The sequence below is a fragment of the Ambystoma mexicanum genome, chromosome 2q, assembly GCF_040938575.1.
Source record: "Ambystoma mexicanum isolate Mex_15411 chromosome 2q, UKY_AmexF1_1, whole genome shotgun sequence".
In the NCBI taxonomy this organism is placed as follows: Eukaryota; Metazoa; Chordata; class Amphibia; order Caudata; family Ambystomatidae; genus Ambystoma; species Ambystoma mexicanum.
This window is the reverse complement of record NC_090924.1, coordinates 1,136,592,598-1,136,880,955: the sequence shown is the minus strand read 5'-3', so window position 1 is coordinate 1,136,880,955 and position 288,358 is coordinate 1,136,592,598. Positions and strand designations below refer to the sequence as shown.

At 45.8% G+C, this 288,358-nt stretch overlaps 1 protein-coding gene and 1 long non-coding RNA gene across 4 annotated transcripts; one reads left to right on the top strand and one right to left on the bottom strand.

The window, feature by feature from the left end:
- Nucleotides 1-8,458: 8,458 nt before the first annotated feature.
- Nucleotides 8,459-9,786, bottom strand: LOC138569994 (uncharacterized). The gene is made up of 4 exons (XR_011303368.1): nt 9,715-9,786; nt 9,017-9,130; nt 8,847-8,932; nt 8,459-8,718 (listed from the first exon to the last, which is right to left on the bottom strand). It is a non-coding gene; the product is annotated as an uncharacterized lncRNA (long non-coding RNA).
- Nucleotides 9,787-123,224: 113,438 nt separating this feature from the next.
- On the top strand, nt 123,225-255,320 carry LOC138569993 (uncharacterized). 3 transcript variants are annotated; one of them, XM_069648505.1, is made up of 5 exons: nt 123,225-123,291; nt 123,392-123,548; nt 154,163-155,334; nt 193,934-194,137; nt 254,678-255,320. In XM_069648505.1, the coding sequence occupies exons 3-5, from the start codon at nt 154,185-154,187 to the stop codon at nt 254,833-254,835; spliced, it is 1,512 nt and encodes a 503-aa protein (XP_069504606.1). In that variant the 5' UTR covers nt 123,225-123,291; nt 123,392-123,548; nt 154,163-154,184; the 3' UTR covers nt 254,836-255,320. The 3 variants fall into 3 exon arrangements, with proteins under 3 accessions (XP_069504606.1, XP_069504607.1, XP_069504608.1); XM_069648506.1 differs by lacking the exon at nt 254,678-255,320 and adding an exon at nt 210,468-210,530; XM_069648507.1 differs by lacking the exon at nt 123,225-123,291 and having other exon boundaries at nt 123,358-123,548.
- The last annotated feature ends 33,038 nt before the right edge of the window (nt 255,321-288,358 follow it).

Below are 288,358 nucleotides of genomic sequence, written 5' to 3'. Positions count from 1 at the left end.
ACTGTTCAACTCGGTCTCTCTCGCTGCTTCGTTTCTTTCCCCATTCCTTTCCTCCATCTATCCCTCGTTGTCTATTATATGTCCCTCTGATTATTCCTCTCTCTCTCTCTCTCTCTCTCTGATATTTCTCTCACTACGATCTACCTCCACCCTCCAATCTTACTTCCTACTACTCTCACCTATAGTACTACTTCTCTCGTATAGGGAGAAGATCATCAAACACATTGATGAGTGGGCAACTGGGGCTGAGGGGAAAATGTTTACAGCTTGGCCAAAAGACGGCATATACGATAAGGGGATTATCGAAAACATGCACACGCATTTGTTATCAACTTACAAAGGTAAAAGGCTGAAAAGGAAGCAGAGCATATTAGAACTCTGGAAGTTATATGATGAGTCAGAAGGAGGGGATGGCTCAGAAGGGAAAACACCTGCACCCCGCCATTACCCAGAGACAGTACAAGCATGACACAGTCTGTGACGCCTGCACAGTCATCAGTCTAACCCCCACTCAGAGAAAACACCAACTCGGCAGAGGCTTCAGCACCTGTGCAGCCGACAGACATGCCCACAATTGGAACGTATCCTGTAAAACCTGCAGCGGGATATACAAATCCCTGGTACAAACTGCGTTATGGGGTGCTGCCGTGAATACTAAAGATCACTAATGACTGCCTCACTCTAAAAACGGCAACCCGATTCCTTAGATCAAACACTAGTACCCATTTACTCATCAATCGGTTCAAGAAATCTAGAACAAGAGACTCCAGCTTCCCTGTAGCAGCAACCAGACTATGGAATTCTATCCCTGGAAACATAAGTAACAAGCCCTCCCATACCCACTTCAAGAAACTCCTAGAAACCTGGTTGTTTAATACATTTTAACCCTTCTGCACACATTTGCCTATATTTATAAGAACGATACAACTATTTTGATTGTAACTATAACTGCCTAACTTGTTGTAACTGTATATGTTCAAACCTCCTATGTGATACACCTGTAACCACAATGTTAGTTTATGCCTTAATTTTGTACATCCCTGTAACCAGCAAGCACTTCTTCATTCCTGTAACCTATGCTGCGATATCTCCGGTTTGGGCGTATTCACAAATGCAATAAATAAAAATAAATAAAGACCTAATCATTACAAAGATAGAAAACCTAGTGCGTAGGGATTTAGAAGCAGCTATTCAGAAAACAGAGGAAAAGCTTCAAAGGGTAATGAAGAGAAGAGAACGAGAGAGGCCATGCCCTGTAATAAACACCGATACATGGACAGCAGGGGAAGTATTACTGAAAATGAATAGAGCAGCAATTAAGGATGTGTAAATAGAAACAGAAGAAGACATACAAACGGAAGGGAGCATGCCGCATAGGGGACAGAGTAAGCAAACCATTGACTATGAGTCAGAAGCAACAGAAAGTGGCGAAGATCATGAGGAAGATGAGGAAAACTGGGAAACAGAGGGAGAGAACTCCATGTGGGGAGAGGCTTAGACCATGCCCCTTATCTATAGCAATGGCAAGAGGGAAGAAAAGGGCAAAGATGTATAAAAAAGGGGAAAGGTGGACACAATTTCCATTAAAACACAAGAGGAGATCACAATATGTGCCCTGGCCACATATGGACAGAAATAACCTGATAAAGGCACGCCACACTCTTACAGTGGAAGCGGGTAAGTGGATTTATGCACTTGAAAAGCAGACAGAGGGAGTCAAATTAGCAGTAGGAGACATGAAGAGTTTACCACCATATTAGGGGAACAGACAAACACAATTCGGGAAAAAGCAGGGTACCCAGGAATTTGGTTAGAGGATGAAGCACACAATGGGGCTCCATTTAATAATTGTCAAGCCCATGTATGTGATGCTTAGAGGAAGAGAGTACCCGGACAACCCTGACATAGGATCAATCATGGCACGCACAATGCAAGCTGATGAAGACCCAGCATTATATATTCATTCAATTCAGGAAATGTGGAGAGAGTAAACAGGTGAAATTTGAGATAAAACCATACCAATATTCTACCATGTGTTACGCAGAAGTCTTCCAACAGAGGTACAGGCAGAGCTAGATAAAAAAGTGGGGAGCGAAGCAAAAGGATAGAGTGAGAAACAAGTGCATATAGTATATTACTGCAAGCGAAAGCATGATAAAGAAAGACAAAAGGACGCGCGAATGCAGCGAGCAGAAGCAAAGTCAGTGCAGAAAAAGTTAGAAAAGGTGAGTATTGAAGGAGTGGTAGTTATGAATGTCATGGATGGGCAACAAGAACAAGAGCGGCCACGGGGAAGGGCAGATGAAATATGGGAGGGGTACAAGGATCAGGAGATAACTCGCAGAGAGGGTAAGGAGGAGGATTTGGAGGTTTGAGACCAAGATTTAGAGGGTTATGTTGGGGATGCGGAAAAGTAGGACAGTGCAAGATTGTCGAAGCAGGCAACCCATGTGATACCATCCAGAAGCACCCCCAAACCAATATCCTGCCTTTGAGTCATTTTACAGGACACCAGCATATGGGGGGTATGCCCCAGGGTCTGCACAGCCACAGAATCCAGGCCCAATGCATATAGCAGCCCCCATACAGGGATGGCCTATACAGTACCCAAACCCGAATGTCATACAGAATGCTATAGAGCATGCACCTTCCAAGCCATCACACTACCATGAGAGCAGAATGCACTGCCACATGGGACAGTAACACATTATGCAGTAGCAACTGTTATGGGAGATGATGTATTTCTGCTCCTGGGGACAAACATGTATTCACCATAGAACAGCCCAGAGCAAGCCCTGACATGTCCAGTCCTATTAGTCACCCCGGACCCAGAAAAGGAACATAAAGTGAAGATAGGAGACAGAATGTTCACCTTCATTGTGGATACTAGAGCGACTGTACTCTTTATAAAAGAAGGAAGGTTTCCTTTAACCAACAGATGTATGAACACACAGGGATTCTCTGGGGCTATAGCAAAGGTTCCTTTTACAGAAGATGTGCCCATTACCATAGGGACACAAGAAATGTTAGCACGATTACTGTACAGTACAGAGACGCCAGTAAACCGGGTGAGTTCACAGCTTGTTTGTGACACAGGAGCGCTCCTACCCTGCTCGCGTATGCAAGGCAGGCATTCGGTGAGTGAGGAACACTCACGTGTGAAGAAAAGTTACTCAAAAAGCATTTCTGAATCTCGCGCTACTGAAAAGCAGCAGAAGCAGCACGAGGGATTCCCAAAGTAATGAAAAGCAGTGAAGCCCCAATATAAGAACGTCACAAGCCTGTATTTTTATACATTAAGTGGTTTTTGGGGGTTGGTTCAGGGTACAACTTCTTATGCCGGCGACCTCTAAGAACCACCTGATGTGCCATGTCGCGTTGGTGTGGTATTTTTAGGAGGGGCCAATCCCCCTCCTCCTTGGTTTGTAACGCTCTCTGGGAACCACACATTAACAGCTCCAACAAAATTTATTTGCCTCCAGGAATACATTTCCTTTATCCATATAGTGAATTTCAAATGAGAATTATTTAATTAATTCTGCCCATTGGTTGTTTACACGTGTTTCAGCCTCTCAAGGGCCTTTCTCAAAACAAAAAATCTGGGCCTTTGGTTCTCCTCCACTTTCTCCTTCTCCCCTTCCATGATGGTCAGCTCCTCCATACTCTTTAATCTCCATCATATGTTCTCTTCCTCCACAATCTCCCCCTTCTTGTCACATCCTCCTTACTCCTCTCCTTCCACTGAATGGTTTTCCTTTCTTCATGCATCACCATCTTCTCTCTGTCTTCCTGTCTGCAACTTCCTTCTCGCCTTCCAGCCTTCACCTACCCCTTTCTGGCCTCATTTTTCCAGCCTTTTACCTCCTCTTCAATTTAACATCTGCCTCCGATCTCCATCCTCCTGCTCTCCTCTCCAGCTTCACCTTCTCTAATATCCCTACTCCTCCCCTGCACTTCCAACCTTTTCAAACAACCACACATTTCTGACAGTCTTCAGGCCTTCTAGGGGGGCCTGACCCCACCCCATGAGGACCTCATTAGTCTAATAGGGATGAGGAGCGCAGGCCTTTTCATTCTGAAATATGATTCGATTTGTTTTATTAAACTGTACCGTTTTAGCCACAATCCTGGCCCCACCTTTTCTGCATGTGGCCTGTGGGCCGACCCATTGTTGCCCCACCGTCAACTTGGATTTTTTAACTTACACATGTGCAGAGAAACGGACACCTTGGAGCTCTCCGGTACCCCCCTGGTCCACACGTTCACACACTGAAACCAGTAGGGAGAAGCTGTCTCAAGAAGCATTAGTCGTTTGCCTTTTCCTTATCAACTGTTGGCCATTTCCGATACTCACACCTTCTGCAATTGCATATTGGAGTTGCTTCCCTTCCCTAACAGGCACATAGAGAGTTATTTTGGAGTCACACTTCAGTATGGTTTGGAGCTCCCGAGGAGGAGGTTGACTCACGGGTCTCTTTGCTTCACCTGGTTCCCTTAAAGGGTCAGTTCCACGAGTTATCACCAAGCGATAAGTCACTGAAACACTACTTAGGTGGGCTAAGGAGAGACGAAGGAACCTCCTCACACCACCTTGGAGTCTAGCATTAGATGGCAGGTGGTAGCACCTGGTCTCAAGAGTTTCCTCTCCCTTCTCCCCAAAGTCAGGCAGAGGACTTTGCCACAGCACCTATCCAGCACAACAAGAATGTTATTGTAAAAGACTGCAGAATCCGCCAGTGACTCTTTATTTGGACAAATGCAGTTCCACTTTTATATCACAGACTTCGGTCATTTAGACCCACAATGGGAGAGAGACTTTAATGTGTTAAAATATGCCACAGGCATAAAGGATGATTTGAGCATTGTTGCTTCTTGGATGTTCAACAATTCATCTTCAAATTACCTGAATACAGTGGTGATACACTTGATGGACTAAATTAAAGTGTTGCTGAATACTTTGTGCTTAACAAAAATGTGCACTTTGTGAGGGATCAGAAATGAGAGGTGGACACAAGGTTGTAATATTCTCAGAGTCAGACATTTTATTCAACACAAAATGGGTTGGGATAACACCTCTCTAGCCCTATCCTAAAGAAAGAGGTTCCCTGCCTAGGAAACTAAAACTAAGAATCAGTCTGTGTCAAGTAGTTCAGAAATCGTCCTTGTGTCCAAAACATTCTAAACTGACCCTCGCACTAGAAACAAACACGGGTGCAAGGAAATGTCTCTGGCTTATGTTTAGTGTAAAGTGTTCAAAAATATAAAGATACATCCAAAAAGTGTTTTCCAAGGAGAAACCCTTGGATCCCGAGGGTGGTTCCATTCCCATGGATTGTTAGGTAGGATGGCAAAGTGTCTCTTTTAAACAATAGTTTCTTTGTATCACAAGAGTGTCTCTGTATCCAATAATTCCCTGAGGCTTTTACACTCTATTTAGAAAGTTTGTGTTCAACCAATACATTCCATAATATCCAACAATGTATTTGTAGCAAAATTGTTTCTCTTGAACAATTTAATTATATTGGATTCAGAAGGTTTTTGTTCTGTAACCATGAAGGATTGGCTAGTGAACTCCAATACCAGAGATCCTCTTGTGGGCTCTTTAAACTTCCTGACATACTCCCAGGCCAGGTATTCTTCCAAAATGTTAGTCTTGATATAACTTCAAAGGCCTGGTGTATTTACATGTCAGAACCTCTTTCATATACTTTTCATCATCCCTGGTATACTTACATGCCAGGTATTTTGTATCACTGTTAAACGTTCTTTACAACTATGGTGGATTGCCTGGTATACTCCTTTGCCAGGAATCCTCTCTGTGTTCTTCAGATTGCCTGGTATACTTCTCTGCCAGGTATCTTCCCACAGTTGTCAAAATGCCTAGTAGGTTAAGCTGCCAAGACTTCCTTTATAAACATCTTCTTTGATGGATTCCTGATGTACACCTTTGTCAGGACTCTTTTCATTGGGGCTCTTCACATTTCCTGGTTTACTCTCCTTCCAGGTATGCTCCCCGAATGTTAGAGTTTTTATTTGGTTTCCAATGCCTGGTATGTTTCAATGCCAGGACTTTTTATGGACTTCTTAGATCCCTTGGTGTACTCCCCCTGCCTGGTATCTTGTCACATTGTTAAAGCCTTTGCACAACTTTGTTCAATTACCTAGTATACTCCCCTGCCAGGAATCCTGCTCTGGGGTTTTACAGATTCTCTGGTATACTTCCCTGCCAGGTATCTCCGCCCTCCCACCCTCAAATGTTAGATGCCTGGTGTCTTCTCTTTACCAGGATTTCTTATTAATTTCACTGTCCTTTTCAATATATCACATCAGCATCTGATTTATTTTTCATGTATTTACTTAAGGTATCACTTGCTTCAGCTCTCCCCCCACATTGACATCTCATGCATAGGTTTTGTTCAATTTTCCTTGTTGCACTTTCTCTTGTCGGTATTCAAATCCTTTCAAGCACTGATTTAACATTACGTTTTTGGGTTTAAACTGCCTTTGAGCATTGTCCATTATGTCAATCTCACATACTTTATTAACTTGAGTATGAGGGTGTCGGGTATGCTCCGGGATCCCCAATGGTTCTCAGCAGACTCGCTGGTTGTTTATGGCATCTCCGATTTAGGGTGTGCCTCTGCAGTGAAGCGTCCTCCATGGGTTGGCTTCCGACACAATGCGGATGTCTCACCAGAGTTTCCTGGGACTCTGCCTTCACTCATCGGATTCCCGGACTGGAAAATGCTTCATTCCGGCACAACTGTACCTCCAGGCGCTCCGCTATGTCCCTTGGTGCTCCCACAGTCCTTCCGGTATGTCTGCTGCACTTCTCTCTCCTTCACACCATGCCGGTATGTGCGACTCTCGTTTGTGAAACGCTGCATGGATGCTTTTGTCTTCTCTCTGTCGGCTTTCTCCTTCACGGTTATCTCCCATACTGCCTTTGCTTGATATTGCAGATGCCATTTTTAAAGGTCCAGGGCACATTAGTTTCAACAGAAAAACTAGGCTGCACATTAGTCTTTGGGCTTTGCTTGGTTTGTATCAACTCTTCCTTCCTCTTCTTCATCTCAGTACTTTAGGCTTTAAGGGAGCTGAAGTCCATATATGTATTTGGAGTTCTAAATAGCTGTTGTTCAAGAATCTTACATAAAGATATTTCAGAAACAAAAGATGTTTTATGAGTGCTGTAAAGGTTTGAGGTATCCATGGAGTTTTGGGTATAGTGACAAAACACAGGGTTTATGATTTTTACAATAAGGGGGAATTGTGGGGTGACAACAAGCCATCAAGAACTTGGGTATTATAGGGTCTTCATTAGGGACAAAGGAGGAATACTGTGCCTCATACAATGGGGTCATCTCCTCCTCCAAGTAGTTGTCCCCTCTCATGTGATCCTCCCCCATAAAACCACCACTAGGGTCAGGATCAGGTAGCGGCATCCGTCCCCTGGCCACATGGGAGAAGGTCATCACTGGGGATTCAGTGATGAGTTCATCGGATTCATCACAACTATGAACAGTACACGTCACCTGTCTCAAAGCAAGAATCAAGCACTGTTACTTTCACAGGCATTAGAGAGATAAAGCACTCAAGTATTAGAACATGGCTAGTCATCCCCATTTCGGAGAAACCCCCACCAATAGCAACGTTCTCCTAATTAAATTCAAGTCATGGAGCTAAACGTTTAAGTGATGGATAGATCAAAACGGATGAAGCCAATGCAGCCCATCATTCCTTCAGGGTGTCCTGGTACCTTAACATATTACTCTCTTTGGTCAAACATGATTTTCTTGCATTAAAGTTAGGTGAATGAATAACTATGGAAAATGTTTCTCCTTCCAGGAAAACACAATCTAACATGATGGAGGTAGTGAGCTTTACACATAAAAACATGTAAAGTGTCCCTAAAGTTATTTCCTTGCGTTAAAAATGTATACCTATTCAAATCCTTCTCTGTAGGAAAGTTCAAACAGTAAGATTTGTTTCCACTTTCTTTGAAAATGCTAATTATTAGCAGCAACACCCACTTGCGAATGATGCAGTAGTATGTTATAGGCAATTAATTTTGTGTTCCAACAGGATGTTCTTGCATTAAAAAGTCAGTTACTTTTACAAAGGTTCTCCATAGGAGCGCATGAAAAGTATGTTTTAGTGCCATTTTCTGGATACTGGTCTCCATTAGGTTTTCTATTCCAAATCCAGTCTCTGGGATATAACACGCAGTCCTTAAACTATAGCGGAAATTTATGGGAAACAGATCGACTACCCCTCTCTTTTAGTCCTGTATAGATCACGGGTGAAGATAAAGGTTAACCTGTACACTTTGTTAGTAAGGTTTTCGCCTTGTTGGGAAAAATTGCACAGAAATGCAACTGAATACAAAAATTCTCTCTTTAATAATCGTAAAAATACCTTAAAAAACATTACAAACTAAATACATTTTCAATCAAACCATTTAGTCATCATTCATCTGTTCTAACAGGGGAATACTAGAACTTAAAAAACGTTGTGCATAACAGTAAATCAGAATATGCATTCATGACATGGGAAAAAAACATTAGATTTTCCCTTAAGCAGTCGACATATGTTTCGGCCCGTTATAGTGTACCACCTCTGTCAACAGTGGTCACAAAGATGAATATTGGGCCATCTTCAGGACAACGGTTACTTTTGGTAGATTATTCTTGTTCCCCATTGGGCACACAAGCACATCTAAAACGATAAATGTACATGTATTAATGTATATAAACAAGGAGATAGAAAAGAGTTGTAGTTCCCAACTGGATTGGATCAAGGCAATGGCTAGGTTATACTATTCTAGACACACACACTAAACCCACCTATGGTCCATAGACTGAAGTTTGGACTATTGAGCTTGGTCAGACTCTCGGATGTGGCAAGGAATTACCATCCCTGGTCTTGGTTCCTATGGTTAATTAGAAACAACAGTTTCTTAGTGTTATGTTCTTGCTGATACAGACAATTTATTTAATGAGCTTAAAAAACTTACAAGTTAGCAACTTCTGTAGCTTTGTCTTCGAAGTCGATCTTTATTTTTCTGAATTCCACCTGGTACCATTCAGAGGCAGGACATGGACTATTATTCCTGTAATTGTGGTGCTGCCTAAATCAAAGGAAAAGAGCACGCTAATGAATGGATATATTGGGGCATTTAATATCCAGGTTTAAGGTTAAAAAATAATTGTCAATCTTTTTTTGCCCCTTTGTTACTGTTGTTATTTGCACGTGGACTATGGGCCACAGATTGTTATAAATTTCTAGAAGCCTGTAATTAAATATACTCGGCTTTTGATGTTCTAAAGCGGCAGTCACTGCGCCTTATACATGGTGTTTTAAAAGCATTGTGGTCTCGCGCCTGAGGTCTGTAGCCCAGGGATACATGAAGTGGCAGTGGCTAGTTGTTATATTTTCTAAACATGTTTTAAATGTACTGCTGTCATGAATTACAAAAACAAGCAGTATTCGAGCATCTTAGCACCGTGGTCACCGCCTTGCAACCAACAACATTACTTTTCAGTGTTTGTTTAAAACGCACGTGTTTACATAACCTGCTGCAGTCATTGCCGTTATTATCAGATTTTACGAGCGAGCACATCTGTCATTTTAATTGCAATGCCATACTGACAGTGCGGATAAGGCTTGTATAATTTAGACCCCTGGATAGATTAAAGCTTTTCCATCTCTTACCTTGATCTATGCCGTTTGTGCGCCCAAGTGAAAGCTGGAAATCTGCAAGACCGGCGAGAGCTTGTTCTGCAGAGTAATGGTGTGTTTAAATTAAGTCACGTGATTGGAAACCCGTGCTTACCTCACGTTTGTAGCCATTAAAACGTGAATACAAGGCTGCTGGAACTTGTAGTGAAAGGCTGTATTTTATTTTTTATTATTGTAAATAGAAACGGCCGCATGAGTGACATATTTTGTAGTGTTGCATCTGGTTATGTAATGTACTCAAGCTATTTATAACAGCTGCAGGCATCATATATTCAAAGAATGCCTCATATACTACCCTTTTGTAATGCAGTTGTATTGGGCAACTTTAGAGTATTTACACTTGCATGGCTCCTTTTTTGGTTCAAGGAGGGAGACCTATAGGTTGTATTATCGGTCTTGCAAGAGTATGTGGGGAGAAAAAAATGCTTCTTTATATTGGTGGTTTTTAAGTGCCAATGTGCTAAAGATGGCCCTGGTTACCAGACACTCAATGTGCCCACTTGTACCGTCTCTTTTTGTTATGCCGAAAAAGCCTAGCCATCATTGTCTAGCGCTTGATGTGTCCACAACCCATCTCTTCTTTTTTATGCTGGACTGTTGAGCGGTATTTATACCAGGAAAGGGATGTGCTCTATACTTCGGAGGTTTGCTATATTGGTTATAGCTAAATGTCAACGCGCACTTTAGGTTGTGCCTGTACTATGAGTTGCCTAGTGGTAGTCGTGGAGGCATACTAAACTATAAGTGTCTCAGTTCCGAAGGACCCCAGCTATGTTACCAGCTGCGATTCGGCCAGCCTGCAAAGTTTGTCTGAACATGCAAGGCATCTGGATCACTCCATCTAAATCTTTGGTCTTGATTCCGGCTTCCATGCTGTGGCCCGGGAGTGATCTCTCTCCTTCTGGTTTGCTGGCTTCTGGAGAACTAGTTTTACTTTCCTTGTTTTGCTCTGGCTGTTTGTAGGCATCCACAGCCTATCCGGTCTCTTTCATATTAACTTGTTGGTTCTTTTCTTTCCCAGTTTTTATGGCACTCTCGGATTGGTCCGTTTGCCAGCTGCTTTTGGTTTGTGGCGACCTGAGCCTACATAAGGCCCAGTGGCCATTTTAACTCAAGGCAGAAGTTCCGCCTCTTACTCTTGGCTCCGCTCAGCTTTTCTATATCTCGTCCGACATCGCCATTCACTGTACCACTGGTGCTAATGAGATGGATTTGAGAGGAGTTCACAGGGATCCCACTTGGCACACAGACCATTGCGGCTCACATGATATATCTTGCATTGCTCTTTATTCTGGCATCAGTCTCATGTGCCAGTCTAGCATTTCCCCATAGGGACCCTGCAGCGTTCTCGCACAAGGACCAGTCTTCCCATCAGGGTCTGCCGCTTGACAACATGCAATTTCGATGTGATTTTCACTGACACCATATTGCAGTCAGGGGTGACTTGTTATACCCCTAGGGTACAAGCACCTAATATGCCCATGATCATTGTGCATTCATGTTCCCCTTTTCTTGGTGTATGTATGTATGTATGTATTGGGGTTGGGTTTTGAGGAGAGGACAACATCATATCACCACACTCTGAGCCTTTTGGCCCTATGGTCACATGTCCGATTTCAGGGCAAGGCCAGAGACACAGTGGGGCACCCTGCAACTCCAACCCACAGTCAACCATTCCATCCTCATAAAACGACTCTGTGACACCCTCGGCATCACTGACTGGGCACTGAATTGGCTGACCTCTTTTCTCACCAACTGCCCTTCTGCCTGCAATTGGGCCCTTTCTCCTGCACTACCTCACTCTCTACCTGTGGCCTCCCACAGGGCTCTATCCTATCACCATGGCTCTTCCATATCTATCTTGCCCCTCTTGCTCACCTGATTTCCGCTTCTTCTCCTCATTTCCAGTGTTATGCCGATGACAGGCAGCTTTCATTCAAACTTCCCTCTACTACCTCCTCTTCCTCCTCTCTGATACCTGACTGTCTGTCTGCCATTCAGGCATTGTGTGCAGCTAACGATATCTGCCTTAATGCCAGTAAGGTGGTGATCCTTCTGATTGGGACAGCTGCGCCTTCTTTCCCTCTTACCCGCGGGCCACCCTCTTTGGGCGCTCTACCTCCACCATCTTGTGAGTCCAAAAACCTCAGGGTCATCTTCAATTCTGCTCTCTCCTTCATCCCTCACATCTTGGACCGTACTAAGAAGTCCCACTTCCAGCTCCACCTCCTCAGAGGCATTCTTCCTTTTCTCACCTTCAACCAGAAGCTCAATGTGCCCAGAGCTCTGGTCCTCCCCAGGCTGGACTTTTGCAACAGCCTCTTTCTCAATCTCCCTCTTTCCTCCCTACGCCCCTTCCAGCTAATCCAGAATAGGGCTGCAACACTGATTGAAGAGAAGGTCCCTGGAATGCCCGTCTTGACCCCTATAAGCATCACAGCGCGAAGAGCAAGATTAGCAACATGCCAGTCACTGTTTGGACAGCCCCAGGAGGGCCTGTGACAAATACATATGCAAACAGATATTCTCTCAGACAACCATTCCAACCTTATCCAGCTAATGACATCATGGATCCAGATGCCCCAACACTGATCATGGATCCAGGTGCCTCGCTGGACATGATTGACTAATGACAATTATCGGACTGTGCTGACGTCATTAGAGGCACCACAACATAGCAACATTAGCCATGAAGCAAACTCGCATCCCTGCAAGAAGTAACATGGACACACACGTGCACATACGAAGAACAGTTCTGTTCTGTAGATAGAGGACAGGTACATATACATACTGTTGAAAGCCTTTATTATTTTCTCTCATTAGCCAAATGCAGAAATGCAAGGCAACAAGAGATGCAGAGCAAGCTTGCAGGCGCTATTTCTATAGCGACGGGTCCCACACGTGGCCCACCATAACCATTTACCATTATCCACCATCTGTAACTTAACCCACTTTATCTCCCATTACCCCCAGATTCTACCAATTTGTTCTGAGAAAAGAATTAAACATTCAGGTTCTTACGTGTTAGCCATTACTGAGGCAAGATAAATTGCTGAGATACTCAGGTTAGTGAATTCATAATCACTGTAGATTAGAAAGCATTACACTAGCAACTCAATGAAACATGTATTGATGTATATATTTATTTCACAGAACTTATGAATTGTTATACCTGATGGACAGCCAAGCCCGAAACACGTTTGTATTGAGAGAAAAAGGATATACTTGGAAATCATCTCTGTACTTAAGTGTATATCTTTATTTCTGGAAACAAGAAAGTATCCATGAGATCCTAATTTACTAACAATTTTTCAAAAAATGCAAAGAAATGTACTATGTTAAATATCATTATTTTCTACCACTTTCTTTTGTGTATTACAGATTACATTGTGAAGGGTCATTTATACTTGATGACCATTGTTTTTTTAACCAATTAACTTGTTTTTTGGAATTAATTACTTTGTATTACTCATTAAATATTGTATACTTTATCCTGAAATTTGTTTAACAAAATTTGTTTGCTACAAAGTTGTGCGCAGATTGCAATCTCATTGTACAAGGGGTGACTCCTTTTTCCTCATGCTTATTGCAACTAACCCTATGGAACAACAGAATCGTATAAGGGACCAGGAAGTGCCAAGATATTACTTAAGCAATAATCCACGAGCTGCGGGGGCGTCAGGTAATGCCCCGGGTCCCATAGTTACACAAAGGTTCCAGGGCATTACCTGATTAGGTAATGCCCCCTGCGGCGAGGGTCTTATTGCTATTAGTACCTCGGCCCGCAAGACCACGGTACTAATAGCATGTTTTTCTGTTCTAAAACGTTGAGGCATTTTAGAACAGAAATGTATTTTTAAAAGATTTTTAAAATGGCCACATGGTGAGGGAAAACGGAGTCCCTTATCCCTTTCCATGATGGCCATCGATAGCGGACGTGCTGGGGACAGAAGTGTTCCCAGCGCATTTGCTCCCTAAAAAAGACCAGAAAAAGGTAAGTGGGGTTGGGAGAGTAGGGAGAGGATTGTTTAGATGGGGGGGGGGCGTGGAGGGGATGGTGTAAACACATATCTGAATCCCTGGTGGGAGGGGATGGCAGCCTCCAGCCGTGTGGTGGCTCGGAGCAGGGATTGCCCTGTTTCGAGCCTCCTCATTGGCTGAGGGGCTGCTATACCCCCCTGCCAGGAACAAAGGAAATGAATCCCGGGCGAGGGATTCCCAGTCGGGTAAAGCCGGGAACTAATAACCTATAAGAAGAATAGCACAGTATAAACATATAGAAATTATAGCACAATTATAGTAGAATTACATGTAGCCACATGCCTCAGAACGAGAGATGAAGCAAAGCAGAATTAGGCTGCACAAAGCACAAGGCTTGGGCTTGCAGCCAAGGTCAGAGACCAGCAGAACATTCCTAAGCCTCAGAGAAAAGGAGCCAACAGCAAAATAACAGAATAAAACCTCACTAATTGCAGACCAGAAAGCTCAATTTTGCAGTCTTCAGCCACGTGGTCCAGCCGAGCCGAACAATGGCCATTTGCTTGTGGTGGGAAGAGGAGCAGTTCCCAGTGAAGCAGACACAAAGTGATACATATATTGTTTTACAACGTTGCAACCCTGCAGGCACTCTCCAAGGCAAAAGTGGTAATACTGATGGCAACAATGGGAACACATAGTCTTTCTCATCACCTTGAGAACAGTGCTGGGTGCCAGGCCTGGGGAGATCAGCTCCAGTCAAGCAGGGGACACACATCCAGGGGTGGATGGCAGAGGGCAAGGGCCAATGGTAACCCTGTAACAATGTAATCATTTCTAGGGAAGGTTCAGGCAAACCCACCTGACATGCAAGGGCCAGTCAAATAACCTCTATATGTGCCAGCTATAGGTAATACCACCCAACAACCCAATCAGGTGGACTTGTAGGTTTTTGGTGAAGCGCCCTGATTTGTGATGTCAGACCACAACAAAAGCCCCTGACACAGGCTCAGGCGCTGTGATTGCTGGAGAATTCGGTTATTCCTGTATGATATCTGTCTGTTATGAAAAATAAAGGACAGTTCCAACTTGCCCATGGCTGAGTCCTCCGTTTGTAGGCCGGGGGAGAGTTTGTTGCCCTGGGTGCTCTGAACAGTGAATTTGTAGTGTGAACCCCGGTCCGCTCTGGCAAACCTAGCCAACAAGTGGTAGCAGAGGGATGGTTCAATACGCCCGTTCGGCATAGAGACGTCTCTTCCGTTGCAGTGCCTGGAGGACTGTGAGGCGCCCAGCGGAGTGCAGAGGCCGTCAGGAGCTGTCTTGGAAATATCCTGCCTGCGGTCCGTGAGGAGCCCAGCAGACCAGAAGGGTGGTGTGGCAGTTTTGGGGAGAGCCAGTGGCCGAGCAGCATCAGTGGATCATGGAGTGTAAGTATCGACTCAGCCACATGGCAATTGATGGGGGTGGTAAAGAACTGTTTGGTGTGAGGTGGTGATGAGTATTGTTGAGCATGGGTGAAGTATTGTCGAGTTTTGTGACGTATAGTAGGGAAAGGAGCGGAGGTAGAGGTCATTTGTTCGGGAACATTGGATCTTGAGGGAAAAGTTTCAGGTGAATAGCCTAGACTATTGACTTAAGGGTACGGATGACAGAGGTTATGTAAATATTAGATTCCCTGTGGATTGGGCGTTTTTAACTCGGATCATGGATGATGATATCCCCGTATATAGGGCTTAGCAAATGGAGCTAGCTTAAATTGCAGAAGGTGTTTTTCTGGTTAAGTCTCCCAGAGGTGTTTTATCTACAAGGCGACATTGTAGGTACAGATTGAACACGTGAAATATTGAGATACCCTGTTAGTAGTCAGGACGACGGTGTGGTTATATTTTGGTTGGGTTTGTGAAAATGTCTGTGTAATGGAACTATATCGTTGTGAGCTCTGTCAGTGATTTCGATCATTCACTTACTTGGCAAAAAGGTGACCTCACCAGGGAGGTCTGTGCAAAGGACTAGGATAGCACGAGGTGTGCAGAATTCGGTCTTAGTAATCAAAACATTTAGGGAGTAAGCTGTTCTGTGGCGGTGCGCGGAAGGCGTATGCTCAAGATTGTTGGGTGTGCCCGAGGAGGCAGAGTTGCAGAAGGTCGGTGCATGGAGCATGCCTGGGAAGTGGGTTGGGAGACAGAGAGGCTGGTGACAGTGCCAAAACCATTGTTATTTTGAAATTTGAAATTGTGTATGATAAGGCATATTCTGTAAAATAACTGCAGAGCTGTTGAAACCTCGACTAGAGGTAAAGCAAGTATTAAAATCAATGTATTGTGGTAAAGGTGCGGGGACACACCCCTAATGTACCTACGTAAGGCACTTCCATGGTATCAGGACAACATTTGTAAATATAGCGTGGAATGGATGAAAAGCACAGAAGGTAAATTGACTAAGCCATGACCAAAGGGCAGGACCTTCTACCAATATGTGCAGAAAACGTTACACACACATTTGCAAGAGGTCTATAATGGGAAATAAATTGAGCAATCGTATGGTATTTTTTTATTTAGCATTTCTTGGTTTACAATGTAAACCTTTTATGCTATACATTTAACAGATAAAAAAAGAGAAAAGAACAGAAAAGGGAACCAATGAGTCTAACAATTAAGCCCAAGACACTGTATCATTCCATAGATCAAACTATGTTGAGGTTTTTTTACATTCCGATGTCATCATCAAAGTTCTCCCAGCCTTTATTTACTAAGTTGGTCCTTGGCCATGCTCAGTCTGTTCTCCTCTTCATTTATATGCTCAAATATAGCCTTTAAAAAACCCACGTCATTGATATGCTTTTCCCCTGGTTAAAAATTTCCCACCATTATCTGACTGATGGCAAATTTAGTTCTTCAAGGAATTTACCCAAGTATTTGGTTCTTAGTAAATTTAGAGATGGACACTGCAAGGAACGATGGCACAAACTTTCCATAGCTTGACTGCATAATCTGCAAGTCAAATTTTTTTCCTGTCTCAGCATCAGTGATGGAAACTTGTTAATGTACAAAGGGACAGTGCCTCTTTTTCTGCACTCTTTCCTCAGCATATCACCAGATTTTAGGAGATTTATCTTTTCTTCTGTTGTTATCCAGTCGAGGTCGAATAAAGTGTTCTGGGTTCTTGACTAACGTATCTTCTGTCAGTTCAATGCTGTTCAGTATTAACAGGCATGTACCTTTACACTCAACGAGGGTGGACACTTCAGGTTTGCTCAGAGCAGCGTTTAGAGTTGCAAATCCACCTTCACCCAGTGAATTCAAGCATTGCTGGTAGAATGCTAGTGTTTTCCATACCATAGCTGCGTAAAGCATAGCTAGGCCCAACTCTCTCCAAATCATATCCATTGGGAGAGATTGAGGTAGGCCGAGGACTCGCCTTCAAAAGGGACCCTCTAGTTTCGACCCTACCGAGCCAGCCAGAAATAGTTGGGCTTCTGTCCCATAGGTTAGAATCGGAGATACCTTTAGTTTGTAAAAATCAATGAGTGGAGCTGAGGAGAATTTACAAAACTTTTGCTTGTTATTTTTTGCTTGAGATGCCAGATTTATTGATTTAGTCCTTGCTGCTGCTAAGCCTGGGGCGTTGTTGATACTGTCATTAAGAATTGAGCCCAAGTGCACCATGGATGCCACTTCTGGAATGTGTTTCCCTTTTAGATACCATGATCTTTTGTTGTTCTTGTGTCTCCTTGTATCTCCCAGAATTAATACCTTGGATTTTTTCGCATTGATCTTGGGTGCGTTAGATTCTACATAGATTTCCAAGGCCTTTAGTTGCTGTTGCAACCCGATTTCGGTTTGGTCCAGCAACAACAGGTCGTCGGCGAACAAGAGTCTGCCCAAAACCGTTCCTGCTATTCGCGGGGGAAAGCATCTTGTATTCTCAAATGCATCTTCAATGAAAGATCGCAGATGCTAGTCAACAGCCCTGTTTTAATCCTTTCGATTTATTAATTTCTTTTTTGGTCCAATCTTACTCTCAGTGTGGTTTCCGTGTCTAAGGCTTCCAGGGCCTCTCCGAGGCCTGATGGGCATCCCCATTTTTGCAGTTTAGACCATAGAATTCTTCTATCTATGGTATCGAAAACTTGTTCCAAGTCTATCGATGCAATATAGATCTTTTTGATGTTTCCAGTTTTCCCCTTGCATTTAAGTAGATTTATAAGGAAAGGTTCAGGGCAGTCCCTATCCCCTTTCTAAACCAGACTGCCAGACATCTTGATGTTTTGTTGCAGAACTCCAAAAATTGAGTTCCTTTAACAGAATTGCACCGAAGATTCTCCCCACCACATCTAGAAGGTGGATGGAATCCACCTATCGCCCTAATCAAAGATGGGGACTACAATAGACTTTGTCCATTATTGTGGTATGGATTTAACTTTGATTGTTTCAAAGAGTTTCATTATAAAAGAGGCCCATTGTTCGGGGTCTTGTTTCAATATTAGGTTAGTAAGAACCCGCGGCTTTTAATTAAATCAACAATATCACTTTTGTGAAAGTAATGATTCTAGGGGGAATCACTTATTTAAGTAGTCATAGTTTCTGTGGTATTGTTGTCCATGAATAATACGCCATAGTGGTCCTCCCAAGCTTTTGATGACACTGAATTAGATATATTTGCGTGTTGCAGAGCTGATAAAGCATTTAAGATTTTCCAGATTTCTGCTGTGTTTTTGTTAGCCACCAGCTTCAGTATTCTTTCACTGTTGTGTTGGAGAATTAGACTTTTATGTTGTTTTAGCCCGTTTTTAAAGGCTTGTTTGACTAGTTTAAGAGCAGCTATGTTTAGACTTGTTGGACTTTTCTTGGAAAGCCGACTCAGTTTGGTTAGCTCTTTGTTTCTTTTTGCAATTTGCTCATCAAACGCATGGGTTACTGGAAAAGCGTCCATAAGGTTCTTACCAGATTTCTGACTATAGGCCATCCTTCTTAATTGCTGCTGCCATCAACGCTCCAATTAAAGATGGCACCTCTGTGATTTTTACTCTTATTCGGTTTCCCCTGGTGTCACCTCATAAGTGGATCCTTTCTGATGGTGGCCGGGAGACGTATGATCGTCCACTCGAGGCCTCCCTTGTACAAGCAGTAAATGATGGTCACTGAATTAAGTAGTTTTTACCTACATGCTATTGAGCTTTCCATAAAGGTTATCTTTAGCGAAAATGTAATCTAAGTTGTTCAATTGTTTACCTCTCTTTCAAGTTATGGAGGGCGGAATATCTCTGGTTAAGTTGCCATTGATCCTATTAATGTTTCTGTTTTCCAGTTCTTTTCTCAATTGTAAACCCCTTTGTAGGTTTGGTGGTGCGTTGATTAGATGATCTTTTATCAGCTCCAAGACCTTGTTGAAACATTACATCTTCAGGTCGCCACATACCAAAATGTCAATGTTGTTCCAAGTAACCCTTGCATCATCAATGTGATCTAATACTATTTTCAAAAAGTTAGTCGCAAACTGAGATGCTATGTTCCAGTATAAATTGCAGATCAAAAGGGTCCACAAGCTCCGTCCAGTCTGTGAATTACTCTTTATTGTAGTGAATTGTAACAAAGGATTTGGGTTAGTTGATGTCAATGCCACAAGATCACTCAATTTCTTGATGGCCATGATCAAGCCGGCCATTGGAGCAACCCGCAAGGCCTTTCTGTGCTGGATTAATATGGATTTCAAACCCTTCAAGTATGGGAGCTTCACGCAGCCACGTTTCCTGCAAACATAAAACATCATAGTCTTCAAAGCTGATGTTGCCGAAAAGGTGGGTAAAGCCCCTAGTGTTCCAACATCCAAAAGTTGTTCCTGTAGTAGGGGCGTCCTCCTGGTGCTGTAGGCATTATGATCTTTCTGCTAAGGTACCTGCTAGCCAGCTCCAGTCTTCCTCTAACTCTTCGTTCGCACCATGGTCGGTTTTTATGGAGACTTCTCTCTTCGGCTCCATCCTGTCCACAACAAAGTTAACTTTGCTGTTGATTCTCGGCCCTCCAACCTCCCTATGTAAGGGTGCATTCGACAATGGCCTGAGATGATCTGAAGTTTTCTGTTTACTGTATTCAACTGTTGATTTCTGACCGTTATCTTGGTCTTGTTGATTTGTTTGAACTAGTACATCACCCAGCTCTTTCACCACAAAACCTAGAGGATTGAGCTTGTGTCCTTCCTTATCTAAAAGGTCCTTTACTTTACGAGAAGAGAAGTAGATAATTACTGTATCGTATCGCTGTTCATTTGGAAACTATCAGGTGTAAGTCCTTAGATTTGATTAGTCTGAGTTCCGGGATACATTGCAAGAGCCTCATTACGTTGGCCCTATTCATGATCAGGTGGTCTTCGATACCTAGCACCCTCTTTAGTAATATTCTGTGTGTTTCATTTGAATCTTTATTTTCAATTTTCTTCATAGTTCTCAACTGTTCTGTCTCTGCTGAGGCTGACCTTCTACCTGATCTGGTGTCTCTTATTTAGCCAAATCATTTCTTTGTTGTTCTAAGGTCTTGTATTCAAGTCTCAATTGACGGTCAGCCTATGTAATCTCTTCATGTAATGAAATTCTCTAACAGCGGAGTTCTGATGAACTCTAGGTTTTCCATCCATTTGAGGATGGCCATGTACTCGTTAGTAGTTTTTTTATCTCCACGATTTTCTTTCTTCTGATTGATTTTTGCGGGTTCTACATCTGTGATCTCTTCATCAACCAGGGGGGAATTAGGTGTCCAAGGATCCTCCTTATCTTCAAGTTCTTGTCTACACTGTCAGACTCATCCCAGACTCCCTCAGAGTATGTAGAAAGGTACAACAGTAGTTTCTCCACTTCCTGTTGTTCTAAGTCGATGTTGGCGTCCACCAAAACTATCTCCTCTGATTCCTGATGTTGTGTCTCCTGTTGGTCTTCAGTACTGGTGGTAGTCTGTGTCTTAGTTACCCTTTCAAACACCACTGCCTTTCCAGGTTTAGATATATTCTGTAGTAAAGTAGGGTTTTTGTTTTTCGCTTGAGGCCTCATTGTAGGAATGGCGTGACCTTGATTTTTGGTCTGCGATTTCCTCATAGCCAACCTTTCCTCATTTCTTTTGCATAATTAATTTCTTTTTTCAGGCAATTCGTTTCGTTTGGGGTGATTCTTTATCATCAATTGATCCCATTTCACCCCCACGTATCTTATTAAAGATTTGGTATTTTAGAGGGGATGCTGGGATGCTCTGGCTCTCAATGGTCGGTTGCAAGACTCATTTCTGTGGTTCAACATTTGTGAGTGCACGTCAAGATTGTGTTTCCTCCATTATTACTTTGCGTGAGCTCTGGTCCATCATGTCTGCGTCACTCGCAAGAGTTTGTGTCTCGAATTGACACGCAATGTTGCACTCTAGGTCCTTGCCATTGAGGCCAGCAACTTATGTGCCCCACTTAGGAGACGGTGCTTCTGTCTCAGCATTCAAGGTGCTCTCAATGCTTTTTATGCTTGAATCTTGTACTGGCCCCTCAGATGATTGGACCAGTATTTGGGAGTTTACACTTAGTCTGGCTGATTATCTTTTATCCTTTTCCATAATAATAGGATCAAGTATACTTTTAAGAACCTTTGTTATTGGTCCGAGTTTTTGTCTAGAGCGCACTGAAGTGCCGTGAGGAACCCTTCCACACACACCAATTTAGAATGAAGCATGGCTATGACGGTAGTCTGGCCTTAACTGGTCATTTTGGTTCTCGTTCAGTTTCATAAATGGTGCCATAGTTATTTCAAAGGCTGCAATCATCCCTGCATCAATGAATGATTTTGCTTCCCTCTGTTCTTCGACTTGAGTCACCGCCATATACATTGAGATTTTCGGCTTTTGGCATCGGATCCGGGCGTGGATGCTTATTGGTAGTCCCTTTTCGATGGAATATCCTATTTGGACTTTTCCTCGGGTCGAGGTATGTATTGTTTGATTCTTGAGGAACAACGATGGGTCGGGCATTGTTCTGTTTTGCCCAGGACTGTAAATCAGTTTCTATCCTGGATCTGGGTTGCTGAGATGCCAATAATGTCACATCCTCTATCTCAGTTCCCCATAGGGGTTCTTCCTGGATAGCGACCCCTGTCTGACCTTGGTATGTGGGGGGACGTTTTGAATTTGGCAAACCTTTATCTCCCGATAGGGTGCTATGAGCCTCCTTACTTAAAGTTGGTTTTAATTAAGGAAAAGGGGTGCTCGCCTGTTCTGTGGTACCGTAAGAGTTATGGCTTGATGAGAGAACACCCGTGATGACCCGTGTCAAGCCCAGGGACCATATCTCTCCAGCCATAAAATCTCTCCACTGGCTCCCGGTGGCTGCAAGGATCAAAATCAAGACCCTTTGCATCATTCACAAGGCCTACTGGGGCCTGGGACTACGCTATCTCCAATGTTCTATCCCTAAATACTCCCTTACTAGAGCCCTCTGCTCCTCTAACTCCAACTCTTTGACTGTCGAACGCTTCTCCAAGCAGAGAGTGGGGAGCAGGTCTCTCTCCTCGGCTGGTGCCTCCCTTTTGAACAGCCTCGTTAGCCCTCTCAGACTTGAGCCGGACCTCCTCAAGTTCCAGAAACTGCTCAAAACTCTGCTGTTCTCTACTTCTCCCTTCTTTCCCTTCCCTGCTAATATCCCCACTGCTGCTGTAACTCGGGGCCAGATCCTCATGCATCAAACAGGATTCCAGTACCTTCTTCCCAGTCAATACCAGCACCCTCCCCTTCACTGCACTGCCCTTATTGGCCTCTGCTTGGTGGCTCTGCATCCCACCCTGGGAGTCGCCTGCACTAGCAATTAGCTGGAGGCTCTCCTCCTTGGTTCTCCTTAGCACTTCCCTCCTGGGCCCTCCACCAGCACTTGCCCTGTCCTCTGCCCTCCACCTCCCTTTCTATTACACTTCTCCTTGCTGCATTTGCATGTTCGAATACCACAAGGCCTAGTAGGACCATAACTGTATTTTACTGTGTTTGGCATTATTTTCCCCTGTTCCCTCCCCATGTAGCCTTGCGGCGCTTTGAAACACTATTCAGTTGTATAAGCGCCTAACAAATGCTCCATAAATTAAATAAACCCTGTACCGACTACATGCGCCTCATGGCTCTGGTAACAGTGCCCTGGTAGGCTGCTTTTCCTGGGCTGAAGGTTCCTCCTGCAGGTATTAGGGTAGAGTTAGGGTTTAGGGTAGAGTTAAGGATCAAATTGATCACACATGCTGTATGATCCAACATTTTCTTCTTGCATCAAACGTTCAGTTACAATTCAAACCTTTCTTCATAGGAATGCATAGCTGGCCTGCTTTGTTACCATTTTTTGGGAAAGGCATTTTTGGGTAGGAAAAACACACTTGAACAATATAGATATACACAAATACACATGTCAATAAACTTAAACCAAAATAATTGTTTTGGTTTTGAAAGTTACGAATTCAAAGAATACATACAGAAAATATTTTTTGGCCGTGGAAAAGACATTTGGATAAGCTGGAATAGTTGAATATACGGATTTAAAAATGCCATTATCTGTGTTTCAATACGATTTTCTTGCTTTAAAAAGTCAGTTACCCGTTAGAATATTTCTCCATAGGATTGCATCCATAGGAAGATATGGTCCCATATTCCTGGAAAATGTTTTCCGGGCATAGCAAAACACACTTGGATAAGATTGTGTAGTAAGTTATATAGAAGGAAACATGCCAACATCTTTGGCCTGACATGATTTTAATGTGCCAAAACAATCAGTTATTAATTCAAATATTTCTCCATAGAAAAGGTTACACCATGACGATCATTTTCGGTGACTGTGCCAGATTTCAGCCCCTTGTTCCTGTCTGACCTGTGTCCCCAAATGTGTTCCAGATTCTTGCTGATTCTTACCAATTGGTCCCGATTTTTGGGGACAGTTCCTCCCACTGGTCAGGGGCAAGAGTTAAGTATTCAACCTCTTGTACCACACTATATTAATTCCACCTAAGGTGTAGGTTATTGTACCACACTATATTAATTCCACCTAAGGTGTAGGTTATTGTCTTTGGTGACCGTTCAAATCTGTGGTACTCGTGGCCTTCTTCTCTTGGTGCATGTCCCTCACATTTCCATGCAGTGAAAACTCTTGTTTCAAATTGGATGTGTTGCTCACGTTTCTCCCTAATCCAAGTCATTTCTCATCTTCCTGTTGGTATTCTCATCACCTTTTCCAAACAATTGGTCCTTTTCATTCCCACTCGGCCCATATTTTTCAAAATTCTGCTGCCCATCTTGCTTTTGGCCCTTGATGCTTTACTCAGATCATCAACTCTCCCATTGATTTGCAATGGCTCCTTATTAGACAGGAAGAGCAGTTCAAAACTATGTGTACTGTTGTAAGGGTGTCCCTAATTACGCCCACACCAGAATAAAAAACACCCCTCTAGGGAAATAAGGCTAATAAAGTCTATCTTGTAAGGATAACAAGTTTAATCTTACAAAAATGAAGATGGTAGCAAAGGACTCTGCTGCCTGAACGGTCTTCTCCTGTCCTTCATCCGCTCCTTTCTCTTGCCACAGTGGTCCCAGGCAGGAGGTTATATAGGCCGGTCTAGCTGTAGGGGCCCCTCTGGATAAAGGCTATGGCTTCATCCGAATCCATCCTACTTCCATACAAGAGATGCTCCAAAGCCTTCCTTTCTTCATTGTCAGCGTTTTCTGTGAGAACATGCTGCTCTACATTTTGCTAGCTTATGTAATACACTGTAGCTCATGCTTTCCTTCATTTTGCTACCTATGAATATTTTATGTACAAAAACATTTTCCAGTCTTTTGCTCCATATTTCACTAATTCTACTCATGTTTATCTGAGCCCTGTAGTTTTCCCCTACCGTTAATACTCATAATATTTCCCATTTCTGCATTTTGTGCACCGAGCATGCAAATTCCATTTTAGCCTGCATGAACTCTTGATGGACAGTAGACAGCTGGTGAGTCACATGTGCTCTGCCAGTGCTAGCGAACACCATGGAAGCCTGTAGTTCATTTTTAGCACAGGCTGCATTCTTTCCGGGAGAGAGTTTGCATCTACCGTGCTAAGATTTTTACAATGCATAGGGTCCGATATTTAAAAATCTATTCAGCTAATAGTTAATTGTGGCTTATATTTAAACAATAACTGCCTTCTACAGTGTCGGCCCATGTCTGTGTATGTGATTATATTTGTATGAGAGAGCCTTCCCAGTAACCCCACCTCTCCTCTGGTCCCTTATAGCGCCTAAAATAGGTCTTGCCCAATTCTAAAGCACTTGGGGTTGCGGGAAGACCTTTGTTACTTCTACAGTAACAAACTCATCCACACCTGACATATCTACAACCCCAGAAATATTAGTTTGAGTTTCGCTGTTTATTATATGGCAAGGTGTTTTAGATCCCCCAATTGATACCATCAACTTTGCACTATTAGTAACTATATTGACACAACGTCTGAGACCCAATTGGCACATGCAGAAGAGGACCAAGAAGAATACGATAACAGGCACCAGTATATTTTACTGCTGCCCCCAGCCATGACTGGACCCAATCAAAGGCAAGCAATAGCCAATCCGTGTTCTGAACTCCACCTTCTTTCTTCATTTGAACACCTAAATTGTGCGCCGCCTCGTGACGTGGGATAATGACCCATTCTCAGCATCCTCCAGGGGTACAAAAGGGCAGCAGATGCTTCCCAACTTTTTACACACTCCTCCTATGGCGGTTAGCAACTCCAGCATGTAGGTTTTCCATCGTTATGAGTCTCAATGCACGGAGCTCTACTTTGATGGCGTTGAACCCATTCTCTGTGTCATTGGCCAGCTGTACTAGCTCCCATCAGACTATCTGCACCCAATTGGCATTAGCAGCTGCTTATACCCCAGGAACCAAAAAAGATTAAAAGAAAGTCTCTACTGAGCTAAAAAAAGAAGATCGATACTCGTCAGGTATTCCTCTGAGCAGTGCGGAAGAGTCTTTCGAGATATAGTTTGATCGCTTCTTTCTTCTCAGCTGTTGACATCGTTATTTTTCTGGAAGCATACGAAATTCTTGTGTGATCTGCAAGTCTCTTTCTGCTTCTTTAGGTGCTGGAGTGGCTGTTTGCACCTTGACAGGCATTTCTTTTCCCTTCAGGTGTTCTTCCGTATTACTAGTAGCACTGAGTGCAGGGTGGCCAGTGAACACTTGCCCCTCCAGGATGGTGGGAGGTGCAAGTAGGTTTGTCGGCCACAAACCCAATAGTAGCCTGTCACTGCTGCCGTACCATTCGTCATTTCAGGGATCACAAGAGTGTGGTTGCACTGTGTGTTTCCACCAACAGGAACTGTTCCTTTATTGCTAAAACAAAGTTCATAGTCTATGTCTCTATGTATTCGCACTGGCTTCTCCAATGTTGCAATCCATATCAGCCTTGTGATGTATTGGGACCATATTTGCGCACACATAGGGACTCATTACGAGGTTGGCGGTAAATACCGGTCATTACCAGCATGGAGCAACTACCATGTCCGTGCTGGCAATAGACCACTAAAAGCGGCCTATTATGACTTCGCAGGCACGAGCTTTGCGCCATGCCGTAATGACCCCACCGCAATGCCATAAAAGACCGAAAAATCCCCCTTACCGGCATAGCACGAAGCGCAAATAGCTCCACCACCATCCAAGCCATCGGCATTAGCGGTGTCCGCTATTAGCGGTGACCGCTAATATGCGGAACCGGAAGTAGCGTCATCGCACAGGAACCGGAAAGAGCACGGCGTCCATCTTTAAAAACACAATCTATTGCCACCCTCCACAACCAGGAGCCATCTGACCACCACACCTCTACCACACCTCCACCACTACCTGCTGCATCTTACCATGCCGAAAGCACTCAAAAAAAGTGCAGAGCGCCTGGGCAAGGGGCGCTTCTCCCAAGAGGAGTTGACAATGCTGGCGGAGATGCTGCAAGAACATGCCGATGTCATCTTCTCCTCCGACATATCCCGCCCTGCAGTGCAGCAGAAGAAGAAGATATGGGCAGAGGTTGTGCAGAAAGTAAGTGCCGTTGGCACCACACCCCGCACTCCTAAAGATGTCCGGAAGCGCTGGGACGATCTGCGTTTACACATGCGGTGCATCCTCTCCGCCAACCGCCAGCTGGGGATGGCGACAGGGGGAGGTGCAGACTCCCCCATCAAGTTGCAACCCTTGGAGGAGAGCTGCGCAAGCACCATAGGGATGGAGGCAATTGAGGGAGTGGGAGACATGGAGCGAGTAGACCAGTCATCGGCTGATGCAGGTAGGTGTCCCAAATGAAACAATGCAAATACCAACACGATGATGTCCACCTGAACTGACAGTGCAATAATGTAGAGCAGGGTCCACCAGACACATTTATACAAGACTGCCTACAGGAAGTGCACAGCACCATCTTGTCCACATGCATGATGCACCCCATATATGTTTCAACCCAGACGCTTCCATGCATCACCCACCCAAAAGCCAAGCAACCCGTATGTCACTACCCCAATGTAAATCAACTGCTATTCCATATGAATGCAGCCACCCCAATGCATGCCTGATGCCTATAGACCCATCACTAACCCTCTCCCTCTATTGGTCCCCAACAGGCACGCATTCAGACAGCGAGGACCAGGACACTAGGGAGGATGATGCGACACCACAAAAGAAGGCCAGGGGCATGGAGGGAGAACACCGCCCATCAACATCAAAGGGAAGAGGCCAACCTGCACTACTGCAGAAGGGCAAGAAAACCCCAGAGGCCACAGCACCAATGTGCACTATGGCCCCCACCACAGCACCCACACCAGCCACCAGCACACAGGAGCCAGTGGCAGGAGGCACTGCATCGGCTGCCAGCAGCACAGTGGGGGAGACAGCTGCCACAGCAGCCGTGTCGGACGATGAGGCAGATGTTCTGCCGCATGGCGCAACTACCACCACAGGCCCCCTGCAATCACCACAACTCTCCCCATGCAGCTTGCACAACAGCAGCATGCATGGGCTGTCTCCTGGGGATTCATGGCCCGGCAGTGTCATGAGGAACAAACCATGTTGGAAACCCCTCACACATCCACCTCTGTCCCGACCAGCCAAGAGGGGATCAGGGCAATTCAGAAGCGGCAGGAGGAGCTGACAGGGCTGTTGACAGAGCACATTACGGAATGTGGCCGGGCAAGGGATGACATTAAGGAATGTGCAGCATCCCTTAAAACATCAATTGAGACCACCTCAAAGGACATTTCTGGCGAATTGGCAGCAGTGCGGCAGGTCCTCTCCCAAATGGTGGCAGCAATGGAGGCCATGCGTCCAGCACAGGTTGCAGAACAACCTGGGACATCTTCCAATGCAAGCTCAACTAAGTCCAGCCCTGTGCGTAGGTCTGGCCGGAACCTGCGCAGATCGGACAGGGGTGCACCTGGTGCTGGAAGAGGGGGAGTGCTGTAGGTTCAGCCAGGCATACTGGTCCCATGTGGATTTATGGTGAATGCCAGTGCACACCATGTGTGGGGGAGTTGAGGGGGTAGGGGGAGTGGGTGTGTGGGGAAGTTGAGGTGGGAGGGGGGAGTGGGTTTGTGGGGAAGTTGAGGGGAGGGGGAGTGGGGAGAGGGTGTGTTGGGTGGAGGGCTTGTGCACTTGTTACATATTTTGAATACAATTATTATGCAATCTGATTTCACATGTGAGGACATTGCTTATTGTGTACGTATGCTTTATTGGCGAACAGTCTACAGTGTCCATGTCCCAGACACACCCAGTGCCCTGAGTTCCACCTCCATGTCACACTCCCCATCCATATGTGCTAGAAACATTGGTCAATCAGAGTCCGACGCATGGCACGTCCCTCCTGTGCATCGCTGCCTCCCTGAAGTGCAGCCCCATCTCCACCCTCCTCATCCTCATCCTCATCATCAGGTGGTTGCAGTTCAGCGTCAGGGGCACATTCCGGCTGATGCACATATTGTGTAGCATGACACATGCCATGACGATCTTGCCCACCTTCTCATGTCCGTACAGGAGTGCACCACCAGACCTGCTGTGGCAGCGAAACTGTGCCTTCAAGAGGCCAAAGGTCTGCTCAATCAACACAAGTTTACATGTATGGGCACGATTATAGTCCTCATCGTGCCTGTTCTGCGGGTTCCGGACTGGGGTAAGGAGCCACCCTCCTCAAGGGATAGCCTGCATCACCTGCATGTGGGCAATAATGATTATGTGTAAGTCCTCACATCACATGGGAGCTGTATCAATGACACCATAGCAAGCATTCATTTCCTGTATGCACCCACAGATCCATTCATGAGTAGAAACACATGAAGAGACTGCTATGTGTGTATTCCACTTATAGGCAGGTGTGCGTGCCATCGTCAAGTGGGACGTTGATGGCAGCGTCATGATGATCTCAATTTGCACAAACAATGGAGACATGCTATTTTGGTGGACCTCTGTGTTGGTGTAGGGGTGCGTTCTTGTATCTTGCCCTCATGTGGCTCCTCTGGACGCAGTAATGGAGACCAGTGTTCCCTCTAAGCTGTGTGCATGTGTGGTTGCCCAGCTTCCATCTGGGTGCCGCTCAGAAGATTTTCAGCAGCGCACACAGACAATTCTCACCTCTTTAATGAGGCACAAGCCACAGCAATTAATTGAAATTAGCTTTCTCATAAAATGAGCAACTAGTCTTGAAATTCTGCTAATTTGCATTACACTACTATGCAAGGGTGACCGTAAACACCTAAAATCCCTAACAGCAAAATACACACATAAGACGTAAAAAACTAATATGAAAATCTGGCTCCATGAACAGAAGAATCTAACCTGCACACATTAACCAAATAATGTTCCCTCCCCACCCATGACTCCTAAGCTTGATTCTACCACACTTTGACATTATGAATCCTAACTTCTGCCCCAGAACAGATTAGGATAGTACCAGACAACCTTGACTCCTCCTCTCTTGGCTCTGCGAAAGGTTAGCAGATGTGTACGTACATCCACTTGTTTTATATTTGTTGTAACATGAATAATGTTCACGTGCCAGAATATCTGTTACTCATTGTGCCTTACCAAAAGCGTCACCCACACAATAAAATCAAACTACCAGCTAAAATATTGGATACTGACTGTAAGTAAGCAGGCTACCTGGATGTGTAACCTTATCCCATACTTCCTTTTCTTAGTACATACATCGTGCAAGTGCTTTGAGGCGGCTCCCTTGCAAGTTAACGCATTATAAAACTAAAATATTAATTTGCCCTGTAAGGATTTTGAGAAGACAAATGTGGTGCTCAGTATCTCCAACTTTAGCACTACTAACATTACACTATAGGTGGAGAGCAACATTGCAATATCATTTACTTTGCCTACACGGGATAATGGGTATGGACTATGCCTGGGATTACACGTCCATAGTATCAGGGGCACCAGATATTCAGACAGGAGAATGCCTTCCTTTGGGCATAGACCATCACACATTATATGGTAACTTGCTGCTATGTAAAACAGTTTCACTGAGAACTGTGTAATCCTGCACAATGATATGAGGGTCGGGTATGTTGCAAACAATCCTGTATGCACGGCAAAAGAATGGCGTACATGCAGAGTCATGACATTCTTAAAATGTACATAATATGTTCAATATTAATTGTGCCTTGCTTGCAAAGTATTGTGGGTCCTCCCCCTCAGCCTCAGAATGGATTTGTTTTGGACCTTTAAAGCCAAAGTAAAGAGCTGGCTCTTCGATAAGAAACACCAAGGGTCTGCTAACACGCCGTCAATAATGTTGTGCCTGCTCAATCTCTCTGTTTGTAACTCTGTTATACTAGACTAACTTTCTTACATGTACTGTTTCAACCTCCGACCTGTCTGTAACCATCGGTCGACCTGCACTTATTGTTGTTATTGTGTTGTTGTAAGTTCTACTATATGCCTGTAACACTCGCTCCAGTTCTAGCGCCCAGTTACCTCAGGGTTCGGTGCGCGGTACAAATAAACTAAACTCGGTCTGCAAATATCCCAGTGAGTGTTTACTGCTACAATCCCTCACTTTTTACAGTGCTCTATCAACTAGTATTGGAGGCGAGCACAGGGGCCAGGGGAGGGTGTGGGTGGAAGAGCACAGGTTATCACTCCTTGCGGGTGATGAACAAAGCAGCAAATTTCAAAAACCAAGTCAGACGTTTCGGCAGTATACTGAAGGAAATGTGTTGCTTTTTTGCTAAAGAATAGGAAATTCTAGTACCCGTCTAGACAACAGCACCTTCATTTTCTCTCTATGCTCAGCTGATATTCTTTCAATATAACCACGTGCTCTGTATCGTCTCTAGCATCTCCCTGCATCTTATTTAACTCAAAGTATTACAGAAGCGGGATCCATAGTTACAGAAGAAGGGACTCAATGGGCTTCATTACGAGTTTGGAGGTAGCCATGGAGCTTTTAGCACCATGGCTGCCTCCAAACCGGGCTCCAGTGCCGGGTTCCTGCAATGAGGACTTACCGGGTCATTCTGACATAGGAGGATCCGGTAATACCTCCTTGCAAGAACCATTCCCCATTCCCATTTGAGCCCCCATAGGGCTCAAATGGGAATGGGGAGAGAGGTAATAACGGGCACATTACAACTGGCCCGTTATTACCTCCCTCTTCTCCTTGCGGGACCCGGAAAGGATGCATGGTTTTACCAGGCGTCCTTACAGGGTCCCGCAAAGGGAACCTCGTAATCGGCGCTCCCGTAATGAAGGGTGCCGGTCTCGTACCGGCACCCTTCATTACAGGAGCGCCACCCTTGCAATGTTGTATCTCTTGAGATTTGATGCCATTAACTTAAAAGGCGTATATATGTGATTTTATTACACAGAGATCCACAATACACCTCAATAACGCTCTTGTTTATAGGCTCTGGTGTGGAATGGTGACCAAAACTATAGACTATATTATGTTCCCTGTCATTCCACTTTCTATGTCAGGGTTACAAGCAAGGCTCTAATCAGATTTTGCTCCCTACATGGAGTTAAACGATTTTTCGGGAGTTAAAAAGTAATATGCGTTGCCACTAGGGATACTTTCTGCTTATTAAAAGATGTTCTTCCTCTTAAAATTCCTGTTGAGATCAGGCATTCAGATTATTAGATTCCTTCCTATGCCACTGCTCTGCTGCTGGTCTCCAATTCGGGAAACATATCAGCAGAGCTTTGTGGGTTGAAGCAACAAAATGTTCATTGTTTCTCGTTTTTTGTTGGGCACATTTTCATTTTTAGGGAGCAAAAACTGATGGTGTATATGTCTCTTAGCTGTAAGGACGGTTTTATCAATACCCAAAGGACAACGTAATGTGGATAGCAAGCAGAGGCACAGGAATATTTAATCATCATATTCTGAGGTGCAGTTATTCTGATTCAATTATCATCCTTACACAAATTATTAGACGCATGTTCTCCTGGCCCTTCAATTAATTCATTAAAGTGGCACTTGAACTCCTATCAGCATGTTTTTTGACACATTGCTTCTAATTGCCACTAATCCATCGGCACATGTTGTATTCGGTCTGAATTTCTTGACAGCCACATCCGTTTATGGCAAGAGATATTTGTGTTTTGTAATGCACATGAGTGATTTTCCAGTGGCATAAAACGTTTGCAGGGTACTGTGGCAGATGTTGAAGTCTTGGACTGGTTGATGAGTTTTCTGTTTAATCACATATGACATTCTCTTTTAGCCTATGTGTTTGGAAAAAGTGTAAGATATGTCAAGAATTGCAGTGGCTGGGAAGAGGAAATTCCTTTCCAAACTCTTCTGCGACGGTAGTTCACTAAATACGCATGCTCACAAAGCGGCTTACCTCATTAGTCAGTTGGGCACATGGAAAATAATGTGCGCACAACAGCAAACCAGTTCCGCACAGAGAAAAATAATTAGAGGGAACATTGATGAGACCTGTACTTTTAGTTGATGGTATTTGGCGCTGTGCATTGGTCATCCTCATTGCTTGTTGCTGCATTGTGCTGTGGGGTCGAAGGTCTGCTTATGTGCAGTCTACATGTTGATGGCTATGTGATGGTTGTGGCACTGCATCATTTTCATGGTAGTGCAGCTTACGTCTTGTATTTAGTAGTCAGGTGTTGTGTCAAGTCTGGCCTGCTTTGGGGTACGAGCACGGTACATCCTCTCAGGTGCCGTCAGCCACGTGAAGTATGCATCTCTCCCCCCAATCACCTACCCACATCGCATTTCCATGAGCCTAACATGCAACTCACCGAGAAGCCAGGATCTCAGCCCTGCATGTCGCTGCATGTAGCGTGGTATCGTGGAGTTCGGCATGACCATTGAATCATGGGTTGATCCGGGGAATGGGGCACAACAATGTGTGATGATCTTGTTTGAGTCACATACCATTTGCACGTTGATGGAGTGGTATGATTTACGGTTGCAGTACACTACCTCCATGGCATGTGGGGCCACCAATTCGACATGGGTGCAGTCGATGGCGCCAATGCAACCAGGGATGCCGGCCAGTGAATGGAAACCAACTTTGGTGTTGGAGATCTCCTGGGCTGTCCGTGGTAGGAAAACATGTTCGCCTGTGTGCTTCAGGAGTGCATCGAGCACTTGGTTCAGCGTACGTGAGAATAATGGTTGTGATATGCCATGCATGTGACCCACTGTGTGCTGGTAGGTGTCTGTGGCCAGGAAGTGGAGCACAGACACTACCTTCAGTAGAGGTGGGATGGCGGTGTATATTTCAATCAGGCTGACAATGTCGTCATGTATCATGTCCACAATGGTGGTGATGGTGTCCCGGTCCAGACGGTACAGGGTGGGGATCTGCCCAGGGGTTAGGTTGAATGGACTGGCTCTGATGCAAGGGATAGGGGGATGCCTGGGTGGTACCACTGGCTGCACTGGTGGGGCATGCTGGGCCTGCCTCCCCCTCATTCTCCTCCTGCGTCTCCTCTGTGCTGCCTGTTGTTGTTGTTGCTGGAGTTCCACTGCAATCATGTCCTCCAGCCCCAGCATTGCTAGTAGTATGGGAATCATTTTTTTGTGTGACTGGGTGTGGGAAGGGGTGGGGTGTGCTCCTTTTGTGCTGGCCCAGTCTATATTGCCTCCACCTGTGCCGATTGTGTGCACCTGTGGCAGTTGGGAACAATGCACATGGCCGTTTACGGGTGGTCCGCAATACCAGTATTTACTCCATGCCGGTAAGGTACTTTTCGGGCTTCAGTAGGCCGTTGTTTGCATGTCCGCCTGTTGTGATGTCCTCCTGTTTACGCCGTGCCGGTATTGCCGGCATGAAGGGTCGCGTGCCCACGCCCATGCCACTATTAGAGGCACCGTTATTTACGGTGCTGCTAATATCGGGTTGGCAGGTCATGATCGCCCGGAACGGTAAGCGATGACGTTAATCCTTTACCGGTATCGTTTTTCCCTTACCGGTAACCGCATAATGAGGCCCATAGTCTCTGTTGAGGTATTGTTTTCTTGCTGTACTCAATCAATCCATCTGCCGGGCATGTGACTGTGGTGCCCTGCCATTTGTCGTTGACATGCGAGTGACCTCCCATGGAAACATATGGTACTTGTAGACACTTGCTGTATTTCGAATTGCCATTGCATAGTGCTTCATATAGATGAATTCTCCTCAACTGCACGCTGTGTGCCTGGAATGTGTCCTTTATGCTACATAGTGCAGGATGTGCCAGGCATTGTGCCTTTTTAATTGGGACTGGATGTGGAACTAAAACCTTAGGAGCCCCTGATGTATGCGGGATGAGTGCACACACGTAATCTTGCTTATCCCTGGAGAGGAGAGGGAGAGACCCTTTTCCCACCAGGGCCGACCGGGTTCTGGATCTACAAAATTGGAAAAATGAAAAAATGTATAACAGATTTAAAAATACTAAACAACTTCTTCTTTGATTATGTCCTTACTCTGTCGATTGAGCTTTGCCTTGTCTCAGGTGCTCTTCGGACATCCAAGAGATGCACCCAATAGTGTAACTCCTTTATGCAGACGGCAAGAGGCATACAGAACACAACCTCATATGGACCTTTAAACCTGGGATTGTTCCATCGACGCACAAAGTTTTTTACCTAGATCATCTCCCCAGGTACTAATGGTCCAGTTGTGGCAGATATGTTTGCAGTTGCTGTCCCTTCCAGTGTGTCCTATCCTTCACTCCTGGGTGGCGCAATCTGTCGAGAGATATATTTGATAGCACATGTTAGTGCGGTTAAATATTCCCTAAATTCTTCTCATAGTACTGTCGCTGCTTGATGTGCATCTGACACTTTCCACACAGAGGATATGGGGGTCTGCATGCGCCTGCCTGCGACTATTTCATGTGGTGTTAAATGGTGGTCCGTACTAGACTGTGGCCCTCATTAGGACCCTGGCGCTAAGGGGTTTGCGCCAGTGTTAGCTGCGCCGACCCCTTACCGCCAACTACGAGTTTCCATAGCGCCATGGTCATTTTTCCGCCCGCTTTTTGCGGGCGTAAAAATCCATGGCGCTATGGGACCTCGGTGTTAATTACGCCACCGTAGTGTACGGTGGCGTAATTAACACTTTCCCCACTCCCATTGAGCCCTATGGGGCCGAAATGGGAATGGGGAAGGGTAAATGGGTCAATGGGGACTTACCGCCCCGCCGACCTCGGAATGGGGCGGTAAGTCCGCCATCCGCCATGGCGTAAAGGGACTTTGCGCCATGGCGGAAAAGTCCGCCGATGGCGGAAAAAATCCGCCAGGGTCGTAATGAGGGCCTGTGTGTGTAAACTGAAGAGGGCGAACGGCAAACAGTTTACCCAGTTTTTCTTTAACGTGGAACACAATTTTGACACTTTACTCTTCAAAAGCCCATTGATCCTCTCCATAACGCCATTAGCTTGAGGGTGGTAAATTGAGCCCATTCGATGTTTTATGCCCAGTAGCGCTGCGATATGCTGAAATAGCGCATTAAGGAAATGTGTGCCATTATCTGATCTCAATACTTTGCACACGCCCCATTGTGGAAACACCTCTTTCACCAGGAACCGTGCTGCACACTTTGTATCTGGGTGTGAACATGGTCCTGCCTCCACCCACTTTAAAAAGGGGCAGGCCACCACAATAAGGTACCTATATCCATTGCACCTTTCCCTCTTATCTGCATAATCTATATGCAGTTCACAGACCGGCCCCATAGGGTGAGGCAATGTACCTCAAATGTCTGTAATGACATCCTTGTGCTGAAACATTGGAATATCAGACAGTGTATTGCTTTTTCTGAAATGCTTTCCTGGAGGTTTGGTACAAACCAGTCCTCCTGAATATCTGCCACAATATCTTGTTTGGAGCTGTGGGAGGGGAACTGTAATTGCTCAAAAGCCACAGAGTAATTATTGGGGCATCGCCACCTTCCCAGAACTCTCCTGCCTCCACAATAGATCAGTGGGAGACTGTTTGCATCCTCTCTGCAACCATAGCTCCTTTTTCCCCCTAAGGCGCTTTCCCTTGCAACTCTATAATCTGTGATATGGGCAATGCTGTGTATGGTGCTGTGGTCACGCTTTCTACAGGGGTTATCACTATATAGTTAACATTGTATCTTGGAGATAGGCTGCCAACTTGGCCACTTGGTCTTCAGCCACGTTGCCCTTAGAGATTTCATCTGTGGCATTAATATGGGCAGCGCATTTGACCACTGCCACAGTGGAGGGCAATGATAAGGCTTCAATCAGTTCTTCCAACAGGCTTGCATGCTGCACTGGAGAGCCATCTGCCCTCCAAAACCCTCTCCTCTTCCACCAAGACAGACCCACATGCACTGTTGTGGCATATGTCGAGTCTGAGTAGATGGTGAGACACTGCGCTTGGGAGGCTCTCAATGCCTCAATGATATCGACAAGTTCCGCTGCCTGAGCTGAATAGTGCATAGGTAATCTTTTCATGATCAGAACTTCATGCCCCCCCCTTTACCATGCAGTACTGCCGCCCCTGTATGCCTCTGTCCTGTCTCCTGGTCAATTTTTGATGACCCATCAACATATAGTATCTCTCCTTCTGTGAATGCACTGTTTCTAGCTTTAGATTGACCCTCCTCTTCACCCTCGTAGGTAGCACAGTCATGCATTTTCAGGTCATCATCAGTGGATGCCTCTGTCAAAAATGTGGCAGGATTCACCGTCCTACACCTTACTATATGAATATGAGGTTTGGATATTATAATCTCATATGCAGAGGGTCTCTGAGTTGTCAAGGTCGATTTAGACCTTTCCAAAATGGCAAATAGTGAATGTTCGACAAACAAGGTAACAAAGCACCCCATGGCAATCGTGAAACTTTTCTCTATTGCAAATGCAGCCTCTGTGAGTGCTTGTTCGCACGTGAACTGTCCCTGCATGACCGAGTCGAGGGTCCCACTATGATAAGGCAATGGTTTATGGCCCATTGTACTCTTTTAGGTCAATACTGCTGTCATGAGCCATCCATCAGAGTGGGAAAACAAATAAAACCCCTGGGTATAATCCAGAGTTGCTAACACAGCAGACGTACAAATAGCCTCTTTCAAGTCCTCAAATTGTCTATTTATTTCTTCAGTCCATTCCAATGTACCATTTTTTGTCTTCTGTCCTTCTCTGAGACTTTGTAACAGCGGCCTTGTGTAGGCTGCGTAGTCTAGGATCCATGCCCTACAATAATTACATAAGCCTAAGAACTGCTGAATTTCCTTAACAGTACTTAGCCTAGGGGTGGCGCGTACTGCCGCCGCCCTATTTGGCAATATTTTTTTCCCCGTTTGCAGAAATAAGTTGCCCCAAGTATAGTACCACCTGTTGGCAGTATTGTAGCTTCTTTCTATCTGCCTTGTACCCTTTGTGAGCCAGCAATTGCAATAATGCAATAGGATCCCTCCTGCACTGATGTTCATTTTCACTACATACCAGCAGATCATCAACATACTGGATGATTGTGCTAAGCACCTGAATATTTCCCAAGTCGGCATGCAGTACTCTATTGAAAATACTTGGACTTTCACAATACCCTTGTGGCAATCTCGTGTGCTCAAAGCGCAGTTGACTATGTAAATGCAGTGAAATACCATGAATCAGGATGAAGTGGGATTGAGAAGAATGCATTCTTCAGATCCACCACTGTGAAGTATGGCGCTGTCTAGGGAATGCTACAGAGGATTGTCACCCTATTTGGATCTACCGGAAACTCCTTCTGCACCACGTCATTAAGAGGACGTATATCCTGGATCATCCTCCAACTACCCCCTGTTGCTTTCTTGACTGTGTATATGGCCGTATTGCACAGGGACACGGATGGCACAATGATCCCTTGCTGTAATAGAGCCTGTTGTCCCTTCCTCCGCTTCCCTTGACAACGGGTACTGCTGCACCCATGGGAGTACTGCTACTGACTTCAATGTAATCTGTACTGGGGTCACATCTCTAAGTAACCCAACATCATGTGGATTAACAGTCCATAATTGTGCTGGCACATATTGCATGTCCTCCTCACCACTGCCATCAGGGGGCACTGTACCTTCCTATACTGCACCATATCACATCACAGGGGATGCAGATTTCCAAAACAATTTTTCTCACAAGTAATTTCCTTTAATTGTACTGTTGGGTCTACACATAGTGCTGTGCACCACTCACACCCGTCCTGGTCTGTTCCAATAAGAACTTTTCTTTTGTCTGACACTACTAGTCCTTGCAAATCTAATCACAATATTTTCCATGCCACCATCTCTGGTGGCACCATGAGTCAGAAAATAAAATCTGTGGGCACTCGCCATCATTTTGTCGCAATTTGAGGCACTGCTTTTGCTAGTACCGGGACCACAGGAACCCCAGGGACCACTGACTGCATTGCCATTGCATTGATTTTTACCATTACTTGAGCTACACATATCCGTGGAGTGGAACAAACTACACCTTGATCTGTGAATGATATAGTTACATTTAGTTTACTGAGCAGATCCCTACCCAACAAGTTAACAGGGGAACTATCTGATTATAACAATGGGGATCGTACTACCTTCCTTCCCACTATCCAGCTCCTCAGTGTATGGACGCCGTAGAAATAGCCCCAGAGAATCCCTGCATGTCAAGAGTTTTACCTGATAATGGAATGTTCCCCTCAATAATGCATGATTTAGTTGCGCCTGAATCTACCATAAATATAAATTGCTCGTTTCCTATCTCCACCTCCACCAAGCGCTCCTCTTCAGGGTGTGTGGTTGTCAATAGGATTGGACACGCGAGTGCTCCCTGTGGGTTGTCCTAATCATAATAAGTATTTGTCCCACGGAATGAAAAAGGGCCACCCCCGCCGTTGTAACTCCTTGGAACGGGTGCCTGTTCCCCCTGCCATCCTGTTAAACTTTGTTCCCTCACCCTGCTGTGGTTGTTGCCCACGCCGGTCAGCCCCATAAGGTAACTGATTTTTGACCCCCTCACCCAAATTGCTGTTGTCCTAGTCCTTGTGGCCCTTGGAGTCCCTGCCCTGGAGGTGGACCATAATTAAATCCCATCCCAGGCCTGTTTCTTCATTCCCTTGTTAAATGCCCCCATCTCCCGCAATACTAGCACTGCGATGTTCCCAATCCTCCACCCTAAGGCCCTCTCCCCCCAAAGCCTCCTGCTCTTGCTCCTCGAAATCCTCCTCTTCCCCTTGGTGCTCCTTGATACTGCCACTGTGGGTTGGGGTACTGTCCCCCCCACCCCATTGTCCCTGTCCTCCTTCGCCCCATAGTGCCGCAATTGTGGCATTCACAATTGAGTGTCGCCTGTCCTTTTCCCCTGAGCTGGTGCCATCACCAGTGCATGGATGACAACCTGATTTAGTTTCTTTTACACTAGTTTTGCCTCGTCTATTTACCGCTTCTGGGCTGGCTCCCTGTCCTGCTCCTTGATTCTCCTACAATGGCGGACTATTTTACTTTGTATCTCTGCCCACCCTTTGGCTTCAACTCCCACAATTTTATATAGTGCCTTCTGGACCTCTTTTGGTAATCCCCTCTTTACGATAAAATAGAAAAATGGTACCGAGTGGTCACATTGCCCTCCTGTCCCAACTCTCCATATTTCCTGTAACTTAAAAATAAACCTAACTTGGTCATCATCATCACCCATCGTGCACTGCATTAAAGAATGTAAGTCAGGGGTATCTGGGTACATTGTTCATAGGGCCTCCCATACCCTTGCCCTAACTTCATTAAAGGTAGCTCCTTCATGTTCATTATCTGCAAGACTTATCCCAGGGTATCCAGCCCTTACCCATATGACCCCAGCCTGGTCTCCAACTATGGCAACCAGTAAACTCTTAAGGTCTTCTAGTGCTAAAGATTTCCCTGCTGTTTGTTTTTCAAATTCATAGATCCATTTACTGGCTCTGGCTGTAAGCTGGGGGAGAGCTGTAATCAAATTATTTGTGTCCATTTGAGGCCATGGCACATACTGGGTTATCCCTTCTCCTTTATGTATAAGAGGCATCTGCATGTCTATTTTGTCTTCAACCCCTTTTTTAGTATTCTTCCGATTTTGTACTACCACCGTTAAATCTGGTCTATTCCTTCCCACTGCCTCTTGTGTCGGGGATGGGTTTCTCGCCGCCTCCTCTCCTTGATCTCTTTCTTGCCCTGCCACTTCATTATTTCTGCCACCTTCATCTTCCCATTCATTTTCTCTTGCTTGTTCTACTTCTTGTCCCAGGACTGTCCATACCCTCTCCCAATCATCTTTATCAACAGAAACATTTGTTATTGCCCCAGGGTTAACCAAAAAATCTCCTGACTTCCACTCTCCTATTTTCTGCACTGGTACCCTTATTTCTGTTGGTAGTTCTTCAGGTTCTTGTAACCTGACTAACCTTTCCCGCAATGCTCTTATTATTTATATCTGCTTATGAACTCCCTGAGTACACTGATGCTACGGCATGTCAGTGCTTGTGGTTGGGTTATATGGAGGTGGAGTTGAAAAAGCTCTCGAGTTCCCCCCCCTAGTTGCTAATCCTGATAATAATGTTGTTGACACTCTCTCTACCACTGAACGCTTATAGACTGGATGTGTATACCCTACTGCAGGTTTAGGCATTATATGCACAAGGCATAGGTTGCCAATGCAACTGGTATGGGCCAGATGAAAAATGCACAGAGTTCAGAAATGCAAAGCACATGGTTAAAAGTGATTTCATTTCCAGATGATATTTCAGTTGACTAGCATGCACTAAAACAATATTAATATACATTAACATGCTAACTTAATCCGATCCCAGTTAACAAACTGAATCCCGTAACAATAATTAGTGCAAGTTAGTCTATATGGAAATGACCTTAATCCAAATTTGAAATTCATGTGGCCTTGTTCAATGAGGTTTTTAAACGTGCAGCATGAGCTTGCAAGCTGAAATATGCAAAGAAGGGCATTGCTAAACAAGGCCATTCCATTATGTGTGCAGGAAATGCAGGAAGGGATGTATCTTCTTGCTCTCTAACAATATAATCACGTGGGTTTCAGTGGTATTATCTGGTCGAGGGGAAGGATTTCTTTTGACTGACAGGGAGAACTTAAATAAAGGACTGTGAGTGAGTGTAGAGGTCAGACATCTTCGAATGCTGAGCTGAGATGAGGTTGCAGGCAGGCATCCTAGGACACTGTGCTGAGAGGGACAGTGACGTGCAGGGCAGAGTCCAGTGTTGGCAGGCTTCCTGGGGTCGTGGCAGTCCTTATCTGTGGGCGAACAGACTGAGGGGGATCCTCCAGTTCCAACTGAGCCAGGAATATCGCCAACTCTAGGTAATATGGGTAAAAAGTGAGGGGGTTGGAGTGCCTGTTGAGCAGTTACACAGGTAATCAGGTCATTTTATGTGTAGCGTTGTCAATGTTAAAAGTGCATGAGATTTAGAAATTACATGAATCCTTTTGTGATATTGTTCTTTTGTTTCACAAAGCCTAACTCTTGCCAAGTTCTTCGCTTCCAAGGTAGGACTGGTAGGACTGGTCACAGCTCATTCTATTTTTGTAATGTGCCTTAGCTCCTTGTAAAACATTTGCACTGAGAAGTTCTGTCCCAGGCAGAATTGTTACCACGTGTGTGTGGTAAATGTATCTATTACGATAAAACATAATAATTTAAACTTTTGGGTGTTCTGGTATATTTTTGCGGGTGTTGGTCATTTTATTTGATCTGCACACACAGACAAGTGCACAATAATATATGCTTCCAAGTGAGATAACTGCCGTGAACTATCTAGTTGGAGAGTGAACAAATCCATGGTGTTTCAATTTATTGTTTATGATTTTGTAACTCAGCCACCAGGGCATACCGCAGCATTGTAAATAAAATGCTATGAGGCGTGGAAATATTAGTTACCCACCTGAGAGTACCAAGTCCAGAAACTGTGCAAAAAAGTACTCTGGTAAAAAGAACAGTTATTAGGTTGTATTCTGAAGTTAGTTTCAAAAATGTAAAAAGAAAGTCCCGGATGAACTATCACTACCTCCATAAAATACCACAAGATTAGGTGTGACCCAGAATATATCTGACATATTTTGTGTGTTGGCCCGTGAACTTTAAAACAGTTACTGGGCGTGGCATTCCATTATAAGCATTGCCATACTGTGCACTTATTAAGTGAATTAGTGCTGTGAAATGGTGCAGCGCTGCATGCTCATTTGACTCACACAATAGTGTCACCATGTCCCAAATTGAGGCTGAGTTTTCTGATCTAGCAAACTAACTTGAGGCAAAGCTTTTTGCCCATGCAGTTTGGCCTTCAGAAAGTGCGACAATATGGAAGGACAGGATTTGCACAGAAGTAGAGAAAGAGGCAGTTGAAAATATCTTTGAGGAAGGGAGCATTGGTCAGAGCAGGAGAAAAACTGCATCCATCAGATTGTGTGCAAAGTTATGGTTTTTGTTACACAGATCTTTAAAAATGCAGGTAAATTATACTGAGGTGATTAGTAAGTTACAATGCAGTTTGGATAATGCATGTGATCAAGTGCAGCAACTAGAAGTAGAACAGGGCACAGAATTGCAAACTAAATGCAGCAATATGGCTACTCAATTGGCTCAGAAGGAGAAACAATTTAATGAGTGAGCAAGAGTGAATGCACTTAAAAGGCATTTTAGATGCAATAAGACAGGACAACGATGCAGCCAATTCAGAAATACAAACCCTTAGAGAGCATAACATGGAAAAAGACAAGGAATTTCACGTTGTGGAATAGGAGATAGTTAAATTGATGGAAGAGAATGACAAGAAGGACAGGGCATTTAATCAATGTCAGGCACAAATAAGTGAGTTGCAAACAATAGTTAATAAGATCAGGGATAAGAATTTTGATCTCTGTCATGAGGCAGAACAACTTCATGGACAGTGCAAGGATTTAGAACAGAAAATATTTCGTCTAAAATCTCAGGAAAGGTGACAATGCACTACATTCAATGGAATATAGATTAATCACAGCTCTATCCAAGGGAACACCACTATACCAACAGTTGTTCCTATGGCCAGACCCGGTTATAGTCCAGTGGCTGAGTATGAATCACCAACAAATAATCACAATCATTCCTGCCCACAAGAGAACAGAACTGAGCGACAAAGTGACACCTCAAAATGCACCATGTAGTCCTATCAAGATCATGAAGTCTATCAAAACGTTGATTAAACCATTCAAAAAGGGAGGCGATTGTTGCATGGAAGACCATTTAGAAACAGTCCACAAATATATTCAAAGCCCTACAGATACCTAGGGAACAATATATACAGTACTTTCACCTAACACTTGATTCAGCAGCTGCCAGTGTCATTCGGGGTCTCAATTAACAGGAAAATGTATCATGGGCATACTTTGAGTAGGAGGTTAGACATCAGTTTTCACTTTATCAGTCCATACAAGATGCCAAAAAAGCAGCATATACTTTGACTGCAAAGCCAGATATGTCCCCTCGCCAGTTCCTCCAAGATTTAAAAAGAGCATTTACACGCTTTGATGTGGCCTTTAACTCTAATTCTGTAGAATTTAAGACTGTGTATTTTTATGGACTCCAAAAAGAAATTGTATCCCAGTTAATTCATGAGTCTGACAGGGAAAAACCAATAGAATGTTTAATAGAACAGGGGACCAAACTTTATGAAGTGATATATGGTCAGAGAGAGGAAGGGCCTAAGAATAAAGAGACAAAACCAAAATCTAAAGAACCCGCACCAGCAATAATAGAGGTGAAATCTGTAAAAATGCTGCTTGAATCAGCCCAAACCCAGGCAAAAAACAACATTACACCTAATCAAAGGGACATGCCTCCACAGAGGACACCGCCCCAAACTTCTATGTTCCAATCTGTTGATCCAAGCAATGGAGAGCAATGCCCCCTGAGTGGGATTTCGCCCCGATATGTCGGTTCCATGTCATTTAATCGCAGGAAAACATTTGATGGGTTTTTTTGAAAACAAAATCGCAGTAAAAAAAAAACCCACGAAAAAACATCCTGTAACGAAAGGACGTTGTACCGATATGTCAGGCCTGAATAACAATCAGAATCAAATGTACAGAGTAGAGTAGATTTGACCCTAATACAATGTTGTATGGCCACAAAGAAAGACCAAGATATGTGGATAGGTTAATTGAAAATGGAAACCAACATACAGGGACAATTCACACATTGTTTCTCCTTCTGAGCCAATTCAGTAGCCATATTGCTGCATTTAGTTTGCAATTCTGTGCCCTATTCTACTTCTAGTTGCTGCACTTGATCACATGCATTATCCAAACTGCATTGTAACTTACTAATCACCTCAGTATAATTTACCTGCATTTTTAAAGATCTGTGTAACAAAAACCATAACTTTGCACACAATCTGATGATGCAGTTTTCTCCTCCTTGTGGTCTGGTGCTCTGAACAAAATGTGAACTATGCCCCTCGCCATTATAAGCAATCACCACTGCCAGTCGACCATGGTCAAAGGATGGCCACTCTGCATTCTCCACCTACTATGTCACATGAATTCAGAGGTAACAAAAATAGAAATCAATCTCCCGAGAGGTACCAGAATAGGTACCATCAGGGTGAATTCAACCAGTACCGGCCCAGGCCACAAAGAGAAGAATCCAGAGCTGGATAGGCTTCAATGTTTAGAGGCCCAAGTCAAAATGTTGTCAGAACAAATAGGACAGCTATGTGCAGTTCAAAAACAACTGCCAAGTGAAGGTGCAGAAGATCATAGGAGTGATCCTGTGCGTTCTGACAATAAGTGACTATTTAATGTTTAATGGCATCTGTACTGATGAAAACACAGAAGCCCATTAATCACCTTTGAATAACTGTTCTGAATTGACTACTGGCTCAAAAATAAGAACACAAACAAATGGCTGATGAAAATGAGACAGGGAATTCCAAAACATGGGAGTGTGGTTCAATTTAGAGTTGAATCAGACTATTGAAGTGTGTGAAAATGAAGAACAAAAAGGAGAAAATGAACAAGAAAAACCTAAAGAACAGAGAAACAGATTTAAAAAGAGCATCCAATGTGAAAATAAAACACAAGGCGAAGAGGTAGGATCAGTAGTTAGAATACCCTCCCTTGACAATCAGAATACTGTTGGGCTCCATACAGAGAAAACAGTAGCTCAAAAGGAGGGAGCAGGTCAGTCACCAGAGGAGTATTTTGAACCACAAATATTCCAAGAGACAGAAAGGACAGGCACCATGCAAAACACAGATAAGTGCCATGTGCCAGAAGTTGACAGACTTGTGAAAATACCCAGTCAAAAGATTTCAGTGTGAACACTGGTAGTCCCAGTTCAGAGGGGTAGTCAGTGGCTACACTACAGATGGGTTCTGAGCCCAGGAAAGTAGAGAAATAAATTCAAAATGAAGTGGGCAAAAAGGAAGGAAAAATGTCATTTCACATGCCCATGTGTCTAGCAAAGAGTAAAAAAGAGATAAGGAAAGTGAGTCCTGAAATCAGAAAAAACTCACTTTTTGTGTGTGTTAGAGGAGGTTGAAGACCGATATTATGCTCATATCGCTGTTGAAGAAAAATGTAATGCATTTGCAATGATTGAGTTGAGCTGCAGGTGAAAAAGGATTTTACCATTCCTGCATTCACCAGGCAAGTTACAATAGCATTAACCCCAACTGCCAACGGTCCCCCACCCTCCCAGTGGCAAGGCCTTTTTTGGTGATTTCGGTATGTCGCCATTCAATCCCTTGTAACCTTTTTGTTACATCAGATATCTCAGCCAAATTTGGCCCCTTTTCTTCCCACATGTAGGCGGTCATAACGCCACCAAGGAATCCTAGTTTGCTGTAGGAGGGTGAGAGAAATGAAAACCCAAAAAGGGCAAACATTTGGGGTTTTTTCAGAAAATGCCAATAAAATGATGTACAACGAAGCCTGTTTTTTCCTTGTAAGTGCTAGGAACAAATTGCTGTGCTGAATTTGCCATTTTCCAGGCTTTCAAGAACAGGTTGAGTGGAAACAAAAAAAACATTTTGATGTGGTTGCCAGCCGATTTGTTAGAGGTAGGCGATTTTGGCCTTTTTTTCCAATAGGACATGAGTGGACGGAATGGAAGAGGAGGGTAGGAAAACTGAATGGGAAGACAGAAAGGCATACATTTCTGAAATGTAGGCAAAATTCACAGTTTAGGAAGTGGTGATTTGCGCAGGTCTGGCAACAACTATGGAGGGAATAATTCCACCGTTTGGGGTAAAATTGGGCAAATGACAGAAAAAAAGGTATGTGGTGGACATGGTTTGCCCGTTAAGGCAATGGCTTCTGTGAATTTTGCGAAAAGTAATGCTCCTCTACATTCCCCCAACTCTTCCAGTTAGGAAATCACACATTTTTTGTAATGTTTCACAAAACAAGCAGTACCACCAGTCAAAAACTGAGCCATTGTACACAGGATTTTTATGCTTACGGCCTAAACAGACGTAATTAGCATGTGTAAATAAGGAAAACAAATGTGGTGAGGAAGGGCAAGCATACATTTTTTGAAAGAGCACAGGTGGACCTTTTGAAGGGTAGGCGACTTGTGCAAGTTACAAAAGTGTATAGTGCCTAAAGCAGCGACTAAATGCAGGTCACATTTGGGAAATGAAAGGGCTGTGTGACAAAGCAGCATCAAATGTGTAAAAACATTATGAACAGCAAGCAAACACAACAAATGTCCTACCTTCCCGTGTTTCCACAGGTGTCCCTACGAAACCCGTACCTCACATGTGTGGGTGCACCTACCTGGGCGCAAAGGGAAAAGGCTAAACCACTGGTAACCCCAAGTCTTTCGGCAGAGCAGATTGAGGGATTTTGCTCTTGTGGACAACCTACAGATTTGGGCCTAGGGTGTCAAAGCCACCAAGGAAAACGGGGAACCCCATGCATTTCTGAAAAGAAGACACTCTTGGGAATTCACAGAGGTGTGACTTGTGCGAATTGCCCCAGAATGTATTACCCACAATCCCTGGCAAAGTAAAAAATGTGATGAAAAAAAACACCTTTTTCAGACATTTCCCTCCGCCAACCCACCGAAACACGCCACCAACAACACATGTCCTACCCTTCCTGTGTTCCCACAGGTGTACCAACGAAAACAAAAGGCACAAAGGGAAAAGGCTAAACCAGTGGTAACCCCAAGTTTTTCGGCAGAGCAGATTTTGCGGGATTTTGCTCTTGTGGAAACCCCCTTTCCATTTCATATAATCCCTGGTGGTTTAGTGTCCCCCCACCCCTACCCAAAACAAGTTTTTTTTTTTTGCCCCTTTCCTAGGGGCAGATGGGCATATTAGTGTGTCCATCTGCCCCAGGGTGGGAAAAACATTCTGCCCCATGCATTGGGGGACCCTTTGCCAACATTTCTGCTGGCCCTCTCCCTCCCACCCCAAATGGATGGGGGCATCTCATGTACCCCTTCCTAGGGGCAGAAATCTGCCCCAAGGGAGGGCTTCACGAGGCGCCCCCACCCTCACCCCACCAAACTAACATTTAATTTTTTTATTTTTTAATTTTTGCTCCTTGCTTAAGGGCAGATGGGCACATTACTGTGCGCATACGCCCCCAGGGTGGGGAAAATTTACTGCCCCAAGCTTGGGGTGGGGCCTGGGGCATGATTTCTGGTGGCCCTCCCACCAACCCCAAATGGATGGGGGGCATCCCATGAACCCCTGCCTAGGAGCAGAAATCTGTCCCAGGGAGGGCTACATGAGGTGCCCCCATCCACTGGGGGAGAGGGCCACCCCCCTTTTCAATCCCTCAATCGCTGGTGGTGTAGTGGGCCAACCCACCCAACACATTTTTTTTCTTTCATTTTTCCTCTTTCTTAGGGGCAGACAGGCACATTACTGTGCCCATTCGCCCCCAGGTGGGGCAAAACGTGCTGCCCCATGCTTTGGGGGCTGGGAGGGGAAAGGGCTGCTTACGTAGTAAGCAGCCCTCTCTCCTCCCCACTTGACAAACAGATCCCTGGTCGTCTAGTGGCATTGCTGGGTGTGGATCGAGTGATCCGCGCCCAGCAATGCTTCAAAAAAGGTATTGTTGGAAAGGGTAGAGACTCCACTTTCCAATGACACCTCCCCCGATCTGAACGGCTCAATAATGCCGCAGATCTAGGGATAAAAAGAAGGAAACGTACCTTCTGTTTTCACCAAAGGAGCCATTTCGGCTGCCACCATGAAACTGAAGGAAATCCAACCCCCTGGCCGCGAGGAGGAACCTCCTCCTCGCATAGCCCTGGGGTTGGATTACACTTTTGTGCCATCCCTGCTTTGGAGGGATCCCACAAAGTGAAGTGCCAGACAGAACAAGCTATCTCATCTTTGGCAACAGGAACGTAATGCCAAGGATGAGATAGCTTGTCCTTGGCACTTAACGGTTTAAAGTACAGAAAGGGACACCAAATAAAAGATTCTGATGCATTTGTATGTCTAAATGAATGCATGAGGCAGCAAGGACTAGAATGCGCATATACACCACTGATTGAGATTGGGGCTGGACCTATTCAAATTCTGGTGTACAATAAAAGGCGACAGGACCTTCATTTAGAAGAGGATTCAGCGATAGGAATGGCAATACAGAAGTCTTACTACACTGCAGATTTCAGTAATGCATTGATTGGGAACATCCCTGAAAGATATGTGAATGTGCAGGATGAGTTGCCAGAATACTTGGATTCTAAGCCTAAAGGAATCTTTAAAGTTCAGTCTGTGTATCCTTATGAGTCGAGTGAAATAGTGTGCTGTCATTAAGATGATTGCATTCCATTCGAATTAGGTGAATCTGAAAGTGAAAAACAACTTATTGAAATGGAGGTCAATATTCTAAAATATTTAAGTGTGTCGACTCTCCAAAGAGATACATCCACACGGTTAGAGGAAGGTACAGAGGTTTCTCTATTGGAGAGCTTCCTAGAGTTTTCTAAAATGGTAGAAGAGCAAATTCAGCAGAGCCACCAGGGGGCGCAGAGATGTGCTGAAGCATCTGCGTCGGTCCCGACCTCTGTGGCTTTAAAAAGGAGTTGAGCCCCCCTAAAAGCCCCTGGAGAAACCGTCCGACCCCTCTCTGCACTAGCTGAACCCCTGAAGCAGTGACTGGGACGATCTCCAGAGTCTCCAGCCCCCATTTTGGCAAAGATACGTGCTTTGCAGAGGAGGCAGGATTTCCAGACACTGCGACCCACTCATCAGCTCCACGCGAAGCCTGCGAGAGCCACGTTGCTGACACTACCAGAGAGCCGGGGGCCGCAGAGGATTGAGGGATAGCCCTTGCCATCACAAGCGAGATCACTCGGATAGCCTGTGGGGTTGGGGTGGCTGGAGCGGCCCATTGGGTGGAAGGACGTGCACCCCTGGGCGCTCCAGGCGCCACTTCACGCACCCGGCCGGAAGAGCAGTAAGCACTGTGATCAGGTGTGTGGCGGCTACATCAGTTGAACAACGTGGAGCGCTGGGGTAATGAGGACAGCGCGCCGCCCCCCGCCCTCCTTCCCTCCCATCCACCGTCGCAGTCATCATGGTCCCTCACATGGATGCAGCACTGAACGGCAGTGAACGAGGATCACCGTAACAGTAGGGCTTGCGGGCCCAATCCCATTGACTCTCGGGAGACCCTCTGCCTCGCCCACCAAGCACATTTGTGACGGAGCCTAGGGGGTGAATAAGCAACAGCAGGAACCTACGGGGAGCTCCCAACCCAACCAGGGATCCCAGAAGAGAGAGTTCACCCCTCGCACCACAGATCCTGTAGCAGAAAGCTTGGGGGACAGAGACTGGGTTGTCATTGGCGGGGGGAGCTCGCCCTACCCCTGGAAACCCCTACCAAGGTGAGAAAGCCCACCATTCTCAAGGCTCACGCTGGGGGCTCCTACTGGAGTTTCTCAGGAACCCATAACGCCTGGCCTGGGACCGTGGCGCAGGCTGACCATGCATTTGATTTCGAGCGCACTGGTGTGCACCAACCCCAGAAGTCTCCTCTACGACGCTTATTAGGTTTGGGGTCTTGGGGCTACAGCCTCTGCCACATGATACACTGCCGTACTTACCGCAAGGGGTAGGAAACCCGTGAGAGTGAACTCCGGGGAAACTTACGCACTTGCCTCCAGTCCGCAGCCAGAAAAGCCTGATTCTCAAGCACTGAGCCCCAGGGGTGCCCCAGATGACCACCACCCCAGCCCCAAGAGTTGGCAATAACTTGCCCCAGGCCTCGCTTCGGACTTCCTTACTTGTTGGCGTCCCCCCCCCCCCCCCCCCCCCCCCGAGTGCTCCCAGGGGAGCCCCCAGTGCAGGAGAAGAAGCAAAGGTGTCATCCACGTGCCCTGGAAGACACCTCCCAGCGGCATGCGACAGCGGGTTGTCAACTACCTGGAGTGCCACGGATCCACACTACAATCACAGTACTCATTGTGCTTATCGGAGAGAGGGGATGACATTGGGCTGGGGGGATGACATTGAGCTGCTCCCAGCACACCGGCACCCATTTGTTCATCCCGCCACACAGTGAGATCCTCAAACTGTCGGTAGAGGGCCTGGCTTGCACTATATATTGTTGAAACCCCACAAGGATTGTCTGGGGTCATCTGGCTCCCCTCCAGCATTGTGCCAGAAACCCCCGTGGGAGGGGTTGCCCTTTAGCCTAGGAAGGCCACTCATATAATAACCATTAATGAGTTGGGCTGAATCACTCAAGAAATACTGACACGACCTGCCTCCATCACCGAAACAAACATGCCTTCCACCTCACAGGCCGAAGCAGAGGAAACTCAATCAGTGAGTAAAGGCATGGTAGCCCTACTGGATGAGATCAGAGGCTTTCGGGCGGATATAGGTAAACGGTTAGATGGCTTAGACAAAAAAGTGGACACTATGGACGACCGCATCCAAGTGCTTGAAGCGAATCGAACCTCGGTCGCTCTTTTGGAGACCCAGATTGATATGCGCCCCTCGGAGTTAGAGAGAAGGGAGAAGTGTGCCCTTAAGATGGACGACTTGGAAAATCGGGAACGCCGCAAAAACCTGAGGTTCCTGGGCTTCCCGGAGCCAGAGGGTGTAACACAAAGTGACATCATGAGATCTGTGAATGCAGTGATTAGAAAACACCAGCGAACCTATGATCGACAGACCCCACAGAGCACGAGCAAGCACCAGATGACCGAGGTCTGTACTTGTTCTTCTCCGAAAAGTATTGGAATCTTACAACATTTTGGAGTTGGCAAGGAAGACGGGTCCGATAAGAGTGGGAAAACTTGCAAATAACTGTCTACCAAGACTTCTCAGCGGTTACCCCGACAAGACGAAGGCTGTGCAGGCCCCTATTAAAGTGGCTTCCGACTAAGGGAGTGCAGTACAGATGAGGATTCCTGTTCTCCCTCTCCTTTGAACACGAGGGATATAAATTCTCCTTAGTCACGGAAGGTGATATACAGAAAGTAACTCAAGAGCTCTTGGGCGAGTCTGCCCCGGACAGCAACTCAGAGATCCGTGGGGGAGAGCTGACGGAATCCCAGAAAGCTAATGGTTTTGTTGATAGACGCCGGGGACTGCGGCAACAGAAAATTTGACCCCGGCATCCCTGCCAGTTCCCAACGGCTAAGGTTGACTTCTAAGGAGCACCCGGAGATCCCGGGCTCCGCAACCCTCCTGAGACCTCCGCAACCCTCCTGGGACCTTTGAGGATAGTTAGGTCGAGCCTGGGGCAGTGGCTCGTGTGGGGCCACATCATGGGCCGGCTGAACGGTGGCCCTTGGGCCGGTTTGGATTTTTTAGGCTGCCAGATGCCGGCAGTGTGATGAGGCTCTAGTCCCAGGAGCGGTTTGATTCACTGAAGGGGGAGAATTATTTGTTTCTTGTCTAACGTAAATGGGTGGGGGGAATGTGTATGTTGATCCCTAGCTTTGTTGGGCTTATTGGGGGTGGGCCTCAAAGGCGGTATTTGGTTTCACGCTAGACCAGGGGGTAGGGATTGGTGGCCTGACCCAGCGCAAGTTCAACGTTGCAGGCAGTCCAGGCGCTCAGGAGGGCAGGGGGTTAAATTGGGGGGGGGTGTTATTCACACTGTTTCACACCTTTTACAAGCTACCAAGTTCTAGTCCAACCCATAGGGGTATCTGCGCACGTGCAACAAGTCTGAGCTCACTGAACCCGGGAGGGGGCGAGCACAGTGCATTTATCACAGGGGGGCTTCCCCCCTGATGGATGATGTAATACATGCTCTGGCGTTGAGTTTGCTAAACGTACGTGGATTGAACTCACCTCACAAACGTTCCCTAGTGGTCAGGGAGTTAAAATCGGTTAAAATTGTATTTCATGTTCTTGCAAGAGACCCACTGGGTGAGGGGAAGGGAACCCTCCCTTAGAGCCAGGTCAATAAAAGATGTATTTCATTCCTCAGGCCTGTCAAAATCAAAAGGAGTTGCTCTCTTGGTGTCCAGCAGGTCGCAGTTTACACTGAAGACATAACGCAAGGACCCAGAGGGCTGCTACTTCATGGTCAAGGGGGAAATTAGGGGAGCCATGGTGAAGGTGTTTTCCATCTACTGCCCGAATGAGGCCCAGGACCAATTTTGGGAAGGGGTTAGAAGCAAAATAATGTCCTTTGCCGAAGGTGCCCTGATAGTAGGTGGCGATTTTAATATGGTCTTGCACCCCAAGAGTGATCAGAAGAGCGAGGATCCCTACGCCGACACCCCAGCGCAGAGGCGGGTAGCAGCATGCTTCCGAAAGGTCAACGATGAGTTGGGGCTGGCGGACACTCATACGAGAGGTCAGGGGCGAGACCCCTTATTCACATGCTTCTCCAAGGTCCACACCACGTTCTCGAGAATCGATTACATCCTGGTCAGCTCCTCCATGTTGGAGCGAGTAGCCAAGTTTACAGTGGAGATTATCCATTGGTTGGATCATGACCTACTGAGGGTCAGAATAGGTATGACACCGAAACCCCAGGATAAAGCAAGATGGTAATGCAATGATTTGTTGCTAAGGGATAAAGAGCTAGCCCAGACGCTCCTCTCTGCGATAAAAGGGTATTTTGAAAATTAATGGCAATGGGGAAGTTGGTATAGTGGAGGTCTTCGAAGCATTCAAGGCCATGATAAGGGGAATGGAAGCAAGGAGAAAAAGAGAAAGGGCGTACGAAGAGAAGCTCCTTAGAGAGAAAATTGAAGCCATCCAGCCGGGGGGTAAACTGAAGTCACAAATGTCCCCTGGTAGATGGGCAGAACTCCAACAGCATAAAGCCAAGTTGCATGCCCTCCTGGTCAGCCAAACAGAAGGGAAGCTGGCATTTTTGAAACAGAAGTATGTGGAAAAGGCCGACAAGATCCTAGCATGGAGGTTGAGGGAGCTTGGGAACAATTGTAGAGTAGATGTCCTTTATTCTACTGAGGGCTCTAAGCTTTTGGAAGATTCTCAGATAGCGGAGGAATTCCGACAGTTTAATGAATTACTTTATACCTCTGAATATAAGGGTGACAAGACTGATGCTGACCGCGTCCTTGACTCCCTCCGGATCCTGCACCTCTCGACGGAAAAGGCGGATCCCCTGGAAGTGCCCAACACTGCCCAGGAAGTAATAGATACCATTAGTAGAATGAAAGGGGGCACCACTCCTGGGGATGATGGATTTACGGTATCATTTTATAACACTTTCTTCTCCACTCTGTCACCGTTCATGGCCAATCTGTTTAATACGGCCCTGGAAATGGGCTCCCACCCTCAGTCTATGCTAGCGGCCCTAATCATAGTTATACCTAAAGAGGGGAAGGACCCTGCTTAGTGCCAATCTTACAGACCCATCTCCCTATTGAACACTGATGTGAAAATTCTAGCAAAACTTTTGGCCAAGAGGTTTGAAGGGGCCCCTAGGGGACCCTCGCATATGGAAACAAGGCACAATCACCACACACGAACTGATACGCCAGACACGAGGTTTGTATTCCCAAAAGCTAGGGTTTATTGCAAAGCAAATAGTCTCAGTTGGCCAACTGGATCTCACTCCCCGCGACGTGCGTTTCCAGACCCCGAGGGACGTAAGAGAGCGAATCATTCTACAACAGTTACATATATAAAAAGAATGAGCATCGTACAATCAGCAGTGACACATTCAATACCACCCATAATGCATTTCCTTTGACCTGGGTTCGATGATTGACAATTGTGACGAGTATGACACCTTCAGACATTCATTTTAGCAACAGTTTGCAATTTTGTGAACCTGCAGACAAAGTTCTTTGTTTAAGAGAACACATTGCTTCTGTTTTTGCAAGCAAGCTGCGTGCAGGGGAGAGACACATGTCAGGCCTCACTATCTCTTAGTTTCTATTCGTGTGCTAGGGGTCAACTCGCTCTACAGGGCTCAGAAAGGGGGGGCCGCAAAGAAGAGCATAATTCAAGCCATTAATTGTTCGTTTATACCATTTCTACCGCATGAGCGAGACTGGCTGGCACCTGTGTAATGATTAAATGTCTTGCTGCTTACTTACAAGGACTTGTGAGGGAGGAGACCGGGCATTGTGTCTGGGTCACCTGCGTTATGTTTCAACAAGTATCTCGCGGCATTGCTCTATGCATTAACAATAAAATAATAGTCGAGCAGAATAAGCTTTCAGCAAAGCAGTTTTGACAGAAAAGCAAAAGGCGAAAGTTAAAAACATAATGGCGATTTCAATCACTTCAAAATGGCTGCACTTTAGTCAAGCTGATAAATGCGTATTTCTAATACCGACACATGAGGTGGTTGGTCTTCGGCCAACAAAATACATTGCCTCCATCATTGGGGGTACCTACTTTTTCTAGACTGACAGCTTGGCCCAGCAGCTAGCCTTGCTGATTCACGGAGATCAAGTAGGGTTCATTCCGGGCAGACAGGGAGCGGACAATGTAAGGAAGTCCATAAACTTAATGCATGAGCCACACGCAGAGGACTAAGGGCACACCTTGTATCCATATGCAAAAGGCTTTCGACATGGTTGAATGGCAGTATAGAGGCTAGGTCTTGCAAAGGATGGAGCTAGGAGAAAAATGTAGAGGATTGATTGTGACTCTATATAACAGCCCAACGGCAAGAGTCGCAGTCAACCACGCAGGACCTGCTGACCGATCTCCAAACACTAATGCTAGACAAACACACAGACCACGGGGTACTGGGCTGGGATTTGAACGAGGTGATGGACGTGGTCCAGGATAGAACGCATGTGGGCTCCAGGAACCCCGACCACCTGACCAAGCAAAACTCATTTGCAAGGGCAATCGGGTGGGCAGACGCTTGGCGAGCACTACACCCCACTGACCCCGGCTTCTCCTCCTCAAGTGCACAAAGGTCCTCATCATGCATAGACTATTTGTTTGTCCCATACAAAATGATACACAGGCGCCAGATGGCTACATAGCTGGTCAGGGGCATCTCAGACAATTCCCCTCTAATTATATCCATTAAACATGGCCTGAAAACACCCAACCCCACCTGGCGTCTCCACTCATACTACCTCGGGATCCCAGAGGTTATGGAGAGACTCACTCAAAAGACTGAAGAATACTTCTCCCTGAACAAGGGCTTGTTTTAGAGCCCTGTCACACTATGGGAAGGTTAAAAAGCGGTACACTGTTGGGGAAGACGCTCTCCTTTGTATCGGCCCAACGTGCGACGCATGATCGTGAAATTGTCAAGGCGGAGGAGAACGCAGATAGGGCAGAGGAAGAGTGTCTTGTGGCAGAGATGGAGGCCGCAAGAGATGCACTTGCGACGGCCCAAGAAGCACTTGGGAACGTGGCTCTAGACAATGCCAGGACTGGCCACTGGGTTATGCGCAGCCAGATTTACGAAATTGGGAGATAAAGCCTGTGTCATGATGCCTACCCCCGGGGACCCAGACCAAGTCCAGCAACCCCGGAAGCAGGCATCAAGTTATCCCAAGCAAGCCCAACAACCCCTGCTAGGGGCTATGTGGGTGCAGTCCTGGCGTCTATGGCGCCAGGCTCATAGATTAAAACTTACCTGATGCAGACCATGCTGCAAACTTACCTGATGCAGACCATGCTGCAAGAGCTCCAAGCCAAAAGAGGCTTGGAAGGAACTACTTTACCTAGGGACTATTTTTTTACTCGGGTGGGGCTGGGGAGGAATACTTACCTGGGACTACTTTGGAGGCTATTTAAACCACACCCGAAGAAAAGCACAAGCTTTGCGTTATTCTGCATCCAGCAGCGTAACGCTCACCGTGCCTGCAAGTCTGCATCCAGTCTTCTGCCACGCCCGCCTCGAGTTTGGAGCTCCTAGATGAAGGGAGAAAGAAGGAGAAAAGGTTACAACAAGAGCAATACCTTTGATCCTTACCTGAATTCCCGATCCATCGCGCCTTCGAGCTGGAAGAAAGAAGTTATTTTATGCGCGTCGCCTCGCCTGCTGCAGCGCCGCGCTGACCTCACCGGCCTTCGCAGCATCTTCACATTCCACCGCATCCTCCTGCATGTTCCCGCCGCACTCCGGCACCAAAGGAGAAGGCAAGACCAGCAAGGTGAGCCAAGGGAATACACAGAGGAATATTAGTTACCCCCCATAGACTTGTCTGATTTTACCACCGGGGGTACTATTCCTCTTCACGGGTCGGCGCAGCTTCCACTGCATCTTCGCCCGAACCCCGGCCCCTAAGGGGAAACAAAAGGACAGCAAGGTGATACAAAGGGAGTAACAAGGGGAACCCTCCTCACCACAATAGACTTACCTGATTTTACCGCCAGAGGTATTATTCCCCGAAACTTCATACTTTCTCTCAGCGCCTGAATAAGGGAGAAAGCAACAGGTTGCATATTGACATTATTTTATCGAACTGTGTTGGAAAATACAAATCCTTATCAGAATACTACCGGTTGCCACGAGGAACTCTTCACTAGGGTCAAGCTGCAACCTGCAAGGAATTGGACAAGAGTGAAAGTCAGGCATTTGAACTCTTACGAACTTCATATTTACGGAGTCTTGCCGGGAATCTCGAAGTCAATATTGTTCTGGAACTCACCAATTCCTTCGAGCCAGTGAAGCAACTTGTTATCAACGCGCCCCTGCGCTCAATGCAGGATGGAGAGCTCATCTTTTCAAACCATCAGGTGAGACTATAAGAGGGGACATCAAAGGTGATCTGTGCGGAGAACAGCAGGGGTGGGGGGGGGATTTACGCTCAACTCCACGGGTGGTTAATTCCCTTTCTACATTTGCAGAATAATATTCCTACGGGCCAAGCAAACGAAGCTAGGTGGGCCAGTCCAGTCCGTCATCTCGGCCCTATGCGTCACATTGGTGGAGACCGCAGCTGACCAGTTCGGATCGACGCCTCTGTGGGAGCCAGGTGAGCGTAACAGCCTGCAAGACACTGGCATGGCTGGAACGCAGGGAAAGGAACAAGGGGTATGTGCACGCTATATGGGTACCCACATGGGAATTATTCTCTGAAGACGCGGAGATAGCGGAGGAATTCGCCACATTCTATGAACACCTCTATTCCCCACCAACTAGCACCATCGAGACCCGATGACAAACTTCCTGGATTCCGTCATTCTCCCCAAACTCTCCAAGCACCAGATTAGAAACGGAAATCACAGAGGAGGAATTAGCGGCAGCTCTGACCCAACTCCAAACTGGGAAAGCCCAGGGCCCCAACGGATTCCTGGTGGAAATGTGGAAAAGGCTAGGAGGACCAACAATTGGCCATATGCACCGAATGCTGGTGCGCTCCCGAGATGAAGGGCGGCTCCCCCGTGATCTTCAACAGGTGGCCATTGTTGTGATCCCCAAACCTGGGAAACCGCCGAAACTCTGCCTCATATAGGCCGATCTCACTTATCAATGGGGAGGCCAAGATCCTCTACCGCGTCCTTGTCAATCGATTACAAAGTGCCATACACTCCCTGGTCCACCCAGACCAATATGGATTCATGCCCTCCAGGTCCACCCGGATGAATCTTAGAAGGGTGCAATTTGCTATAGATCAAGCTGATAAGATTAGCGACCCACTTGCACTGCTCACAGTGGACTTCAAAAAAGCTTTCGACACAGTGGGGTGGTCCGCCCTGTGGGCTATTATGGATAAGATGGGATTCGGCACCAACTATATGTCATGGGTCAGGCTACTATACGACTCTCCCGAAGCCACAGTGATGGTCAATGGGACCACCTCCAGGACCTTTCAGTTGGGATGGGACACCAGGCAGGGCTGTCCCTTTCCCCCCCTTACTGTTTATATTGGCCATAGAACCACTCGCAATTATGCTTCGGTCGTCGATAAAATGGTCTGGTTTTGTGTGGCCATGGGGCAGGGAAGACCGAATTTCACTCTATGCAGATGACCTGCTCATCTACATGAGCAAACCCAGGACCTTGTGCCTGGCAATCACAAATATCCTTACTGAATATCAATCCTTCTGTGGCCTGAAGGTGAACACAAAAAAACGGTCCTCTTCCTGCTCCAGGGCGGAACCGACGCAAATCCACGCCACTGTCCATATTCGGTCTCCATTCAAAACTTTGTATACCTGGGTATCACCATCAGCCACAATCCCGAAGATTTTATACGCCTCAACCTACAGCCGGTAGTCAACAGATTCATAGCAGATGTCACCCACTGGCAATCACTCCCACTCACACTGCTGGGGAGAGCAGCCCTCTTTAAAATGCCCGCTCTCCCACACTTTCTGTATGTTCTTCAGAATGCCCCCCTCCACATCCCTCATACAATCTTCGTAACCATAGAGACAGCCCTCCGGAACTCACCTAGGGAGCGAAAACAACCCTGTGTAGCGCTAAAAACCCTACAATGCTCAGTCTGGGAAGGAGGTATAGGCGGCTTGCCATGCCTCCGGGCTTACTATTGGGCTGCACAACTGTGTTTGGTGAATGACTGGCTCCATGGGGGCCGGGGGCTACCGCATATAGGAGGGGAAATCAGAAGTTGGGGGACGATCACACCCCTCCGAGTGATATATGGCATAGAAGGGGATGTGAGCGGCCTGTCTGGGACCACAAGACAGATCTGCAAGTTCTAGGCTGAAGCTACCCTACATACAGGCTGGGGAGGCAGGCCCACGCTGGACCAACTCCTCTGGAATAATGCAGGTATCCCTGAAATACTTAAGATGGGATACTTTATTAAGTGGGAGGAAATGGGGATACGGACCATGGCAGAGGTTGTGAAACACGGGCACATAACACCATTCAATGACATGCAAGATCGGTTCGCACTGCCTCCTGGGGAGCAATTTAGACACATGCAAATCACACATGCCCTCCGGACCTAATTCCCAGTGCTGGCAGATGTCCCAAAATGCTCCCCCCTAGAAGCAAACATGCTCCACACCGGGATCCCGGATAAGGTCACATCTACACTCTACGAGGTGATCTCCACCTTCGAGGCTCAAGAGTTCACCGGGGAGACGGCCATAGACTACAAGCTTCACCTAATGCAATTCAAAATATTGCATCAAGCCTATTACTCCGGATATGGGGCTGGAGAGAGCCACCCAGTAGTTTAGGGGGAGTAGCTTAATTGAGTATGAGACACTAGCGGAAGCCATGGGCGCGAACCCTTTGTCGATATTCTAATACCTTCACGTGAAGGGCATCCTGACGGACCCCAAGTGGTGCAAAGAGCTCTCCCGCCCCCTCACACCCTTCGAGAAAATAGTCGCCGAGTCTGCCAAAAGAAAGGGTGCACTGTCGTGAATGCATAGAGTGTTGGTCACGGCAGACCTGGAGGGGAGACAGAACTTAGTTTCTGGGAGGTAAAGGTGGGTGCAGAGATAGATGAAGCTAATGGGGTACAGTCTGTAATGTAATGCTTGCTGGTTCTCTTTATATGGCAGCGATGCAGCACAACTTTAAAATCCTACATGATTGGCGTTTGCCCCAGCTAGACTATGTAAAATGTTTGTGGGATTCTCTCCTCTCTGCCCAAGGGAATGTGGCCAGCAGGAAACGTGGTACCATATGTGGTGGGAGTGCCCGTCCATTCAAAAGCATTGGGCTGAACTCTTGAGCTGGATCAAGGATATGGTTATTGTCACCGCAAATATGCTCCCCATGGAACTGTTGCTGGGGGTCCCCTCCTCTGACTTTGAAACAACTAGCTTCCCGAGAATTGTGGAAGGCATGCTAACGGCGAGAAGGGTAGCGCTGGCTCAGAAATAGAAACGCACGACCGCTCCGACCAAAAAGGAATTTCTCACTAAACTATGGGGTATCTTTACGTATGAAAAATTGTCAGCGACTATCAACGTTAAGATGGATAGTTTTTTGTTTGAATGGAGTGTGATTTTGTTAAAAGAAGGTTGTGAAGGCCTAAAACCTTAATAAGTGGGTGGCTCTAGTGTTGTTGTGTTTCACCCCCAGGCTCTGTGGTCAAAGGGGCCATTGGTAAATTATATGCACAGTATGTACAACCCATCTTGCCAGCTAAGATTGAAAGGTTTGTTCTCAATTTTATCTAGCTCTATTTCCCCACTGGATGGTTGTGCTTGGTAGCGATAGCGTGGGAGGAGGGAAAGGGATAGAGGTGGTTGTAAAAAGGCTGAGGATAATTGGGGTTCTTAACTGAAATACAACGTGTTGTTTAATGAAAAATTTTCAATAAAAATCAAAGTGGAAAAAAAAAGAAGAGCAAATTCAGGCTGAAGATGCTTGCACAAATGAAGAAGAAAAAGACCAATTGAGAAAAATATTTATGGAGTTCAAACAGGTCTTTGCTAAAGATGCATATAACGGTGGGTTAACAGATTTGCATGTTGCCACGTTACCAGAAGGAGATGGTAGGGAGCCAGTGTTTTTGTGACAATATAGGTTACCCTTGGCATGTTTGGAATCACTAGCTGAAATAATAAAAAAATTAGAATCTAGAGGAATTATTAGGCCCATTCATAGCACATCAAATACCCCTATATTAGGTGTGTTAAAACCTAATGGCCAGTGCCGTTTGTGTGCAGATCTACGAGAACTGAACAGAAAGGTGGCTGTTTCAAGGTGGCCCCTTACATTTATCGCACAGGTTCACGGGTCAAAAGTGTTCACCACATTAGACCTTACAGCTGGATACTGGTGTGTACCACTGGCTGAATATAGTCAACATTTGTTTGCATTTCCTTTTGACAAATCACAATATGCCTGGTCCCGGACCTCTTTTGGGTATGTCAATAGTGGGAGTGAGTTTGGGATATTCCTGAGCAAGGCGCTCCCGAATGCAGCTGAAAGGGGGACAATAGTTTACGTGGATGTGTTAATTAAAAATGAGAATCTGAAAGCCATTTCAATGAGATTAGACCTGTGATTAGCCAGCTACAGAAGGGTGGGGCAAATGTATCTTTACAGAAAGCACAATTGTGTAAAAGGAAAGTGAACTTCCTAGGTCATGAAGTGACCGAGAATGGGTTAAACCCGCAAAAGAAGAAAGTGGACGTGATATATAAATGAAAAGATCCCACTGATCCGAAAGGGTTAATGAGTTTGTTAGGGATGACGGGTTATAGCCGAAAATGTTTTGAGAATTATGCAGAGGTTATGCAACCTTTAACAAGATTACTGAAGCTGGGTTTACCCTGGAAATGGGAAAAAGAAATTGAGGCATTGGCCAAGCTAAATGAATGTCTAATGAAAGTGCCATGTTTGGCATATATAATAAAGAACCAGGATTTCGTTGTAGAAATAGAATTTACTGATCAATGAATGTCAGCAGTGTTATATCAAAAGCATGATGTGAATAACAAAACTATTGCATTTGCTAGTAAAGTGTTGTCACAGGTGGAGGCTAAGTTCAGTGAAGGCACAAAAGCACTTCTGACCACTGTCTGGGCATTACAACATTTCTGCCCCATAATTCAAGGGGAGAGGGTAATTACTGAGCAAACAACATCCTCTGTAGTTTCTGCAAAGTAAGAGAATCAGATCAACGAATTTGGACCAGTCCAGAATTATTTCCTAGACGTTAGCACTTCGGGGATTTCCCGTGGAAGTGAAATATGGACAAAATAAAAAGAGCCTGGTTGCCCAGGGACTAGCAGACCATGATTGTGAAGCCGTGTGCGCACCGGATGACACCGAGCTAGAATCAAGTTTGAATGAATTTGAGCAATCCCAACCCAAAGTATTCAATGAAGAAATATATAAGGATTTACCAACTGTGTATGTAGATGGATGTGCATACCATGTAGAGAATAATACAGAGAAAGAGCTGGTAGCAGGAATAGAAAATATCTGGTTTAAACGTGAGAACATTCCAAGGGTAAGTATGAGGAAAGGTCCTAGAAGTAGTCAAATGGCAGTATTGGCCATTGTTTACAGGACAGTCTCTACAGCGGTAGAAAACAAACTCAAAGAAATAGTTCTAGTAACTGATTCTTATTATGCATGGAATAGCTTTGTAGAATATTTACCTGGCTGGAAGGTAAAAGGCATGCTCACCTATAACAAAAAACCACTTAAACATGGCAAGATGATTCAAGCTATAGACAAACTTGTGTCATAACATGATTTAATAATACATTGAAGGAAAATACGGGGCGATTTGAAACCGCCAGGTGAGGACAAGGCAGATCAGTTAGCCAAAACTGGAGCTGTGATGGGAGTTGTTTCCCATTGAACACCTGCTTGGTGAAATACAGGTAGATGCGGTAACACGATCCAAGACTCCAAAAGCAGTTGAGCAGCCAGTACAATGGAGCTTTGATACTCCAGATCAGGACCTGATCAAGGCGCAAAAGGAAGACCTGATTTTAGGCCTATTTTATAACCATTTGTTAGCTGCAGAACTAAATCCTCTGACTGAAGAGGACTACAAAGGGAAAGGAGGAGTTGAGAGTATTTCTTAAAATCAAAAAGAATTAGATTACAGGACAGACTGATGATTAGAGAATCTGTGACAAGCCAAATACAATGGGTTGTGCCTTTTTTCATTTTGGGGGTTGATGTTACATCATGCCCACAATGCCATAACTGCAGGACACAGAGGTTCACAAAAAACTTTGGAAATGTTAAAAGATTATGCTTATTGGCCAGACATGTCTCAAGATGTTGAACTATACACTAGAAGGTGTTTAGTATGTGCACAGTTGAAACCTGCATCACCTACTCGTCATTAATGAAAAGGGGTTTGACTCGGGCGTGTAAAAAGATCAGCAAGAGGAAACAGGTCCATGCTAACAGTAACTTGTTTAATATCCAAATGGGTGGAGTGCATTCCAGCCCCGGATTGCAGTGCACAATCGGTGGCCACATTGCTTGTAAATCATATTTTTTCACGATTTGGTTTTCCTCAAAGAATAGAGTCAGACCGAGGAAGTCATTTCACTACTGAATTAATGACAAAGATGTGGCACATTTTGGGCGTGAAAAGAAAACTACACATTTCTTAACGGCCCTCCTCTTCGGGGGGAGTGGAACGGTGTAACAGGTCAATACTGGATATGTTAAAGAAATGGGTAGCTGAAGCAGGTTCTAGTTGGGATCTAAGGCTTCCATTGGTACTAATGGCCACCAGGTCGACTCCGGCTAAGTCAACAAATCTCAGCCCTCATGATATATTGACAGGAAGAAAAATTGTGCTGCCACAACACTTACAAGACAAATGAGCAAGTCCTTGTTAATGCTTCCAAAATTCACAAATATGTGGAAGAGTTGAGGAACTACTTACAACATGCGTTTGCATGTGTCCAGCGGAATTTGGAAAAGGCCTCTGATGGCGCAAAAACATTTGATAGGAAGCCATCTGTGAAAGAGTATGAAATAGGGGGATCCATAGCTCTCAACCATTTGTGCTGCAAAGGCGGGTGAAATCACCCGATTTTGTTTTTTGGCGGGTGAGACGCCCATTGGAATGAATGGGCGTGCAGGAGGCTTGGCGGGTGATACAGCCCTTTACAAGGTGGGTGACACCCGCCAAAAGCGTGTGATTTGAGAGCTATGGGGATCAGGTATTTAAATTTAATTTTGAGAAGGGGAAACACAAAAACTCCAAATTCCTTGCAGCATGGCAAGGGCCATATAAAATTACAGATAAGGTTTCACACGTGGTCTACAGAATTGCTAAAAAGGAGGGTGAATTGACAGTGGAACAGTTTGACAATTTTAATCAAATCAAACCTTTCACCCGAAACATGAAGTGAAGAGGCTTGAGCAAATTGAAGCTAATAGAGTAAAATTATAAATATAGGGTTGCCGTAGCAAACGGATAGGGGCACATAATGCTAGTGCACAAAGGTGAAAAGCGGTTCTTATCTGAAAATACAATGTGGGTGTTGGGCATTTATTGAAGAATGTCTTGGTTGCATGACATGTGTTTCTATAATGTGTATTTGTGTACATAATCATATTCGATTTCAGATGCTCCAGTGGAAAAGGAAATTAGAAGTTTATTGTACATGGTACTTAATGTGTTTTTTCTTTTTAATTTAGAATAATTATTGTTTTCCTTGTCCCCGCTGGATTCTTGGAGCGCTGGACACCTAGAGGATACCCCAGGATCGGAGTCCCCTGGAAAGCCCCCTGGACCGAAGAAGGGGGTGAAGACGAAGACCAAAAAGCCATGGAAATGATGACCCTGGAGGAAGTCCCATGGAGTCCTGGAATGGAGGAGTTCTGCCAACAACGGTGTTCAGTGTGATTGTACCGCAAACTCTTATGGACAGGATATACTTTGAAGTACAGACTGTTTTACTATTGTTATCATAAACTACTTTGCTACAGGATGTTTCTACAAAAACTCTTATTTTATCACAAACAAATGTGTATTTTTACTTGTTTTACATTTGAATAAATGACAGATGGGGTGAATGTTTTGTGAAAATGTTAAGGATTTAATTGTTGATAAAAATAAAATAATAATAGGATCACCAGTTTAAAAAAAAAAAAAAAAAATAAGATACTTACAGTTGGTGATCAAAAGATAAAAAGGACAAAGAGCTCATAAAAACAACATCTCCAAAAGAAGATTAAAAAAATATTTAAAAAAACAGATCACCAATTAAAAAAAAAAAAAAATGAGATCAAGAGAAAAAACTAGAAAATACGATTTTTTTGGTTTTATTACTTTTCACAGATGTTGTTTGTTATTGTGATTAAGAGTGTCATAATAATTTTTCTGAAGACTGGAGATATGTACATGATGTTCTAATAGCTGGATTTCGATTTGCATATTGACTATTTTCAAGTATGGGTAATTCAATTGGGAGCAACTCGTACGTTTTAGAGCATTTGTTTTTTGTTTTTTCCTGCAGTGATTTCAAGTTGATCCTAGCAGTAAAAAAAGGAGGGAGTGTATGAGTTGATGAAAAGTTGCGGGGCTTTGAATTACAGGGGCTTATTAATTTAGCATGCACATTTAGTTTTACATGTAGTTGTAGTGTGGGCTTTATGCAGAAATGCAAACATATGTACAAGGCATTTGTTGCCAATGCAACTGGCACGCAACAGATGGAAACTGCACAAAGTTCAGAAATGCAAAACACATGCTTAAAAGTGTTTTTATTTCAGGGTGATATTTCAGTTGACTAGCTTGCACTAAAATAATTTTAATATACATTAACATACTAACTTAATCCAATCCCAGTGAACAAACTGAATCCGGTAACAATAATTAGTGCAAGTTAGTCTATATGGAAATGACCTGAATCTAAATTTGAAATGCATGTGGCTTTGGTTCAATTAAGTTTTTAAACGTGCAGCATGAGCTTGTGCTGGCAAGCTGAAATATGCAAAGAAGGGCATTGCTAAAGAAGGCCATTGTGTGTGCAGGAAATGCAGGAAGGGATGTATCTTCTTGCTCTCTAACAATAAAATCACGTGGGTTTCAGTGGTATGATCTGGTCGAGGGGAAGGATTTCTTTTGACTGATAGGGACAACTTATAAAAAGGACTGTGAATGGGTGTAGAGGTCAGTCATATTCGAATTCTGAGCTGAAACGAGCTGGCAGGCAGGCATCCTGGGACACTGTGCTGAGAGGGACAGTGATTTGCAGGGCAGAGTCCAGTGCTGGCAGGCTTCCTGGGGTCGTGGCAGTCCTTATCTGTGGGCGAACAGACTGAGGGGGATACTTCAGTTCCAACTGAGCCAGGAATATCGCCAACTCTAGGTGATATAAGTCTAAAGCGAGGGGGTTGGAGTGCCTGTTGAGCAGTTAGACAGGGAAACAAGTCATTTTATGCATAGCATTGTCAATGTTAAAAGTGCATGTGATTTAGAATTTACATGAATGCTTTTGCAATAATTGTTCTTTTGTTTCACAAAGCCTAACTATTGCCAAGTTCTTCGCTTCCAAGGTCGGATCGGTAAGACTGGTCACTGCTCATTCTATTTTTGTAATGTGCCTTTGCTCCTTGTAAAACATTTACACTGAGAAGTTCTGTCCCATGCAAAATTGTTAACATGTGCATGTGGTAAATTCATCTATTACGATAAAACATAGTAACTTAAAACCTTTGCGTGTTCTGGTATATTTTTGCAGCAGTTACTTATTTTATTTGATCTGCACACACAGACAAGTGCACGCTAATATATGCTTCCAAGTGAGATAACTGCTGTGAACTATCTAGTTAGAGAGTGAATGAATGCGTGGTGTATCAATTTGTTCTTTATGATTTTGCAACTCAGCCACCAGGGCATACGGCAGCATTGTACATAAAATGCTGTGAGGCGTGGAAATATTAGTTACCCTCCTGAGTCCAGTAATTTGTCCAATGAAGTACCCTGGTAAAAAGAACAGTTGGTAGGTTATATTCTGAAGTTAGTCTCACAAATGTAAAAAGAAACACCCCAACGAATTATCACAAGAGATACTACCACCATAAAATAACACAAAATTAGGTGTAACCCCAGAATATATCCCACACTATACCATAACACATCACCAAAGGTCCTATTCAATCTATGTCATTGACCTCGTACTTCATCCACACCAACATACTGTCATACATACATGTCCCCTTGTTGTTATCTCTTACAAGAGTATACTCACATGTGCGTGTTCACTTGAGGTTTCCTCAGTTACGAAGTCCCAATGCTGGTCTGTCTTTCTTTCTGCAGCCATGCCCTGCTTTGGTGAGGATTTCTTTTAAAATGGCTCCTACTAAAACCTGCTCAGGAAACAAGTGTTTTTTGATTTAGGGGACCGGTCAATGTAGCTGGGCGTGACTCCTTCCTGGTGACTAGGCATGGGCCTTCACAAAGTACGGGGGGCCAAACTGAGATCACGTCGGGAATGTCACCACTTGTAATTACTCTCACTCCAGAATAAAAAACACCCCTCTAGGGAAATAAGGTCACTAGTCTATCTTGTAAGAATAACAAGCTTAATCGCACAATAATGAGGAAGGTAGCAAAGGACTCCGCTGCCTGAACGGTCTTCTCCTGTCCCTCATCTGTTCCTTTCTCCTGCCACAGTGGTCCCAGGTAGGAGGTTATATAGGATGGTCTTGCTGTAGTGGCATCACTGGATACAGGCTATGGCTTCATCCCAATCCATCCTTCTTCCATACAAGGGATGCTCCAAAGCCTTCCTTTGTCAGCATTTTCTGTCAGAACATGCTGCTCTACATTTTGCTAGCTTATGCAATACACTGTAGCTCATGCTTTCCTTAATTTTGCCACCTATGAATATTATATGAACCAAAAATGTTTCCAGTCATTCTTTCCATATTCCACTCATTCTACTCATGTTTATCTGAGCCCTGTAGGTTCCCCCCACCCTTAATCATCATAATATGTCCCATTCCTGCATTTTGTGCACCGAGCATGTAAATCCCATTTTAGCCTGCATGAACTCTTGACCGAAAGTAGACAGCTGGTGAGTCATGTGTGCTTTGCCAGTGCTAGCGAACACCACGGAAGCCTTTAGTACATTTTTAGCACAGGATGCATTCTTTCCGGGAGAGAGTTTGCATCTACTGTGCTAAGATGTTTACAATGCATAGGATCGGATATTTACAAATCTATTCAGCCAATAGTTAATTGTGCCTTATATTTAAAAAATAACTGCCTTTTTCAGTGTCTGCCCATGTCTGTGTATGTGATTATATTTGTACGAGAGAGCCTTCCCAGTGCCTCCCCCACCCCCGGTCGCTTATATCACTCCAAAGAGGTATTGCCTAATTCTAAAGCGCTTGGGGGTGCGGGAAGACCCTTGTTCCTTCCTAACACTGTCAACCCAATGCTTCCCCTCCCTTTTATTTCGGAATGGATCAAAGTGTACTCTTCCCCCATGCCATGGGGGATCTTAAAATTATTACTTGGAATGTCAGGGGACTCAATAGTTACCTGAAGAGAAACAAGGTCATGCTATACCTACGGAGATAGAAGATAGATATTGCCTTATTACAAGAGACGCATCGAACGTAAAATAAAATGGAGATGATTGGGAGGAAGTGGAAGGGAACTGTGGTGGGTTCACCATATTCGGCCTACGCTAGGGGTGTGATTATCTGGGTGGCACCACTACCAAAGAAGTTCTTCAGTAGACTGGACAGCATGTGCAGGGACTTCCTGTGGCACGGCACACGAAACAGAGTAGCCCTCTGGAAGCTGCAGAATTTTTATGAGAAAGGGGGTATAAAATTGCCTAATTATGAAGTCTATTACCTTGCAAGTCAGCTGCAATATGTGGCTAAATGGCTCTGGGAAGAGGTAACCACTGAAACCAGGTTGTTCATGCGGGACTGTGCCCCGTTTTATCTGAAGGCGGTTATGTGGTTGCCCCCAGCAGTAATGGACGGGCGCCCAGAGATGGTGGTGTTCGGGTGGAAGATGTGGCGCAGTGCTTGTCAATTGATGGGGAACCCATACCCGTGCGCCCCATAGATGCCATTGGTTGCACTGGCGGGCGGGGAAGAGCAGTTAGGGAAGTTAATTAGAAACCACTGGGAGCTGGTTGAGATAGCGACGATGGGGGATATTTGGCAGGATGGGACTATAACAGACTTTGAGGAGCTGGGGGCGGGAACTGGGCTACACATTGGCCAATATATTACTTATCAAAGACTGGTGTGGAAGATCAAGAGAATGTGGCCCGAACTGGTACTGGAAGAAGAACCAGGCGCTACTATAGACATAATATATGATATAGCTGAGGGGGGGCATGAGACATCTAGAATATACAAGATGATGTCTAGAGTGGGAAAGGAGGTGGCACAGCTGAGACTGGAATAGGAAAGGGAGGTAGGAGCCCCGATGGAGGACGAGATGTGGGAACGAGTCCAAGGGTATCACAAGAAGGTGTTGAGGAACGCAAGACTTAAACAAATGCAACTGTACATTACGCATAGGGCGTATCTGACACCCCAGAGGATAGCCAAGTTCAAAAATGCAGGACGGCAGGCATGCCCTAAATGTATTATTAATGAGTAGAATGGGGGCATGGTGCACATGTTTTGGTCATGCCCGATTATTGAGAGCTTTTGGGGGGAGGTTGCACATAAACGTGCGGAAAAGGGTATCTAGATTGTGGCAGTGTGGGCCTGCCTGTTAGGGGGGTTCCCTAGGCCACGTAAACTTGGGCACGTGAGCAAACTGAAAGATCTGGCATATGCGCTTGCAAAAAGGAGAATTGCTATGGGATGGAAGACATGCCACAAGCCGCGTTTGGAGGTATGGTGGAAAGATTTATAGAAATGGGCGGAGGCGGAAACCATGGTATGGCAAGAGGCTAGTAGTGCTGGGGGGGAGGAGGAGGCCGAGACCTTGAAGGTCGGGAAACTACTGATAGCAGAACTATTTGGGTCAGTGCAAGACCCACCAGAACCCTCGGAAATGAACACTATCACAAGATGCAAGAACAGAACATCAGTAGAAATAGGCTCGAAACGGGGGGTGGGATAAGGGAAGCAGTGAACGCGATTGCAGAATGCATAATCAAAATGTTACTGTATATACTGCAAGTTTGGTTTGTGTTGGTTGTTTAAATATTCAATAAAATTGTTTTTAAAAAAAGAAGCAATAGAGCAGACTAGAATAAAGTATGGTAGAACTGAAGAACTGCTGAACATTGGTCGTAGGCAGCATAGTGTTGGGCTATGTGTGCATGCACAATGCAGGAACAGGGGCACCAGTCTCCTCTTCGTCTTAACAGTTTAAAGAGGGGGATCTAGTTTCAGGTGGCTAGACTTTCACCCCAGCTACCCGAAAGGCAACTTTTAAGAGCAGCAAGGTCAGGAAGTCCTACCCCTCATTGTACTAGATATGGTCTTCACCCCAACCTCTGTCTCCTGTTGGGTGTCTTGACCCACGTTTCAGCTATCATGCTGCAACATTTGGTGCTGTGGGCTTAGAAAATCCAAGATGGCCAAAAAGCCCACATGTGCGCCAGAATCCAGGAGAACCGCGCAGTTTGTGCGCACACCAAAATGGTTACCTAACTTGCCACCCACCAGTGTAAAGAAAGATCTGTTAACAAAATCCACTGTTACTGATGTCAAAAAGTTGCTGAAATCGTGGCTCATCGGACCACTTTAAAGATTCAACCCTTTTGTGGAGTTCCACATAACCATTTTACTGTAAGGAGCCCCATCAAAACAATGTTAAGCAAGGATTATTTACTACCATGTAAGAACCATTCCTGTTTGGAATGCATTAATCCAAGAAAGATCCCAAAAATGGATGCAGTACCAACAAAATCCTCAAGGCGGCGCTAGCGGTCTAAACTCTGACAGGAGAACCGAGTGCAGTTGCTGACAAAGGAATTTGACTCAGCAGACTTCAAAGGCTGCATTTTAATCAACAATTAGCCACCTGCTGTTCCCAGAGGCCAGAAGCCTGGGAAACCCTCTCACCTCATGAGATTCACACCACAGCCCAGGATATCACATGGTCATAATAACCAGATGCAAAGTGACCCCCTGGTCTGCTGACCTCAGCCTCCTGGAGACCACACAATAGGCTCTTGCACTTGAATAGAATATGTTGATTTTGACTGTTTCCTGTCAACAAAGGCCTGCCTACCAGCAGAGGCATGGTCACTGACCCACCCAAGTCTTGGAGGCGGACTCCAACACTCTGAGAACTGAATTGAAAGCAAAATATATATTTTACAGAAACACTGATAACTCTTTGTAATCAAATGACAGGAATGTATAACTTTGAGAGCCTTAATTTAAAAATGTACCTTCGATTCAAGCCCAAACTCCAATTTGTGTGATGTTCTGGGGCAAAACCCCGCTATTTATTGACACCACATACTCTGTGCTTAAGCTAGAGATATGGGAATTTACTGGAGTAGGTATGGACAGCCTGTGTATATGTGTATAAATCTGGAGAAAAATCCGATGTTGCAAAACCCACTAAAAAGCACAAAATGTTGCCATTTCTGAATGCAAGCCCTCAGGAAGAGCAGAGTTTGAACAGAGTATACCTCATGTGATATGTGATGGGTGCATGTAATTTTAAACAACTGTGTATCTGTGCAATATGTATTTGAATCAAATATAGATTTGTGGGCAAACTGACCAGGGGAGGATCCTCTGACCCATAAAACCTACAGCATCACTCTGACTCACATTTCCTTCCCCCAATCATGGGAGAGGGGAGAATTGGGCCAATGACAAGTAGAAAGGGGCAGGCTTAGCTAGGCCCAGGCACACACCCACTTTCAAATCATTAATCACAGCTCTATCCAAGGGAACACCACTATACCAACAGTTGTTCCTATGGCCAGACCCGGTTATAGTCCAGTGGCTGGGTATGAATCACCAACAAATAATCACAATCATTCCTGCCCACAAGAGAACAGAACTGAGCGACAAAGTGACACCTAAAAATGCACCATGTAGTCCTATCAAGATCATGAAGTCTATCAAAACGTTGATTAAACCATTCAAAAAGGGAGGCGATTGTTGCATGGAAGACCATTTAGAAACAGTCCACAAATATATTCAAAGCCCTACAGATACCTAGGGAACAATATATACAGTACTTTCACCTAACACTTGATTCAGCAGCTGCCAGTGTCATTCGGGGTCTCAATTAACAGGAAAATGTATCATGGGCATACTTTGAGTAGGAGGTTAGATATCAGTTTTCACTTTATCAGTCCATACAAGATGCCAAAAAAGCAGCATATACTTTGACTGCAAAGCCAGATATGTCCCCTCGCCAGTTCCTCCAAGATTTAAAAAGAGCATTTACACGCTTTGATGTGGCCTTTAACTCTAATTCTGTAGAATTTAAGACTGTGTATTTTTATGGACTCCAAAAAGAAATTGTATCCCAGTTAATTCATGAGTCTGACAGGGAAAAACCAATAGAATGTTTAATAGAACAGGGGACCAAACTATATGAAGTGATATATGGTCAGAGAGAGGAAGGGCCTAAGAATAAAGAGACAAAACCAAAATCTAAAAAACCCGCACCAGCAATAATAGAGGTGAAATCTGTAAAAATGCTGCTTGAATCAGCCCAAACCCAGGCAAAAAACAACATTACACCTAATCAAAGGGACATGCCTCCACAGAGGACACCGCCCCAAACTTCTATGTTCCAATCTGCTGATCCAAGCAATGGAGAGCAATGCCCCCTGAGTGGGATTTCGCCCCGATATGTCGGTTCCATGTCATTTAATCGCGGGAAAACATTTGATGGGTTTTTTCGAAAACAAAATCGCAGTAAAAAAACCCACGAAAAAACATCCTGTAACGAAAGGACGTTGTACCGATATGTCAGGCCTGAATAACAATCAGAATCAAATGTACAGAGTAGAGTAGATTTGACCCTAATACAATGTTGTATGGCCACAAAGAAAGACCAAGATATGTGGATAGGTTAATTGAAAATGGAAACCAACATACAGGGACAATTCACACATTGTTTCTCCTTCTGAGCCAATTCAGTAGCCATATTGCTGCATTTAGTTTGCAATTCTGTGCCCTATTCTACTTCTAGTTGCTGCACTTGATCACATGCATTATCCAAACTGCATTGTAACTTACTAATCACCTCAGTATAATTTACCTGCATTTTTAAAGATCTGTGTAACAAAAACCATAACTTTGCCCACAATCTGATGATGCAGTTTTTCTCCTCCTTGTGGTCTGGTGCTCTGAACAAAATGTGAACTATGCCCCTCGCCATTATAAGCAATCACCACTGCCAGTCGACCATGGTCAAAGGATGGCCACTCTGCATTCTCCACCTACTATGTCACATGAATTCAGAGGTAACAAAAATAGAAATCAATCTCCCGAGAGGTACCAGAATAGGTACCATCAGGGTGAATTCAACCAGTACCGGCCCAGGCCACAAAGAGAAGAATCCAGAGCTGGATAGGCTTCAATGTTTAGAGGCCCAAGTCAAAATGTTGTCAGAACAAATAGGACAGCTATGTGCAGTTCAAAAACAACTGCCAAGTGAAGGTGCAGAAGATCATAGGAGTGATCCTGTGCGTTCTGACAATAAGTGACTATTTAATGTTTAATGGCATCTGTACTGATGAAAACACAGAAGCCCATTAATCACCTTTGAATAACTGTTCTGAATTGACTACTGGCTCAAAAATAAGAACACAAACAAATGGCTGATGAAAATGAGACAGGGAATTCCAAAACATGGGAGTGTGGTTCAATTTAGAGTTGAATCAGACTATTGAAGTGTGTGAAAATGAAGAACAAAAAGGAGAAAATGAACAAGAAAAACCTAAAGAACAGAGAAACAGATTTAAAAAGAGCATCCAATGTGAAAATAAAACACAAGGCGAAGAGGTAGGATCAGTAGTTAGAATACCCTCCCTTGACAATCAGAATACTGTTGGGCTCCATACAGAGAAAACAGTAGCTCAAAAGGAGGGCGCAGGACAGTCACCAGAGGAGTATTTTGAACCACAAATATTCCAAGAGACAGAAAGGACAGGCACCATGCAAAACACAGATAAGTGCCATGTGCCAGAAGTTGACAGACTGTTGTGAAAATACCCAGTCAAAAGATTTCAGTGTGAACACTGGTAGTCCCAGTTCAGAGGGGTAGTCAGTGGCTACACTACAGATGGGTTCTGAGCCCAGGAAAGTAGAGAAATAAATTCAAAATGAAGTGGGCAAAAAGGAAGGAAAAATGTCATTTCACATGCCCATGTGTCTAGCAAAGAGTAAAAAAGAGATAAGGAAAGTGAGTCCTGAAATCAGAAAAAACTCACACTTTTTGTGTGTGTTAGAGGAGGTTGAAGACCGATATTATGCTCATATCGCTGTTGAAGAAAAATGTAATGCATTTGCAATGATTGAGTTGAGCTGCAGGTGAAAGAGGATTTTACCATTCCTGCATTCACCAGGCAAGTTACAATAGCATTAACCCCAACTGCCAACGGTCCCCCACCCTCCCAGTGGCAAGGCCTTTTTTGGTGATTTCGGTATGTCGCCATTCAATCCCTTGTAACCTTTTTGTTACATCAGATATCTCGGCCAAATTTGGCCCCTTTTCTTCCCACATGTAGGCGGTCATAACGCCACCAAGGAATCCTAGTTTGCTGTAGGAGGGTGAGAGAAATGAAAACCCAAAAAGGGCAAACATTTGGGGTTTTTTCAGAAAATGCCAATAAAATGATGTACAACGAAGCCTGTTTTTTCCTTGTAAGTCCTAGGAACAAATTGCTGTGCTGAATTTGCCATTTTCCAGGCTTTCAAGAACAGGTTGAGTGGAAACAAAAAAAACATTTTGATGTGGTTGCCAGCCGATTTGTTAGAGGTAGGCGATTTTGGCCTTTTTTTCCAATAGGACATGAGTGGACGGAATGGAAGAGGAGGGTAGGAAAGCTGAATGGGAAGACAGAAAGGCATACATTTCTGAAAAGTAGGCAAAATTCAAAGTTTAGGAAGGGGTGATTTGCGCAGGTCTGGCAACAACTATGGAGGGAATAATTCCACCGTTTGGGGTAAAATTGGGCAAATGACAGAAAAAAAGGTATGTGGTGGACATGGTTTGCCCGTTAAGGCAATGGCTTCTGTGAATTTTGCGAAAAGTAATGCTCCTCTACATTCCCCCAACTCTTCCAGTTAGGAAATCACACATTTTTTGTAATGTTTCACAAAACAAGCAGTACCACCAGTCAAAAACTGAGCCATTGTACACAGGATTTTTATGCTTACGGCCTAAACAGACGTAATTAGCATGTGTAAATAAGGAAAACAAATGTGGTGAGGAAGGGCAAGCATACATTTTTTGAAAGAGCACAGGTGGACATTTTGAAGGGTAGGCGACTTGTGCAAGTTACAAAAGTGTATAGTGCCTAAAGCAGCGACTAAATGCAGGTCACATTTGGGAAATGAAAGGGCTGTGTGACAAAGCAGCAGCAAATGTGTAAAAACATTATGAACAGCAAGCAAACACAACAAATGTCCTACCTTCCCGTGTTTCCACAGGTGTCCCGACGAAAGCCGTACCTCACATGTGTGGGTGCACCTACCTGGGCGCAAAGGGAAAAGGCTAAACCACTGGTAACCCCAAGTCTTTCGGCAGAGCAGATTGAGGGATTTTGCTCTTGTGGACAACCTACAGATTTGGGCCTAGGGTGTCAAAGCCACCAAGGAAAACAGGGAACCCCATGCATTTCTGAAAAGAAGACTCTCTTGGGAATTCACAGAGGTGTGACTTGTGCGAATTGCCCCAGAATGTATTACCCACAATCCCTGGCAAAGTAAAAAATGTGATGAAAAAAAAACACCTTTTTCAGACATTTCCCTCTGCCAACCCACCGAAACACGCCACCAACAACACATGTCCTACCTTCCTGTGTTCCCACAGGTGTACCAACGAAAACAAAAAGGCACAAAGGGAAAAGGCTAAACCAGTGGTAACCCCAAGTTTTTCGGCAGAGCAGATTTTGCGGGATTTTGCTCTTGTGGAAACCCCCTTTCCATTTCATATAATCCCTGGTGGTTTAATGTCCCCTCACCCCCACCCAAAACAAGTTTTTTTTTTTGCCCCTTTCCTAGGGGCAGATGGGCATATTAGTGTGTCCATCTGCCCCAGGGTGGGAAAAACATTCTGCCCCATGCATTGGGGGACCCTTTGCCAACATTTCTGCTGGCCCTCTCCCTCCCACCCCAAATGGATGGGGGCATCTCATGTACCCCTTCCTAGGGGCAGAAATGTGCCCCAAGGGAGGGCTTCACGAGGCGCCCCCACCCTCACCCCACCAAACTAACATTTAATTTTTTTTATTTTTTAATGTTTGCTCCTTGCTTAAGGGCAGATGGGCACATTACTGTGCGCATACGCCCCCAGGGTGGGGAAAATGTACTGCCCCAAGCTTGGGGGTGGGGCCTGGGGCATGATTTCTGGTGGCCCTCCCACCAACCCCAAATGGATGGGGGGCATCCCATGAACCCCTTCCTAGGAGCAGAAATCTGTCCCAGGGAGGGCTACATGAGGTGCCCCCATCCACTGGGGGAGAGGGCCACCCCCCTTTTCAATCCCTCAATCGCTGGTGGTGTAGTGGGCCAACCCACCCAACACATTTTTTTTCTTGCATTTTTCCGCTTTCTTAGGGGCAGACAGGCACATTACTGTGCCCATCCGCCACCAGGTGGGGCAAAACGTGCTGCCCCATGCTTTGGGGGCTGGGAGGGGTAAGGGCTGCTTACTTAGTAAGCAGCCCTCTCTCCTCCCCACTTGACAAACAGATCCCTGGTCGTCTAGTGGCATTGCTGGGTGTGGATCGAGTGATCCGCGCCCAGCAATGCTTCAAAAAAGGTATTGTTGGAAAGGGTAGAGACTCCACTTTTCAATGACACCCTTCCCCTGATCTGAACGGCTCAATAATGCCGCAGATCTAGGGATAAAAAGAAGGAAACGTACCTTCTGTTTTCACCAAAGGAGCCATTTCGGCTGCCACCATGAAACTGAAGGAGATCCAACCCCCTGGCTGCGAGGAGGAACCTCCTCCTCGCATAGCCCTGGGGTTGGATTACACTTTTGTGCCATCCCTGCTTTGGAGGGATCGCACAAAGTGAAGTGCCAGACAGAACAAGCTATCTCATCTTTGGCAACAGGAACGTAATGCCAAGGATAAGATAGCTTGTCCTTGGCACTTAACGGGTTAAAGTACAGAAAGGGACACCAAATAAAAGATTCTGATGCATTTGTATGTCTAAATGAATGCATGAGGCAGCAAGGACTAGAATGCGAATATACACCACTGATTGAGATTGGGGCTGGACCTATTCAAATTCTGGTGTACAATAAAAGGCGACAGGACATTCATTTAGAAGAGGATTCAGCGATAGGAATGGCAATACAGAAGTCTTACTACACTGCAGATTTCAGTAATGCAGTGATTGGGAACATCCCTGAAAGATATGTGAATGTGCAGGGTGAGTTGCCAGAATACTTGGATTCTAAGCCTAAAGGAATCTTTAAAGTTCAGTCTGTGTATCCTTATGAGTCGAGTGAAATAGTGTGCTGTCATTAAGATGATTGCATTCCATTCGAATTAGGTGAATCTGAAAGTGAAAAACAACTTAGTGAAATGGAGGTCAATATTCTAAAATATTTAAGTGTGTTGACTCTCCAAAGAGATACATCCACACGGTTAGAGGAAGGTACAGAGGTTTCTCCATTGGAGAGCTTCCTAGAGTTTTCTAAAATGGTAGAAGAGCAAATTCAGCAGAGCCACCAGGGGGCGCAGAGATGTGCTGAAGCATCTGCATCGGTCCCGACCTCTGTGGCTTTAAAAAGGAGTTGAGCCCCCCTAAAAGCCCCTGGAGAAACCGTCCGACCCCTCTCTGCACTAGCTGAACCCCTGAAGCAGTGACTGGGACGATCTCCAGAGTCTCCAGCCCCCATTTTGGCAAAGATACGTGCTTTGCAGAGGAGGCAGGATTTCCAGACACTGCGACCCACTCATCAGCTCCACGCGAAGCCTGCGAGAGCCACGTTGCTGACACTACCAGAGAGCCGGGGGCCGCGGAGGGTTGAGGGATAGCCCTTGCCATCACAAGGGAGATCACTCGGATAGCCTGTGGGGGTGGGGTGGCTGGAGCGGCCCATTGGGTGGAAGGACGTGCACCCCTGGGCGCTCCAGGCGCCACCTCACGCACCCGGCCGGAAGAGCAGTAAGCACTGTGATCAGGTGTGTGGCGGCTACATCAGTTGAACAACGTGGAGCGCTGGGGTAAGGAGGACAGCGCGCCGCCCCCCGCCCTCCTTCCCTCCCATCCACCGTCGCAGTCATCATGGTCCCTCACATGGATGCAGCACTGAACGGCAGTGAACGAGGATCACCGTAACAGTAGGGCTTGCGGGCCCAATCCCACTGACTCTCGGGAGACCCTCTGCCTCGCCCACCCAGCACATTTGTGACGGAGCCTAGGGGGCGAATAAGCAACAGCAGGAACCTACGGGGAGCTCCCAACCCAACCAGGGATCCCGGAAGAGAGAGTTCACCCCTCGCACCACAGATCCTGTAGCAGAAAGCTTGGGGGACAGAGACTGGGTTGTCATTGGCGGGGGGGCGCTCGCCCTACCCCTGGAAACCCCTACCAAGGTGAGAAAGCCCACCATTCTCAAGGCTCACGCTCGGGGCTCCTACTGGAGTTTCTCAGGAACCCATAACGCCTGGCCTGGGACCGTGGCGCAGGCTGATCCTGCATTTGATTTCGAGCGCACTGGTGTGCACCAACCCCAGAAGTCTCCTCTACGACGCTTATTAGGTTTGGGGTCTTGGGGCTACAGCCTCTGCCACATGGTACACTGCCGTACTTACCGAAAGGGGTAGGAAACCCGTGAGAGTGAACTCCGGGGAAACTTACGCACTTGCCTCCAGTCCGCAGCCAGAAAAGCCTGATTCTCAAGCACTGAGCCCCAGGGGTGCCCCAGATGACCACCACCCCAGCCCCAGGAGTCGGCAATAACTTGCCCCAGGCCCCGCTTCGGACTTCCTTACTTGTTGGCGTCCCCCCCAGTGCTCCCAGGGGATCCCCCAGTGCAGGAGAAGAAGCAAAGGTGTCATCCACGTGCCCTGGAAGACACCTCCCAGCGGCATGCGACAGCGGGTTGTCAACTACCTGGAGTGCCACGGATCCACGCTACAACCACAGTACTCATTGTGCTTATCGGAGAGAGGGGATGACATTGGGCTGGGGGGATGACATTGAGCTGCTCCCAGCACACCGGCACCCATTTGTTCATCCCGCCACACAGTGAGATCCTCAAACTGTCGGTAGAGGGCCTGGCTTGCACTATATATTGTTGAAACCCCACAAGGATTGTCTGGGGTCATCTGGCTCCCCTCCAGCATTGTGCCAGAAACCCCCGTGGGAGGGGTTGCCCTTTAGCCTAGGAAGGCCACTCATAATAACCATTAATGAGTTGGGCTGAATCACTCAAGAAATACTGACACGACCTGCCTCCATCACCGAAGCAAACTAACATGCCTTCCACCTCACAGGCCGAAGCAGAGGAAACTCAATCAGTGAGTAAAGGCATGGTGGCCCTACTGGATGAGATCAGAGGCTTTCGGGCGGATATAGGTAAACGGTTAGATGGCTTAGACAAAAAAGTGGACACTATGGACGACCGCATCCAAATGCTTGAAGCGAATCGAACCTCGGTCGCTCTTTTGGAGACCCAGATTGATATGCGCCCCTCGGAGTTAGAGAGAAGGGAGAAGTGTGCCCTTAAGATGGACGACTTGGAAAATCGGGAACGCCGCAAAAACCTGAGGTTCCTGGGCTTCCCGGAGCCAGAGGGTGTAACACAAAGTGACATCATGAGATCTGTGAATGCAGTGATTAGAAAACACCAGCGAACCTATGATCGACAGACCCCACAGAGCACGAGCAAGCACCAGATGACCGAGGTCTGTACTTGTTCTTCTCCGAAAAGTATTGGAATCTTACAACATTTTGGAGTTGGCAAGGAAGACGGGTCCGATAAGAGTGGGAAAACTTGCAAATAACTGTCTACCAAGACTTCTCAGCGGTTACCCCGACAAGACGAAGGCTGTGCAGGCCCCTATTAAAGTGGCTTCAGACTAAGGGAGTGCAGTACAGATGAGGATTCCTGTTCTCCCTCTCCTTTGAACACGAGGGATATAAATTCTCCTTAGCCACGGAAGTAACTCAAGAGCTCTTGGGTGAGTCTGCCCCGGACAGCAACTCAGAGATCCGTGGGGGAGAGCTGACGGAATCCCAGAAAGCTAATGGTTTTGTTGATAGACGCCGGGGACTGCGGCAACAGAAAATTTAGAAAGTTGACCCCGGCATCCCTGCCAGTTCCCAACGGCTAAGGTTGACTTCTAAGGAGCACCCGGAGATCCCGGGCTCCGCAACCCTCCTGAGACCTCCGCAACCCTCCTGGGACCTTTGAGGATAGTTAGGTCGAGCCTGGGGCAGTGGCTCGTGTGGGGCCACATCATGGGCCGGCTGAACGGTGGCCCGTGGGCCAGTTTGGATTTTTTAGGCTGCCAGATGCCGGCAGTGTGATGAGGCTCTAGTCCCAGGAGCGGTTTGATTCACTGAAGGGGGAGAATTATTTGTTTCTTGTCTAACGTAAATGGGTGGGGGGAATGTGTATGTTGATCCCTAGCTTTGTTGGGCTTATTGGGGGTGGGCCTCAAAGGCGGTATTTGGTTTCACGCTAGCCCAGGGGGTAGGGATTGGTGGCCTGACCCAGCGCAAGTCCAACGTTGCAGGCAGTCCAGGCGCTCAGGAGGGCAGGGGGTTAAATTAGGGGGTTTGTTGTTATTCACACTGTTTCACACCTTTTACAAGCTACCAAGTTCTAGTCCAGCCCATAGGGGTATCTGCGCGCGTGCAACAAGTCTGAGCTCACTGAACCCAGGAGGGGGCGAGCACAGTGAATTTATCACAGGGGGGCTTCCCCCCTGATGGATGATGTAATACATGCTCTGGCGTTGAGTTTGCTAAACGTACGTGGATTGAACTCACCTCACAAACGTTCCCTAGTGGTCAAGGAGTTAAAATCGGTTAAAATTGTATTTCATGTTCTTGCAAGAGACCCACTGGGTGAGGGGAAGGGAACCCTCCCTTAGAGCCAGGTCAATAAAAGATGTATTTCATTCCTCAGGCCTGTCAAAATCAAAAGGAGTTGCTCTCTTGGCGTCCAGCAGGTCGCAGTTTACACTGAAGACATAACGCAAGGACCCAGAGGGCTGCTACTTCATGGTCAAGGGGGAAATTAGGGGAGCCATGGTGAAGGTGTTTTCCATCTACTGCCCGAATGAGGCCCAGGACCAATTTTGGGAAGGGGTTAGAAGCAAAATAATGTCCTTTGCCGAAGGTGCCCTGATAGTAGGTGGCGATTTTAATATGGTCTTGCACCCCAAGAGTGATCAGAAGAGCGAGGATCCCTACGCCGACACCCCAGCGCAGAGGCGGGTAGCAGCATGCTTCCGAAAGGTCAACAATGAGTTGGGGCTGGCGGACACTCATACGAGAGGTCAGGGGCGAGACCCCTTATTCACATGCTTCTTCAAGGTCCACACCACGTTCTCGAGAATCGATTACATCCTGGTCAGCTCCTCCATGTTGGAGCGAGTAGCCAAGTTTACAGTGGAGATTATCCATTGGTTGGATCATGACCTACTGAGGGTCAGAATAGGTATGACACCGAAACCCCAGGATAAAGCAAGATGGTAATGCAATGATTTGTTGCTAAGGGATAAAGAGCTAGCCCAGACGCTCCTCTCTGCGATAAAAGGGTATTTTGAAAATTAATGGCAATGGGGAAGTTGGTATAGTGGAGGTCTTCGAAGCATTCAAGGCCATGATAAGGGGAATGGAAGCAAGGAGAAAAAGAGAAAGGGCGTACGAAGAGAAGCTCCTTAGAGAGAAAATTGAACCATCCAGCCGGGGGGTAAACTGAAGTCACAAATGTCCCCTGGTAGATGGGCAGAACTCCAACAGCATAAAGCCAAGTTGCATGCCCTCCTGGTCAGCCAAACAGAAGGGAAGCTGGCATTTTTGAAACAGAAGTATGTGGAAAAGGCCGACAAGATCCTAGTATGGAGGTTGAGGGAGCTTGGGAACAATTGTAGAGTAGATGTCCTTTATTCTACTGAGGGCTCTAAGCTTTTGGAAGATTCTCAGATAGCGGAGGAATTCCGACAGTTTAATGAATTACTTTATACCTCTGAATATAAGGGTGACAAGACTGATGCTGACCGCGTCCTTGACTCCCTCCTGATCCTGCACCTCTCGACGGAAAAGGCGGATCCCCTGGAAGTGCCCAACACTGCCCAGGAAGTAATAGATACCATTAGTAGAATGAAAGGGGGCACCACTCCTGGGGATGATGGATTTACGGTATCATTTTATAACACTTTCCTCTCCACTCTGTCACCGTTCATGGCCAATCTGTTTAATACGGCCCTGGAAATGGGCTCCCTCCCTCAGTCTATGCTAGCGGCCCTAATCATAGTTATACCTAAAGAGGGGAAGGACCCTGCTTGGTGCCAATCTTACAGACCCATCTCCCTATTGAACACTGATGTGAAAATTCTAGCAAAACTTTTGGCCAAGAGGTTTGAAGGGGCCCCTAGGGGACCCTCGCATATGGAAACAAGGCACAATCACCACACACGAACTGATACGCCAGACACGAGGTTGTATTCCCAAAAGCTAAGGTTTATTGCAAAGCAAATAGTCTCAGTTGGCCAACTGGATCTCACTCCCCGCGACGTGCCTTTCCAGACCCCGAGGGACGTAAGAGAGCGAATCATTCTACAACAGTTACATATATAAAAAGAATGAGCATCGTACAATCAGCGGTGACACATTCAATACCACCCATAATGCATTTCCTTTGACCTGGGTTCGATGATTGACAATTGTGACGAGTATGACACCTTCAGACATTCATTTTAGCAACAGTTTGCAATTTTGTGAGCCTGCAGACAAAGTTCTTTGTTTAAGAGAACACATTGCTTCTGTTTTTGCAAGCAAGCTGCGTGCAGGGGAGAGACACATGTCAGGCCTCACTATCTCTTAGTTTCTATTCGTGTGCTAGGGGTCAACTCGCTCTACAGGGCTCAGAAAGGGGGGGCCGCAAAGAAGAGCATAATTCAAGCCATTAATTGTTCGTTTATACCATTTCTACCGCATGAGCGAGACTGGCTGGCACCTGTGTAATGATTAAATGTCTTGCTGCTTACTTACAAGGACTTGTGAGGGAGGAGACCGGGCATTGTGTCTGGGTCACCTGCGTTATGTTTCAACAAGTATCTCGCGGCATTGCTCTATGCATGAACAATAAAATAATAGTCGAGCAGAATAAGCTTTCAGCAAAGCAGTTTTGACAGAAAAGCAAAAGGCGAAAGTTAAAAACATAATGGCGATTTCAATCACTTCAAATTGGCTGCACTTTAGTCAAGCTGATAAATGCGTATTTCTAATACCGACACATGAGGCGGTTGGTCTTCGGCCAACAAAATACATTGCCTCCATCATTGGGGGTACCTACTTTTTCTAGACTGACAGCTTGGCCCAGCAGCTAGCCTTGCTGATTCACGGAGATCAAGTAGGGTTCATTCCGGGCAGACAGGGAGCGGACAAGGTAAGGAAGTCCATAAACTTAATGCATGAGCCACACGCAGATGACTAAGGGCACACCTTGTATCCATATGCTCAGAAAAGGCTTTCGACATGGTTGAATGGCAGTATAGAGGCTAGGTCTTGCAAAGGATGGAGCTAGGAGAAAAATGTAGAGGATTGATTGTGACTCTATATAAGAGCCCAACGGCAAGAATCGCAGTCAACCACGCAGGACCTGCTGACCGATCTCCAAACACTAATGCTAGACAAAACACACAGACCACGGGGTACTGGGCAGGGATTTGAACGAGGTGATGGACGTGGTCCAGGATAGAACGCATGTGGGCTCCAGGAACCCCGACCACCTGACCAAGCAAAACTCATTTGCAAGGGCAATCGGGTGGGCAGACGCTTGGCGAGCACTACACCCCACTGACCCCGGCTTCTCCTCCTCAAGTGCACAAAGGTCCTCATCATGCATAGACTATTTCTTTGTCCCATACAAAATGATACACAGGCGCCAGATGGCTACATAGCTGGTCAGGGGCATCTCAGACAATTCCCCGCTAATTATATCCATTAAACATGGCCTGAAAACACCCAACCCCACCTGGCGTCTCCACTCATACTACCTCGGGATCCCAGAGGTTATGGAGAGACTCACTCAAAAGACTGAAGAATACTTCTCCCTGAACAAGGGCTTGTTTTAGAGCCCTGTCACACTATGGGAAGGTTAAAAAGCAGTACACTGTTGGGGAAGACGCTCTCCTTTGTATCGGCCCAACGTGCGACGCATGATCGTGAAATTGTCAAGGCGGAGGAGAACGCAGATAGGGCAGAGGAAGAGTGTCTTGTGGCAGAGATGGAGGCCGCAAGAGATGCACTTGCGACGGCCCAAGAAGCGCTTGGGAACGTGGCTCTAGACAATGCCAGGACTGGCCACTGGGTTATGCGCAGCCAGATTTACGAAATTGGGAGATAAAGCCTGTGTCATGATGCCTAACCCCGGGGACCCAGACCAAGTCCAGCAACCCCGGAAGCAGGCATCAAGTTATCCCAAGCAAGCCCAACAACCCCTGCTAGGGGCTATTTGGGTGCAGTCCTGGCTTCTATGGCGCCAGGCTCATAGATTAAAACTTACCTGGTGCAGACCATGCTGCAAACTTACCTGATGCAGACCATGCTGCAAGAGCTCCAAGCCAAAAGAGGCTTGGAAGGAACTACTTTACCTAGGGACTATTTTTTTACTCGGGTGGGGCTGGGGAGGAATACTTACCTGGGACTACTTTGGAGGCTATTTAAACCACGCCTGAAGAAAAGCACAAGCTTTGCGTTATTCTGCATCCAGCAGCGTAACGCTCACCGTGCCTGCAAGTCTGCATCCAGTCTTCTGCCACGCCCGCCTCGAGTTTGGAGCTCCTAGACGAAGGGAGAAAGAAGGAGAAAAGGTTACAACAAGAGCAATACCTTTGATCCTTACCTGAATTCCCGATCCATCGCGCCTTCGAGCTGGAAGAAAGAAGTTATTTTATGCGCGTCGCCTCGCCTGCTGCAGCGCTGCGCTGAACTCACCGGCCTTCGCAGCATCTTCACATTCCACTGCATCCTCCTGCATGTTCCCGCCGCACTCCGGCACCAAAGGAGAAGGCAAGACCAGCAAGGTGAGCCAAGGGAATACACAGAGGAATATTAGTTACCCCCCCATAGACTTGTCTGATTTTACCACCGGGGGTACTATTCCTCTTCACGGGTCGGCGCAGCTTCCACTGCATCTTCGCCCGAACCCCGGCCCCTAAGGGGAAACAAAAGGACAGCAAGGTGATACAAAGGGAGTAACAAGGGGAACCCTCCTCACCACAATAGACTTACCTGATTTTACCGCCAGAGGTATTATTCCCCGAAACTTCATACTTTCTCTCAGCGCCTGAATAAGGGAGAAAGCAACAGGTTGCATATTGACATTATTTTATCGAACTGTGTTGGAAAATACAAATCCTTATCAGAATACTACCGGTTGCCACGAGAACTCTTCACTAGGGTCAAGCTGCAACCTGCAAGGAATTGGACAAGAGTGAAAGTCAGGCATTTGAACTCTTACGAACTTCATATTTACGGAGTCTTGCCGGGAATCTCGAAGTCAATATTGTTCTGGAACTCACCAATTCCTTCAAGCCAGTGAAGCAACTTGTTATCAACGCGCCCCTGCGCTCAATGCAGGATGGAGAGCTCATCTTTTCAAACCATCAGGTGAGACTATAAGAGGGGACATCAAAGGTGATCTGTGCGGAGAACAGCAGGGGTGGGGGGGGATTTACGCTCAACTCCACGGGTGGTTAATTCCCTTTCTCCATTTGCAGAAGAATATTCCTACGGGCCAAGCAAACGAAGCTAGGTGGGCCAGTCCAGTCCGTCATCTCGGCCCTATGCGTCACATTGGTGGAGAACGCAGCTGACCAGTTCGGATCGACGCCTCTGTGGGAGCCAGGTGAGCGTAACAGCCTGCAAGACACTGGCATGGCTGGAACGCAGGGAAAGGAACAAGGGGTATGTGCACGCTATATGGGTACCCACATGGGAATTATTCTCTGAAGACGCGGAGATAGCGGAGGAATTCGCCACATTCTATGAACACCTCTATTCCCCACCAACTAGCACCATCGAGACCCGATGACAAACTTCCTGGATTCCGTCATTCTCCCCAAACTCTCCAAGCACCAGATAGGCACATTAGAAACGGAAATCACAGAGGAGGAATTAGCGGCAGCTCTGACCCAACTCCAAACTGGGAAAGCCCAGGGCCCCAACGGATTCCTGGTGGAAATGTGGAAAAGGCTAGGAGGACCAACAATTGGCCATATGCACCGAATGCTGGTGCGCTCCCGAGATGAAGGGCGGCTCCCCCGTGATCTTCAACAGGTGGCCATTGTTCTGATCCCCAAACCTGGGAAACCGCCGAAACTCTGCCTCATATAGGCCGATCTCACTTATCAATAGGGAGGCCAAGATCCTCTACCGCGTCCTTGTCAATCGATTACAAAGTGCCATACACTCCCTGGTCCACCCAGACCAATATGGATTCATGCCCTCCAGGTCCACCCAGATGAATCTTAGAAGGGTGCAATTTGCTATAGATCAAGCTGATAAGATTAGCGACCCACTTGCACTGCTCACAGTGGACTTCAAAAAAGCTTTCGACACAGTGGGGTGGTCCGCCCTGTGGGCTATTATGGATAAGATGGGATTCGGCACCAACTATATGTCATGGGTCAGGCTACTATACGACTCTCCCGAAGCCACAGTGAGGGTCAATGGGACCACCTCCAGGACCTTTCAGTTGGGATGGGACACCAGGCAGGGCTGTCCCTTTCCCCCCTTACTGTTTATATTGGCCATAGAACCACTCGCAATTATGCTTCGGTCGTCGATAAAATGGTTTGGTTTTGTGTGGCCATGGGGCAGGGAAGACCGAATTTCACTCTATGCAGATGACCTGCTCATCTACATGAGCAAACCCAGGTCCTTGTGCCCGGCAATCACAAATCTCCTTACTGAATATCAATCCTTCTGTGGCCTGAAGGTGAACACAAAAAAAACGGTCCTCTTCCTGCTCCAGGGCGGAACTGACGCAAATCCACGCCACTGTCCATATTCGGTCTCCATTCAAAACTTTGTATACCTGGGTATCACCATCAGCCACAATCCCGAAGATTTTATACGCCTCAACCTACAGCCGGTAGTCAACAGATTCATAGCAGATGTCACCCACTGGCAATCACTCCCACTCACACTGCTGGGGAGAGCAGCCCTCTTTAAAATGCCCGCTCTCCCACACTTTCTGTATGTTCTTCAGAATGCCCCCCTCCACATCCCTCATACAATCTTCGTAACCATAGAGACAGCCCTCCGGAACTCACCTAGGGAGCGAAAACAACCCTGTGTAGCGCTAAAAACCCTACAATGCTCAGTCTGGGAAGGAGGTATAGGCTTGCCATGCCTCCGGGCTTACTATTGGGCTGCACAACTGTGTTTGGTGAATGACTGGCTCCATGGGGGCCGGGGGCTACCGCATATAGGAGGGGAAATCAGAAGTTGGGGGACGATCACACCCCTCCGAGTGATATATGGCATAGAAGGGGATGTGAGCGGCCTGTCTGGGATCACAAGACAGATCTGCAAGTTCTAGGCTGAAGCTACCCTACATACAGGCTGGGGAGGCAGGCCCACGCTGGACCAACCCCTCTGGAATAATGCAGGTATCCCTGAAACACTTAAGATGAGATACTTTATTAAGTGGGAGGAAATGGGGATACGGACCATGGCAGAGGTTGTGAAACACGGGCACATAACACCATTCAATGACATGCAAGAGCGGTTCGCACTGCCTCCTGGGGAGCAATTTAGACACATGCAAATCACACATGCCCTCCGGACCTAATTCCCAGTGCTGGCAGATGTCCCAAAATGCTCCCCCCTAGAAGCAAACATGCTCCACACCGGGATACCGGATAAGGTCACATCTACACTCTACGAGGTGATCTCCACCTTCGAGGCTCAAGAGTTCACCGGGAGACGGGCATAGACTACAAGCTTCACCTAATGCAATTCAAAATATTGCATCAAGCCTATTACTCCGGATATGGGGCTGGAGAGAGCCACCCAGTAGTTTAGGGGGAATAGCTTAATTGAGTATGAGACACTAGCGGAAGCCATGGGCGCGAACCCTTTGTCGGTATTCTAATACCTTCACGTGAAGGGCATCCTGACGGACCCCAAGTGGTGCAAAGAGCTCTCCCGCCCCCTCACACCCTTCGAGAAAATAGTCGCTGAGTCTGCCAAAAGAAAGGGTGCACGGTCGTGAATGCATAGAGTGTTGGTCACGGCAGACCTGGAGGGGAGACAGAACTTAGTTTCTGGGAGGTAAAGGTGGGTGCAGAGATAGATGAAGCTAATGGGGTACAGTCTGTAATGTAATGCTTGCTGGTTCTCTTTATATGGCAGCGATGCAGCACAACTTTAAAATCCTACATGATTGGCGTTTGCCCCAGCTAGACTATCTAAAATGTTTGTGGGATTCTCTCCTCTCTGCCCAAGGGAATGTGGCCAGCAGGAAACGTGGTACCATATGTGGTGGGAGTGCCCGTCCATTCAAAAGCATTGGGCTGAACTCTTGAGCTGGATCAAGGATATGGTTATTGTCACCGCAAATATGCTCCCCATGGAACTGTTGCTGGGGGTCCCCTCCCCTGACTTTGAAACAACTAGCTTCCCGAGAATCGTGGAAGGCATGCTAACGGCGAGAAGGGTAGCGCTGGCTCAGAAATAGAAACGCACGACCGCTCCGACCAAAAAGGAATTTCTCACTAAACTATGGGGTATCTTTACGTATGAAAAATTGTCAGCGACTATCAACGTTAAGATGGATAGTTTTTTGTTTGAGTGGAGTGTGATTTTGTTAAAAGAAGGTTGTGAAGGCCTAAAACCTTAATAAGTGGGTGGCTCTAGTGTTGTTGTGTTTCACCCCCAGGCTCTGTGGTCAAAGGGGCCATTGGTAAATTATATGCACAGTATGTACAACCCATCTTGCCAGCTAAGATTGAAAGGTTTGTTCTCAATTTTATCTACCTCTATTTCCCCACCGGATGGTTGTGCTTGGTAGCGATAGCGTGGGGGGAGGGAAAGGGATAGAGGTGGTTGTAAAAAGGCTGAGGATAATTGGGGTTCTTAACTGAAATACGTGTTTAATGAAAAATTTTCAATAAAAATCAAAGTGGAAAAAAAAAGAAGAGCAAGTTCAGGCTGAAGATGCTTGCACAAATGAAGAAGAAAAAGACCAATTGAGAAAAATATTTATGGAGTTCAAACAGGTCTTTGCTAAAGATGCATATAACGGTGGGTTAACAGATTTGCATGTTGCCACGTTACCAGAAGGAGATGGTAGGGAGCCAGTGTTTTTGTGACAATATAGGTTACCCTTGGCATGTTTGGAATCACTAGCTGAAATAATAAAAAAAATTAGAATCTAGAGGAATTATTAGGCCCATTCATAGCACATCAAATACCCCTATATTAGGTGTGTTAAAACCTAATGGCCAATGCCGTTTGTGTGCAGATCTACGAGAACTGAACAGAAAGGTGGCTGTTTCAAGGTGGCCCCTTACATTTATCGCACAGGTTCACGGGTCAAAAGTGTTCACCACATTAGACCTTACAGCTGGATACTGGAGTGTACCACTGGCTGAATATAGTCAACATTTGTTTGCATTTCCTTTTGACAAATCACAATATGCGTGGTCCCGGACCTCTTTTGGGTATGTCAATAGTGGGAGTGAGTTTGGGATATTCCTGAGCAAGGCGCTCCCGAATGCAGCTGAAAGGGGGACAATAGTTTACGTGGATGTGTTAATTAAAAATGAGAATCTGAAAGCCATTTCAATGAGATTAGACCTGTGATTAGCCAGCTACAGAAGGCTGGGGCAAATGTATCTTTACAGAAAGCACAATTGTGTAAAAGGAAAGTGAACTTCCTAGGTCATGAAGTGACCGAGAATGGGTTAAACCCGCAAAAGAAGAAAGTGGACGTGATATATAAATGAAAAGATCCCACTGATCCGAAAGGGTTAATGAGTTTGTTAGGGATGACGGGTTATAGCCGAAAATGTTTTGAGAATTATGCAGAGGTTATGCAACCTTTAACAAGATTACTGAAGCTGGGTTTACCCTGGAAATGGGAAAAAGAAATTGAGGCATTGGCCAAGCTAAATGAATGTCTAATGAAAGTGCCATGTTTGGCATATATAATAAAGAACCAGGATTTCGTTGTAGAAATAGAATTTACTGATCAATGAATGTCAGCAGTGTTATATCAAAAGCATGATGTGAATAACAAAACTATTGCATTTGTCACAGGTGGAGGCTAAGTTCAGTGAAGGCAAAAAAGCACTTCTGACCACTGTCTGGGCATTACAACATTTCTGCCCCATAATTCAAGGGGAGAGGGTAATTACTGAGCAAACAACATCCTCTGTAGTTTCTGCAAAGTAAGAGAATCAGATCAACGAATTTGGACCAGTCCAGAATTATTTCCTAGACGTTAGCACTTCGGGGATTTCCCGTGGAAGTGAAATATGGACAAAATAAAAAGAGCCTGGTTGCCCAGGGACTAGCAGACCATGATTGTGAAGCCGTGTGCGCACCGGATGACACCGAGCTAGAATCAAGTTTCAATGAATTTGAGCAATCCCAACCCAAAGTATTCAATGAAGAAATATGTAAGGATTTACCAACTGTGTATGTAGATGGATGTGCATACCATGTAGAGAATAATACAGAGAAAGAGCTTGTAGCAGGAATAGAAAATATCTGGTTTAAACGTGAGAACATTCCAAGGGTAAGTATGAGGAAAGGTCCTAGAAGTAGTCAAATGGCAGTATTGGCCATTGTTTACAGGACAGTCTCTACAGCGGTAGAAAACAAACAAAGAAATAGTTCTAGTAACTGATTCTGATTATGCATGGAATAGCTTTGTAGAATATTTACCTGGCTGGAAGGTAAAAGGCATGCTCACCTATAACAAAAAACCACTTATACATGGCAAGATGATTCAAGCTATAGACAAACATTGAAGGAAAATACGGGGCGATTTGAAAACGCCAGGTGAGGACAAAGCGGGGAATGACAAAGCAGATCAGTTAGCCAAAACTGGAGCTGTGATGGGAGAGTTGTTTCCCATTGAACACCTGCTTGGTGAAATACAGGTAGATGCGGTAACACGATCCAAGACTCCAAAAGCAGTTGAGCAGCCAGTACAATGGAGCTTTGATACTCCAGATCAGGACCTGATCAAGGCGCAAAAGGAAGACCTGATTTTAGGCCTATTTTATAACCATTTGTTAGCTGCAGAACTAAATCCTCTGACTGAAGAGGACTACAAAGGGAAAGGAGGAGTTGAGAGTATTTCTTAAAATCAAAAAGAATTAGATTACAGGACAGACTGATGATTAGAGAATCTGTGACAAGCCAAATACAATGGGTAGTGCCTTTTTTCATTTTGGGGGTTGATGTTACATCATGCCCACAATGCCATAACTGCAGGACACAGAGGTTCACAAAAAACTTTGGAAATGTTAAAAGATTATGCTTATTGGCCAGACATGTCTCAAGATGTTGAACTATACACTAGAAGGCGTTTAGTATGTGCACAGTTGAAACCTGCATCACCTACTCATAGAGCGTCATTAATGAAAAGGGGTTTGACTCGGGCGTGTAAAAAGATCAGCAAGAGGAAACAGGTCCATGCTAACAGTAACTTGTTTAATATCCAAATGGGTGGAGTGCATTCCAGCCCCGGATTGCAGTGCACAATCGGTGGCCACATTGCTTGTAAATCATATTTTTTCACGATTTGGTTTTCCTCAAAGAATAGAGTCAGACCGAGGAAGTCATTTCACTACTGCATTAATGACAAAGATGTGGCACATTTTGGGCGTGAAAAGAAAACTACACATTTCTTAACGGCCCTCCTCTTCGGGGGGAGTGGAACGGTGTAACAGGTCAATACTGGATATGTTAAAGAAATGGGTAGCTGAAGCAGGTTCTAGTTGGGATCTAAGGCTTCCATTGGTACGAATGGCCACCAGGTCGACTCCCGCTAAGTCAACACATCTCAACCCTCATGATATATTGACAGGAAGAAAAATTGTGCTGCCACAACACTTACAAGACAAATGAGCAAGTCCTTGTTAATGCTTCCAAAATTCACAAATATGTGGAAGAGTTGAGGAACTACTTACAACATGCGTTTGCATGTGTCCAGCGGAATTTGGAAAAGGCCTCTGATGGCGGAAAAACATTTGATAGGAAGCCATCTGTGAAAGAGTATGAAATAGGGGGATCCATAGCTCTCAACCATTTGTGCTGCAAAGGCGGGTGAAATCACCCGATTTTGTTTTTTTGGCGGGTGAGACGCCCATTGGAATGAATGGTCGTGCAGGAGGCTTGGCGGGTGATACAGCCCTTTACAAGGTGGGTGACACCCGCCAAAAGCGTGTGATTTGAGAGCTATGGGGATCAGGTATTAAAATTTAATTTTGAGAAGGGGAAACACAAAAACTCCAAATTCCTTGCAGCATGGCAAGGGCCATATAAAATTACAGATAAGGTTTCACACGTGGTCTACAGAATTGCTAAAAAGGAGGGTGAATTGACAGTGGAACAGTTTGACAATTTTAATCAAATCAAACCTTTAACCTGAAACATGAAGTGAAGAGGCTTGAGCAAATTGAAGCTAATAGAGTAAAATTATAAATATAGGGTTGCCGTAGCAAACGGATAGGGGCACATAATGCTAGTGCACAAAGGTGAAAAGCGGTTCTTATCTGAAAATACAATGTGGGTGTTGGGCATTTATTGAAGAATGTCTTGGTTGCATGACATGTGTTTCTATAATGTGTATTTGTGTACATAATCATATTCAATTTCAGATGCTCCAGTGGAAAAGGAAATTAGAAGTTTATTGTACATGGTACTTAATGTGTTTTTTCTTTTTAATTTAGAATAATTATTGTTTTCCTTGTCCCCGCTGGATTCTTGGAGCGCTGGACACCTAGAGGATACCCCAGGATCGGAGTCCCCTGGAAAGCCCCCTGGACCGAAGAAGGGGGTGAAGACGAAGACCAAAAAGCCATGGAAATGACGACCCTGGAGGAAGTCCCATGGAGTCCTGGAATGGAGGAGTTCTGCCAACAATGGTGTTCAGTGTGATTGTACCGCAAACTCTTATGGACAGGATATACTTTGAAGTACAGACTGTTTTACTATTGTTATCATAAACTACTTTGCTACAGGATGTTTCTACAAAAACTCTTATTTTATCACAAACAAATGTGTATTTTTACTTGTTTTACATTTGAATAAATGACAGATGGGGTGAATGTTTTGTGAAAATGTTAAGGATTTAATTGTTGATAAAAATAAAATAATAATAGGATCACCAGTTTAAAAAAAAATAATCAAGATACTTACAGTTGGTGATCAAAAGATAAAAAGGACAGAGCTCATAAAAACAACATCTCCAAAAGAAGATTAAAAAAATATTTAAAAAAATAAAAAAAAAAATGAGATCAAGATAAGGGTGATCAATATCTAAAAAAAACTAGAAAATACGATTTTTTTGGTTTTATTACTTTTCACAGATGTTGTTTGTTATTGTGATTAAGAGTGTCATAATAATTTTTCTGAAGACTGGAGATATGTACATGATGTTCTAATAGCTGGATTTCGATTTACATATTGACTATTTTCAAGTATGGGTAATTCAATTGGGAGCAACTCGTACGTTTTAGAGCATTTGTTTTTTGTTTTTTCCTGCAGTGATTTCAAGTTGATCCTAGCAGTAAAAAAAGGAGGGAGTGTATGAGTTGATGAATAGTTGCGGGGCTTTGAATTACAGGGGCTTATTAATTTAGCATGCACATTTAGTTTTACATGTAGTTGTAGTGTGGGCTTTATGCAGAAATGCAAACATATGTACAAGGCATTTGTTGCCAATGCAACTGGCACGCAACAGATGGAAACTGCACAAAGTTCAGAAATGCAAAACACATGCTTAAAAGTGTTTTTATTTCAGGGTGATATTTCAGTTGACTAGCTTGCACTAAAATAATTTTAATATACATTAACATACTAACTTAATCCAATCCCAGTGAACAAACTGAATCCGGTAACAATAATTAGTGCAAGTTAGTCTATATGGAAAGGACCTGAATCTAAATTTGAAATGCATGTGGCTTTGTTCAATTAAGTTTTTAAACGTGCCGCATGAGCTTGTGCTGGCAAGCTGAAATATGCAAAGAAGGGCATTGCTAAAGAAGGCCATTGTGTGTGCAGGAAATGCAGGAAGGGATGTAGCTTCTTGCTCTCTAACAATAAAATCACGTGGGTTTCAGTGGTATGATCTGGTCGAGGGGAAGGATTTCTTTTGACTGATAGGGACAACTTATAAAAAGGACTGTGAATGGGTGTAGAGGTCAGTCATATTCGAATGCTGAGCTGAAACGAGCTGGCAGGCAGGCATCCTGGGACACTGTGCTGAGAGGGACAGTGATTTGCAGGGCAGAGTCCAGTGCTGGCAGGCTTCCTGGGGTCGTGGCAGTCCTTCTCTGTGGGCGAACAGACTGAGGGGGATACTTCAGTTCCAACTGAGCCAGGAATATCGCCAACTCTAGGTAATATGGGTAAAAGGTGAGGGGGTTGGAGTGCCTGTTGAGCAGTTAGACAGGGAAACAAGTCATTTTATGCATAGCATTGTCAATGTTAAAAGTGCATGTGATTTAGAATTTACATGAATGCTTTTGCAATAATTGTTCTTTTGTTTCACAAAGCCTAACTATTGCCAAGTTCTTCGCTTCCAAGGTCGGATCGGTAAGACTGGTCACTGCTCATTCTATTTTTGTAATGTGCCTTTGCTCCTTGTAAAACATTTACACTGAGAAGTTCTGTCCCATGCAAAATTGTTAACATGTGCATGTGGTAAATTCATCTATTACGATAAAACATAGTAACTTAAAACCTTTGCGTGTTCTGGTATATTTTTGCAGCAGTTAGTTATTTTATTTGATCTGCACACACAGACAAGTGCACGCTAATATATGCTTCCAAGTGAGATAACTGCTGTGAACTATCTAGTTAGAGAGTGAATGAATGCGTGGTGTATCAATTTGTTCTTTATGATTTTGCAACTCAGCCACCAGGGCATACGGCAGCATTGTAAATAAAATGCTGTGAGGCGTGGAAATATTAGTTACCCTCCTGAGTCCAGTAATTTGTCCAATGAAGTACCCTGGTAAAAAGAACAGTTGGTAGGTTATATTCTGAAGTTAGTCTCACAAATGTAAAAAGAAACACCCCAACAAATTATCACAAGAGATACTACCACCATAAAATACCACAAAATTAGGTGTAACCCCAGAATATATCCCACACTATACCATAACACATCACCAAAGGTCCTATTCAATCTATGTCATTGACCTCGTACTTCATCCACACCAACATACTGTCATAAATACATGTCCCCTTGTTGTTATCTCTTACAAGAGTATACTCACATGTGCGTGTTCACTTGAGGTTTCCTCAGTTACGAAGTCCCAATGCTGGTCTGTCTTTCTTTCTGCAGCCATGCCCTGCTTTGGTGAGGATTTCTTTTAAAATGGCTCCTACTAAAACCTGCTCAGGAAACAAGTGTTTTTTGATTTAGGGGACCGGTCAATGTAGCTGGGCGTGACTCCTTCCTGGTGACTAGGCATGGGCCTTCACAAAGTACGGGGGGCCAAACTGAGATCACGTCGGGAATGTCACCACTTGTAATTACTCTCACTCCAGAATAAAAAACACCCCTCTAGGGAAATAAGGTCACTAGTCTATCGTGTAAGAATAACAGGCTTAATCGCACAATAATGAGGAAGGTAGCAAAGGACTCCGCTGCCTGACCGGTCTTCTCCTGTCCCTCATCTGTTCCTTTCTCCTGCCACAGTGGTCCCAGGTAGGAGGTTATATAGGATGGTCTTGCTGTAGTGGCATCACTGGATACAGGCTATGGCTTCATCCCAATCCATCCTTCTTCCATACAAGGGATGCTCCAAAGCCTTCCTTTGTCAGCATTTTCTGTCAGAACATGCTGCTCTACATTTTGCTAGCTTATGCAATACACTGTAGCTCATGCTTTCCTTAATTTTGCCACCTATGAATATTATATGAACCAAAAATGTTTCCAGTCATTCTTTCCATATTCCACTCATTCTACTCATGTTTATCTGAGCCCTGTAGGTTCCCCCCCCACCCTTAATCATCATAATATGTCCCATTCCTGCATTTTGTGCACCGAGCATGTAAATCCCATTTTAGCCTGCATGAACTCTTGACCGAAAGTAGACAGCTGGTGAGTCATGTGTGCTTTGCCAGTGCTAGCGAACACCACGGAAGCCTTTAGTACATTTTTAGCACAGGATGCATTCTTTCCGGGAGAGAGTTTGCATCTACTGTGCTAAGATGTTTACAATGCATAGGATCGGATATTTACAAATCTATTCAGCCAATAGTTAATTGTGCCTTATATTTAAACAATAACTGCCTTTTTCAGTGTCTGCCCATGTCTGTGTATGTGATTATATTTGTACGAGAGAGCCTTCCCAGTGCCTCCCCCACCCCCGGTCGCTTATATCACTCCAAAGAGGTATTGCCTAATTTTAAAGCGCTTGGGGGTGCGGGAAGACCCTTGTTCCTTCCTAACACTGTCAACCCAATGCTTCCCCTCCCTTTTATTTCGGAATGGATCAAAGTGTACTCTTCCCCCATGCCATGGGGGATCTTAAAATTATTACTTGGAATGTCAGGGGACTCAATAGTTACCTGAAGAGAAACAAGGTCATGCTATACCTACGGAGATAGATGATAGATATTGCCTTATTACAAGAGACGCATCGAACGTAAAATAAAATGGAGATGATTGGGAGGAAGTGGAAGGGAACTGTGGTGGGTTCATCATATTCGGCCTACGCTAGGGGTGTGATTATCTGGGTGGCACCACTACCAAAGAAGTTCTTCAGTAGACTGGACAGCATGTGCAGGGACTTCCTGTGGCACGGCACACGAAACAGAGTAGCCCTCTGGAAGCTGCAGAATTTTTATGAGAAAGGGGGTATAAAATTGCCTAATTATGAAGTCTATTACCTTGCAAGTCAGCTGCAATATGTGGCTAAATGGCTCTCGGAAGAGGTAACCACTGAAACCAGGTTGTTCATGCGGGACTGTGCCCCGTTTTATCTGAAGGCGGTTATGTGGTTTCCCCCAGCAGTAATGGACGGGCGCCCAGAGATGGTGGTGTTCGGGTGGAAGATGTGGCGCAGTGCTTGTCAATTGATGGGGAACCCATACCCGTGCGCCCCATAGATGCCATTGGTTGCACTGGCGGGTGGGGAAGAGCAGTTAGGGAAGTTAATTAGAAACCACTGGGAGCTGGTTGGGATAGCGACGATGGGGGATATTTGGCAGGATGGGACTATAACAGACTTTGAGGAGCTGGGGGCGGGAACTGGGCTACACATTGGCCAATATATTACTTATCAAAGACTGGTGTGGAAGATCAAAAGAATGTGGCCCGAACTGGTACTGGAAGAAGAACCAGGCGCTACTATAGACATAATATATGATATAGCTGAGGGGGGGCATGAGACATCTAGAATATACAAGATGATGTCTAGAGTGGGAAAGGAGGTGGCACAGTTGAGACTGGAATAGGAAAGGGAGGTAGGAGCCCCGATGGAGGACGAGATGTGGGAACGAGTCCAAGGGTATCACAGGAACGCAAGACTTAAACAAATGCAACTGTACATTACGCATAGGGCGTATCTGACACCCCAGAGGATAGCCAAGTTCAAAAATGCAGGACGGCAGGCATGCCCTAAATGTAATGAGTAGAATGGGGGCATGGTGCACATGTTTTGGTCATGCCCGATTATTGAGAGCTTTTGGGGGGAGCTTGCACATAAACGTGCGGAAAAGGGTATCAAGATTGTGGCAGTGTGGGCCTGCCTGTTAGGGGGGTTCCCTAGGCCACGTAAACTTGGGCACGTGAGCAAACTGAAAGATCTAGCATATGCGCTTGCAAAAAGGAGAATTGCTATGGGATGGAAGACATGCCACAAGCCGCGTTTGGAGGTATGGTGGAAAGATTTATAGAAATGGGCGGAGGCGGAAACCATGGTATGGCAAGAGGCTAGTAGTGCTGGGGGGAGGAGGAGGCCGAGACCTTGAAGGTCTGGAAACTACTGATAGCAGAACTATTTGGGTCAGTGCAAGACCCACCAGAACCCTCGGAAATGAACACTATCACAAGATGCAAGAACAGAACATCAGTAGAAATAGGCTCGAAACGGGGGGTGGGATAAGGGAAGCAGTGAACGCGATTGCAGAATGCATAATCAAAATGTTACTGTATATACTGCAAGTTTGGTTTGTGTTGGTTGTTTAAATATTCAATAAAATTGTTTTTAAAAAAAGAAGCAATAGAGCAGACTAGAATAAAGTATGGTAGAACTGAAGAACTGCTGAACATTGGTCGTAGGCAGCATAGTGTTGGGCTATGTGTGCATGCACAATGCAGGAACAGGGGCACCAGTCTCCTCTTCGTCTTAACAGTTTAAAGAGGGGGATCTAGTTTCAGGTGGCTAGACTTTCACCCCAGCTACCCGAAAGGCAACTTTTAAGAGCAGCAAGGTCAGGAAGACCTACCCCTCATTGTCCTAGATATGGTCTTCACCCCAACCTCTGTCTCCTGTTGGGTGTCTTGACCCACGTTTGAGCACATTTGGTGCTGTGGGCTTAGAAAATCCAAGATGGCCAAAAAGCCCACATGTGCGCCAGAATCCAGGAGAACCACGCAGTTTGTGCGCACACCAAAATGGTTACCTAACTTGCCACCCACCAGTGTAAAGAAAGATCTGTTAACAAAATCCACTGTTACTGATGTCAAAAAGTTGCTGAAATCGTGGCTCATCGGACCACTTTAAAGATTCAACCCTTTTGTGGAGTTCCACATAACCATTTTACTGTAAGGAGCCCCATCAAAACAATGTTAAGCAAGGATTATTTACTACCATGTAAGAACCATTCCTGTTTGGAATGCATTAATCCAAGAAAGATCCCAAAAATGGATGCAGTACGAACAAAATCCTCAAGGCGGCGCTAGCGGTCTAAACTCTGACAGGAGAACCGAGTGCAGTTGCTGACAAAGGAATTTGACTCAGCAGACTTCAAAGGCTGCATTTTAATCAACAATTAGCCACCTGCTGTTCCCAGAGGCCAGAAGCCTGGGAAACCCTCTCACCTCAAGAGATTCACACCACAGCCCAGGATATCACATGGTCATAATAACCAGATGCAAAGTGACCCCCTGGTCTGCTGACCTCAACCTCCTGGAGACCACACAATAGGCTCTTGCACTTGAATAGAATATGTTGATTTTGACTGTTTCCTGTCAACAAAGGCCTGCCTGCCAGCAGAGGCATGGTCACTGACCCACCCAAGTCTTGGAGGCGGACTCCAACGCTCTGAGAACTGAATTGAAAGCAAAATATATATTTTACAGAAACACTGATAACTCTTTGTAATCAAATGACAGGAATGTATAACTTTGAGAGCCTTAATTTAAAAAATGTACCTCCGATTCAAGCCCAAACTCCAATTTGTGTGATGTTCTGGGGCAAAACCCCGCTATTTATTGACACCACATACTCTGTGTTTAAGCTAGAGATATGGGAATTTACTGGAGTAGGTATGGACAGCCTGTGTATATGTGTATAAATCTGGAGAAAAATCTGATGTTGCAAAACCCACTAAAAAGCACAAAATGTTGCCATTTCTGAATGCAAGCCCTCAGGAAGAGCAGAGTTTGAACAGAGTATACCTCGTGTGATATGTGATGGGTGCATGTAATTTTAAACAACTGTGTATCTGTGCAATATGTATTTGAATCAAATATAGATTTGTGGGCAAACTGACCAGGGGAGGATCCTCTGACCCATAAAACCTACAGCATCACTCTGACTCACATTTCCTTCCCCCAATCATGGGAGAGGGGAGAATTGGGCCAATGACAAGTAGAAAGGGGCAGGCTTAGCTAGGCCCAGGCACACACCCACTTTCAAAACACATAAAAAGAGACTGCTGGGACAGGTAGAGACATTCAATTCCATTTGCTGCGGAGCATGCTGACCGACGACTTCACATCCAGAGATCCTACACTTAGACTTCCAAGCTAAACAGAGACTACAGAACTTTGAACCAAGAAGGCCCACTGCAAGCAGAAGTATTTGTCAGCAGGCCCAAAAATCATTTGTAGACTATTCACAGCCGGGCTCAGCTGTTGATTCTGGCTTGAAACCCTGCGCCAGAAAGATCCAGAAGCAGTGCTGTACCCAGAGAAAGCAGAGCAGTATCCAGAACCAGAAGCCAGAGATCCAGAGTGACCCAGACCGCTGTGAGCAGAACCAGAGAGCTGACCCAGACCACTGTGAAGTGCCGAGACCAGAACCGGAATCCAGTCCAAAACCTGACCAGATCCGTGGCGAGGCCTATTTCAAAAATATATTGTGAGTACCAGAACTCTTAGTTAAAATAATCTAATCCAAACTATTTTAATCTAACCAGAACTGCCTCCTAACTGTCACCTGTCATTTGTAAAGCTGCACCACTGTCATTTGTCAATTCTGCAGCTGCAAAGCTGTAACCTGTCGCTTTGAACTTTTAAAATTTCAAATCCGAAAAACAACCTTCACAGAATCGTTCATAACTCCGTAACCGTTTGTGCTAGGAACTTGGTTTAACTTTCCTCTGAAAGCTTAGAATCTCAGCTTATCAACAAGCCTAGAACCGTAATCACGATTCACGCCCTCGCGAATTTTTGCCGCGATTTGGTTAAAAATCCAGCCACGTGTAACCATCAGCAGTCATTTCTTTCCTTGCTAAAAATGTGTTTGCCTCTTAATCACCATCTCTGAATCATTGCTAAAGTGAGCCTGCACTCATCCCTAGTATCTCTCACCCACCCTGAACCTCCTAAAGGTAATTAAAAGCATTTTCAGCATATTTCTCACTTCATTGTCACCATATTCAAAGCATTTTGCCTGTGTTTCAAAACTCCTATCTGTTGTATAAGCTGCTGGGGGGGAATTGAACTGAATTCTATTTGATTGCATTCCTAAGAACTGTGTACTCTCCTCTTCATCTCTTTACATTGCATAAAGGGGGGGGTGAATTGTCCAAGAAAGTGATTACATTGTCTTTTGCTGGAATCCTATCAAGTTATTTTCTGTACTGCATTGTCATTCCACATTGCATCTATTTGAAACCATAAAAGTATTGTTGCTAACCTATCCAGCCTATACCCACTCATCATGGATTATAAAGACGTGTGCTAGTGCCAGACTATCCATTATTGATTACTGCTCAGATTAAGTGTGATATTCAATTATTAATTCATTATAAAAGTGTGAAATATATATATACTGTTTAATGTTTTTCAAATAAACCTTTTAAACTTGCAAAACAGAACTACTTCTTGGCTCAGTGGGGTCAGGGGGATTCCAAGAGAGGGGTGTTATATAGGGGTAGTCATCCAGAACTCATGAACTGGACATAAAGATATATCAATAAGGGTTTCCATTCAGTATCCCAGACTAGGCATTGACTTAGCTGTAGTGTTGAATTGAATCCTCTTACACTCCAAGGCTTCTACCTTCTCATCCCATACCTTCAGCACAAGACTTCACCATATATGGTCCACTGATCCTGTTTGCAAGATGTACATCACTAACCACACTACTGAGATTTCCTATAGAGTGGGAAGTGACATATTTGGAATGCAGAGAGAAATGATAAAGAAATAACCTAATTCTGCTAAATTCAAATATTCAGTTTCAAATACACTGCATCATTCACCTGTTTCATCACAGAACATGCCCACTTCATGTCCAGCTCCCAATGTCAGCCTCACTATTGTGGCAAAAAATCCTTTTCCAGGGGCATGGCACAGTCACATTGTGCCCTTAGAGCCCCCTTCTGCACCGAGGACCCCAATAGTCATTGGAGTCAGGAGAAGCCAAGGAAAACAAACTCCTGTAGGGACGAGATAACAAAGTGCCACCAGGTCGACCTAAAACTGCACTGCAGATAATGAACATGTTCCTTTTAAGGGAAAGAAGTTGCAACGTTGTGAGAGCATTGACAATGGGGAAGTTACATTTATCCTTGGCAATACTGCCCGCAGGAATCATTTGTTACAGTTTACTGGTTTTACACAGTACACAGGATCCCTGTGAATACAGCCCTGGCATGACCTGAAGGGCATGGCACCACCAGGAGACAGTCCAACCACTACCACACAGGTGCGAGTCATGTTCCCAATCACCATTCAAGGGAAGGAGAAAACAGATTTTAAAAGGTAGAGTCTGTTACACTGTGGGAGTGCTTGAAAGACAAGAACAGCAGACCCTGAAAGGTCCTGGGAGGATAGCTGAGCGGCAACATGCTCGCCTTGGAAGAAAGACGACACAAAGCAACACAGGTTCGATCCCTAGGTCCGCGCTTAGAAACCTCTGGGTATTTAAGCGCGTTATAAATATGCAACTAAGACAACAACAACAAATTCTGTAACAGCGCCTCGATGCCCCCGGGCTGTGTGAGCGCTTTAAAAATGCAAAAAAAAACAAATAAAAAATAAGATCCTTACAAGAGAGGGCAAGAGGAGTTTGCTATGTCTGAGGGTGGAGTAGGACCATCTTAGGTGAGAGTGCGAGAGAATGAGACATTCGGCGAGCACAAAAGAGATTCTGGAGGAAAATGTTGGACTAGGGGACTGGATGAATGAGCTGGCAACACTACACCACAGATTAGAAAAGCCAGCATAGGGGCACAGACCTAAGTGGCAAAAATCCAGCGGACAAAGAAAACATCTGCCCACGGAATAGCTTTGGATCTGGGACCTGTGGTAACCTGTAGTTCAAGGGGTAGGTCTGTGGATCCAATGACCTATTCCCTGGAGGGGGACAGAAACTCTCCATGAGGAGGAAAGATGTTGAACACTTCTTTCGGGTTTCGGACAAGGATAGATGTGTGGGGACATTTATTTTGGCACCAGCTGGATCTGATATGTATTGGATCTGGATGCTTCTAATCACTTCTCTGGGCTTTTCCGCAACCTCTGCGACACTCTCTTTCCATTCGGCCCTCTGGCCCGACACACTCAGCCAGACATACTTTGGATGTTCACATCACCTCAGACATCTCCCTCTCTAACACTCTCACCACTCCTCTCTCTTGGACTGACCTCTTTCTACTCTCCTCTCATCTGTAACTCCCTATCCCTCAGGCAAAGCCCCCCCCAGCACTGCCACCTACCTTCTCGGTCATTCGGTCCATGAAGCATGTGGCAGTGGATGCTTTTGCCTCTACTTTCTCTGCTCCCCTACTCCTGCGGCTGACTCACACCCTGACACAGCCCTTTCTAATCTGCATCTTTCTATTTCCACCACCCAGGACATCCTCGACCCGGTCATGGAAATCCGTCTTAAGCCTACCTCCAAGTGCAACTCTTGGTATGATTCCGACCTACCCATCCTGAAACGCAAGTGCAGGGTGACAGAGGAACTGGAGGGCTTCGGGTGCATCCTCTGACAAACTGGCCTGCTACCTGCTCCAAAGGAAATGTAGTCTCTATATCCTGTCCAAGAAGAGAGCACACACATTCAAGCCCGTGTCTCTGCAGCCTCTAACACGGCCAAACTCTTTTTTACAATCGGCATGGAACTGGCCAATCCTGTTGCAGTCTCTGCCACTTCTGTTCCCTCCCAGGCTCTCTGTACGGCTCTTGCCTCTCATTTCTCCACCAAAGCTCAGGACATCCTGTCCTCTATCTTCTTCCTCTCCCTCTTCCTCTCTGGGCCCCCCTTTGGCCATCTCTCCCTCGCCTCCTCCTTTTTCCTCTTTCTCTCTGACAACACCTGACAAGGTTTCTAATAGGTTCGCTCTATGAAAGTATTGCCCAAACAGGTGCTCCCCTGCTCCTCCAGAACCACCAATCACCATATTGACACCCTCACTCCAGCCTTGGCCAATTTCTTTAATCACTCTTTTGCCACTGGAACTTCCCCTCTCCTCTTAAGCACTCCCTTGTGCACCCCCTCCTCAAGAAGCCATCTACCGATCCTACCTGCCCAGCAAACTATCGCCCAATCTCCATCACCCCTTTCCTAGGCAAATTCTTGGAAAAGCTGGTCATTTCCCAACTTACGCACCACACTGAATCTGTTGGTTGTCTCCATGACCATCAGTCTGGCTTCAGGGCTACCAGAGGAAAAGAAACTGCTCTCCTGAACACCCGTGAAGATCTGCTCTCTAACCTTGATTCCAGCATTACTTCTGTCCTCATCCTCCTTGATCTTTCCTCTGCTTTCAACATGGTCAACCATGCCATCCTGATCAATCAACTCCATGAGAACCTGGGCATCACTGATCAGGCCCTGGCGTGGCTGACCTCCTTTCACTTGGACCACCGATCCCAGTTGGAACTTAGTCCCTTTCTCTCTGCCATCTCTCCCTCTACCTGTGGCATTCCCCAGGGCTCTATCCTCTCAACATGGTTTTTCAACCTCTACTTGGCCCTTTTGGCCCACCTTCCCCTTTAACTTTCAGTGTTATGCGGGTAACACTCAGCTTTCCTTCAGGCTACCCTCAGCCTCCTCGCCTCTCTCGCTTATTCCTGGCTGTCTATCAGTGATTTTGGATTGGTGCACCTCCAACGATCTCTGCCTTAATGCCAGTAAGATGGAGATCCTTCTTATTGGGACCCCTGCCCCTGCTTTCCCTCTCTCGTACTGGCCGGCTGCCTTGGGCCCTCTTCCTTTACCTTCCAGCGAGGCAAAAAACCTTGGTGTCATCTTCGACTCCACTCTCCATTTCTCTTCTCACACCTCGGACATCACCGACTCCACTCACTATTTCTCTTCTCACACCTCGGACATCACCAAGAAGTCCCACTACCAGCTGCACCTCCTCAAAGGGACTCTGCCCTTTCTCACTTTCCCCCAGAAGCTCACTCTCTCCAGAGGCCTGGTTCTCTCGAGGCTGGCCTACTGCAACAGCCTCTTTCTCAATCTGCCTTCCTCTACTCTCCGCCCTCTGTAACTAATCCAGAACAGGCCTGCAAGACTTCTCCTTGGCCTCAAGCCCAGGGGCCCTATCTCTCCAGCACTGAAATCTCTCCACTGGCTCCCGGTGGCTGCAATGATCAAGTTCAAGACCCCTTACATTGCCCACATGGCTTTCTGGGGCCGAGGTCCGCACCTCATCCAATGCTCTCTTCCAAAATGCCTTCCTTCTCAAGCCCTTTACTCAGCTACCTCCAACTCTCTAAGGGCTTGACGCTTCTCCAGGCAGAGCGTGGGTGGTAGATCTCTCTACTCTGCAGGTGCCTCCCTCTGGAATGGCTTCCCTGCCCCTCTCAAACTTGAGCCGGACCACCTGAACTTCCAGAAGCAGCTCAAAACATTCCTCTTCTCCTCTGCTTTCTCTCTCTCCCGCTCCTGCTGCCCTACCTGACCTACCTGACTGCTGTACCGACTGATTGCTTGGCTACCCTCAGAATCTCACTGGGTACCAGGCTCCTTTTTGATCAGTCACCCTTGCACTGCCTTCGGGCCTGCCATGCACTTAGGGGCTGTAACTGTAACCCTACAGTCCCTTGTTCTCCTTGCACTACCCAGAGCCTCGCTGTCCTGGCTGCACTTACTCAGCATTGCTGCCCTGTCTTCCCTTCCCCTCTCCATTCCACTTCCCCCTCCCTTTCCCCTTGCACTTCTCGTTCTTACACGATCTGAATGACACAAGGCCCAATATGATCGTTTGTCTTGTCCTCCCTCTGTCTTCCCTTCCTACTTGTGTACAGGTGCGTTATAAATGACATATCATATAATTTGAACACCGAAACAAGACCTGGATCCCTGTTTTGAACATTTACGAACCCTACTGTCCTCTTCTTCACATTATCAGTTTGTCTGGCCCTTAGGCTACTATGCAAACCCTTAGTTTTGTTGACTTGGCAAGAATCCTGGCACCTTACGTTACTTTGTGCATTTCTTTAGCATAAACGTTAAACTTTGATTTCTGTGTGAGTCTCAGCTCTAGGAGCATGGGGATGGCAGTCATTAAAGCCGGGCGCTTCACATGTAAAATAAAATAGATCCAAGTATTCATTATTTTTAGGCATTGTTTTCTTCAATGTTGCAGGAAAGATCTCACAACTGAGAAAGCAGAACCATATGGGCTTTAGCAAAAACAAACCTAATCCATTATTTTCAACTGCACAAAAACACATTTGCCATATTTGTATTCAAAGTTTCTTCCAAACCACTTCCTTGCTTTTCTTTCAACTCAATTTACTCTGATGATATAATCTACACGAGAGTGTTACAAATGTTCGCAAAGTGGAAGTACCATTTCCCTCACTGAGATACTTTTTCATTTAAAAATTGCTCACCTGTCGAAGTAAAGTAAGATATACTTGTAGGTCTACAGAGTATGGCACAAAATCTCCAACATGTTTAGAGTGTGCTCATTAGACTTGGCTGTCAAAGGTAGGATAGTAACATGGTGCACAATTGGGAGTGAAGAGATCATGCGCTTGGCTAGAATTCTTAATTGATGATGCTAGGAAAGGGGGACTTGCACTCAGTAAAGGCTGCTTTGGTATATCCCACACTGGGGTGAAGGGCCATTCACTGGGAGTGGACACCTCATGTGACTGTGAGCATCCGGTGAAAGGGGGTTGTACTGCTGCTTTGGTGGGGAGTTTGTGCATTTTTATTTATTTTGGTTTTACATGAAAAACCTTTACAAAACCACAGTAAAATATGAAGCCAACAAATATATATGAATACATACAATAATAAAACAAGGAGAAATATTCTGAGGAGAAACCAGGGGTTGCAAAGGGAGACCAATTAAGGCCTTCTTATGCTCATTTAGGGGAGTAGTGTCTTAATAACTTGAAAGTATGGAACATGTTTCCAAAACTTTTACAATTGCAGCCGTGAGCATAATTTCTTGGCCATTGATCAGTCTGACCCAAAAAAAATCATGTGATAGACTCTCTTCTTTGGCCACAAATCTCACAAGTAGCAGCAATCTTGTTTCCCAGGTGCCTTCGCACTCCATTAACAGGTGTCAGATTTTTGGCTTGGTGAGTCACAATGTTTACAGAGTTTTTTTGCTTTGTCTCCCTTGTTTCTTTGGACAAACATTTCCCCTGTGTGAGCTATGTTCAGTCTTAATCTGAGGAAATTATTTCTTATGCTTTTTTCAGGGAACTTTTGAAGATAGCGCGGAAGAGTGCCAAGCTTTCTGTCCACCTTTAAGAAGAAATTTGGAGGATTGAGGTTCCTTACTCCGTCAATCGTGGTGATCCAATCTCTTATTTCTAGTAGTTTTTTTGACTTTCATGGGATTTAGAGCAAGGGTTTCTGATGTCATTCAAGCCTAAGCAAGATAGATCCTACTTTCTTCTCCAAACCGAGAAGTTGCTTAGATTTTGCTTTTTAAAGATGTTCATTTACATCAAAGTAGAGAGTGGACTGGCTTGCTGTTATTATTTCACGATATAAAGACAAAAGTTTCCAGTCTGCTCGACAAACCAGAGAGGTCAATCCCAGTTCAAATCGCAGACTAACAAGTGTGTGTACCCCCATTGGGAGATAAGGATTTTTTCCACAGGAGACCATCAATTTTGTTCCTATCAAAAATCCAAAGCAGTGGCTTCGCTTCCAGACCATATAGAAGGACCGGGACTGCTTTGCCTATATAATATTTGATGAGTGGAAGTAATGAGAATTTGCAGAATTTTCCATTCAATTTCTTCATCTGCGAAATGATTTTGGCGGGGACTTTGTGCATCACTTACTGGAGGAGAGACAGGGCTGCACACTGACATTAGTGGTTGAAGTAGAAAGAGACACATACTTCAGGACGCATGTCAAGTGAGTGACAAATAAATATGGGTCTTTGGCAGACTTTGGAAGCTAATAATATTGCCTCATTTGAAAAAGAACTTGTTGAAAAAACAATATGGTAACGAGGTGATAGACTGGAAGCTGTGTTAGGTCATATTGCTGGCAATGGAAGGTATATGGGCATAAATTGGCAGGTATTAGGAGGGCTCAATGCAACTCTACTGCTAAAATAAAAAAAGCTGATAGAGCAGAAATGCGATTGATGTTATTTTTACCAGAAGCATTCTACTGTCATCAATATCCCTTCGGAGCATCAGTTGTTGCTGCATGTGCTATTTGCTGGCTCTACAGCCTTCCAAATGACTTAGATCCCCTGGGAGCATGTATGTTTGTACTGTATATGCTATGCTACTTGTTCTATTGACCTCAGTATGACCCAGATCCCTTGCAAGCATGTGAGTTGCTGCTATATATGCTATGGCAGGTGGTCTAGGTATATATGTTGAGGGCAATTATTTCAGTGCTTATTCATGGAGTGATTTTACTTGAGTAACCTTTAACACTAAGTATTTTCATAGGCCGCTTTCTACATAGAGCCCAAGGATAGCAGGTAACGAGGTGAAGGGTTGGACTTAAGGGGGTAGGATAAGGTGGAAGAGTCATTGTGAAAGGCTAGAGAAAAATTGGATAGGGGTGAAGGGCTGATTGTAAGTGGTTATGAGTGAAGGTTAACATGAACATTTGTGAAGGAAGGGATAGTAGGTGAAAGGGTAGGTCTTATAATGGTTGTAAAAAAAAAAATACAACTCTTGTGGAGGTTAGGGGTGAAGTGCCAAATGTGAAATAATTTTCTGGGAAATTCTTCAATACATTTAATGATAGCATGTTGAGGAAAATACACTCTCTGAAAATGAAACCCGAGGAAGTAATATATATCTGTATGTTGATAGGGAGGATAACCAACAAGGGCCCTCCTCTCCTCGTGTTCTAAACTCTTTATTTTGCTTGGTTATTCACTCACGGTCTGAAGACTGGTGGCGTCCCAGATGCAACCAATTGAAATCTGGTAACCTTATCCATAGGAATACAGGTGTATCCCGCTTTATTGTCATTTGCTTAGAAAACATTTTTTGGGAAAGGCAAAATGCACTTGGCTAAAATAGGATAGGATAGTTGGATAAACACAAATAGGCATCGCAATATCAATGGCCCAACATGATATTCTTTAATTAGACAATTGAAAGAATAGTGAAGGATAATGTATTGTTGCCCAGGCAAAACACACTTGGATAGGACTTGGATATGATGTACTGACATATGCACACATGAACATGCTGTCATGTGTGGCCCCACATCATTTACTTGTGTTAAAAGCCAGCTACCTAATCAAAGCCTTTTCCATAGGAATGCCTGGATAATAAGCTTTGTTACCATTTTCTTGGAAAATGTTATTCACTGACAGCAAAAGCGATTTGGGAAAGATGAATGCCGAAATCTGTTGGTCTGTCACGATTTTTCTTGCCTGAAATAGTTATTCATATATTTCTCTATAGGAATACACGGGTTGGAATCTTTGGAGCCATTTTATATGAAGACGTATTTTCTGCCACTGCAAACACGCACCTGGAGGAGTAGGGTATTCACAAATGAACATGCCAGGATCTATGTCCCAATGTGTTTTATCGCATTAAACAATCGGTTACTTATTTAAAGTTTTCTCCATTGGATACATGAGTAGGACGCTTTAAAGACACTTCCATGGAAATTGTTGATCTGAGTGGACAAAACACACATGGATAAAATGAAGCAGAAGGATATACACAAATAATGTTTGGATATCAGTGACCCGCCCTTATTTTTTTGCGTTAAACTATCAGTTATTTTTTTTATTAGTGTGCTGTTTTGAAACCAACCTTCATACATCATAAATACACCACACAATTTAACTAAATTAAAATTATTATTATTATTTAATGCTTATAATGCACCACACGGCCAAAGGCCTGTGTGCGCATATAGAACAGACAGGTAAAGAACGAACTAACATTGAACAAGGTGATGGTTATCCATTAAATTCATTAGATTGATCAAATATTTCCACTGTTAAATTATGCACTTGGATTATGATTTTTTTTGCAGATGAATGCAGACCAGGCACAGTTGATCTGAATAACTTCTAGCCTTGTGAATAGGCTAATAATCAGCCCAGGTTCTAGTAAAAAGTATGTTGTCATTTAAAACTGTACCATAATTAGTTTATATTGGATTAATAAAGATGTAATTTTAGTTTGCATTTCTTATATTTTAAAATAATGGACTTAACATATCTAAAAAAAAATAATAAAAAGCCATTCCTATTTTGACCATGGGGCACGATTCTATTTTTTAAGAAAAAAACATTTTAAAAATAAAATGAAACAAGTTGCTCAAAATACTTTTGGGAAAATGTGGAAGGGGGCCCCTCAGTAGGAACCTCCCTGCCCACCGTGAGCCAAACCGGCAAACAGAACACTTGTGAGGCTCTGTATCTCGTCCGTGCTCCACCCGTGCTCTGGCCTGCCCCTTTTATTAACAACCACACGCAATGGAGTTACGTCACTCCACTGCGTGTGCTAGATTAAAATGGACACCACACTCCTTTTTCATAACAAACAGCAATGTAACAACAAGCACCACGCACTCAAAACATGCGGCAAGCAAATCAAACACCCCACAATGACAGGCAAATAACACAGTCTCCATCATCTCCCGGTTGCTTGAATCAGGGGTCCAGTACATAGTTAGGCGGGCAGGTCTCCCCCTTTCAGTTCGCTGGGGATACCACCTTCCCCCTTCCCAGCTCGGCCTCTCCTCACCTGCGTCCCCTCGATCCCGGGGAACCTGAGGGCTGTCAGCCCCACCAACTTCATCTGGTTCTTTGGCACAGTCTCTGCCCCAGCCCTGTGCCGTCTCCTAGTCAGTTGAAAAAGCTGGCATTTCTGGTAACAGTTGCCGTCCCATCTGAGGCCGTCACCATCGGCCCCTTCACCGCAACCATGTCCATGGGGCTCGGCTCATACATCAGCGACAGCCTTCCTTGGGGAGGTCTATTCCTTATGATCACCTCATCTCCTGGGGCCAATTGGAGCTGAAGCCCCCTTCTCATGTTTTCGCCATCATTACGGCACCTCCTCTCCTCTTCCAACTGGGGGTAGTCAATTACAGCCGGCTCCCGGTCAACCGCGTCCGGCAACAGGTCCCTAGAAGGTACCCTGAACATGGTTTCCATGGGGGCTTCCCCAGTCGAGCAGTGAGGAGTTGCTCGATATTCCCTGAAGAACTGGTAGAGGGCTCTGCAAAGGCACTGGCCCTGTCCATGGGCGATTCTAAACACCTTATTGAGTGTCCTCATAAATCGCTCTGCCTTGCCCTTGGAGCAGGGCCACATTGGGTTGATTTTTCTGTGGTGTACAGAAACTCTGCGAAGCTCTCACCTTGGAAAGGCAGTCCATTATCTGAGCACAAAGTCTGTCGGAGACCATGGGTCGCAAATATTTTGTCAAGCGCCACCACAACATTGTCGAACAAACTCCATCTCCGGGTATCTAGACCACTGGTCCACCACCACCAGGAAATAAACATCTCTTCCTGTGGATCCAAAGTCTGCATGCACCACCTCCCATGGCCGTGATTCTTGAGGCATGGACTCAATGGGGGGGGTCCCTTTGCACTGGGGATTCTGCCTGGCACCAGATACAGGCCTCCACAAACTCCACTCTCTTCTCCAAGTCCGGGAACCACACCTTCAGCCGTAGTCTGGCTTTGGTCTTGGCCATCTCCTGGTGACCATGATGTGCCTGCACAATCACTTGCTGTATCTTGTGAGCGGGCACCACCATTTTGTCTCCTCGCAGTAGCAACCCAGAGTCAGTGAATGCTAGCTCGTCCCAGAACCCCCACAGCTGCTCCAGAGTTATTCAAGCTTCCTGGGTTCTCTTGCCCAGACCCTCCAGCACTGATTTCCACTCCCCTCTCTGCAGTGCGCTCCTAACGATCTGGAAGCATTCGTCATTTTCGGGCGCCCTTTTGGCTCCTGGATGGGCATCGAGTTCTGGGTAGTGGACTCCACGACTAGCTGTATGTGTTCTTTGGCCTCCTCGATGGTGGACGCATCCATGCCCTCTCCTCTGTCCTGGGGGTCACACGACAGATAGTCTGCTGCGTTGTTTGCTCCTGGGCAGTACACCAGCAAGACCCCATATTCCAGCAGCGCCAGCATCCATCACTCAATCCTGGCCGGTGGCTTAGAGGATGAGCCCGCCATAATGGGCAGCAGAGGCTTGTAATCCGTTATAACCATCACCGGCCTCCGTAGCCGGATGTACCTGCACCCCCACAGTACCGCTAGGGCCTCGCGCTCAATTTGGGAGTACCTCTGTTCGGTGTCTGACAGAGCGCGACTGGCATATGCAATGGGCCTCGCTTCCCCCTTGCCGTCTGTCTGCATGAGGACTGCCCCCAGACCAAACGGGCTGGTGTCCACCTCCTATTCCGACTGGCGAGCCGGGTCGGAAAAGAAACGCCATTGTGTCATCAGCTGTGAGAGCCCATAGCACATCCTCAAATGCTGCTTGCTCTAGAGGGCCCCATTGCCAGGTTGTGTACTTCCTCGTCAGGCTCCTCAGCGGTTCTGAACTTGTGGCCGGGTTCTTGATGAACCGACCACAGTAGGTGACCATACCCAGGAAGCTGCGGACTTCCGTCACATTCTCTGGGGGCCTTGTTGCCATTAGGTTCTTGACCTTGCAGGGATCCGGGGACACCCCTCCTTCTTTAAACGCAAAGCTGAAGAACTCAATGCTCAACCGAAGGAACTCGCATTTCTATTGAAACAGCGTCAAACCCAGAGCCTGAATGCGTTCCAAGGTTCTCACCAGCCAGGCCATGTGCTCCACTTCCGACTTGGTGAACACCAGGATATCATCACTGATGTTCAGGACACCTTCCCGGTCTGCCAGGGGCCCCTGTATCAGGTTTTGAAAGGCTTCAGCAGCTAACAACACACCGAAACTGAGGCATTGTATCAGTACAGCCATCGGTGTGTCGTGAACATCGTGATGTACTGAGATTCCGGGTGCAACAGGACCTGGTGGTATTCCACTGTCAAGTCCAGCTTGGAGAAGAACCTCGCACCCTGCAACTTCACGATGATTTCATCAATTGTCCGTGTAAGGTCCCTCTCCCTCTTGATTGCCTTGTTGGGGAGTCGCATATCCACACAAATCCCGATGGAGTCCTGCTGTTTGGGTTTGCGGGCGATCACGATGGACGAGACCCAAGGCGTCAGGCCTTCCACATTTTCAATTATTTCCAAGTTTACAAGGTTCTCCAACTCCTTGTCCACTAGGTCCCACAGATGAAAAAGGCCTCTTTGGTGCATTAAGGCTACCGGTTGAATGCACTGATCAATGTGTAACCTCACTGGCTCGCTGACCATCAAGCCAATCCCTACAAACCGCTCGAGGACCGCCTGCACAGCTTCCACATACACGCTGCAGGCAAAACTGACGATGCCCAGCGCTTCTGCAGCAGCACGGCTCAGGAGGGTGTTGGTGCTCATGTCCGTCATGAAGAAGCGTGCCTTGATTGAGCGGTCGGCGGTCGCCATGCTCCACCTTTGACACAAATGCCCCCACCAACAGGATGGGCCGGTTGCCCCTGTATGTGAATATCCGTGCCTTCGGATGGTTCTCTCAGAGCTTCGTAGTGTACCCTGGCCATGACATTGACTGAGGCACCTGTGTCTACTAGCACCGGTACTGGCGACCCAACCACCAGCACCATACACTTCGACTGTCTTCTGGCTTTCGCTTTCAGGAAACTCGCACTCTAGATGAATATATTCTCATCATCCTCTTCTTCCTCCGGGTCCTGTGTGTGTATGGCTCCGTCGTCCTCCTGATCCACGAGTGCCATATTCATTGGATGTTGTTGGCAGAAGAAACCAGTCTGAATGGGGCCTCTCTGGACAACCACCGGCAACGGAAACCTGCACATGCGGGCATAATGGTCCATTGTGCCACACCCCTTTCCTTTTGCGAGAGACTCTGCCGGGTGCGGCAGACCATACCCACACTCCATACACAACTCAGACCCCCGTCTGTTCCTGGCCGCGGCCAATGGCACACACCTCCTCCGACCTGGCAGCGCGTTTCACTACATCCATTCTTAACACCTGTGTCTCTGCCACCTCATGTGACCGTCTAAGCTCCAGGATACGGGGCAGCGTGAGGCCAGGCTCCCGAAGGACTTGATGCCAGAGTTTCCCTGGCACGCAGCCCTGAATGAGCTGGTTTCCAATCATGGCCTGTTCGTTGTCCCACTCGCATGATATCGCCATGCAGAGTCCTACGCAGTCTCTTTTGGCTTTGATTCTTTGCTACAGCGTGCTGTGTGTTACTGTCGAGGAAGCTGCTGCCTACAACTTACAGTCCTCTTTCTGTATCAGTGTCTTTAAAGACTGACTCCAGCCGCAGAGCGGCCATGGAGTCCGATGCAGTGTGTTTTGGTCTTCTGGGCTGAAGGGTTGAAGCAGTTGAGGGGCCGCTCCTGTATTTAATCCTGAAAGGCCCTCTTATCTGAATATGGTGGCACTTTCTTGCATCGTCCTAAGTCCAACTATGACAGATGCATCTGGCCACCTCACCCGGCGAAAACTGTTGCAACGATGCCGGTTAGATCACGATACGGCGCCTCAGACAGATAGAGGCGAGTGCGAGCACGAGATGCATGCAGATGAAAATATTGATTTGGTATTCTGCCCTCACGAAATTACCCTCATCGCTAGTGATCCTTCTGACATTTTTTCCATCAAGTATTTTCTAGTGAACAGTCTATTTTTAGAGAGCAAACACATATTCACTCCCCCAGTGGGTGCTTGGAAACTACATCATGCAATCTTAAGAATGGACTGACAAAGGAAAACGGCGTGATGAGTAATGACGTCACAGACTTGGAACTACTGGAAATGAGTATGTACGGCAACTGTAATAAGGCTCTTGTGCATAATGAAGTCGACATTCTCATTAACCCTCAGGATCTAACGGGCACCTCTATTGGTGGCTTGTTGAATGAGGTAATCGATTTGAACTTTGGTGTACCAAATCGGTTTAATTTCAGCATGACTACAGCCCCTCCTAGGATTCGGATGACATTTTTTGAACTGCAGTTGAACAAAATACTGCCCAATCCCAAAATGTACAGATCATCATGTTCTATCAGCAGCTGGGTTAAATGACACGCCTCAAATGCCTGGAAAATCACCTGCAAATGAATTCGATGACAAAGTAGGCAGACGTTCTACAGGTCGATCAGAGATACGTTTGCCCGATAACAAAGTTCTTGAGAAAAAAATCATCATTTGTTTCCTCCCAGGGTTGTAACCCTTTTTCGACTTGGCCGCAAGGGAGGCATGGTTAGCAGAGCGTTCGACGTCAGACTTTTTAAATGTAAAAGACAGGTTTGACACTAGCTGTAACTTTGGGAAAAAATGACACTGTGAAAGCTAGCCCTACGGAACGTTGTTTTTCACCAGTGGGAGGACATTTTGTAAAAAACAAAACTTCGAAGAAACATCACCTCGAGATAAGACAGCCATGCAAATATTTAACAAGCCTACAATTGATCAAAATACAAATGTTCGAGCTTTAGCAGACCCCGTACCGCCAGCGGGAAAAGTGCAAAAAGAGCTGCGTGTAATTCTAATACCTCCCATACAATAAACGAAGACCCCGAGTACAATAACAAACACCATTTATCAATAGCAGCCGGGCTTCAAATACATAATGTATTGGCCGCTACTTAGATTGCTATAGTTCCCTTCGTTAAATTGTATGAATCGATCAATTACTCTATGAAGGACCAGCATTCATTACTAGCATCAATGAACATGAAGTTAAGTGCAGTATTTACAAATCACATTTATAAGAGACTCGACTGCGAGGCCGGGACTACGGCCAAATGGCAACAGAGATTAAGTGATGTAGCCAGAAATGAGAACGTCCACAATGCAGATCTTATGGAAGCTGTAATCGACTGCATGAAGTGGATGAGGCACAACATCCCTAATCCAACACAGAGGTCTGAACAATGCAGTGGTAATTGTAGGACTATCGAAAAACGTCCAGCACCAACTCACACACCAACGGTAACCAGTTTGAACAACCTGGCCTTGTCTGTTAAACCTTCACAGGGCAATTCAGCAGCTTTGGTGAACGCTGAGGAGGTGATTCATCCATTGAGAGCAACAGAAAGCCTTCTTCAACCACCCATGATGATGGGGTGAGTGCGATTACCAAAATAGCAGATATAGCCACTGCTGCACCACTTAACCATGACATTCGATCTGCTCTTGGAGCCAATGTATTCACCTTTGGGGTGCAATTAATGGCGGAATCTATGCAAACGGTTCAACATGATGAAAGATCCAGTAATCCGTGTCTTGACATACCAGCATTAGAAAAGCAAAGACCAGCGATGAAAGTTTCATTGCCAGTGAAAGCCGTTTATTTTACAGATGGAAAAAGACCTGCTGTAACATCAGCGATAGTTAAAAATAAGTCTGCAAACTAAAAGCTCACCTATAGCTACGATCCCAAAGGTTGATGTAAGACCTAAAAATAAATCCAACAAATCAAAGAAATTTATCCGAAATCTGACATCTCCTCCACCTGTTGAAATTTTTGAATGTGGCATTCATAAGGTGATAATAGACAAGAGTAAATACTCCAACGTTAAAGAACTAATCCCCAACATATTGACCAAAAAAACAGCAAGCCATCCAAATAAAAGGCTGAGAGTAGAGGAGGCAGAGGAAAATGATGCCTTTACCTCTGCCGATCTTGCAAATCTATCGACCTATACAATCGAAGAGTGGTCCTCTGTGAACAACGAAGTGTCAGTCGGCTCTGAGGGAACTTGTGAGTCATTGGAAAAATCACTGGTTCCAAAGGACGGAAAGGCAGACCAATTGTCCAGGAGGAAAATCGTTCCAGTTGGACTCCGAAATTTGGAAGCCGGCTATCGAGCTAAGAACCTCTTGCCTGTCCAAAAGACGTCATCTACAAAACCAGTTGCTGATGAACGGACGAACGTCTCAATGTGGAACCTAAATTCGAAATTCACCTTGTCACAAACACAATGTATTAAATCCAACCAAGATAAAATTCCACAAAGAGAGTTCTCGCATTCAACCAGAAAATTACAACTTGAAAATGTCTTACGAGAAATAAATGAGGTAAACCTCAACCGATGTAATATTATGAAACTTTTACACTGTGTGCCATCTTTGAGGACAATTAAAACTGAAGATATAGATATCGTGGAATATCTCTCAGAAGATCGCTCAGACTGGGTTATTCTCCATGTTCATTCACAATTTATTGAGAATACTCTACGAGCTGCAAAAAAATTAATTGTTATCATTTGGTTATGAAATAAGTAGACATCGCGCCTCTAACTTTCACCCAAATGAAACAACCAACAATAGAAGAGCTAAAAAACACACACCTTAACAAGAAATGAACAACAAAAGACTTTTATTCAAGGAAAGGCAAGAGAAGTCCCGATCTGGGAAAATTGCGTCAAGTCAGTATGAAGAAAGATTAAACAGAACGGCACATTGGAGTGAAAGAGACTCAAGTCAACACTAGCAAAAAAACAGTGCCGACGTTTTAGAGGAGTGTTCATTAATTTCCTGGAACACATGAGGGTTTTGTCATTTGTTCCAGGATAGAGAGTTAAGGAAATAAAAATAACGCAACAATGTGTTTCCAGGAAACTTGGCTCTGTGAAACTCCAGTTTGCAACAGCTTTACAGTTCTATTAAATGGTGCCACAAAAATACTGCTCGCCGTCCCTTCTCTGGCCTTCTAACTTTGATTCAAAAGAAAGCAAATTGGTCTGTAATTAAATAATTCAATCCCAATATTTTTGTGCAGGCGACAATAATTGAAGTAAGCACTAATGATAACATCAAAAAAGAACATTTATTGGTTAGAAACTCCTACTGCAATCCAGTGATGATTTCATCCATAAAATGTATTACATCGTTCATGCAAATAAATCGTTTTATGATATAATTTCAAGAAATTTTCATCATGGTGTGTGGCGATTTAAATTTTTCTTGTGTGGATGATAATGGGCAATTGAAAGATATGGATAATAATCCAAAAGATGCAAGAGGTAAATTTTGGATGCAAGAAATTAATGTTAGAAATTGCACTATGTTGAATGGACAGACTGTGGGTGACATCCCAGCAGGATACACCTGGCATAGAAACGGATGCCATAAGACACGACTACATTTGGATCTCAAACAATATTCCAATAAAATCAAAAAATGATTAAAAAAATTGAGAAAAGTGACTATGATGCCACCCAGGTGATTTGGGAGGATATTCCTCCATTACCCAGAGACTATTATAGAAGTGTGTTGGAGATAAATCAAGGTTTGAACCGCCTAAGATTAAATAACAAGAACATAATGGATTATACAATGGCAATTACTATTGGCAACACCAGTGACATTAACGCTATTGAATATGATGCATTACTCTTGCAATTTCAAAGAACTGGCAGTGGGTTTAGAGTCGATCCCCAAAAACATATTCATCACTTTAGCAAACGTTGAGATACGAGAAGCGAAAAACAAAATTAGGCTGATAGGCTAACTAATTTAATGTTGAACAAAAACATTGACCATTGGACTATCTTCACTGCAACTCTCTTTGCACAGATATCAACAACGAAGACGATTCCTACAACTTGGCAATCGGCGGTAGTTGTTCCTTTTTTTTTAAAAAGGGCGATTGAACAGACCCAAACAACTACCGTCCGATTGCCTTGTTAGATGTCGTTGGAAAGATGTTTGCCTCCTTCTTGGAGAAGAGATTGGCGAATGGGCATTGGTGAGTGCAATAGTTGATTGCAGACAATCAGGCTTTACCAAAGGAGTAGGTGTGGAATTAAATCTGACACATCTTACCATATTAAAGCTCGAAACAATTAAAGGTTAGAAGAATCTATTCCTGGCGTTTGTAGACTTACATCAAGCATTTGATGGTCTGAATAGAACCACCCTGTGGGAAAAACTAAGAATGTGGAATTGTCCTACTAACCTCTTTCAAGCCATTAAGTTACTGCACACAAACACCTCGGTTCGAGTCAAAATTAACACTGAGGTTGAACTGACAGATAAAATCCCCAAAGAAAGGAGAGTCAAGCAGGGTTGTCCCCTAGCGGCGTTGATTTTTAAACTGTACATCACTGATCGCCCGTCTGCACTATTGGATTGTCACTCTTTTCCACCCAAGATCAATGGTCATCCGATAAGTTTGGCAACCCACGCAGATGATTTGGTGTTAGTCGATTGCACGCAAATCGGGCTAGAATGGCTATTGACCAAACTGGAGGCATACTTACAAAAAATGACTTACAAATAAATTACAAAAAGTCGAAAATAGTGTGTTTTGGCTCAAGGCTTGGAAAAAAGGAAAACACTTTAAATGGCATAAAATAAACTCTGAATTAGAGCAAACTGATTGTATCCGTTATCTGGGTGTTCTCTTCAACAACTCAATTAGAGAATGACAATGGGTTGAGGACTTAAGGTAAAAATGAACAATTTGAAGCTTCAAGGTGCCAAACTACACTAAGATTTCGGAAAGTTCTCAGCCAAACCGATAATTTTGTTTTATCCTCAAAAAGTTGTTTCTGCAAAAACCTTTGGTAGTGAGGCAGGGTTTAACATCAGCAGCTCAACGTGTACCACTTTGGAGGGCCAATACTGGTGTCAGGTGCTTCGATCACCAAATAGTGTCTCTCTGGCAGCCATTCGCTATGAATTAGGGCTGCAGTCCCCTTTATTCAATGGTTGTGTGGTAGTCAGTTTCTCTGATGAGAAAAATGTTAATGGAATCATCATTGGTTCCATACCAAATATTACATTCATCCTGAGGCGTTGCTTGAGGGGGGGCTTAGGGGGGTATAGCCCTGGATCTTTTGGTTGTAGCCCCGGATAGAAGCTCAGGAGCTACAACCAAAAGACTAGCTAGCCCAGCGTCTCGACAGTCCCAGCTTTAGTGTAGCCCCGGATCGTTTCCAGAACTAGGGCCACCCCTGCATGCATCCAAGAAGAATCCACACCATGGTCTGCTGATGGAGTGGTCCGAGATGATAAACATTTCTTTAGCTGATGCTGGAACAAATATTAAAACACTGCAGGATAATCCATGTGTAGTTAAGAATAAACTATTACTTTGTGATTGGACTAATACAAACAGCTAAAAGAACTGGTCTTGCTTCTAGTCTGGACTTAGAAGGTGAGGCCTGAGGTGTAAATCAGAATCCCAAAAACTTGGAAAGGTTTCTGTCAAAATATCATCGCAAACAGTTTCTGCGACTACGTTTGAACATGTTACCAACAAATGAAATGTTACTTTTAAAACGTGATGAGAATACCCTAAATAATCGATGTCGATTTTGTAATATCAATGTTGAGACTCTAAAACATCTAGTTATTGAATGCTTAGAGGTAACAGCTCAAAGGTCGGCCTTCTTGGGAAGATTTGCTCCTACAAATAGCAATATGATTGACTGGTGGTTTAGAGTTTTAGCAGGTCAAAATGTGTTGACCTGTGCTATGGTAGACTACCTTGACAATGTATTGCTATCCAGCAATGAGACTGTTCCATTATGAAAGTGCATGAAATTCATTTGAGGGTAGTAATGATTTTTGAGGAGTGTAGGATAATTTGACACCTTAATGTACAATATCAGATTAATTTTCAGCTGTAAGAAATGACTAACTAGTGATTTACTTTCTCCCTCTTTGGTAGGTTGGGATTTGACTGTTTTAAAAGGTTTGATAGTTGGTAGGGATGTGAAAATGAGTGTCTGAAAGAGAGCGGAAAAGATAATTTAGTTCAAGTTGTTTTTGATGAAGGATTGGTTGTAAAAAGGTTTGTAATAAACTATAATTTACAAATAAAAAATAAAAAGATATCGCCATCCACCCGAGGCGTCCATGAAAAACGTCCACAGACTCGTCACTCTGCCTCGCACTGCACATGAACCTCTCATAGTCCACATTTGCTAGAGGCATAAAATGTTTGTGCAATGTCTTTTGCTGCAGCATAGGACGCATCCACAGGTTGTAATGACCGAAAGAGTTGATGTACTGCTGTGCCAGCCGAGTACAAGAGTGTTGCCACCTTACTTTCCTCATTAGTCTCTCCTGTGGCCTTGAAATATATGTCCATACGGTCAATTCAGGATTTCAAGCGTAGACCTAAGCTCAATGGTGCCCCCGAGACATCAAACTCCAGCATAGGGGCCAACGCACTCTGCGTGGAAATTGGGCACCCCGTTGTGCATCTAGCGCAGCTCCAGTGGCGCCCCCTGTCACATAGAGGCACAACTCCAGCAGGACCTCCTCCTGCTTGTAGATCGTCTGCCATGTTGGTGAGCGCACGAGCACCCCTTCCTTGTTAGGGGCTGCAACCCACGCTGGAAGCAGAGACAGAAAAGGAACTCCAGCAGAGTGTCCAGCAGAACCAGGATTTTACACTCCCCAGCAAGTCCTGCCCTGCCACTCCAAGCAGAGGGGCTGAAGTAAATATTGAGCACAACTTGAAAAGGTAGATCCTCCCCAGCTACATACAGTAGCAGACCAAAGTCACTGAAAAAAAGACATTCCCTCACCACCATAGATAAATTATCAAAATGGGAAAAGGATTGGTGAGTGACAGAGACAGAGAGACAAAGATAACAGAACAATGTGCTCCTCCTCGTTGCTGCCCAGTCACACGATCTCTCACCTTTCCCTTGTTAATGCGGGCTCCACAATTCATCAAGACGCCCGTGTGTCCATGGGCTTTTCCAAAAATTAGGTGTGGGAGGCACACAAGCACTCTTTTATGGAGCTGCAACCTCCTTCACCATGCGCAGCAAAAATGGCAGCCGAAAAAACGCTGTACATGCCGCAGCATGAGAGAAAGTTGTACCACGAGCTGTAGCTCTCCTCTTACCACCGCATTAATCCAGCTGGCCCCTGTCTGCATGGAGGATCACCTCGTCGCCAATGTGGAATCTGGCCCCTAAGTAGGAACCTCCATGCGCACTGTGAGCCCCCCCCAGCAAACAGAAGACTTGAGACTCTGCATCTCGTCCGAGCACCACGCGTGCTCATGACCTGCCCCTTTTATTAGCATCCACACGCGACAGAGTTAAAACTCCGCCGGGTGTGCTAGTTTAAAGGGATACCACAGAAAAAGAAAATATTCTTAAAATAACACCCTAAATTCAAAGCGGTAAAGATGATAAAACAGTTTCAATCAGAAACCAACTGAAATTGACACTTAAAAGAAGATCCCCGCAAAAACGCCCAATGATATTTCCAACTGCAGCATCTTTTCATGAGAGGATGGTTGAATCAGAAATAATATTGAAGTAAGTGCTCAGAAGATGGCTGTGCTGCTGAATACGAAGCTTGTGAATAAGAAGCCAGCTTCAGGAACGTAGAGTAGGTGGCTAAACAGGATAGGATTCAAGTGAACAGCGTAGCAGGGTACCAGCTGCCATCCGTGACCCCACTCACACCCCCTAAATCATTCAGTGGCGTCCGTCTCTACTTTACGAATGGGAGAACCCTAGAAAGCCTGACACGCTTGGAAGGAGGGCTTAAATGCTGAAAGAAGGCTTATTTTAACAGACGGGTGCAAAGCTAGCTCAAGCTGTAAAAGGCCGCGAAACGCCTAAAAACATAACGTGCAACCAATACCCAAAACAGGTTTCCTTGACTCGTGGCAACTCTGCTACTCTTCAGCAACAGACGCCAGTGCTACAGCGGAAGTAATGTGAGCTTGTGATTGCTGGGTTGCCATGGAGACTGGAATGCCTTCCCAGGCTGCACTGCACGGCTTCTGTGTAGCTGGATGGAGGAGGAGAGCAGGGGGCGGCAGCAGCAACAGCAGCAGGGGGTGAGGGATGCATTGTTGTGCTGAATTCTAAACTTTCTCGTGAGATGTAACCGGATACCTCCGTGACTCTCCCGCTTACTGGCTGTTCCGGTTTTTACAGAGCCTGCTGAGGCAACAATCTGCAGAGCCCCGTCTGTGTCGCATGGCAGAAAACAAAACAATCCAGGCAAACCCTCAACTTATGCAGCGCCGCACGGAAACAAAACTCCTGGTTTTAGTAGCGAAACGGAATCATTTCATGTCCAGTTGCAGGCCAGGTATGGTTTCCTTCTGCTCTTGTTATTCAGGGCGATCTCAACGCAGTGTTTCTTCAGCATCACAACTGAAGCAGTTATTTACGTCTTCGCCATCGGTGCTCGGTAGGCATGATATGACCCCCAGTGGGAGCAATAGACTTTGTGGAAGTGGCTGTGTAATTAGGGCATTTCCTGATTTATTATCTAAATTATGTTTTATTTATGATTGTAGTGTATATTATCAAAGGATTATAGTTTTAATATAGGTGCGTTTTTATATGGGTTACAATTGTAAAGATGTTATGATATGATATGATATGGTATTTGTAACGCGCCTATACACAAGTGTTTCAAGGCGCGAAACCGTCTTTGTGTGTTAGTTGTATTTTGTGTTAATGGTAAAATCCAAATAAAACATTGAAAGGAGAAGTCTTTGTGGCACAGAGCTGCAGGATTAACGTGTTACGTTAATACTTATTTTACAACATGTATTAAACCCAGACTACTTACTTTCTTTTAAAAGTGACCAAAAGTTTCTTGATTTTTTTTGCCAGTTTTAGTAATTGCGTTCAAATTTGAGCTTAATTGACTTACACCCAGATGCCAAATATAAATGTATCGTCAAAACAGGCTACGGTGAAATATATCTCTTGCGTCATAGATCTATATAGTCGTTTTCCATTTTTTATTTTTAGTTTCAGCTATAAGCCTAAACTATTGCATTGGAGTATAGATAGGGAGAAATGTCATATGAGGAGGGACACACATCTTGCAGGTGTTTGCTTCTTTGCCCACCCATTGACTTCCCATGGCATTCCACCCACTTCATGCCCCTCCCAAAACACAATCTCCGAGTCCCTAGCTGCAGAGGTCTTCAAACTATGGGGCGCGGCTGGATCCAGGGGGAGGCATGAGGGACAAGCATGAAATGTTAAAAAAATAATTATTTTTTGTTGTTTTTTTAGATTGGAGGAAATGGGCAGGGGCGGCTCATATGGTCGAACTGGAGCATAAAACTGTCTTGGGCACCAATGAAAAAGTGGCCCGCAGTTGCAAATGGATATTCATTTCTTAAGTCGCAGACTGATTTAATAGTACCCATGGAGGTGTTTTCTGTTAAAATGCAAGCAAATTGTGATATTTAAAGAATATTTATTCAGCAACAATGGTCAAAACTACTAGCTGCACAGTGAAGTGACTCAAACTGGCCCACATTGGGCAAAAAAAGTGGTCAATTTTGACTGGCCCACACTAGCATTTTGCATTTTTGGTATGGGCATTGGCCTATAGGCCAGTCTGAGCCTGGCGGCTCATCCATAATGGGTGAGGGGGCGTCTACCCAGTGGCCCCCTCACCAATTATGAAGTAGCCAAGGAGCCAGCCCAGTGAAACACTAAGCACTCCTTCAGCTGCTTTTTCCAGCTGAGGGAGTTCTCTTGGGCTGTCTAAACTGTCAAAGGGAAACACTGTTTCCCTTTGACAGTTCAGTTCCCCAGCCGCACATGCTCACTGAGCCATGCAAGGCTGGGGGCGTTTTACTTTGCCAGCCTTGCATAGCTCATTGGAAATGCTGGCTGTGGCACTGCATGTCTTTATGTGCAAGGGGGAGCTCCTGCGCCTCCTCGCACATACAGACAGAGCAGCCTGGAGCGGGGCGTTTCAGCCCCCTCGCGCAGGCCCATGCTGAAGGTATGTTTATGTTCATTTATTTAAATTTGTGTATGAATGCGTGTGTTGTGAGTGTATAGTGATGGGCGCTTATGTCAATGATGGAGTGATTGCTGTGTGAATGTGTGTGCATGTATGTGTGTGTTTATTTTGGTCCATTGAGTTGATTTTGGTGAGTAGGGCCATGGGGAGGAGGGTTTGTACAACTGCCAAAATCAGCTCTCCTCCTCAGGCGCTGTGGAGCCCATGTGACAGGGATGGTATTTTATTTACTGGATAGCTATCATAGATGTCCAGTCAAAAATACCATTCTTTTCCCCCTTGGCCCCCCAGCGCCTTGCATACACACATAATCATGTTGACTGTGTTAGGCACTATGGGGCCCAGGGGACAGTACGGTATTTTTTTACTGGACATCTATCATAGATGTCCAGTAAAAAATATCATGCCTGCCCCCTGGGCCCCCTCAGCGCCAATTGCAAACTGTTTGGCTTTTTACCCATTTTTATTTTAAAGTATGCTCTAAAATGCAACATTTTAACCCATTATTTAAAAATAAATCACGGAATAAACCCTCATGATTGGTTTGTGTGCCCTCGCTGCGCTCGGTCGCTATGGCATATCTGGTGGAAATACCTATGCCCCTCCACTTAATACATTCACCAGCCACCACTGGCCCTGGGACTGTGCTGGGAGCAGGATGGGCGGGAGCCATGGGATAGTGTTGGGAGCAGGGTTTGGAGAGCCCAGGGTCTGTGGTGGGGTGGGGAAAGCACAGGGACTGGGCTAGGAGTGGGATGAGGGAGGCCAGAGTCTGTGATGGGAGCAGGTGGGGGTCCAAGGACTATACTGAGAGTAGGGTGCGGTAACAGCGTGCAATAGTTCATAGCCATTTGGATTTACTGTTCATTTGGAATTTTTGTGGGGGCTCGGCCTGCCCACATTTTGCTCGGCGGAGCCAGGCCTAAAAGGTTTGAAGACCAAAGCACTAGGGTCTCTTTGAGCTAGCTTTATCAAGCCTTACCAACAAATATTGCACTCTAAGTGCCTGTGAGTTTTTTGTCAAAGAGGTCTTCTGAGAGTTAATGACTTAATTGGAGCTGTAAACGCGATACTGGTATAATAAAAATGTCTTAACCAAATTTGCCACTTGATTTATAAGCACTATGTGTGGCCTTAACTAACGTCCTGTTAAAAACAAGCATTGGTAAAGCCAACAGTTTTGGCTTGTGAAGATGTATTAGGCATTTAATGGCTAGATATTCAGACCATTTTGCATCTGCTACCATCAATGGCCCCTTAATACCACTCCGGCAGTGCCTAGAATGTGCTTTCTCATTCTTAAACAGAAACCCAAACTGTTGGCATTGCCAATGCTTCTTTGAACATGTACTGCAATTTCATCTGATCTAATAATGATCACAGTCTCGTTTTGGTATGTGAGCGACTTTTGTACAGCGTAAATCTGCAATTTGTATGATGGCTTGGCACTGAACAAAGATCCTGTGTATTGTGTCACTGTGACTGTTTGTTTAGAGATGTGAAGGCAGGTGCTCTGTTACCAGTCTTTAGCTTCTCCTCCTAACGCACATTTTCATGACTTCATCAATCTTCAGAGAGGCTGAGTTTCTTTGTTTTTTCAGGCGGGTCTGCATTTCTGTTTCAGGTGTGACAAGTTAATTAGCTCTGAGGATTCTGGTACTTGTATTTTTCGCACTGGAGTTTGCTGGCAGGTGACTGGAAATAACTCCCTCCATAGCACAAATCTTCCCCTTGATGGGGGGAGGGGGAAAGCCATGGTTGTGGCTCTCCAATGTAAGGCATGATGGCCCTGCTGCACTGCCTTGTGAGCCCGGGACTCCTGGAACAATGTTTAAAGATGTGAAGGCAGGCGCTCTGTTACCAGTCTTTAGCTTCTTCTCCTAAGGCACATTTTCATGACTTCATCAATCTTCAGGGAGGCTGAGTTTCTCTGTTTTTTCAGGCGGGTCTGCATTTCTGTTTCAGATGTGAAAAGTTAATTAGCTCTGAGGATTCTGGTACTTGTATTTTTCGCACTGTCAACAAAATCAAATGCGAAAAATACATTTGATGAAGTCATGAAAACATGCGTTGGGAGGAGAAGACTGGTAACAGAGCGCCTGCCTTTACATCTTTAAACACTGTGACTGTTTGCACCTGTACCAAAGGTGATTGGTAGCCACACCAATAGAGCTCACGCAAGCAGGCGTATTCTTCATGGATGATTGTATTGATGCTGGAAAGGAATGCATCCTATGTTCAAGGGTATAAGGGTGTCTTCAGCAAGGAAGTGCTGGAGCCAGGGAATTCATGAATGGAGTAGAGCCGGGGGATGGGGGTAGGCTCTGTGAGGCAGGTATCTCCCAATATGTGCGAGCAAAGATTCAAGTAAGATTTCTCTACTGCTTCAGTAGTTGTTGAAGAACCACGAACAAGCAACCTCATAACGTCAAAGGAACAGAGGCATAGACAGAGAAGGGCCTGAGCAGGCAAGGGCCACCCAAATTCTATAAATGCCCACTCGGCACGTCTGTGTGGGCATGTACAGATGGTAATGTCACTGATGTGGGCCCAACTACATGAGCTTCAGGCCCCAATTGTTAGACAATCCTGGCTATGCCTCTGGAAAGGAATACAGTGAAAGGCAATGCAGACAAGTTGACTCTATGTTAGACGAGGAAAAATGCAAAGAAACCTTTTGGTTTATACGCTTTCAGCCATAATTAGTTTTGTAATTTTGTATTTATTAAGGAGAAAAGGCGAGGGATTCTGTCAAAAACGCGGTAGAAAGTTATGGAACAGCAGCTGGAGCAATGCCTTTTCTGAATGATTTAAGATGGTGATTAGTGAGCAGAACATGATGCAGGTATTCGAGAGATGTCAAAGATATATTATTTATGTCATTGAAGTCGAGGTGAAAGGCAGGATGATAACCTGGTTGGACTTAGCTGCCCGATTCCTGGATTGAAGTTCATGTGTAAGAGTGTTTATTGAGTTAATAGACTCTGTTTCCAAAAATGCTCAGAAAGTGTAACATTTAGGGATGGATGTTGACAGCTTTCTTTTTTTACGAACCTCGGATGCTCTACTGGCGTTAACGTACATTAATGCACTCCACACTCTAGGGCAAGAAGCATGCTGATTTGCAATCTTAATTGATTTTATTTAAAATATTTGGCAATTAAATAATGACAGATTAATTCCCACTTATTACAAGAGAGCGCAGCCGAGTCAGAAATCAATTAATGCTAAATACAGAATAACTCCATAGTCGCTAATCATTTATACTAGCAAACACCACAATCCATTTTGATCATCCACCCAATATTGAAGAGGAAGATGTATGGTCATAACACCCAATAGGTGAGACTGTGTTCAGAATAATACTTCAGTAAAATGCAACTTTCAAAATGTTGTTATGCACAGTTCTATGGTTTAATTGTATGAATACACATCAATAACAACTGTAGCTCCCTATTCCGCAACCCAATGATGCTTCTATGTGTTCTAAATGTTGGGCTAATTCTCAATATTTAAATCCATAGTTTTCTCAAAAATCAGCTGCAAATTCGTTTGGGTGACCCAAGAACCTAACTCGCTCAGTTTATTTCAATGACTCGGGGGCCATTAACATCAACCCACATGCTATTTGGTCTAGGAAAATAACATTAGTATACTTTTATTGACTGGCATTCACAAGGCATCAGATCTTTAATTTCCAATAACATTCTATGGGATCCTGAACACTTAGGTGATATGATATGATATGTTTATTTATATAGCGCCTATACACAATGTGTTTCAAAGCGCTTCAGGGCAAGGGAGGGAACAAGGGAAAATACGACATTCTTACAGGCCATGAACAGTAAGGATGTGAAATTAATTATTGTACTCGGCCTGACGAAATTTCAGATGGTGCAAGTGCTAAAACATAGATAAGGAAGGGAGGGGGAGAGTGGGAAGGGAATGGAAACGGACAGGCGTCTACCGTACTAGGCCTGACAACATTTCTGTTAGAGCTGGAGAAAACAGGTGAGGGAGAGGGGTGCAGAAAGGGAGGGGAGGAACAAAACAAGCGACTATTGTACTAGGCCTGACAACATTTCAGATATAGCTGGGGTGAGGGGGCAGTAAGGGGGAGGGGGAGGGACAGATGAGGTTGCTATCATACTAGGTCCAGGGACAATTCTGATAGAGTAAGTGCATAGAAGAAAGTAAGGGGAGGAGGGGGGAGATAGGAAAAGGGAGAGGGGAGGGGAGGAGAGAACAGAGAGTAAGCAGTCAAAAAGAGTGGAGAAGCAAGAGGGGAGAGAGAATACAATTGCAGAAGTCAGCAGTAACAAATAATGTTGCAAGATAGGATACAAGATGAAGATGGGAACAGCATGATCCAGGGCCACCATGAGAACAAGATGCAAAGGAAGTCCAGCATGAGAGTTGAGAAAGGGTGACGCACTGTTGTGATGCTGGAAATGCATCGGAGGGACAGGGCCTCCGTATCCTTGTCCTTTACTGCTTTTTATCGTGTGTTCTGTCGTGTTTTCCGCACAGGAGTTCATGTGGAACTCCTGGCGGTGCAGCTCTCTCTCTTTTGGTTTGGTGAACAGACTCGTGGGATACCCTTATGGCACCCATCGGTGGGGGTACAACCCTGTGCCCCTAGTGTATGTTTTTGGGCACCTGTGGGTGGCCCACAGAGCAGGGTGGGCTGGTGGCAGCTCCATGCTGAATTTGACAGGTGCGCAGAGTATCCTCCATTTTCGGATACCCCGGCCCTGCCATTGGGATCAGTTGATTCCTGATGGAAAACAAGATGGCCCCGGTGGCCTCTTGCTTTCTATTACCTATTACCTTGTTTTCCCAAAGTCCTGGGAAGCCCTGACTCTGTCCATTCCCCCTGACTGGCTGTTGGGTGGAAATGCCATATATGGTGTTGTTGTAAAGGCCCGGCCAGACTAGCTGGAGCCTTCCCGGTGATGTATGTTGTGGGTACCTCCTGTGGGTGGGACCTGGGTGAATAGAGTGTGTGACGAATATGCATTCTGTGTTGTGGGTGTCTAGTATCTGGTGGTTGACACAATGACTGAGACAACCCTGCCCGAAACCGGTATGAATGCGGCTTGGAGTGTTGAATGGCTCGGTACTTGTCCCAATACACATAACATGTTGTGAGGGTCTGGAGAGAAGTAAATGGCCTGAATACCTCGTGTGCCTGATTGGCTGCCTGCCTGCATGAATACCCGTAATCGTGATTGGATGCTTGAGTGTGACTCAGCGGAATGAATGGGAGATCAACAGTATATCTGGGGACCTCTCACTGCTAGGAATCGTGTTCAGAAGCTGAAGTCCACTACGACGAGTAACTAGAGTAACTGACGCTTGACCTTGAAACCCCGCTGGACGAGAAGGAGTGCTGGTGCTCTCCCTCGCAATCTGAATGCTGCTGTGTTTCCAAGGACTGACCCAGAGAGGACCTGGTAAGGCGCCCTCTTCCCGAGCTACGAGGAACCATCGTGCACAGCTGATCTTTGCCAACGCTCCCTGGTAGACAGACCTTCGACAGGCTGCCGACCCGATACGGGGACTGCTGCGGAACTCCAAGGAGAAGCACTCGGACTCTTGTCCGCCACTGTTGACGACCGCCGTCGCCGACCGGAGCCGCCGTGCTCCCGTTTGCCTAAGAACTTCAATTGATCATCGGACCCTCTCGTCTGCATCGTCATCCGCTTGTCTCCCGCTGGAGAAGGCCTGACCGTCGATGCACCGAGGAGCATCCACCAGTGGGTTTCCCGCCACCTAAAGACCACAGAGACGCCGACGACTCGACGCCCTTGCTGGGCCACAGTTCTTCATCATTTCTTTGCAGTCCAGAACTATCGTCACAGAGGTGCCCCGCACGCCTCCTCCTTGCAGGACGCCAACGCTCTGTCGTCGACGAGCACCGCTAGGAGCGAAGCTGTCACTTCCCTGCCGTAGTTCACCCTGTTCACCGTCGGACGTTCGACGACCCGTGACTCCCGGCTTAAAGGGAGGGCACTCAAGAAGGGCCGTCGATTCCCCGACATCGAACGCCAAGTTCCCCCGACACCTCTCGACGATCCGTGGCTCCTGCCTGAAAGGGAGGCACTCAAGAAGGATCGGTCGACGCATTGTCGGAGAACTCTACTCCACCAGGTACATTTGGGGGGGGTAAAACCTTAGTAGGAAGAAGCGACACTATTGAACATATGGACTGGGCTTGTGCTATATATCTTTATTTACAGGTTGCCCAGGTGGGGGGGGATCTCCACACAGAACTGTGTCTAGGGCACGGGGCCAGTATTCTGCCTACTGTTTCAACCATCTTGCGTTCCTTTCTATCTCTATTGCTGGTTTCCTCGTTATTAATCTGTGTGACATTTTAACCGATGCACTGTAATGAGATTCGATAACATTAGTGGTACCACTTTAGAATTGTATATATTTATCATTATTGACTTCCAAGTACAAAGTGCGTTATTGTGATCGTGTACATACCTTTGAATATTAATTATATAAAGACTGTGTTTTCAGTAATACAGTGTGTGGACCTTCCTTTATGGGGGTTTGGGGACTACACTGTACTTAAGAACCAGCCTGCATCACCTCCTGAGAAGCTAGGCCTTGATTGCTCGTCCATTGCTACCTTATAGAGAATCTTGGCTGGGGTCCACTGTGCCTCTCCTCTACCATATAGAGAGCAGAAGTACAGACACCCCCTACCAGTCTTTACAACTGTAGATCAATGAAGTCCATAAAAGTAAAAACCAGCATTGGCCACAAGACAGTAATGGTGAAACCAGAATGTATCAGGACAGACTCATAGAGCATGTAGGAAGAAGACCCTCAACAATGCTTACATCATAGGTTTCAATTTAATTTGGATTCAATTCACAATGGCACATACACATTGTGCTTTAGTCTGGTTCCAAATGAAAAACATTTAATCAGGGTTCCCCATGTATTCCTTTTTAAATATGAAAGGGATATGGGATTTATTTTAAATCTATAGTAAAGTAAGTATAATTCCCCAAAGCATCTATTCTCATTTTGATTCCCTCTCAAATTGAGGCTAGCAGGTACCACCAGCTGGCACCAGGTAGTTTTCTCCCTCTTTGGTCACCTAGCCCAGGATATGGCTCCCAAGTCCCTCTCAGTCTAGGTGACTCTGTCCTGGTCTGTGATCCTTTCTACAATCAGTCCCCATGGATAAGGCTTTGGATTCAGTCCAGTCTTCTTTGTCCCACAGCAGTGTTGTCTGCAATCCAGTTGGCTCCCAGTTTTTTTTAGTTCCCTCCGACCCCCCCCACCCTCCTCCAAATCATCTGTGTTAGGCCTTGTATAGATTGTGGACTCCACATTTTAACAGTGATATCCCTATCTCAGCTCTCATTGAAGGACCGATCAGGTGGTAGTTTGTTCTCTTGGTGTCACTCCTAGGAAACACCCTCTGTCTCTCATAGGACAAGGGTCCGCCACTGGCTGTTCAAGGGGTTTGGCAAAGGCTAGGGTCCACCACACCACCTGTCATGATGTCATTTGGTCTATTTCTAGTTTCTATACACCTTGTTTCTAACTGCTTCACAGCAGGACACAACATGTGCCATAACTAGTTATAATTGACTGGTTGCGAGTATGCAATGGTATACTGTGTGTATGTTTAGACTTGAGGTGGTGAGTAACATTTCATGGATGACTAATAGATTGCAACCTTAAACTTTTACCCCTGCTCACAGGTTTATAAATTATCTGATTAAGCACATCTCTTTCTAGGGAATTGAATATGGCTACTCTGTTTTTAAAAGGTCTGCTTTTTAACATTTTATCTATTTATTGCAGCACATCTGGTTGAATTGTGATTGTTATATTTTTAGATTCAGCTCATTATTCCCATTGAGCCAATGTATTTGATTTACTTCTACAACCTTCTGATCCTGAGATATTAACTTGTTTGTGAAGCACATTATTTACCTTGATAGAATTAATTATGATAAAAGGCATTTGTTTTGTCTCTCCCCCACTTCCCACGTTTGTTTGTTTTGTTTGTTTATTTGGTAATGTGCACCAAACCCTTAGGTAAATGGGCGCAACAGGTACAAGGATACTTAAAGCTTAGTTACACATTGGTATAAGTACAGTACACGGATAAATAAAAAGCGATACAAAACGGTACAGTGAGAATGTACAGTGGATTACATGCATAAGGCAGATACATAGGAGTGTATGGCGGGTGTCCAGTGAGGATCATATGCAAAATATACAAACAGGAGCAATGAGAATGTACAGTGGGTTACATACATAAGGCAGGTGCGTAGGAATATAAGGGTAACCAGTGGGGATCATATGTCATTTGAGCGTAGCCAATTTAGAGTATTGCGCCTAAAGTTGGGATAGGACTGGTCAATTCTGAGGGTTAGAGGTAGAGGTAGAGCGTTCCAGGTCTGTGCGGCTTTCACCAGGAAGCTACTTCCTCCAGCTTTTGTTAGCTTAAATCTAAGTATCTCTAGACAGTGGGAGTTGGCTGTTCTGGAGGGGCGGGTCGAGGATCTCCTAACCATTCTTTCTGTAAGGTATGGTGGTGCAGCATGATTAAGACATTTGGAAGTGAGAGAGATTGTTTTGAGTATGATTCTGTCACTTATCTTTAGCCAATGGTGTTCTCTTCTCTTGTTGGAGATGTGTTCTCTGTTTGGTAAGTTTAGGGCGGTTCTAAGGGCATTGGTTTGTAATGTTTGTAATTTGTCGAAGGATATATTTGTTGGCTCCAAGGTATAGGGCGTTGCAATAATCCAGTTTTGACAATATTAAGGCATTAGCAAGGGTAATGCAACTAGCTTTAGATAGAAATGGTCTGCAGGCTCTGATGAGATTGCAGGTGTAAGCATTGGAGGATGCCAAGGAGTTAACCTGTTTCCTTAGGGTTAAGGTGGAGTCGAGGTAGAAACCTAGCATTTTTACCTCTTTCACTACTTTGATTGTATTGCCGTCTATGTTGAAGTCAGAGTATTTAGAGTTCAATTTTTTTAGGTTAGCATCGGATCCAAGGATCAGGATCTCTGTAAAGTACTTGTGTTCTTTTTCCCCAAAGTGACATGTGAGATCTACACGTTGTGATTATATCATGAGTTCTGATAATTACTCTTATGAAGCTCAGCTCCTTCCCTACGCATCATGCTAAATATAGGCTATGTCCCACCGATATTCCTTCTGAAGCTGGTCTGCTCATGAACTCTCTCATCCTTGAACACTGAATACATGACTCACTGGTAGTGTTACCAGATTGAAACAGACCCTCTCTTCAGAGGCACTTGATCTATCAGTGGGATCAGCCTGTCAACCTTATGGGCAGATCTGGATTTGGAATAGTCAGGACCACCACTGGAAAGAGTGAATTTAGCTGCATTTTTAAATTGTCAACATGAAAGGTGGATTGGTGTTCTCTGCTTACACCTGTTCACAAAATACTGATATCTGAAGGCTATAAAATACTTTAGAAGCTCCAAAGGCTCCAAAGGCTCCAAAGGCCTTTGTTTGAATTGTCAAAACAAAAGCACCCCATTGTGTGTCTTATCTAGGGAACAGACACATTTCGTTCAACCAGCAGTCCCAGCAAGGTGAATATATTACTTGCAGGCATTTCACAACTCAGTGTATTGTGGGCTTTGCACCTGAAATCTGAGGACTTGTATAAACACTTGTATCACTCTATGCTGCCTTTGTCTTCCATGAATGCGTTACATTGAAAAAAACACCCCTTTATTACATATGGACATGTCTATACCTTTGCACCAACATTAATAACATTACAAAGCATCATGAACACGTTTTAAAGAGGAAACACTGGCATATATTGTGAGGCTATGCATTGCGATTTTTTTTTTTTTTTACAGAGCAGTGCTGGTATATATGAGGACACCAGCATCCTAGAAATGTGCTTTGGACTTCAATTCTCATATTTATTGAGGAACATGAAGTGCTTTTCAAAGCAATGCTCACATTTATTCTAGAGACATGCATCAGGAAAATACTGGTCTAAAGTGTGGCTTGTGTATCATGAAAGTATACCCGCAGTACTGACCTAGACTGGCAAAAATAGCACTACTATTACAATACCATTGGCAAATGAAACTCTTTTCACAATATCTGGATGGATTTTATAACAACGCTGTATAGCATGTCCAACAAAATAGTGACGGATGGGTGATTTGAACCGCTAGATAGATGACATCAAAACAAACAAGCATACAACCTAGTGGACTACATGTTGAATCTAGGATTTTCTCTACTAGTACAGGACCGGGCCCACAAGAATGGCCACACCTGTGATACTATGTGAGCTTTCAGCACCACACTCAATAACCAAACCGAGATGAAACAAAATTCTGGTCTGACTATTCACTGGTCACATGTACCCAGTTACACCAGTACACCAGTACCCGGACTAACACAGCCATTTAACCAATGTAATGTAAAGTAAGATCCACCTAGAAGGTATTGATTCTCACCCCAACTACAAGCCGACATGGCCAAGTCGGACCGGAGTCACTACCAATTGAAATGCACCAAGAAATAGCCAGATCCTTCGATCTCTTAGCCCTAGGAATCACCAAGAAGCAAATGGCAATGACTAAAAATACCAGCAATTGGTTAGACCTGAACTAGTCCCGTCTTAAAGGGAAACAAGGGAAAGCAAAATACAAAATGGTAGAAGCCTCATAGATCTAGGTAAACTGTCCTGGAAAACCATTGCAGAACAGGGTTTGAAATTGGCAGGAGCGATTTAGTTCCTGCTTCTAGCTTAGGAGACCCTGGTTGGCTTGAAACCAGCAGCTTACAGAAACTACCTTTTGGATTCTCAGGGCAACTGGTTACTTTCAGACATGCATATGTGACATTACCTTTGTGTGTTTGGGAATGTTAATTAAAGAAAAATTAAGAAACGTCTAATTCACATTTAAACACTATGGATCAGACAAAATGGGCAAAAAAGTTAAAGTAGCATCTCCTGGTTGCTCCTCGATTCCCTGCAGTAGTTTCTGCCTACAGGGTGATGCCCATCACCTCATTGAATCTTAATTTTCAAATCCTACAGGGTGCTTCAGAAATGCAGTATGGAGAAGGAAAAGGGAATAGAATTTGAACCACACCTTGGAAGCAACTAATAAGTGTCACATGGACATGTCTGAAAACGGACCCAAGAGATAATCAATTAAACATAACACTTGTTTTTGGCTTCCACACGAAAGGAACCTGCTAGGGTATGGGCGTATTCCTCATTCCCTCTACAGATCTTATTAAACCTGGCCAGTCTCAGGAATGCGCTTCTATATTCCCCTCCCTGTGGTTTGTTCTTACAAGTTCGTACTTATTCCTGACGAAATTGAAAAACACAAGAAAGTCTTTTCTGGGTTTGTTTACCAGGAATAGATGAACCCTGCCTCAATGACCTTCTTGATGTCTAAGGACTGCGGGGTTCTCTCTTCAGAAAAGTGGAGATCCCAGTATTTTTATCTTAGTTTCTGTTAAGGTGGAGATGGTTAATAATAATAAAAGAAAGTATTCTTGAAAAAGTATTGCAAAGAAAGTATCTCCGGGTCTCACCCTGGTGTAACTCAGTCTCTTGTATACCACTCTGGGTGGTTGGAAATAATCCCTGTTCACTGGCAGGTTTCTGCCTGTGGCCACAGGCTAGGTAGTGCCATTTATGTGAGACCAGCACTCCTGTTGAAGTTCCCAGACTTGTCTCAATAGCATCCAGAATATCTCCCATAGGTGAGATAGTCCTAGGGGTTCGTTGAGTGCTGGGGTAGGTGCTATTGTGATTTGCCGTCCTCAAGCCCTGATTTTCTCAACTAAGTCTCACTTTCCTGGTTCTACCTCTTAGCTCTGTCACACAGCTGTCTGTGGGCTAACCTCCTTGTTGCCCTGCCACATTCTCCTTCCTCTTCCCACTCCCTTGAGACAACCAGTGGTTGGATGTTACTTCACTGACTCGGACTGGCCTGGTTACCTCCAAGAGGTTCTTGACCTCCTTTCTGTTTTCACTTCTCCAACTTCTCGCCCCATCCTGGAGGTTTCCTCCCTTCACGCTTGTTGTTTGTTCCTTCTCTACACCTGCCACCTCCCCTCCTTTGACCTTCTCAGCCCCTCTGGTAAATCCACCACCCCCTGCACTTTCTGGTCTCTCCACATCTCCTCCTCCCACATCCTTCCCTTCTCTCCTCCCCTCCTCTGATACTTTCTCTTCCCTTCCTTTACCTTGTGCACCACCAGATCTTTTACCCCTTCTTCTGCTTCTTCACTTCTCCCCATTCCTCCTCCACCTCCTCTGCCTTCAGGTACCCCACCCCAACTCCTTCTCGTCTCTCTTCCCCCTCCTCCACTGCCAGCACCTTCAGATCTTTCCACATCTCTCCTGTTTTTTCACTAATCTGGTACCGTGGTCTGCCTGAGGCAGCTGCAGAACTCAAGCCCTGCTTTGCTTCTTTTTGGGTCATTTTGCTTTCTTCTACTTGTTGGATCAAATACAGAAGCTGTCAATGCTGTTATTAAGACATAGTTTATATTCTTGGGAGTTCTAGGGCCACTTTTTATGGCCCCTTAACTTTTATTTTGTTTTTAGATGACTGACCTATTTTCTGTGGACAGAGGGATTATAGTAAAGTCTGCCTGGAATTACAGCACTTTTTGGTCCTTGATTGCCCATAAGGCTCACAGGAGTGCTTCTTATGCACACCAAGATTATATCACCCTACATTGGGTTTAGAGGGTAGACTGGTGGCAGCTGTTATTTAGTTTTGGCTTCACCGAGGGTGCAAGCGCTTTTACCTCATTGTTGGCCTAAATAACCCTTTTGGTAGCCATTGGGATGCCAATGTATGTTTCAGTCCTGCTCCCAGCCATTTTGTTTTAGGGGTTTCCTTTGTTTAGGGCAACCTCGAGGTAGGCCTAAAATTGCAGGTCTGTACATTTGGGCTCTTTGTGAGAGCACATGGCAGCCTCATATTGTTTTTTACTCGTTTAGATCAGTCTATGTCCCTGGGCTGGCCATATCGGATGCTGCAGGGATGGCAATCCCCCCCACCCCTAAAAACAAATGACAAAATAACAAGGCCGAAAGTGCAGAGTTAAAAAAAAAAACATTTTTAAAGTCCAGCATTCATTCGAACACGGAATTTGAAGTCCCCTGTAGCCAGTCATTTTTAGAGGCAAAGCATAGTATTGCACAAGTACAATTTGTGATTCTGGAGAGAGTATTGATGTCAAAAAGAGGTGGTGATATGCAAAGGAGATTGCTACACAGAGATATGAATCGGATCGAAAACCTAGAATATTTGAAAACACGAGGCATGAATATAGAATGGAACCTATCATGCTTCCTGTAAGCTACCAGTTCATGAATTAGATTGTAAACGAACCATAGATTCAGGAGGAAACAGTATTGTAGTGTAGTTTTTATTAACACAAGATATTCTTATTATTGAGGTGGAGATTATGACTGATCTCGTCCGGGAAGTAATTCGAACTACCTGTAGGCATATAACCATTAGTACACACCTTATTGGATGTATGACTGTAGAAGGTGGTTTAGCGGTATTATGATGGGCAGATTATGAGGAACAAGTGCAAAGGCCATTGGCACGTCACAGTGGGCTACTGTATAATACTGGAGCTTGAGGGAATCCAGCACAACAAAGGTCCCAGAACACTGGTCCCCCCACCCACAATTTCACAGGGATGGAGTCCTAAGGGGCGTTATTGTAATAGGCACTCCTGTTTATCGGCATTACATGCTAGTGAAGGCAAGTCCCTTATTACGCACAATCCAGAATAAAGACAACCCGCTAGGGAAATAGGCCAGGAGATAGCGTTGCAAGGATAACAAGGTTCAATTGTACAGAATACAAATATCAGCAAAGGACTCTGCTGTTCGAGAGCGCTCGGCTCGTCCTGCTACAACCAGGGGCATTACATACAGTACTAATGGGTGCCACCGATTGGAGGCACCCTTCACATGAGCCTCCTCCATAGGGGATGCCAGGCTGTAATTGCTTAGTTCTTTCCCGTCGGTCTGGATCCACATGGGTCAGCTGGGCTCATCCTCGCGGTGAAGGTCAGGGCCACATTACTAAATTGTTTCATCCTAAACTAACTTGATTTGTGTTGGGCCATGGGTGTCTTGCATATATTGGGTGAGCACAAAGGTGGGGTTGTTAGGTCAGTGGTGTGGGGCTGGGTCCGGACTGGCTGGGTCAGGGTTAGAAGCCTATTGGCAGTTTAGTGGAGATGAATGGACACAGTGAGGCACCTGGTGTTGTCTTGCAGGGTGCATTCCTTTGGAAGATACAAAATATTTGCAACGCTGGAGGTACGAAGGGGAAGTAGACTTCCGTGGGAACGGGGCTCTGCATATTCATTCTGTCTTAATGGGATTGGGCCTAGTGAGCAGAGAACGTGAACTGTGCGATCCTGCAAACAATCCTTTATGGCCTAATGCAAAATGGAGTCATGTGCTATGGGTTTTCTAGTGCCGCGTGTCTACTGTGGGGGCTACAGTGCCTCTACATGTTGTCTATTAGTGCAGATGGAATTTGTGGGTTCTATGCAGGCATGTGTGCTTAATTATATTACACTACTCACAGGTTTCCAATGATTCAATTGAAACTTATTAGTAACACTTTTGTAATTTATTCAGTTCCTTAAGTGTATTTGGTTGCAATTTATATTTTTACAATTTCTCTTGTTCCTAATTTCAAGGTGGTGCCAACATAACTTTGCTAGGAGGCACGTGCATGTGTTTTGCCCTTCCTTGGGCTTTTTCAAGGCACTAATGCAGTAGTTCAATAAACAATTATGGGTTCATGCCAACATTCAATCTTTCAAAGTGCTATTTGCATTTGTTTGACATAATATTCATATTACAACAATCACAATTTTCTCTATTTCTTAGTAGTTAGTGCTGGCTGAGTAGACATATTTCTGTGGTTCTGAGCAGTTCGATGGGAAAGGAGAATGAGGGGTATTATTATGGATTTGTGCATTCCATATCATGAACCAATAGGCAAGTATAATCCTTGCGGATTCAATTCAATTGTGTCACCGCTTACCTTAATTCTTAGGTAAGGTGTTTCCAAATGTGTTTAGTCAAGTTGTCAAGAGCCCATTGCTTTCAATCTCTCCCAATGTCCAATTTCCTTATGTGGCGATTGTATCTTGATATTCAAGTTCTGATACTTGGTGAGCTTCATTTCCCCCCCCCCCCCCCCGGGTTAGCGGCTGCCTCTTACCTTCCTTCTCTCATGGGTTAGCTCGCGTCTGCTTCAAGCTCTTGTCAGCTGAACTCCTACGGCAGTTCTGCCATCTCTCGCTTACCTCTGCGCGCCTTGCGGTTCGTCCGCTTTGGTTTTTTTGCTGCCTTTCTCGCTGGATTCGGGGTGGCTGACCTAGTTTCTCACCTTTTGGCATTGTGCTCACCCGTGGAATCCTCCATAAGCACTGTTCCTGCTTCTCAGTGCATCCTGGGAATTGGAGTCCACCGCTACTCATCTCGAGGAGTCTACTTGGACCTACTACATAGGCTTCTCTTCATGTCAGGGTTTCTTTGTCCTGGGACATTGCTCTCTGGGTGGCCACGGTGCCCACCTGTTTTTAGCAATTGGGTTGCACAGTGGCTACCTGGAAGGACAGGCCTTACCTCTTCGCTGCCAAGGATACCAAAACTAAAGAGGTAAGGGCTGACACTGACACTTTCTTGGACCTATACATATTTGTGGACGGTGACACATTGGAAACAAGAACCTATTGTAAAATTTAGAGCTTAACCCCACATTACAGGCGAGTAGTTGCCACCCTAAAAGCACAATTCGAAAATTCCCATTGGAGAATTCACGAGGGCAAGAAGGAATTGTAGTCGGAACAATACATATAAGACTGAATGCAAATTCATTGAAGACAGATTTGGGTCACGAGGATACACCAAGGACTGCATCCTGAATGCAAAAGTAAAAGTGGATGGACAGCATAAGGGCTGACTACCTCAAACCTAAGGACAAGAACATGACCAAACAGACACACACAGTGAGGATGATTACGCAATGCACTGGAAACAACGCACTAATACGGAAAATATTCCAAAATGACTGGCATCTACTAAAACTTGCCCAAGACTACCTAACAGATAAACCGAACATTATCTACACTAAGGCCCCCACACTACGTACATAACTTAGCCCAAGCTTCATGGAGGGGGCTAGACAAAAGCATCAGACTAATATTATGACTGGCAAACCGCTTAAAGGGTTCTTCAAATATACTCATTGCAGCATGTGCAGAAATGCCCTTAATAACATACCGAGTTACAGAACTTCAAACAGAAGAAATGTGATAATCAACTAATTCATCAATTGTAGAACTACATTTGTAATTTACGTGATAATATGTGTATGTAACAAAATGTATGTTGCTAGAGTGAGAATGAGAGAACACCTGGGAAGTATCACCAATGCAGGAAACCCATCAGCGCTATCAGAGCAGTGGAACAAAAATCACCAAAACGACAAAAAAAGAAAACATCAAATTCTTTGGAGCAAAACATCTGAAACAGGATGAACGATGGGGGGATCGTGAGAAATGCCTGCACCAATACGAGTGTAAACTAATATGTAACCTAAGAGCAATCACTGAAGGTCTAAATACGGACACAGAGATGCATCACTTCTTATAAATGATGAATGGACAAAATGGAAGACGGTATTTGGGGATAAATGCCTCCTCCTCCCTACCGTCTTCCCCAAACTAACCAATGAACTAATTAATTTGGAACTAACAAATGATCACTAAATATTTTCAAAAAAAGATTCAAATTGGCATACATCCCGTGCTCATTGGACATGCATTAACAATGCACCATTATCACGGACTCCAATTATCAATTTCATTATAAAAATTGGATGTAGCTTATACTTAACAGAGATACACATGTAGGAACACATTTGAATCCAATTTTCAAATAGACTGAAATGCACCCTAGCTTGATCACATAACAATCTGATAAGAACATAACCATGTTGTTCAGAAGTAATTAATAGGCATGAAATAGAATACAAACTCACGGAACGATAAACAAACTAAACCACGTGCCGCAATCCGTAAGACATTAAGTGACAAGGTCTGGGGGGAGAAAGCGATGGGTTTAACCGAATGATGTCACGAAATGTGACAATTAAGCAAGGGGCAGCGATCGCAGCACAGAGCAGCTGCAACGAGGAACAACACACAAGGCGGAGCACTGAACACAACTACAAAACCTAAACCTAACAAGGTAAGGACTAGCTTCAGGCACATTCGATAACTTTGAACGCTGTAATATAATGAACTTGGGCACCCCAATTCATATTTTAAGGGTCCCTGTATTTTCATAAACGCACTTTTCACTCTGTACGCGATCTGACTACACCCGGAAATCCGGACGTCTCTATACTACTGACGTGTATAAACCGATGATTTGACACCATTAGTACATTACGCACAGACATAAGGCTGACGATATGTAGGAATGATGAGGCACAATCAAGATTTGATTGCAAATATATAGCATTGAATTTTGCTATCGGACAATTATGACATTGCAGAATGGGAAATAATGAACCCACAATTTAAACGCCATCTCTAGATTAGAACACTGTTGAATTTCCAGAATTTAAGTTGAATGTGAATACCCCTATTAACATACTGTGGCATAAAAAACACAGTTACAAACAGAGAATCCAATAAGACAAGGACATAGTCAATCGCGTCACACCAATTGCGGGATAGCACTCCTTAAAAAGCAACATAAACGGCACCAGATGACAGTAAGTTCTGCGCTTAAACATAATGCACTATGCGATATTATTATTAGATTACCAATAGGTAAAAAAGTATTTTCGGTGAATGGAAAAAACTACAAGCCAGGCACCACACATGGAACCGCTCCACTTAACACTCTAGTGCCAATGCACTCATGGTAACCCACTGAGCTGTACGGGTACTATGGCCCACTAAATTTAAACCAGTAATAATGATAACGAATAGTGGGAAGGGAAACTCACATCTAATACAAATGCAACGCGTATCTATATGAGCACCACTCTGGCTATCCTGGAAATTGAAACACCACAGGCACAGCGAGAGCACTCTCACAAACGAAATAATGATTAACGCTTAATAATTCCCACCTCTCAGGGAAGGATATACCGCTCACCAAGTATCAGAACTTGACTATCAAGCTACAATCGCCATATAAGGAAATTGGACATCAGGAGAACTTGAAAGCAATGGGCTCTTAACAACTTCACTACCCACATTTGGAACCACCTTACCTAACAATTAAGGTAAGCAGTGACACAATTGAATTGAATCCGCAAGGATTGTACTTGCCCATTGATTCATGATATGGAATGCCCAAATCCATACTAACACCCTTCATTCTCCTTTCCCATCTAACTACTCAGCATCACTAACTACTAAGGCATAGAGAAAATAATGTGGGGCGTGGCTTGGTAGCCATGCTGTGAGGACATCTACATAGAGGGCTCCCCAAGATCCTGGAATATCCGGGCTTGAAATCACAGACCCAGCTGACAAGGGTACATGAAATGCACATAATTGGCTATCAGAAGCGAACGGGCACAGATCGTGTGCACATTTGGAGCAGATTGCTGGCGCCGAAGCGGTGTATAGGTCAGCAAATTTGTGGGACCCTGCCACAGCAGGGAAATCAAAATGGCGGCTGCTGCGAATCGTAAAGAATAGCAACAATAACAGCCAGAGCTAGATGGGAGGAGGCGCTACACAAGACCTTCACCAACGAGGAGTGGAACGGGATGCTACGGTATGCCAAAAAAGTTTCCAGAAATGTGAGATTCAAGCAAATGTAGCTGTATTTTAGGCACAGAGTGTACCTCACGCCTAAGAGAATGTCACAAATGGGAGACAAACAAACCCGGAGCTGCCCACGTTGCACGACGGAACGGGCGGGCATGATACTTATGTTCTGGACCTGCCCGGTGATACTCAACTTCTGGGACACAGTGAAAATGAGGGCAGAGGCTGGAGGAATTCAAATGCAAGCATGGTCGCCGGAATCTTACCTCTTGGGACTGTTCCCGAGGGACGGCAGACAACGAACACATACAGCGAAAATGAAAGACTTAATGTGTATACTGGCGAAACGCTGCATAGCAATGGCATGGAACTCGAGAACAGGACCATCAGCGGAAATGTGGTGGGCAGATCTAAAAAAATTGACTATAGCAGAAACATCAGTGTGGACCAGAGTGGCGCAGTGGAGGGACGGGGAGGGCGCGTCCAAACTACTTGCATGGAACTCTCTCATACAGGAACTGTTTAACAGCATGGATGGGCGAAGCTCGACAGGACCCAGTGGCCCAGAGGAAGACTGAACTTCTGGCGTCGACTTGAGCGGGAAACTGCAAGGGGGCTTTACATGCCGTAAGGGGGTTAGCACAGGCACCATGGAAAAAAACAAAACACGGTGGACGGACAAGGAGTGCCAAGGCGAAACGCCAAGGAGACATAGGACAGAGTGCGGATCCCATCACAAAGTGACAGTTGTAGTGTAATGTTTGTTTGTTGGATGTTGGAAATTAATAAAGAGTTTAAAAACAAAAAAACTACTCTATGGATTTGCCTCAAACTAGTAACGGAAATTAAGTCAACGCTATGTGCCATAATTGTTCCTTATTTGGTCAAAGTGTGCCAGCGGTTTTCACGCAATGGCTGCTGAAAAGCTGCACTTTTTCTCTATTGGAAAATTAGTGGACTGAAAACTGTGGTGTTTTTGTTTTCTTAATAACTTTTTAATTTTAGAACGTATTGTTCCCAAAATGTGCAGTTTGGGGGGCCCTCGACAAACTATTTGTTTCGAGAATTTCCTCCGAATCCATCCAGCAAGTCAAAAGCTATTAGCAATACAATTTTGCGAGAAAATGTCTACTTTTTAATTCCTGCAAATCCTGTCAGCCTCTGCTGCAAAGCACCATGGGGGAATATAGATAGACTTTTCAGAGAAGGGGGCACGCACCCCCTTCTCAGTCAAATATTTTAAAAACAACTGGACGCAATACCTGAAGAGCCCTCCCCGAAATCGAGTCAATGCTTCATGCCCAAGTTGTTTCGTATCTGGTCCAATTCCATCCTGCGATTTTGGCTGTGCACTTGAGAAAAACGTGGACCTTTTCTCTATGGGAAAATGAATGGGCATTAGACCGAAACAGCATTTTTCCTAATTACTTTTTTCTTTTTTAACATTTGTTTCCCAAATTTTCTAGTTTGGAAGTGGGAGCCAGTGAGTACAATTTTGTTTGCAAAATATCAGCTAAATCCGTCATACGAGTCAATTTATTACCATTTCATTTTTCGGTTTTCCTATGGAACTCAAAACTCAACTATAGTGCAGCGACCTATTCTTTAGAGTCCTTGAAGGCAGTGATGGGGTCAGGTTGGTAACCAGTAATAATGATAACGAATAGTGGGATGGGAAACTCACATCTAATACAAATGCAACGCGTATCTATAAGATGGGAGGGGAGGGGTCAGGTTGGGAGGATGGAGGCAAGGACGGGGGAGCTTCCTCTTCAGAATGTAATTGATGCTTAAGCCTAGTTTTGAGTAGATCTTGAGTTGGGCTGGCTTTGATTGTTATGAGCAGTGGGTTCCAGTGGAGCCGGGCGAGTAGGGAGAAAGAGCGGAAGCAATATAAGGCACAGGGAGAGTATAGGATGTATGGCGGGTCAGAAGAAGGAGTCGTACACAACGTAGACATTTTTAAGTGTTTTTATTTTAAATAATAGAAAAGGCCTTTCTTGCCCTATTGCTACAGGGAAATTCCCTACCTAACTACCTAATTCGCGCTCTGAAACACTTGTGTACGAGCGCCATAGAAATAAAATATCAATATCAACAAAATAAACAAATTAAACAAATTAAACAAAGGTGCTCCTCAGTAAGTCAAAAATCCAAAATAGCCTCAGTCCGAACCTAAAGCTACATGACTCTACTGTTGGGATGCACGTTCAGATCCCAGCCCCTCCCAAACGATTTAGATTGCGGAAAGTGTACTTATACATGGGAAATACACATGAGCAGGTACAGGGGGAAGTGAGGGGACGTGCGGGTATAGGTGAATGGCTCAGGGCACGCTTATAATAGGGCTTTATAAGGTAAACAACCAACAAGCTTCATAGAATGCTAGGTGAATACATTATATGCGCACAACATATGTATAGAATGGATCTTTGACACCATATTCGAAGGTAGGCTTGAGTCCTCATAGGCTGTTTTGGAAGCACGAAAGAACGAGGCTTCGTGGTTGAATATTCCTCGCCCACCCCAGGCGAAGTAGGGAACACAAAAACCCACACAGATACATCTTGTTACAGTTTTGCAAAATTAGAAAGGAATGTAAGCGGCCCAACACGAGCAATGGCTGCGGCCGGTTGTGGCCGGTTATGAAGGACAACCCCATTGGAGTCATGGCAGAGGTTCTTGAGCCTCCAAAACACAAGCAGAAATGTAGGACACCAGTGCCCTCTAGGATAATGGCCATCCCATTTGAACTACCAGATGCCCATGAGTAAAACTTCTAAATCCTTAATTATTTAAACTGATTAGTGGGACCTGCAGGAAACCCAGGCCTTCCCCTTAGGAGGGGAAGCTGATAAGGGGGGTGCAGAAGTCAACACTGTCCGTGATTTGTACCAGAGCAAGGATGATGCCAACTCTTTTAAGATCACAACCGGGAGGCATGGCGGGGGCACCTGTGTGTCTGAGATGAGAAAAGGGATGCTTTATTTGCAAGGACCAGACTGACCTCGAAGTTATCCACTTATTGTTGATGGCCAGGTGCACTTCACGCGATTAGGTCTTACGGCAGGACACTGGTTTCGGAAAAGTAACCAATCATTTTACAGTGACCCAAGGTGAAGAGATCGTCACCAACTTGTGAAGACGTTGGAGTCAGAGAAGATGTGACCACTGAACTTGGGGTCAATATGTGATTATTAGCATGTAAAGAGGCGGTATCCAATGAGGGTGGGGGCGGGTGGATGAACACTGTATATGGTAAACGTGATGAATGACGATTTTCGCAGTTATAACATTGTTTGCTTCGAAGAAGGGGGAGAGCCTGACGGCAGTGGACTTATAATACCCTGTCAACTTTTCCTTTTTGTATACAAATAAAGCTCTTGTTCTTCTCACAAAAGGGTGAACCAAGCCTTTTTCCCTAGAGGGTTATTATTTGGTTTGAAGATAGGTTACTTTACACTACCACTAACAATGCTAACAAACTGGGCCTAGACTGGATATTACTCCCCCGATCTTCCATTACTGATAATAATAGGGGGTTCATAGGGTTATTATGGATTTTAATATACAGCTCTGCTTTTTTTTCCAAAAGACCATCAGTACCACCAACAATGCTAACAAACTGGGCCCAAAAGAATCTCTCTCGTGTGGCCTCCCCTTGTCTCTGTGTCTTGTGGCTTCTTCCTGGGGTTTCTGGTTTCACACAAGTCTGTAATATGTAAATGTCTCTTGTATTCCAAAACCTACTACTTAGGATGATCTTCTCTCTTAAGTTATTTAATGTGACAGTTTTATAAACAAAATAAAACTTAACACATTCAATACAACATCCATATCAATCAAGTTTAAGAAAAATACATAAATACTCATAAATACTCAAAATTACACAAAGAACATACATAACTTAATCGTCAAACAGAATATACCAAAATTTAATCATTTTATCAAAACAACAAAAAGGAATCCTTCTTGCCCAAGAGATAGCAATCAACAAAATAGTATCATTAAGATCTAATAAATCATTCGGGACTAAGATGGTCTAATCATTTGGGCATTGCCTCTCTAGGCCCAGTATCTTAATACTCAGTTGGTTATTATACTTGAAGGGTCATCACTTTTGGGCTTCTCTGGCTGTACGGCAGATAACTTACCAAGCCCTTTGATTGTAAATATTTTTTCGGCTTCCGTCCAGACTAAGAAGGGCTATATGGAATCCAGGATTGAGGGTATTAAGACATTGATGCCAGAACTCATTGTTTCTTATGTGTTCAAAAGAATGTACAAACTTATCAAGACTTTTACCGTAAGTAATGCTCATCTTTGGACACTGAGTAAGTATATGTCTCGCCGTTTCCAGCTCAGAGCGATTTTCACAAATTCTACAGAAGCGCTCCGCTTTGGAGAAAGCTTGCCCCAATCTGATTTTCTCTAATGTTGGTAAATGGTTAATGCACATCAAAAGTATGAATCGCCTAAGTATAGGAGATGGGCACAATTCCAAGTACATTTGAGGCTTCTTCTAGGTGAACAATACAAATATCACAAACTGATAAGTTTTCAGAGTTGCTAAATGTACATAATTATTCTGCCAGTCCCATAAATATAGGCGTTTATGTAGATGGTAAAACATAAATTCATTATCTTGTCCACACTGGGGAGTCAAACAGATCAGTTCAAACAGTGCTTTCATATCTTTTTCGAATCTAGACTGGATATTACTCCCCAGATCTTCCTTTACTGATAATAATAGGGGGTTCGTAGGGTTATTATGGATTTTGATATACAGCTCTGCTTTTTTTCTGAAAGACCATCAGTACCACTAACAATGCTAACAAACTGGGCCCAAAAGAATCTCTCTTCGGGTGGCCTCCCCTTGCATCTGTGTTTTGCAGCTTCTACCTGGGTTTTCTGGTTTCACACAAGTCCGTAATATGTAAATGTCTCTTGTAATCCAAAACCTACTCCTTAGGATGATCTTCTCTCTTAATGTACTGTCTCTTTCGTGAACTCCTGCAGCTCTTCCCAACTGTTAGTGGGCCTTGCTTCCCTAATCAAGTGACCATTATTATTCTTCTCTTGAGTAGAGTCTCTTAAACATCTTCCCAATATGTACACAGCTTTTCTTAAAGGGGTCTTCCTACTCTAACAATTTTCTCTCTTCTTCTTGGGGTTTTCTCTCTTTTTCCCACAATAGTTGTTTCCAATCCTTGCTTTAGGCTCTTGAATATCTCCTCAGATATCAGCTCCTGCTCATACGTTATTCCGCTCATACATGTGTCGCAATCATAGTCTCTTTGCTTAACTATTTGCTCTCCTGGTGGCCACCCACTCCTCCAGCACACCCCTGTACCTGCTTCATCCACAGGTGACTTCGCCGGGCTCGGCTCATGCTCGGGTAGGTCAATTTCCTCTCTTTGCTTTCGTCTATCGGTTTCTCGGTGGCTCCGGTCTTGGCTTCTCTGCAACTCGCTGCATTCCCTAAAGGGTGGCTGGTGAAAGCTTTCCTCGCTTCCTATCATCCAGGTTCTAGCATAATTAGGTGAGCCCCAGACCCACTACACGCCACCTCTTTGGACGGTCCCTCTGATTCCGTTCTTGACAAAGGTTCTCCCTCTGTCTACCACACCAGTCCTCCGCGCCAGCACTCAACTCTGCCTCTCTTTTGCTGTCTGCCATCAGGGGGCTTTCCCCTGTATACTATTCTCTCTCCCTGTTTGGGTCTCCTCGTCCTGTTTTCATACTCATTTCTTCTTAAAGGGATATCTCCTTTATTTTCAGATAACGTGTTCATTTCGACATTACCTACAGTCGGACAGAAGGAAGACACAGTTTGGATGCAAGGCAGTCCCGTGTATGCAGATAGTGTCCTGCATAGGGAGTTCCCGTTGGGAATGGGAGTCATTCTCCCCCAAGGGGGAGTCACTTCCAGTGAGGTTCCACTTGCCCAGACCCCTAGAGAGGGTCTTGTGGAGCAGGGTCTCCTCCCTAGCCTCAAAGGGGGTTGCTCCCCTTTTGGGAGAAGGGGTGACTACTCCTGATTCGTCACAGAGGGTTAGGTTGAGTGTAGAGGATGATCGGAGGGAACAAGATAGTCAATAAAGTGAGATACAATCGAATAGGTACTGTGGAACAAGACCATTGATAGCTTTGTAGACTCGGAGAAGGAACTTGAAAAGAGAGCGTTATCGCATGGAGAGCCAACTAGCATTGTCAATAGGGAGAAGTGGGGAGTATCTGGGTCGGTTTTAGAGAATGGGGGTAGCAAAGAGAGGAAGGAGTAGTGAGGAAGGACAAGGCGTAAGCTTGAGCAGTAGTCAAGTTTGCTGAGCACAGGAGTAGAAATTAGAGTTTTTGTAGAGTGGTTAGTAAGAAAAGAACACATTTCATGAATGTGAAGGAGGTTAATATGAGCAGCATAGGCAGTGGTAGTGATGAATTGTTCCAGTCATAGGTCTAAGAGAACCACAGGATTGCAAGCTTTGGGCGAGGGAACAAGGAGGTCAGGTGGAAAGGAGATAGGAGAGGAAACGGTAGGGAACGCTGTGATAAAAATGACTTCTTTTTTTGAAGAGTTCAGCATGAGGCAGTAGGGAGCCATCGGTAGCGAATTGCAGTGAGACCCTTTGTAATCCATTCCGAGATAGCTGGAGTGAAGGGAGGAAAGTAGAAAAATATTTGAGTCTCATAGGCAAAAAGGTGATGGTGAAAGCCAGAAGATGAGATAAGTATTCCTAAAATGGAGGTATGGAGGGTGAAGAGCAGAGCTCCAAAAACTGATCCTTGGGGGGGTGCTGACAGGGAGAGGGGTGGGGTCAAAGGTTTGCAAGTTCCAAGAGATTTCAAAGGACCGACCTTCCAGATAGGAGGCTATCGGGGCAACAGGACATTTGAGAAACCCAAGGTCCAGGAGAGTGAGGAGGAGAGAGGAATGGTTGTCAATATTGGAAGCAGCAGAAAGGTCCAAAATAATTAGTATTGTTTGGATTGGTGAGCATCAGAGAGAAAATTGGAGACATGTATGAGTGCAATCTTGACGGAGTGTTTGCTACGGACGCCAAATTGAAGTGGCTCTCCAAAACAAGGTACTTAGTGATTTGGTCGAAGGCCACCTACTCAAAACATTTGAATGATGGGGAAGAAGAGAAACTGAGCAGTAGTTTGCTGGTCGTTTTCTTTAGCAGAGGTTTTCTTAAATAGGGGTAGGACAGTTGCAGATTTCAAGGAGGCAGGAAGGAGTCCAACGGAGAGAGAAAGAGGTTAAAGAGCTCTGAGAGATAAAGGCAAGGGAATGTGACAAAGGCTTTGACCATCTGGAAAGCAAAAGGATTGATAAGAGTGCACGATGGGTTGGCACTGCGACAGATAAGTGCTTATTCAATGGCATAATTAGGGGAGAAGTAGAAGAGAGAAGGGGAGAGGTGGTGGACAGAAGGAGAGTTGGGCGGGGAGATGGGTGTCAGAGTGTCAGAAATTCTAGAGATGTTAGAGGAAAAGTAAGAAGCAAAGTGATTAGCAGAAAGGGAGAAGGCGATGGATATTATTGGCTTGGGAGCTGTGAGCAAAGATTGGAGGGTAGATTAAAGTTTGCAGGGCATTGTTTTATATTCTATCAATCGGAGACAAGCCAGTGTGTAAAACGCTCCTGTCACCTGCACAAAAAGAGTGGACGGTCTTTAAGGGACATTGTGTGCAGCCAGTTAAGTGACTGTGTGAGTAATATGGAGGAAAATAGTGGTCAGATGAGAGTTCGGTGCAGTTCAATGGTCCAATAGTTTGGTCTTCGCAAAGCATGATCAAATAGTTCCTGCAAAACCCTTGCCATTAAACTGCAGAAGATTAAGATGTAGCACTGTATGAATGGAACAAATGTATGTAGACACTGAACCCAGGCATAGATACATGGGTGCTCATATTGAGTTTGGCAGTTTTTGTAAAAACAGGCACTTTTAAATACCATTACTTTTTTTTTACTAACCACCCGCATTATGAGTTGGGCATATTTACCTCAAGTTCTATTTTGAAAGTACCACGTGCCCAAATACCACAGGATTGCATATTAGAGTGTCAATCACACCAGCAAATCGGAGGTATTGCGCCACAATTATACGACCACCCAAAAGATGCAGGTCAAAATATTTTTGGTCCCCACGCTAGAGAGAGAGTCTCTCTCTCTGTCTCTCTCTCTCAAAACGTTTCACAAAAGTGGTGGGGATGCACAAGCAATGTATCTGAGCGCACCAAAATATGTGCTTCAATGATAGAAGTGACTATTCTAGTGTCCTTGTTCAGCCTATTTGCATAATCCCACCTATGTGGCATCCAGCTGTGCATTATTAAACACGCCGAGCATTTCTCTGATCTGTTTGGAACGGCAGAGAAGAAAAGGCTCATTACAGAATTTCCTGTGCATGTTCTTTCTCATGAACAGAAGAGCATCCATTCACATCTCTAGCATCCATTCACATCTCTAGCATCCATTCACATCTCTAGCATCCATTCACATCTCTAGCATCCATTCACATCTCTAGCATCCATTCACATCTCTAGCATCCATTCACATGTCTAGCATCCATTCACATCTCTAGCATCCATTCACATCTCTAGCATCCATTCACATCTCTGCCGTCCCAATTGCATTTCTATCCTTTTAACGTGAACATACTTTTCTTTTTTGGAAAATGTTGTAAAGCAAACCTAGTGTAAAAAGAAATACGGTATGTGATCATTGTATTACATGACACTAAAACACATGCATGGGGTGATCTAGTTACCATATACAGACAGTACTTCTAAAACATAACATATGCTTACAGGTGGCTGTACGCGAAAATACGTTAATCGCAACTGACGAATTGTGGACCAGTGTTTTATGTGTGCTCGTATTCATATAAATGGAAAGAAAAGCTCTTAAGTTCCAGCTTCAAGCAGTAAGAAAGCAATAGTCTGAAGAGCTCAGTCAAATCATGGCCTGAAAGAAATATAGAATGAAAGATGCAAGTGGCTGTGAAACATCATAGAGTGCATTGACAACCACCGAATTACTGACAATGTGCTCACTTGTGTATGCTAATTTGAAGAAAGTATCAATAGAATAGAGTATGCTAAACAATAACCTTATTGAGCTTTTATCAGTTTGTAACAAATGATAACACTTTTTTATAAAGATTGATTAAGCAATTAGGTCATTTTGTTTATTTAGTTGGTGATTTATTAGGTGCCGCATGCACACTGGACACGACCAGAGTGTACCAGAGAAGGAGGGGTTGGAATAAAGGGCAAGCAGGTTGGGGGAGTGCAAAGAGGGGAAGGGAAGAGGCTCAAGAAATGAGCTCTAAAACTAGTGAAGAACTAGGAAGCATCCAGATATTTGGGAACTATGTTCCATATCACTTTCCTGGTAACCCTGAACTTAATATGGCAGTCAACCAGTAACCAGTGCAGCTTTTTAAGTGCTCCCGATGTATAGTCACACTTTCTGAGGCATAGGACTAACCTTCCTGCCCTGTTTTCAAAGGCTTGGAACAATACAATTTCTTTCTTCCAAAGTCTCAGCAAGAGCCTGTTGAAGTACTATTACCATAGCCTCAAGTTGGACTTCAATGTTCATATCTAATGCGGGGAAAAACGTGCATAGTATTTTGAGAAGGAAGTGACACTTGCTTATGGTAGTTGACATTTCTCATGAGATGGGAAGGTACTGGTCAAAGACCATATCTAGGTAAATGACAACATTCATGAAGCTGCATTTCTTATAAATATCAACAGTAATGTGACCTGAGTAGTCTGTTACATGGTTTTGAAGCAGAAATCTGCTTTGGGGGAAAATGGATTACATTTCTGATCTCCCCATTCGACTTTATGATCACAAACAAATCACTTTATCTCTCTCCTCCACTTTTCTTGTCAGTTGGAACTGGTAGAAGTGGCCATGTTTCTACATCAACCACCGTGTGACCTAAATGTTGATTTATACTGGAGAAGTATCTATTTAGTAAGCCATATGCTAGTGCTGTGCTTTGTGCATGTGGAAACGCAACTGACTCTTCTGTTTTTCTTTTTAGTACTGAAGAATCGTGCATCAGCATGGATAAATATGAGAAGGTCCTGTCAATAGGCAGAGGAGCCACCGCTGAGGTCTTTCTCATGAAAAATGTAGAAAACAAAAAACTCTATGCTGTCAAAAGAATCAAGACCGATCCAAAAACAAAGATAAAATCCAAAGAATCCGTCCTACAGGAGGCCACCATCTTAAAGAAGCTTAAGCACCCACATATTGTGACGTGTCATGAGCACTTTTCTGATCCCGAAGATAGATATTTCTTCATTGTTGAGGACTACTGTGATGCGGGGACATTGGATGATCATATTAAAATGAGGACTGGTGATTACTTCCCAGAGGATCTAGTCATGGAGTGGTTTGTGCAGCTAGCAATGGCCGTCCAGTATGTCCACTCTATGAAAATCCTACATCGGGATATCAAAACGTCCAATGTGTTTCTGACCAAGAAAGGTATGGTCAAGTTGGGGGACTTTGGGATCTCAAAAATCATGAACAGCACCTTGGATATGGCTAGTACATGTGTAGGCACACCCTTTTATCTGAGTCCAGAACTTTGCCAGGATGTGCCCTACAGTTCCAAGTCTGACATTTGGGCCCTGGGCTGTCTTCTTTTTGAAATATGTGCCTTGAAGCCAGCCTTTGAAGCACTGAATCTTGTGAGTCTCTTTTATAAAATAGTAAAAGGAGAGTATGCTGGTGTGCCTGAATGCTACTCGGAAAGTCTGCACATTTTAATTAAAACAATTCTGTCTAAGTGCCCAGAAAAGCGACCAAGCGCCAGTAGCATTCTTAATATCCCATTTGTCCAGCAACACCTGCGGTTCTTTATTCAAAACCAAGAGTCCCAGTTAATAAAAAATAACCATTCAGGAATTAAGACTCAGGAAGGAGAAAACGAAAGCATTGATGTATTAGAAAACCGCAGCAGGACTGCCATGGGTCACCCTAAGCAGGCTCAAGAGAAAAGCAGGTCCAGATCCGCTCCACCAAGTGTTAACAAGATGACTTTGGCGGCGTGTGACAACTGGGACCAGGAAGAGGTATCCAGCGCAGGCGATAAGTCCGACTATTCCGAGGACTTTGATGAAAACGATAGCCTGTCTTCCACTGAGGAACTTCTAGAACCAGAAAGTCCAATGCCATCACATGTGGGTGAAATCCCAGAAGAGCTGGGTAAGTACTGTAACAACGAATGTATTAAGTGGTTTGATACTGGTAAGTGCTGCTGGGAAGTCTGTGGTCTTGTTCGGTGGAGGCGTTGATCATCATGGGGGCTGTTTTATTTTTTGATGACATCTGCACAGAAAAGCAATTAAGTTAAAATGTTTTAATTTAACTGGCAGGCTAATCCATCGGAACCTTTCCAGAAATCTCCACATCTGAAAATGTCTCAAATATTTTAGTTTTGGCAATCAACGGCCTGACTCACAAAGGAAATGTGGCCATAGCAAAATGCGGTTGTGTACATTTATTCATAACCATCTCCAGGTGCATCTTTCCTGAAATTAGTATTGGGCAAAATATGCCTGGAAATCTGTGTGTGATTTAAGAAAATAATGTGCATTTTGTACACAGGTGCAACTTGCGTAAGGGTAAAATGGCATGGTGGAAGCAGCTCCTGGTGAATTAAAGAAGTTCTCAAGGCTGAGTCTTTGTAGCCAAGTGGGATATTAGCCCCTGAGATGTCTGATTGAATGGAGTCTTGCACATAAAGGAGATGCCCACATTCCCCTTACTCACCTGAAAATGCACTATCGGCGACCTACACAAATGTACTTCGTAGGTGCTATTGAGTGACAGTGGAAGGCATAGGCCTGCATATTACAAGTAGCTAAGTCAACAATATTAATAGGTCTGTAGTACTTATGACAGAGAAAATATACATAGGATAAAGTCCTACCTACCATAAGTTATAAGGAGAGGGTACAAAATGAGCACTAGCACTGGCTAGTGCTATTTGACTGTGGGCGTGTAGGAAATGGTGTGCTGTATGTATGTATAGAACTGAGGGTGGGGTTGGCTTTATTAGGGCTGGCCAGTATCCTGCAACTTGGAGTTCCGTGACCAACTAGAGGAACCCAGTGGCATGCAGAGTACATTATAAGGACAAGGAACTCCGAGGCGACTTGCGGTATTCCTTCTACCTACGGCAGGGATCAAAATAAGAATTTGATGATCGGGTGCTAAAAGCAGCTCCTGGGCATCTGGCATAGCAGATTGGGCACAAACTACCCCTGGGGATCAAGGACCTAGTACATAGTGTGCCACAAATCTAACTTCCACATGAGGCAAACAATACATTTATGTTGATTATATATCACCATTATGCCATAAAAAATTCAATTGGATTCTTATATCATGCTTCATGCCAGAGTCCATCCTCTAAGCGCAGGGCCATAAAAGTCTTTTGAATGTATCCCAATTATACATCATACATCATGTACATTTCCAAACACAAAGAATGTATCGCAGATACATATGTGTGTCAAGCCAGCCGTCTCTCCTAGGCATCGCCAGGAACTAAATGACTCCCAGCAATTTCGAACCCTGCAGGGGATATTTTATTCCTTGTAACACATGGCCATCCTCTTTTGATACCTGTCATCGTGCTTAATTTAATGTAATAGATATTCCAGTTGCTGATACATATAATCAAAGTAGAATCTGTTTGAATGAAAATATACAACTAACGTGCAGCTAATATGTGTTGCAGAAAAATAATGTAAGCACTTTAATATACATAGGATAAAGTCCTCCCTACCATCTACCATAGTTATTAGGACACGGCGCAACATGTTCACTAGCCATTGGCTAGTGATATTTGACTTTTGGCGCGTAAGAAAGGGTGTGCTGTAAGTACAGAACTGAGGTGGCGATTGAGTTTATTACGGCTGGCTATTAGCCTGCAACTTCAAGTCTAGCCCCAGAGAAGGATAGTGCAAGTGAAAGGAGTTCCGTGACAAAATAGAGGAGCGCAGCTTCCTAATAAGGACAAAACTCTGAGGTGACTCGCGGTATTCCATCTACCCATGGCAAGGCCCACGCCGTCTGCGCAGTGTGTATTGCAGTGTCAGTTTGGCAGGAGGTGGTGCCTGAAAGATCCTGTCTCTGCCGTTTCTTCCACAGTCTTTCCACGCTTTTAGCTGCTGAAGGAGGAGGACCTCCTATATATACACACACGAGCGCGGATTGTGCAGAGTATATCGCAGTGTCCGTTTGGCAGTCGGCTCCAGTGAAACAAACGGGTGAAGAAGTTGAGAAAAAGAACTACTGCCAGTTCCAATTAGCTCCTGATGTTTTGAGTTAGCCTACAATCCCTTGAGTGCTGAAGAGCACGCTTGTTCTAGACTGTGCAGCGTGTACGCATGAACTTCGCAGTAACTGGTCTAAGAAAACAATGAGTCCTGAAACAATTGAAGCAATGCAGCGTGCTGTAAATGTACCTTTACCTCGGTCACCCGGTGAGGGTGGTTCAACTCGGGCCTTAAATGAGGGAGGCTCCTCCTCTGTGGATAGTGGGCCGGCAGTGGCAGCGACTAAAGCAACAACCGCAAGATAACTGCTTTTTTTTAACCCATTGTCAGAACAGCTCATCACACTGCTGAAGCAGGACAAGTGCCTATTTTTCCGAATGACTTGCACAGAACAATCATCTCAGATGATGGCATGTTGAGCACCACGAACTTCGGTAATGATCAGCATATGAGTGACCAGGAACGCTTGGAGGACACTCCAAATCTAATGGAAGCCACAACAGAGACTCTTCGATATGTTCCCGGCGCCAGGTCCCCCGATGTGACGTCCCAGTAGTGTGCAGCGCATGCGCGAGCCTCGTTCCTGGCCGCGCATGCGCAGGTGAATAAACTGCGCCCGTGCGGCAGATCCTGCCGGGGCGCGGACGAAGCAGCACCGCGTCCCGCGTCCTCCTTGCCTGTGTGCAGAGTGTGCGTGCGTGCATGCAGGAGTGAGTACTGGCGCCTCACCCGACCATCTGGGGTGAGGACATAACAACTGGCGACGAGGAGGAGCGCCACGACAACGCTCGCCCGACGCATAATGAACGTCGGATCAGCGGCGCTGCGTATCATGGCATGACACAGACCCGGCGCGAATGCTACAACTAAGGTGTGTCGCAGCAGTAGCGGCCTGTACAGGTGCTCGTGCGTTGCTGCGCTTCTACCACATAATAATTTTTGGAACTTTGGTCATTCCCACCCACCTGGGGACGACCCTTTACTTCTGACACAGAAAGGAAAGGCCAAGACACGTCGTTGGTGATCCATATATATCAGGTTTGCGGCCTCTGTTACACCAAGAGGTGCCTGTGCGACCTGCAACAATGGCAGAAAGTGATGGGGAAGCTGAGACCGCACGTGGCACGAGGGGGCCACAACAAGGATCTCTGTTACCGATGCAGGAGTTTGATATATCGGGACCCCCATCCAAATTGGGGCCAAGATGGTTGCTCTGGATTAAAAAGCTCGAAATGTACTTCACAGCGACCGGCATCACTGATGATGACGCGAAAAGGGCGACTTTGCTGTACTCTGCAGGGTTGGACGTCATCCGCATTTTTGAGGCATGCAATCTGCAGGTGGTCACAAATGCTACAGTCAAGACTGCATTGGAAAACCATTTCATACCACAGTCGAATATGGACTATGAGAGATTCCTGTTCTGTGGTGAGAAGCAGAAAGAAGAAGAACCCCTTGATCAGTTTTGTGCCAGGCTGAGAATGATGGCCACCGCATGCCGCTGGGACAATGATGAGTCAATGATACGGAACCAGGTAATACAGGGTTGTAGCTCGAGCAAGCTAAGGAGACAAGTGTTGCGAGAACCTGGATGGACACTAACCCAAATACTGGACAGTGGCAGGACGTTTGAACTGGCGGAATCGAGAGGCGCAAAGATGGACGCAGCTAGGCGCCCAGGTATGGCGGATGAGGCGTTTGCCATTAGCAGACGTGGGGATACAAAAGAAAAGTGGGGCCAGAAAAGACTAGAGACTCGCCATCCTCCAGGATCGGAGTCAATATGTCAATACTGCGGTTATGACCTGCCACATTCAGAGGAATGCCCGGCCAAATCAAGATCGTGTGGCCGGTGCAATGGACCAGGACACTATGCCCGTATGTGCCATGCCCCAGCCCCGATATCTGTACAGAGAGGCCCAGCAAGAAGTCGCGGTGGCGGATCCAGAAGACTACGGAGCATTGCTGCTCTCGAACAGGAAATACAAAGGCTACAGCTAGCTGAGGAAGAGGAGGAGGATGATGATGAAGAAGTGTTCTTCATATCTAACCTAGCGTCGGGAACCAGGAAGAAGAGGCAACCCAAATGCATGGTGGACATACAAGGTGTGCCGACACAGGTTCTAATTGACACTGGGGCCTCTGTATGTGTACTGGCCGAAGAACAATACCAAAAACCTCCGGGACCTCCCGCGCTAGACAGCTCCGCGGCTAAAATATTCACGTTTGGAGGGGACACCCCGTTACCCATCAAGGGTGTGTTTGTCACGCCGGTCACCAAGGGTGACAAAGCAATCAAGGCACGTTTTTTTGTCACGGACGTGAGTCTCCATTCATTACTCAGCTGTGCAGCATCTGAGGCCCTTGGTTTGGTGCATTTTGCACTGGAAGTACATCAAGTAGACATTGAGTGCCTGCTGGACGAATATGCAGGCATTTTCGAAGGAGTAGGGAAACTGAAGGCGCCCCCGATAAGGCTGCACATCGACAACACCATCAGACCGACCGCTCTGAAACACAGACAAATTCCTTTCCATCTCAGGGAAAAAGTAGAAGAAGAGCTGCGGTCGCTTGTTAACATGGACATCATTGAGAGGGTGGAAGGGCCCACACCCTGGGTTTCACCAATAGTAGTCGCTCCCAAACCAAAGCAGCCGGGAGCAGTAAGGATCTGCGTAGATATGCGCCTCCCCAATGCGGCAATTAAGAGGGAGAGACATCTAACGCCGACCCTCGACGACATCGTAGGTGAACTTCAAGGGGCACGGGTGTTCTCCAAGCTGGATCTACGAGCGGGATATCACCAACTGGAGCTCCACCCCGACTCAAGATTCATTACAACTTTCACAACACACGAGGGCCTATACCAATTCAAACGTTTGAGTTTTGGCATATCATCTGCGGCGGAAGTATTCCAGAACACAATTAGGGGAGCATTGGCTGGGCTGACAGGTGTCCTAAACATGAGTGACGACATTTTGGTATTTGCAAACTCAGAAGCAGAGCACCTAAAACGTCTAGAAAGCACTCTAAAGAGATTGAAAGACCTGGGGCTCACGTTACACCGCCAAAAGTGCGAATTCTTCAAGGACCGGATAGGGTTTTTCGGCTTCATCTTCCAGGCCGCAGGAATATCACCGGACCCGGAAAAGGTCAGAGACATTCGAGAAGCGGCGGCACCACAATCCCCTACGGAAGTAAGGAGCTTCTTAGGGATGGTGACATACTGCGGGCGCTTTATAAAGGGACTGGCGTCGATGGCGGAACCTCTCAGGGCACCAACAAGAAATGATGCAGTGTGGAAATGGGAGTCACGAGAAAAAGAGGCATTCCAAGCCCTAAAAAAATGCCTTGTCGGATGGGGACACCATGGCGTATTTCAACCCAGCTGTGGAGTCAGAGGTAGTAGTGGATGCGAGCCCAGTCGGTGTGGGAGCAGTGCTGTTACAACCTGATGAGCGTGGAGATATGAGACCAATTGCTTACGCTAGCAAAGCACTCTCCAGCACAGAGATGAGATACTCCCAGATAGAAAGGGAAGCCCTGGCCATCCTATGGGGATGTCGCCACTTTCGCCTGTACATATTGGGCAAACCTGTAGTGGAGGTCACAGACCACAAGCCGCTGCTGCCTATACTAGTGGGTGCATCATCAAAACCCCCACCCCGCATTGAGTTGTGGATGCTGGCCTTAATGGAGTACGGGGTGAAGCTGGTATACAGACCTGGGACCAACAACCCCGCAAACTATTTGTCAAGGCATCCCAACAAGGAAAGTGCAGAAGTGGACTGCAGTGAAGTGGAATGCAACGGTCTGCTCTGTCAGATAGTGGAAAGTGCGCTCCCCAGGGCACTGTCGAGACTAGCGATCGCCACAGAGTCATCTAAGGATGAGGTCTTCGACATCATCAAGGCTGCGGTGAGAAGTGGAGACTGGAGGGAAGTCCTGCGCAATAACTTGCGGCGCCAGGAGGAAGCCCAGAAAGACCTACAGGCACTCTGGAGGGTGAGAGATGAGTTATCGATCTCTGATGATGGGCTGTTACTCAGGGGGCGACAGATCGTCATCCCGCGAGAGCTCAGGCTGCGGATACTGGAGTTGGCGCACATTGGACACCAGGGCGTCGTGAAGACAAAGGCAAGGTTAAGGCCAAAAGTATGGTTTCCAGGCTTCGAATAAAGGGTGGAGGGCTTTGTAAAGAGATGTCTGGTCTGCCAAGCTGCCACGCCAGGGCACAAAGCACCACCAATCAGCTCGATGGAACGCAGCACAAAGCCGTGGAGTACTGTACACGTGGACTTTGGCGCGACGGGTCGGGGGATGTATTTTCTGGTAGCCGTGGATCAATGGTGAAGGTACCCGGAGGTGGAAGTGGTCGAGTCGACGGCTACCGAGTACACCACGGCGGCGTTGGACAGAATGTTCGCAACGCATGGGTTTCCCGACACCGTGTGCTAAGACAACGGACCACCTTTTACAGGCCACCAATTTGCCCAGTACCTGAGTGAGAGGGGGATAAAACATCGGAGAGTGTCCCCATTATGGCCGCGTGCAAATGGTGAGGCCGAAAGAATGATGCGTACGCTCAATAAGGTGATGCGAATTTCAGCCGGCCATGGTGAACCTCTCAAAAAAAGAATTGTGGAATTCCTTTGAGTGTACCGCACAAGCCCTCACCAGTCCACCGGGGTTGCCCCAGCCGAAGCACTATTCGGGCGCTGCCTGAGAGGGATGATACCGGAAATGGATGACCGGAGACCCGGGGTCATAGACAACGAAAGGGTCCGAGAGGAACGGGCGGAACGCAACGAGAAGGAGAGCGAACGGAGAGGGCTGCAAGAAAAGGAGGTGCAAGTCGGAGACTCAGTGCTCGTCAAGAATCGGCAGCCGGAAGGGAAATTATCCTTGCCATTTGAACCACGTCCCTGGAAGGTGACCCATGTGAAAGGCACTATGGTGACTGCGGCCAGTGAACGTGGCACCGTCACCCGCAATCGATCGTTCTTCAAGAAAGTGGACGTCGTGCCTGAAGCTCGGACATCAGGGGAGTTCTCAATGCAGGGAGCAAGCCCTGCGGCCCAGGAGAGCGAGCCGTCAAGAGATCCGGACCCTACCCGTGGCGCCGATTGCCTCGTGCCCACGGTCACGCCAAGATATCCAGTTCGAGGGGGAAGGAGACTTCCGGCCCATTTCAAAGATTACGTCATGGACTCTGATGACTGAACTAGGTAGTCCAGAAGCTTACACTCGATGTGTGCAATGTTTGTATTACAGTTATGGTGATCACGTGAGTACAATTTGTTCGTACTACACTGCTGTTTGTTGTTATAAAAAAAAGAAGGGATGTGACGTCCCAGTAGTGTGCAGCGCATGCGCGAGCCTCGTTCCCGGCCGCGCATGCGCAGGTGAATAAACGGTGCCCGTGCGGCAGTTCCCGCCGGGGCGCGGCCGAAGCAACACCGCGTCCCGCGTCTTCCTTGCCTGTGTGCAGAGTGTGCGTGCGTGCATGCAGGAGTGAGTGCTGGCGCCTCACCCGACCATCTGGGGTGAGGACATAACACCCTAGACGCCTGTCAGCATTCTTGAAATGTGTCGATAATACTATTTCTGCGCCTATAGCGTCTGGGCAACATAGCCTGCCTCTGGAAATAAATCAAGTGCTGTGTACACTGGTGGCCCTGTATGAAAGCCTGAAAGCAGAAACTCAGGTTCACTCATTATTGTTGGAGTCACTTCTATTTAAATGTAATAATGTTGGCGTGCACACCAAACTGAAATAATGTTTGACAGGAAGTGTACTGCCGCAGGCTGCTGCCTCTGAACCAGAGCAAAAGGCCATAACTTGGCAGCTTGCTTTATGCCTGCTGTGAGAGAGCCTACTTCCTCACCATCACCCTGTCATGGGCCAGTCAGATTGGCCAAAGTTGACTGTGGTACCAATAGTGATGACAGTAGCATGAATGATCAAGTGCTCTCTTCACCCACACACAGAGGGCTGCCACTGGAAGAAGCCATGGGGGTTAGCAACGTTCCCAAACCAGATGACATTTCTGTAATTGAAGTTGCTCTGAGCTCCCCCACTACTAACAGGGCCAAAAACGGTAAAAGGAAGGCCAAAGGTACCAAAGCGAATGTCTTACAGCCTGGGCCGGTGGGGGGGAATCTAAAAATAAACCTCAGCGACATGCTGAAAACCAGTCATCTCGTATGTTTCTGCACACACGGACGAGGCAGCCAAACATATTGGCTGCATTGCGTAATGCTCCTAAAAAGAAAATTGCAAAAACCACCAGAGGTAGCGGTGGCACCAAAAGGCTGTAGCAGCAAACATTTTGAACCACTCTGAGAAAACAAACACCATCACTACTTTTTCAAATGTATGTATTGAACATTTGTATGGCGCCTATACAGCAGAAAGGGTTTCCAGGCACCACAAGAATAAGGGGAGAGGGGGAACAGGGGAGGATAACAACAATAAACGGTCCTACTAGGCCTTGTGACATTTGGATCGTGCAAATGCAGCCAAGAGGAAGTGCAGGGGAGGAAGGGGGGGTGAGAGAGAAGGGAAGGGAAGGTAAGGGGAAAGGAGAGGGATGCAGGAGAGAGGAGGCCCCAGGGGCTGGATAAGTGCTGTGGGGGTGCACAAGGGGCTGGGTAAGTGCTATGGGGAGCCCAGAGAGCAAGTGTGCTGTGCGACAGGATAAGGGTCAGCTATTGTGAGGAGGGGGTGGGCCAGACTCAGTAGTCATGGAAGGATGTTCGGAGGCAAGTGCTGGTAAGGAGGTCATGAGGCAGACTGGTCGCAGTGTGTGGGGCGGGCCCCTGTATGAGTCAGAAAGGCCCAGTCAGCCAGTTTCAGCAACAGGAAGGATTGGGGAGGTGGAAGGAGGAGGAGAAGAGGGAGGGCTTGAGAAGCTTCCAGAGCTTAAGGAGATCCGGCTCAAGTCAGAGAGGCAGGGAGGCCATTCCAGAGGGAGGATCCTGCTGAGGAAAGAAATCTACCCCCACTCTCTGCTTGGAACAAACGTCTGACCTGCAGAGAGGTAAAGCTAGAGGACCAAAGGACTCTAGCAGGGAGGTATTTAGGGAGGGAAAGTTGGTTGTAACCTAGACCCAGACCCCATAAAGCCTTGTGGGTGATGCAAAGGGTTTTGAATTTGATCCTTGCAGCCACCAGGAGCAGTGGAGAGGTTTTAGGGCTGGAGAGATGCAGTCCCTGGGCTTGAGGTCAACGATAAATCTTGCAGTCCTATTCTGGATTAGTTGTAGAGGGCAGAGGGAGGAAAGAGGTAGATTGAGGAAGAGGCTGTTGCAGTAGTCCCGCCTGGAGAGAACCAGAGCTCTAGAGATATTGAGTTTCTGGGGGAAGTTGAGGAAAGGGAGAATGCCTCTGAGAAAGTAAAGCTGAAAGTGAGCCTTCTTGGCAAGGTCAGCGATATGAGGTGAGAAGGAGAAAGAGGAGTTGAAGATGACACTCAGGTTCCCAGGGGAGGGGACCCAAAGAGGTTGGCCAATGAGTAGAGGGGGCAGGTGGGGGAGTTCCAATGAGAAGGATCTCAGTCTTACTGGTATTAAGACAGCAATCGTTAGCAGCACACCATGCCTGAATAGCAGTCACACAATTGGGAATGAGAGAGGAGGTAGAGTAAGGAAGCTTAAAAGGGAGCCGAGTGTCCTCCGTATAAACTGGAAGTGGGGAGAAAAGGTGGAGATCAAGACAGCGTTGCACGAGGTTCAAACTGACTCTTCCCTCTGGCCTCCCAAGTTGGTATCACAAGCGGAGGTGGCAGCTACCTGCTCACTTTTGGAGAATGGTGGTGCTGTCCCTCCCGGGAACTTATAGAGGGTGATACTAGTTCTATGTCAACTTCTGACGATGTACTTTGGTCTGACCAATCCCAAATTGTTGACTACCTGCAATATATATTATGCAAGAGACTAGAGTTTGGCCTGAGAACGAGCTGGATAACTCTAGAACAGCATGTCTCAGGTCAGATCTTTCCTTCCGGGACTCACGCTTTAGCAACCACTCATATGGAGCAAACCTTAGGGTCTTGGGGGCGGGGTTGGGGGGGGCAGACCTGTGATGTGTCCACGACAAGAGACCCGCCAGTCTTTCAGTATCCTGAGGGGCTGTAAGGGCCCTGATTGGCCTCACGTGAGGCCTCAGTTATGTGAGACTAGCCACAGGGGGCCTACTGTAAATCATGATTTACCAGAAGTGCCCGCCGGCATTGAGCCGGACCTCATACTTGACTTGAGAATCTTGATGGAGAGCCTGCTCCCTGACAATCAAGACGTACTGTTAAATCAAGCCAATATACTTTGTTTGTTGGGATAGGTTCCTGAGTTGCGAGCTCCGTCATCCAAGAATATTGAAAGAGTGGATTTTATTGACCACCACGGAACAAAGCATCTTATATGTTAGGTAAAAGATAGTCTACGATGTAATCTTGGGAAAGGTGCAATCACTGAGGCAACAGGGCTTTGGCATGTCACTTTACAGGGGTATGATTTTGAATGAGTCCCATAAAGAAACTGATTTTCCTGGTCGGGGGGCCTCCCCTGTGGAGTGAAATTCTAATAACTACTGGCCACACTGGCAGGCTTGGCAGAGAGGTGACCTTTGATAGAGTGGGGTCAAACACCAGGTTCTGTCCAAGGTTGGTCCCAGGTTTCTGGAGCCCTGGGTAAATCGAGGCTTGATGGAGACAGACAGTAATGTTAATATTCCTAGTGTAGGGACCAACATCACCATCTTATCATGGAACTCAAGAGGCCATCGAACTTATTTGCCAACCCAGCATTGGGAGTGTCTTTGAAAACTCATCATCTGCTATTTTACAAGAGACATGGCTAACGGAAATTCCTGCATTCAATGGCTACACCTCATATTGTCAGCTGGCCCATAAAGGGCTGATGGGCCGTCCACCAAGCAGACTTTTAACTTTAGTTAAATCAAGCGTGGATATAAAAGTCATAGAATCAACCGAGATCTGCAGAGGTTTTCTAGCCACACATGCTGTATTGTATCAATTGATGCATCCCTTGCACCTGCTATGTGTGAATGTATATTGGCATGCAGGGGTAGTTGACCTCGAAAAGGCCTTGTCCTTCCTCTCGATCCTGGTCAATGACTGATGTATTAATGTGTCTGGTGGGTATCCTGTTGTGCTGGGTGAGCTTAATGCTAACTGCATGGCCACGCACCAGGATTGCCCCTTGTTGTGTGGGTTGAATAAATCTAATGGCAAAGATTATTGGGGGCAGATGTGGCTGAATACTTTAAAAGGTCTTGGTCTATACATTTTAAATGGAACGACATTAGGTGACATTCCGCCGAGACACACATGGGGTAATACTAACTCAAGTTCCATAATATTTGTGGGAAACTGCCTCCATGGGATATGTTCTGAGTTTCATGTACTAAACGCTGTCTTTAGTGATCATGGAATGTTGATGGCAACAGCCTTATTAAACTGCCCTTTCAGTTATTCTAACGGCCCCCGAGATATTTGGGTTAACAGCACCGGCAACATGATTACATTGAACAGGAAAAACATTGTAATGATTCACTTCAGGCCTTCCTATACTTGGAAACTTGACACTTTCAAAGATGACTGTGTGAGGGGTCACAAAAGAGAGTTAGTCACATAGTGGTAATGTTCTTAACATCAGACATCTTTATTAACAGAAAAGGGTTGGATAAAGGCCTCTCTGTCCCTATCCTAAACAAAGTTCCATACCTAGGAACTTTAACTAAAGATTCGTCTGTGTCTTGTCGTCCAAATTAAGTAAACTGTCCTTGTTTCCCAAATATATCTGACCCTCGCACTATAGATTAACCAATTAAGAAGTGTAAGGTAAATTGTCTCTGATCTAGGTTTAGCCAAAAAAGTGTTCAAATGTAAAGCAAATAAATATATCAAACAAAAGAATGGTTTCTTTCAAGGTGACGTCCTTGAATCCAGATGACGGTTCCCTTCCGCTGGATTAATTCAGGAAGGATGGGAAACATATCTTTTCCAAACAATGTTTCCTAAGGGATGGAAGAAATGACTTTTCCATACAACAACTTCTCAAAGCTGGCAAAAGTGTCTCTTCTATACAACAAACAATACAACAAACACATCAAGGATGGCAAAACAGTGTCCTTCATTTAACAGCTTCGCAAGGTTGGCAAAAATGGCTCTTTTGTTCAACAAATGCTTCACTGATGACTTCATGGTATATTCCCCTGCCAGGAATCTTTTCACAATTTCTTTGTTGTTTTCTTTACAAGGATTACACCTGGTGTACTCGCCTTCCAGGTATTCCCTCTTCTGGGCCTTGCAGATTCACTTGAATACTCTCCTGGCAGGGATCTCTTCCCAAAGGTCCATTGCCACATATACTTTGTTTACTAGGACCTCTTCCAGTGTTCTCTCAATCCTTCACTATAGCACAGTTGTATTCTTACACTGTCTATACTTTATTGGCTTTAGATATTGCTTGTTCCAATTTGAATATTGGCATTTCATATATGGAGACTTGTTCAAGTTATCTTTTTCACCAATGTTCATTTGCTTGTGGCAATATTTGTTCCATCTTACCCCATATTGGCATCTGAGATATGGAGACTTGTACACATCCTGAATTTTTACTACTTCTTTAACATTTATCTGCTTGTAATAATCTTTGCTCCAACTTTCCCCATCTTGACAATTCATGCATGAGGATTTGGTCAAATTGAATATTTCTGCTTTACTTAAAAAATGCACTTTCAATTGCTTCAGTGCCTGACTGTACATCCCGGGGTACCCATTATTACTGGACTAACCCACCTGGTTTTTCCGAGCCGTGGCACACGGCTGCAGCAAAGTCTTTACCCGGGAATAGCTTCTCCCGCTTTGCAGACCCTGTTTCAGATTTCCCACCGGTTCGGCATTCACTTGCCGGTGAAGCTGCTGTTTTCCGGCATGAACGTTCTCTCGACAGCATCACAACTGCGGCTGGCTCTGGAGTGGCTCTTCCCTGGTGCCTGCCACAATTCCCTGGGTCTCCCACCACTCCGGTAAGGATGGCCGACAAGCAGCAGCTTGAAAGCCTCTGCCGTCTGCTGCATGGTTTGTTCCTGTGCGTCTGCCTTCACTTGCGGTTCTGCTGTTCTGCTCTTCTACATCGATTTAAAAGTGCAAGCCACTTTTAAATGTCCCACACAGCTGATCTCCACTATAACAATTAGCATGCGTATTTGATTTAAGGTTTCTTTCAATCCCCATTAACTCCTCCTTTGCCTCAGTACTTCAGGCATTGTCGGAGTTGTAGTTCATAGACTTGTTGCCAAAAACATCAGAGTAACAATATGTTACATGTGAATTATGTGTATTTGAGGTGTCAATGTTATTCTGTTCATAATGTTTTACAGGAAGGGTTTTTTGGTCCCAAAGTGGGAGGGAGTTGTAAAATGGCAATCAGCCATTAAGGATTTTGGAATTATGTGGTAATTTTAAGGGAAGGATACTACGTTTCTCCCAATGGGGTCACCACGTCTCCCTGATAGACATCTCCTTCCATGTGATCCTCCCTCATGATACCACCCCCAGGGTCAGGATCAGGTAGCGACTGCTGTCCCCTGGCCACATGGCAGGAGATCTTTGGCTGGGAATCAGTGATGACTCCACATGATTCATCACAACTGGTTTGAATTTTTTGTAGCAGGCCTTGTAAATAACCCAGCCCCGTCCGGAGCATGAATCCCAGTGGGTGCTGCTGAAACAGCAGGAAGAAAAGGAACCCCCTTCACAGAGGCAATCCTCTTGCTCTTACTTCTCACCTTGGGTCTCCCCTTTGGCTCGGGTACCTGAGTAGCAGTCAAACCCTGTGTGACCTGGAACCTAGTGACTGCAGCAGCAGTCAGCGGTAGTCCATCCAAGATCAACCCCAACTCCACTAGATCATTCCCCAACACGATGTTGGCTGGTACGTTGTCCGGAACCAGGACGGGAAGCTTTACTGTCTTGTCCGCAATCGTGATGGTGACTAGGGCTACAGGATATAATTTGGGAGGCCCACCAGCTAACGTGGTAGTACACAGAGGAGCACATACATAGTCCTCTGGTCCTGTCCACCACTGTCATACTTGGCCATTCAGGAGGACACTTCTCAGAAATCTGCAGGTGTTTTGTGGGATAGTATCCAGTACTTCTGCGTACTGGTCCCAGGCCCCAAGGGGCACTAGGGAAATCTCTGCAGGAGCACCAAATGTGATTCCTGTAGAGGAGGGGAGGACAGTGGCCTCCAACGCAGACATGAAGCAAGGGTAGGTCAAGCTGACCGTTTGGACTCCAAGTGCCTTACCTTTACACTTGGGGTCACCTTTCTTGTGGTCCAGAGCCCCACAGTGTCAACAAGTGGCAGGAATGTGAGGAACAGTACTGAGTCAACTGGGAGCCTGCTTTGCAGCAGGAGAACTGCTACTCTTGGTCCCACCACCATAAGACTTATCCCCCACTAGATGTTTGGTTCTTAGGAGAGGGAGGTATAGGCTTACTCGACTGTAAATGTTTCTGGGACTCCTTAGACTTCTGAGAGGTCCCTGTCCTTCCCACTGGGTTCCTTAGGGGACACCCGGTGGCAAACCCACTTGCCAGCCTAGCCAGCTTAAAGGGATCCAAAATGTTCTGGCCAGCAACATACTGACACAGCTCTGGTGAACAGGCTTCAGACAAATGCTCAAACAACAAAAGTTGGGATCATTCAACAAAAGTTGTCACCTTGTATCCATCAATCCACCCCATCATGTTCATATGTGCAGCACTCACCCAGTCAACCCAAGACACATTCACTCTTTTCTTATATTCCCTGAACCCTTTAAGGTATTGTGTAGGTGTCTTGCCAGACCTGGCAATCAAGGCGGATTTCATGCACTCACATTGGCCCCTTTCACCCACGCTCAACTTCAGAATGCAGCCATAACTAGTCTGAGGTACTCTTCTTAACTACCACTTAGCCAAATCCCCCTGGACAACATAATTGATTTCACAAGCCATCTCAAATGCTTCCAACCTTTGGAGAATATCTGAACTCTCCACATACACATTCACCAAATCTTTCATACATTTAGTGGCATGAGACCCAACACCTCCAACTGGTCTAGCTGAAGTCTCCACCTTGGCTTTCTCTAGCTGGAGTCTTTGATGTTCATTGTCTCAATCTTTGTGTGCTTCTTGTTGTGCCAGCTCCTCTTTCTTCAACTCTGCTTCTGTTTCCAACGTTTTGTATTGAAAGGCTAACTGTTCCCTTTGTAGCTGCAATTTTAAAAGTTCATTCTTCAGAGCCTCCCACTGAAGAGCAGTGCAGGGTTGAGAAATAGAGGCAGCAGGAGAAGTGACAATCCCAGAAACAGATTCTGTAATAACCCCAGGGGTAGTATCCTCAGTGGCTTCCCCCCCTTCATCAAGAGCATCACAATCAGTCTAGTAGACCACCAGGGCAGCTATCAGCTCAGCCCTAGACTTATCCTCAAAGTCTAACTCCCTGGCCTCACAAGCACTCTGGAGAGCCTCTAAGCTCATCCAAGTCAATTTACCATTAGCAATAGATTCCATTGCTTGTAGTGAAGTTATCCTAGTACACAACTAAACCTCAAATCAACAAAGTGTGGATATTTTGTAAGTGGCAAGGTTACACAGTGATTCTTAAAACCATTAGCGTCCCAGCACTGCCACCAGTGTAAAGACTGGAGGGAGCAGGGGTTATCGGTACTCCTGCCCTCTATATGGCAGAGTAGGCGCACAGAGCACCCCAGCCAAGGTTCTCTATGTGGTAGCAATGGAGAAGCAACCAAGGCTTAAGCTCTGAGGCGGTGATGCAGGCTGGTTCTTAAGTACAGTGTAGCCCCACAAAGGAATGTCCACACACTGTTATGCGCTAACACAGTTCTTTTATATAAAAATAAGGTTCAAGATATGCACACACATTATTAACACACTTTGTACTGTGGCAATTCTAATATGGCAAATATATACAATGTCTACGTGGTACCAAACTTAACCATTGACTCCTTTAAAATGCACCAACTGCTGACAATTCTAATGGCATACAAATCAAACAGCAATGTGTACCAGCATAGGACACAGGAAGGAAGACAAATTAGGTTACACAATGGCAGAATACTTTGTCTAACTACCCAGACACAGTTCTGTGTGAGGATCCCCCCCACCTGGGCAACCTGTAATGAAGAGTATTAACACGCCTAGTCCATTAATGTTAAAATAGTGTTTCCTGGTCAGAATGTTCAACTACCACAAAGCACCTGAATTAGAACAGCTTCTTCGACGGTTCGTCTACGGATCCCTCGTGAGTGGACTCTCTGAAGAAATGTGAACACTCTCATCGAGACAACAGCTTCGACCTTTTCGGTGCTAGTCGACGATCGATCGTGGATGTCCTGCACAGACGAGGCATGCGGTGCACCTTGATGTAAACAGTTTGGTGAAGAACATAGGCCCGGTGGCGGGTGGCAGCGTCAACAATCTGGCCTCGTCCGCAGCTGGATTTCGGATCTTCACTCGTCGGCGTCTTTGTGGACTTCAGGTGGTGTGAAACCCACCGGCGTATTCTCCTCGGTCGTAGACACACTCGACTTTCTGCGGGGGCACAAAGCGGTCGATAGTGATGGCAAGGGACCCCTTTTCTAAATGTTCTTTGGCAAAGGTGGAGCGTTGCAGCTCCGGTCGTCGTGCAGCATAGCAATGAGCTGTCCCCGCTTCTGGGCAACACGACTCGACTGGCTTCCAGCAGTCACGGAAATTCTATGAACCCCGGTCGACGACGATGGACACCGATGGCCTCGATGTCCTGGTGCTTTACTTCAAGATTTCTCAGCGGACCCCGTCTCTGGTCGACAGCCTTTCGGGACTGGCTTCCAGGGTGCCTCGATGAAGATCAGCTTTTGCACGATGTTTCCTCGTAGCTCAGGGAGAGGTCTCCTAGCCAGCTCCTCCCTTGGACCAGTCCTTGACAGACTCGACACCTCTTTTAGATTTCATCAACGGTATGCAGCAGCAAACCACCTTCCAGCTGGGCTTCAAGGATAAGCAGCTTCAAGTTTCAACTTCAGCTTCTGAACAAATTGGGAAGTGCGAGGTCCCCAGATATAAACATCTGTCCCTCATTCACACTGCTGGGCCAAGCTCTGGCAGCCAATCAGACAGAAGGGCATTCATGCAGGGAGGCAGCCAATCAGGCTCACAGTGCATTTAGGCCATTCACCTCCACCCAGACACCCATAACAAGGAATGTGGATTGGGGCAAGCACTCAGCCTTTCAGCACACCACACTGCATTCATGTCAGTTTCAGGTAGAGCTGTCACATTCTTTGCATCACACACACAGATAACAGACACCCATACAATGGAATGCATATGGGTCACACACTCCATTCATACAGGTCCCACCCCAAGGGTGTACCCACAACATACAGTCGCTGGGAAGGCTCCAGCCAGTCTGACCTGGACTTCCCCACAATACCATATATGGTTCTTCCACCCAACAGCCAGTCAGGGTTTCCTAGGACTTTGGGAAAACAAGGTAACAGGTAAACGAAAACAGAGGCCACAGGAATCCACTGATTCATATGGCAGGGCTTGGGTATCCCAAAATGGAGGATACTCAGAGCACCTGTCAAATTCAGCATGGAGCTGTCACCAGCCCATACCCTGCTCTGTGGGCCACACACAGGTGCCCAAAAACCTACACTAGGGGTACAGGGTTGTACCCACATCCAGGGGTGCCATAAGGGTATCCCAAGGGTCTTTGTTTACCACAACCAAAAAGAGGAAGAGCTGCACTGCCAGGTGTCCCACATGGACTCCTATGTAGAAAACAACACAGAACACACATAAGGGAGTACAGGACAAGGACTTCCCAGCATCACACCTGGCACATCTTGCCCACTGCATTGCTACTTTCTGCTCCAACTTTCAGTGTTATGCAGATGACACCCAGCTCTTTCAAGCCTCCCCTCAACTGCCTCTTCCCCTTCTCTCATACCAGACGGCCTGACCGCAATTCTGGAATGGCGTGCCGCTATTGATCTCTGCCTTAATGCCAGTAAGATTTGAGATCATCCTCATTGGAAAAACCAACTCCCAATACCAGCTCTTTTCCTCTCTCTGTCTGGTCGCCCGATCTGGGCCCTCTTCCTGCTCCTACCTGTGAGGCTAAGAACCTTGGTATCATCTTCGACTCCACCCACTCCTCACATCTCTGACATATCTAAAAAGTCAAACTATCAGCTACACCTTGTCAGAGGTATTCTTCCTTTCCTAACTTTCCCCCAAAGGCCCACTGTCTCCAGTGCTCTGGGCCTCTCTAGGCTGGACTACTGCAACAGCCTCTTTCTAAATCTGCCTGCCTCTACTCTCAGACCTCTACAACTTATCCAGAACAGGACTGCAAGACTTGTCCTTAGCCTCAAGCCCAGGGATTGTATCTCCAGCTCTGAAATCTCTTCACTGGCTCCCTGTGGTGGCAAGAGTCATGTTCAAGACCTTTTGCATCGTCCACAAGGCTTTATGGGGCCTGGGATTGCTCTACCTCCAACTCTCTCTTCCTATAAACATCTCCCTTCTCAAGCTCTCCGCTCATCCATTCCCAACTCAGAGGGTCAGACGCTTTTCCAAGCAGAGAGTTGGGGGCAGATTTTTCTCTTCGACTGGGGCCGCTCTCTGGAACAGACTTCCTGACTCTTTCAAACTTGAGCAGAACCACCTCCCATTCCAGAAGCAACTCAAGACCTTCCTTTTCAATTCCGCTTCCTCTCTTCCTCTCCCCTGCTGTTGTCCTGACTGCTCCACGCACTGGTCACCTGGCTACCCTCTGAACTCGGCCCAAGCTCCTGCGTGTACACTTGCCCTCGCACTGCCTCCGGGCTCCCCCATCACTTATGGTTTGTATCTGCAACCCTACAATCCCTTCTTTCTGCACTTATGAGCCACCCACTGGCTGCACTTTTGAGTTGCCTGCACTTCTCCCCCCTACCCCTTGCCACTTCTCCCCTTCCACTTCCCTGCACTTGCCCGATGTGAATGACACAGGGCCTAGTAAGATCGTTGTTGTCCTCCCTCGGTTTCCCCCTCCTTGTCTTGTTGCGCCTAGAAACACTTGTGTACAGGCGCGTTATAAATGCCATATTATAAAGTAATATTACATTCCTACATGCTTGTGTAGTCACCATTCAGGGGTTTTGCTAGTTTGTGGGGGAAGCCCTTAGCACATTACCTGTGTATTATAAAGGGGCAAGCGGGTGCACCGCATAGTACAGGAGACTAAGATCAAAAGCTATCCCACTACGGGGGCATGTCATCAGGAAAAGCAAACATCACTTGTGTCGAGGCATTCCAGGCCCCCACATCCACACTCTCCTCCCTCATCCCTCTGTGTACCACATTGTACCAGGTCGAGGTCTCTGCGTCAGACCATCTTTGTAAATTGCACCACCACGCTTCCACTCTGGGTTTCTCTTTCGTTTTCCAGGCCATTGCAATTCTGTGCTTGGCAAGGATGCAGATTAGTTCTTTCATCCTGGTGAGATGTGCAGTTTGTTTATCATTCCTCAGGAACCGCCCCAGAGGGCCCCATGTCAACTCTATCTGCTATCACCATCCAAAACCTCTGAATAACCGGCAACTCCAAAACATTTGCAGCATATCAGCACTCTCGTCTGCACATCTGCGACACACCTGTGGCTTGCCTGTGAAATCAGGATATTTTATGTAGGGTCAGATACGCTGTACGTATCACATATAGCTGGGTCTGTTTAAATCAGGCGTTTTGGGAGACAGACCACCTTGGTGTAGTTCAGTGCATGTCCCCACTCCGCATCCGTAAAGGATCTCCCCAGCTCTGCCTCCCACTGCATCTGCACCTTCAACTCAGGCTCACTCAGTCTGCTCACGACCAGTTCGTACACTCTGGAGACAACATGCCCCCCCCCCCCCTGACACATCATACATGGTCTCCAGGACCTGATCCGGCTCTCTTCCCTCTGGAGAGCCCAACCACATCCTCCTCAACTCTTTCAGTAGGCTTGTATGTTACAGGAACTGGCCCTTATCTATGCCTGTCCTCTGGGCCAGAGTCTCAAAGTCCATAATCTCCCCCTCTAGCATAAAGTCTCCCACCACGGCCACCCCATTGTCCTCCCAGCATCTTCAAACATTCCGACCAGTGGGATATTCGGAGAGTACGGGTCCGGAGTCCCCAGGAGTTTCCACACCCTCTTCCACACAGATCTTCCAAGTGTCACAAGGTAGGGCCCAGGTGGGAGTGCAGGCCTGGGCACCCACAATATCTCTTTCAGGAAATAATGTTTAAGGGGTCGGGGGGCTGCAATAGTCCAATGTCTAAGTACGGCTCAAATGCCAGCCAACTCGTCATAAACTGCAACTGCCCAGCCAGAAAATATCATTCAAAATGTGGGAGTCTAATCCCTCTGCTCGCATATTCACTCTGTAGCGTACTTAGTGCAATCCTATTTCTCTGGCCTTTCCAAATAAAGTTTCTAACAATGGAATTCAATTGCCGGAAGAAACGCATGGGGACAAGGAAAGGGACATTTACAAAGTGGTATAATAGACTGGGGAGCACTATCGTTTTCAAACAGTGCTACTCTGCCCATTAATGCCAAGGGAAGCTTATTCCAAAACATCGACTTCTTTATACCGTGAAGGGCCTTCAATGTATTACATACATACGAAGGATGAAAGTCATACATAGCATTTACCCCCAAGTATCTGAAGGTGGTCGTCTCCCACTTCAGGCCTAAGTCAGGCAGCTGATCTCCAGGGAGGTCCGTCAATTTTGCCAGCGGGAACAAACAGGATTTCGTCCTACTAATGTATATGCCTGAATATAACGCAAACTGATCCATCACATCTAAGAGGTACTGTAGATTCTCCTCTGGATGTGTGACATAAATGAGCATGTCGTCTGAATAGAGTTAAATCAGATGTCTAACTGTCAATCAGGATGCCTGCTTCTGTGTATTTAGATCTTAGGAACACCGCCAGCAGCTCAAGTGCAAGGACAAACAGCACTGGGGATAATGGGCAGCCCTGTCTAGTACCTTTCCGCAGTGCCCACCCATCTGAAATCTGTCTCCTATCCTTACTCTGGCCATCGGCCCAGTATACACCAAGCGTACCCACTGCAGGAAGCTCCCTCCAATGCCAAAGCGCCACAGGGTAGCATACAGTCAGTCCCACCTGACCGAATCAAATGCTTTGACAGCATCCAATAAGGCCACTGCGCAGTCCAGATCCGAATCTTTTACCCTGTCTATGATATGATGCAATCTTCTCAGGTTCAACGTGGTGCTTCAACCCGGGACATACCCAGTCTGGTCTGCGTGAACCAGGGCTCCTATCACTCTCTTCAATCTACAAGCCAGCAGAGCTGTTAATATTTTACAATCCTAGTTGACCATGGAGAGGGGACTATGAGAACTACAATCCAATGGTCATTTGTTCGGTTTAAGCACTGGGACTATAACTGACTCCCGTATGCTATCTGGCGAGACCCCTATTGCATAGGCTTCCTCCAAGGTCTCCAAGACCTTGGGCGCCAGCAGTTTCGCATACTCGTTAAAGAATTCCCCTAGCAGGCCATCCACCCCTGGGGTTTTCCCAGATGGCAGCGCACGGATTACACCAAGCAATTCCTCTACCATGAGCGGGGCATCCAGCTTGTCCTTTTGTTCTACTTCCAAACACGATAATTCTATGTATGACAGTGCCTCTCCCACTTCTGAGTCGCTAATTTCCTTCCCAGACGAATACAGGTTCTCATAGTATGTAGAAAACACTGTATTAATCTCCTCCTGCCTATATCTGATGACCCCCAGCTCATCCCGTATGGCGCTACATCATTTCATTTCTAATGGATTGTGTCCTCCCACGTAGTCCTCCATCTTTTGATATCTCAAATATGCAGCTTGAGCTGCTTTGGAAAAGAATTTCAGCAGAGGGCGTCGATGTGGTCGACTCGATGTCCCTCGAGGCTTCCGTGTTGAGGATGAAGTCATGCGCCAGTTGGATTCAGTTCCGTTTTACTGAGTAAGCTTTTGCTTCGTGAGCTACGGCGTGCTTCAGATATTTCTTCGAGAATTATCAAAAAATGTCTTAGTCTCTGACAACCCCGAAGACCAGGTTTAAAAAATGCCAAGACTGTGATGTCAATATGTCGCTGACGGACCCACATCGAGTATGCTTGTGGTGTCTCAGTGTGGAGCACAAGACCTCAGCCTGTCAGAAGTGTCAATCGATGATCGGAAAAGCTCTCAAGGAGCGTAAAGGGAAATTGGTGGTAGGTAGACTCCCCAAAGAAACCCCTCCGACTACTCCGTCAAAATCACTTTCTGCCGACGAAGCGAGAGATGACTCTCCCCGATGGAAGAAGACTAACAGGTCCAGGTCACGGAGTGGCCCCCACCACTCCCCGTCGAGGAAATTGAAGAAAAGGCTTCTGAAATTGCCTAATTCGTCATCCTTGTCTGACTTCTCCCCAGAGAGGACTATATTGTGCCCCACTAACGCCTCTATTCCAGCTGAATGGGAATCGTTCAGGCGGGAAATGCTCAAAATTTAGAGAGACAGAAACCCTCGGAGCAAGTAGGCCATACTTCTATCGCGCCTTCTGAAGCCGGTAAGGAAAGGGCTTGAGCCAAATCCCACAAGCCCGGGATGAAGGCTAGATTCTCATCGAGGCCTCAACACGATAAAAGTCATTGAGGAATCCTTCGAGCCATCGAAGTCCGTCACAGACAAAGTCCAAGGACAAGTCGACGTTGAAGACATCGACGCCACCGGTGCCATCGACGTCATTCATGCCACCTACATCAGAGACTCCATCGGCATCTGGCTGGAAACCTGTAAAGTATACTGACCGGGGTGTTGCGGGGGACACCCCCGTAGTCTTTTTTTAAATTTTTGTACTTACCTACAATGCTACCACCAAAGGTTCGAACTTTTGGTGTTCAAACCTTTGGTGGTAGCATTTTCCGGTCTTTTTGTACGGTCGGACCTTTTGTTTTTAGTCAGATCGTACAAACCCTGCAGTATGGCACTCAAAATGTCCCTAATAGCTTCATATCAGAAGAATCTAGGTTACAGGACCTGCATGAAAATGGGCAGACGGCCAGTGGAGTGGACACTTCACCAGAGTTGAGATGAGCATGCAGATGCCTCTTACAGACAATTAATGACCAACGTAGTTGATTATCTGGGATGGAGCAGGATTGCCTTCCCATTCTAACAGGAGGACCTCACGGATATCCTGGACAAAGGTCCTCAAAGGGATCCTATCCTACCCTTTCATGTCACTCTACAAAAGAGATTAAGTGCTAATTGAAAAAAAACAGAATCAAATCCGGCAGTCAATAAAAATTTGACAAAGAAATATCTCCCATCAAGTAGTGACCCCAGCTACTTTAAAAACATCCTACCCCAGAATGTCTGGTGGAGCAAGCAGCAACCGCTACCTCCAAGCAGGCTGCCTATCCGACCATCCCATCAGATCGGGATGATAAATCTATAGACGCCTGGTTAAGGAAAGCCTTTTCTGCTGGGAGAATGACTCTCAAATCAGCCAACTCTACATGTGCCCTTGCGAAATTCACTTACACTCTATGCAACTGTATATCCATGGCGGCTGAACATACTCCCGAAGGGGAGGAAAGAGACGGCCTCTTGGCCATTGTAAAAGATAGCAAAGCGTCCATGTGTGAGTCTCTTCAGTCATGCAGATTTGCCTGGTTGAGGAAGTCTGGATTTGCACCGAACATGCAGTCTAGACTCCTTAATATGCCGTTTGATGGGTCTCATCTTTTTGGCCGCCGAAAGCCTTGAGAAGCGCAGACCCTGAAGACGGCAGCCAAGTCTCTAGGTGCCGCTATTAGGCAGCCTCTGCCTTTTCACTCCAGTGGAACGTCTTGGAGGGGGTAGATAGTTTCGCTACTACTCCTCAGTTGGAAGATTGGAAGAGCAAGAGGAATGGTTGGTCAAAGAGGCCAAAGAAGATTCCCTCATGGTGGATGAGAGAGAGGTGCAAAGCCCACCCAAGCAGTGGCATCTTTACCATCAGCCACTGCTCAAGGCCACCTCAAAACCTCACTGAGGTCTTGACTCATGACACCCCAGTGGGAGGCAGACTTTCTCAGCATCTGAAAGAATGGCAGGGTATTACTTCAGATGCTTGGGCATTACAAACCATAGCCCAACATTACTGCCTCCCCTTCATTCAGAGACCTCGGAATCATCCACCAGAGAGCCATTCATTAAAGGTTCCAGATCCATTCCTTGTGCAGGACATTTTGACCCTGCTAGAGAAAGGTGCTATAGAGCCAGTGCCTGTAACAGAGAGGAACAAAGGATGGTATTCTCCATATTTCCTGATCCCCAAGAAGGACGGAGGACTGGACTTGAGATACTTGAACAAGTTCCTCAATAAGGACATGTTCAGGATGGTCACACTTTCTCAGATCCTTCAGGCCCTCCAGCTCCAAGATTGAATGGTTTCATTGGAACTTCAGGATGCTTATTTTCATGTACCAATCCATCCCAAGCACAGAAAGCACCTCAGGTTCGCTGTTGGCGGTTCTCATTATCAGTTTCGAGTTCTGCCGTTCGGGCTGACCTCCGCCCAAAGGTTTTCACCAAACTGATAGCAGTGGTGGCAGCGGGTCTCAGGAGAGGGGGGGATTCACGTCTACCCCTACCTGGACGATTGGGTGATCAGGGCGCATTCTCCCAAACAAGTCCTGGATCATCTCAGCGTGACCTGCCAATCTCTCCACAGACTGTGCTTCTCCCTCAATTACAAGAAGTCCCACATATCAAAATCTCCAGTTCAACGGGGTGGTACTGGATACATACTTGGGAAAGACCTTGCCACCTGTGCTGAGGGCTCAAGACATTAAAGGTTATTTGGCGGTGCATTCCATCTTCAAGCGCGCATCTGAGGAAACGTCATATTTTAAAATACCTTTGGTGATACAATTTCTAAAGGGACTCACTAATGTGTTCCAGGTTCCAGTTTGGAACCTTAATCTTGTTTTAAAGGTTCTCATGTGTGCACCATTTGAACCGCTTCATTCATGTCCCTTGAGACTAGTAACATTCATAACCATCTTGTCGGCAGCGCTAACATCAGCCGTAGGGCGAGTTACAGGCACTATCTTCAAAACCACCTTTTACTGTCTTTCATAAGGTCGTCCTTCGGGTCAAACCTTCATTCCTACCTAAGGTCATATCAGATTTTCTTCTGGGACAAAAGATAGTTTTACCTACTTTCTATCCTCCACCTCATCCTGGCAAGGAAGAGGAGAGTCTACACAGACTCGACCCACGAAGGGCTCCGAGTTTGTACATTTCAAGGATGTCAAAATTTCGCCTGGATGACCAACTGTTTATAGGATACACTGGTCATAGGTTGGGACAGGCTGTAACCAAACAGACCATTGTCCAGATGGATTATTTTGGCTATTACCGAATGCTATAGGCTGGCTGGGGAAAATCCCCCGGAAGGCTGGAGAGGCCAATCCACTAGGGGCATGGCTACTTCTTCTGCTCTGCAAAGAGGTGTCACTATAATAGACATTTGTGAGGCAGCCACTTGGTCTACAATTCACACTTTTACAACGCATTACTGCTTTGATTCCACCTTACGTCAGGATGGAAGCTCTGGGAAAGCTATCCTTCATTCTGTTCAGGACAACCATTGATTACAACATTCTTACTCCCGCCTCCAAAACAAACACTGCAGAGTTTATCAAAAGATGAGGAATACGTGGGAGGACACAATCCATTTGAAAAAAAAGTTACTTACCCCTTGTAACGTTCTTTCGATTTTCTTTCGACTGGATGTTCCTCCCACTTATTCTTCATTCCTCCTCCCAGCCTACCCCACAGTAGAATTACCATGTTATTGCAGTTTACGCTCCTTCAGAGTCCAGTATGGTCTAATCCAAGTTAATGCGGGTAGTTGTAATTAAGAATGACACGAAAAAACAGAACTGAAGCCAACGTGCGCTGCGTGTGCTAATATATACCTACGATGACATCATCCTCAAGACAGAGGCTCTCGAACGACATTGAGTCGACCGCATCAACGAACAGCATCCTCTGCTGAATGTTCCCAAGTTGCTGAAGCTGGATATTGAAGATATCAAGAAATGAGGAATACGTGGGAGGAACATCCAGTCGAAAGAACGTTACCAGGGATAAGTAACTTGTTATTTTATCTTCTTTGATGCACAGCCATGTCAGAAGCCGCCCAGGTTTATCCCGTTCCACATGTAGTTTCCAAGTATACTCTGCAAAGTCAAATTTACCTGGGCGATACCAGAGTGCAAAGCATCTGTCGTAATGCCGTCAGGTCATCAGATTCCACCTTCGATCCTCCCCATGTTCCATCCCTCCAATGTCCACCTCAATACATGCGAGGGAGTCTTAATAGCTCCCCCCAAAGCCCTCTCATCTTACCAGTCGCCTCCCCTCGCACAACCACCTTGAAGTCCTCCCACACCACAGGGTGCCCATCTCGTCTACACTGCCCGTATTAGTGTCAAGGAAATTAACTATCACCCCTCCTAGATTTTCCCAAAAGGTGACATCCAGCAGTGCCTCCGACTAAAGCCGCTAGGTGTGAATCAGTGATCTACCTGACCTTCCTCTACACGTGACCATCAGTGGAGTGTGATCAGAGAGAATCCTGGACTGATGCTCTGCGGCTGTGAATTCCCACAGTACTTCAAGTCATGTGAAAACGTAGTATATACGAGTGTGCAACAATGTGAATAGGAATGTTCCGTCTCATGGGTAGCTCACCATACATCTATCAGTTCCAGATCTCCCTATTTCTTCAAAGCTCTTGCTGGGGGAGCGGGTTTCCTAAACGTATTATCTGACCTTTCCACCGATGCATCGAGGGTGCAATTAAAATTCCCTCCCCAGATCCACTGGGCATGCCTGAACGGCGACAACCTCAAGTAAAGCGAGGTAAAGAAGGATGTGGCTGCGTGGTTGGGGGCATACATATTCATGATGCACAATTCCCTGCCCTATAGAAGTCCCAGGACCAGCGCCATCCTACCTTCGTCATCACTCTTTGTTTCCAGGTGCCTAAATGGGACAGTCAGTGCTATCCACACCAGCACTCTGCATGCAAATGCAGAGTAGGGTGAGCCGTACATTTGCCCACCCCACTTCGTGGCAAGTACAGTCCGTCTTTCTTACGTGCGGGGCATCTCCTATATTAGGGCAATTCCAGCCCTCTTCCTTCGCAAGTATGATAACCCTCTCAGCCATTTAATAAAGCCATTCCAATCACGGACATTTCATGTGGCCACCCGCACTTTGCTATTCATACCCCATCAACCTCGAGCCAAGCCTCTTCCCAGGGACCCTCTTTCGCCCTGTTTGCACCTCCTTCCAACACCCATAACCACACCCACAACACTGCCACTCCTTGCACCAGTTCACACCCAGGATTCCCCCTCTCCACCAACTGGACCTTCTGTACAAGCAGATGCCCATACCCAACCCAGCATCCCAAGAACCCTCCAGGCCCCCTTCCAACCTCCCTCCTCCAGCTTCCATCTACATAACTGCCTATGTCTCCAGGCCAAACCTGCTTTCCGCACTCTCCCTCTCAACTTCTCAGGCGTCAAACAGCAGTGGGTACCATATACCTACTCCAAGGTGATCCCCAACTGGAAGCTGAACTCCATCCTCAAACAAATGAACTCCCCCCGCATCCCTCCGACCAAAAAACAAAACTCACCCTCTAACAACTGCCCCCCCACCCATCCCTCTAAACATAACGACCCAATAGCTCTAGGCATATCCAGGTCTAACTGTTTCCCGCATAGCCCCTCCCTTCTTCCGGGTCACGCACAGCAGCAGTACCCTCTAACTGGCACCTAAAAGGTCACTGTCCTTAGTAGCGTGTAAGCCACAGATGCGGCAGGCAGCCGACCCCCAGAAACTAAGAGAACAAAGGTAGCGGCCTAACATGTCTAATGCCGGCTCCCGCAACTCATTCATCTTTATGCCCTATGAATCAACAGTACTTGCAGTTCCGGTATCTTCATGGTACATAATTTCTTCTTGCTGGCAGTTGAGCTATCCCCAACAAGTCCATCCATGAATTCGCCTCCCTAGTGTCCAGTTTGCAGCACCTTCAACTTTGTATGGTAAATAAGCATATATCAGAGATTTGCTCGACTGAGCCTCTCCTTAGTAGGTCCAAGTGCCACCCTTCACCTTTGCACCAGCTGTGTGTAATCTGGGTAAATAGTAAGCTTTGAGAACGCTCGCTCAATCACCCTGGCCTCCCTAGAGAAGGCCAGTGTCGTCTCTCTGACTTAGTAATTTAGGAACCTGGCAATTAGCAGTCTCTTGGCCAGGAACCTGTGCCCGCTCTACTGCGAATCCCTGTGACAATGTTCCTGGGCCAACCTACTGTAATAGCAAGTTCTCTACATAGGAAGTAGGATCCCATCCCTCCTCTCCTTTGAGCAGCCCAAAGATCCGTACATTATTCCACCTTGCTCTGCCTTCAGCATCCTCTGCGCGACGTTCCAACTCCCGGACCTTCTCCGTCAGTGTGGCAAGTTCAGATTGGTTCCCAGCGATATTAGCTTTATTCTCCTCATCTCGATCTTATGTTTCAGGGATGCCTGTAGTGTTGCAACTGCTGCCAGTATCCTCTCATCCCCCTGATGACTCATTGGCGTGGCGGCAGGCTCACTACTATTTTGCGGCCGTGGCTGAATTGCCCTACCACCATCCTTCTGGGTGAAAGCCTCCATGACAGTTTGCCTGGCCTTGTCTCTGCCGTGTTTGCTCGGCATCAGTAAGTAGTTTCAGGCACCCCCAGAGGACCGGCAGAACAGAGCTCCTGCACCAGTCCACCTTGGGCCGTCCGATTCAGCCGCCTCTGCAAGCCGTCACCCAACTGAATGAGCAAGGGTGGTCTCGTGCCCCCCCCCCCCCTCTCGCTCCTGCACTTTCTCCCTTGAGCAGCTAGGGCAAGGCTCAATGACCCGCTGAAACCTACTCTCCCCTTCAGAGTCCACCCCTCTGCAGATACGTCAGCTATCCGTTCGAGTTGGCGCAGCCCCCTCCTCACAGCAACTCTCCCTGCAACTGGGTAGCAGCCGAGGGAACTATTGCACACCCCTAGGCAGTCTCTGCCACACTCCCTTCGGCCAGGTGTCGCTCTGCACTGTCTCACAGATCTCACTTCTCTAGCTGCTCCGCTTAGGGCCCGCACTTATGATGCGCAATACTCTGCGAAAGGCCAGCAAAGGTGCTCTCAGGCCTCTCCACTCATAGACCATGGAGAAGGTATTAACTCTGCTACTCCCACTGTGGCGCTCAATGTAGGATCTCAGAGGTGCGCACTCCAGAATGCCCTCCAATTTAACTTGCCATTAGCTTCGCCAAAGGCTCCACCACTGGTTCCAGTCACACAGCTTCCAAGGAGCTGTTTCACTCCCATGTTGCTCCAGCAAAGTACTTGGTCCGGAGTGTGGGTGCTGCACTTTATCTTTCCAGCAGCGCCTGAGGGTTCCTGCCGGTCACCACACCTACCGAGCAAGTTATGTTATGTTATGTTATTTTGCATTTATATAGCGCCTTATATACCATTGGGATGGTTTGAAGGCGCTGGTAGGTTGAACGCCCTTGGGAACCGAAGTTCAGTTCAGTAGAGAGGGTAGAGCGAGTCCAAAGGTGCGTGTGCGCACCAGGTATGTGTGCAGCTGGTGCGGAGTTCATGTGGTAGCTGCTTCTTAGCGGTAGGTGTGGTGGTTGAGAGATCAGGAGTATGTGTTTGCTCTGGCCGGAGTTATCCAGACCGAGTGTGGCGGCATTAGGCCTGAGGAGAACGCCTGGCTAGGGGGTGTGAAACCAGCAATGTTTACTTAGAGTGATGGGGAGTGAGCGGCAGATGTTGATATGAGAACAGTTATACCGAATGGTGTCATAGTATCTCTGTGTTCTAGTTGAGTGGTGGTGTAAAGGAGAGAGTAAGCGTGCGGTGTGGTATGCTGTATGCTCTTTCAGATGTTCCCTGTGATTCAAAAGCCTATTATGTACGTCACGCAGTTCTGTGTGGTCAGGTCCGTTCTATGCATTTTTGTTCATTTCAGGCGTTCAAGATTGCCCTACACACTCATGTCTGCTCGACACACTCGCGCACTCTGGTTCACCTTGCGTGTGCTAGTCGATCCTTCAATCTCAAGTGTGCCCCACGCATGCTCTCAAGTGTTCCATACGCATGCACTCATGTCCTCTTCGCGCATGCACTCCAGTCTACCCTGCGCCTGTACTCATGTCTACCTACACACTCAACCGCTCTGTATACTCGTCCGCTCTGTATACACATTCGTTCTGTACGCTCATCTGATCTACACACTCATCTGGTCCACACACTCGTCCGCTCAACATACTCATCCGTTCTATGTACTATTCATCCGTTCAGCGTACTCATCCGTTCAGCATACTCATCCGCTCTACACACCCATCCGTTCCATACACTCATTCGTTCCATGTGTTCATCCGCTCCACACACTCATCAGTTCCACACACTCATCAGTTCCACACACTCATCCGCTCCACATACACTCATCCGCTCCACATACACTCGTCCGCTCCACATACACTCGTCCGCTCCACATACACTCGTCCGCTCCACATACACTCGTCCGCTCCACATACACTCGTCCGCTCCACATACACTCGTCCGCTCCACATACACTCGTCCGCTCCACATACACTCGTCCGGTCTACACGCTCGTCCGGTCCACAACACTCGTCCGGTCCACAACACTCGTCCGGTCCACAACACTCGTCCGGTCCACAACACTCGTCCGGTCCACAACACTCGTCCGGTCCACAACACTCGTCCGGTCCACAACACTCGTCCGGTCCACAACACTCGTCCGGCGCACCCACTCATCTGTACAACATACTACTTGTCCGCTTGACAATAATACTCGTCTGCTCTATGTATCCATCCGTTCCACACACTCATCCGCTCTATGTATTCATCTGCTCCATACACTCATCTGTTCCACACAATCATCGGCTCCACCTATTGATCCGCTCTGCAGATTCGTCCGTTCTACGTATTCGTCCGTTCTACGTATACGTCCGTTCTACGTATTCGTCCGTTCTACGTATTCGTCCGTTCTATGCACTCGTCCGCTCTACGTACTCGTCCGTTCCACAACACTCAGCCGCTCTCCACACTCAGCCGCTCTCCACACTCAGCCGCTCTCCACACTCAGCCGCTCTCCACACTCAGCCGCTCTCCACGCTTCTCCGCTCTCCACGCTCCTCCGCTCTCCACGCTCCTCCGCTCTCCACGCTCCTCCGCTCTCCACGCTCCTCCGCTCTCCACGCTCCTCCGCTCTCCACGCTCCTCCGCTCTCCACGTTCATCCGCTCCCCACGCTCATCCTCTCTACATGCTCGTTCGCTCTTACACGTTCGTCTGGCCAAACATTCATCCAGTCTATACGTTTGTCCGTTTAGTATAGTCATCAGTTCTACGCCCTCCTGTGTTCTGTTCGCTTCTCTGTATTTGCGTACTCGTCAACTCTACACGTACTCGTCAACTCTACACGCTCGTCCGCTCTACACACCCAACCACTCTGCACACTCATTGGTTTTAGTATGTTCATTTATTTCATCCGATCTCCATACTCATTTGATCTTTCTAGTCGTCTGTTCTTCCACTCATGCACCCTTCCACTTAGTGTATTCATCTGTTCTATACGCTTCATCCATTCTAACTATTTCATCTATGACATTCGCTACGTTCCCTCCTTATTCATTATGTCCATTTCATCGGTTCGGATCTCCTTACTTTCCTAATGATTTATTCCTATTATCCACTTCACTGTTTGATCTACATTACTCGTTTAGTTCTGTGTGTCTTTCTAGTTTACATTCGAGTTTATTTAGCTGTCATTTAGCTGTTTATTTTTTGGGTTCGGGTAGTTTGTTGGGTCGGTGTTATTGTGATGATGCTAGTTTGGAAACCGGTGGGTTTTAGGGGAAGAGCTAGGTTTTCGGTAGTTTGCGGAAGGCTGTAAATCCTCGGTTAGGCGGATGTGGGGTGGGAGCGAGTTCCACAGGGTTGGGGCCAGGGCTGAGAATGATGATCCGCCTAACCTGACATCCAGACAGGGAAGGGCACCCGCCAACAGTCCCCGCAGTGTACCTTCCCTTCTGCAGCCCAGTGAGAGCAGGCCCGTTCTCACAACGAAGTTGCTCCCTTGTTCCCCGCCGCTAGAGTGCCTTCTCCTCTCTCTGCCGGTATCCAAAGCCTCTTCGCTTCAACTCGACTCTGGGCCAGGTCTGCCTCAAGCTCTCTAGGTCTTGGCAGCTTCCCCGAGTCAGCACACACTCGTAGTATACCATCTGCGGGGGACGCTTCCACAACTCTCTGGGGAGCCCCTCTCTCCACCGCCATAGCTCATCAGTGCCGCTCGGGAGTGCACTCTGGCTCACCCTCTGCTCACAGTCACTTGGGGGCTACCACATTGGTTCCCAGAGGCTATTCTTCTCGGGCGACTTTTCAGAACACTCCAATATTGGAGCCCTGCACTTGCGGGGTCAATCTCTCGCAGGCTTGTTCCGCTGCATGAATTTAGTGCCAAAGTATGTATTTTATCAGGCAATTAATGAAGGATCTAGCGGGAGCTTCAAAGGACCGCTGCTCACCGCATGGCTGCTGGACACGCCCCCCCCCCACCCCATCGCATTCCTACATATCCTTCTTTCACCCCTTCCCAAAACCGTTTTTTTGAGGTTGGGACATAAACGTGTGTCCGTAAATAACCAAACTGTTGCAAATGTGGCAACCTGTTTCTATGTAGGAAATGCTGGAATCCCTCACAGATCCAGAGGCACATGGGTGCATGTGGTGAGATCGCTCTCAGGAAAGTAGTGCATGTCAGGAACAGAAATGTTGTGGTAGTAAGTGTGTAGTGTTTATTATTGAAGGATACATGGAAACAAATAACATTTGTGCAAAGATTGTGCATGAGCTATGTGACGAATCCCAGGGTATTGTCACTGCTCCAATGGTGGAAGCCTGTTCCCAGTGAGGTGAGGCCGCTACCCGATGGTTCCCCTGAGGGTGGTACTCAGTGGGTGGATTTCATGGGGAGGGAAGCCCTCTGGGACCAGTGACGATAGCCTGTGGAGAACGTGGTATTCACACTCTACATTTCTGTCCGCTCTTTCCTCTCACCCCACTCAGTTTTTTTGTAGTCCCCTACGCCTCATCTCTGTAGAGTAGAGGACTTCATTCATACAGATCATACTGGGACGAGGAAGAGTGAGGTTTACCCAGGTGGAGAGCATACATCACTGACACGAAGAAGATCAGGCAAGGAGGCAAAAGCCCACAGCGAAACCAACATACGCGGTACAGTCTACTAGAGGTAGCCCCGGTGATAAAAATCAAGGAAGGACTTTGTACCTGTCAAGCCAGTTGTGGAGGAGCTCGGAACCACACACCGGTTCTGTGGTGAGAGACCCAAGGAGAAGAGAATGAGATGCTGATGAAGAGGGATGAGTGTCTCCAGTAGCTCCATGGAGCAGGGGTCTGTCTGGGTATCGGGGAAAGAGGAAATATGACTGGGAAAGCCAAAGCAAGGAGAAGGCGCGCAGCCGAGAATGCGAGAGCAAGCCTACTGCTGCAGAGCTGCCAAGGGCAGGACGCCGAACGCGGAAGCAGTACAGAAACCCTGCTCTACTCCCAGAACAGGTCAGAGAACGCAACAACATTTTCCAAAGGTAGGGAAATGCCTGGGCCAGCTGGTGGAACAGGGGCGGGGGGGTCAAATAGATTAAAGAGATACTTGCCAATAATCTGAGAGGCATAAAGGAATAGGGAAAGAACTGTAAAAACTGGAATGGACTTCACACAATATCCTATGTGGCAGGAGAGTACACCAGGTCTGTTCAATTGGACATTGAGTGAAGCAGGGGCAGAGGGCCCACAAAAGCAGCACACCAATGTCCGGGTCCCATACAAAGTTAGGCAGCCCTGCAAAAGCAGCACACAGGAGTCAAGGACCCACACAAGTCTGAAGAAGCACGGAGTCAAGGAGCTGGGGCCCAGAGCAAGTCTGCGAAATCCAGAGATAATCAAAGTGGTCTGGGACCCACACAAAAGAGAAACAAGCTTCAGAACAAATTGAGGAGATCCCGAGACAGCCCACAGAGGTCTGGGACCCACGAATTCTAAGATCTACAGTCAAGTCTGGCAGGATAGGGAAGCAGACTTGACACTACATTTGTGAGCTGGAGAAAAAACAGGGTAAGAGACTCCCCCCTGATACTTGTCTGGCAGGAAAATGAACTAGATTTGAAACTAAATTGTTGAACTGGAGAAAGAATAGGGAAAGTGAGGCCCCCGCCCTCCTTTCTAATATTTGGAAACTGTGTTTTTGTTGTAAGAAGACCTACAGTCAAGTCTGGCAGGACAGTAACTCAGACTTGATATTACATGGTGAAAGAAGAGGGGGAACAATTCGCCATTAAATATATATTTTGTTTGTATACATGTGGGCGAAGAAAAGTGCAGTGTATGTCGAAGATGCACAGGACCCTCCTGCATCAATAGCCAAGGCAGGGAGGAGTGATTACTGTCCTTGGCTCCCACAACAAAGCAGCACCAGTAAAGTCAGCACAGCCGGTGAGTCAGAGAGACTGATAGCAGACCAGTCTGTGTTAGAACCAAGGTTGCGAGCGGCAACATTGTATGAAGAAATCTGCAAAGAAGAGTATGAGGCATGTGTGATGAACGACGCAAATATAATTGAATGTCTAAGGAGTGACTGGACTTTTGAAACCAAGATGGATACCATATACAGAGTAGTCTGGCTTCACGTTGGTGATCATTTAAAGGTCTCTGTTAGGTATCCAACTGAGAGTGTAAAATTGTTGAATTGTGAAATGAAAGTGGTCCTGTAATGGGTCATGCTAAACCCTCTGCACATTCGAAAGTCTTCGATAGCTAATACGAACTGAAATTGGTCAGAGCCCGGCTGAGGGAGACTAATTGTGGAAAAGGGATCTGAGCCCGGCTGAGGGGGGAACCGGGTTGAACCGCGAGTCACCAGAGAAAAGATATTCTATAAGCATTTGAGAAAAGGATCTGAGCCTGGCTGAGGGGGATCCAGGGTGAAGAGTAACTCACCTGAATTCAGTCTTAGTAAAGGAACCTTTCGTTTCTTTTGGTACATCAGGCCCTCTGAATCGAGACACTTTGGTATCTTAAGAGACTTTGGCACAGAGGCCTTGATGTTGGTAATGCAACTGTGTCCTTGTGCCGAAGAAGCCTGAGAGTGTGCTATACTTGGGTGAACCGCCTTGTCCCATGCTGAAAACATGGGGGAGGGGTAACGCCCTTCATATCCTGACTTATCATTTTGTGAACACTTCTTTATTTTTCATGACCATTATCCCACACTATTTGTAATGGGCGGTAGGGATTGCCAATAGATTTTTGTTAGTATAGGCCCTTTCATGTTGACAAGACTCCACTAGGACTGCCTTCTTTATTATTTGGTGGTTGTAGCTTGCTCCCATCTTTAGATTTAGATAGGCATTTATCACACTTTTGTCAAAGTTCAATAAACACCCTTGAACTGTGGTCACTTGTGTCTGTCTTATCTCAATACCATGTTTTCCTTACACCTGCCAGACTTGACTGTAGATCTTAGAATTCTAGAAAATGTCTCTTCTTTTGGAAATGGGTCCTCAGCCCTTTGTTTTAGCTTCTTGCACCTCTCGTTCTCTCTTATGTGGGTCCCAGACCCCACTGGGCTGTCTCAGGATCTCCCGACTTGTTCTGTAGCTTGTTTCTCTTTTGTGTTTCCCAAAGACCCCTTTATATTATCTTAGGATCTCCCTGACTTGCAGTGGGCCCCAGTCCCTTGACTGTGTATTTCTTTGGACTTCTGTGGGTCCTTGAACCATGTGTGCTGCTTTTACGGGGTTCGCCCAACTTCGCATGGGTGCCAGACCCTGGTGTGCTGCTTTTGTGCGCCCTCTGGCCCTACTTCACTCAATGTCCAATTGAACAGACATGGTGCACTATCCTGCCATGTACTGTTCCACAAAGGATATTTCGTACAGTTCGTTCCAGTTTTTAAATTTATTTTGCTATCCCACCAGCCAGCCTGACCCTTTCCCTACCTTTGGGAAATGTCACAGTCTCCAGTCTGTCCTGGGAGTAGAGTGGGGCTTCTGTACTGCTTCTTCCTTTGGGGTCCTGCCCTCGGTGGCTTGGCTGCGCAGCGGTAGGCTCGCTCTTGCATCCTCAATCGCGCGCCATATCCTTGCTTTGGCTTCGCCGAGCGGGTTTCCTCTTTCCCAGTCATCGGACAGGTCCCTGCTCTGTTATCGTCACCAGTGAAAAACCTGGATTGTTGGCTGAAATGATTGGCCACATTTACACATTTAGAAACCATTATAGGTGCAAGGAAGAATCCAAGTGGTATGGGGAGATAGATGGCAGAATATATACTAAGATCACGTCCGCTCGTGATGCACTCTACAGAGATATTGCATAGCCGCTGGTGCAGCGTTGTGGATAAACATAAAAACAACACAAACGTGACATCCCCCCGTGCGCAATGACATAGCACATAGAGCGCCCATTTTGAAAAATCGGCGTGCTAGCCCCCATTGAAAACTGCTCGCGGACACGTTGGTATGCAGGAAATCTGCTCCAATCTATTACTTTTTACCTTTTTTTCATTACTATTTTAAATTGAATTGATCCCATTATGGAGATCCAACTAAAATCTATCCATGAATTATTGGGCAATCGAGCGCTTTACAGAGAGTACGCAAGGTTTAGAAGAAAGCGAGGGATCAACCTCATGTATTTGTCTTTATTCCCTTGCCCAAATATCTGTGACATTTACTTGCGTTTCTGCCTAAATCAGTTTGCAACCTTGGAAAGGAGGTCAAAGTGGGATAAGTCAATAACTCATAAAAGTTGTAGGTTTTCTAAGTCCAATATTGTAGAAACAATAAAACCTATCATTCTGACCTGCACTGCTTTTGGGAAGCCGCGGCTGCGCTACCTGGGCAAAGTGCTATTGACTGACCTGTTCTGGCTCATGCTTATGTGGGGAAATTTGGTAAAATTGATTTTGCGGCTGCATGCATTCTTATGTGTTTTCTTGGGACAGATAGAATGATTGTTTAATTATTTTTATCTTCTGTATAATTGATAAAATGTAATATTTCTTTTATGGTATTAAGATTGTATTTCTTTCTGTGTATTTTCTGTGTATCTTCTTTTGTACATGTGTAATGTCTACTTTTGTAGACAAAACTCAATAAAAACAAATAAAAAAAAATAAAAAAAACTATCCATCCATACCAGGTTCTGCTGCAGGATCTGATAGGAATCCACATTCCACTTCTATATAAAACATCCTTCTTCCATTCTAAATGATACAACCATTATGTGAGTAGTCACTCACCTCTTTAAATAAGTGAACAAGTTTATACTTTGTTTGGGTTATTCACCCACTTTTAAAACAATAGCTGACAGGATATTGTATATACCCACAGAAAACTATATGTGACCCGCTACAGATGACTAAGATGCCCCCGGGGGACCCAGTACCATTTAAGTGTCTTCCATTGTAAGGTAGGCACCTCAGATGATAACTAATCAATAGAAGACGGTCACTATAAAGATGATGAATCGATATTACAAACTCTATATGTATATATGATACTAGATGGAGAATCTCTGCTCAGCCTATAAAGAAGACAACATTCACAACTCGAAGAATAGACCACCTCCATAATCCTCGATGAACGACTGAGGTGATGTTGTATTGCACTTACAACAGTCTACACTATATTTGATGACTTTCATTGACTTTGTAATAAATCCCTAAACTAAAGGAACTTTGTTGATTTACTTACTTTAAAGATATATAAAACATGAAGTATGAAGACTTACTGCTACTTACCTAAGATTTTCTGCCCCTGACGAAGGGACTCTGCTCCCGAAACGCGTTGAGCTCATTATTCTGTATAAAAAAACACTGTTTATTACTATTATTTTTGTACAGCACAAATTAAATTCTGGCCTTTACCAGGGGACGGTAGTGTACACTTATTAGGACACTACTTTTCTCCTGATACACTGTAGCAGCTTTTTGTGCCAGAGCTGCATTTTCTGCCCTGCACCCACAACCTATTTAGCTTTACTGAGTAATACGCCTCCTGTGTCCTTAATCCTTTATCTAAAAAAAAAAGTGTGCGTACTACTAGACCACAATAATAACAGAGTTCATATCAGATCGTACTAACCAATACCCAGTATTGGAATAGAAGGGAAAATGGGGAGGGTTAAAGAATTAATTGACATTTTACTCAGTCAGTGCTAAAATCTGGTCTGCATTGCCTTACTTCCTAGACTTGAACGATGATGCTGATCTAAGCGAGTACCCTGATGACTTTGAGGAAGAAGAAAGTAGTACCCTGGAAGATGTGGTCACCAATGCGCGCTCCGCCATGGAGGTGGAGGCTGACAATGAAGCCTTCCACGATGACCACAAAGGAATGGATGTTCCCTCTGCCTTATCAGCAACGCTAAAAACCTTGCAGGAGAGATGCATTGGTAAGGTAGCCCCCACATTGTTAAGATTTGAATACCTATATTAAATACATTTGATGGAGTACTTTTAATGAATTTACTATTTTACTGCCAAAATATATATAACTAAAACATATGTTTTCTAAAAGATACATGTGAAAGATAAAAAGAAATGTCAGGACTGTTGTCATAAATCTTAGTATTCCTTATCTGAAAATCTACTGTCAAGATATGTAAAATGAGCTGATGGCACTAGAAGAGCGCAAGGGAGCACACATTCCATGGTAATGATTGTTCAATTTGTAAGAAATGTACACACACAGGCACGCACGCACAGATGGAAGGTTACTCACTTATGAGGCCCAACAAGGCCGAAACATGTCTGGGCAGAAGGGATGTCGCCTAGCAGTTGGGGCTGGACTGCCCCTTTTGGGGTGAGAACATGCATGATTTGCATATGGTTTTTCCCCATTTACAATAGCTTGTCAAGTGAAGAACGATGCTCTGGAGGGTTGCCCAGAGCAATGCCAGAGTTTAGGATTAATTCTAAACCTTCCATCCATCACCTCTTTTGTTTTGCTATAGTCACCCCGAGAGGGACGGGCATGCCCAGATGTGGGTCCTGTGCCTGCTGTGCCTCGAGGCCCAAGCTACTCCTCATTGATGATGCACTAGGAGGTTGAAACATGTCTGGGGATGCTTGTGGTCTCGTGCAGAAGGGATGAGACCAATCAGTTGGGGCTGGATTGCCCCTTTTGGGACCAAGCCTGATTTGCATATGGCCTTTCACCTTTCTGTAATGGCTTGGCAGGTGAAGAACGATGGTCTGGAGGGTGGCCTAGAACAATGCCAGAGGTTAAGATTCATTCTACGGAGAGGGGGACGCCATCCTGAGATACCCGAGGGTGGAACTAGGGTGCCTTAAAAAGTTAATCATCTACCCATTTCATGTTTGTCTTCTTAAAATTGTGGGTTTCACATTCACCTTGTTGGTAACTAAGTTGTCAACAACACTTGTTAGACAGCCACTATTTAGCCTCTTTTAAATAAACCATCTCTTGTGGAGGTATAGGACGAAATTACCGAAAATAAATGGTTGCATTGACCAAAAGTTCTACAAATGCTACCACCAAAGGTTCGAACACCAAAAGTTTGAACCTTTGGGGGTAGCATTGTATAAAAAAAATGGGGGCTGCGGGGTGTCCCCCGCATCGCCCTGCTCACTATACTTCATCGTATAGTGAGTGGGGGTTGCGGGGCACACCCCCGCATCCTTCCGTTTAAAAAAAATAAATATGGGGGCTGCGTGGGTGTCGCCTGCAACCCCCGCTCACTATACTTTATGGTATACTTTATGGTATAGTGAGCGGGAGCTGCGGGGAATAACCCTGCAACCTTCCGTTTAAAAAAAAAAAAATACGGGGGCTGCGTGGGTGTCCCCCGCAACCCCTGATCACTATACTTTATGGAAGGCTGCGGGGATATTCCACCCACTTGGTTGTCAAACAGCCCCGGCCGCAACTCCATAACTTAAATTGCATCATGCTCCTGCCTTCCCCTTTTTTGGCCCGGATTAAAGTTCCATTTCCAATTTCTTATTTCGAAGGGATTGTGTCCTCCGATGTATTCCTTATCTTTGATGTTACCCATTCCAGCTTGCTGGCCTCGGAAAGTTTTTTTCAGTAGAGAGCACTGCGCATCGACGTCCCTCGAGTAAGTGTCCATCGACAGCCTCCGTATCGGCGCCGGCGTCATCGTGCGTATAAATAGACTCGCGCAGCGTCCGTTGTTCAGTTCTGTTTTTCTGCGCTTTGTGGGCCTCGGAAACGTGACACTCAGTTCCTTTCTTCAAGAAAAATCTTTTTATTGTTCGAAGATTATTATCTTAATACGATGGCTTCTACCTCTGAACCATCAACTCCACGGTCCGGTTTAAAAAAAATGTTGTGACTGTGGGAAGAAAATGTCGTTAACGGATCCTAATAGGATCTGTTTGTGGTGCCTCGGGTCGGAGCATCACTGTTCGGAATGCGAGGACTGTATGTCCATGACGGCGAAAGCCTTGAAGGAGCATAAGGGGAAGTTAGATAGAGGTAAGAGCTTTAAAATGTCTACTCCCTCGAAAGTTTCTTCGGCTGAGTCGAGACATTCGTCTCCTTGTCGACAAAAGAAACATTCCCGTTCAAGATCTCAAAGCGGTTCTCATCAGTCTTCGAGATCAAAACACTCCAAGAAGAGGCGTCGTAGATCTCCCTCTTCTTGTTCTTCCTCTACCTCCCCAGAAAGGGTCACCTGCCCCACGAAACACAGCTCTCCAGTTAAGTGGGAGGAATGCCATTAAAAAATGCTTAGCGTCTTCGAGAAAGCGGCCTCGACCCCCTCAGAGACGTCTAAAGGTGATACCCTGGGTGAAAGACCCGAAAGATCAAAACGCCACGTGTCGTTGAACCCGGCGAAAGAAACTACTCGAGAGCGTCATGAACCCTTGAGTAAAAACAGTAAGACCGCATCATCGACGCCATCGTCGAAGGTTTCTTCGACTCATAAATCTGCGTCATCGACGCCTTTGTCGGAGGGTCCTTCGACGCATAAATCGGTTGCATGCTGAGACCCTTTATAGGATTCTGATGGCCAGAATAATTGAATTCATGGGGTGGTCTACACCTACACCTTCTTTTCAGCAGGATGACCTTACTGATATTTTAGATAAAGGTCCACAGCAGGATCCTGTGGTTCCCTTTCATACTTCTCTACAATTCTGCAAATTGGGAAACTCCTGAAGTTATCCCTGCAGTAAATAAAAAGCTTTCTGCTAAATACAGGGTATCAGCGTCAAATCCTGAATATCTGAGCAAGCATGCAACTCCAGAGAGTTTAGTTGTACAGGCAACAACTTCATCTAACAGTAGGTCAGCATACCCTACTATTCCAGAGGATAGGGATGATAAAAGATTTGATGCCATGTCAAAAGAAGTATTTTCGGCATGTAGCATGGTGCTTAAGTCAATTAACGCCACTTGCACGCTAGCAAGATTCAGCCACACACTTTGGGAGTGTGCTTCGTCTGCGGCTGACTGTCTTTCAGAAGGAGAAGAAAGGGATGCATTCTTAAACATCATCAGGGATGCAATGTGCGAGTCCCTCCAAACAGGCATTGATTCTGCTGACAGCATCAGAAGGGCCATGGCGGCAAGTAGCACAATCCGTAGATTTGCGTGGTTGCGGAAGTCTGGTTTTCTCCAGATGTACAGGCCAGACTTCTGAACCTGCCCTTTGACGGCACTTCTTTATTTGTGAAGAAGGCTGATGACAGCCTGGAGAAATTACAGACATCCAAGGCAGCAGCGAAATCCCTTGGGGCTGCAATCTGGCAGACTCCAAATCGCCCCTCAGGAACTTCCTGGAGGGGTAGGTCATTTCGCTTTTACTCCTCATTCGGAAAAGGCAGAGGACAGCCGGCTCAAAGGGGCCATAGATGATTTACCCGTCGTGGATGGGGAAAAGGTACAAAAACCACAGCAGGAGCCACTTTACCTTTGGCATCTGCGTCAGCCGCTTCTAAACCCCTCTGAGGTCTCTCCTCACAAGACACCAGAAGGGGGCAGGTTAACTCAACATCTGGCAGAATGGCAGGCTATTACGTCAGATGCTTGGGCATTGGAGACAGTTGCCCAAGGTTACTCCCTGCCCTTCCTACACATTCCTCAGAGTCATCCACCAGGGAACAACTCTTTGAAGTTTCCAGACCCGCTCCTTATGCAGAAGATTGTAGACCTGCTAGAGAAGGGTTCCATAGAACCGGTACCCATAGCGGAGAGGAACAAAGGTTGGTATTCCTCCTACTTCCTAGTACCAAAGGAGGACGGAGGACTGAGACCCATCTTGGACCTGCGAGAATTGAACAAATTCCTCAGGAAAGACAAGTTCAAGATGGTAACTCTTTATCAGATCCTTCAGGCCCTCCAGCTTCAGGACTGGTTGGTATCTCTAGGCCTTCAGGATGCTTATTTCCATGTGACAATTCATCTCAAACACAGGAAATACCTGAGGTTCGCAATTGGCAACTCTCACCATCAATTTCGAGTACTGCCATTTGGGCTGACCTCCGCCCCGACGGTCTTTACCAAGCTAATGGCGGTTGTGGCTGCAAGTATAAGGAGGGAAGGGATTCACGTCTACCCCTACCTGGACGACTGGTTGATCAGAGCAGCATCTTCGGAACAAGCTCAGATCCAGCTAGATTATGTCTGCCACTTCCTTCACAAGCTGGGCTTCTCCCTCAATTTAAAGAAGTCACAAATGATACCATCACAGAGACTCCAGTTCATTGGAGCAGTCCTGGACACTTCCCTGGGAAAAGCCTCGCCACCAGAGGTGAGGGCTCAAGATATTCTACAGATGGTCACCAAGTTTCAAAATGCCCAACGTTTACCAGCCTTCGACGTTTTGAGGTTGCTAGGCCTCATGGCATCCTGCATCTTCCTAGTGCCAGAGGCTCGCCTGAGAATGAGATCCCTCCAGTGGGCACTAAGAACCCAATGGTCGCAATTCTCAGGAAGAATGTCAGATCTCCTTTAAGTCCCGGACAGAGTAGCTCGAGACCTTCAATGGTGGGCCTGTCGGGAGAACATCTTGAAAGGAAAACAGTTTTGGCAACCATGGCCGGAGATAACAGTAGTCACGGATGCCTCACTCACGGGGTGGGGAGCCCATGCCAAAGACTTGACCTTCAGCGGTCGTTGGTCTCAATCAGAGTCCAGACTATACATCAACCTGTTAGAGCTGAGAGCAATCAGACTAGCGCTGAAAGCTTTTCTGCCATCAGTACAGGGAAAGAAAGTCCTGATAATGACGGACAACAAAGTGGCCATGTACTAACTCAACAAAAGAGGAGGCGTAGGGTCACTGCCACTGTGCAGAGAGGCAATGCAGGTCTGGTTTTGGGCAATTCAAGAGGGAATTGGCTGTTCATCTAGCCGGAGAGAAGAACTGGACGGCGGATGCTCTGAGCAGGCAGAGCACAGTTTTCCACGAGTGGGAGCTAGCTCAGGAAGTCCTTCAAGAGATCTTTGCCCTTTGAGGAACCCCTCAGGTGGATCTGTTTGCCACCAGCATCAACAGGAAGGCGATCAGTTTTGTTCAAGGGAATTTCCCCTGAGAGGAGCTCTAGGGGACGCGTTCGTAGTGGACTGGGAGTTCCCACTCCTGTACACGTTTCCTCCAGTCCCTGTCATTCCTCAAATGATCAAGAGGTTGAGAAGGATCCGGAAAGCCATGATCCTAATTGCCCCGGATTGGGCCAGTAGAAGGTGGTACCCGGACCTTCTGGACATGTCCATCTGTCCTCAAATTCGTCTTCTGCAAAGAGAGGACCTTATCTCGCAGAAGGGAGGTCAGGTTCTCCATCCAGACATCAGAACCCTCAACCTTCACGCTTGATTTCTGAAAGGTTGAGATACAAGGATTGGGATCCCCCGCATGACGTCATGGAGGTGTTGCTTTTGGCCAGAAGGCCAGCAACAAAAACTTTATACCGCTGCCGTTGGAACAAATTTTGCAGCTGGTGTAGAGAAAAGAATATTGAACCCTTTTCATGCAATACACCAATGGTGTTATCATTCTTGCTTTACTTAGCAAATTTAGGTCTTCAATTTGGTACAATCAAGAGCTATCTTGCAGCGCTGTCAATCTTTAAGCGTACTGCTGAGGAGCCTTCATATTTCAAATTACCCTTGGTAATCCAATTTCTGAAGACGTTAACTAATGTTTATCCCCCAAAACCTTTTCAAGTTCCATTGTGGGACCCAAATCTAGTCTTAAAATGTCTGATGGGTACTCCTTTTGAACTACTTCATTCCTGTTCATTAAGATTTCTCACTCTTGAAACAGTCTTTCTTGTGGCTATATCATCTGCCAGAAGAGTGAGCGAATTACAAACTCTATCTTGCAAACCTCCTCATACAATCTTTCATAAAGACAAGGTTGTTTTACAAGTGAAGCCTAATTTTCTCCCAAAGGTGGTCTCTGAATTCCACGTTACTCAGAAAATAACCTTACCTTCGTTCTATCCTCCTCCCCACCCAGGGAAAGAGGAAGAAAGGTTACACAGGCTGGATCCAAGGCGTGCCTTGAGTTTTTATATTAGCAGACTTGCTAGGATAAGGCAAGCAGACCAATTGTTTGTAGAATACGCAGGGCACAAATTAGGATTGCCAATCACGAAACAGACCATTTCAAGGTGGATCATTTTAACCATTCTAGAATGCTACAAATTAGCAGGAAAAGAGCCCCCTCAACATCTTAGGGCTCATTCAACCAGGGGTATCGCAGCCTTTTCGGCTCTCCAAAGAGGGGTTCCAATTAGAGACATATGTGCGGCTGCCACATGGTCGTCCGCACATACCTTTACTAATTTTACAGCCTGGATTCCTCCTGTAGTCAGGAAACAAGATTTGGGAAAGCTGTGTTGCATTCTGTGCATTCTTAAACGGAAATATTTCATTTTTTACTCCCACCTCTTTTTTACACTACTGCTATGGGAGTCTATCAAAGATAAAGAATACGTCGGAGGACACAATCCCTTCGAAGAACAAGTTACTTTCTTACCTTGTAATGTTCTTTCGATGGGATGTTCCTCCGACGTATTCCTTATTGCCCCTCCCATCCATCCCCGCAGTAAAACTTTCCTTGTAGTTGCAGTTTACGCTCCTTCAAGGATAATAACCAATTCATGCAAAGTAATTTTTAAGCTTCAAAACGGAACTGAGCAACAGACACTGCGCAAGTCTATTTATACGCTCAATGATGTCGGCGCCGATACGGAGGCTGTCGAGGGACACGGATTCGAGGGACGTCAACGCGCAGCGCCCTCTACTGAAAAAAAATTCCGAGGCCAGCAAGCTGGAATGGGTAACATCAAAGATAAGGAATACGTCGGAGGAACATTCCATCGAAAGAACGTTACAAGGTAAGAAAGTAACTTGTTCTTTTTTACACTTCTAACACTGGTCTAGCTCACAATGCATGCAGTACCTATACCTCAGGCCACTCCAGTGTACATAACATGAAGTATCATCCACATCACCCTGCGTGGGAGCCAAGTTACATTTGCATCCTCCATAAGCTAAGCGAATGTAGTACTAGTCCTATTTAAGTGGAAGACCACAATGTCAAGCAATCGGGCAAATCTAGTAACAAACACTTTAAAGTGCAATAAACCGATACCACCCACTCGGGTCTTGCAGGAATTTAGGTGCCAACTATACAAACTGCCATCCTATTTGAGCCTAACACATTAGCCAGTCCATTCTGGCATTGATGTGGATACTTTCAGAAGCAAAGAACAGGATATCCATGAGAGAGAATGAAATGAAGGGCCTTTAGAACCTCCAGACAAGGGTAGTAGAGGAAACATAAGTGTGGATGTATGGAAGATTGAACACAATGGGATATCATTAATTTCTGCATACCAGAAAACATAATGAACACCATCCGGTAGCTCTATGAAGCATTGAAGCCACCCTGGGTAAGAATGAGAACCCACAGAATCGGTGCCTACTCAGTTGAAATGCATGAAGGCCTAGCATATGGGCAATAATATTTATACCTTTCTACTCTTACATTATAAGTAGAATACTTTTTTCTTACAATTTCTAAACCCATGTAAGGGTGTGGATGGAGGAGACTGATACGCAGGTGGCATTATTGTGGTCATACATCTTAATTTGGTGAAAATAAAGGAGGAAAAACCCTAACTATCCCTAATGCTAAGAGGGGGTTCCCTGCCTCAACTAAACACGGACTCCGTCAGGAGGTCCGTTGAAAGTATATAGTCCACTGTCCTGTGTCAAAAGCCTTGTCCTGTGTCAAAAGCCTATTTCCATCCCTTACACTTTTAACTCAACTAAAAAGGTTGGTACGTTTTCTTAATACAAATGAATGGCTTCCTTCTTCTGTAGAGCGGTCCACCTTGCCAGTAGTATGAACATACTATTTCCTGTGGGAATTAATCCCTTCTCCAGATTGCAGTTCTGGAACGAAAAGTTCCAGATTGAAAAGTCTCAGTTCCGAATTAAAGCAAAGTTCCAACTTTTTACAATATTCAAAAATACAAGGGGGGTGACTCCCTTCCCCGGACCTTTCTTAGACTCTTCACAATGTTCACAAACACCACGGAGAGGTGGAGAATGACTGCCTTCCCCTGGCCTTTCTCATGCTTGAACATTTCAGTGCCTGGGGTATGTTTCTTCCCGTGGCCTATTTGAGGCTTGCACAATTCACAATGTTTATCACAATGTTCCCAAGTACCATGGGGTTTGACTCTCTCCCCCACCCCCCGGCCTCTTTTAGGCTTCTTTTACTTTACTTTAATAAATGTATATTGCGCAGGCCATGGGCCCATAGGTTTAAGGGCGCAACAAGACATAAAAAGAGCTCCTCAAGCATGGACAGAGTAGAGAGGAGTAGTAGAGCAGAGGCAGATCACCTTGGGCAAACAAACGTCTTCAATTTTCTTTTGAAGACATCAGTTGAATCAATGCCCCTTAACTCCAGAGGAAGGTCATTCCAGGCCCGGAAGCAGCAATGTAAAAGGCTCCCTTTGAGGCCTTTTCGGGCCTACATCTAGGAATCAGCAGCAGATCCTGATTGCTGGATCTAAGCGATCTTCCATGTGTTTTGTTAAATAAGAGAACCTGTAGGTAAGCAGGCATTTTTCTCTGCCTACATTTCTGGGTTATTCCCAATAGTCGAAACCGGATTCTTGACTCAACCAGGAGCCAGTGAAGAGCTTATCTTGCCACTGATACATGGTCTCTGTGAGAGAGACCCATAACCACTCTTACTGCTCCGTTCTGGGTAATCATGCAGCCTATTGCGAAAAGATTTGTTAATACCCACGAGCAAGCTGGAGCAATAGTCCATTTTAGCTCCCACAATTGCTCTTGCAATTGTTTCTGCGTTTGCCTAAGGGGTCGAAGGTGGGCTAGCAGTTTGATATAATAGGCACAAGCCGATACCAAATTCCCCACATGAGACTTCATGCTGGGATGCTGGTCAAAGGTGACCCCCAGCGTCTTAACTTTCTTAAGAGAGATTATTTTAGCAGCTCCTATATATTCTTGTAATGCCAAGAGCATGACTCCCTTCTCTTGGCCTTCACAAACTATCACAATGTCAGGGCGGGTTATGCTTCTTACCCTGACCTTCCTCAGTTCACAATGCTAGGGGGGGTTATGCTCCTCTTTCCCTGGCCATCCTCTCACAGCCCACCTGGTTAAGTACCTTGCCAGGACAGGAGGGTGCAGGTCGCAGATCCATGAGATTCTCTCTTCTCTATGTCACAGACCAGGTTTATTATCCTGCCAGGTACTGTGACTATAAAGATGACTTTGTAGGCAGTTTATTTGTTGTGGGCCCCATACCTGTTCCTTGCAACCTCTCTGCCCCTCGGGCTTCCCATCAACTGTTCCAGCTACCCGGGACTCTCCAGGCTTCTTACCGGCTACCTCTAGTTGTCTGTGGGTTTCTCTTCCCCACTCGGGCTTCTCGTGGTCTTGCCACAAACCACAGCATCCTTGCCCCATTCCTCTGCTCTTGGACGGTGCGCTTCCAGCTTTCCACGCACACCAGCTCTCCTCTTCGGCTGGTTGTCCTGCCCTCTGCCTTCTCTTCTCGGACCATGGTGGAGTTAGCAGGGATGCCTCTGCCATGGCCAAGTGTCTCGGCCTCTGCACTCATGGTGTCTCCCTTGCTTCGGCTGCGTTGTCAGTTCCCAGATCCTCCAGGAAGGATCCAACAGGTCGTAAAGTCGTTCTCCCCTTTTTATCCTTGGCGTGTAATTGTTTGTTTCACATTGTCTGGACCGCTAATGTTGGTTCCGCAGGGCACTCCACATTGCTCTGTGTCTCAGTATTGATGTTGTTACAAGTGGGTTTATTGCATTCTTCTGCGTCACGGTTTCTGTAGGCGATTCACAGAGGTGATCCCTACTCTGCCTCGTCCCAGTACTTTCTAGGGAGGAGGTCATATCATCTATCTACAAAGATGCATGGAAGTGTGTGGAATTATTGGACTCTATAGGGTAGGAGGATGAGGGAGGTGGAGGATATGTTTTTTGTGTACTGCATTCTTCCCAGATAGTCGTTCCTAGTTCTATAGGAGGGATCCCTCTCTATGAGAGCCACCCGCCGAGTACCACCCCCAGGGGGACTATCAGGTAATGGCCTCCCTCCCTGGCCTTATGGGAAGGGGAGAAGGGATGACATCCAAGGATTCGTCACACCCACCATAAAATTGTTTGTGTTTTGTAAACATGCCTCAATGCTCCAATCGCAAGGATGTCAACCGGACCACACTGATGATCCCCATTGAGGGTGAAAAGTGTATCTGGTTCTTGCATCCTTGAGAGCTGTCTGTTTGTATTTGGCTGATAAAGCTGTGTATAAATAACGCTGACCCATAAGGCAATGACAATGATCTTGTAAGGAGCAAAAAGGGCAGTGGTGGGATTATAGAAGAATAGGATGGGGGAGATTGCAGGGAAAGTTCCCTCTTTAACAAGTAAGTGAAGTTTAAGCCAAGCTTTCAAGAGATCCACGGTTGGCTGGCTTTGATTGTTAATGGGCAGAAGATTCCATTGGAGCGGGGCGATTACAGAGAAAGAGCGCAAGTGAGAGGAGACAAAGGAGGGTATGGGGTGGTGAGGTTAGGTGCAGAGGAGGATCGGGGGGCACGAGATGGTGAATAAAATGAGATACAATCCAGCAGGTACTCGGAGGCAAGACCATTCATTTCTTTGTAGATTAGGAGAAGGAACTTGAAAAAGAAGTGGTTATTCATGAAGAGTAAACCAGCATGCTGTCGGTAGGACAAAGTGGGGTGGATTGAGGTAGGTAGTAGAGAATGCGGGTAGCAAAGTTGTGGACTTTGTCTAGAGCGAGGAAAGCTTGAACAGTAGTCAAGTTTGCAACAATTTGCAGAGGCAATGTTAACCAAACTGAGCAACAAGAACTCGCATGAATTCTGGAGGCTGATAAGTGAAGAAAACGGCCATCAGTCAGCACTTCAACAGAATATGGTGACGGAAGCTGTGTGGATCACCTTTTATAGTCAACTATATAGCAAAAAAGGGAATAGCACAGAACCAAACTTCCCAAAATTATATCAATGGGATCCTGAATTCGACAAAGAGGACACGTTGAACATCATTAATAGAATAAGTGCATTCAGAGCACCCGGTCCTGCCAGCTTAACTCATTTCACACTGAAGCTGAATCCAGAAAAATGGGCTGACTTCTGTGGCCTCTTATTTAGGAAAATCACGGCGCGGTGCACGACACCAAGATCCTGGTAGAGCGCAGTTATTGGGCGTATTTTTAAAAAAGGAAATAGAGCAAGTTCAAAAGATTACAGACCAATTGCGTTGCTGGATGTGTTGGCCAAGATGTACGTGGCCCACCTACAGCAACAGCTTTTAACATGGATCAATGTTAGTCAGCATATTGATCAGAGACAGGCTGGCTTCGTCAAGGGTGTGGGGTGCGGCCTAAACCTCTTCCTAATAAATCTCATGAAGATGGAAGCAATAAGAACGGGAAGAAGCGTGTACATAGCCTTTATAGACCCCTCTCATGCCTTTGATAGTATTGATCGTGAAAGCTTGTGGGCTAAAATGGAAAAGTGGAAGTGCCCCTTGAGCCTGCTCCTTGCTATCAAAGAGCTACACACTGATACAGAGGTCAGGATTCGTCTGGACCGTGCGGGAACCTTGCCTTCACCTATAAGAACCTTTTGTGGAGTAAAGCAAGGGTGTCCACTGGCTGCCATCATTTTTAACTTGTTTCTGTCAGACATTGGAGATACGATACAAGGCAGTCCATCATTCCTGCCGAAAATCCTTGGTTCCCATCTAAATTGGATATTATATGCGGATGACTTAGTTTTACTTGACTGTACTCCGATAGGGCTGCAACGCAAGCTAAATGCTTTTAAGGATATGACAAGAATGGTCTGTGTATCAACACCAATAAATCGGAAATTCTTATATTACAGGATTTGGGGTAAAACAGAGTATGTTCCACCAAAAAATTCAATGGCATTTGGGAAATGAGGAACTCAAGATCTCACTCTGCACTAGATACTTGGGAATGATAATCAGTGCAAATTTGAACGATGCACCCTGGGCTGATAATGCTAAATGTAAATGTAGATGTAGGCAATTGGCAATTCAAGCATCAGTCCTGAATAGAAAATATGGTAAATATTCCCTAAAAGATGTGCTTGACTTTTATAAACAAAAGGCCGTACATGCAATAATCTAAGGTGCTGAGTGTGCACTGGGCTGCTCACACACACTTTGAGACACACTGGAGAACATTTTTTGGTCATATGTGCTATGGTTACCTAAAGGAACACCAACTGCGTGTATCCACTTTGAACTGAATCTCATATCAATGAATACACGTATTTGTTGGAACATGCTTGCACTTTATCGTAAAATTATAATAGACCCTACTCTTTTGCAATTTAAAGTGCTACACGATCCAGGAAGTGGAGATAAAAACTGCATATTGTCCGTATGGGTAGACGGAGCTAATGGAATACTAAAAGACTTAAATGTTGACATTCACACTTTGCAGACCAATCCCAATCTGGTTAAAAAAAAATTATGGGAACAGGATTGGTGCATGACAGAAATTGTGCGGCAAAAACATAGGATAATGAAGAATGTCCCAAGTGAAGCAAAATCATATAATTCACTCAAGGCTATCTTGTTAAATTTCCAGACCAATATCGTAGATCCTTGTACATGAAATTCCGAATTAATTTGTTTGACACAAACGAGAGACTAGGCACATGGTCTAAGGCTGATGCTGTCAAGTCTGTCTGCAGGTTGTGCAACCAACAAGAAGAAACACTTTGCTTTGAGAAAATCATTCAGCGCACAAGACTGGTGGAAAGTTATGTTCGATGAATCAGATAGAAGGTTAAAAATCACATTAACTTTGTTTTTAGAGGTTATCATAAAAAGATCAGATGAAGTCAAGAATATTGCACAGGAATCGCAAAAACACATAACAGCTACTTATTGTTCTGTCCATCTGGAACCTTGGTTCGGATATTGACTCAAGATTACTTTTATGGTGGCACCCTAATGTTTTTTTATCTTTTTTAAAACAATTTTATTAATTCCAACCTGTACATCTTACAGTTCAACAGCTGATTCAATATACAGTGTCAAGTTGTATTTTCTCCCCCCGGGCCCCTCCTCCAACTCCAACCCCCCCTCAAACTCCACCTTCCCCTCCCCCCTACCGGGCCCACCACACACCTAAGTCTGTATCAATCCGCTTCTGCAGGCATACCACTCTCCTCGTCTCCCGAAGGGCCATCTCCTTCTGAATCTCCCCGGTCTAATCTGGACAGTGTCGCTACTAATTTTGTCCAAGCACTTAGCGTGTACATTTATTCCCCCCCTCCCATTCACTGCCTCATTCCACACTGTCGTTTCAGCATACGCCCATTTTTGGAGTTAATGCCACCAAGCATCCGCACTCGGCCTCCTGTTTGCTTTCCAACCCATTGCTATCTTATGTTTGGCCAGTATGTATGCCAGGTCTTTGAGTTTGCTAACATGTTTAGTTTACACAGCCTGGGGAACCCACCCAGCATGCATGCCCACGGGGAGTTTACGTACAGATTTATATCTTTCTCTTTCAAGAGTTTGGCCACCTCACTCCAGAAACTCAATATTTCAGGGCATGCCCAGAACATGTGTACAATCCCTGCGTTCTCCTCCCCGCTTTTCGGACACATCTGTGTCCCAGCTTTTTTAAACTTTGCTATCTTCTTAGGGGTCAGATATGCCCTATGGTGATATACAACTGAATCTCTTGCAAATTCACGTTTCTTCATACTTTGTTGTGATACACCTGTGCTCTAATCGATAAACAATCCCCGATTGCCTCTCCCACCTCCTCCTCCCAGTCCCATCTCGTCTGGACCACCTCCTTCCCCACTTTAGACATCAGCAGCTCGTATATCCGGGAGACCTCATGGCCCCCTTCAGATACGCCATGTAATGTTTCAACGACGGCCTCAGGCTGTAGGGTCAGTACCGCTTCGGGCCATGTTCCTCTTATACATTTCAGCAACCTAATGTATGTGATGTATTGTCCCCGATGTAGTCCTGAGTCATCCACCAGTGCATTAAACTCTATTGCCTTCCCCTCTTGCCAGACATCCCCAAGGGCGCTAATCTGTGCAGTTCCCATTGTCTCCTTATGTGCTCTCTCGTTTGCCCATCTACACCCTCTAGTGCCACTAGAGGCATCTGTTGGGAGCACAGGTGCAGGTTCCCAAGCAGCTGGCAGGCTCTCAGCCACATCTTCCCCCCTAGGTCCAGCAATCTCGTCCCTCCTCCCTGCTGTGCTTCTGACACCCACATCCACTCGTTCAAAAAATAGGGGACACATTCAGCTCTCAACAATTTGGACTCGGACGTAGGATCGTCTGGTAGCCACTTCGTCACATATTGTAGTTGACTAGCCACATAGTATACTTCAAAGTTGGGCAGCCTGATGCCCCCTTGTTTATACAGGTTTTGAAGCTTCCATAGCGCTATTCGATTCCTGGAATTATGCCATATGAACCCTCTACACGTGCCTTGTACTTTGGTGAAGAATAGTTTGCGTATCATATACGGTATGCTCACAAAGTAGTGTAACAGCCTAGGTACCGCCACCATCTTCAGCAGTGCTGCCCTCCACATCATGGTGAAAGGTAGCTTGGCCCAAAAAGCCATGCTGTTCTTGATTTTGGACACTGCCCTCTCTGTTTTGTTCGTGTTCCTCTTCAACCTTATGATATATATTGACTCTGAGATATCTAAACGTCCTAGTTTCCCACTTTATTTGTAATCCAGGCAGATCCTGTGGCGGCATTCCTACATTTCTGCCTTTGGGGAATATGCTTGACTTTTTAGGGTTAACTGTTATGCCAGACAGCAGGGCATACCTCTCCATAACCTCCAGGATACTCCTCCGGATACTTCAGATATAGAAGGATGTCATCAGCGTACATCGATATCAGGTGTTGCCCACCCTTAGTGTTGATTCCTATCTCCCCATATTGCTGCCTTAAGTATACCGCTAAGGGCTCCAGTGCTAAAATGAAAAGCATCAGGGACCATGGACACTCGTGCCTCTTCCCAGTTGCCATTGTTCTGATATGGTTGCCCCGTCCTAACTCGTTACATTGGTTTGCTATATAGCAATTGCGCCTACTTCAAGTAAGCGGGCCCAATGCCATTCTCCCTCAAAACCGCCAACAGTCAGGGCCACTTAACCGAGTCAAAGGCTTTCAATGCATCCAGTTAAATTATTGCTATCTCCTGAGAGCTTCCTTCTGTCCGTTCTATGATATGATGGAGTCTTCTAAGATTATCGGAGATATTCCTGCGTGGGACATACCCGGTCTGGTCCGGATGTATGAGTTTATTTATAACTGGTTTTAGCCTATGCACCATAACTGCTGTGAGTATTTTACTATCCTGATTGAGCATAGAGAGTGACCTATAAGACCCACAGTCTGTGCTCGGTTTAAGGAGGATGATGATCGCCTCCCTGAGTGACTCCGGCAATGTACCTGTATTAAACGCTTCATTCAGCATCGCCAGCAGTGAAGGGAGTAGGTCTGTACTATAGGTTTAGTAGAACTCGCTTGGGAGCCCATCTGCTCCTGGGGCCTTGCTGGTAGGTAAGAGCTTGATCACATATTCTAGCTCCTCAATCGTGATTGGAGCCTCTAAATTTTCCCTTTCTGCAGCTTCGAGTTTGGGAAGAGTAATCTCTGTTAATGCTTCCTGTATATCTATCTCCTCCCTCTCAGTCACTTCTGCATACAATTTCTGGTAATATTCAAGGAAACAATCATTAATCCCCTCTTGGGTATTCCGTGTCTGGCCATTCCTTCCTTTCAATTCTTTTATCGGTTTTCTGTGGTGTTCACTTCTGTACAACCAGGTATGAAGCCTACCTGGTTTATCTCCTTCCGCATGCTGCCTCTCCATGTACCTTTTATAGTTCAGATTACATAGTCTCTCCCAGTGGTCCCTATATTCCTGCTGCAGTTGCTGTGTAGTCTCGCCCTCCCCAGGGTATCTCGTACTTTCTCGCATTTTAGTTTCCAATTTCCTCTCTGCAGTCTGCAATTCCTGTATTATGCCACCCTGTAAACCTTTTGATTTTGATATTGCCGCTCCCATCACCACCACTTTAAATGCTTCCCACAGTGTCCCAGCTGATTCTACGCTGCCAGTATTATGTTTAATATATTCCTTTATTTCTGTTCTCAGATCTTCCCTGAGCAATGTATCTTTCAACGCTTCGGCCCTCAGTCTCCACGTCGGGATCCTCGCTCTAGGCGGTGAGTTCTGCCATGTTTCTATCAATGGTGCATGGTCTGAAAGGACCATGGCCTTGTATTCCGCCTGCGTCATTTTCCCGGCTAGTTCTGTTCCAGTAAATATGTAATCTAACCTGGTGTACAGGTTTTGTGGAGCGGAGTAGTGCCAGTATTCCCGATCCTGTGGGTGGTGCATCCTCCATACATCCACTAACTGAAAATCATTCAGTAGGGTGCCCAATGCTTTCGCTACTGGGGTGGGCCTCCCAACTTTATCATCCAATCTGTCTAGTTTTGGGTCTAGGGTGCAATTAAAGTCCCCTCCCCAAATAACTGCCCCATCCATGTATGGGCATACCTTTGTATATAGGTTTTTGAAGTAAACAGTAGTATCTTGATTTGGATGGTGGCGCCTGTCTTGATATGGGCAAAATCTTCCTCGGGGCCAGCCCTTTGAGAGCAAAAAATACCCAATTCAGCCCAAAATACAGGTTCTATTGTGCTGAGCAGTGATCTCATGCTAGTGACAAATGACACCTTCAATAAGTTTTAGTATTTATTCTAAACAGTGAATTTCATATACATTTGGTATTCAAGTTAGAGAAGATTACAAAGCATAAAACTTAGAGAAATGCAAAATATAGAGAAACATGGAACTTAGATAAACATAGAGAAACATAGAGAAACATAGAGAAACACAGTCTTACGCCCCTTCAATCAGCACTGGGAGACCCTGGCCCTCATAAGCTAGCTGTAACAAGCCCCGCTCAGATTCAAGAGGGAATTGGCTGTTCATCTAGCCGGAGAGAAGAACTGGACGGCGGATGCTCTGAGCAGGCAGAGCACAGTTTTCCACGAGTGGGAGCTAGCTCAGGAAGTCCTTCAAGAGATCTTTGCCCTTTGAGGAACCCCTCAGGTGGATCTGTTTGCCACCAGCATCAACAGGAAGGCGATCAGTTTTGTTCAAGGGAATTTCCCCTGAGAGGAGCTCTAGGGGACGCGTTCGTAGTGGACTGGGAGTTCCCACTCCTGTACACGTTTCCTCCAGTCCCTGTCATTCCTCAAATGATCAAGAGGTTGAGAAGGATCCGGAAAGCCATGATCCTAATTGCCCCGGATTGGGCCAGTAGAAGGTGGTACCCGGACCTTCTGGACATGTCCATCTGTCCTCAAATTCGTCTTCTGCAAAGAGAGGACCTTATCTCGCAGAAGGGAGGTCAGGTTCTCCATCCAGACATCAGAACCCTCAACCTTCACGCTTGATTTCTGAAAGGTTGAGATACAAGGATTGGGATCCCCCGCATGACGTCATGGAGGTGTTGCTTTTGGCCAGAAGGCCAGCAACAAAAACTTTATACCGCTGCGTTGGAACAAATTTTGCAGCTGGTGTAGAGAAAAGAATATTGAACCCTTTTCATGCAATACACCAATGGTGTTATCATTCTTGCTTTACTTAGCAAATTTAGGTCTTCAATTTGGTACAATCAAGAGCTATCTTGCAGCGCTGTCAATCTTTAAGCGTACTGCTGAGGAGCCTTCATATTTCAAATTACCCTTGGTAATCCAATTTCTGAAGACGTTAACTAATGTTTATCCCCCAAAACCTTTTCAAGTTCCATTGTGGGACCCAAATCTAGTCTTAAAATGTCTGATGGGTACTCCTTTTGAACTACTTCATTCCTGTTCATTAAGATTTCTCACTCTTGAAACAGTCTTTCTTGTGGCTATATCATCTGCCAGAAGAGTGAGCGAATTACAAACTCTATCTTGCAAACCTCCTCATACAATCTTTCATAAAGACAAGGTTGTTTTACAAGTGAAGCCTAATTTTCTCCCAAAGGTGGTCTCTGAATTCCACGTTACTCAGAAAATAACCTTACCTTCGTTCTATCCTCCTCCCCACCCAGGGAAAGAGGAAGAAAGGTTACACAGGCTGGATCCAAGGCGTGCCTTGAGTTTTTATATTAGCAGACTTGCTAGGATAAGGCAAGCAGACCAATTGTTTGTAGAATACGCAGGGCACAAATTAGGATTGCCAATCACGAAACAGACCATTTCAAGGTGGATCATTTTAACCATTCTAGAATGCTACAAATTAGCAGGAAAAGAGCCCCCTCAACATCTTAGGGCTCATTCAACCAGGGGTATCGCAGCCTTTTCGGCTCTCCAAAGAGGGGTTCCAATTAGAGACATATGTGCGGCTGCCACATGGTCGTCCGCACATACCTTTACTAATTTTACAGCCTGGATTCCTCCTGTAGTCAGGAAACAAGATTTGGGAAAGCTGTGTTGCATTCTGTGCATTCTTAAACGGAAATATTTCATTTTTTACTCCCACCTCTTTTTTACACTACTGCTATGGGAGTCTATCAAAGATAAAGAATACGTCGGAGGACACAATCCCTTCGAAGAACAAGTTACTTTCTTACCTTGTAATGTTCTTTCGATGGGATGTTCCTCCGACGTATTCCTTATTGCCCCTCCCATCCATCCCCGCAGTAAAACTTTCCTTGTAGTTGCAGTTTACGCTCCTTCAAGGATAATAACCAATTCATGCAAAGTAATTTTTAAGCTTCAAAACGGAACTGAGCAACAGACACTGCGCAAGTCTATTTATACGCTCAATGATGTCGGCGCCGATACGGAGGCTGTCGAGGGACACGGATTCGAGGGACGTCAACGCGCAGCGCCCTCTACTGAAAAAAAATTCCGAGGCCAGCAAGCTGGAATGGGTAACATCAAAGATAAGGAATACGTCGGAGGAACATTCCATCGAAAGAACGTTACAAGGTAAGAAAGTAACTTGTTCTTTTTTACACTTCTAACACTGGTCTAGCTCACAATGCATGCAGTACCTATACCTCAGGCCACTCCAGTGTACATAACATGAAGTATCATCCACATCACCCTGCGTGGGAGCCAAGTTACATTTGCATCCTCCATAAGCTAAGCGAATGTAGTACTAGTCCTATTTAAGTGGAAGACCACAATGTCAAGCAATCGGGCAAATCTAGTAACAAACACTTTAAAGTGCAATAAACCGATAACACCCACTCGGGTCTTGCAGGAATTTAGGTGCCAACTATACAAACTGCCATCCTATTTGAGCCTAACACATTAGCCAGTCCATTCTGGCATTGATGTGGATACTTTCAGAAGCAAAGAACAGGATATCCATGAGAGAGAATGAAATGAAGGGCCTTTAGAACCTCCAGACAAGGGTAGTAGAGGAAACATAAGTGTGGATGTATGGAAGATTGAACACAATGGGATATCATTAATTTCTGCATACCAGAAAACATAATGAACACCATCCGGCAGCTCTATGAAGCATTGAAGCCACCCTGGGTAAGAATGAGAACCCACAGAATCGGTGCCTACTCAGTTGAAATGCATGAAGGCCTAGCATATGGGCAATAATATTTATACCTTTCTACTCTTACATTATAAGTAGAATACTTTTTTCTTACAATTTCTAAACCCATGTAAGGGTGTGGATGGAGGAGACTGATACGCAGGTGGCATTATTGTGGTCATACATCTTAATTTGGTGAAAATAAAGGAGGAAAAACCCTAACTATCCCTAATGCTAAGAGGGGGTTCCCTGCCTCAACTAAACACGGACTCCGTCAGGAGGTCCGTTGAAAGTATATAGTCCACTGTCCTGTGTCAAAAGCCTTGTCCTGTGTCAAAAGCCTATTTCCATCCCTTACACTTTTAACTCAACTAAAAAGGTTGGTACGTTTTCTTAATACAAATGAATGGCTTCCTTCTTCTGTAGAGCGGTCCACCTTGCCAGTAGTATGAACATACTATTTCCTGTGGGAATTAATCCCTTCTCCAGATTGCAGTTCTGGAACGAAAAGTTCCAGATTGAAAAGTCTCAGTTCCGAATTAAAGCAAAGTTCCAACTTTTTACAATATTCAAAAATACAAGGGGGGTGACTCCCTTCCCCGGACCTTTCTTAGACTCTTCACAATGTTCACAAACACCACGGAGAGGTGGAGAATGACTGCCTTCCCCTGGCCTTTCTCATGCTTGAACATTTCAGTGCCTGGGGTATGTTTCTTCCCGTGGCCTATTTGAGGCTTGCACAATTCACAATGTTTATCACAATGTTCCCAAGTACCATGGGGTTTGACTCTCTCCCCCACCCCCCGGCCTCTTTTAGGCTTCTTTTACTTTACTTTAATAAATGTATATTGCGCAGGCCATGGGCCCATAGGTTTAAGGGCGCAACAAGACATAAAAAGAGCTCCTCAAGCATGGACAGAGTAGAGAGGAGTAGTAGAGCAGAGGCAGATCACCTTGGGCAAACAAACGTCTTCAATTTTCTTTTGAAGACATCAGTTGAATCAATGCCCCTTAACTCCAGAGGAAGGTCATTCCAGGCCCGGAAGCAGCAATGTAAAAGGCTCCCTTTGAGGCCTTTTCGGGCCTACATCTAGGAATCAGCAGCAGATCCTGATTGCTGGATCTAAGCGATCTTCCATGTGTTTTGTTAAATAAGAGAACCTGTAGGTAAGCAGGCATTTTTCTCTGCCTACATTTCTGGGTTATTCCCAATAGTCGAAACCGGATTCTTGACTCAACCAGGAGCCAGTGAAGAGCTTATCTTGCCACTGATACATGGTCTCTGTGAGAGAGACCCATAACCACTCTTACTGCTCCGTTCTGGGTAATCATGCAGCCTATTGCGAAAAGATTTGTTAATACCCACGAGCAAGCTGGAGCAATAGTCCATTTTAGCTCCCACAATTGCTCTTGCAATTGTTTCTGCGTTTGCCTAAGGGGTCGAAGGTGGGCTAGCAGTTTGATATAATAGGCACAAGCCGATACCAAATTCCCCACATGAGACTTCATGCTGGGATGCTGGTCAAAGGTGACCCCCAGCGTCTTAACTTTCTTAAGAGAGATTATTTTAGCAGCTCCTATATATTCTTGTAATGCCAAGAGCATGACTCCCTTCTCTTGGCCTTCACAAACTATCACAATGTCAGGGCGGGTTATGCTTCTTACCCTGACCTTCCTCAGTTCACAATGCTAGGGGGGGTTATGCTCCTCTTTCCCTGGCCATCCTCTCACAGCCCACCTGGTTAAGTACCTTGCCAGGACAGGAGGGTGCAGGTCGCAGATCCATGAGATTCTCTCTTCTCTATGTCACAGACCAGGTTTATTATCCTGCCAGGTACTGTGACTATAAAGATGACTTTGTAGGCAGTTTATTTGTTGTGGGCCCCATACCTGTTCCTTGCAACCTCTCTGCCCCTCGGGCTTCCCATCAACTGTTCCAGCTACCCGGGACTCTCCAGGCTTCTTACCGGCTACCTCTAGTTGTCTGTGGGTTTCTCTTCCCCACTCGGGCTTCTCGTGGTCTTGCCACAAACCACAGCATCCTTGCCCCATTCCTCTGCTCTTGGACGGTGCGCTTCCAGCTTTCCACGCACACCAGCTCTCCTCTTCGGCTGGTTGTCCTGCCCTCTGCCTTCTCTTCTCGGACCATGGTGGAGTTAGCAGGGATCCCTCTGCCATGGCCAAGTGTCTCGGCCTCTGCACTCATGGTGTCTCCCTTGCTTCGGCTGCGTTGTCAGTTCCCAGATCCTCCAGGAAGGATCCAACAGGTCGTAAAGTCGTTCTCCCCTTTTTATCCTTGGCGTGTAATTGTTTGTTTCACATTGTCTGGACCGCTAATGTTGGTTCCGCAGGGCACTCCACATTGCTCTGTGTCTCAGTATTGATGTTGTTACAAGTGGGTTTATTGCATTCTTCTGCGTCACGGTTTCTGTAGGCGATTCACAGAGGTGATCCCTACTCTGCCTCGTCCCAGTACTTTCTAGGGAGGAGGTCATATCATCTATCTACAAAGATGCATGGAAGTGTGTGGAATTATTGGACTCTATAGGGTAGGAGGATGAGGGAGGTGGAGGATATGTTTTTTGTGTACTGCATTTTTCCCAGATAGTCGTTCCTAGTTCTATAGGAGGGATCCCTCTCTATGAGAGCCACCCGCCGAGTACCACCCCCAGGGGGACTATCAGGTAATGGCCTCCCTCCCTGGCCTTATGGGAAGGGGAGAAGGGATGACATCCAAGGATTCGTCACACCCACCATAAAATTGTTTGTGTTTTGTAAACATGCCTCAATGCTCCAATCGCAAGGATGTCAACCGGACCACACTGATGATCCCCATTGAGGGTGAAAAGTGTATCTGGTTCTTGCATCCTTGAGAGCTGTCTGTTTGTATTTGGCTGATAAAGCTGTGTATAAATAACGCTGACCCATAAGGCAATGACAATGATCTTGTAAGGAGCAAAAAGGGCAGTGGTGGGATTATAGAAGAATAGGATGGGGGAGATTGCAGGGAAAGTTCCCTCTTTAACAAGTAAGTGAAGTTTAAGCCAAGCTTTCAAGAGATCCACGGTTGGCTGGCTTTGATTGTTAATGGGCAGAAGATTCCATTGGAGCGGGGCGATTACAGAGAAAGAGCGCAAGTGAGAGGAGACAAAGGAGGGTATGGGGTGGTGAGGTTAGGTGCAGAGGAGGATCGGGGGGCACGAGATGGTGAATAAAATGAGATACAATCCAGCAGGTACTCGGAGGCAAGACCATTCATTTCTTTGTAGATTAGGAGAAGGAACTTGAAAAAGAAGTGGTTATTCATGAAGAGTAAACCAGCATGCTGTCGGTAGGACAAAGTGGGGTGGATTGAGGTAGGTAGTAGAGAATGCGGGTAGCAAAGTTGTGGACTTTGTCTAGAGCGAGGAAAGCTTGAACAGTAGTCAAGTTTGCAACAATTTGCAGAGGCAATGTTAACCAAACTGAGCAACAAGAACTCGCATGAATTCTGGAGGCTGATAAGTGAAGAAAACGGCCATCAGTCAGCACTTCAACAGAATATGGTGACGGAAGCTGTGTGGATCACCTTTTATAGTCAACTATATAGCAAAAAAGGGAATAGCACAGAACCAAACTTCCCAAAATTATATCAATGGGATCCTGAATTCGACAAAGAGGACACGTTGAACATCATTAATAGAATAAGTGCATTCAGAGCACCCGGTCCTGCCAGTTTAACTCATTTCACACTGAAGCTGAATCCAGAAAAATGGGCTGACTTCTGTGGCCTCTTATTTAGGAAAATCACGGCGCGGTGCACGACACCAAGATCCTGGTAGAGCGCAGTTATTGGGCGTATTTTTAAAAAAGGAAATAGAGCAAGTTCAAAAGATTACAGACCAATTGCGTTGCTGGATGTGTTGGCCAAGATGTACGTGGCCCACCTACAGCAACAGCTTTTAACATGGATCAATGTTAGTCAGCATATTGATCAGAGACAGGCTGGCTTCGTCAAGGGTGTGGGGTGCGGCCTAAACCTCTTCCTAATAAATCTCATGAAGATGGAAGCAATAAGAACGGGAAGAAGCGTGTACATAGCCTTTATAGACCCCTCTCATGCCTTTGATAGTATTGATCGTGAAAGCTTGTGGGCTAAAATGGAAAAGTGGAAGTGCCCCTTGAGCCTGCTCCTTGCTATCAAAGAGCTACACACTGATACAGAGGTCAGGATTCGTCTGGACCGTGCGGGAACCTTGCCTTCACCTATAAGAACCTTTTGTGGAGTAAAGCAAGGGTGTCCACTGGCTGCCATCATTTTTAACTTGTTTCTGTCAGACATTGGAGATACGATACAAGGCAGTCCATCATTCCTGCCGAAAATCCTTGGTTCCCATCTAAATTGGATATTATATGCGGATGACTTAGTTTTACTTGACTGTACTCCGATAGGGCTGCAACGCAAGCTAAATGCTTTTAAGGATATGACAAGAATGGTCTGTGTATCAACACCAATAAATCGGAAATTCTTATATTACAGGATTTGGGGAAAAACAGAGTATGTTCCACCAAAAAATTCAATGGCATTTGGGAAATGAGGAACTCAAGATCTCACTCTGCACTAGATACTTGGGAATGATAATCAGTGCAAATTTGAACGATGCACCCTGGGCTGATAATGCTAAATGTAAATGTAGATGTAGGCAATTGGCAATTCAAGCATCAGTCCTGAATAGAAAATATGGTAAATATTCCCTAAAAGATGTGCTTGACTTTTATAAACAAAAGGCCGTACATGCAATAATCTAAGGTGCTGAGTGTGCACTGGGCTGCTCACACACACTTTGAGACACACTGGAGAACATTTTTTGGTCATATGTGCTATGGTTACCTAAAGGAACACCAACTGCGTGTATCCACTTTGAACTGAATCTCATATCAATGAATACACGTATTTGTTGGAACATGCTTGCACTTTATCGTAAAATTATAATAGACCCTACTCTTTTGCAATTTAAAGTGCTACACGATCCAGGAAGTGGAGATAAAAACTGCATATTGTCCGTATGGGTAGACGGAGCTAATGGAATACTAAAAGACTTAAATGTTGACATTCACACTTTGCAGACCAATCCCAATCTGGTTAAAAAAAAATTATGGGAACAGGATTGGTGCATGACAGAAATTGTGCGGCAAAAACATAGGATAATGAAGAATGTCCCAAGTGAAGCAAAATCATATAATTCACTCAAGGCTATCTTGTTAAATTTCCAGACCAATATCGTAGATCCTTGTACATGAAATTCCGAATTAATTTGTTTGACACAAACGAGAGACTAGGCACATGGTCTAAGGCTGATGCTGTCAAGTCTGTCTGCAGGTTGTGCAACCAACAAGAAGAAACACTTTGCTTTGAGAAAATCATTCAGCGCACAAGACTGGTGGAAAGTTATGTTCGATGAATCAGATAGAAGGTTAAAAATCACATTAACTTTGTTTTTAGAAGTTATCATAAAAAGATCAGATGAAGTCAAGAATATTGCACAGGAATCGCAAAAACACATAACAGCTACTTATTGTTCTGTCCATCTGGAACCTTGGTTCGGATATTGACTCAAGATTACTTTTATGGTGGCACCCTAATGTTTTTTTATCTTTTTTAAAACAATTTTATTAATTCCAACCTGTACATCTTACAGTTCAACAGCTGATTCAATATACAGTGTCAAGTTGTATTTTCTCCCCCCGGGCCCCTCCTACAACTCCAACCCCCCCTCAAACTCCACCTTCCCCTCCCCCCTACCGGGCCCACCACACACCTAAGTCTGTATCAATCCGCTTCTGCAGGCATACCACTCTCCTCGTCTCCCGAAGGGCCATCTCCTTCTGAATCTCCCCGGTCTAATCTGGACAGTGTCGCTACTAATTTTGTCCAAGCACTTAGCGTGTACATTTATTCCCCCCCTCCCATTCACTGCCTCATTCCACACTGTCGTTTCAGCATACGCCCATTTTTGGAGTTAATGCCACCAAGCATCCGCACTCGGCCTCCTGTTTGCTTTCCAACCCATTGCTATCTTATGTTTGGCCAGTATGTATGCCAGGTCTTTGAGTTTGCTAACATGTTTAGTTTACACAGCCTGGGGAACCCACCCAGCATGCATGCCCACGGGGAGTTTACGTACAGATTTATATCTTTCTCTTTCAAGAGTTTGGCCACCTCACTCCAGAAACTCAATATTTCAGGGCATGCCCAGAACATGTGTACAATCCCTGCGTTCTCCTCCCCGCTTTTCGGACACATCTGTGTCCCAGCTTTTTTAAACTTTGCTATCTTCTTAGGGGTCAGATATGCCCTATGGTGATATACAACTGAATCTCTTGCAAATTCACGTTTCTTCATACTTTGTTGTGATACACCTGTGCTCTAATCGATAAACCATCCCCGATTGCCTCTCCCACCTCCTCCTCCCAGTCCCATCTCGTCTGGACCACCTCCTTCCCCACTTTAGACATCAGCAGCTCGTATATCCGGGAGACCTCATGGCCCCCTTCAGATACGCCATGTAATGTTTCAACGACGGCCTCAGGCTGTAGGGTCAGTACCGCTTCGGGCCATGTTCCTCTTATACATTTCAGCAACCTAATGTATGTGATGTATTGTCCCCGATGTAGTCCTGAGTCATCCACCAGTGCATTAAACTCTATTGCCTTCCCCTCTTGCCAGACATCCCCAAGGGCGCTAATCTGTGCAGTTCCCATTGTCTCCTTATGTGCTCTCTCGTTTGCCCATCTACACCCTCTAGTGCCACTAGAGGCATCTGTTGGGAGCACAGGTGCAGGTTCCCAAGCAGCTGGCAGGCTCTCAGCCACATCTTCCCCCCCTAGGTCCAGCAATCTCGTCCCTCCTCCCTGCTGTGCTTCTGACACCCACATCCACTCGTTCAAAAAATAGGGGACACATTCAGCTCTCAACAATTTGGACTCGGACGTAGGATCGTCTGGTAGCCACTTCGTCACATATTGTAGTTGACTAGCCACATAGTATACTTCAAAGTTGGGCAGCCTGATGCCCCCTTGTTTATACAGGTTTTGAAGCTTCCATAGCGCTATTCGATTCCTGGAATTATGCCATATGAACCCTCTACACGTGCCTTGTACTTTGGTGAAGAATAGTTTGCGTATCATATACGGTATGCTCACAAAGTAGTGTAACAGCCTAGGTACCGCCACCATCTTCAGCAGTGCTGCCCTCCACATCATGGTGAAAGGTAGCTTGGCCCAAAAAGCCATGCTGTTCTTGATTTTGGACACTGCCCTCTCTGTTTTGTTCGTGTTCCTCTTCAACCTTATGATATATATTGACTCTGAGATATCTAAACGTCCTAGTTTCCCACTTTATTTGTAATCCAGGCAGATCCTGTGGCGGCATTCCTACATTTCTGCCTTTGGGGAATATGCTTGACTTTTTAGGGTTAACTGTTATGCCAGACAGCAGGGCATACCTCTCCATAACCTCCAGGATACTCCTCCGGATACTTCAGATATAGAAGGATGTCATCAGCGTACATCGATATCAGGTGTTGCCCACCCTTAGTGTTGATTCCTATCTCCCCATATTGCTGCCTTAAGTATACCGCTAAGGGCTCCAGTGCTAAAATGAAAAGCATCAGGGACCATGGACACTCGTGCCTCTTCCCAGTTGCCATTGTTCTGATATGGTTGCCCCGTCCTAACTCGTTACATTGGTTTGCTATATAGCAATTGCGCCTACTTCAAGTAAGCGGGCCCAATGCCATTCTCCCTCAAAACCGCCAACAGTCAGGGCCACTTAACCGAGTCAAAGGCTTTCAATGCATCCAGTTAAATTATTGCTATCTCCTGAGAGCTTCCTTCTGTCCGTTCTATGATATGATGGAGTCTTCTAAGATTATCGGAGATATTCCTGCGTGGGACATACCCGGTCTGGTCCGGATGTATGAGTTTATTTATAACTGGTTTTAGCCTATGCACCATAACTGCTGTGAGTATTTTACTATCCTGATTGAGCATAGAGAGTGACCTATAAGACCCACAGTCTGTGCTCGGTTTAAGGAGGATGATGATCGCCTCCCTGAGTGACTCCGGCAATGTACCTGTATTAAACGCTTCATTCAGCATCGCCAGCAGTGGAGGGAGTAGGTCTGTACTATAGGTTTAGTAGAACTCGCTTGGGAGCCCATCTGCTCCTGGGGCCTTGCTGGTAGGTAAGAGCTTGATCACATATTCTAGCTCCTCAATCGTGATTGGAGCCTCTAAATTTTCCCTTTCTGCAGCTTCGAGTTTGGGAAGAGTAATCTCTGTTAATGCTTCCTGTATATCTATCTCCTCCCTCTCAGTCACTTCTGCATACAATTTCTGGTAATATTCAAGGAAACAATCATTAATCCCCTCTTGGGTATTCCGTGTCTGGCCATTCCTTCCTTTCAATTCTTTTATCGGTTTTCTGTGGTGTTCACTTCTGTACAACCAGGTATGAAGCCTACCTGGTTTATCTCCTTCCGCATGCTGCCTCTCCATGTACCTTTTATAGTTCAGATTACATAGTCTCTCCCAGTGGTCCCTATATTCCTGCTGCAGTTGCTGTGTAGTCTCGCCCTCCCCAGGGTATCTCGTACTTTCTCGCATTTTAGTTTCCAATTTCCTCTCTGCAGTCTGCAATTCCTGTATTATGCCACCCTGTAAACCTTTTGATTTTGATATTGCCGCTCCCATCACCACCACTTTAAATGCTTCCCACAGTGTCCCAGCTGATTCTACGCTGCCAGTATTATGTTTAATATATTCCTTTATTTCTGTTCTCAGATCTTCCCTGAGCAATGTATCTTTCAACGCTTCGGCCCTCAGTCTCCACGTCGGGATCCTCGCTCTAGGCGGTGAGTTCTGCCATGTTTCTATCAATGGTGCATGGTCTGAAAGGACCATGGCCTTGTATTCCGCCTGCGTCATTTTCCCGGCTAGTTCTGTTCCAGTAAATATGTAATCTAACCTGGTGTACAGGTTTTGTGGAGCGGAGTAGTGCCAGTATTCCCGATCCTGTGGGTGGTGCATCCTCCATACATCCACTAACTGAAAATCATTCAGTAGGGTGCCCAATGCTTTCGCTACTGGGGTGGGCCTCCCAACTTTATCATCCAATCTGTCTAGTTTTGGGTCTAGGGTGCAATTAAAGTCCCCTCCCCAAATAACTGCCCCATCCATGTATGGGCATACCTTTGTATATAGGTTTTTGAAGTAAACAGTAGTATCTTGATTTGGATGGTGGCGCCTGTCTTGATATGGGCAAAATCTTCCTCGGGGCCAGCCCTTTGAGAGCAAAAAATACCCAATTCAGCCCAAAATACAGGTTCTATTGTGCTGAGCAGTGATCTCATGCTAGTGACAAATGACACCTTCAATAAGTTTTAGTATTTATTCTAAACAGTGAATTTCATATACATTTGGTATTCAAGTTAGAGAAGATTACAAAGCATAAAACTTAGAGAAATGCAAAATATAGAGAAACATGGAACTTAGATAAACATAGAGAAACATAGAGAAACATAGAGAAACACAGTCTTACGCCCCTTCAATCAGCACTGGGAGACCCTGGCCCTCATAAGCTAGCTGTAACAAGCCCCGCTCAGAGGACAGCGCTGTCGGGATGCCGTCAGAGCTCCAAATTCCGGGCACTTGATCTTGCTCGAACCAAGTCCACAGGACGATCTCCCACCCGAGTCATGTGAGCATGTATATTTTATAATCTCGTGCTGCCCGTCCGTGACGCACAGTTCCAGAACTTTCCCTGTGCAAAATATAGGCTGGCTCATGGAAAAAACCAACTCTGTTAATTTCCACTGCTCCTTCTCCTGAGCCCCTCCCTGGCTCCCTGGAGCCCATCTGCCAAAGCTCAGGAATGTCTTATCAGTGCCTTCCCAGAGAAAAGGAGATTAGCTTGGGGCCATGCAGGGCTACCGTTAGTGAGGCAGAATATTCTAAGGGAAGCAGGGATGTATTAACCCCATCTGCAAGCTCTAAAAGGCATGCACTCATAGCTTAGTGTTTATAGCGCTTAAGACTGGCTATCTAAGCGCTATATAGGTGCCATAATGTTCCAAACACTCCAAAAATACCTATTAGCTACAGAGCTAGGGCCCTCTCCCTGCCTGTCTATCAACAATGCATAATGTGACCTATCACTCATACTAGGCCTGCATATTCCTTGTAGCTCACTACTGCATAATGGAAGTGCTACAACAGACTACTGTCAGCATTTTTAGCACATACTTTGAATACACTATTGGCTTTCAGCGGCTAATGCTGTCATCTAAAGCCCTGATTGGCAAGGTTGCAATTTTGTGTATCACTACAGCGCCCTAATGTTAGTTTTAGTTATGAACTATTATGAAAGATTTTTCTCTACAAATGAGGAGGGCAATGTGAATTTGTTCTATGTGTTCTTTGTATTCTCTCTTCCTTTTTGGTAATTACTCTGGTTTTATAAATTGTGTTTTTTTTAAAAAGGGTTTGTAATAAACCATATAAAAATAAAAATAAAAAGTAGTCCAGTTTGACCAGCACGAAGTTGGAGATAGAATTTTTCTCAGAGTGGTTAGTAAGAAAAAACACACCTTTTCTGAATGTTATGGTGGTCAATTTTTTATTTTTTATTTAATTGTTTATTGGTTAAATAAGCAAATTCAGCCTTAACAATACATATAATCCAAAGGAGGTTAATACAAATGGCAGAGGCAGTGGTACTGATGAATTGTTGTAGTTAGAGGTCACTATCAACGAGGACCCCAAGGTTATGTGCCTTGGGCAAGGGAGCAAGAAGATCAGGCAGGAAGGAGATGAGGGAGGGATACCATTTGAAGTCGGGAGAAAGAGGACTCTTATTTTTGAAGAGTTCAGAATGAGGCAGTGGAGAGCAATCCTGTGATGAATTGCAGTGAGACAGTTGGAAATCCGTTCCTAGATACCTTTGGTGAAGGAGATCGTGTGCATTGGGACTCCTGCTCCCGCTTTCCCACTATCACTCTGGCCGGCCTCTCTTGGCCCTGCGCCCGCACCCACATGCGAGGCAAAAAACCATGGGGTCATCTTCGACTCCACTCTCGCCTTCTCCACTCACATTTCGGACATCTCTAAAAAGTCCAACTACCAGCTGCACCTCCTCAGAGGTACTCTTCTTTTTGTCACCTTCCCCCCCAGAGACTCGCTGTCTCCAGATCCCTGGTTCTCTCAAGACTTGACTACTACAACAGCCTCTTTCTCAACCTCCCTGTCTCTGCTCTGCGCCCTCTGCAACTCATCCAAAACAGAACTGCAAGGCTTATCCTTGGCCTCAAGCCCTGGGACCCCATCTCTCCAGCGCTGAAATCCCTCCACTGGCTCCCCGTGGCTGCAAGGCTCAAGTTCAAGACCCTCTGCATTGTCCAGAAGGCTTTCTGGGGCCTGGGAACCATCTATTTTCATTGATGCCTTCCTAAATACTGTCCCTCCTGAGCCCTCCCCTCATCTACCTCCATAACCTTCTGCGAGTGAGCCAGTTCTCTAAGCAGAGATTTGGAGGGAGATCTTTATCCTCAGCGGGGGCCTTCCTATGGAATAGCCTCCCAGCCGCCCTCTGTCTTGAGTCTGATCTCCTCAAGTTCCGGAAATTCCTTAAGACATTCCTCTTCTCCTCGTCCTTCTCTCTCCCCCTACCCTGCTAACCTTTCCCTCCGCTCTATCCCTATCTCCCAAAATCTCACAGGTCTCAAGCACCCTCGCCAGTCCTCCAGCACTTGCCTCAGGGCCTGCACCTGACTCACTGCTACTGTACTCACTCAGTTACCCTTTGAGAATGGCATATCTCAGCACTTACCCAGTTTTTGACCAACTGGGCACTTCAGTATTCTCTCCCCCCTGCACTTGTCCTCCTCCCCCTCCCCTCTCCTGCACCGTCTGCACACTTACACAAATTGAATGTACCATGCCTTGAAGCCCATCTATCTTTTCCTCCCTGTCTCCCTTCCTGCATGGTTGCGCCTCTATGCTCTTGGAAAAACTGCAGACTCGTTGTCAGACCTATTTGTTGTTATCTACACTGCTAATTATATTATATGCACTTACTCTGTCTGGGCAGACTGGTTATCCTTCAGAAACTCAAGGGCTCAGAATGACTGTTGTTGTTGTGCCCTGTTCCCCCCTCTCCTTAAGCGCCTTGAAACACTTGCCTTGTATATAGGTACTTTACAAATAAACATTAACATTACGAAAGGAGAACAAGATTTGAGTGTCGTCAGCAAAAAGGTGTTAGTAAAGCCAACGGACAAGGTTAATCCTAGTGCAGAGGTCCAAAGCCTGATCCTTGGGGGACACCGAAAGGGAGAGGGGTGGGGTGGGGTCAGAGGTATGAGAATTCCAGGAGATTTTAGATTTTAAAGGATGGACCTTCCAGGTAAAAGGCGAACCAGACGGGAGCATATTTGCTAAACCCAATGTCCTGGAGAGCATAGTGGAGAGAGGAATGATCAACAGTATCAAAAGCGACAGACAGCTCCAAAGGATGAGCATAGAAGAGAGTATTGGAGTGATGAGAATCGTAGAACAAATTGGAGACATGCACGGGTGCTGTCTCAGTGGAGTGTTTACTAGGGAAGCCAGATTGAAGTGGATCTCCAGGACATTATCCTCAAGGGTCTTAGAGATCCTGTTAAAGACCACACATTCTAGGACTTTTGATTAATGGGGAAGGAGAGAAAATGGCGATAGTTAGCTGGGGGCATGTGTGACAAGAGGGTCTTTTCAATGCGGGTAAGACAGTTGCAGATTTGAAGGAGAACGGGAAGAGTCCATAGGACACTGAGGGGTTTAAGAGCTCAAAGAGATTAGGGGAGGCCAGTGGGACCATGTATGGAATACCCTTAATAACTCAGGATGAAACCCCAAATGCTTCAAAGTTTGCAAAAATGTGAGGCGCTTTCTACTAAGAACAAACACAGCCAATGAACCTGTTTTATAGGATAGTTTATACAGAGGAGGGTCTACAACCACGTTTTAGTTCAGGTGGCGGAGGAAAAAAAGAGCTATGAGCAGTAGGAAGAGGAGGACATAACCACTAAGGTGTTGCTGGAAAATATGTCCAAAGGTGGGTGAATCAAGAGACAAAGCCCAGAAATAGAAGTGTAAGGCTAGCTCAGGGGTGGAAAAAACCGAAAGATGTGGTGTGAGAAACCTCAGGGTGTTCTCACATCTACTCCCCTCCATCCTCTCTGCAGGTGGCCTGGGAAAGGCCATCGCTTTTGGATCCTACCCCTGGGGGACGACAAGCGAGGGAGGATCACCTGGATAGAGGGTCTTTGGGGATTGGAGGTGGGAGCCCTTAGGTAAGACACAGTATTCCACATCCTCCTTTCAAAGGGGAAATCCTATCCCAGAAGTGGCTATGGGAAATTGTTCACCATGTTCCCTTATCTCTGAGAAGAGCAGGAGATATTATCATTCCAGACATGTTAGACAGAGAAGGAGAAGGACAAAACACAGTATCCCCCTTGTCCTTATGACAATCAGCCTAACCCTTTCCTAACTTTTGTGTGTCATTATAATCCAATTCCCATCTTGGAGTACCCAACAGTACTGAGACGAAGAAGAAACAACTGAGAGTTATGAACATTACACACCTGCAGCCCATTAAAGGACCACAGGTGTATAAGAGGAGGAATGCTGAAGCACAAGAGAGAAGCAGGGAAGAGGAAGACACAGCACTACCAAGACCCAGGGATTCCGGCTGGTGTGACTGTGTGGGACTGAGATCCCATGGAAGGGAAGGTGGGTAGCAGGCGCTGCTGAGGAGCAGAGGCGGAGCTGTGCACGAGAGCCGGCGTGTGCTGAATGAAGCACCCGGCGAACAGGCTTTCCTGCTTGGGGAGAAGCCGTTTAAAGGAGCTGCCGGGTAAGTGTCAGGGAAACTGGAACCACCTGGACGCTCCAGGGGACCGTGAATGTAGGAGTGGTCAATGGAAACAAGCAAAGTTGCCTTTATTGAATACCGAATTGAATGAAACAAGCAACGTTGCATTTATTGAATAACAAATATAATGAGCCAAGCAAAGCAGCATTTATTGAATACCGAATTGAATGAAAGAAGCTAAACTGCGTCTCAGTACTGTTGGGTACTCCTGAACATCCGTGAAGACTTGCTCTTCAACCTTGACTCTAACATTCCCTCTTGTCCTCATCCTCCTTGAACTCTCCTCTGTCTTTGACACGGTCAACCACACCACCCTACTCAATCGTCTTCGTGACAACCTGGGTATCACCGATCATGCTCTGGCCTGGCTGACCTCTTTCCTTTCTGATCGACCCTCCCAGGTACAACTTGGGTCCTTCTTATCTTCTATCTTCCTCGCTACCTGTGGTGTACCCCAGGGGTCTAACCTCTCACCCTGGATTTTCAACCAATAACTGGCAATGCTTGCCTACTGCATTTCCATTTTCTGCTCAAACTTCCAGTGCTATGCTGATGGCACCCAAATCATTTTCAGGCTTCCTTCAGCCACCTCCTCTCCATCCCTCATCTCTGATTGCCTGCCATTCAGAATTGTTGTGCTGCCAATGATCTTTGTCCAAATTCCAGTAAGACCGAGATCCTCCTCATTGGTACACCTTCTCCTTCCTTTCCCCTCACTCTCTGGCCGGCCTCCCTTGGCCCTCCTCCTACCCCTACCTGTGAGGCTAAGAACCTCAGGGTCGTCTTTGACTCCACACTTTCCTTCTCTGCACACCTTTCTGATGTCTCTAAAAAGTCTAACTTCTTACTGCACCTCCTTAGAGGTACTCTGCCTTTTCTCTCCTTCCCTCAGAAGCTCACTGTCTCCCAAGCTCTGGTTCTCTCTAGGTTGGACTACTGTAAGAGCCTTTCCAAATCTACCGGCCTCCACAATTCACCCAGAACAGAACTGCAAGACTTGTCCTCAGCCTCAAGCCCGGGGATCGTATCTCTCCAGCTCTGAAATCCCTGCATTGGCTCCCTGTGGATGCAAGGTTCAAATTTAAAACCCTCTGCATTGTCCACAAGGCTTTCTGGGGCCTGGGTCCAAAATACCTTCAACTATTCCTCTGTAAATACCTTCCATCTCCAGCCCTGTGCTCCTCTACTGCTAACTCCCTCATGGTCAGTCGTTTTTCAAAGAAACAAGCTGGGGGTAGATCTCGGTCTTCGGGTGGGGCCTACTTTTGGTACAGCCTCCCGGCCACCTTGAAACTTGAGGAGAACCATCTCCGGTTCCGGGAGCACCTCAAGACCTTCCTCTTCGCTTCCGCCTTCCCTCCCACGCCCTCTCCCCTGCTGATCTGTCTTCTATCTCGGCACTGTGCATCTGGCCACCCTCTGATCTTCTGGCCCAGTTACCTGTTCACCCTGCCTCCTTCCTGCACTGCCTCCGGCCCACCCCTGCACTGGGGCCTATATCTGTACCCATACAGTCGCCCTCCCACCCTTTTTCTGCACTTATCAGACATATCCTGACTAATCTAGCACTTGCCACTTGCTGGCTGCGCTTCCACTGCTCATCGCCTTTATTAATTTATTATTGTTTCTGTTTCTCTCCTCTGTACCGCACTTTCCACTCTCCCCCTTTCCATGCACCCCCCCTCTTCCCTTTTCCATGCACTTGCGCATTCTCATTGTCACTGGGCCTAGTAAGATCATTGTATTTGTTTCTCCCTTGTTCCCCTCCCTTTGCCTGGTCGCGCTCTGAAACACTTGTGTACGAGCATGATAAAAAATAAAATATCATATCATATATCATTTAATTGAGTATTGAACTCAATGAAATAAGCAAAACCTGCACATATTGAATACCGAAATGAAAGATAAGTGCAAACCTGCTAGATATTGAACAAGGAACTTAAAGCAAATAGGAAACTAAGTTGAATGAAATACTCTTGAGTGCAAAGTTAGAGTCAAGGTTGAGAAACCACTTGTATATTAAAATGTGGAGCTGCATTTGAGAAACAACTTGTGTGGCTTAATATTGAACTACTCAAGGAGAACTGGAAGTTCCTGTTTGCGTGACATGTAATGGGTTGATCGTGCGATCCAAAATCTGCGCCCAGACCAGACAACTACTACCCGTTCAATAAAGAACTGTTGAAAGTGAATGCAAGGTTCCTGGCTGCGTGACCTATAATGGGTGGACCGTGTGGTCTAAAACTGTGCCAAGACCAGAGATCCCCTATATGCAAACAAGGACGTTTGCCGTAAAAAGCACAACAACCATTCGTGCATACCAGACTTGGGGGAAGGGAGCCCTGAGTTGTAAAGAATTGTTGGAATGCACTTTAAAAACAAAGTTTCAAGATACTTCTGTTTGTGTCATCATTTGATATTGAACTTGGGGAAAGAGACCTTGAGACCTGCTGCCCTGGAACTATATTGAACTTTGGAAGGGCATCCAAGTGTGGACATTTATAGCTAAAAGTCCAAAGAAGGTAAATTGAAGATTGTAATGAACATATTGACATTTGGGGGAAAGAAGCTGAAGATTAAGCCCGAGCTGAAAATAGCTTAGAACATTTACTTTTGGAACACTGTTTAGTTTATGGTTCACTTCCCTAGACACTATTTTGTCTAAGTTTTGAAAGCAAGTATAGGTTTTGGACACAGACAGAATTTTCAGTTGAAAATACTGACACATACTTTCCTTAGATTCTTTAGATAGGGAAATCCCACCTTAGCCTAGGGCAAGATAAACCTTACTCCATCCTGACATTTTCTTTAATAAAAGCATTTTGTTATACATTGAATCTGTTATCTGTGTCTCCTTCCATGATGCCAATCTCACAGTGGATAGGAGCTGAATCAGTGGTGTTTCCAAGGGGAACTGCTAAGAGGAGAGAAGGCAAGAGGGGAGGAGGAAAGAAATCTAGTATGGTTTGTGTCAAGGAGGGAAGCAAATGAGGAGCAGAAGACCAGGCCCAATGTGGGGAGATGGCTAAGGAGGAATAGGTGCCCAAGCAAAGGGACAACAAACTAACACAGTTGTTGAAACCCAAGTGCTGGGAGAGACAGTGGCAGATATGCCCAGGGCGCTTCACTATCTTTGGCAGGATCCTGATGTGTCTGCCGACTGGCTCGTGGGCAGATGACTTAGGCCACTGGCGGTGGTGCTTGTTCCAGTTCAAGAGAACAGCAACATCTTTACATCTGTGAAATTAAATCATCCAGCTACAAAGCCCAAGAAAGAAGTGCTGAGGTACTTTAACCCTGAAGTATTGCGACATTTGACTGTGTAAGAGTGCAGAAGGAGGAGACTGACACACAGGTGGCATGCTTGTTGGCATAAACCTTTATTTATTCAGAAAATAAAGTAAAAACCTACCTCCCCCTAACTCTAAGAGGGGTTTCCATACCTCAACTAAAATACTAAGGATTCTGTCAGGATGTCAATGAAAATCAAGAGTCCACCGTCCTATGTCCAAACCCTACTTCTATCCCTTAAACGTATAACTAAACTAAAGAGATGAAGGATTCTTCTTGGTCCAGAAGAGAAGAATGACTCACTTCTTCTGGATAGTGGAACGTAGTTCCATTTTTACTTGGGACATTTACTTGAGGGAATGACTACCTTCCCCAGATCAAAATCCTTTTTCCAGTTACAAAACAATGTTCCAAGTCGAAAGGCGAACAAAATTCTCAGTTCTACTCAAAAGGGTATTGTTCTGATTCTTTAGGTGGGATCTTGGCCTCAGGGAATGCCTCCCTTCCCCAGGTCTCAACCCCCTGTTTAAGGCAATGTTCCAGGTTTTGAAGTTCCAACGTTACTATCAACACTCCTTGTTGATCATAGTTTCTTCACTATTCGTTTCCTGGAGAATTCCTCCCTTCTCCAGGTATAAGTCTCACACAAGTAGGGGGAATGACTCCCTTCCCCTGTTCTTGACAACCAGGAGAATGACTCCTGTCTGCTGGTATCTGGATCCTTGAATTTATACCACCTTGTTTACTAGGAAAATGCCTCCCTTCTCCTAGTATCTTTCCATTTCAACACAACCAAATCCCCTGAATTGATTTCGGTTACCAGGAGAATGACTCTCTTCTCCTGGTAACTTTTCAACTGACAGCACAGTTCCAGATCACCAGCGGGAATGACTCCCTACCCCTGGTTCCTTTCTCACTTTCACTTTAGATTCAAACACATACTTCTCAACTTCTCTTCATGATTGGGGTTTACCTGATATCTTCCCTTTACCAAGTACTGTGATGAGGAAGATGACTCCTTCTGTGTGCAGAATTCGGGTGTCAGACCCTGGTTTCTCTTGCTGTTTGATTCGGCCCACTTGGTTCACTCTCCGGCCAAGTGGGGCCACTAAGAAGACATCTCACTTCCTGGCTTGGGTCCCAGACCCCTGGTTCCTTTTTTTTGTTTCGCTCCCTTGGCTCGCTCTCCCACCAAGTACGGATGCGAGTGAGGTGCCCTGCTTCTCTGTGGGGGTCCCCAACCGCTGGTTCACTCCTTCTCTCTGGCCGACCTTGTTCACTATCCTGCCAAGTACTGCGATTATGAAGCTCACCGATGTTGATCTTAGTTATTGAGTGCAGGTCCCAGACCTGCCTTTCTTGGGCATTTGAGTAATTAGCTTTGTTCCCAAGGATTTCCTTTCTCTCCCTGATTGGCTGGGTCAGGGTATCCCACTGCTCCCTTCTGCCCCTACCAACCATCCTGGTCACCCCTGTACCTTTAGGGTCTCTCCTGGTAGGTTTTGGTCAGTCTCAGGGTCTTTCATCTTCGGGTTTGGGCTTCTGCGTTATTCTAGACTGCACTCTTCCTTGGCTTCGCCGGCCTAGACTGCTGCTTCTCCTTTTGGCCAGACGGTCCTTCCATGTTGGACTGATTGGTCAAGGGAAAGCTTATCTCTCTTCCTGGTTTTCCCTCTTACATTTTGTATTGGCCTTGGCCAACAGGAATTCATTAAACACTAGACTGCTCAGGCAAGTTCTCATGAGTGCTCATTATGCTTCTGCACTTCTTCTTCATCCCAGTTGTGAACTTGAGGTCTTCCATAAAGTCAATGGGTTTCTCCTTCGTACCAGTACATAAGTGATACACATCCCTTGAGGAGTCCACACTCTTCCTCTCCCAGTACCTCCTGTACTGACAGTATAGCAAAAACATATAGGAACACTAAGGAACGTTTTGGTGGGAGGGGCATAGAAAGGTGTGTCAGGGTTGAGTGAGTAATGGGGATACCATGTTCTCCCAGGTTGTCACTAATCCCATAGGGAGCTTCCCTCCCCATGAGATCCACCCGCTGTGTACCACCCCCCAGGGGGACTGTTGTGTAGCGGCCTCACCTCCCAGGCCTCATGGGAAGGGGCTCCCCCTAGGGGAGAAGTGACGACACTTGCGGATTCGTCATAAATGCAAGTTGGTGGAGATTAAGGAAGACCGTGAAGAACTGATGGAGTACTCTCCTCCACAATGTTCGAGTTTCTTGTGTTCATTCTCCCACCAGACAGTTTTCAGTTTTGGCTAATCCCTTGGAATTACAGTTGTTAAAATAAAGCCTGTGATCCGAACAATGTGGACCCCTTGCTCTTTGTGCCTAGAGAGACAGCACAAAAGCCACACCTCATTGATGATGCCCAAGAAGGAAGAATCGGTTGTCTGTAACTGCTGGGAGTACTCTTGTTCAGTAGAGAATTTCTTAGAATTTCAGTGCTGGACTGCCTTTGTGGGAGTAACCAGGATGATATCTTTCTTCCGTTAAGTTACAGTGAGCTTGTTCGGTAAGAATTTGTAGAGTCCAACTGGTGTGTGACTTTACAAGACTTATCTCTTGGTATTAGGTAACCCACCTTTTACTATGGGCCTGTACTATACACTTGGGTAGTGTGACTGAACAACCAGGCTTATCTTAAGAGGACTAATGTGAGCTGTACAATGCAATCAGTAAATACAGGTATCCAAGTAGACACTTACACACTTAAAGTTATAGTATAAATATTTATTTGTATATATACACAACAAACTAGACAATCTTTAAAAAGTAGCAACTAATAGTAACATTAATCCCAAAGTTAGGATTCAATTTTAACAAGGGCAATAAAGCAGGTGAGTGACTTTTCATATGTTATACATATTCCAGCACATTGAGTGACGTCATTTGAGGTCGGTAATAACACTTATTTGTGATCACCATTGCAGTATTGATTTATAAGGAGGGGAACGTCTTAGTTAGATCAGAACATACTTTGTACTTTGAAAAACAGTTAGATTCTCCCAGAAGGGTGTAGGCAGTCTTTTATCCCAGCATTAATAGTGTTCAACAGTTAAAGCCAATAAGGGAAAACGCACTGCCAAAGCCAATAGGTTCAGAAGGGGGCCTTCAGGGATCCAAGACAGCCAAACTCAATGGGCTAGTTCAAAGTTCTGATGCTCTCTTCTTAGAAAATGTTTTAGAAAAGTCAGTAGTTCCAATAGAAAATCACAGAAGCTCAAGAGGAGCCATCTTGAAGAAGCACAAGCTGAAAGGCCAGTGCAAGTGAGTTGAGCTGAACTCTAAAGAGGGTAAAATAGCACTTCCCAAGTTCGAAAGCACCACAATTGGCAGACAGTTGGTGTACCCCAAGCCCCACAGTACCTGTGAACTGAAGAATTCGTTCCAGCTGGATGCCTTCCTGTTGCAGTGTAGCAGACCCTGTTCCTGGTCCTTGGTCGTGGTGACAAAAGGAAGGTCATCTAGGGGGCTTCTGTGGCAGCACTCAAGAGAGGGGTTCTGCAGCAATGGATTCTCCTTGATACAGCAGCCTTTTGTGGCTTTGGTGCCTTTTTCTCAGCGCCAAAGAAGAATGAACAGCTCTGGTTAGAAGTGACTTGATCCCTCGGTCTTGGACTCTAGTGAGGGGACTCTGAATGGGGATTTCCTGCTTCTGTAGGGTCCTCTGGATGCCCACAAAGCTTTGCCTGGATTTGCACTTCCGAAGACAATGCACTCGATGATGGTCAGGGGTCCTCGGGCATTGGGATTCTGCAACCTTGGAAAGTCGCAGCAAACCGGGGGTCGTGTCAAAATGAAGCTTGTCTTAAGGCTAGTTGGTCCCACCAGCCCAAGGGAGGAAGTCATCCCGTACAGGTCTTTCCAGTCGAAATGAAAAAAACTGGCTTCACCGCGCACTTCACCATCCAAGAGGGTGCAGCTGACCTCTCTTCACGTCTTCTTCGTTGGATGTTGTCCTCCAGTGGTCGACTCTGCCTCTAGTCCCAAAAACATTGCCTTTTAAGCAAGTTCCCATTCATTCACAGCCCTAGGCTGTTAATCACCCAGCAGGGTGGCTGTCCAACTGGACAGCCAGATGGCCAATAAGAACTGGTTTCACTTAGGCACACCTAGAGACAAAGGACAGGAATGTTTTGGGACCCTCCCTCACTTCCGGCCTTTCCAGACAGATTGGAGCCTGGGCGGGCTTCAGGGCTGAAGCCCGCCAAAGACAAAATGCACAAAGGACTCAACCGCGATTCAAACAGTAAAAGCCCAGAAGGAACTAACTGCCAAGAAATGGCGAAAAAAGAAGACCGGGGCCATTTTGTGAAAATAGTCAACCTTGGGTGCTGTTCTGCAGTTGATGAATCATTTTGCAGATACATGGCACAAGGTAGTAAAAAAGAAAGCCCTGCCACAAGCCATTCAAGTTAGGTAGTGTAACAGAATGTTACATGAGAAGGGGGATAAAGGAGTTACTATGTAACCCCCCAGCACTCCACATAGGGAGGTGTGTGCTGGACCCACAAAAGAAAAGGTAAGACAGGAGTCCTCTTGCTATTCTTGGGAACAGTATTTCACCCAAGAAAATGTAGGTAAACATTAAGAGAAGTCCAAGGCACTTCTCGGCCGCACTGCACAAAAGGTGCAGTGTGTCACAATGCAAAAATGAGATGCCTATGGAGTTTACTAGACTCCATTAAACAGTCTGAAACACAAAAGTCATAGTCCGAAAAAATACACGAGAGTGAGAAAAAAGTCCCTTTCACTAAGGAGTTCAAATTAAAAAGCCCCGAGTCCAGCAAAAGATCTGTGGGTCTCGAAGGTTAAAGGAAATTGGCATATAAATGAAAATTCTCCCAAAACAGAGCTAAACATGGTTGTTGGCTCTCCTAAGTAGCACCATAGACCAGGTTATTTGGCAGTGTTTTCATTCGTGACTCCCGCATTGATGCTAACTCTGTTAGTGACTTGCAAGGTTGCAAAGTCAGCCTTGAGTTGGTTTCAACATTACCTTGCTGTTCATAATCAGAAGGGCAGATTTGGGAATATAATCCTCCCTGCAGTGGAAGTCGCTGCCTCTCCCATTGTTTTTATCTATGTGTGGGAGCTTGTGGCCATGTTCTAGAACTACTGCACGCCCTGACACGATGTTGGTGATTACATACAGGTATACCTATGTGATTAGAGAGCTTGGCTGGTTACCATGTTCGAGCGGGAGACAAAGTGCTTGTAGTTAAAAAACAAAAAATAAAAACTGTTGTGTGGTGTCTACGGTCTCATGCTAGCCTCCTCGACTGCAACTTCTTCTTCATGAGTAATGCAGGAATGTTGACGGATTTTCCTTCCAAAAATGGCTGCAGTGTTTGGTACACTGAGATGTGAATGCCTTTGAGATACTGATGTACTCAGTAGATTTACTCCCATAGGTTAGGAAACTGATCTTTGTTCGAGTTGCATCCAAGTTATGAGATTTAAAAGGCTAAACTCTGCAAGGAGTCATTGCCTTAGAGCACAATTTGATCCGTCTGGTGCTGGCACTGTATCCGCTTCAAGGATGCTTTGCAGGATAAAATGCTACTAGGGCTGAAGTAATCCGCTCACAGTGGGCTGTATTCATTTTCTGCTGTACTTGGCTTGACAATTGGCTATTGAAGCTTTTCTTGAACTTGCCTGAATGTATAAAGGTTCCCAGGTTATGGAAAGTCCAGGGTCACATAATGCTTGATCTATCCCAACAAGAACTTTACCACATCTGATATCACATAATTTTGATCCTATGATGGCTCCTGCAATGGTTATGCGGTTATTGATGGAAATGAAGGGTCTGCTGACATTTATACATTTCGTAGTGTGGACAGCGAAGGATGCAATGGCGTTGATTTGTCGTAGCATCCAGGTAAATTCCCAGTGTTTTCACTGCTGGTGAGACCGGAATAGTGATATAGTCGATTACAAAGGAGTAGCATGCCAGGTCTAGTTTATTGAGTAGGGCTTGGGGTCCAACCATTAAGATTTACATTTTTTGTCATTCAGGCAGAGCAGATGGGAGGCCATCCAGGTCTGGATGATCTCATATGTGGCGTTGAGTGCAGGGGTATTCTGGGAGTGGTTTCCAGTGAGGGGGAGCAGGATTTGTGTGTCGTCTGCATAGTTTGTGTGTGAGATTCCGAGGGCATCCTGGCGGTTGAAGAGAGGTTTTGTGTAGATATTGTAGAGTGGGGCAGATGCAGGAACCTGGCAGGATGCCGCAGGCGACTGAAGATCAGGGACTGCTGATTCCCAGGCGAAGACTCTGGTGGTTCTGTCTGCGAGGAAGGAGGCAATCCATTTGGTTGCTTCAGAGGAGAAGTTGGCAAGAATAGCCAGATGGTAGCATAAAGTTTTGTGATCAACCAGGTCAAAAGCAGCTAATAGGTCTAGTAGAAGTAAGTTGGCCGGCTTGCCTGCTTCTCTGGTGTCAAGTTGATTTTTTAGATCAAGTAAGGCTGATTCAGTTCTGTGTCCTGGGCGGAAGCCTGACTTGCAAATGCCAAGGAGATGATGGTGCTCTAGGTAGTCTTGAATCTGGAGGTAGGCTGCTCAAGCCACACTTTTTAGGATGACGGGGGACAGTGGTGATAGGTCGGTAGTTGGTGGGGATGGTCGGCGTGAGGGAAGGCTCTTTTGAGTAGGGTAAGATCCAGGCTTCCTTTAGGCCGGTGGGGACAGAGCAGGAGGCAAAGAAGACATGATTGCGGTGATGAGGGGGGTGAAGTCCTCTGCGCAGTCCTTGATTTGTGAGGCAGGGATGACCTGGCCTTTGCAGCGTGAAGGTTTGAAGCCTTTGATGAGTTTGGCAACTTTCACTTCAGATGGGAGCCAGAATATGAAGGGGGGGAGAAGGCGGTGTGTTAGGTTGTTGGGGGTGGGTTTGAGCTGTGTCTTGGTATGGATGGCAGCTTATTTTAGGCAGATTTTCTCCTCTAGTGAGGTGATTTTATCCATGATGCCATTTTGGATCTTAGTGCACCATGCATCGTCTTTGTTGAAATTCGAAGGCAGTGTTGTTGGTGATTTGAGTTCACGTAGGATTGCGAAGAGCTTGTGCGTGTCTGATTTGGCATTTGCAATTCTAGTGTTGTAAGTGGTCGCTTTGGCGTCATGTATGGCCTGCTTGTATTTCTTAGCAATGGTGGTGAAATATCATTTATTGACATCAGATCGAACTTTCTGCCTCAGCGGCTTGTTTCCTCAAGCAAAAGGCTTGGAGGTCTGGGGTAAACCAGGAGTTTGTGTGAGGATGATTTGGCCTTTCGATGTACCAGAAGGGAAAGTGTGACACGGTTGATAGATGAGGTGTACCGTGATTGTAGCAGTGGGTGATAACGAGAGTTTGGCGGAACGAATGTCACAGTTGGGTGGGTGGCTTGTGTTGAAGGCTCTGATGAGGAGAGATTCTCTGTTGATCAGGGCTACCCTGCCTCCTCTGTAATCAGATCCGTCTTTGTGGAGGATGGTGTGACCTGGGAAGTGGTGATCTTTGGAGCAGGACCTGCTGTAGCGTGGGGCCAGGTTTCCGTTATGGCGAGAATATCCAAGTCGTTGATTGTGATTAGGTTATGTATGTCTGGGGCATGCGCTGGTATGGATCTGGTATTGATTAAGGAGCATTTCAGAGGGTGTACTGGGCGAACTGCTAGTGGTGTGGTGCGTGTGGCTGTTTGAGGTATGTTTGGGCGGAGAGAGGTGGGGTAGTGGGATGGCATAGTGTTGCAGTTAGAGGTGTTGGGTGTGAGGGTACGTGAGCATTTGTGGGAGGGACGGCGCTGGGTGGAGAGAGAGTTAACGTGTGACTTGCAAGGTGGGTGAGTTTGGCGAGGCCTAGGCATGGTGTCTGGGATGTCCACGATTTGCTGGAGCAGGATTGATCCCGCAGAGTGTGGTTCAAGCGGGTACTTGGGAGTTGTGAGTCATGGATAGGTATGGTTCCAGGTGGGGAGTCAAGGGCAGGAGTAACCTGGTAGGGTGGGTGGTGTTGTGAGAGGGCAGGTGCCCAAGGAGGAAATATGTTGCCGAATGAAAGTGTAGGGTGAAGAGCACATACCTTGAAGTCTGGCGGACGTGGGACCCTTGTGGTATGGACAGGCCCAGACAAGAGACAAAGGCCTTATGTCTGGGCCTTTAGTAAAGTTGCTGACTGTTTTGTGTGCCCCTGTAGGGGCAAGGTGTTAAAGGCGTAGAGGAAGGAAGAAACCTGATGGCGATGTTATATGGTGTGATATATTTTATTTATATTGCGCCTATACACAAGTGTTTCAAGGTGCGGCGAGGGAAGGGACCAAGGGGAACAAGACAATGATTGTGTGCAAGTGTTGGGTGCAGAAAACGTCTAGGGTGTATATCGGGAGCGGGCGCGCAGGTGAGGTTGCGGATAGAAGGCATGCTGCGGCTAGCTATAGCGATAACATGCTTACCTGTGGCTGAGTGCGGCTGCGGGGCCAGGCAAAGATGTGATCAAAAGCTATGGAGTTGGTAGGGTGTGGCAGGGTTACCAGACATTTGATCGAAAAAAATTGGTCGACTGGACAAATGGTCGAACCAAATGGTCGAATTTTAATTTTTTTATTTTTACCCCCCTTTTTTTGGGGGGGGTCCCCCAATCCCTTTTTTTCTAAAAAAAACCTTTTTTTCCCTAAACTACAACCTAAAAAATATATATATAAATTAAAAAAAATTCGACCATTTGGTTTTCGACGAAATTACGTCGACCAAATGTCCTGTCGACGAATTGTTTTCGATGAAATGTCCGGACACTGTGTGGCAGTAAGTCGAGCAGTCTTGTGTGCCAGGTGCTGCTGCTAGGTGGGTCAGAAAAGGGTGGTGGCTGGGACGGAGGCTAGGCGTCTTCCACGTTCTGGCCGGCAGGGGCCTTAGATAAGAGCTTTGGGTGAAGGCCAGCTTCACCAGCTGGTGAACATTTGCAACTGTTTAATGCAGGTGAAGCAGCCAATCAGGCGAGGCGGAACTCCCGGGGACACGGGCTGCGGTGGGAGGCTGAGTTTTGCCTTTTGCCTGTGTATGGATATATATATATATTTTTTTAAATCCTCACCAACATAAGAGAGCACACTGTTCTTGGGTAATATTGTACAACGCTGAAAAGCTCCTTGCGAATGGTGAAGAGATCTATTGTGTACTTCACAAAGAGGGGCTTCTTCTTTGTCTTTACACAGCACAAATGTAATGTTATTGTATAATGTTTTGTCTCCGCTTCATAATTCTCAAAGCATATCATTTAGACCTCACACGGATAAATCCCTAACAAGATACAGGTGCGTGTTATTGTTCATTCTGTGACACAATGTTCTTTCTATTGCTGAAAAGGCTGCATTGGACAGGGTTCTGTTTTTGAATAATCGAACACAGAAATATGTTTCTAAAGTAAACAAGCATTGGCAATGCAATAGTTTTTGCGTTTACTGTTGTTCTTTGCATTTTGCATTTATAGGCAACCGGCTGCAAGGAGGAGCGTGCAATGTTTTAAAGGAGGATGCGATAAGGTGTGCAATGTAATGAAAAGGGGAATAGAGCAACGGATTAAGCCATCGACAAGAGGGTGCCGATGATATAAATGCCCATAAATGAAAGACAGACTGGTTGTTTATTAAATGCAGCTAAATGCTGGCCGGCATGTTAGTGCTCTTAATTGAGGCAGATGAGTTGGGGCGTATAATGAGTAAGTGGGACTCTATGCACAAGATCACACAATGTGTTTGACCGTAGAGCTGGCTTGAAAACGCGGGTCACCTGTGTGAGCTGCCCGCAAGCTAAGCCAGGACCACATATGCTCCACCCAGAGTGGAGGGGGCACCCCATGCCTTTTGGCAAATGTGGGCGCTAGAATTCCCAGGGGGCACAGTGACTGGACGCGGAACAGGGTCTGCACTTGCATAGTTACACCCTGGACTGATGTCTCGGGAAGACCTGTATATCTGTCGCATGTGTATGCCCCATCGATGTGCGTTAATGAGTGACTCGACCAATCAATGCCGGACGCTGCGCTTTCGTTACAGTTGCGTTGCGTTCATAAGGGTGTGAGTTGAAACTTGATGCAAGCAAGCTGTGACATCAGTGCCCCCCGACCCCCACAGACAGATAGGGATGCAATAATATTGACCATTTTCATATAAAGCATGACCAGGGGAGTTGCTAGGTCGGGAAAAGACCCGGGGCTAAGCTGATGTCGGAACTGTTGGGACTGGGGGCTAGCTAGTCTTTTGGCTGTAGCTCCTGAGATTCTATCAGGGGCTACAACCAAAAGATCAGGGGCTATAGCCCCCTTAGCCCCCCCCCTAGCAACGCCTCTGAGCATGACAGACACGCACTGAATTGTGAGGGTGCTTGGAGAACAGGTGTTATCCCTCCCTGGCTCAAGGCGGCTTACTCTATGGACTTCAGAAAGATGTAAGGCTGAGTTGGTCTTGCAAGGAGTCGAGCCAGCAGCCAACAGGTTGCACTTAGATGTCTGCAGGATGTGCATAAAGCAACTGAGCTAATGTGCCAAAGAGGTGGAAAGACAGCACCAGGAAAAGAGGTGCCGTAGCCCAACCTTCCATAGAACTTCCAAGCAAACTGAGCTGTGTCTTGGCTGACATGTTCATGCCTACACAATGGCAGACCGCAAATGCACAATGCTTGTTTCCTACAGACAAAGGGACACATTGCTGCAGCCAACGCTCAACAGACCGAGCTATCCCACGATTACAAGGTACAAACTACAAAGAACAAAAACTGAGGGCGGTGCATTAGTTCATAAATATTCCCCAACTCTCCAACCCCCCACGGCAGGCATTGCAAGCCTTTGCTTCTTTGGAGTGTCTCGCAGTAAAGCTTTACCTGTTGCCCTGGGGGTTCCTACCAGTACAACTCGCCCCCATGGCAACGCCCTTGCATGGACACAGGAGAACACCAGCCACTCTCACCAGCAATCCCACAATGTATGCAGCACAATGCCTGCCCTACCCACATTCCAAACAATACGGTTTGGATTTCCACCACCCAAAACGCACCCAAACACCCACTGGCAACAGATACCCTGCGGCCGACGCTTGACCTCTGCACTACATCGTTTTCACTTTTTGCATGCACAGATATAAGACGTTTAATGCACCAGGGCACACTACGCAGATCAATTGTTAAACTGATACGTGGTTTCTAATCAAGTTGGGGTTAATAATGGTAAACCTGGTAGTTTCGCGTATTCAATGTATTTTACCCGTCTTGTTTCCCCATAGAGTTATGGTTTGTTATGTTGATCACTTCCCTGCACATCTTACCTTGCACGGACACAGGGGCGCTGAAGGCTGATATCCCACTATATCGAGAGCATGCAGAATACGCACATCACACCATGGAAGGTGCATAGCAGCCAAGCTCACAGAGTTGAATGCAAGCTCAATATAGCGTACCTCGCAGGCTCATAGATGAGGTCTGAAAAAAGAAGAATGGAGGGAGCGGGTCACCAATGCAAAAGGGGGCGGCCAGGGAGGCAGTGCAGATCAGGGGTGTGGGGGGTTGTATGCCCAGGGGAGCGATTGGGGTGGAAACAAAGAAAGCAGAGGGGGAAAGAGCAAGAGGGGTTGCAGAACGAGCAACATAGTAGAGGAAGCAGAGGGGAATGCCCAGGTATTGTATCTCTCCAGCTCTGAAATCTCTTCACTGGCTCCCTGTTGCTGCGAGGATCAAGTCCAAGACCCTTTGCATCCGTCCACAAGGCTTTCTGGGGTCAACATTCTCTTCCTAAACATCTTCCTTCTCGAGCTCTCCGCTCATCCACCTCCAATTCTCAGAGGGTCAGACGCTTCTCCAAGCATAGAGTGGGGGTAGATCTCTCTCCTCGGCTGGGGCATTCCTCTGGAACAGCCTCCCTGCCTCCGGTTCCGGAAGCAACTCTAGACCTTCTTTTTTGTTTTGGCTTTCTCTCTTCCTCTCCCCTGCCGATGTCCCCAACTGCTCTGCGCACTGGACAACTGGCTACCCTCTGTACTCGGGCTCAGGCACCTGCATGTTCAGTTGTCCACGTACTGCCTCTGGGCTCCCCAGCACTTAAGGGTCTGTATCTGCAACCCTACAGTCCCTTCTCTCTGCACTTATGAGCCACCGGCTGGCTGCACTTTTTGAGTTACCTGCACTTCTCCCCTCCCTCTTCAGCGATCTGAATGATGCAGGGCCTAGTAAGATTGTTGTTTTGTCCTCCATTTGTTTCTCCTCCTTGTCTTGTTGCGCCTATACACACTTGTGTACAGGCGTGTTATAAATGTCATATCAAAGAACAAGATGGAGGGGGCAAGAGGGGCTGCAGAATGAGCAAAAAAAACAAATAAAGAAAGCAGAAGGGAGGGGGAACTCGCCTGGAATGGGGCGGCTGCAGCAGAACCCGCATGCAAGGGCCTGCAGCTGATTACAGTCTAGCTCTTCTGGAATCAAGAGGCGGGACAGTAGTAAACGGCCAATAGAATGAGTATCGTGGGCAGGGGCCAATCAGCAAGCCGCCACTTCGTTACAACTCTTTCGGAATCGTGTGACTTTCGGAATCGTGTGACGGGACAGAAACAAAGGGACTGTTGCATAGTTACTGACGTCCAGCGCTCTTCCACCCAGTCAGTTTCTCGTGCCTATACCAGGCAAACGAGCCATGTGAAAATTACCCCGGTCCCTGGAAAAACAGTTGCATGACTGACCTGCAAACTCGCAAAGCGGCATACATAACTGGCGCAGCACCCAATTCTATGTGCCATGAAAACGGATGCTCCCTCCCCCATCTAGATGACATATTATGCAGAATATGCTGTGGGCTACCCCTACAGCGTCCATGCTCACATAGGTTAGAGCACGCCATGCGCACGCTGGGGATGCCGGCAGCAACACTTCAGATCACTCTGCACGGGAAAAGACGATCAGAAATTCAACTTTTCAAAAAGCATTGGTTTATTCAAATCTAAATATAATGGCCATGTAGTTAAATGCGCTCATTTTGCTTCTACTTCAGAGCTTGCACACCTTCAACAACAACAGCAGCAGGCCACCAGACGTGAGCAAGAGGGTGAAGGCCTAGCTGGTGCTTTGGCCATTTAATCGCCAAGCGTTGGCATGTTGTCATGCCAATGCCATACACTGCTCCAGAACTCCCCTTTAAAGTGTAGTTTACAGTAACAATGTTTTGGCAATATTCTGGTGATTACACCACCAAAAAGCACCAAAACCAAAAAGAAGTTCCTCAGTAGATAAATGCATACAGTTATCTTCTAATTTGTACCTTAATTGTGGAGATGATAGTTGATAAAAGCTGAAAACCTACTCCAGAAGTGATCAAAGGGGTTATTTTGTTTCTCCTGTGTACCACACAGTGAGTGGACTGTTTTGCTACTTTTTATGGCCCTTTCCATGTATCTTGTTGGGGGGTGTCTATTCATAGAAAGAACTTTAGTGAATGTTTAATGGGCAGTTGGCTTCGAATATGCGCACACATACAATTATTATTCTTTTAAAATTATTTTTTATTGAAATTCTGATGAACACAATACAATAATAGCACTGAATGAATACCAAAGAACGAAATAGAAACATCCTGATATCGAAACTTTGTTTTTGTAAATGTATAACTCTAATGCTTAACACAGCCAATTAATCGTCGAGGGAAGAATAAGGAAAGGGGGAAGAGGAGAGAAAAGGAAGAACCCCTCCCACCCCACAAATAAATGGAAGTAACACATTGCGGCCAGGAAGGGGCCCTAACTTGATCTTCCTGGGGAGTTTAGCTGATGAGTTCAGCCTTAATTTGGTCATGGCTTAATGAGATACTTTAAAAGTAAAGGCTGGAAAAACATCTGCTCTTTGTCCGTGCCAGCACCTGTCAGAGTAGGAGGCGTTCATAGAATGCAAGCGTTGCAAAGACTGATACCAGCGGAAGCCCAACTTGAGTGCCCCTTCCTTCACTAGGATGCAGTGCTAGCTTTTTTGAGCTCTGGTCCATATCCTCACCGAGGACTCGCTTGAAATGTCTAGGCCCAAGTTTTTCCATGCCGTCATGTAAGGGAGCTTCTCTTCCAGTGTGGCACTTTCCAGGAGCCTATAACATTCTGAGATTTTGTGTGTTTTTTTGCCCTTCTAGTACCTTGAGTTCTGTCCCTGATGGGGGAGGCGATCTCGCCTGCCGTACCGCAGCGTTGGTCAGCCAGTGGCGCAATTGGCCATAACGAAAGCGCTCCAATTCATGCAGGTTGAACAACTTCTTACACTCAATGAAGGTCAGGGACACCCAAATCGCCATAGAAGTCCTGCAGTCTCAGGAGCTCTCCGGAGGACCAGAGCTGGAAGGCTCTAGCTTGAAGACCTGGGATGAACGCTGGGTTTTGAGTAATAGGTGAGAGTGGATCCAGGCCCGATTTAAATCTGCTTTGCACACAGGCTTTATATCAGCTCTGGAGTGTTGCTAGGTAGTGGCGAGCAGGGTGTCCCACTGTCGACGTGCCTCCTTGGGGAGGAATGGCAAATGTCCCAGGGGGTACGGGGATGCAAATGATTCTATACCTTTCCATTTGGGGTCTTCACCCGCTCACCCCCCAGCCCAACATGGCGGTTACTTGGGCCGCCCGGTTGTATCGTGGGATCGACGGCAAGCCTAGGCCTCCCAGCATTTTCCCTCTTGTGAGAAGCTTGCCGGGAATACATGTTTTTTTACGCTGCCAAATGAATTGTTCCACAGCCTTGTTTGTTTGTTTTATTATTTATATTGCGCACCAGACCCAAGGGTATTCGGGCGCGAAGGCATAAAGAAGGTTGTTAAGCTTGAGTTACATTAGTAGACAGGATTAAGTACAGCTATGGTTACAATGCTGTAAGCATGAGTGACAGGCAGAGCGGATATGTATATACAGTAATACAGAAAATAACTATGAGGCACATATATATAACGAAAGCAATGGAGGTCACAAATATACAATAGATGATAGGTCGTCAGGTATCGTGTTTCTTTAGCCAATGAATGAGACTAGATCTAAATTGTGGGTAGGGTAGATCTTAACTTAAGGCAGGGGGGAGGGAATTCCAGTATTGTGCTGCTTTAACGGGGAAGCTGCTCCCACCGGATTTAGTACGCTTAAATCTAGGTACTAATAGAAGGTTGGAATGGACTTTTCTTAGAGTGCGAGTGGCTGTTTGTCTAGTAAATCTGGCTGTGAGGTATTGTGGGGCTGATTGGTTGAGACATTTGTGTGTCAAAGATGCAGTTTTGAGGAGAATCTTGTCTTTCGTAGAAAGCCAGTTAACCGATCTCCTGAGGTCGGATATGTGGGCATTTTTGGGGAAGCTTAGGGCAGTTTTGAAGGGTCTGAATCTTTGACTTAATGTATTTATTGCTGCCTATATAGAGGGCATTGCAATAGTCCAGTTTGGACAGGATTAGGGCTCTCGCTAAAGTAATGCAGTTATTAGGTGAAAGGAAGGGTTTGGCTGCTCCGATTAGTTTGCAGTTGTAGGAGGTAGCTGAGGCCATAGCATTTACTTCCACCACCTCACCACCACGGCCAAATTCTCCCCAGAGGCTACAGCATGGATCACCTCCTTCCTACAAGACAGAACCATGCAAGTATTCTCCGACTTAGCCGCCGCATCACCAACCATTATACTCTGTGGGGTGCCCCAAGGCTCCTGCCTCTCCCCCACGCTATACAACATTTTTACACGCCCCCTCTTCCTCATCCTCGACGCCATGGGCATCTTATACACCAACTACGCCGACGACACACAAATCCTCATCACTCTCACAGGCAACTACAACACTGACTCCCTGGCCCTCAACAACCTCTACAATACCATCCAAGCCTGGATGGCAGACAACGGTCCATGCCTCAACTCTGACAAGACGGAACTCCTTCTGGTAGGCTCTCCCGACACCCTAAAGAATCTAGATGCCCAATTCAGTCACTTCACCATTGATTCCATTAAAATTCCAGTCTCCGAATCTGTCAAAACCCTGGGAGTCTATCTGGATTCTAGCCTATCCATGGACAGACAAATCAATGCAATTGCCTCTGCAGCGGCATATCATGCCAAACTTATCAATGCAGTCAGACCCTTTCTCTCCAAAGAGAACTGCACTAACATAGCCAGAGCCATCACCGGCTCTAGGCTAGACTACTGTAACATACTCTTTCTAGGAACCTCTAAAAAAAACCTAGAGAGACTACAAGTAATACAGAACAACGCGCTCCGGGCAGCCCAAGGTATTGCAAAAAGAGAACACATCTCTGAGGCCAGAAAACTAGCCCACTGGCTCCCAATAAAAGAAAGGATATTATTCAAAGCCCTGACATTGACCCACAAGTGCATCCACCTCACTGCGCCTGCATACCTCTCACAAAGGATACACCCTGTCTCCTCCACCAGGCCAACCAGATCACCCTACACCAACATGCTCTCAAGTGCCTCTAGTAAAAAAAAGTAAAAGCGGGCGGATCCAGCTTCCCTTACCTTGCGCCCTCGCACTGGAATGCCCTACCACACACTATCCGTGGAGAGGCCTCCCTCACCACCTTCCGCAAAACGCTGAAGACTACCCTGTTCACCTAAGGCTAGACATACTAGCACAATTACCCCATGTATATTGTATCATATGATCAAAAGCAATACTTGTAACAACAGTATGTCATCCTGCAACATTTACAATGTGTCAACATCCGCTATCTTACCTGTACCATGTAACTAAGTTCATTGCAAGTAACAGCGCCTCAGTGCCCCTGGGCTGCTTGTGCGCTATATAAATGTAATAAATAAATAAAATAAATAAAAGGTAGGTGTGGAGTCTATGTAGAAGCCAAGGGTTTTGACTACCTTAGCCACAGTAATGTTGTTGTCAATTTTGAAGGATGAGTAATTCGGGCCTAGTTTGTTGATATTGGAAGGAGTGCCTAGAATGAGGAGTTCTGTTTTGTCGTCATTCACACATAGACCGTGAGATGCCACCCATGCCTGGATGATGAGGTATGCTCTGTTCACAAAGGCCAAATCCTTGTCATAATCCCCCGTCAACGGGATGAGGATCTGTGTATCTGTGTATCATCGGCATAATTTGTGTAGGTGATACCTAGACCATCTAGATCATCGAAAAGGGGCTTTTGGAAGATGTTGTACAGAGTAGGAGATACGCAGGAGCCCTGAGGCACGCTGCAAATTATGGGTGCAGGGTCAGCGGCTGCTAGAGGAGAGAAAACTCGCATTGTCCTGTTATTGAGGAAGGACTGGATCCAGGCGACTGCCTCCTGAGAGAAGCGGGCCGCAGAAACCAAGTGGTTGCAGAGTATCGAGTGATCTACCAAATCAAACACGGCTGAGAGATCGAGGAGTAGCAAAAGTGCCGTCTTGCCTTCATATCTCAATGCGTTTATTTGTGCCTTAAGGTCTAGGAGCACAGACTGAGTACCGTGTTGAGGTCTGAAGCCAGACTGTCAAACTCCTAGAAGGTGGTTTTGTTCCAGATGATGCTGGATTTGTAGATCTGCTATTTTTTTTTTCTCAAGATATACATTTTATTCAATATTGATCAATAACAGTAACAAAACAAAAAGGAAGGAAACAAATCAGACAGCGGAATTAGCACAAGATTGTGATGACACAGTTCATTACAGTGGAAGAGAGGATATTAAAAGATGAAGTTTAGTATGCAGCTCATTCATAGCGGTATTCTGATAGGGAGGCGATAGTGGAGGACAATGTCTCCATATTGGGCCAGGTTGCAGCTGTGCGAAGTTCACTTCAGCCAGCGGACACTGGGCGGCTTTAGTGTGAGGGCAGGGTAACGGTTCGCATAGTCCATAAAAGGGGCCCAAGTGTTCAGGAAGGGATTAAGGTTACCCAGGCGGGATGCAGTGGCTCTTTCCGCAATGACAATGTCCCAACACTTAGCCCACCAAAGTAGGATGGAGGGGCCCTCGTGGTGCTTCCAAAGACGGCGAGGGCAATTTTGGCCGCCAATAGTAGATGAGTGCATAGGTGGGCTGCGTTTCCTGACATCGGCAGGTCTCCCTCCCCAGAGTCTCCCAGTAAAATAATTCCAGGGTCCCACGGGATATTGAGACCTGTTATTGCTCGGATGTGAGTCAGAACCCCTTTCTAATAGTGCGCCGCTTTAGGGCAGTCCCATAGGAGATGGAAAAGCGTCCCCTCTTGCTCACACCCCCTCTAGCAGTTCGGTGAGGGCCTCACGCTTGCTTTATACAATTGGGACGGTGTAATATAGTACCGAAAGCCCACTTTGTAGATCTGCTATTTTATTCAGGATTTTAAGTAGGAAAGGCACTGTGGTTATGGGGTGGTAGTTAGTGGTGATGGATGGGTCAAGGGTTTGTTTTTTGAGGAGGGGAGGACCCAAGAGTGTTTCAGGTTGTTGGGTATGGTGCCTGATGTGAAGGAAGCGTTTATGAGCTTAGTGATGAAAGGGGAGAGTTCACAGGCAGCATCTTTTATGATTTGAGCTGGGCATGGGTCACCATGGCAGTTGGACTGTTTGAGGGTAAGGATAACTTTTTCAACTTCTTTGATAGATAATTTGTGGAAGTGGAAGCAGGTGGTCGCTAGTATAGGTGGAGTCGGGGTTGTCTGAGGTGCTGGCGTGGCGTTCGTGCCAGTCTTGGAGGCAGTGGCATTAGTACCAGTCTTTGAGGCACTGAGAGTGTCTTTTTTGTTGTTGATCTTCACCTGAAGAGTTGTTTCTTGTTGGCCAGGGCATTTTGTATGCTCGTACACCAGTTTTTATCCTGGAGACAGGAGTCGGGAGTTTGAATTGGTGATTCTACCTCTTTAAGGATGGCGAACAATTCTTTGGTATTCGATTTGGCTTGGGAGATTCAGAGGTTGTAGGATGTTTGTTTGGCTAGGATAATTTCTTTTTTGTAGAGCGCAGCTAGTTTATTCAGGTTATTCTTATTGAGATCTGAGGGGTCTGATCTCCAGATTTTTTCACTTAGACGTTTCTCTTGTCAAATTGCTTTCAGGTGGGGCGAGAACCAAGTGTTGGCAGGGTTTTCTCTTTCTAATTTTCAATGGTGCTATGGCATCTAGGGATGCAAGCATCACTTTGTTGTATATTTCTACCATGGTGGAAGGGTCAGTCTGGTCTGAGATAGAGTTCAGTGTAGGAAGGATAAGTGAGATAAGTTTTTCGGGAGTACTATTTTGTTTCTAGTAGGAATAGCGGGTGCTATACTGCTAGTATTCATGGGAGGTGTGACCTCTAGCGTGAAGGATATCAAGTAGTGGTCCGACCAGGGCTTAGGCAGTATAGAAGAGACAGTAGTTGGGCAATTGTGTTCGGAAATCCAACCTAGGGTCCTTCCTTTAATATGAGTGGGTTCTGTGACCTTTTGGGTAAATCCTAATTCCTATAGGAAGTTATTCATCTGTGAGGCATTAGGATCTAGTGGGTCACTGAGACCGAGGTTGAAGTCTCCTAAGATGAGGCATTGTGATGCATTTTTGAGGTTGTCTGATAATATATTCATGAGGTCTTCCTCAAAGGAGCCCAAGGGGCCTGGCGGTCGGTATATCAAGTGAATGGTGATGGTTTGAGTATTGGAGATGGTAAGTTTGGCAGTGAGGGCTTCGCAGGAATTTGTATTATGGGGTGTGGAGAGTCTTAAAGTTAGATTGTTCTTGATAATTATGGCAAGACCTCCACCTCTGGAGGTGGTATGATCTAGTCTTATGAGAGTATAATTGTCTGGGATGGCTAGCATAATTGCGGGACCTGCTGCCGAGTGAAGCCAAGATTCAGGAATGGCCAGGAGGTCGATATTTTCCTTGAGAATTAGTCCAGCTATGTCAGTGGCGTGGGCTACCATAGAGCAGGCGTTTATTAATGATCCTATTGAGTAGATTGAACAGAAGATGGTTGGGCTTTGTGTTGGCAATTCAAAGGGAAGGTAGGATCTCTGAAGAGTCGGCCGTTAAGCTGTTGGTAATGGGCTGAGTGTCCCTTGGGCGTTTAGTGATGAGGTGGGCATTAGTAAGGGGATCATACATTCTTGGGAGTCTAGCACGAAGTTTAATGTTTCTTTGTTGGATGCTGCAGGGTTTAGTGGTCATGTCAGCCTGCTTGGGAGGTGCACGTACATGCATTAACTGGACAGTAGGCTGGGGCATATTGCGGTTTTTTAAGGTGATCATATAGAGGATAGTTCTTAATAGAACAGTATAGAGTGGTGGCAGATACATAGTGTGTTCGTGAGGGCAAGTACGTATAAGTAGCTTGATGGATAAGGGCGTCTGACTCAGGTAGTTATGGGTGCCAGTGGGATGGCGAGATTGGGTAACTTGCTGAGAGGGTTAGGCACAGGTCACCATGCATTGGAAGGTATTGCAGTATGGCACCTGCTCACATTGCATGCATGTCTATAGTAGAGAGGCAGAGTGCACGCAGTAATGCCTTCCAGGACTAATCAGGCTAATCAGGGCTAAGTCCAATTGCCACGCAAATAGTTTTACAAGTGCAATAGCGGGATATTGGAAGGTAAAGCGATGCAGAGTACATGTAAAGTAAATGCAGTAAGATATTCTAACAGTCTAACGGATATTCTAACAGTCCAAATGCAACAAAGATAGGCTTGCAGGTGTAACAGACAAATCGGGCTAACAAGGCAGGGCTAGGTCCCATTGCAACACAAGTAGTCTTACAGATGCAATAGTGGGGCAATGGAGGGTAAAGCAATGCAGAGTAAGTAAGGTAAATGTAGTAAAATATACTAACAGTCCAATTGCAACAAGAATAGGCTTGCAAATGTAGCGGCAGGCAGTAGCAATTCAGGCTCTTACATGGTATGGCGACTCCTGTCGAGGCTTAAGGAGATGTTCATATGTGCGTTGGAAGACAAGTCATAGGTATGGCAATGAATGAGTGGAGGCAGAGGTGTCTAATGAACTCTGGATTGGGTCTGAGAAGTGTGCTCATTGCGAATACAGAAGTATGTGGCCTGATTTAAGTACTGTAGGGCCCGTCGTAATTTGCAATGTGAGCGTCATGATGTGACCAGTGAGCGATATTTTATTTGTTTATATAGCGCTGTGAACCCTCAGGTATCTGAGCGCTGCTTATTTACCACGGTGTGTGTTGCTCATTTATCGACCTCGGAAGGATGAAAGGCTGAGTTTGGCCCTGCCGGGTTTCGAACCTGCGTCAGCAGGCTCTGCACTGATGTCAAAGCGAGCGCTCTACTCATGTAAGCAGGAGGTATGCTGAGGCACAGGGCCCTGACTATGTTAGAGCATTGCAATTAGAATATTAACGGGGGGGGTAGGGTGGCAGAGAGTGCAGTAGAAAAGGGCAGATATCAATGTAGCGCGGGACAATATGGCACAACAATATAACAGTAATGCACAGTCAGCAGCACGAAAGTAATATGGTTACATTATGACATAGTGACAGTATTGCGGGCTCGTACCGTATCAGAGCGACAGTTAACAGCAGGTTTACAGTTCCTGTGGCAGCAGGGTGGCATAGCGGGGTCTAGTTGAAGAGGCCAGTATGAGTTCGGGCTGGCTGAATAAAAGTAATGTCGAGCAGGGGTCCTGGCAGACGCACAGCGTCTCGGTCAGGCTCAGTCAGGCACCTTAGTTGCACCGGCTATGCCTTCCGGCGTTTGGGATTGGCTGAAAGGCAGTAGGCTGTCTAATCCGGGGAAAAGGGTGGAGATGAGGCTCAGAGAGCTGTGGTGATGTAGCGGCAGACATCTTGGAATAGTGCACCCTCGTGTGTTGCATAGAGGGGCAGGATCGATGCAGGCAGGTATGATGCTCCAAAATAAAGAGCAAATATATGCAAAGGGCTACGTTGTGTAGCGCGTGGCGGCAGGCTTATTATTCAATATTTACTCAGTGCGGATGGCGAAGTTGTCATGCAGGCCAGTGCCCACGGCCTTACCTTGGATAAATAGGCAGCCTGGGGCACTGCTTCCTAGCAGTGAGGATGCTGGATGGGGAGCTCTTGCTTGCTCTTGCCTTCTGTAGGTCGAGGAATTCCCGTTCCGGGATGAACACTGGCAGTGCCTGAAACATATACAGCAATTTTGGGAGCTGCGTCATTTTGACAGCACAAATACGGCCTAGCCATGAAATTTGGGGGGGCTGAGAGAGTTGGGGAAGGTGGGAGTTGTGTATGAAATCCTGCATGACCTGCTGGTCCCTCCTGGTGTGTGGCCGAATGTAACCGGTAAAAGTCTTCCATAATTCTAAGTTTACTCATCAATGTCTTGCAGAAGTTTCTTAGACTTCCCCTGTGCCGCGGCTTGGTCTAAAAGATGGCCCTAAATAACCGCCTTCCCGGCGTCCCATACCGTGGCGTCGACCATCTCTCGGGTGTCATTTTCCAAGTAGCAGCTCTTTATTGCTTCAGAGACGTGGGAGCGAACCAGAGTGTCCTCCAGCAGGAAATCGTTCAGGCGCCATGAGGGCCTTGGCGGAGCGTTCTGGTAGGGCAAGGTCATTGTGAGCATTAGTGGGGCATGATCAGATAAGGCTTTTGGGAGTATCTCTATGATAGTTACCTGTGGGATTAGGGCATTAGAGAGGGAGAACATATCCAGCCTAGAGGACCCCCTTATGGACTGCTGAGAAGAAGGTATAATCGTGCTTCTCCTGGTGGAAGAAGCCCCAGGCCTCGATTAATGAGTGCTCCCGTAATAATGTGGTGAGGGCAAAGAGGTTTTTCTTATCGTTGGCCGTAGGGGGTTAAGGTTTATCGACTAGGGGATTAACCACTGCATTAGAGTCTTCCCCCACAAGAAAACTTCCTCCTCAGCAAACTCTCTCAGGGGTTTTGAAAAAGAGGTGTAGAATGCCTCCTGTCGGGCATTGGGGCCATACATCGATATCGGAGTGATTTTCTTTCCATAAAACATTGCCACCACCATGATATACCTCCCCTCTCCGTCTCGAAATATTTTCAACATTTTCAATGGGGTACCCTTTACGAATCAAGATGGCAACTTTGCGTTTTTTTGACCCACTAGAGGCACAGTACATGGTTGGGTACAGTTTACTGTTGAGGCGGAATTCGTCTGAGGGCAAGAGATGGGTCTCCTGGAGGAACAGGAGCGAAGTGTTAAGGGTAGCCATTCTGTGGAAAAGCGCCTTGCGTTTCAATGGGGAACTTAGACCCTGTATGCTCTGGGTAAGACAATTAATGTCAGGAGTCCCCATCGTGAGCCCGCACAGGCGTGCCAATAGTGCATTGAGTATTTGTACCCACCCACAGGGCGGGCCCAAGGCCTTGCTTGTTGCCCAACTAATTTTCCCTGGCAGACGCATACAATTTCAAAAGGGCAATTCTACGTCAGATTCTTTCAGGGTTTACATTTTGCAGTCTTCCTTTGATAGACCATTTGTTTTTGTTTTACATTTAAATGTAATTGAATGTGTATACCTAAATTGCCATCGTTTCTGCCTCCAAAATGTGTTTTGTATCGTTATGTACATGGTATTGAGTAGATGGAATCTATTGATGTCTTATTGACATTGTTTTTTTGCAGTTGATGTTGGGCAACACCTGTATGAAGAAATTGCCTATCAGTTCCAGAATGGCCTGACGCCAGAAGACCTCCAGCCTCAGTTTGAACACCGGATGGGCTCAGACCACTTGGAGACCTGTTACATCATATTTAACATGGACCAGGAATCCTCAAGTTAATTGCCTTTTCCACTAGGCAGGGATGAAGATTGTTTGCACGTGTATGTACTTATTTTCGAACTTGGAGTTAGTATCCTTTTTGGAGGAAATGGGATTCTCCTGGCTGATTCAAGAGCTGCAGCCCTTCCTCGTCATTAGCAAAAGCTTATACGGGAAAAAACAAACAAAAACGAAAACATTCTGAAATAATGGTGCTAAATTAGGCAAAACCTACACTTCATCGTTAAAGAACATGGTGCACTTATTGAAGAAATAGTCTACTTCAATCACATATCTCTTGCCACCAATGTTTACTGGGTTGCTTCAGAAATCCCCTCATGAGGAGTAGGGGTTTCTGACTGCTCCATGTGCATGCCATTACAAGGTCTTCAGATTGAACTGTCAATCCTTTGTGCAAGCTGCCTGGCCTTGTACTGCTGTGAATCATGAACAAACTAGTATCCCTGCCTTTTCTTTCATCCCGGACATAATTAAATGAAGAGATCATCCTCCATTTTGTGGACTAAATTCATAGGGGCTGATTCACAATGAAGTAACTCCGACTTACCATTCACTTATATCTGGAGAGGGCTATTCGATACATACAAACGTAACTTCCATGTGAATCTAATGACCCTCTCTAGGTCAAAGGCAAGTAAGAGGTATTCAAAAGAACTACTTTTTGAATCAGTCGCTTAGTTGTAACCCATTGATTAATTAACAGATTACCTCATGTTTTAATTTGAGAATACTGAAACAATTTTAGTAAATAATGAAACGCATGTCTGTAGCTTTTTCGCCTAATCCAATACTGTAGTCTTAGGTTACTGCTAAAACATGTCTGGAATCACATTTGTTCCTGGAGGCCCCCAACATGTGCGAATGCATGTTTTAGTTCATCAGTGCTCTATTTTTCTAGTGGTCTTTATAAACCTTTTTTTTACCAAACCACCCTCAAAGTAGCTAGAGAGTTTCAAGGGGTTTCTGGCAACTAATCTCGCTAATTGCGCATGGAGTATTAATTCTATTAAAAACTAGGAGGCAAGGATTATGCTTCAACTTCTTATTTATTACTCTTCATTAGTTTCAACAAAAAATAAGAAAACTGTAAAATGTCCTTTTTCTTTTTTTACTTTTTTTATAAACAACAAGTCCCACTGTTTTGTAGTCCTAACAGGATCAGCCCAGTCCATGACCCACTTCCTGTTCCTGAAGTCCTCCTCTCTTTGACTGCTCTGAACTGCATATGTAACTGGTCAATTACTAGGGGTAATCTTCATTCTATGTCAAGACTGGAGGCAAGCATTATGCTTGTTCAAAGCTTCCCTAGTACAGCCGTAGCTATACCTTCAATAGGCTTAAAGTAATAATTTCTTTAAAAGTATTATCATTCGTCCAGTCTGCTGCTAGCATAATATCATGAAATGTTGCGCCCGCTGTGAATGCTCTGTAAGCCATCGCACCTCTCATTGAATGTGCCCCATACTCATTCAAGTCGATGCCTGCTAGTTGTATCACTTCTCGCACCCACCTGGTTATGGTTGCCATCGCTACTGCCTGGAATGGTTTCCTGCGCGCTATCAATAACTGCGTAGTACCTGCTGGCCTACACTCCGCCGTCCTTCTCTCATATTCTTTAATACACTTGGCGATGCATCATTTTGTGTTGCCCGGAAAGCAGGGATAATGCACCGAGGTGGATCCTGTCTTTGTTCTCCTAACTAATGAGAAAGTTACTCCTTCGGGACAGAAGGATTTCCTGTGCACATCTAGGGCGTTAACGTCTGCAACCCACTTGCTGGACACTAAACATAAAAGCATAGCTAACTTGCCTGACAATTGCTTCAACGATAGATACCGGTCTGTCGCCCAGCTCGCTAACAATCTCAGCACCAATGAGACGTCCCATAATCGCTTATATCTCAGTTCCGGGGTTATCTTATATCGAGCTCCTTTAGTGAGTGTGACTACTGCCGGGTGCTCCCTTGCTTGCACTCCCTCAATCGGCAGATGTCCTGCGGAGATCGCTGACCTATACACTCCTATGGTCCTGAATGCCTTCCCATCTTGCAACAGGTGGGCTAGGAAATTCAATAATTATTGAGGTAGAAATGGGATGAATATTTCTCCCTTTGCACCAGGCCGAGCACTTGGTCTAGGCCGCATCGTAGCTCCTCTTTGTGGAAGGGGCCCATGACTCGGCGATGAGCGCTGCAGCTTGGTCCGAAATGCCTGCCAACGTCTCCCGATATCATGCACAAGAGCAGTGGGAGAGTCCGCTTCGCTCTGAGTGTGATACGACCCAGCTGGGTCCGTGAGCAACCGCTCTCCGTCTGGGAGGACCCTCGGTATGTCTGCTGCTAGTCCAATCAGCGTCGGAAACCACACTTGTGATCTCCATATTGGAGCTATCAGAATCAACTCCGCCTTCTGCAGTCAGCATTTCGCCAAAACTCTGTTCAACATTATGAAGGGAGGAAAGGCATAGTGTAGATCCCCCGCCCATACCTGTAGGAACGCATCTGTCCCTCGGGTGGATGGGTCCAGCCTCCAGCTGAAATATGTGGGTTTCTGTGCGTTGAGACGAGACGCAAATAAGTCGGTGTGTACCGGACCCCACAGCTTGTATAGTCGCTGGAATACTTCTACGTCCAGCTTCCAATCAGTGGAGTCTGTCAGATAACGGGAATTCCAGTTGGCTACTACATTGAGTGACCCTGGAAGATACTCTGCCGTGACTGAGGTTCTTGACTGCAGGCAATAGCGCCAAAAATCCTTTGCTAGCTCTGCTAGCAATCTGGACTTCATTCCCCCTAGATGATTTATGTATCTGACCGCTGATATGTTGTCCATCTTGAGAAGGACGCAGCAGCTCATTCTCCCTTTTGTGAATGCCTTCGCTCCATTTCCCCCCGGTCTCCAGAGCTCTGCATCTCACTCCCCAAACCCGTCAGCTGGCTTCTGATTCGATAACCAAGTCTGGTTGATCTCCGAATATGGCACGCCCATTCCAGGAATCCATATTTTGTAACCAAAATTCTAGCTCTGTGATGGACTCTTGATCTAAGGGAATTACTTGATGTTATTTCAGGCCTTGCTGTAAGTGCCTGATCTTCAACCTCTGTAGTGCTCGATAGTGCAGTGGTCCCGGGAAGATTGCCTGTATCGACACTGCTAGCATCTCCACTATCCTCGCCAGCACTCTGATAGATATTGTGTGTAGGCAGAGGCAGTCCCTGATCTCTTTCTTGATATCTTTTATTTTCCGAGGCAGCATTTCTAGAGCCGGTTTCAGCGTATCTAGAACAAACCCTAGGAAGTCTAACCTCTGTGCTGAGGTAGTGTCTGACTTCTCTTTGTTCACCAGGATTTCCAGAGATGTCAGGAGATTCTGCACCCATTTGGTCTGATATAGCAGTGTGTTCCGATCTTCTGCTAGGAGGAGTAGATCGTCCAGATATATTATAAATCGAATCCCTTTCTCCTGGATTGCTGCTGCTACCAGTCTCATAAGCTTGGTGAAAGCCCAAGGTGCTGAGGCTAGCCCGAAGGGCATTGTTTTGAATTGCCACAGCTGATCGTTCCAGCCAAAAGCTAGGTAATCCCTCAATTCTGGCTGCTTTGGCACTGTGAGGTACACATCTTTCAGATCTATTCGCGTAAGCCACTCCCTCTCTCTTAGGGTGTCCTGCAGCTGGTGTATCCCTTCCATTTTGAAATGGCAGTACACGATCCACCCATTCAGCTCTTTCAGATTTATAACTGGCCGCACTTTTTCTTTTCGGTGTACCAGAAACATACAACTCAAAAACCACGGGTTTGCTCTGCATTTTTGTAATGGCTCCCCTTCAGTTCTAGCTGACGGAGCTGGTGGTGTAACTTCTCTCGCTCTCCCTGCGCCAGCTGCAATTCTCTGGGACAGTTCTCCTGCACTGGCTTTTGTATAAACTCCAGCTGCAGACCTCTGACGGTTTGCAACACCCAGGCATCGCTGGAGAGCATTCGCCAATTTCCCCAAAAAAGCTGCGATCTGCCTCCTACAGGAGGATCATTCGGAGCTCTCACCTGGGGTGAAGTTCTGACCTCTGCCAGCTCCTCTTCCTCTACGCCCTCTCGGGAATCGCCCTCTGGTTGGAAAGGAGTCCTGCTGCTTGCTTTCCCAGTATTGGGCTCTATTGTTCTGAGGTCTTCTGGCTCCGTGAGATCAACAGGCTGCTCGACCTAGATGGCGGCCGTTCCCGACAAAAACTCTTCTGGGAAAGATTTTACCTGGGCTTTCTCTAGCGAGGCATAGGTACCAACAAATCTGCCCATCTCTTTCCCAAATGTCTCTCCAAAGAGCAGTCCTTGCGCTGCCTCTCCAGCCTCGTACAAGGCTAGGTCGCTCAATTTGGGATCGATCTTGACCAGTAGTCCTCTCCTCCTTCCCAAGGAAATGGCACAGTTCTCATTACCTAGCAGGCATACTGCCCTCTGCATCCAATTGGCCAGCGCATCTGGGTCCACTTCCTCCCCGGTATCTCTGGCTCTCTCAGCCGAGTCCATGATTTTGGCTAGTGGACCGGAAATTCCTAGTACCTTCCAGGATCTGTCTATCCCCTTGCGGGCGTCCTTGCTCGTCTTCAACACGAATGCTAGCATTTTTGGATCTAACTCCTGTGTTTCTGCAACTTTGCCCGGCAGGTCCAGTCTGGGGCATTCCGCCCTCAAGTGCTGTCTCACCTCTTTGTCTAGTGCTTTCCTCAGCCTCTGGGCCATGTACCTTGTCACTCTGGGGGAGGGCTGCCAATCCGAGGATCTCAGGTTTCTAATACTGTCCCGATCAAACATGTCCGACATTTCCTCCACTACCTCTTCTAGGTGTTTCTCTTTGAGGGCCTTTTTCCCTCCGCTGGGCTTAGCCCAAACTTCTTCCTCTCTCTCCTCTTATTGGGAGGACTGGTTGCCTTCGGCTGGCTCTTCTTCCGAGCCTGGGTCGTCTTTGCCCAAACTAATTTTCCCTGGGTGGGGGGTCGTGAGGCCTGGCACTGCTGATCTTTGCAAAAAGGCATCTCTCATCTTAGCAAACGTGTCGGGTACCTCCATGGTCTTTTCTTCTACCCCGTAAGGTTGACCCGGGGGTCTTATTACTCCCCTCCATGCCACTGCTTGGAGACTCTGCGGGCGTGCTGATTGACTCTTCTGTGCTCTCTTGGGGCTGGCTAAGGATGGACTCCAGGGATGCCAGTCTATCTTGAAGGGGTTTCACCCCTTGCGCCACTGCATCCACCAACGAGCTTCCCAGCACCTCTTTGAAGCTGGAGACGAGGTCTAGCGATTGCTGCTCTTCGCTCCACTTGAATTCCGACATGTTAGTTGGTGCTTTGTGCTTATACCTTATCACAGGTGCCGTGTGCACACCCAATGCTGCGTTGGACCTTGATGCTCAGCACTACAGAATGCCTTGTTGGCTTTAAGCTGCAGTGAGGGGCTCTTCACTTATTCTTCTTTTTGATAAAGTTCTTTCTCTCCCCCCTTTTTTAAGCCTTGATCTTGCTTATGTTCTCGAGTGTTTCGTAGCCGTGTGGGCACCAAATTACGTCTGTCGGATGATCCGATTTATGTGTTCCCAGATCAATTATATGTTTGGCTGGGATTGGAGACTTTGATCTCCTGTTCAACGCGGTCGAATAAATCTTCCGAACACGATAGCTTGAGCGTTCTAATCAAATCACCACCAGGCCCGGCTTCTTCTTTCTCACTGCTCTTCACGCGAAATAACTCTGCGACGCGGCGGGCTCCGCCTCTCCAAAGGAGGGGACTGATACATCGTGTCTGCTCTCCGTCCACCCTGGCGAGGGTGGGGGCGCGGTATGTTTGCCAGTAGTGAGAGAAGGCGCGCCCCTTAGCGCGCCTGGAATAAAATGGGGGGCTCGCCTCCTTCGTGCCGGCAACACTTACTTAATTAACACTGTTCTAAATAAACACTTCTTTAAATAAATACTTTGCCCTACACTGCGCTGTTAATTCACGCTTCGGCGCTTGTTCAGTACGCTCTTGATTACAACGTAGTCGCACTACGAGAGAATTCCATTATGTCCTGCACATTTCGCCATTAATCTGTTTCCTAGTTACTAGCAAACACATTCCTCAGATCTCACTCTCTACATTAAGCCAAACACTTGTATGTAGCCACATTATATGGCATAGAGGACAAAGTGTACTTATCTCCGTGAAGAGCAGGAAAAGAAGAGGTGGACTTCAGGAACAGTAAGTGACTCGGCTGACCCTGTTAGGACTACAAAACAGTGGGATTTGTAGTTTATAAGAAAAGTAAAAAAGAAAAAGGAAATTTTACAGTTTTTTTATATTTTGTTGAAACTGCTGGAGTAATAAATAAGAAGTTGATGCATAATGCTTGCCTTCAGTCTTGACATAGAATGTGCATGGAGTCATTCATATACGATGGCATGTCTGTTTTTCTTTCTCAATTGACTTTTTTACTGTGGCGATTCATTTTGGGTCACATCAAAGCAACCAAAACAACTAAAGAAAACACACAGGGATAGGAAAAGGAGGGTATAGGAAGAGGGAAAGGGGGAGAATAGGGTACGTACATGGAGAGGATATTCGCACGTTAAAAAGGAAAACATGAAAAAGAAATAAAAGCGATTTGTAACCTTTTTTCCGAGGCAGCCAATCAGATTTCTTGGCAAGGTAAAGTGACCAAGTAAGCCGAGTTGGAGTACCTATAAAAGGTCTAACTTACTTCGTGCTGATTGACGAGTGTTGCTGGCTATTGGAAGAAAGTTAAAGCAGTGAGAGTGTGTGTTGGGGAGACCAGGAGAGTTTTTGTTACCAGGTGGAGGTGTTGGACCTTTGTTCCCCGTTGTGTTTTTTGTGTGTGTTAATACTTTTATGAGGCCCATATGTTTTAATCCCGTACTTGCTGTTAGCAGTCCGTTTGTGTAACTTTTATTGTTTTTCCTTGTTTTCCCATGGTTTCCTTCATGGCTCACCCCTGCATACATTTTCTTTGTTGCTTTTACTTGTGTTTCTAAGAAGTCTTTTTCTTTTATTTAGTGGGGACTGAAGAGAATGGAGAGTGAATGGAAAGTGAGTCAGTGGGAAGCTGAGACCTCTTTTGCTTCCTGCCTGAAAAGGGGACGTTGCCGTTATATTGGGGGAGGCTGCTGTCAGAAGCAGCATCTTTGTCAAGCGAGACATGGGGCCTGACAACGGCTTTCAAATGGGCTGATGTGAACCTGGAGGTCATATCAGACAAACATGAATCGCCTGGCCTTTGGAGGATATGGAGCCCATTTATTTATGTGGTTTCAGGTTGGGCGACACTGACTGTACAGAAGCAACAGGTGCTGGTGGTTGGAGTGCTGGTGGTGATACTGGCAAAGATGTTGGCGGGGGAGCTTTTGGCAGTACCTGCATTGGTGGAATAGATTATAGGAAACATCAGTAGCTGCGAGTACACTTGGGCAAATGATAGGAGTTGACTGCAAGGTCATTTGAGCTCGGGTGAAGGAGGTGGTGGTGGCGGCTCAGAGAGGGAGGGAGCAGCTTTAGGGTGAGGAGGAGGCAGCACCGCCTTAGATGGAGACACATTCTCAGGTGAAGTAATTGGGTGCGTGTGCAGTTGCGTCAGCTATTAAGGAGGGCGCAATGCAGTTACCAGAGTCCCTCGCAAAGTTTCGGCAAGGGAAGTTTGTGCAGAAGGAGGAGTACACCATATTATATTCCCCTCTGTAACAAGGCAGCCGGGCAGCGCAAAAGGCAATGCATCGAGCAGGACTTTCAGGTTAAGCCACATTTGACAGTTGCACCCTGCCACACATCACATCCATGTTTCACCCGCTGCCAAACGTGCCTTTCCAGTACCCTTCAGTTGTGCCAATGAGGCATCCGACATCGCCTCCAACAATGCTGGACATACAAAAGATCAATAGGGCAGCTCGCAGTGCCACACGTAGGCCTAAGAACAACCTTCCCCATGTACCTTCCAGTGTTATAGGCACCAAGCAAAGCTGTATTTCCTCTGCAGATTCCCCCTGGAGAATGCTGTTACTGTGCCTAATCTTAAGTCCACTGGTGGACATGGCTAATGCAGTATACAGTCACATTTTGTTTTCATTGTCTGGTGACACTCAGCCGAAGGGAGCAGGAGCCCAGTGATGTTGGGAAGGCAGCAGAGAGGCAAATGCTCGATTCTGCCATCCTCTTGTATGGGGTGAGGAGGGGCCGTTCTGAGGGAACAGCTGTTTTCTGAGGGAGAACTAGAAACATTTGAAGGAGTGGCTCTAGCCTTTGAGAGATCTGTAAAAAGGTTGGAAGAGGCATCAGTCATGTGCATGCTCTCAGTGTTTTAGTCAGACATGCGCACTACTTGTGATTAGCCAATGATATTCATTTATCGCTTACTGTTCACTAGTGCTACTGCAAACTCGGGAGGATAGCTCAGGGGCAACACGCTCGCCTTGGAAGCAAGACGACACGGAGCAACACAGGTTCGATCCCCGGGTCCACGCTTAGAAACCTGATGTGAACCTGTTATAAGCACGTTATAAATAACCAATCATGATCAAACAGTGTCCCTAACATGACCTAACACCCCAACTGTGCCTGGCCTGTACTCGGTGTCAATCCATTGTTGTCCTTTGAGCTGGCAGCACATCTACAGTCTTGTTGTTGGGGCGTGGATAGGCATTTCCTGTCATAGCTTATGGGGATGTGGGGCTGGTCCATTTTACTGAATGTCAGTTGCTTGACATGAGACTCTGGAATGCTTCTCCTCTGGCCAGACAGAAGCACTAAAACGTATTGCACTGTAACATAGCCAGTGCCTTGGAGGCTTTCAATGGGCAATCGGGCAAGAGCTGCTGACAATGCACATCGTTTAATGAATGTATATAGTCAGCCATCATCCCCTCCAAGTTGGCATGTGTCAAACAGATGTGCCTCAAACATATTTGCAGGCAGGGGCTCAGGCAGTCGTTTTTTACAGGAGGGCAAACGTGCAAAAAGAATCTGAGAAAGTAAACCATTTTGAAAATGCCAACAGAAACTGGTTGGCCATTACCTGCTACACCCTATCGTATCCCCCCGCCCCCATGCACACATTAACACATCTACTGCCAAGTGATCTCCAGGTCACCTGTCTGTGCATTAGTTTGAAAATGTCATGACAATTGGTTACATCTGTAAGCACACACATCTGGTAATAATAGGCAAAACATGGTCAGATTTAAAGACCACTCTTCAAAGTGAATTAGAGTTTCTCCTCAAGAAAATGTTGGGGAAATGTAGAGTCGGATGGTGCATTTTAAAGCACATTGAACCAAGAGCAATCGTATTTGGTGTAATTTATAAAAGATCACTTTAAATGGGGTTTAAAGGTTTTCTCCCATGGCCTTTGTGGTATAATTAGTAATGAAATTGAATATTAAAGCATGTGGGCGCTGAAGCATATCCCAGAAAGAAAGGGTTAGCCACTTTGATGACCACTGTACTCTTAGTCGATACTCACTTTTCATCCATACTTATGGTAGTATGTCCTGTGCGGACGGGACCGCAGCATGTTGCACAGCGTGTTTCCTTTAATTTAAATTTAGCAACCGAGGTAGTGGGCGTGTGTATGGCCTCTCCGCAGGCTGACTCCACTGTCTGGTAAAACTGTCAGCCCCCACAGCCCCCTCCCAAACAAAACAAGCAGGGCCACTATCTCACTATTCTCTTTTTAGGGGATGGGCGGTGGGCCTATAGGGGAAATGGTCTGTGACTTGGGAGTACATTAGTCACTCCAGAGAGTAACCTTTTTTACGCTGAAGCTTTCTAACCCAATAGGTTCTTGGGGGAAAGCATGACCAAACCTAGCAACTGACCTAGCACTTGTGTTCATGCAGTATTGCGTGCAGATTGCTGAGGAGAGGGGGGAACGCCACATGGTTGCTTTATTGATTACCACCAAAGGGACATGTCTCTCAGAAGACACTACAGTAGCTTTTGCCCTTACTGTGTGAGCATTGTCATTTAGCTCAGAGGGGCTCACAAAATGGCTGAGCACAAATTCTAAGGTCGAAAAGGATTTTATTGAACACAAGAACGTTCTTCTCCTGGGTCATGCTCAAAATACAAAAACTCAAGGGATATGATAGTTTCATCTCAGAAAATTCTACCATGGTCAAGATGGCTTTTAGAAAATGCACACGGCTCAGTCTTCCCCATCACTCACATTCTTAAGATGTTCTCTCTTGAGGAGTCTTTCTGCTGGGCCTGAGCTGCCAGTGGGATATGACCACCTCTAATGTGGCCTGTAGACCATGCAGATGTTGCTGACTCTCTGCCAGGAATTTAATGTAGTAGTTAACTTTCTCTGCCAGGCCGAGACAGAGTTAACTGGGCAGCCCTTTACCAGTTCACATTGGCAGATTTGAGTCATGTCACCTCCCTCTCCTGGGACCTGGGGCTCCCCTTCACCATCTCTCTTTCTGCTCTGGTCTTGCTCACTCTCTACGCTACGCCATGTGCCAGATTCCTTCTGCCACCGTGGGCTTGGCCCCTTTAGATCAGGGCCCTCACCCGCTGCTTCTTACTTGGGCAAAGCATGCCCTCTTGTTCTGACAAGGGACTTGCTAGCCACAGAGTGTTTTCCTCCAACCGCCATTCAATATTTCAATACAACCTTGTGCTTCCTACAACAACCACTTCCTGATGTTACCAAACAACCTGCTGTTTGTATGTCATCTCCCACTCTCATCTCCAACTTCCTCCATGCTCCTTCTCCCTCCAGCCGCTTGCAAACTCATTCCCCTTCAAATTCCTGTTTTGCCCTCCAACCTCCACCAAACCCCTGCTGCCATCTCAAGTCCACACCCGCACACAGCCTCACTGACCCCTCCGATAGGGTTGGCCTTACTTTGAGAGTCCATATCTGTCGAGGAGAACGAGGGGCTTCTGATTGAGGTTAATTGGTTCACCCGAATGTGGTCTTAGGCTTTGACGTGGGGACAACATTTTTAAAACGTCGGAACTGCCATTTTAGATTCCTCTTCTCTTTCTTGTATTGCTTCAGGCTTCCGTTAGGAAGCCCTAAGCATAGAAATTCTAAAGGGCATGTGCATGGGCTCCACGGGTGCTTTAATTGAAGGTAAGGTCGAAGCACTTTCGTATGTGCCGTCATTTCCCTGCCAGAGCTTTCTGGGCTTGAGCTACATGGAACCAAATGTAGCATCAGTGCTTGCAGCAGACGTGCAGTGATAGTATTCCAGTGGTATGTGGTGGCCTTGGTATCTTGGCAGGCTCACTGGACGAGTGCCGAAGGAAAATAAAATGTGCCGCTAATGTCTGTTCATTCTTGCTGAGTGAACTTCGGAGAAAAATGTAATGAACCGCGGATGTGTGCATGTTTGCAGAGTGGGCGATGAAGGAAATGTAATGCACCTCTGATATTGGAGTGGATTTTTGTGCTACCTGAGATGAAGATTGTATTCCTTATCTTCAGGTCTTTTCCTGCTCACAGTGTTCAACTATCTTAAAGGTGCAGTGTCCAAACTCCCTTATGGCCTGAATTCAGAAAAGGATCACCCTTGGACGTGGGGAGAGGCTTCTGTTACTGTGTCCTTGTTATTTCCGATTCTCAGTGTTGGGAGCAGTGATGCTTAAGGGGGCCACGTCTTTAAAGGTTCTCTTGACTGCTCCCTGCTCTGAGATGGGGACAAAGAGGGAGTGACTCAGGGATCCTCCCCATTGTAGACCTGGATCCACCATCCACTAACTTATTTTTTTAATTGTATTTGGTTTGATCAAAACCTTTACAAAAAAGAAAGTTTCACATAACTATTACATTAAAATCATATGGATTACCATCAAGATTCGTGAATATAAATTGATACAATTTCGATTTTTTTTTACAAATACCTAATACATGGTGCATTTCTCAAAAATGTTGGTTTGACCAGCAAATTTATTTCAATTGAATGTTGATTATATTTAAAAGATGAGTAAGAGCAATGTTTAGCGCTTTGTTTTCACCCCACATGAGAAATAGCCAAAAATGTTCTAGAAAATTCAGATGCACCTAGATTATCTTGCCCAGAAATCCCAAGCCTGCTTGATTCGAGATAGGGACAGTCAATCACAAAGTGTTTCCAGAGAACCAGACTCTCCACACAATCGACAGCACATGTTTTCCTCTTGAACCTTTTTGTGTGCGCTCTCTTGTTGCAAAGTGATTAAATTTAAAGCGCCTATACAATGCTTGTGCATGTTTGCAGGGAAAGCATAAGAGATAGGGGGTCAACAGTTCTCTTTTGTGGGTAAAAATGTGCATACTCATTCTGAAGTTTGTAGCCATTTACCTGTTGAATGGTTATTGATCAGTCATAGTTGAAAAATTTTCTCTTCACATTAACTTGACGATTATTAAGTTCAGTTGCACCTATATCATATAATAGAGATTGTATTGTTAGCCTAAATTTAAAAACGGACTTTGGTGCGCTTTCCTCTAACATTTTATTTAAATCCTCATGTAACGAATTAACTGGAGGATTTAGAATCTTAGAGTAGTTGAGTAAAAGTCTCCATAACAATCGAGACCACAGGGATACTAATCCCAACTCATGCATGATGATGGCATTTGGCAATGCAAATGAAAACCCAAGCACTTCTTTCCACAAGCGACCTTGCAGACCGTTCATATAATCCCCCATATCGAACCCGCATAGCAAAATAGGTTCTACTTTAGACACATAGAAATTTAAGGCCGGTAACATTGCAAACGTACAGAGCTTACTGTGAATACACTTCATTTGCGACACCAAAGGTCGAGGTTTACTGACAAGTGATTCTTTCCACATTTTGTAAGAGGTTGAAATACACAGATTATAGCCCAGATAACGTAAATTAGTAACTCTTTCCATTGGTTCCGTACCCAAGACAGTTTTTACCCAGTTGGATCTTGAAAATACCACAAGTTTAGATGTTCTGGCATTAACCTGTACATTATTAGCTTGGAACAGAAATGGTGCGTCAAGCACAGAGAATTGAAAACCCCTCACTACTAAAACCCGAGGGAAAGTAGAGATTGACCGATTGTCTTCACATACAACTTAACAACACCATAAACATATCACACAAATGCACATTGCGATGAAACTCATTGAAACTAGAGGGCAATTAGAACAATCCAAGTGAGAAAAATATATATAAATCTTACTTTATTAATAAATATTAAAAGCAGTATATATTCATACAGTAGTGCATCACGAAAAACACAAAAGACAACTGTCTATACAATAGGACATACAATAGGGAGAGTGGAGATTTTATCAGTCCTCCTTTCGCATTTGAAAAATTCGACTATATCGGTTATGCTTAAACGCTATTAGAGAAAGAGAGTGTCGACATGTTTCGGCCAGAAATCAGATTAGATACGTTCTCAGGTATCCATTCAGGAGTAAGTAAAATGTCTCATCTAAACTACACATCAGCTTCATCATAAAGAAATTTGTTGTCCTGAAGATGGCCATTTTACTTACTCCTGAATGGATACCTGAGAACGTATCTAATCTGATTTCTGGCCTAAACATGTCGACACTCTCTTTCTCTAATAGCGCTTAAGCATAACCGCTATAGTCGAATTTTTCAAATGCGAAAGGAGGACTGAAAAAATCTCCACTCTCCCTATTGTATGTTCTATTTTATAGACAGTTGTCTTTTGTATTTTCCGTGATGCACTACTGTATGAATATATATTGCTTTTAATATTTATTAATAAAGTAAGATTTATATATATTTTTCTCACTTGGATTGTTCTAATTGCCCTCTAGTTTCAATGAGTTTCATCGCAATGTGCATTTGTGTGATATGTTTATGGTGTTGTTAAGTTTTTTTTAAAAAACTTTATTTTTAACTTTTTGCTGTATCAAATAGGCAGTGCTCCAACAGGGAGCTGCCTAATGCAAGCCCCAACAACAGTCCTCCCCCCCCTCCGCCCCCCAGCGCCGCGTCCACCATGACTTTGAATGCCGCTATCCATTGTCTAAGTCAAATAGAAAGTCTTCCACGTTGTCCCTGAATATCTCCATCCTATGGTCTCTCGCTCTGGGGGCTTGGATCGTTCAAATCTGAAGCTTCAGCATTGTTCATCAGGCAAGTGATGTATGGGCCCCAGATGTCGGGAGGGCGCGCATGTCAGGGCAGGGTCCGGATAAATTCGGTGTCCATTTCTTGGCAATATGTTATATCCTTTTCCCAGTCAGCTATCTTGGGGAGTGGGCCACGACCCCACGACATAGCAATTCTCCTTCGTGCCAGCGTCATGAGGAGCGCTGCTAACTTGCGTGACGCTGGCTGTAGATATTTATTGAGGCCGAGAAGCGGACTCAACGGTAGGGGGGTCACCTGCTCACCTATAATGTCGGATGTTATTTGTATAACGGAAGTCCAGAAGCGTTGGATACCAGGACATCCCCATGCCAGATGAAGAAAATCAGCGCTGGCAAATGTGCATCTCTCGCACTGGGCTGACACTTCAGGGTGGTGTCTATGTTTCTTGACTGGAGTGTAGTATGTTTGGAGCACAAAGTTAAAGTGTATTAGCTTGAGTCGGGAATTTAACGCTACCTTCTGAGTCTGACGAAGAATGTAGGCCCAGTCTTCCTCACTAATCGGTTCTTGTAACGCTGATTCCCACCTTTGTTGCACCTTAGGTTGGAGTTTCCGAGTGTCTCCCACCAGGGTTTTGTATAGAGTTGACACCAGTCTGCCCTCACCCTGCGCTAAAATGGTATTATGTAGCAGATCCCAGGTGGGGGGTTGTTTAGGGAATGTGGGGAATAGCCCCTGGAGGGTGTGGCGAAGTCTGAAATAAAGGAAGACGTCTAGGGATGTGTTCCCTCCCCGGTCTTTTGCCATTTGGGGGGTCAGAAAGGTGCCCTCTGGGAAGAGGTCTCCCAACGATTTAATCCCTATTTTATCTATCCATAACAGGAATACTCTTTCGTTCGTGAGGGAGATGCCGGGGATGAATTTTATCGGCAGTAGGGGGGAAAATCGTATAGCCACTCCGTATTCGCCAGCAATCTTCTCCCATATCGCATATGTGGATAGGACTGTATTCAGTGTTTTATGCGGCACGGGAATTTGGCTTATTATGACTGCAGCAAGCAGGTCGGGGGAAGCCAGGGCTCTTTCCACTTGCACATGTGGTCTAATGTAGTGGGTTGAGTACCAATGGCTTAGGAATTGGGCCTGTGCCGCCCAGTAGTATTTTTCTATATCGGGGAGAGCTAGGCCCCCTTTTGATATTGGTAGAGTAAGTGTGTTGTACGCCACCCGCGCTGGTTTCCCCGCCCATAATAATTCAAGGATCGCGCTCTTGACTTTTGATAAAAAGGATTTGGGGAGAAGTAGCGGGATATTTGTGAAAAGGTATAGAAGTTTGGGGAGAATGACCATTTTTGTCAGTGAGGTTCTGCCCCACAGCGTTAGTGGTAGAGATTTCCATCTTTGAATACGTTCTTGTAGTAACTGCACTGTAACTACATAATTGTCTCTAAATATATCGTGGTGGCTTCGTGACATCTTAATCCCCAAATAGCGCACCTTCGAGTTTTCCCACTTGAACCCGTGGTCATCTGCAAACTCCAAAGTGCAAGGGGTCAGAGGGAACACTATCGATTTGGAATGATTGGTTTTGAGGCCTGACATTAACCCGAATTTTATCACCTCTCGCATTACGGGATTAAGATTGGTTTGGGGATCGCTGATGAACAACATGACGTCGTCAGCGTATAGGGAGACAATTAGCCTGTGCGGACCCAGCTTTATCCCTCGACCCAACTGCTCGGCTCGCAGCCTTGACGCCAGGGGTTCCATCACCAGGGTAAAGATAAGGGCCGAAAGTGGGCAACCCTGTCTCGTTCCGCGTTCCAGTGTGATCCCTGTGGATTTGGTGTTCCCTATTGTGATGTGTGAGCGTGGTTTGTTGTATAACAGGGCTACTAGCTTCAGGAAGAAGTTACCCAAACCCATCTGCCTTAGTGTAGCGAACATGAAGGGCCACTCGACTGAGTCAAACGCTTCTCGGCATCCAATAATACCGCTATTGCCTGCTGCGTCGGGTCCAAGGCCTCAATGACGCCAAACAGTCTCCTGATGCCGTATGTTGTACTCCGCCCCGGGATGAACCCGGCCTGGTCACCCAGCACCAATGCCGGCATCAAGGGAAGCAATCTGGTTGCCAGGATTTTAGCTAGGATTTTGTTGTCTAGGTTGATCAATGAGATCGGCCTGTACGAAGCGCAGTTCTCTGTAGGCTTTCCAGCTTTGTGCAGCATCATTACGTTAGCCTCGCGCATCGTGGGAGGGAGTGTCCCCTGCTCCACCGCCTCCTCGTAGACTTGTAGAAGAAGGGGGGCCACCACCTCCACGTGCGCTTTGTAAAATTCGCCATTGAGTCCATCGGGACCGGGGGCCTTTGTGTTAGGCAGGGATTTGATTGCTGTCTGAATTTCTTCGAGCGATATGGGCGCGTTCAAGGGTTCGCGCAGGTCCTGGCTCACCCAGTACAGTTCCGTGTCATTAAGGTACTCTTGTATCGCTACGGGATCTGCTGCTCCTTTTGAACTGTACAGGTTTTGATAGAAGTCTCGGAAAACACTGGAGATCTCCTCCTCTGTGTAAACCCTCTGGCCTTGCGCATCTGCGATACATTCAATGCGGGGTGGGACTTTGTCTATGGTTAGTAGCCTGGCCAGCAGTGCACCTGGTTTTGCCCCTCTCCGTATTGCCTGATCTGTTGCCTGCGGCCCTGGAGCTTTAGTTCGCGGTCCGCTGTCTCCCTGAACCCCAAGAGTTCTTTTTTGAGCTCGGCTTGGGTGCGTGGGTCTGGAGCATTGGAGAGGTTTCGTTCTAGTTCTTTCAGACGACGCTCTTTGTTGGATAATTCGCCTCGGATCAATTTCAACAAGCCATTTTCTTTAGTCAGGCAAATTCCTCGTATGTAGCACTTGAGTGTTTCCCAGGTGGTGCATGCGGAGTCGACAGAGTCTTGGTTGATCTCCAGGAAAGAGACTATCTCGTTACGTAGTTCTGCAGCAAATACGGCGTCCGTGAGCGAGCCGGGCTTGAATCTCCAGTTGAGACCAGGCACTGTTACGCCCGCCAGGGTGGCCTCCAATACAACCATCGAGTGGTCGGAGTAGGACCTTGGCAGGATATGGCACGCTCTCCATCTGAAAGGGCTATGGGAGGATGCCAGGATATAATCGATTCTGGAACTGGTGTTGTGTACCGCTGATCGGAAGGTGTAGTCCCTGCTGTCCCGGTTGTGTCTTCTCCACATATCAGATAGATTGAAGGCCTGACAAATCTCTCGAACCTGAGTGCTGGCCTTGGATGGGACTCCCGATGTGTTATGGGACCTGTCGAGCCTGGGATCAAGTGTGGTATTGAGGTCTGCACCCCACACCACAGTCGTCGCGTTGGTCGCGTCCAAGTGGGACATTAACCAGTTGAAATTATCAGGTCCGTCTGTGTTCGGTGCGTATGAGTTCACCACCACCACCTCTTTTCCTGCGATTATCCCCTTCACCATTAGGGCCCTCCCCTCCGTGTCTTTCTTTAACTCGATAAAGCTGAAATTAGTTCTTCTGTCGATCAGGATCGTAACACCCCTGGCGAATGAGGAATAGGATGAGAAGTACCGATGACATCCCCATGATCTGGCCCAGTGTTGTTCTGACGCGGGCAGCAGATGAGTCTCCTGGAGTATCGCTATGTTGATTTTGTGTCTCCGAAGATATTGAAGAATTCTCCTCATTTTCGTAGGCTGATTGCCACCACGGATGTTCCAGGTGGCGATTTTCAACTTTGCCGCTGCCATCTGGAGGGGTCCAGATCATCATGTCGAGACGAGGCTCGCGGGATTGGCTGGAGTCGCTTTTCATAGAGGAGCAGGGAGGACGTGGCAATCGTTAGATGCATAGTTCTTCGTGTGACTGTCGTGGAACTGGGGTATGTGGGTAGTGGCGGTTTTGCTAAACTAACTTACCTCCCCTGCACGGGCAACCCCCAACAAGCCTGTGAAAAACAAACCCATTTTAACCGTACAACCAGCATTGCTGTGCTCGGGGCGCTCCAGTTGGCCCTCCAAGAGGGGGCTGGCTCCCTTCTTCGGATGCACTGTTGAACTGTGGTGGCCGCTTCTAGGCAACCTTGAAGTCTCATGCAGCCGTTTTGGGTGTCCTATAGGCAAATCTTACGGCGGGTTTCTTCTTGGTCTGTCGCCCCTTTGCGGTCTTCCGTTGGCAGTAGCGGGTCTACATCCAGAGCGGTCCAGATAGTCGCTTGTCTCTTCTGGGGTATTAAAGAACTGGGTCCTGCCCTCGTGTTGAATACGGAGTTTGGCTGGGAAGAGCATGGAATATTGTATCTGGTTCTCTTGCAGTCTGCGCTTCACTGCCATAAACGATCTTCTCTGCACTTGGACCGCTTGGGAGAAGTCCGGGAAAACCTGGATCTTGTCGCCGTCGTACTGGAGGTCCCCTTTTTCCCTAGCCGCCCATAGAATGGCATCTCGGTCCTTATAGTTAAGCAATCTCGCTATGATTGGGCGGGGATTAGCCCCGGGGATCGGTCTGGTGTTGGGGACTCGATGAGCTCTCTCCACGACGAACAGTTTGGACAGGATTTCTGTACCGAAAAGGTCCATGCATAACTTCTCAACGTAGTCTTCCATTTTCACGGTAAGTTGTTGTTCCCTGGCTCCCACGATCCTGATGCTGTTGCGCCGCGAGCAGCCCTCCAAGTCTTCGTTTTTGGCGCTTACTGCTTTCATTTGTACTTCTAGGGAGGCCACTCGGGATGTTAGGGCCGCTGCACTGTCGTCGAGGTCGGACACTCTCTGCTCGACTGTGTCCAGTCTGTCAGCGTGTTTGTCCAGCCGGTGCTGGAGTAGGTCGACCTTGGAGGAGAGTATGTCGAGTTTGCTTCCAAGACCTCCGATCCCGGCCTTAAGGTCAAGGAGGATTTCCCTGATGTCGAACCCGTGGGCCTCCTCTCCATCTTGGGCTGCGGCCTGGACGGGAGACTGCGCTCTGCTGTTCGAGGTGGTTGCTTTGGTTGCGGAGCCACCCTCGAAGTTCAGCTTTTTTTGAGATCTGTCCGTTTTCCTCGAGGACGCCATTGGTGCTCGCGTTGCGGGGGCCAGGAGGCACCGGGAGGCGGACCAGGGGTCCCGGGGCGCTCGGTTTGTCGCTTCCTGGCGATGTGGCTCTCAGGAGATCTTGCCGCTGAGCCGGTTCGGACCGAGCTGTACCACGCCTCCCCCGGCGAGGGAGCCGGGGATCCACCCAGGGCGCGCGAGCGAGGGTGCACGGGGCGCGCGTACCTGATCCTCGGCGGCGCCCAGGGAGCCCTTCGGCGTCCGTCTATGGTGGCCCCTCCAGGGCTCTGCAGGATTTCTTTTTTCGTGTTCGCCAGCTCCGAGCGACACCCCCGGGTCCCAGGCCTCCTCCGCCGCCGGTCTTCCGCGTCTGGCCTGCACCCGCGTCCCGTCCGCACGGGGAAGGGGGGGGCTCTTCACCATCGAGGAGACCAGATCCGGCGCTCGAGGGTCGGCGGATGAATACCCCGTTCTGCTCGGGATCGTCTCGGCTACAATCTGGAGGCGGCTGCGGACAATTTGCGCACCAAAGAAGCTTCGATTGATCAGGATTTCAGGGGAGCTCGGCGGAGCTCACAGGGAGGCCGCCATCTTGGACGGCTCTCTAGCGCCCTCTATATGGTGTTGTTAAGCTGTATGTGAAGACAATCGGTCAATCTCTACTTTCCCTCAGGTTTTAGTAGTGAGGGGTTTTCAATTCTCTGTGCTTGACGCACCATTTCTGTTCCCTGATTAACGTCCCTTTTTGAGAATTGTTTCCCCGAAAACAAAAACTTTGGGATTTTGCCCTGTATTTGTATACCATTATTAGCTTGGTCATATTGTGTAAATAGATTAAGTTTTGTTTATAATGCCATAGGTGTTCTGTCAAAAAAGATCACATTGTCAGCGAATGCCAACCAGTGGAGTCGCAAGGAACCCAGTTTCACAGGTGTTCTATTTCTCCCTTTCCAGATCTCATGCAAAACGGATAAGTAAAGATTAAATAATGTTGTGGCCATATTGCACCCCTGCTTCACTCCCATAAATGTTCTAGTTGGGCGAGTTACCGCTCCTGCTTGATTAATACAGATTTGATACGTGGTATCCTGATGTAAAACGGATACCAACTGTACCAAATCTGTAGAGATTCCGTATCTTAATAATTTTTGCCACAGGATTGCTCTAATGACCTGGTCGAACGCAGCCGTCATATCAAAAGAAGCCATGAATATTGGCCCTTTTGAACTGTTCTTAACCGTTTCTAACAGGTGAGCCAAGATAGTCACGTTAAGTGTAGTCCCCATCCTCTTGCGGAAACCCATTTGAAACTGTGAAACTATACATGATTGTTGTGTAATACTTTCAGGATCTTTCAGGATTCAAATGGAAACGATCTTTGATGAGGCATCTGTGAGTGTTATCGGCCTATAATTCGACAGGTCGCAAGTGTCACTTTTTTTTAAAGATTGGCACTACACTATCAATGCTTGTGACCAAGTGCAGGGAATATTGTCAGTACAGAAAATTGTATCAAATTTAATTTTCTGAATTGAGAAACATAGTATGGGATCTCTTTTAATAACATATGCCGCTATACCATCAGGGCCAGCCTCTCTTGATGCGTTTATTTTATTGATTGCCCAGGCAATATCCTCCTTGCTCCATGGATATGAGCCTTTTAGAGGTTGTCCCTTGCAAGGATCCTTGATTTCGTTAAATGATAATGCCAATTTATATTTGGTAGTAAAATACTTGACCCATGTTTCCTCAGTAATCACACTGTACATGATACCTTTTTCATTCCCTATAGTTGTTTTCATTGAAGACCAGAAAGATCTACTGTAATTTTTACATACATTTAGAATCATAATCTGATTGTCACTGTGATGTAATTCAATTTTCAATGACTTCACTAAATTCCTGTGTGTTTGTTGATTGTGCGTTCGAGTAACCCTGAAATAGCCCCCTTAATTTTCTGTTTTTGAGCTGTTTGGACTCTGCCACTAATGTATTATAGACATGCCTCTTGGGTTTAATATTTTTAAGATTCGTCTTGGCCACACATAATTTCAAACATTTGATGACTATTTCGGTAATATTGTTGGCAGTGTCTGTAACATCACTGTATTTACTGTATTTACAGTTTGATACATCTGCATTTTGGCAGTTCATAAAAACGTTGCAAGAACTATTATTCCACCTAAGGGTGAGCCCAGAACGCTCTAAAGCCACAAACGCAGTTGACGGTATTATATCCAAGAATAGAATTTTCTTATGCACTTTGAAATTCAAGATCATATGATCACCCAGTCCTGGATTTAAGATCTCAACACTCCTGCATTTAGTTCTTATACTTGCGGACACATAAAAATAATCAATCCTTGATTCTGCAGTTGAACAAGTATGAGTCATATTCCCTTTCGAGGCCTCCAGCTGTCACAGATACCATTCTGCAAGCAGTCTGTTCCATTCCTGCCCCTCGGATTCACTTACAGATTCCATTAAGTATGTTTCGAAACAGTTACTGAACCGTGAATCCTCCAAACATTTGCAATTAAAATCACCTCCTATAATTATAGGTCCCTGCGAGGGGTCGATGGCCCACTCTTCAAGAAGTAAGGTCTCTGAAGATACTCTCTTAATGTTAACGGCCTAAATTCACTGAACAAACTAGAGCGCTATATCGGGCGCAGAATTCCCCGATATCGTCATACTGCAAGAGACCCATATTCACAAACGAGACAGAGGGAGGGTTAAAATATGGGGTTACTCTAGAATACTTCAAGCCACACAAAACAACAAAAAGGCAGGGGTCCTATTGGCCCTGAAAGACGGGTTTGACCTGAACATCGCAGGGAAAGACTCGGACGACCAGGGCAGGTATTTAGCAGTGGCACTGGAGGGGAGTGGGGTGCCTTTGTGGTGGCAACCCTCTACACCCCAAATACGGAGCAAGATCCATTTATTGAAACTGCCCTAGACAAGCTTGAGAGGTTCACCAAATTCCCTCTCATACTTACTGGTGATTTCAATATGGCATGGGACCCGTCCAGAGACAGGATCTCTGGGGCGGCGGGACCACAGGGGAGACCATCACACGACCTGGAGGCTAAAATTAGTAACTTGCCCCTAGTGGACGCTTGGAGGAGGACACAGGGGGATAAAGAGGGATACACCTTTTACTCTCACGCCCACCGTTCCCACTCAAGGATAGATTATATCTGGCTTGCACCAACCTTATTGGAAGGGGCTCTTGATATCACCATCGGCACTACAATACTATCTGGTCAAGCCCCTATAACCCTTTTCAAAGATCACCTTCTTGTTCGAAAGGTCGAGGAAGAAATAGAACGCTTCTTTGTGAACAATAACAGTGGGGATACGTCTCTTCGGGTCAGGCGGGATGCCTTTAAGGCTACCTTGAGGAGCTCCATATTAGCAATCAAAGCGAGAAGGGATCAGGAAATAAGGAAGCTCGCCTAGAAGAGCGAACTGAAGGAGATAATGGCCAAAATGGGGCCGAATCTGACCGCGGCCACCAAAAGGGCGTACAGAGCCGTCCGCGGGACAATTAGATATAATCCTGACCCGAGCGGCGGAGCGTAATCTATTACACCTCAGGCAAAAATACTATATCAAGGCCAACAAGGCTGACCACCTGCTGGCGAGAATTCTCAGAAGGGAAGAGAAACACAAAACAATCCTGAAAATCAAGTTCCGGGAGGATAGCTCAGCGGCAACGTGTTCGCCTTGTAAGCAAAACAACACGAAGCAACACAGGTTCGATCCCCGGGTCCGTGCTTAGAAACCTCTCGGTATTTAAGCGCGTTATAATTACGCAACTAAGAAAAGAAAAAAAAAACAATTACGCAACTAAAAAACAAACAATTCCTTTAACAGCGCCTCGATGCCCGTGGGCTGTGTGAGCGCTTTAAAAATGCAAAAAATAAAAATAAAATAAGGTGGAGGGAGGACAAGCGCCAATAATGAGGACATCAAAAGGGAGTTTACACGATTCTACTCCTCTCAGTATGCATCGGACGACCCATCACTGACTCGCCAGCATGAAAACTTGAACACAGTCAATCTTGTCCGCATATCCGGAGAGGGGAACTCTAGAACGGGACATAACGGAGGACGAAGTCAGGGCCGTGATCAAATCCCTACCTACCCTTAAATCGCCGGGGCCTGATGGGTATGTCGCCGAATTCTATAGAACCCATAAGGAAATACTGATCCCAAAGCTAACCACTCTCTGTAACCAAATAGGTAGGGACAGTGTCATCACAAGATCAATGGAGGAGGCGAAAGTCGTCCTCATCCATAAGAAGGGCAAGGATCTCACCAAATGCAGTTCATACCGCCCCATAGCCCTGATAAACGTAGACTCCAAGATCTATGCCAAGATTCTGGCAACAAGACTTGATCAGGCGACAACATTAGGAGCGTGATCACCTAATAGAGAAGACCCGCAAGAGAGGAATCCTCGCTCTCCTCATGGCGGTTGATGCAGAGAAGGCTTTTGATTGGGTGGCGTGGGGATTCCTCTTCGCAACAATGCTGAGAATGGGCTTTGGGCCCAAATTCCTGAACAGGGCTAAGGCCAACTACCGCCACCCAACCCTCTGCTTGGTGGTAAATGGACAACTTACGGAACCAGTGACCGTTGAGAGGGGCACCAAACAGGGGTGCCCACTGTCCCCAATTCTTTATGCGCTTCACTTGGAACTTTTCCTGCAAGTGTTAAGATCTAACAACGATATGACAGGAGTCCCTTTTGCAGGGAGAAACCATAAGATCGCAGCTTTCGTTGATGAAATGATACTGTCCCTTACCCACCCTGAAACCGTCTTAGCAGCGTTAGAACAGGAGCATGCGCAATTCGGGCTGGCAGCGGGCCTTAAAATCAAAGCTTCCAAGATAGAAGTTCTCAATCTTACCATCCGGACGGAAACCGCCAGGGCCCTAAAGGAACTCTTCCCCCAACAGATGGGTTGCGCACTCTTATCACGTACCTGGGTATAAAACTGGCTAGGCCAACTATCCTCCTTTGCTGGAAAAACCTAAGACCAAGATGATAGACTAAAAATGGTGGTGCTTCCCCAATTGTTGTACTGTTTTGCTGCTCTGCCGGTATATGTCCCACCTGCTTTCTTCAGGGCCCTGAATAAATTGACTAAGAGGTTCATGTGGGCCAATAAGTCCCCATGACTGGCGGTCAGGTGGATGAGAACGCCCACAGGCCGGGAAGGGAATGGCCAGCCGGACTTTAGGACATACTACAGAGCCGCCCAATTGAAAGTAATTTGTGACTGACAAAAAGAGGATTGTGGGAACATTTGGAGGCCAATGGACAGGGTGGTCCTGGGGGACGATCTAGAGAGAGTCCTGTGGAAGCCTAAGCCAGATAGGCCGATCCGGATGTACAGTAGTGCAGTTCTGGCGCTGGTGAGCCAAACGTGGGATGAAGTGGTGCAGAGGGCCCATCTCATGACTTACACTTCACCCTAAACTCCACTTTTTGGCAACCCGCAATTTACGCTGGGACACAACACATCTGCATTTAACCTATGGCAACAAGGGAGGTGCAGGCTAGTACGGGATATGTTCAGCGAAGGCCAGGTGAAACAATTTGAGCAATGTAAAGCCGACTTTGCACTAGGCGAAAGGGAAAGGTTCAGATATATCCAATTGAGGCACTGGCTCCACCATCCCTCTCTGCTACAAGCGGCAAATCGTCAGCTAACCCCCTTCAAAAGGTATAGCAGGGATACAGGGGACAAGCACCTGATCACGTCAATAAATAAGCACATCAAAGCAGGAGAGGATCCCCCAACGAGACACTACATGAGGAGATGGCATGTAGCCACGGGCGGCAAAGTGGAGGAGAAAGACTGGACCTGGCTCTGGGGCCAGATACCCAAGCTAACCAGATTTCTCCAAATAAGGGAGATCTGGTTGAAATTGGTAGTACAGTGGCACATGACCCCCTCAAAGCTCCTCACAACTTGGTTGAAGGCAGTACGGGGAAGTGGGCACATGGGAACATATTTTGTGGGAGTGTCCAAACATTGAGAAATACTGGCCGGGTGTCCTAGAGGCAGTGGAACAAGTCCTAGATATCAAATGCACGGGTAACAAGGGACTCGCGCTGATAGGCTTGGGGGGGTCACTGGAGTCAGTCAAGTCCAAGGCAGGTCGCAAGCTATATGTGATAATGATAGTCATCAGCGTTGTTCCATTCATGTTTGATTGTGTTAATGCTCTATTCTCAAAACGGTTCTGAGTCACAGGTAGGGATAAAACAGACCTCTTGCTCTGTGAGCATACACTTTTATATACAAAAAGAAAGTCCGATATTTCCATAGGTGTCACTAAACACTCTTCCCACAACAAAAGTGGTATCAATTATCACAAAATTTTATTAAGATTAAATATATTTCATAAAACAATCATAAAAATGATCACAGTACATAAAACATATACATTATAATGATCATATGTTTTATGTACTATGATCATTTTTATGATTGTTTTATGAAATATATTGAATCTTAATAACATTTTGTGATAATTGATACCACTTTTGTTGTGGGAAGAGTGTTTAGTGACACCTATGGAAATATCGGACTTTCTTTTTGTATATAAAAGTGATTGTGTTAATGTTCATTAAAATAAATGCCAATAAAAAGTCAAATTAAAAAAAAGAAGAAGTAAGGTCAATTTAGACAAATACGTAGTTAACTCAAACTTGGCCGGATTCCAATACACGTTTACTATTAGAAGAGGAGATACCTCTTCACCTCCAAGTTTATTTTAACTGCCAGCGGGTCCTCAGATGAATGAACCACTTGTGTCATGCTTATTAATACCCCTATCTATGGCTGTCGCTAGCCCCCCATGTGGGTGATCAATTAGAGCTCTCTTTGCTGGGCTCGTAAAAGTATCATAGCCCTTAAGATGAAATTGTTTAATAACCAAAGTCTTCTGGAAAAGCATAAGCGTGGGCTTAATAGAACGCATAGGATCATGGAACCATGCACTCAAACTCTTCATACCGCATATGTTCCAAGACATTACGTCTATGGATTGAATGCTAGGGCTGAGTCATAAATGTTTTTATTGTAGGCTCTAGCCATGACCAATCTTGGCTGGTAGTGGCAGGGTTAAGTGATTGTGCCTTCATCGTGTCATTGGTCCATATAGCCTTAGTTTCAATAGATTGAGTTACTTGCTATAGCAGATATTTTAACTTGACACCCTACAAAAATATTGGCTTCTTCCACAGATTTAATTACATTAAGCTTGTATCCCAAAGTGTGAAAAGCATCACGTTGTTCCAGAATGAGTTTTGATATTATGATTGAATGGAATTTGCATGTCATCCGATTGTTGTTTATTTGTGGTAAGGTGATCCAGTTAGTATCATTGAAATTCATAGATCTCAAAGCAGGAATCTGCTTAAACAGATCTAGCAAGCAAGATCTATTCATTCTTCTTCCATTAATTTATCACTTTCCCAACCAACGATTTTGAAGTATGAGTTTGTGCATTGGGAGATTGCGGTTAAATTACGGCTGCAATGCTAGACGGAATATTATTTTCAATACAATTCACCACCTGGGGACTAGTATTATTTAGCTTCCTATCAGAAGAGTTTGCAGTAATAGTGGAGGTTGCAATACTTTGACCAACAGCACCCAAATTACTTCCAGGGGCACTCAATGTTCCTCTAGTTGTTTTGGATTTAGAGGAGAAAAGGGTTGTCATTTTTCTTTGTTTTATGCCAATGTCTCCATTTAAAGATCGTAGTGGTAAGGTCATGTCATACATCCTTAACTCTTTAGTTTTACTACCTAGAATATCATTGTCTGTAGTGGAAGATCCCTCTCCAGGAACTGAAACCTGTGTTTCGGTTTGGGTTTGTATGGATTGACTATTTGGAGGGCTACCTTTTTTGTCTTTTTAATTTGTGTACCTTCTTTTTTGGTTGTCTCTTTGAATTATTTAGATCAACTGTCTCGTCTATCTCAGATAGTTTGCATATATTTTTAATTGCAGAATTATGTCCCACAATTTGTGTTGCTTGCATTTGTTTTAGTACATCATTATTGTGGTTCTTATTGGCTTTTCTTTTCCCCTTTTTCTCATTTTGCCTAGTTCTCTGGGAATTTAAGGCCATATAGGCAGGGGAGCTAGAGGACACTGCTTGAGTTACCATGCATTCTACGTCTTTTTGTTCTGTAGATAGATTAGACTGTTCAATGATGTCGGTCAACGGGGAGGGACTGTTGGGTCATCCTCACATTTAAGTTTATGTTTATTTTCAAAGCTTAATGCTTCAATCTCATCATTCCCTCTCATACCACCAAGGAGGATATTCGTATTCTCTTCGAGTTTGGAAAGTTTTAGAACATTGTTTTTCACTATATCCCATATATTTTCACTAACTTCAAGGATTGTCTGATCAGACATTAGGCCCTGTAAGTTTGAGTGCGGTATTCTTTCCCCTTCCAGCAGACCTGATCCCAATTTCGTTATATTTTTTGTTACATGTATTTGGAGAGGTCCGAGAGTCTCTAGAGACACAGAGAGGGGGTTGTGCTTTTTTTGTCTTCTCTCAACCCTGTCTGTGTGGCTATGTTAATACAGGGCCTCCCTTTTTGCTATTTTGTTTGATGGCCTTTTGAATGGGGTTCACAGGCCAATATAAAGCCTTCTAGTTTATTCATTTTAGTGAGGATCTCGGATCGAGAGAATTTAATTTCACGAATTTCGTAGTGTGTAAACATCATGTCCTTTATCCAAAAGATTTAAAATTCTTGTGATAACTGGAAAGGAATAATTATCTATATAACTAGAATCCTGCGGGGTGCTAATGTTGGCCTGGGGTGTGTATAAAAGTGCCCTACGTGACAATTGAATATTAGAATGGCTTAAGTCTAATGGATTGGACATCTCATGATGATCATCACGAAAAATAGGGCTTTCATTTTGTGTCGTAAGATTTTGGTTCTCTAAGTGCCCAGTTTTAGGCATGGTGTGAAAACATTTATTCTCGATTATATTAGTAGGTTTCTCTTCCAATTTAGATAAAGAGACATTTAGTTTGTTAAACAAACACACTTCATCTATGGCGTGTGGTAGCTTTACACGTAGAGTAGGCGGTCCTAGAGATAATCTCACACGTTTACCCAACTCTGCCATTTTGACTGGTACGGACATTGAAACATATGATACATAATTATTTTCCCCACAGTTCAATAAGTCCTCAGGATCAACATGTGTTCGAGAACATGAGGCAGTGTTGGACCGGGGCTGAACTATAAAAATGCCTTTTTGGATTTCTAGTTCCTGGTGATAAAACATATATGACCCCGAACCTGTAACATGTACTTGATGGATTGCTACTTGTATTGTTTCAGGTTTAGCCACATCTACATTAGATATAGCCTTCTCTTTCTTACTTTCTATTTTTGTCTCTTCGCTATCACCCAAAATAGATTTGTCTATCGTGAAGCCTGTTATTACAGCTTCAATTGATATATTAGATGAGAGTTGCACTTGGTCAGGCATTATGTTGGTGCTTGGGATTTGTGGTGCGAAGCACTTGCCGCTTCTCAGCTCAACAGACATGGAGTTCTATTAAATTAATACAAGTGCTCTTTGTTGGAAACCACTCATAAATACAGCCCAAGATGCTAATTCACTTGCAGTCCATTACACACAAGCTCCTTGTTAACAACTGCTCAAAGAATGGAGCTCCCACCTTCACCGCTTCTCCGAAATAAAAACAGGCTTTTAAATCGAACCAGCACTCTTAATTTAAATACTGATTGACTGTGGTAGACAGTAACCCATGATGTAAATTATGTAAAGCCCGTTCAATCGTCCCAATCACCCCGCTTATACAATCGAGATCAACGGGAGTATCACCAGTTATTTGAACCAGTGGATATTTTCCTTACAAAACGACTTTTTAGCCAGGCAGAAAAATTCCATGTGATAAAATAATGTATCCAGGGATACTCTCCCGAAATCTTATACCAATATAGCCGTCAGATCTTAAATCAAACGATACGCTCACAGATGATCCTCAAGTATTGTACAAAGATTATTAATGAACAAATATATGCGGGCTTTGGCGGGTTATGAAGAAACATTTTGTCACAATCCCACTCATGAAATGTGCCATACATAAACAGCCGAGGCTCCTTCATATGCCCAGGACTTTCGATGATTTGTTAAAAGTGGGCTGAAACTTGTTTGGTGTAAAAAGTTCAATGTCTCCAGAAGAGGGGGCCGTGACCAGAATTAATGAGCCCTTGGTCACCTAATTGGCTCTCTGTCCATCATCCAAGTACCTTCACGTTTTCCCAGGCGTCCTGGTGTGCAGGCGATGTAACAATGAAGTGACAGTATCGCGCTCATAAACCTACTACTGCAGTTCAACAGTTTAGACAATATCACCCAAAGTGCTGGAGCAGCGTCGGGGGCAGGCCGAACACGAGCCCACTCGCAAACACTCCCAGATACACTCCGCTTACACCTGGAGCAGGGAGTTTAAGTGGTTGGCTCCTCCTCCACTGTAGAGCAATTGCAAAAAGACTGCAAGAGAAGTCAAAGTGTTCAAATTCTGTAGAACACTCGCAAACACTCCCAGATATGCCATCCACTAACTTTAGGGAGGGACCCAGTCTCATTAGTCATCCCACTGGATGTCACCAGAGCTATGAAGGGGATTTCATCACAGCTTGTAGTCCTTTGGGTGAATATTTTCTCTGGATCTCTGAAGACACCATACATCTAACAAGGGAATCTTTAGCAGCCTTTTCCCTGGTTGAGAGCTGCCAAAGGCATGGTCAAGGTAGAATTTGAGAGACTGGTGATCGTCCAGGGTCTACTCAGTGTCCAACTTGGAATGTGGGGAAGACTACCTCAGGATTAATGTGCAAACCTTATACTTCCTTCAGGAGAAAGGAATGTTAAGTCCTATCCATCACTTTATCCTTGTAGAAAACGTTGTAGGATTTTAGATGTTGACAGAATCTGAATCTTGCTAATGTGCCTTGTTGAAGTTGCAGCAAACAGGAAGGCCACATTTCATGCTATGTTCCCTCTAACCTGTGTGCATGTGTGCTTGTGGAGCCTCAGAAGAGCTGAGTGCAGAGCTTCCCTCCGGTGCCACTAAGATGAGCATTAGAGGTGCACACAGATAAGATAATTAACCCCTTGTCAAGAATTGATGATGCAAAAGCCACTACAATTACCTGCCATCTCCTTTCTCTGTTGAGAAAGCTACATTCTACTAACTAGTCGTGGTATGCTGGTCTTATAAACCCATTTATTTCTCCTCTAAGGATTTTGTGTGGCATATTTCATGCTCCGGCTATCCTACGTTAGCCATGCTAACATTATCCTATAAGGGGAGGTCAATATTGTAATATCATTTGGATAGCCTGCAACAGATCATCATTAAATATTCCTGCAACTACTCACATAAAGCAAAAGAGCAACATGTATTCAGGAAAGCTTTCAGAGCTCCACTGGGAATAGACTTTAAAGTATGCTTTGGTAACTCAGATCTCATAGAAATTAATAGTTTCTCTGACCATCTGTGTAATCCTAACAATATTAAGGGTAAGGAGATGTTGCACAGAATCTACTTGCAATGCAAAATAATTGTGTGTATGCATATTCATGACATTTTGTTAAACTGCTCATAACATCACGGTGAGTCTTTAAATATGTGTGTGCATACAAAATATTGAGGGTATGCAACTTTCCCAGTGAGTGTATTACTGCAACATTTCGCTCAGAAGCCATATCCTACATTTGTACTGTTCCCGGTCAACTGGTATTGGAGGCCACCACAGGAGCTGGTGTGCACAAAAGCACGTCCCTTAGAGGTGAAGGACACATGAGATACAGCAATGCAAGCCTGATGTGTCAGCAGTGAAGGAGATTTGCTGTCTTTTTGCATTGAAGGCCAGCAACATTCTAGGAAAGGGAACCTTCCGTTTTGTTTCTGTGCTTAGCCGCGAAGGACTTTTAGTTGTATTCATGCATTTTGCATTTAAATCCGTTAACATCCCGTCCTCTTGTTTAACTGCTAACAGTGAATTTCAGAAGAGGGACCTCTAGTTACAGGAGAGTGCACTCCCATCTATTATATCTCTGTGCAGTGTTGATATTAACTCAGAAGGCAAACCTGCACTCTTTTTTCTAAGGTGTTCTTAAGGAACCACGGTACGACTCCTATTTGTTTAATTTAGTTTAGGCTGCGGTGTAGAAGGATGGGCAAAAGAACTATAGGGTAGATTGTGTTTCACTTCCTATGAAAGGGTTAAAAACAGGGCTCCAATAAGAGTTTATTCCATATTTGTGCTGGTTTGTAGTCAAATGATGCGTAAAAAAGTTATTTGCACTGCCTGGGCGGGGAGTGTGGGAGGGGGTTATTTTAGGTCAGTGGCAATATATTTTTGCTCGGAAATAGATATTTTGTAATCCACTCTCCTTTACACCTAGTAATTCCTCTTCAAAGCAGGGAGTAATACTCTCAACGTTCCTTCCTGTGCCACTGCTCTGCTGGAAGACAGATCTGAAAATATCAATGGTGCTTAGTGGTTGGAAGCAGGGTGTTGGCTCTGATGTGTCCCTATTTCCTTTTTTTGTTGGGCAGTATTTTACTCCTCATCTTCTGCCTTGGATGTAGTTGCCTGTTTTTAGGGAGAAAAAGTATTTGGTATTCCTCTTATCTGTAGGTAGGTTTACAAGTGAGAGATACCACTACACAGAAGAGGTCTCCAGGAGCATACGGAACCCAGCCATTGCTCAGACGTTTTAAACAAAAGGGATGAGAATCCCTATTTTCAATCAATTCTTTTGAAGTGGCCTCATGCTCACTAAGTCACCATCCCCACTATTCCCAGAGCAGTGTAAGATCTACGTCATTCGAGTGGCACATGAGCACGTATTGGCATGTTTCTGCCACATGCCTTTCAGTCTGGTAAATAATTTATCGTGTTTTAATTTGTAACAGTCACATGACTAATGAGAAGTGATATGTTCTTTATAACACACAAGGTTTTTCCCCAGTGGCATAAAACATGTTCTGCAATTCCTCGGAGCAGTGTTTGCCACTTGAGAAATGAATAACAACTAAACCCACTGTTTATACTGAGCATACAGTGCTTTCTTGGTACTCAACATGGCCGTTCCACTGCATTTGGTGAACTGCTGTTTCACCACCATTTTTCACTATATTTTGTAGGGGTTTGTGGGGTGAGGGTATATCTTAAGCTCCAAGTTTGATGTTTACCCTCCGAAAAGGCAACCCAATAAGGAAGCAGCTCCTGAGGGTGGCAATGGGGGCTACATTTGTTACCACCAAGACGACGACTCTTGGCATCAAAACCTCTGCAGCAGAACCTCCAGGCTATTATAGGCCTGAGTAGAATACCAACTTGGGCAAAGGGCGGATGACAGTAAAGAATAATGATGGCGCTGAAAGGGATGCTTACACTGGCTGCAACAGTTATCATAGTAGCAGATTAAGAGAACAGAACATCATTTTCAAGGTTCATGTACCCTTTACTTACCATCTGGTTCTAAAGATTACCCTGATCCTCTAGTTAACAAACGCATCCGATGTATCAGGCATAAAAAAAAATGTGCCATTCTGTGATTCGAGAAGTCTTTGTGAGGTGTACTAGACACCATGTTGTAAACCTTCCCAATAAAGATTATATTTATATAGAATTGGTGAATAACTACATAGCAGAGGGCCTGCTGACGACTGAGCATAGAATACCCCCACCAGATAGTGTGAATATTGAATTAAGACCAAGTGCACCCATACCCTCAGACAGATGAAGGGCAGTGAAGGGCCGGCTTGTAAACCCCTAATGGGCCCTATTGGCACACGTATAAGAATTCGAGGTGAGCCCAGGGAATCCACTGAGAACGGTATATTATTGAAGCACTTGATTGAGATAATGGCCTTGATGCAGTTCATTGACAATCGGGGTGAATCAGTGGTGGCCAGGTGCAGTGCAACTGCTTCCACACTAGTATCATGCATACACATCTCTTCTTTTGAACTTTCCATTTTACAATGTTGCTGGCCTGGCTACAACATCTTAAACAACAGTTGATGTCCATTTAACATATCATTTGCCCGCAGGAAACCTCTGAGACGCTGATGCAGGAATATGCCTCTTACTCTATCAATGCTGCCAAAGCGAGGGGGGAGACAAAGTGATGTAATGTTAACGTGAGTGGGCCCAGCTGTCAATGCCAGATTCTTTAGATTTGCAAGAGCTACAACCTCAATTGGGGAACAGCGCCAGATTATTATTGCTGAATGCCTATAACAGAGTATCCAAGAATAATGAATGGCATTAA

What these genes read in the sequence shown, in the direction of transcription:
- LOC138569993 (XM_069648505.1), top strand. Translation starts at nt 154,185, where the DNA reads ATGGATAAATATGAGAAGGTCCTGTCAATAGGCAGAGGAGCCACCGCT. An exon ending in TGAAATCCCAGAAGAGCTGG is followed by an intron (nt 155,335 to 193,933) that starts GTAAGTACTGTA and finishes CTTACTTCCTAG; the next exon opens with ACTTGAACGATGATGCTGAT. An exon ending in CTTGCAGGAGAGATGCATTG is followed by an intron (nt 194,138 to 254,677) that starts GTAAGGTAGCCC and finishes GTTTTTTTGCAG; the next exon opens with TTGATGTTGGGCAACACCTG.